Source organism: Candoia aspera, chromosome 16 (assembly GCF_035149785.1).
Source record: "Candoia aspera isolate rCanAsp1 chromosome 16, rCanAsp1.hap2, whole genome shotgun sequence".
NCBI classification, from domain to species: Eukaryota; Metazoa; Chordata; class Lepidosauria; order Squamata; family Boidae; genus Candoia; species Candoia aspera.
This window is the reverse complement of record NC_086168.1, coordinates 5,779,501-6,008,180: the sequence shown is the minus strand read 5'-3', so window position 1 is coordinate 6,008,180 and position 228,680 is coordinate 5,779,501. Positions and strand designations below refer to the sequence as shown.

Below are 228,680 nucleotides of genomic sequence, written 5' to 3'. Positions count from 1 at the left end.
GTGTGTATGCATGTGTGTGTATGTATGTGTGTATGTATGTGTGTGTGTGTGTGTGTATATATATATATATATCTCAATGTAGATATAAGGAACATGGATGTTGGAAGGGGATAATTTTCTTTAAGTGGAAAAAAAAGCATGCCTGTTTTTCACACCTACTGAATCAAACTCATGACATTCTAAACCAGAAATGCCAGTCTGGTACGAGCATACAGTAATAACGATAAGCGAGGGAAAATTTTGTGCCCAACAGTAAGTAAACAGATAAAGAGGCAGCACGAATGCGGCAACGGGAAGGTGTGTTCTCCATCCAAATTGTCTAGAAGAGTGAACTTTGTCCTAAACCATCTTGGAAGACTCTCTTCTCCACCACCTGCATTTCCTTGTGTGGGCAAAAAGATACTCAACTTCCTTGTTTACTTCATTCTGAAAGCCAAAGGAAGGAGGACTTGAATGGACTCTAAACAGAACAAAGCAAGATTATTGTCAGATCAGCTGCTCTTAGACACCAAGACCGATGGCTTTTCAAGAGCTAGTAAGAGAATGGAACAGGGGTGTCCTAGCCCTTGAGAAAGGCAACCTCGACCCTGCCTTGAACATCTTCCATGGCATTGAGAATCCTCCTTCCAAGATAGACTTCAACATTGGCTGTCTCTATCTCCAGCAAGGAGACCTGGATCAAGCTCTGGAGGTAAGAGGAACAACATTCTCTCACATTGCAGGGTCCAACCCAACATTACCCTTCAAACACTCACTGGGTTCATGCAACACACTAAGCCACGGTTTGGTTTGTTGATTTCGGCATAATTCAAATCCCGTCTTTGTACTTAGTAAACCATCACAGTCTGTGCATTGCCAAGTTGTGTGAGCCAGCCACTCATGTTTCGTCCAACAAACCATAGCTAACCTCCCATTATGCTCAAACCCACTTTGAGGGATGCAAGCAATGCAGAACACAGGTGTTTTTATGTCAGGCTTCAAGAAGTTTGCATTATGGAGAGGGCAATGCTTAGAATTCTTGCAAGGCCAACAGATCTGGAGGAAGCCAGGCTGGAAAAGTTTGCAGGGCTAAAAATTATTATTTCAGACCCCACTGAGGGATAAAGGGAAGACTGCAGAGATTGAAAAAAAAAAAGGCCATGTAGGGGGAGAAAGAACAGAGGAAGAATGTTTTCCACTTTTGCTTTTTGAAATCCAAGTTACCGTATTCTGAAGAAGAAAGAGATCTTTGAATAAAATCAAAAGCCATATGAGAAACAGTTATCGTTGTGCTTTCAATTTGGGAGCTATCCAGATCAAGAAAACATTATTTACCATCTCTCCAATGAAAGCATACTTTTAAAAGCATGGACAAAGTGCCTTTCCCTTATCACTGAGTTAATGGACTTTCCACTTAGAATGTTTTTAAAAAATGGAAAGTTTAATCCCAAATATTTACAGCATTGGCAAGTTCACTCAATCAGCTAAACCCCAAACTCTGGTTAATAAAATGCAGTGATTACTCCCAACGCAGTGAGCTACAAATTACCTAATCCTGTTTAGGCTTGGTCTGAGTGTTTCATTCCCAAAGGAACAAAAAGATAGCATTTAGAGGCCACATCAAGCCAGGATTTCTTTGGCAATGATTTCTTGTATAAAGTCCAAACAATTGAGTTCATGCATCACACAAAGCCATAATGTCATTTGCTTGGTTTTCGCTCAAGGCAATGTGTGGACCCAGCTGTTCTGGTTTGTAATCCACGGATGATGGTTTATTGTGATGGGTGACCCAGGTAATCGTGGCTTGCTCAACAATTTGGTTCTGCAAGGCTTCAGTTCCGATTTACGCTCCAAGAACACAACCTGTGTAGCCATGGCTTCAGCACCACCAGTGTATTTTCTGCTCTGCTTGTGTTCTAGGATTTTTAAACCCCCTTAACTGCTGAATTGCTGGTGAAAACAACAAATGCACCTGTAAACTTTAGCTGAGGCTAATAAGGACATTTCTTTCATATACACTTTAGGTTGCCTCTCCCCGATGGTCAACCCAGAGATTTTTTGAACTTTTTGATTCTGAGCTGCAGAGCACAGATAAATGGCTGGGTTGGAGTGACTTTAGGCCACTGATTCCTGAAGAAAAAAACCATTTCTGTTCAGTTCAATCATCAACAGGAATATAGAAAGAGAGAGCACGTGCAAAATAAACACTCTTCCACTCAGCTAGAGCCCCTTCTCCAAAATGCACTTGGCCCATGCTCAGAGGCACCCCACTGTCCAGCTGATAAAGGACACACAATGCAGCTGACCGTTTCTCCAGCCCTGTTCAAACGCCGTTGAAACGAGTCGTTGCTAAGTTCTTGTCCAGCATCCCTTTGTGTCGGTGGGCCCCCATGCAGAAAGATTTGGCACTGGGCTGTGCCCTAGTTTTGAAAGGTTATGGAGCTCTTCCCAGAAATGCAATCTAAACAACCCGCTTCAAGTTAACCCCAAGCCATTCATTTTTCTCAATTCCAGACTTTTCACAGCCACTGATGCAGCTGGATTTTCAGGGCTTACCAATGCAAAGAATGTCATGCTCACCAAGGTGGCCAACTCTTTATTGCCAGCCCTGCTTCTTGGCCAGGAAGCATCCTGAGATGCAGAAATGGAACATTTTTGCCCTTTCTCGTTCCATCCTTCTGCTGAGACGCAGGGACATTCTTCAAGGAAGTCTTCATTTCTCCAAGATGGGCCATGGTTAAAAGCAAGGCTGCACGATTAAAAAAAATTAGTTGGCCCTTGTCATGCTGACTGCCTATTCTATTTTCATCTTAGTTTGCTGGCCTATGACCAAATAAGACTTGACTTGACTTGACTTGACTTGAGACTTGACTTGACTTGAGACTTGACTTGATTTGACCTTCATCTTAGGCTTTCGATCGAACCATTTCCAAAGACAACTGCTTAGCTGTGGCCTTCTTCCAGAGAGGTTACATTAACCTGCAGCTGGGGAGGTAAGCGAGTGCCACTTCCCTTTCTGCATTCACATAACATGCTAAACCCAGGTTTATTCCATCACGGTTTATTGAATAAGCCACAGTTAGTTTCATCAACACTAAACCATGGTCTATGAACCAGAGGGGCAGGTTTCACATAACACAGTAAGGTAAAGGAGCAAACCACATGTGGGCTTATGGTCTCAATGCATCAGCTGATGGATATCACAGGACACCAACGGAATCTTGTTGAATTTCTGCCTAGGATGCAACTGAGAAGAGGGGTGGGTAGTAGTAACTGACAGATGTGAGATATGAGAATATGCATCTTCCCAGATGTTGAATGACAATTCCCTTATTCCTCACTATCAGGCACACTAGCTGCGGCTGATGGCAGCCCACATCTGGAATGATCCGTGTTTTCCGTACTGTTAATCCAGAGAAGTTTGACATTTCAATGCACTGGTTTTCCTCCAGAGATGATGATGGTGGTGGTGGTGGTGGTGGTTTCCCTCTTTTTCCTATATACTGCTTAAATGCATATGTGTGTGAGGGCAGCCTTATAAATCTGTTTAATAAATAAATAAATAAAACCCGTAGCTTCTGTTGTCTAAACTTTTGACTGTAAGCTGCGGGAAGCAGAGCACCCATCTTACATTTTATAAAGCATAATGTTCTCTGATACCCCACTCTCTATAAATAATAAAATGCAACTCAATCCCTTACCTCAATTTTTCTTTTTCTCTGTCTTTTGCTCCTCTCTTCTGACACCAGGTATGAGGAAGCCTTGAAAGATGGGAGGCTGGCTCTGCTGTATCTGCGGAATAATTCCTGCATCGATTACAAACAACTCGGTCTGGCATTTGTGCTCTGCACCTCAAAGGTGAGGGATAAGAAATAGAACTGAGTGACGATGGAGCAAAACTGGGTCTTGGTCCTTCTCAGAAGCACCAATCTGGACATGCATCCCAGCTGCCTCCAAATGAAAAATCAATGTATTTTCTCTCTTTTGTAGTGGATAAAGGAAATTCTATTCTATTCTATTCTATTCTATTCTATTCTATTCTATTCTATTCTATTCTATTCTATTCTATTCTATTCTATTCATATTATTTACCAAATCTTAGAATACCTTTCCCAACCTGGTGGCCTCTGGATAGATACCAAGGAATTATGCCCCAGACATCTTGAGATTACTAAGAGAAAGGAAGATTGGGCCAAATCAGGGCCAAAATCTGTCTCATAAAGTAAAAAGGCACTTTTTTTTACTTTCAGTCAGGAAACTGTCCCACTCTGCTACAAATGGAAATCTTTGCCATTTATTATGCATAATTTGCAACTTTTCTCCTAATTTCCCTGGACTACCCCTCCTTTTTTTTTTAAGGAAAAAAAAACTGAACAGCTTTTTCACACCTCTTGCCCATGCCTGGGAGATTAAGAACAAGCTGAGCTGATTTTCATCTTCTCCTTGCTGAAGAATTCTGTGTGAACAACCAGAGCTTGCAACTAATTGCTTGCTGTGTGGCCACAGGTTCTGTACAATATGGCAGCTACCCACTGCCGGCTTGGAAGATGGCAAGAAGCACAAGATATTCTGGAGGAAGCGGCCAGACAAATGCCCAAGGGTCAAACCGTGATTGCTTTGAAGCACGTACAGGTAATAAGCCACATTGCTTTAAGCTGGAGGCACAAATTCAGTCAGGCAAATTCCCTTTCTGTATTCAGGAAGGGTGTGGCTTGCTTTCTACAACCAGTGTGTAAATGGCAGAAGGAATAACCAAGAGGAACAGCTGCTGCCAAGACAATAGCCAGATAAAAGAAATATGAGTCCAGGGCAGAACTGTAATCCGAGGAAGCATCTCAGACAAGCCCCTCCCTAGTTCTCACCAAGATAAAGGGAGGGAGGGAGGGAGGGGGAAGCATAGACTTGCAAGATTCTGCTACTGTAATCTTATAATAAAGTAGTAGTAACATTCATAACTCTGGCTTCATAGTCTGGTCTACCTTGAAGAGCTGACTGTATCTCCATGTATCCATCTATCCATCTCTCATGGGAAGAAAGAATAACCTTGAGGAACAGGGGGAACAGCTGCTACCAAGACAATAGCCAGATAAAAGAAATCTGAGTCCAGGCCACAACTGTAATCTGAGGAAGCGTCTCAGACAAGACCCTTCCTAATTCTCATGAAGATAAAGGGAGGGGGAAAAGCCCATTCAGACTTGCAAGATTCTGTTATTATAACCTTATAATAAAAGTAGCACTAGCATTCATGACTTTGGTTTCCTAGTCTGGCCTACCTTGAAGGGCTGACACAGCTCAAGAAGAATTGTGAAAATGGGAGGTTCAGCATAGCGCCTCCATGGAGTCAACCTCTTTACGAAGCAAAACCATCGCAGCAAGCCCAAATATGTTATATTTGATTGGGCTTGACGTTATCTGGGTTAATCCAGTGAGAGCTCAATTTTGGCAGGTCCTGTAAAGCCTCCTGCTTAGATTTAGAGGGGCAGAATCCTTTGTCAGCAAAACCCAGGCATATACTTTGAGTCCCTCCAAAAAGCTGAGATTTCGTTCCATCTTACAACTTATTCTGTTTTTCTCCCCTTTTGATCTGAGACTTTACCTCTGTCTTGTTTTAGGATCATCTCCTCCTGGAACCCTTAAGTGTCCCACCGGGGACAATTTTCAGGCCTCCCATGGAAGAGTTGGAAGAGAAAGACTTCCTAGGCCAGTCCAAGGTAGTTCTGACATTCCATGATTACAAAAATTGGGTTTATTTTGGTTGTGTTAGAGGTAGTCCTTTCAAAGCACTTTCAGATGTTCTCTTTCTCTATCTCAGCATCTGATGCCAGTAACCTAATTTGAGCTCAGAAGCTAAGTACTGGCCACGATGAGACTCTATCAGGAAATCTCAGGGTAGTGGGCTAGATGGACATTGAAAACACATGTGACCTGCCAAGCTAGTTCTTTATAGCAGGGGATTTTTAAAATAAATTGTCCCACTTCCCATCCTGGGTGTCTGTAGTCGAAGCAAAGAAGAGCTACCTCAATGTGAGAATTAGAAGAGCTTTTAAGGCTTGAAAAGGACTGGAAGAGGTCTCTTTGCAATCTCCATGCTTTGGAAGTGAGCTAGAACCCAAGAAGTAGCAAGAACCTGGCTTTGGATTTCAGGAGGAGAGATCCCAAAGAAAGACCCACCATGTTTGACCCTGTATACCCTTGGTTAATCGTACTTGCCTCTGAATCTCTTCTCCCTTCCACAGGTCATTTCTTCTGCTTTCGAAGAGGACCCAGGCATGGGCACTCGCTCTCCGAAGCCTCAGGTGAGTTGGAGAACATGGGGAAGAATGCGATTGGGTGGGTCATCAGAAGCAGCACATGGCCAACTCTTCCTCTTGGCATTGCTCCTCTGCTACTCCAAGCAGCTGCCTTGAAGGCAGACAGAGAAGAGGTGAAACTTCTCACTCCCAAGAGCTTCTGCTTCAGAAAGGATTGCAATTCTTCCTGCAGATTAACATATCACTTACAAATGTTCAACTTCTTGTTGGGCTATATTTATTGATGCATTTCTTCTCTTTTGACAATGGCTGCATAACCTTAACCATAACCTGGCTACTGAATTGACCTGTTTTCTGGGTTTACACAACTGATCCTTAAATGAACCGAATGGGCTGGGTTTGCACACACCCAGCTTAAGGCGCACACACCCAGTCCAGCGAAAGTTAATTCAGCTTATTGCAAGAATATAAATATAGCTGAGAATAAGCTTGATTCCTCCCCCTGCCTTTACAGGGTTTTCATAGCTGGGATAAAGCCTGCTCTTTCAACAGTGGCAGCCCCACATTGGCTCACACTTAATCTGTGCCCTGCCATGACACCCAGATCCTGTTCACAAGTACAGCTTCCAAGCTGGTTTCCCTACCTTACATTTCTCACCGCTGAAGTGCATTTTATGAGCGAGGGCCTGACATTCAAGCCTATCAAGATACTTCTGAACCTTGAGCTTGTCTTCTCAGCTTTTAGCTTGTGTCATCTGCAAATCTGATGAGCATCTCTTCTATCTATATATCTATATACTTGGGTCTGTGGTGTAAGCCACAGAATGAAACTCTGTCCAAGCTGATGTTGCCATTCCCTATGGACAGAGGCTCATTCTGTTGCTTACATCACAGACCCAAATATATAGATATAGTATACAGATAGAAGAGGTGCTCATCAGATTTGTAGAGCCTAAAAGCTAAAAGCTGAGAAGACAAGCTCAAGGTTCAAAGTATCTTGATAGGCTTGAATGTCAGGCCCTCGCTCATAAAATGCACTTCACTGGTGAGAAATGTAAGGTAGGGAAACCAGATGCAAGATACGTACTGTAGCACCCAGCTTGGAAGCTGTACTTGTGAACAGGATCTGGGTTTCAAGGCAGAGCACAGATTAAGTGTGAGTCAATGTGGGGCTGCCACTGCTGAAAGAACAAACTCAGTTTTGGAAGGTGTTAAGATCACGAGAATTGATAGTTCTGCTCTGGGCTGCACTGGTCAGACCACATCTGGACTGCTGTGTCTAGGTCTGCTTGCTGCCGTTCAAGAAAGATGCTGAGAAACTGGGAAGAGGGCAGAGAAGGGTGATAAAGATGATGGGGAGGTTCTTGAAGGCTAAATCGGATGAAGAACAGTTAAAGGAACGGGGTATGTTTAGCTTAAGAAGAAGAGAAGCCTAAGGGGAGACACGACAGGAGACTTCCAATTCTTAGAAGGGTGCCACAGAGAAAAGGCTCAAAAATTCAGATGACCACTACAGTACTAGACCACGAGATGGGTACCTCTTTGTACCCATCTGGGAGTTATTTGGATGTTGGCAGCCCATGTTGAGAAATCTTAGGAGATTCCTCAGGGCAACAATTAGGAGTGCTAAGAAAGTCCCCAGCATTTCCTGAGCGCAGCTTCTTACCTTGGTGATACAAGCAATGTGTTTTTGTGCCCCCTAGTGGGCCTTCACAGGCTGAACAATGTCCCTGTGGTGGATTCCCCCCCCCCCATCTCCTTTTCTCAGTTGCCCTTATGTCAGCTGGCCAGGAGTCCTCTTGGGTTCCACAGAAGCTTAAAACCAGAAGGGGTCTTGCATCTTGGAGATTTGTCTGACCATTGCTGAGGGCAGGTGATAAACCACCATCCTCCAAGTCAGTCTCCTTCCTTTTGGAGAGATGTTAAGACCTGCTAAGACCTCTTCATGTCCAATTCAACTTCTGGTGGCTTCATGGGGAAACATCTACGTGGTTTTCTTGACCACACTACGGAAGTGGTTTTTTGTTCTTCGGTGATGCTTTTCCAACTTCTATCAAATTCACATCCCTGGGGGTCTCTCTCCAAGGACTAACCCTGTCTAATCCTGGTTGACTTCTCAAGGTTAGCCAATAACAGGGAGATGCTGCAGTTATTGTGGAGACCCTCTTAAGTTTGTTTATTTATCTAGTCGCTTCCGACTCTTCGTGATTTCATGGACCAGCCCACAACAGAGCTTCCTCTTGGTCGTTGCCACCCCCAGCTCCCCCAAAGTTGAGTCCGTCACCTCTAGAATGTCATCCATCCACCTTGCCCTTGGTTGGCCCCTCTTCCTTTTGCCCTCCACTCTCCCCAGCATCAGCATCTTCTCCAGGGTGTCCTGTCTTCTCATTATGTGGCCAAAGTGTTTCAGTTTTGCCTTTAATATCATTCCCTCAAGTGAGCAGCCTGGCTTTATTTCCTGGAGTATGGACTGGTTTGATCTTCTTGCAGTCCAAGGCACTCTCAGAATTTTCTTCCAGCACCACAGTTCAAAAGCCCTCTTAAAAATCCTCTTAAAACCCCCCTTAAGTATCTCCTCTCAATTTTTTCTCTCTCTGGTGCTGGCCACCAGATGCTGGTTTCTTGTATTTCATAATGCAGGCGTGGCTGGAGAGTTTACATCTCTCAGCTGCCTTATGGAATTGGCCCAGCAAAGATGAGCAACTGGGCAACAACCAAATGCTGGACTTTGCAGCGCACCAGTTTGCACCAGTCTTCTGGAAACCATCTAGTTTGGCTCTTTCACGGTGTTGCATGTTGTACAAACACAGAAATGGGTGAATTCAGCAAGCGGGTTAAATGCATGGCACAAGCAGAGCTGGTGACATCGGCTTTCCGGAAGGCACTTGGCGAATCAAAATGCATCTCTGTTCTTGCAGAAGGTCATCCAAGGAATCCCATCCCCACCGGGAATCATGCCTCCCCGTCTTCTACATGACAGCCAGAGGATTTGGAAACCAGGTCAGCCCCAAGTTGACCACCAGTGGAACCCAGCAGGAAAAGATTTGTGAATTAGATAGTTGATTGATTGGTAGAGATACACACAAATACAAACTTTGCCGGGAAATACAAGAAGCTACAATGAAACAATTGTGGGGAGAAATAAAGCCACTAGTTACAAGCAAGATCTGTATCTGTATCTAAAACTTTGCTGAGAAGTACAAGAAGCTACAATGAATCCATGGGGTGGGAGGAGTAAAACACTTAGTTACAACCACAGTGTAGATACTATTTGCATTTTGGAAAGAACAGAGGCTGTGATTTAGAGATGCGATGCTTACTTCAACCCCACAGGTGTGTTTCCTTCCTAGCCTAGGCCTTTAGGAATCATTTTCATGCAGGTTTAAATTCCAGCAAAGATGAAAGGCAGTTTTTTCCCCCTTTCTTTCTCCTGCTGATGCTCTTATTTATTTGCCAGCTTGATTGCTTTTCTTTTGAACGAAAGAAATGAAAATAGGAGTTTTCTTTGCAGGACAGAGAGGGGCAGACGGGGCAGGTGCAAAAGGCCCCAAGTCTGAATGTCTTCTAGAGGTAAGATTCGCCCCTTCTCTGCGGTTGTCTTTCCCATATGAGGGGGAAGAAAAGTTGGCAGAAACTTTTTTTTTTTTTAACCAGCGGGATTTCTCATCTCTCTGCAGGTACCTGTGGCTCCCACTACCCATAGTTTCTACTTAAAAGTTCATGGCTCTTTCTCTGTAAATCGGAAGGTGAGCAGTCCCCCATCCCTGGCTGAACTCAGCTCCATATTACAAGAAGAATATCGTCGGCAGGTTTCAACCATGCAAGTGAGGTAGGTGGGTGCCCCCCTCACTACCGTTTGCAATCGACCAGTCCATACTACAGGTAGTCCTCACTTAACGACCACAATTGGGACCAGAATTTTGGTTGCGAAGCGAAATGGTCATTAAGTGAATCCAACCCAATTTTACAATCTTTTTTGTGGTAGTCATTAAGCGAATCAACATGGGTGTTAAGCGAACCACATGGTCGTTAAGTGAATCGTGTGGTTCCCCATTGATTTTGCTTGCCAGAAGCCAGCTGGGAAGGTCAAAAACAGCAATCACATGACCACGGGATGCTGCCACAGTCATAAATGCAAACCGGTTGCTAAGAGCCCAAATAGTTATCATATGACTGCAGGGAAGTGGTGACAGTCTTAAGTGTGAGGACCGGTCATAAGTCAGTTTTTTCAGCGTCATAGGTCCGAACCATCACTAAATGAATGGTCGTTAAGCAAGGACTACCTGTAGCTGGTTTTAAGTTTGCAGTTTGCTGAAGATTGGCAGCAGGGATCTTTGGAGTATAGACTGGGTTGCCAACTTCTTTTCCAGGCAGGGTGCTTCTGCTGTTAATATCTAGGTTAGAAATTCAGCAGGTCTGGCTCAAGCCAGCATGAAAGAGCAATAACAGATGAATTCTCTTCCCCTGGGCTTTAACCTGTTGTCTTCTTGAATGCAACAAGGTGGCACAGAAGAGAATTAAATGGAGAAACCTGGAAAAAAAATGAGTGATTTATGGGTTTGATTGGAAAAGATAGAATATGGAAAGAAGGGAGAAATGAGGTAATCTTAGAGAGAGAGGATAAAAGATAAATGCATTTATAACTGCTGTGAAGAAGATTGGAAGCCATTTTTGTATCTTTTTTTTTCTTTTTTCTTTCATTTATTTTCTATGCACTTACCTCTTTATTTTTTATTCGTATTGTTAAAATTTCTTTAATAAAAATTAATTAAAAGGAGAATTAAAAGGAGAAACCCAGGGCATTGTTAGCCACCAGGCAGGAGCCCTAAAGATAGAAGTGTTTTTTCTTGAATCTCTTTCAACATTATCCATTTCTCTCCAAAGCAGCAGCAGCCCAGGCTGAACATAATGCCCAAATATATTGTCTATCTAGGGCAGCAGGAACTGCAACTATTTCTTGTATGCTTGGAAGTTATGGTTTCCTAAAGCCTAAAATGGTGTTTGCCTTTTTTGCTGCAGTGTCACATTCCTGCCTCCTTGGTGATCGTTAAAAAAAGTTTCACTTGGATTTCTACTAAGACAGTTTGCATTGGTTGTAGCTATTTTTGCAATATTTTGTTCATGAAGAATGTTGGGTGAGTCTCTCTTAAATTATACTTGGATTTTGTGTATGTCACGAACTCCACGCAGGTACAAAGCTCCAGGGAGCACTGATTTAATCACCATTAACAGTGATGAGGAACTAAGGAATTTATGGCAAGAGGTACAAGGGACCTATCTGACCCTTTGGTGCCAGGTAAAAATTATTGTTTCTTGTGCTCAGAGGGGTGGCTCAGTTTTCAGACTATCCTATATTGAATCTCCCGTGTGTTGAGAATTAAAAGAAATGTCAAGTTTAAGGACTAGACCAGGAACTAAGTTCCCCTTTAGACTAGGAACAAGTGACCACATTCGTTTCAGATACTGTACTGTATTCTAGTGATCATTTTCCCAGCCACATACATTTTTCCTTGCAATTTTGCCCAGTATGCATCGTTTTTAATATTTTTTTAAAACATCCCTATTTGGAAATTGTTTTCCAGAGAATAATGGTTTTTGAGCAGACTTTCCCTAGCACATTAAACAAAAAAAGGATCTGCATTGCAAAAGCCAGCAGAGAGCAACTTTAGTTCCACAAGTATTTTGTTCAGCGATGTGAAATTAAATCAATTTCTGTTCTAATGCAAATTCAAGAGCCATTCCCTCCCCTTGGACCCTTTCCTTCAAGCTAGAGGACAGGAGTGCATTCAGAATTTATTTACCCTGCCCCATCTTTTTCCGCCTAGAGCATTTCCCCAAGGGGGGTTGCTATTCTTAAAATCTACAAAAATGCACAACTTAGGCAATATGTATATCCATTGCACTCTTTTCCTAATACAAATGTTCCTTATTTCCAGGTTTCTAAAATAACCACAATTAGAATCCCTATTCCTTGCATGTAGAAAGGATTCACTCAAGCCCTTTCCCTATCATGCTATTTTTCTATGTGTAGGGAGCTCTTTTTTAAAAAAAAGAAAAATAGCATTCACACATTGCTTCCTTTACCATTCCATTTGCACTGTGTTTTTCCAGGGTGAAGAAGAACCTGTGGATCGACCTGTACTTTACCGCATGGTGGGAAAACACCCTTATACCTCTGAGGCACCAGAAGACTTGAACTTCAAGGATGGTGATGTCCTGGAGATTCTGTCTGAAGGTAGGATAAAGGACATCAATCCAAACAGGGTGTTTGCTGGTGGCAAGTCAAGGCATCCAGCCCTGAATAGGATTGTTTCAATATCTTGGGAATAAAGGGGCTGAATAGAGTATTTTGGCAAATCCACTGGCCCTGGCAAACTGCCTCTGCCAACTTTCTTCTCTGACCCTCTCCAGATTCATTTGGAATCTGATCCACCCTAGAAGAGATCGATCGGGGTTGGCTTTCTTTCTCAAGTGATTGCCCCATCCCCACCCCAACCCTGTTGCATTTCCACAGTGAACGGGGAATGGCTGGAAGGCCAATGCAACGGAATTACGGGCATCTTCCCAAAACGCTTTGCGGAGCTGGAATGCCCTGCATCCACCCGACTCTAGAGGAAGGGAGGAAGCCTTCTTTGCCAGGATGAAGCCTCAGTTTCCCTGCTGTTGGGACACAGCACTGGGGCATGGATGTTCTGCATCGTTGCTGCATGGATAGTGCATTTAATTATTTGCAAGCACATACTCACACCTGTTCACACACACCTCCAGTGCTCTTGAGCGTATAAAAGAAAATCGTGTTATTGTCTTTGCCCCCAGAGAAAATTGCTGTCAGTCTCCATAACATTCCAAAGAGGAATTTCTGGTCAGAATAGAAACCACCAAAGCCCATAATTCCCATGCTGTGGTTGTGCTCAATCCTAGTTTGCTTAAGTGTGACCTCAGTTCGTACAAAACATTGAGTGAGACCCACCTGAGCAAAGTCACCTCTAGGGCAGCTTATTAGCCTGTGGTGTGAATGTAACTGCTAGGTCTTTCACTGACCTGGGTCCAGAAGGTTGTGTGAACTGAGCCTCTGCATTCATGGAATTGTCTCAGAAGGCCCACTAATTCCACCACCACCCCAGATTCCTTACATAAATAAGAATACTAGCAATATCTAGAAAGCTTTGGTGTGGGATTTGAGGCATGCCAAACCCAGGATCTTTCTAACAGTCTTATCAAAATAAATAATCCCCAGTTTTGAAGGTTGGCAATGGAGGCAAAGGTAGAATTCAAACCAGAAACATCCTGGTCCATGCTGTAGGATACAGCAGAGGGACCTCACATTCCTTTCTAGATGTGTTTTCTGAAAATTAATCCTTTTCCTTTGGCACGTGGATGTTGTCATCACTACTCCGATGTTCCCTTATTACACAGTATTCTAAGAACCGTTTTCTCCTTGTTGAGCTCTGTGTGCCTTTTCCATGCAGTAGTCTGAAGATGTCACTGCAAGGCACCAGGAGTCTTGACCGTTTGGTGGCTATCAGGTTTAATAAATAAAAATAAAAATAATGAAGGACCTCTGAAGAAACCGCCAATGTCCCAAGGTTGAAGAGGGGTAGACGGGGCAGAGGCTGGGTTCGGTGTGCACCATGGGAGGACAGCGTCTCTGCCTTGTGCTGAAATGGGTAGAGGCTGATGAGGTAGGAAGTATGTGGCAAGGGGAGGTTCGTTCCTTGGCTGGACAAGACTCGGAACACCTCCCAGGCCACAGAGATGGTGTCCTCTTCGGGTCTCTCTCACAGCAGAGAATGCAAGATGAGGAGGAGGAGGCAGAGTGCCAGGGTGGCCACGATGAAGAAGATGCTTGCAGCCCAGATGCCTTCCTCGTGTCCCTTGAGCAGTTGAGGTGCTTCAGCTGGGATCATGTTGGTGAGGTTGAGCATGTAGCCCAGTGCCCAACCAATATCAGAATTGGCAGCCTGTGGAGAAAGACAAGGCTATTCAGAATGGGAAAGTTTTATTTCAGAACAGGTGCACTTGCTTATCGGAGAAACATAAATGGCTGCCCAAGTCCCACACGGAGACTCTGGCAGCTTCCAATACACCAAAATAAGCTCTCTCGGGTCAACACCACCCAAGCCTGTCTCACCTGCATCTGGAAGGCAATGTTTTGCCATGTGTCGCTTTGGAAGCCATAACCCTCCAATAAAAGGGTCAAGATATAGCTGGCACTGGCACAGTAATTCTTCAGGTGGAATGTTTTCTCGCCAGGGTAACTGGAGCTCAACTGGGAGGAACACAGATGAATACAAAGGGCATATTAATGAAAATGGCCAGCATGCCTCTTCTGTATCACCAACCTAAAAAGTCAGAATAGTCCTCCTGAGATAGATAGAAAGATAACAGGGGGATGGATGGGATAGAGAGAGAAAAATAGAGGAGGGGGATGGATGGATGGATGGATGGATGGATAGATAAGGGAGGGGGAGGGAGGGATAGATAGGATGGATGGATGGATGGATGGATGGACAGATAAGAGAGAATGATGGATGGATATAGATAGATAGGATGGATGGATGGATGGATGGATGGACAGATAAGAGAGGGTGATGGATGGATATAGATAGTCAGGATGGATGGATGGATGGATGGATGGATGGATGGACGGACAGAAGAGAGGGTGATGGATGGATATAGATAGACAGGATGGATGGATGGACAGAAGAGAGGGTGATGGATGGATATGGATAGACAAGATGGATGGATGGATGGATGGACAGATAAGAGAGGGTGATGGATGGATATAGATAGGCAGGATGAATGGACAGACAAAAGGGGGATGGATAGATATAGACAGACAGGCTGGATAGATGGATAGATAAGGGAATGGATGGATGGGACAGAGAGAAAGAGTGGAGGGGCTGAGAGAGGGATAGAGATAGATAGATACTGTAGATGATAGAAGAAGGGGATGGAAGATAGATGACAGATACTGAGATACTTACATCTTTCCACGCTCTGGCACAGAAAGTCTGAATGGTTCTCTCTACAGTGGCTAGCGGGTGAGTCTCTGTTAGGTTCAGAAAGTGGAAAGTGTAGTAATATGCAGAAAAGGCCTGGAAGATTTTTTTAAAAATACAGTCACCATATTGGAAATTTCTCACCTTATCTACAATGGGGGGGGGGAAATCTCATCTTGATTAGTTCTGCAGCAAAGGGAGCAGAGCAGGAACATAGCTAGGCAAAGAACCCCAAATCTCCTTTGCCCAATTTTTTTTTTTAGGAGAATGGTACAGTGTGGCTCAAACATGCAGTTCTCCCGTTCTTTGGCAAAACCCCAAGGTTTTGAGGCTAGCGTTGGGTCAGAGCAAAGATTTAAAGACTCCAACCTCCAGGGCCCCAATCTGAGAAACATTCCTGCATCTGCTCTTTAATTTATGGAGCAGATGCTCCAAACCACCCGTAATCTCAGAGAATGTCCGTAACCTAATCCCCCCTATCCAGGAATTCAGAATTGATTAGCAAAACCTCCTACCAAGAACTTCCCGTTGACTTTTGGCTGGTAGATCCCCTCAAAGCCACAGAATGAGGGGTCTCGGCAGCTGGAGAAATTGAAGATGTTCTTGAACACTTCCTGGCAAAGGGTGGCATTGCTTTGGCCCAGTAGAGTTACGTTCCCTGAGGGTGCCGTTGAGGAGGGAGGCTTGACACATGGATTGCCATAAATGGACTCTGTCTGCACTGTTTCTTTGTAGCCCTTTGGATAGCAGGGATGATCCACCTCAGTGCTGGTGCTTCCATTCTGAAGACAACATTCACAGAATTTGAACGGTCACTCATGCCCTGGTCATCTCCCATATAGACTACTGCAATGCACTCTACATGGGGCTCCCCTTGAAGAGTATCTGGAAGCTAGAGCTGGTACAAAATGCAGCTGTGCAGGCGATCTTAGGTGCCTCAAGATCAGCACATATTACTCCCTTGTTCCGCGAGCTGCATTGGGTGCCAGTTTGCTTCCAGGTCCAATTCAAGGTGTTGGTTATCACCTTTAAAGCCTTACATGGCACGGGTCCAGGTTACCTAAGGGACCGTCTCATCCCCGTTACATCAACCCATCCCACCCGGGCATGCAGAGAGGGCACTCTACGGACCCCGTCTGCAAGAGAATTCCATCTGGCAAGGTCCAGGAGGTGGGCCTTCCCTGCAGCAGCTCCTGCCCTTTGGAACATCCTTCCCCTGGGAGTGAGGCTTGTCCCCTCCCTCCTGGACTTCAGAAAACAATTGAAGACCTGGTTTTGTCACCGTGCCTGGGGCGGGAGGGAGAATAGTCACTCCTGGGGATGGTGAGTTCCTTAGAGTGGCCCTGTTTTACCTGCAGGTTATAGAGAGCTTTTAGCTATTGGGTTTCCACCATATTTATATTTTATTATGTATTATATTTATTCTATAGTTTCATATGGCATTTTTAACTGTGTTTTATTGTAAACCACCCAGAGTCCCTCCTCGGGGCGAGATGGGCAGTGATAAATTTGATTAATAAATAAATAAATAAATAAATAAAATTGCACCCCTGCCCCTATCATAAACCCTCCCTAGGCCCTTTGGCTGGAGATACACCAAAGGAGGACGCCGTGATCTCTTTTACTCAGTGCTTTGCCAATATTCCAAGAAACAGTGCTCAAATCCCAAATCCAGTGCACAGCCCAGAACACAGAACACTAGGCCTACCTGGTGGTGGCCAATCCTTTTGAGTTCACCACCACCTCACATAAGCTGACCCAGAAGTCTGACCCAGAAGTCCATGGAAGACTTAGCAGGTTCATTTTGACGACATAACTAAAGCCGGTTGAACTCTAATCTTGCTTGGGCTGGCTTTTCCTTGTTAAATTGGCCCATCGTGCAAAACCCAACCTATCTGCTCCACTTATGATTCAGTCCTGTGCAGGTCCAGAAAATGAGGCCCTGGCTGGGTGCACTGTGTGAGGTTTAGGGTGCAATCTTGCGCAGGTCCCTCTGAACCCAGTAGGGATTCATTCTGTACATAGGGTGGCAACATGTACTTTAGAAACCTAAGCAAAGGCAGAAGAATAAAAATCCAGGCTTCTCTTGTGAACCAGCCGTAACAATTTCTTCAATTTTTTTTCACAAGCGGAATGGTGATTTTGCTAGGCATGAAAAATCGGGATTAAACTATTGTGCCAAGATGTTGTAGCTTTGCTGCATGATCCTTGCTATACTTCTAGATGCCCTTGGAGAAACGTAAGCCAAAGGGGCTTTGGGGGAGGGGGAGGGGGTGCCTTTGAGTCAGTCTTGACTCCTGGCAACTGCCTGGACAAGTCCCCGCAGTTTTCTTGGCAAGTTTCAGAAGTGGTTTGCCATTGCTTGCTTCCTAGAGTCGAGAGAAAGGGACTGGCCCAAGGTCCCCCAGCCGGCTTCATGCCTAAGACGGGACTAGAACTCTCCTACCACACCTGATTGGCTCTTGGGCTGAGGGAGAGGGACTGGCCCAAGGTCACCCAGCCAGCTTTCACGCCTAAGGCGGGACTAGAACTCTCCTACCACACCTGATTGGCTCTTGGGCTGAGGGAGAGGGACTGGCCCAAGGTCACTCAGCCGGCTTTCGTGCCTAAGGCAGGACTAGAACTCACGGTCTCCTGGTTTCTAGCCTGGTGCCTTATCACTACACAAAACTGGCTCTCATAAGCCAGTTCAGTTCAATTTTATTACAGTCACTGACCAGCACAAGATAAAATTCTATAAAGATATACACATTAGCCTTAAAATATGAACCATCTGGTCTAAAATAATTTTAAATTTGAATTTACAAGTTCCAGTTAAATGTTAAAATATGTTTAGATCACCATGTAAATGAGCCCCTTAATCAAATTTAGAAACAATCTTATTAATTTACATTATCACAACTAATATGCTATCAAGGATAAGTATAAAAATATGATACATAAAACATTAAAAAGAGTAATAAAAAGAGTAAAGTATCATATATCATGGAGAAGATCTGAGCCAAGAAAAGCATGTGAATGAGTGCATCCAGAAAATCTTTCTCGTGCTCAGCCCCAGTCAGAGTCCTGGGCTGAAACTATCTCTGCTGTTTTTGCAAAGCTAAGCTAAAGGGTTCAACCTGGTGGGCACTTGGATGGAAGAACCAAGATGCCAAGAAAACATCCAGGTGGTCACCTGAGTCAGCCCGGACTGGAGGGAGCACTGGCCTTTACTTGTGTCCAAAAGGAGTCTAACTTTAATTTAAAAGGTTTGACTCAGGGATGCCCAGTGAAGGCCCCTTTCCCAAACAGACCCAGAAAAACAGCAAGGATGCCTCAGTACAAATGAAGTTCCTTGGTTTGGGAGGGGGAAAAAAAACAGACGGTCCTAGAGTTATTCTCTGCATGCTTTCTTGATTCTACCTATTCCCCGCAGTCAAAACAGGGAACGGTCAACCCACTGAAATTGTTCCCTTGCTTTTCTTATCCCGCGTCCTCCCCAGTGGCTTCCAAACAATCACCAGGCTAACTTACCAGAATTGCCCAGATCGCCCGCTGGAAGGCTTGGTTCTGCCCATAACATAGGTAACTGTGGCTGTAGATGGTATAGTCAAACCCATAGAGGCGGAACTGCGCGGCTTGGGCAGGATCGGCAATAGAGCCAGCAGGGATGAAGCTGATTTGGGTGGAGGCCCCCCCAAGGTCCAGAGCCCCCAGGATACGGGCTGATGGAGGCCGGATCCAATTTCGGTCCTTTGCAGAATACTGCAGAGACAAAATTAGGGCAGGGTGGGAACAAAGGCTGGGAATCAATCAGGGCAAGTTGATCTGGATGGCAATTAAATTATCTTTGGGTGGGATGCAGAAAACTTTTCTTATCTGGGCCAGGAAGGTATGGAGAGGAAATACCTAACCAATTGCTGCCCCTTTAAGATCACCAGCATCTTCTAATATTTATTGGTGAGAAGCAGCAGGTGTGCAGAGCAATTTCAAGATTTAACCTCCCCCCACCCCAGTTCTTTATGATAGGCCACCTGTCATCCCTGAGAAAGTGAAGTGCCAGCCACGCAAATGAAAAATAACCACAGGTAGCCCTCGTTTAGCGACGGACTTGTTTAGCAGCTGTTTGCAGTTACAACAGGGATGGAAAAGTAACTTTGTGACCAGTCCTCGCATTTACGGCCTTTGCAGGTCTGTAAAGCAAAGGAAAGCTGAAGTCAGATTGTAAGCGCAGTCACGGTTTAACTTAGCAACTGCTTCACTTAATGACCAAGTTGCCAGTCCCAATTGTGGTTGCTAAATGAGGACTACCTGTAACCCCTCCCCTCAAATCACCCTCCCCCAATCAAAGCAACAACAGACAAAAAGGAATCCAATTGATGGATCTAGGAGACTTTCCCAATCTTCTGCAAGCTGACATTCCCCCAGATGGATTGGACTATCATGCCCATCATCCCTGGCCAATGCCCTAAGGACTGTTGCTTGTCTTGACTACTTTACCCTTTTTCAGTTACAGCGCATGGGGTGTCTGTGTGGGGTGGGGTGGATAAATAAATTAATTATGATAACATACTGAGTTCTCCAATCTGTTTTTCTTTTTTAAATTGGGGCATGCGTCTTCTCAGTTTTTAAATCAGAGCTTTTAAGGAACTTGCCCTGAAGGAAGAGGGGTTCTTTTTGATCTGGAAGAAACCTTGGGCTTTTATAAAACAAATAAATATATTTTAAAAAACAACAACTGAAAGATGCTTCCTCAGTTTTGGAAAGGGTATATTCTTGCCTAAATCTGAATGCTGCACCCAGATCCTGCACCTAACATGTCACATAGAAATGCAAAACATGATCCAGCCCTACCTGTGTGAAAGAATTCAGGAGATAGTTTATGGTGATCCACCCAAAAGCACCTTCCTCTTTCCCACTGATAATTCGAGCACCTTGGAAACTCACGGGATATTCCTGGATAGTTTGCGAGACCGCCTTCAAAATCTGCGCGGCGGCTGACTTGTTCCGCATGCTGTAGAATCGTTCAGACAGAAAGACATGAGTTTTTGCTTCCATAAGGACTAGAAACATGCTCCTTTAAGAAATATATCCAAATAAGATGCCTGTGCTGAGATTCCTTCCTTCCTTAATCTTGGGAACTAAGAGCACCCCTTAATGAGAGTCTTTTTTAAATAATTTTTACTGAAGAAACTTTTTTACAAAGTTAAAAGCTCCAGAACAATAAAAGAGAATAGAGAAAAAAGATACAAAAAGAAAAATAGGAGAGACAGAAAAATAGAAGGTGAACTACAGTACAGACCAAGAAAGGAGAAAAAAAGAAAAAAGAAATATTTAAAGAATCGATTCTGTTCATCTTTGCAGCAGTTATAATTATAGTTAAAACTGTTTCCACCCTCCCAAGTTATATAACACAGTTCCCTTCCTCCCATAGGTACATCCCTTTTTAATCAGTAAATTCAAAGATCACCATTTTTATCCATTTTCAGCCAAAAGTCCATAAAGGGTTTCCAGTCTTTTTTAAAGGAATTATTGTCCCCCTCCTTAATCAAACAAGTCAATTTAGCCATTTTTCCTTTATTGGAGTCTTGTTTTAGTCATTGTAGGAGGAGAGCAAGCTGTGTTAGTCAACATTGGAAAAAAAAAATCTGTAGTCTGGAAACACCTTTTCTAAAACACCTTTTATTAAAAGGCAGAAGCTTTTGTGAGCTTTTAATAAAAGGTGTTAGTCAGACAAGATGCTACCAGACTCTTGACTTAATGGGAGTCGTAACTTCTTCATCAAAAGAAAAAAGCAATCACAGATTTATTCAGTTTATTATTTGGGGTTAAGCTACACTGCTCCTGACTTTTCTGCTTGAAAATGGGGAGGGAAATTGCTTAGAATAGAATAGAACAGAACAGAACAGAACAGAATAGAATTCTATTCTTCCAGTGAATACAGTCAAAGGAATCAACAAAAACAGCTTGGAGGTCACCACCTCAATCATACCTGCTGAAGCCATGAATTGTGGTTTGCAAACTGGGGTTAAGGGCTTAGCGCATTGTGCAAACCCAGCCAATTCTGTTGGTCTTAATAAACCACAATTAAACAAACCTGAGTTTAGCACCATGTCTGAACCCTTTGTACCTGAGTAGCCTCATGCCAGCTGTAGCTCCCAAATAAACTGGTGACTCTCGCTGTCTTTCAGGAGGGATGACTCCCATGGCTGAATTCAGACATTCCCGCAGAGAAGCACCAGCCTGCGGAGGATTACTGGCATAGCTTGATATTCCAGATCCTGGAATGACAAAAAACAAGATGAGGAAATTCAGTGACCAGCGTGCCAATGTTTCAGGGTCTTGAGCTGTTCTCATGCTGCTGGATTAGCTGCAGATCTGAGCAGTCTCCAAGCAAGTCCTTGGAGTCATCCAAGGGTAGGCTTTGGATATGATGGCGCCTGCTAGAATTGCTAATAAGTAGGATGGTTGCCCTGGTGCAAGGCCATCTTAGGGGTATTGTGGGAATTAAAGTGGTAGCTTCAGCCTGCTTTCTAACAGTAGCCCGAGAAGTAGTTGAGGAGAAAAAAAATTAAAAGAGGAACAGAGAAGGGATCAGTGATGGACCCCTGCTGGAATGGGAAGGTTCCAGTTTGATCTAGTGCCCTTCCTATGAAGAGGGCCATTAATCCATTCATGAAGACCTTGGATTTCGCTATCTCCATCCAAATCAGGTCCAGCCAGCCGTACTAAATTTGAGAATATTTTTGCTCACTTGCTGAGTGGAGAGGCTGGTTGATGCCCTCAAAGCAAAGCATTACCTTTATGGGATCTTTGGGAATATTTACCTTGGAAGAAGCCTGGAGAAGGACAGTAATGAAGCTGAGTGGAGAAGTGAAAATGGCATGGAAATTCTTGGCCAGTTGAGGTGTAGCAAGCAGATATGGTCAAGACTGGTCTGCTAACAATGAATTCAGTCCCAAACTTTGTAGGCCAGATTTTTCTTGGGTTCAAGGAATTTTAGGGGTCCTCTCTCTCCCCATGGTGATTGACCCCTCTGGTCCTTAGATGGAGTTTCTCAAACACTGGCAATACAGTTGGTTGGGTTTTTGATGTTCTCTGAACTTGGTGGCTTTCTTGCAGGTGTCTCATTACCAGCCAGGTAACAACATCTGGTAATGAAACATCTACAGAAAACCCACCAAGCTCAGAGAACATCAAGAACCCAACTGGGTTATGTACCGTATATTCTCTGCTACTGAATACTCTGCCTCACCTTCCACAGACACCATGATATGTTTCAGAATAATTTTTTTAAAAAGCTGACCTTTGACATTGCAGGAGAATGTTTGGCTAACCATGCCTGTGTTGTTTTCTTTCTCCATCGGCCACTGGTATACAAAGAGGGATGTGTGCGATGAACCTGCATCAAACACCAAGCCATACTGGAAAGAAGTCATTCAAAACAACATTGTCAGGTGGGAAAGAGCAACGCAGGTTCAACCAAGCTTTGTAAAACCTGGGTTGCTAGATCAGGTATTCTGCATATTTGATTGGGAATGGCCTTAAAGTCTTAGCCAATAGCAGTCTATAGCAATGTTTCTCATTCCCAGCAATTTTAAGACATGTGGACTTCTGGGAATTGAAGTCCACACGTCTTAAAGTTGCTGAGGTTGAGAAACATTGGTCTATAGAGTTAGAAAAATGTCCGTAGGTATGATGAACCTGAAGGTAATGATGGGGGCAAGACAGAAGGCTAAACCGCATCTCCATTTTTTGCAGCCCGTACTGTATTTTGCTTCCCAGGGCATAAGCAGTTTATAATTTCTGAATACAATTTATCAAAGCAATTCTAAACAATCTTTCTGAGAACTTCAGCAGCGTTTCTCACCATTAAAACTCCTTCCAGCCCCGATCCACTACTTTAACCTTTGTGCCACATGGTCTCCAAATAGCTTTGCCCACTCACCTTGTTCTCAGAAGGTTGTGTGACGTTGTGGATTCTCACCAAGCTAAGAATCAGGGCAGTGAGAGAAAAAATACCCAAAAGGATCAGAGCTCCACGGAGATACCAGCTGTTCTTGAAGCCCATTTCTAGGAAGATAAAAACACGAATGAGTTGGAGTTCCCATTTCAATCAGTCACAAAGATAAACCTAGGGAACGCACTCAAGTTCCTTCTGCTTTCTGAAATTAGATGGGTGATGGTTCAGGTTGGTGGTGGTATGGATTCTGGAGAACATCTTCCAGCTTCTCCTCAGAAAATTCTTCCCCACTCTTTCTGAGATCTTCTGCCTGGCACTTGGATGTCCTACTTGATGGGAAACACTGCTGCATTGCAAGGTTCTCCAACTTCAATCCAGGAAGGGAGAGGAAGAATCCTAAAGAAGAGGTTGCCATCTCCTCTCATTATGTATTCCTACTGAAAGGACAATCAAGTCTTCCAAAGCTGGATTGATCTCCAAAAATTGTCATGAGAAAATGTTGTGTAGTCCAAGCTGGTGATGATATTATCTACCTAGATGGTTCTAGATGGTCCTTCCAACTTTATATTTCTAGGATTCTGTGCTTTTTGACATCAGATGGAGATCTGACCCTTTACTCTTGACTTTCAGAATCTGTGTCCACAGCGGACTACGCTGTTTCTCCCAGAGAGTCTCTCAGACAGCATTCCTCATTTATTACTGTAAACTGAAAAATGGTGTTTCAGATATTGCCTCCTTCTCTTGAATCTAGTTTATTGTTTTACATGCTTTCTTGGATTGCAATTGACTAGCAGGGATCCAGTGGTGGGAACATCTGGCTAGCCTAGGCTAATCTTGGAAGCTAAACAGGGTGGGCCATGATTAGTATTGATGGGGGACCGTTGTAAGGTAGAAGGTGAAGTTAAAAAGAAAAATCTCAGACATGACCAGAAGCAGATTGTGTCCACATTATTGTCAAGAAAACTGCGTGGACATTCAGGGATTGAGCTCAGTTCAAAGGTAACTTTATTTTTACTTAGCCTTCCAAAAGATCCTCTGGGTGGAAAGCAGGCTACAAAAATATTAAATCCAATTAAACAAGCCATTTGAAGCACATGCAGACCTCCTCCTCTTTTGGAAGAGACACATCCCCCCCCCGACCCCATCCCCTCTGAGTAAAATTTCATGCTTTATTTTGGAAGAGAGAGTCCCCTTTTTGGGAGAGATGGGCGGTGACAGAAATTTGAAAAACAAACAAACAAATAAATAAAATATTGCAAGGGAATTAAGAGTTTAATAAAGAGCCATCAAGGAGGGGCTTGGAGAAGAGATTACAGGCAGTCCTGGACTTACGAACATTCATTTAGCGACCGTTCAGCATTGCAACAGCACTGAAAAAAGTGACTTCTGTTGCAGTTGTATTTTACTTTTCTTGTAGAAGTCCAGCCAAAATTGGGAGGAGGGGTATAAAGCATGGTAAGAAGAGGGACCCCCTCCCAACAATCCAATGAAATTCTTTGTGTGCCTACTTAATACTTACGCAGTGGAATAGTTGCATTTATGAACAACTGCACCACCCTGGAGAAAAGACCCATCTCTTTGATGCTGCTTTTGGGAACTGAGCAAGAGAAATCATAGAGAATGGTGGAAAACCTAATCTTCTGAACCAGGGTTATGCAGCGAAATCACCCCTTCCTTCTTCTCTTTTAAATAATTTTTTTAATTAAAGATTTTTTTCCACAAGTAAAAAAATCTAATAAAGAAAAAAGAGAGGAAAATCTAATAAAGAAAAATCTAATAAGGAAAAAAGAGAGGGAGGGAGGGAGCAAAGGAAAAAGAGAGAAACAACTGAATAAACTAAAGTAGATGACTTCCAACCTTCTTTTCAACAGATATTAACATACCCATCATCTCCCCTCCCTCTTAACTATTCCAGAGATCCCTTCAGACTCTTATTTCATCCTCATCTTTTTCAATCATCAAATCCATAAATCATCATTTCACTTTTTTCTTCTTTTAGCAAAAAGTCCATTAAAAGTTTCCAGTCTTTTACAAAGTCGCCCCCTTCTTCTTCCATTCAAGTCCTCCTTTAACAACAACTGCTGCATCCTGGTCCCTGAATTTCGATCTGGTGGGATTTGCATTCCAAATCAATTAAAGTGAGCCAGGCTTCCCTCTAGCCACGCATTTCCTTTCCACCTAGGCCTGGCAACTGGGAACGATTTTGACCACCTGCAAGGCTGCAACCCAAACATTTGCAGGCCAGGTACTTGGGGAGGCTACCTGCAGCCTTCTTCATTTCTTCCCAGCTGCTGAGAACAATGCAAGACTTTCGGAAACAGGGGATTCCTACGGAGCATAGCTCAAAGAAGGATTAACCTATTGATCTCAGCACCTGCATTAATTTGCTGGGAAAAAAGTCCGAAGCGGGCTGCAAATTGCAGCACGGTAAACACTGCACAATTGGGGAGGCTCAGCAGGGCGTAGCAATTGCTGCTTCAAGGAAATATATTTATATTTGGCTTTTGAGGCTTGGGAGCTCAGGGAATCCCCATCTGATAAGCCTGGGGATTGGAACAGTTCCAATTGAGTTGCAAACCAGTTTGCAGAAGTGCAATCTCCTCCAGAGAGAGCAGCACCCTCTCCTGCTTCTACTCAGCACCATTTGATGGTGGAAGGACGGGGTCAAAATCAAATCAATAAAATAAACAGGGACAGAAACGATCAGCTTCCCCCAGAAAGCCTGTAATGATTGCCTGAACCCAAATAAAACCAAATAAAGTTTAGGTTCTGATTTTATTTAGAATAGAGTGCAAACAGAAAAGGAAGCTGAGAATGAGAAAAGCGTGCCTAAAGTCAAACTAAATAGCCCCGCTTCAAACAGCGTCCCCCCCCCTTCATTCATAACAATCCCACATTCCCAGGTGCTCCTAACGAGCTCTGCTGATCAATGGGCAAAAAGACCTTGACATTAAAGAGATAACCCAAACACATTCCTCCATGGCACAGCCAGACACAGCTCTCCATGCAAGGTTTATCAGCAGCGCCCTCCCAGCCAGGAATGCGCGTCAACACTCTGGCATGCGAACCATTATGATGTATCAAACATTGCAATGGTGAACATGACATACCGCCCCCCTAAAGAAAAATCACACAGACGGCTTGGAAGGATAGGCAACATGAAACCCGCGAACTAGATCAGGAGCCACCACGTCGCAAGCAGCGACCCACTCAGGATGGGGAAAATGCTTCCAGCGAACTAAATATTGCAGAGTGCCTCGAAGCTTGCGAGAGTCAAGAATCTCCTTGACCTCGAAGTGTTGCTGTCCATCAATCATGACAGGTGGAGGGGGGGGAGGTCAGGGATGCCAATGAGAGGAGTCATGGGCAGGCTTAAGCAAACTGCAATGAAAAACAGGGTGCAAACGCTTCAAATTATGAGGCAAATCCAAACATACAGTGACAGGATTCACAATGTCAATAACAGTAAAGGGGCCAATGAACTTAGGAGCCAGCTTCCTGGAGGGTTGAGGAGACTTGATAAACTTGGTGGAGAGATAGACCAGATCTCCAATTTTAGACAAATGCGCTAACATATCTTTTACGAGAGGCAGCGGGTATTTGTTCGAAAGGGTGGCTGAATTCAAACCACGATAGTCTGTGCACAGTCTAAGGGTACCATCCTTCTTTTCGCGGAACAATACGGGAGCTCCAACCGGCGAGTTTGCAGGTTCAATGAAACCCCTAGCAAGGTTTCTATCAATGAACTCCCGCAATGCCCCCAGTTCCTTCTTAGTCATAGCATAGATCTTCGGCTTGGGTAAGGGAACGTCCGGAAGAAGCTCAATGGCACGGTCTGTTTTGCGATGGGGGGGCAATTGGTCTGCCTCCTCCTCCCCGAAGACGTCAGCAAAGTCCTGGTACTTGGCAGGCAGCCCTTCCATGGGTAGAGCGGGAGCTTGAGGGTCGACAATTTCAGCCCTCCCCGCCTTCACAGTGAGGGACCTCCGCACAATAGGAGCCTGGTAGAACCCGTCCTCAAACGTAATAGTACGGGACTTCCAATTGATGTATGGATTATGGTTAGTTAGCCAGGGAATCCCCAAAACGACCAGAGGGCTTCCCACTGGGGTAACAATGAATTTGATCAGTTCGGTGTGCATTCCCATCTGTAATGTAACATCCCCAGTAAACTGGGTGGCCGGTCCCCCCGCCCCCGCTGTGGAACCATCTAATTACTGAAAAATGAGTGGTTTTGGGAGGGGAAAGCAGGGCAGCTCCAACGCAGCAACTAGGTCGGGGTGGATCAAACACCTGGAACACCCCGAGTCGACCAAAGCCCAGACTTTGACGGTCTTGGAGCGGGAGCCCAACTTGATCTTTACAGCTAGGATGGGGCAGTCAGCACGCACCATGTTGGTATCATGCCCATTCTCCACCACCTGCCCAGCGGCGCTGTTTAAGGCAGGTGGAAGTCGTTTCCCACCGGCTGTTCCAGGGTGGCCAAAGCATCTCCTGTGAGGTAGACATCATCCTCCTCCTCCGCGGATGCCTTTGCCCCCACCAGCCGACGGGGAGGGTTAGGAGCCTTTTGCGGAGGTTTAGACGGGCGATCTGCAGTCTTAGTCCTGTGACATTCCGCCGCGTGGTGACCTGCCTTGCCGCACTTGATGCATTGCCCTTGGGCAAAACGGCGCTGTCTCTTGTCATCCCACCCTGTGGCAGACGGCAGTCTCGGGCCCTTGCCACAGGAAGGAGGCTTGTCCCCTTTAGTGGCTTGCATATAGGTACGCTGGGCATGTTCAGCCTTCCTGGTGAGACAGATCCAATCATGAAGTGGGTCCGGATCGTCCCTGCACAGTGCCTATCGCAATACCTCTCGATTGAGCCCGTCCTTAAATCTGTCGATCAGGGTAGCTTCAGACCACTCAGGAACTTTTCCTGCCAATACCTTGAATTCCAGGGCATAATCAGCAACCAATTTCTGCCCCTGAACAAGTTCTTTTAGAGCTTCCTTAGCCCTCTCTTTAGCAAGGGGATCTTCAAAGTACCGTCTCAAGGCGGCCCAAAAAAGGTCAAAGGCACCAAGCGCCGGGGCTTTCGCCTCAGACAACTGTACATACCAGTCAGCAGCTCTGCCCTTTCAGCTTTGTGGCAATCGCCGTGATTTTAGCCCCTTCCGAGGTAAAGCAATGTCCATATTGCTGCATATAGTTTGCAGCATTGGTAAGGAAAAATGACAAGTTTGTGGGGTCCCCATCAAACTTTACAGGAAAATCCTTAGGGGTCCCACCAACTGGCGCAGCCCCAACCGGAGGATGAGCCGGGGTCCCTCCTGACACCGGAGTGGGAGCCCGGGGACCTGGGGAAGAATTCCGTGGCCGCCCCCGCCCTCTCGGTGCTGGCGACGGAGGAGGGGGGACGGTGGGACCCCTCGCGGCACCTGGACTACCAACCACCTTCACCAGGTCTCCCACGGCAGCTGACATGGATCGTAGCATGTACTCCATAGACTTGATCTTTGCTTCGATAACCCTGATCCTGTGAGGTGTAACCAAGTCCTCCAGCCCTGGTGCCTCAGGTTGCCGCCTTGCCGACACCGCGGTGGATTCCCTCTCGGGAGTCACGGGGTAACGTAGCCTCCATGAGGTGTGAGACGTCCCCGGCCGGGGATCTCCCAAGGTATCCCACATCATCTCCGGGGGAGGGGTACCAGTTGTTACAGGCTGTTCCATCTCCCCCCTTTCCATCGGATCCCCCAACTTCGGGCTCGAGCTGGACTCTCTGGAATAGGGTGCGAAGTGGGATGGGAGGGGGCTCAGGTCCCTGCTTGGAAATGCCGACTCCAAGAACTGTCTGGTCGCATCGCCAAACCCCGTGCACTCCTTCCTCAATTCTGCCATCGCTAACTTCTTCTTTCGCAAGAAAAATTTCTTGGTAGAGACTAGCGAGGGTTTTTCGTGAAATGATTCTCAGCTTTATGTAATGATTGCCTGAACCCAAATAAAACGCTCAGACTCCAAATCAAAGTTTAGGTTCTGATTTTATTTAGAATAGAGTGCAAACAGAAAAGAAAGCTGAGAATGAGAAAAGCGTGCCTAAAGTCAAACTAAATAGCCCCGCTTCAAACAGCGTCCCCCCCCTTCATTCATAACAATCCCACATTCCCAGGTGCTCCTAACGAGCTCTGCTGATCAACGGGCAAAAAGACCTTGACATTAAAGAGATAACCCAAACACATTCCTCCACGGCACAGCCAGACACAGCTCTCCATGCAAGGTTTATCAGCAGCGCCCTCCCAGCCAGGAACACGTGTCAACACTCTGGCATGCGAACCACTACGGTGTATCAAACATTGCAATGGTGAACATGACAAAGCCCATGTTGAAAATGCCCAGTTAGTCATTTCTTTTTTCATTTCTATCATGAGTCTTTGGGCAGTATCCAGGAAAAACAGAAAGGAAGAAGGAACTAAAACATGACATGTATATCAACAAGGAACTCCTTCAATCGATCAGCGGAGTCCAAAGGAAAAGCGATTGTTTTTATTGCCTTGTAGAGAGCAAGGAGGCAGGAATAGGGCTGGATACTCTCCTGATGGGTATGTGGGAATGACCTTGGGAGACTGGGTGAAGAGATGCTGCCTAGGGAATGGTAGGATAAGAGACAGCATAGCCCGCAGCTGCATAATAGGTGGAGAAAGAGGCTCAGAAGGGACCCTCCCTAGTTTCTCAGGCTGTAAGGGAGACAGGGGGAGATTTGTGCTTTCAGACTCACGAGATTCTGTTAATGTAGCCTTACAACAAACTAGAATTAGCTCATCTGGTTGTATTTCCTGTCTGGTCTACCTGGTAAGGCTGACATCAATCTTGCAAGTCTGAAAGTACAAATCTCCCACCGTCCTCTTTACAGCCTGAGAAACTAGGGAGGGTCCCTTCTGAGCCTCTTTCTCCACCCATTATGCAGGTTTGGGCTATGCCGTCTCTTATCTGACCATTCCCCAGGCAGCATCTCTTTGCACCATTTCCCAAGGTCCTTCCCACATGCCATTACACCTGAGCCCTGCTTTGCTGCATCCTGGTCAGCTGAATAAGCCATAATTAGCCAAGTGCATTACCTGCAAAACCATCAAGAGTAGCAACCAACCACAGTAGCGGGGCTCAGACATGGTAAGCCAGGTCCCAGGAACTCCCATCATGGCTTAGTGTAATGTGTGACCCTGGAATGTTTCTGTCCTACTTCCCTGTTTGTCTCTTCCCTTGGTTTTTAAGGAGGTGGGGGGAACTGCAGAGAAATGATGCAGTTGTACAGGGCATTTTCATTTTTCCAAAGGCATCTTTAAGGAAAAAGAAAGGCCAAACGGGCAGGAAAAGATTTCTGCTGCATTTAAAAAAAAAAGTTATGGATGCTTTAGGGGTTAAGCTGACCAGCAATTAAATGTAACCTTCTAGGAAGCAATATTTAATCCATATTGCTTGCTAGAACACAAAAGGAAGTTCTGTTGGCAAAAGGAAAATAAAAGAGTCAGAAAAGGTCACCAAGGACTTTTGCTTCCTGTTTGATCTTGTTTATTGAATATTCTTGTTTAGAAAGTCTCTCTCTCTCTCTATATATATATATAGAAACACACACAATTAACATGAGTTGTTTCAGCTCAAGAACTTCAGCCAGGAAACAAATCCTATGCAAACAAAATGACTGCATTCCAAAGAACTGTAAAAAGATGGGGAGGGGATCTCCAGCCGATGACAGTCGCACCCATCCCACACTAACCGCAGTGATGATTCACGATTGTGCGCCCAGCAGACAAGGTCACTCAGGAGAACCACCTCAATTCCCAGGCTGCCCATTAACCACTCCCATCATGCGGTCAAGCAAAGTACTTCGGTACCAATCCCCAGACTTGGCCTTGTAACCATTTGTCCCTTCCCAAATCAGACTTGCGGGGAGGGGCAAGCCCTGGAAACCCACCCCCTTACAGCTACACCATTGCTGTGTGGCTAAAACGGGAGACATGCATCCAAAGCCTTGAGCTTCTAGGAGGTAAAGTTGAACTCCTGCACAGAAATGCATGGAGAATGATTAGCTCTGGTGAGCCAAGTCAATGCCCTCCCTCCCTCCATGGATGGTGTTACCATCTCCTCCAAATTGTTGAGCTCCTGTGACTGTTTTTTGGGTGGGTGGGTGCCTTTGAGTCAATGTTGACTCCAGGTGACTGTCTGGACAAGTCCCTGCAGTTTTTTTTGGCCACATTTTTGGAACCATTTCACAATTGCCTTCTTCTTCCTAGGAATGAGAGGGAGGGACCAGCCCAAGGTCGCCCAGCTGGCTTTGTGTCCAAGGCAGGACCAGAACTCACGGTTTCCCGGTTTCTAGCCTGGTGCCTTCACTGCTACCCCAAACTGGCTCTCTGTGACTGTTTTACACATGTAAAAATAGGGGTGGGGCTTTGGGGTGGCTGCCATCTCGATGTTTTTGACTCCTACCCTTCTGGAAAATCATCATCACCACCACCACCACCACCACCACCATCATCTTAAATAAATTTGCAGCGGGTAAGAATCACATCGTACCAAACCAGGAAAGACCATCCCTTTTATATATTTCCAATGCCACTTGAGGCCTGCAGCTTTTTTTCTTTTTTTAAATACATCAGGAGATGATTATCAGTGTAGCTTTCACTAGCTTAGATATACACCATTCTCTTGCCATTTCAGCTGGAACAAAGGTATTTGGAAAGAAATCCAGGAAGCAAATTGGAACTAGAAACTTGGCGGGCAGTTAAGTGCATTAAACCCAGAGCCTCAAATTACTTAATGACATCCCTGAGAGGCATATTTTGATTCTGCCCTCCTTGTTTCTAACCTGAGAAGCTAAATTGACCTTCCACCACACCACTTCTTTGAAAGCGACTTCCAAAGGCCAGAAGTATTGAGGATAGGAATAATAGTATTAAGGAACAATGCTTTTGATGTAGCAGGTTGATTTTCCAGGGCCGAAAGAACGTCCTGCGCCTTGATTTCAAAATTCCGCCAACAAGTTGGATGATTATCTATGCCAGAGAAAGGAAATACATGCCTACGGTGCATTAAGATCCTGAAATGTTGGCTTGGATAGCCATCTCTCTTGATTGTGATCAGGAAAGGTTTTGGCTTTCCTGATCACAATTTAACTTTCCACAGCAATAACATCTCACCAGAACAAATGATCCCTTATATGCCTAACTGTCATCGTCTCTGACATCGGTCATGTTGGACAAGGGTGCTGATGGGTAGAAACCAACAACATTTCAACAACTACTTGCCTCCTGGCCTGTGTTCAAGAAAGTTAATGTTTCAACCTGAATACATGTAATAAAAGTTTTATATCCTGCCCATACACGTATTTTCAGGTTTTTTTTAAATGTTTTTTTCCCCAGTTTTAGCAAGCTTCCCGCACAGGCCAGCCGCCCCAGATACATAAAATAGGCACTTAACTTTCAGGCCCTCTTATCTGCTCAGCGCTCATTATTTTTATAACTTGCTCATGTTTATTTTCTCACCGTTTAACAATTAGCCTTTGACCAAATGTCAGCCCTTTCTTGACCTGGCTTTCCTAACTGGTATGAGATACTTGAAGAATGACAGAAGATGTACTTAGCTGAGGCGTCACCAATACCCAAAGGATCTTCATCACTTTAGGACAACGAGATTAGCAGAATGGCCTGAATCTGCCAATGGATCAAGTAAATCCAGTAATATGGTTGGAATACAAAAAGCATAAGGAATTCATACCCTTTATCTGATCTACTTATGCTTTCAACTGAGGGTTGTTTGTCTGAAGAAAAAGGGAAAGGCTAAGGTAGGTAGAACTTCCTCATAATGATTAGTTAATTTTTTAATATATAACTTACGAATTCAACTCCAATGAGTTCACCAAAGGGCAATAAAAACCCCATCTCCAATTTAATCCATCATATCTCTACCAAAGCAAATACTGTGTCAGCTGACAACATCCATCATCACCATGTCGTCATCCTCACTAAAATAAATCAGGTGGCATTCTGCTTTCTGTTTCTGAACCTAGGGCAGTTTCTTGGGAAAGAGGTACTTTCGTAAAATATAAAATGCTGGAAATAGAAATAGAAATCAATCGTGTAAAATGTTATATACTAAAAGCAATTAAGAGTGCAAAATTTAAAAATAGCAGCCGGGCAACAAAATGCAATGAGGGCAACCACAACTCGATTCACAGCCACACAAGCGAATGGGTTTTGTTGTTTTCAAGAGACTTGTCGCCTTGCACAACTTCAGCAGAAAGAGACTTGCTGTTATAAACATTCCCTTGGCCAACCACTTAAAATGTCTGAATGTGCAGTGAAAGGTCATGCAGTGCTGGGTTCTCTCAACAAGTCAGTAATGTGGAGTGGAACTGAAGCTGTGAAGTGTTCTCTGACCACATCTGTAGCCCTGCAACCAGATGTTGTCCATCCTTTAAGAGTTATTTTTTTAAAATATCCATAGCTTATCAATGAACAACTTAAGGTCACAGAATGGTAGGGTTTGAAAGGACCTCAAGGGCTCTCTAGACCAGCATTCTGCTCTGTGGAACATCCTTGGAAGAGGAGGGATGGTGTAGATGAGTCCTGATCTGATGCCTATCAAATACCTTGGACCACAGTTTCATCATCTCTGGTTAGTAGGTTTGCAGAAGATTGGGACTGTAGTCCTGGAAGGAAGGAAGGAAGGAAGGAAGGAAGGAAGGAAGGAAGGAAGGAAGGAAGGAAGGAAGGAAGGAAGGAAGGAGGGAAGATCTCCAGGTTTTTCTACATGAACTGGTTTTAGAACATAAAGTTAGGCATTTGAAATAATTTAGGAGGAATGGAAGAGGCACCATTTTTTCCCCTAATTTGAGGGCAATTATATATTCCTAATTGGGAAAGGAGTACAGCAGGGCTGTATACTCTCACCCTACCTATTCAACTTGTATGCAGAACACATCATGCGACATGCTGGGCTTGAGGAGTTAAAATCACTGGAAGAAACATTAACAATCTCAGATATGCAGATGATACCACTTTGATGGTTGAAAGCGAAGAGGAACTGAGGAGCCTTATGATGAAGGTGAAAGAAGAAAGTGCAAAAGCTGGCTTGCAACTAAACCTCAAAAAAACTAAGATTATGGCAACCAGCTTGATAACTGGCAAATAGAGGGAGAAAATGTAGAAGCAGTGAAAGACTTTGTATTTCTAGGTGCGAAGATTACTGCAGATGCTGACTGCAGTCAGGAAATCAGAAGACACTTAATCCTTGGGAGAAGAGCAATGACAAATCTGAATAAAATAATCAAGAGCAGAGACATCAGACAGGCAACAAAGGTCTGCATAGTTAAAGCAATGGTGTTCCCCGTAGTAACATATGGCTGCAAGAGCTGGACCATAAGGAAGGCTGAGCGAAGGAAGATGGATGCTTTTGAACTGTGGTGTTGGAGGAAAATTCTGAGAGTGCCTTGGACTGCAAGAAGATCCAACCAGTCCATCCTCCAGGAAATAAAGCCAGACTGCTCACTTGAGGGAATGATACTAAAGGCAAAACTGAAATACTTTGGCCACATAATGAGAAGACAGGACACCCTGGAGAAGATGCTAGGGAGAGTGGAAGGCAAAAGGAAGAGGGGCCAACCAAGGGCAAGGTGGATGGATGTTATTCTAGAGGTGACGGACTCATCCCTGGGGGAGCTGGGGGTGTTGACGACTGACAGGAAGCTCTGGCGTGGGCTGGTCCATGAAGCCACGAAGAGTCGGAAGCGACTGAATGAATAAACAACAACAATATATTCCTAATATCCTTCCACCAGTTGGGGGTATTTTAGAAAGAAAGATTTTAAAACCCTGGAAAATCTGGATTTTAGCATCCTACTTGGCTACAAACAGCATTACTGATCTGTATTAGTAATTACAGACTGTAATTACAGTCTGAATCTCTGATCTGAATCCATCCGACACAGTTGTGGTGAGGGAGCAGTTTTAAAGAAGGAAAAGAGAAATCAAATATGTCTTCCAAAACTCTTCACAAAAAAAAAAAGAGGAGAGGATATCACCAGGATATCAGATATACACCTGATAACATCCAAGTTTACTTTTTGCAAAAGTAAATGATTCCAAAAACTAAAGAAAGAACACTTTCAGTGTAAGTTTAGCTAAGCAGTTGGGTGAGGGGGGGCTTAATTCTCCAATACATGTGTTTGGGATTGCAGTTTTGTGTATTTTTAAAGCTAAGGCATCATCTAATACCCAGAAAGTTCTAATTCATATAGTCACACTCACTTACCGCCCCCACCCCACACACACCTCATTTTGCTCTGAAAGGCTATTCCAAATTTCACCGCTTCAGGGAAGGGGTCTGATGGATTTACTTGATTCTATTATGAATGCAGAGAAGTTTTCTTCGGCAAATGCTTCTCCTGTAATTATCAGTCACCTAGTATTGAGAAGTTCATTTAAGAAATTCCAAAAATTTGGCACACATACTGCATGTGTTAAAAATTGATCGATTTGTTGATTTTGCTTCAGACAACCTGCCCTTGGCCTTCTAAATTTGTTCAGCTCCTCTCCGTGAGGTGCCCACAAATTGTTTTGGATTTCCAGAGTTTTTCACATCTGGATATCAACAGCTGGGGAATAACTATGTGAACCTGACGCCTGATTTGAGCTGGGAGAAGGTAATTGTCCCATTATCCCCCATTTGGCAATCAACTTAATTGGTGATCTAGTTGGATTTTGCACGGAGAATATGGGAAGTATCTTCTCTTTCCTTGGCTGTCAAAAATCTTGGGGAGACACATACTGGTCATTGACCATGATCATGACTTTCTTCTACTTCCTTTTTGAAGAAACATGTTGGTCATTCATAAATCTTTCTCAGCAGAGCAGCCTGTTTCAGCTTGACCTACCTCACCCAACTGCGCTCCCTGAAGGAAAATTAATATAAATGAGCAAGATTAAAAATTCCGGCAATTACTAGGGCCAGGCAGAAGTTCATCGACAAGTGCGCACTGTAGTTAGGAGAAGTTCGAGGCAGGAAACCTGGCTGTTTTCAGACCCTGAGAATTGCAGGACTGAGGCAAAAGCGCAACGCTGCGTATGGCTGAGAACAAAAGCCCATCCTGTTGAATCCAGCATCCTGGAGTGACCACAAGGATGCCCACAAAAAGACCACAAAGTGGTGAGCTGAAATTAGGAGGTGCTCATTTCAGTATTAGGGCTGCTAAGTTCAGACAGAACTATATAATTCTCATCTATCTCAATAAACCATGAATAAAGTCTAATACGATTAATTATAAATAATAAGAGGCGCTGTGGAACAATTGAACATTCTGCTTCCCCAGCCGACTGGGATGGGCCACAAGGAACACAACAGCTCTCTTTTCATGCTGCTCTCCAGCAACTGCTACGTCACGTTATGCTTACTCTGAACCCAGAGTTTCAACGGAGCTATTTTGCGCTAGTGATCCTAAATAAACCTCAACTTCTCTCACTCATTTTGTCAAAACCATCCAGCTGAGGGCCTCCCTACTTTGCAACAGGGAGTTCAACTATCAGTTCTATGATGGGCAAAGGAGATCTTTCTTTTAAAACAGCAAAATCCCAAAACAGGAAGGAAGGAAGGAAGGAAGGAAGGGAAGGAAGGAAGGAAGGGAGGGAGGGAGGGAAAAGGGGAAGGAGGAGAAAGCAAGAAAGCAAGAAAAGGAAGAAGGAGAAGGAAAAGGAGAAGGAGAAAAGAAAGAAAGAAAGAAAGAAAGAAAGAAAGAAAGAAAGAAAGAAAGAAAAGGAGGGGGAGGAGGAGAAGAGAAAGGAAGGAAGGAAGGAAGGAAGGAAGGAAGGAAGGAAGGGAAGGAAGGAAGGAAGGAAGGGAGGGAGGGAAAAGGGGAAGGAGGAGAAAGCAAGAAAGCAAGAAAAGGAAGAAGGAGAAGGAAAAGGAGAAGGAGAAAAGAAAGAAAGAAAGAAAGAAAGAAAGAAAGAAAGAAAGAAAGAAAGAAAGAAAGAAAGAAAGAAAGAAAAGGAGGGGGAGGAGGAGAAGAGAAAGAAGGAAGGAAGGAAGGAAGGAAGGAAGGAAGGAAGGAAGGAAGGCTCCAACTCTGCCCCCTTTCCCCACATTCATTTCCCCCCCGAAAGGAAGAGAAGGAGATTTGTTCCCACTTACCTCCAGAGGGCAGAGATGGGCAAGGTAGGTGTTTTCAGGAACAAGAACAGGAAAGCACCAGGAAGAGGCGAGCAACCCTCTGTTGTGAGGTGACGCTTTTGCCGATTCTGTGCAAAGGTTGCTTGTGGGCCGAGATTAATGTAGCTGATCAACCCCTCTTGCTTCCCCCTCCCTTCCTAGCTTCAAAGGCCCTCTTAGGCAACACCCCCCACCCCCCCGGAGCACATCCTGCCCACAAGTTTTGTTTACTGGTTGGCAAAGGGTCCGGACTTTCCTTCTGCCAGCAACACACATCAGATTGCTACAGTTTCACCACCAAAAAGAGAGACAGTGTTTGCTTTGTAGGTTCCCAAGCACAGGTGAGCATGCACCTGTCACAGCGGGGAGAGAGAGAGAGAGAGGGAAAATCCCCCAGCCACGCAGCTTTATGCACCGAAAGGCCATTGCTTTCAGGCCGAGCATAGGCTGCGCATGAAAAAAAGGTTCAAACCACCTCTGGCTTGGGCTTGGGAAAAAAGATCCTCTGCTGTACCAAGCTCTGGAGAGTTAGTTGGTTGGTAAACAATGGGACACTCTGGAGATTTACAGAAAGCCTGCATCAACTTTTTTCCACCTTTAGGAGGACAGTGGAAATATTTTTATTCGGACTTGGCGGCTGACGCCTTGAGGCGGCATTGTAAAGAGGGATGCTCTCTCTCTCTCCTGTATATAGAGATGTACATATTCAAAAACAGGGGAAAAAATCAGAAATATTTATTTATTTATTATTCAAATTTTGCCACCGCACATCTCCCCCAAAAGAGGGACTCTCTCTCTATATATACTTTTGCGGAAGGGGAACAGGGTGAAAAGGCTACGGTATGCTAAATTTCACAAGGATTGGAATGAGGATCAGTGGAAAAGGGTGTTACGGAGTGATGAATCCAAGTTTGAAATTTTGGGGTCCAATCGTCAACAATATGCGAGAAGAGCGGGAGAGGGATGGACAAATGGGTGCTTGCAGCCTTCAGTGAAACTTTAAACAAACACAGTTTTCAGAACATCTTAGCCTAAAGGGACTGAGGCTCCAATCCTATCCACACTTACTTGCCTGGGAGTAAGCCCCATTGATAGAGGTGTTTGAAAACGGTGTTATTTACCTTACTCAGAAGTAAGCCCATTGTATTCAGCAGGAAGTAGGTGTAATCCCATCCTACTCACCGGAAACAAACACCTCTACCCATTGAATATAATGGGACTTACTTCTGGGTAGACATGCGTAGGATTGGGCTCTGAGAAATAATTGTATGTGGTCATTATACCATGGCTAAAACAACAAATCTAATGGTGGCCTAAGACTTTTGCACAGAGATAGATAGATAGATAGATAGATAGATAGATAGATAGATAGATAGATAGAGATAGATGATAGATAGGTATTACTGTGCAAAAGTTACACACACACACACATATATATATATATTTTTCCCCTCTAGTTTGAGGGCCCTGCATTGGGGGTTTTCTTCCCCCACCTTTCAATTATGTGACAGATGCTTTCATTTTGTGCCCTACCTGCAGATGCTTAGCTGAACAGGTAGTACTGAAATGTTCAAAATCAACACGCAAAGGCAGTCAAGCACGCACGCACACCCACACACAAATGAACAAAGATCCAGGGGAAAAACAGTTCCTCTGTCTACCATGTTGGGCGGTTCCTGTTTCCTGAATGCAGAAAACACAGCGTTCACTAAATAGCATAACATGATATACAGCAAAGCAATTTCCTGTGCTAAGAAGCAGGGGTGTCTGCAAGATCTGTTCAAAAAAAGTCAAGATGACAGGCACAACAGTGTGACTGAGCTTCTGCCTGTTTTTTATGGGTGTTGCGTGTGCCATTTTGACTTTTTTGACCCTGCCCTGGAGACCATCCTACTAACAGAATTTGGCTCCTTGATGGGGCCAACGATAACACTGCTATTCGCCATCTTGAATTTTATGTTACATATTTTACACTTTTATATTTATATAAATATTTATATTGATACTGTATTGTTTTAATGACATTTTAGGCTTCTGTTTTTAATTGTTTGTAAACCGCCCAGAGTCATTATAATACGAGATGGGTGGTAAAGAAATATGGCAAATAAATAAATAAATTTGTGGCTCATGGACAGAGAGAACAAATTCTATGTGCAAGAAGGCCTTTGTAAGAAATGATAACGTGTTGTTTTTGCAAGGTCATGCAAGCCTGCTTTTTCAGTAAATAGTTTTGCAAAACTGAGACATGTGGGGTGTGGTAGAGTGGACCAAGATACTGTTTTATCTAAGAATGCTGTGAAAGAGATAAAAGGCTGAACCAAGGCTAAAAACCAGTTATCGCTAGTTTTGCGGTTAAGGAGGACCCTAGCAGGTTTGGTTAAAGGAAGTTAGTTGCCTTATAAGGAAATAAATAAATAAGGGACTGGAGGAGATAAAAAGTGGGGAATGGGAGATGTAAACAGGGGCAGAGCTTCACGTGGTATGTTTAGGCACTTCGGATAGGGTGTAAACTCCTAAGTACCTATCCAATGGGGAACAGGAGGAGGGCTTCTAGTGGCCGTGGTAGAAAATATGAACTGTGTGCTTTGTGTTAATGGGGTGTGCCTACTTTGCTAGGTAAAGGTAAAGGTTTCCCTTGACATTAAGTCCAGTCGTGTCCGACTCTAGGGGGCGGTGCTCATCTCCGTTTCAAAGCCGAAGAGCCGGTGTTTGTCCAAAGACACTTCCGTGGTCATGTGGCTGGCATGACTAAGCAGAACACCGTTACCTGCCCACCGAAGCGGTACCTATTAATCAACTCACATTTGCAAGTTTTCAAACTGCTAGGTTGGCAGGAGCTGGGACTAGCAACGGGAGCTCACCCCGTCACGCGGATTCGAACCGCCGACCTTCTGATTGGCAAGCCCAGCAGCTCGGCGGTTTAACCTGCAGCGCCACCGCGTCCCTTGCCTACTTTGCTAGCCAGCCATTTTTGCAAGAATGTATTAATAAACTTAGCTTTTGCTGCTTCCCAGGACTTCGTCAAATTTATTCTGTGAGCTGTGTTTCTCACCCCTTTCAAAAACTCTTTTTAAAAACTCTTCTCCTTCTCCTAAGCCTGGTTCCAGAATGTCACTGGTCTCATCCAGCTTCACCCAAGAACAAATCCATTCTTGTTCCACCTATCACATAAAATTGAAAGAGGCTGAACTTTACACCAATGGGAAAACCACCCGCGGAGAGATGTAAAGGCAGGCACACGTTTCAAAACCTCACCGTGCCTTATCTTGATTTCTTTGACCGGTGTTGGTGAAAGCAATAAAGTTAGGAACAATTGCAACCAATTGATGGAGCTTGGAAGAACTTCCTTGCTCAGAGGCTGTTTCCTGTGTTGCCCAGATGGTAAGGATAAGTCCCTGGGTCTGAAAGCATCATCTGGTTCCTGGCAAAATCCATTTGGCAGGTGATTGAGTCCAATTCTTTTAGATGCATTTTATGATCTCTTGAACCATTCCAATCTCCCATTCAGCACATTTTGCTGCTTGTAATAAAAGGTACAGGCCAAACATACTGAAAAATATCACACATAGATCTTCCCAACCTGACTTCCTCAAGGAAAGTGCTCCTCCACAATTAAATCAAAGCCTGTTAACAATCCAAAACGTCAGAAATTTTTCCCACAAGAGCTATCAGAGACAAATTTCTACTTCTGAACTTACGGCAATGTGAATTAATCCTTTAACAACAACAGTCGGGGAATTTTCAAAGGGCATTGCTTAGGACCTGTTTTACAGGACATTGTTGAATTTGGCCAAGGAAGGAGAAAAAAACAGAAAAGTTAATGATCTTTGGGTGTGATTACACAAACCCTTGGCAGATGGAGCCACGGGCCAAGCAAAGCAGTTAGCATTAAACTTGGTTGACTTTGTTTTATTTCCTAGTGAGGCAGGCTCTTTGAACCCAACCTCTTTGATCAGTTGATGCTTCAGTGCATTGGGTAGAAAATTAATTCCGTAACTGGTTGGGCCCATGGTGTCCATGAAGCCGATGCCCCAATCTCTTGGCTTTTCTGATGGCATCAGAATATGTTTCCCTATATGGAATATTTATTTTCATGCTTTTGCGGTCATCACAATCTCTTTGTGGGGATCAGTGGCAGCCAAGAGAGGACTTTAGGGCAGACACTTGGAGCCCAGCTCAAAAACTGTGGCTTCCCACATCTCAAAAGAAGACATCTCCTCTACATATGAACTTCTCCCATTCCATTACATCAGATTAAACTGAGATGAAGTTGAAGGTTCTCGGATTCAGGGTTGCACAGCACAAATGTAGTGCTGGTCTGCACCGTCAAAAAGCCGCTGCATTTCTCCCAGGCTTTGAAGCACTTTGATGGATCAAGCCAAAGATTTACGCAGCCCTGAACTACACAGGCATGATGTTTGGGGGATGCACGGACAATTCAAGAATCCACGCAACTACCTGGAAATTGCTCCCTCCTTAATCCAGAATGTATCTGGTTTCTCAGCTGGGGAATTGCCGCAAAATTCTCTGCCTTATAAAAGATTTTGGCTAAGTCTTGCCACGCCTGCTTCTTGGCCAAGTGCAAAGTTACACAGCAATGGCTCCTTTGCTTTCGAGAGATCTGAAAAGGAGATAAAACTAAGACCCACCCCCCCCGCAAAAGTAAAAAATCAAAGAGTTTAAGAGAAGAGTCGGCTCGTTGGCATCGTCCAACTGCCTTTGGTGGGCTGCCCGAGACAGCAGAGGATCAGGAGAACTGGATTCTCACTACACAGTTAGCCATGGTTTGTTTAAGCTACCATTGGCTGGGTTTGCACAGCACACTAAGCCGTAAACTAGATGTGGGCAATGTTGCGGGGAGGATATGGGGCTACAAAAAGCCTTCTGATCTTCCAAAGGGTGCAGCACAGCATCTCACATTGCAATTACTTCATTGGGAGTGGCAGAGCAAAATTATTTGGCCTGTATTTCCCGCTGGGGAGGTGAACTGCTCCCATCCTCACCTTAAACTCTGAACATTCTGAAAAATGACCCAGTTTTGCCAATGAGGGTCCATTTTTTTGTTTGGGCTTGCTGAACATTTTAATCATAAATAAATCCAATAAGCTAGGTTGAGAACATAAGTCGTGCCCTGCCAAATCAGACCTCTGGCCCATCTAGTCCAGCAGTCTCTTCTCACAATGGCCAACCAGTCACATCAGGTTCTCACCACACACTAAAACGGATCAAAGTTAGCCCTAAGCTTTAGAGATTGTGTGAATGCAATGCTACAGTTTCACTTCACCTGGTTGGATGGCCTGTGTGGGTGGAATTCCCGGCCGTGTTTTATTTCTTGACTTGATTGACATGGTCAGTGTCCACCTCATGGATTCCCAAGGACATGCTGAGGGTGTGGCACCACGGGAATGCCCGCTTGGGGAAATTTGCAGCACAGTGGACATATACAAAGACCTTTTCTGAAAGGTAAGCCTAGCGGGACACAGTGCCTATGCCACGTCATCCTGCCAATGGCATTTCTGGGATACTGTTTGAAACTTGGCACCTGAGGCTCCTGTCGCTTCACTGAATTTACATAAAGGTATTGAAAATCATCTGATAACAGGGTGGAGAAGGAAATGGCTCTTTCCTGACACTTCCTGACAGCCGGATAAGAGGGTGGAGAAGAAAACCACAGGTATCTGACTCCTCCTGATAGCTCCTGTTCACTTGGCACATTTTTCTGCTGGCTTCCTTGGCATTAATTTTGTTTCAGGAGACATGGTGATTCTCACAGGAAGTGGAATCCTGTACTGTGGGAAATGGTCCCAGGTCTTCTTCTGTCTTCCAGCACATGTCCAGCTGTGCCCATCCCCAGCAACTGTGAGCTGAGACCCCTTTCTCACATAACCCAATGGTAGGGCCGGCCACGTTCTTAAGACTCCTGCACTCACCTTACAACCTGTATCCAGGTGTCGATACCTAGAGGCAAAAAGACATAGCTCAGTTCTACCTCTTCGAGCTTGCAAGAGTCACATGTCCTCCAGAACTACTTTCAAAAAGACTTGGGTACCTTCTTCATTCTTTAATAAAATACCAACTAATGTTACAGCATGGAACTTCTTCAGACTGACTGGCTCTGGTGGATTGACATCCAAGCTTAAAATCTACCCCTGGCAGGACCCAACTGACATTTTCTTTTAGTTTCATTATTGCATAAGCATTGTATAAATGTAAAAGATCAAAAGCAGAGGAGATATAGCATAATAAAGATAGCACATTGCAAAAAGAAGTGTTCCATAGCCCTCTCTTTCCCTTCGTTTTATTTTTCCCCAACCGCTGTACTACTGAGATTTATATACTTCATTTTAAATTTTAACAGTTATGGCTTATATTTATTTGAGTCATTTTTTTCAGCTGTCTTTTAATCAATCTCTCCATTTCCTTCAAAAGCCATATTCTAAATGTCTTAGCTCGCCTGGCTGTGTAATATGTTGTAGGGAAGGAAGGCGCGCCTGCTTGAATTTAGGTAGTTGTGAATTTATACGGTCAATTTCTGCATTGCTGCCTATTCTCCAATTTTGGCCTCCCGATCTTGCAGACTTAGCTGGATTTTGAAGATATCCAAAAGCTAAACATGACCAAATAGCTTGGATGAGAAACCATTAGGAAATTCAAGAATTGTAGACTGGACTGGGAAGTTGAAAAACCACCCAGAAGGGAATGGCCAACCATTTCTATATTGTTGCAAAAATAACAATGTGGATATCTCTCTGAAGCCATGCCTTGGCTCAGTTTATTTTTAAAGCATTGAAATTGCAATATTCAGATGTTGCCTTGATGCCAAGTTCTGCAACACCTTGTGAAATATCAAGCGAGAGAGAATTAAATTTAAAGACTCTTTTTCAATCCTTTGTTCACCAAAGTAAAATACAGGTTGTCCTCACTTAATGACCACAATTGGGACTGGAATTTTGGTTGCTAAGTGAAGCAGTCATTAAGCAAATCCAACCTGGTTTTACAATCTTTTTTGCAGCAGTTGTTAAGCAAATCACAGCAGGTGTTAAGTGAACCACATGGTTGTTAAGTGAATCACATAGTTCGCCATTGATTTTGCTTGCCAGAAGCCAGCCAGGAAGGTAGAAAATGGCAATCACTTGACCACAGGAAGCTGCGACGGTCATAAATGCGAACTGGTTGCCAAGTGCCTAAATCGGGAACATGTGACTGCAGGGATGCTGCAATAGTCGTAAGTGTGAGGACCGGTGGTAAGTTGGTTTTTTCAGCACCATCTTAAGATCGAACTGCCATTAAATGAATGGTTGTTAAGTGAGGACTACCCATCAGACTGAACAACGAAAGGGGACATTATCATATAACCAGGGGAGATAAACATGTATTTACAGATGAGGGCCAAGTTAGAGGTATCATGGAAATAGAAGTTGCTATTTTATTCCAAATCCTCAAAGAAAAAGTTCTTCTGGAAAAGGGCCCATTGATGGGTGCAAAATTTGAGAACAGACAAGGCAAGACTAGGCAGATGGGGACAGAAAGGAAACAGCATTGCTGACCAAATATGAATCAGGGACCTCCTGCTAGAGAGCCAACGGTTCTGTTATCCCTCATAACTCCCGAGAAAAGCAGTTGAAAATTCAGCAGAGGTTCCTCTTGTATTTGGCGAGATGTCCTGACTGTCCCAGCTGCCCCTACGTAACATTCCACAGGAGGAGAAAAACACCACAGAGTAAAGTTTCCATTACAGTGAGGAGAAAATATGGGATAGGAGAAAGGAAGGAGTGAAAAAGAACTAGGCTATCGTCATCGTCAAGGTTTCTTTTTATTAAATCACATCTTAAAAGCTAGAAATTTCCATTTTTTGTTTTAGGAAACCGCCTTAGTAGAGAAGCAGCCTAGCTTGAACGGGCAGGCACAAAAGCATTTGCCTGGCCATGAACCAGCATAGTCACTCTTCATTAAGGACACTAAAGGAAGAAGGTTTAGCAAAATTAAAAACTATCCTGCTGGATTCTTCCAAGGCTCGACACATGGAGGGCTCCCTAACGGAGACCTATCAGAAGTCACTTAAATGCTACACACAGGTCGGAAAAAGAGCTGGTGCCCTTGGTGTTATTCAGCAAAATGTTTCTTCCGTTGACTTCCCACCATATCCAAGATCAGTGGCCACTCTTTAAAGAAGAGAAGAAAAGAAGTCACGCGTATGGCTGGGCTTGTACCGCAGAAGAGACAAGCCGCCTCTTGAGTTTTAAAGGATGGCTTGTCTCTTCAGGCACAGAAATGGCTGTTTCAAGCAGGCGGATTTTCCATAAAATGAAGAGTTGATTCCTTCACATATCTGGCACAAGATTTTCACCACAGGTATCCCTGGGAGCTGCTGAACACACCAGGTGTGGTACCCAAGGCCTCAGTCCACGTCGTTCCAAAATCTTCTCAAAACCGGCCATTTTGGATACGAGAAAGTAGTTTTCGTTTTTTCTGTACAGTTTTTATTTCCCAGATAAAATTACAGTTTAGTTATATCCTTGATCCCAAAGGCAAAGAACAGCACCCAAGGCTCTTTCCCTACTCTACACCCATTTATCCTCACAACAACCCTGTGAGGTAGGTAGGCTGAGAGAGGGTGACTGACCTAAGGTCACCCCATGATTTTCATGGCTGTGTGAGGATTCAAACCCGGGGTTCTCTGGTAAATATGCAGCACACTGTTCATTACACCACAATGCCTTTCCTCTGGATGTATCTTAGGGCATCGTTAGCCCTGTCTTGGCTATGGAAAGCTATCTTCCACACCAGTCTATTCCTTGAACCCATGTTCTTCATCATGATTCCAACCCGATCTGTGTGCCATAATCCAGCCTTTCAGTCATCCAGATACTGAGGACACCATAAAGCCATTCAGTTGACGTTGGGATTCTTGTGGGCAAAATACACTTTATATACATCAGCCTTCTCCACCTGGCACCATCCTGGTGGATTATGGCTGCAAATCCCAGTCCAAACACATCTGGGCAGACTGGGAAAACGTTATTTTATGTAAATGCCCAGGTTCACTCCATTACCTACATGGATGAAATAGTAGATGCCTAGGCCTACTCAATCATCCCCCTTTTAATTGAAAGGATAAGACAGAATGGGGCCCAGATTTAACCTTGTTTCTGCCCAAACTGCAGATTACAATGGCACTGAGTCTCTACACAGTCCATATCTCAGAAACAGTAGTCTTGCTCAGGACTGAGATTGCAAGACACTGAACCCATGTCACAAAACAAACTTGCCCATGGGGACCAAATGACTAGGGAGAAAGGGATCATTGTCCTCATAGATCCCCAATGTTTTATTGCTATAGACTAGGATTTGAAAGCTCCTGTGATACCTGCCTACAAGATCACCATACCAGCTGTCCACCATGAGAAGCTTTGGCGTAGGTCTAACATCTCAACTCTTCCAACCCTCCGTTGTTTATAATACAGTGACCCTTTGGAGAGTGTTTGAAGGCTCAACGCTCGCTAATACAGTGAGTATCTGAATGGGTGGGATTTTAGCAAGGGGCCTCTCCCTGTGTTAGAGCCCAGAAGGTCCAGATGGCATTTGTAATTCCAGATGGCTCCACAGATTCAGAGCATCAATTTCTGCCCTGACGGTACATTACAAAGTAGAGGTACTAATGCTGGGAAGAACCACAGTCCTTATGTGTCAAGGTTGCCTTTTTAATTCCCGGCCTCTCTAGTAACAGGGCCATCAACAATGACCTTGCCCAGGATTTAGAGAGCTAATGAGACACTGCACCAGAAAAGGCCAGTTGTCTAACTGAGTTGAAGGAGCTTTTTACGAGAGGACCTTTTCTCGGGAGCAGAAGTGGAGAACAATGGCTTCATTTCAGACTCAGCTGGAGGACACTGTTGCTTCTAAGGCAGCTACATAAGCTAAAAGCCAGCCTGAGAATCCAAACCATGGAAGAGGCTGGACCAAGTAGCTGAAGTTCTCCTTGGAGATCAGAAGAGGCATCTGACATTTGCTCATTGAGATGGTGAACCCCAGGAGTCAAAAGACACAGGACTCTGGTGGCTGAACCAAGTTCACAGAATGGTTTGCCAGAGCAACAGAGCAACCAAGTCTGCAGGGGATCTGGGGACACAGCCTGGTAGGAGGTGTCCTTGCTCCCTTCCCTACAACCTTGAAATGTCCTTGCTCGTCTCTCATCCAAGTAGTAACAAGAGCTGATCTTCTGAGATCAGCCAGGTTTGGATAGGTGCTACCACTTGTAAGCTGGAGTTAAGGAAGAAGAGACTCAAATACAAAAAGTGCCCTCTGGGGTCTCAGACCCTAGACAACGTGTCAGTCACACCACTGTGCCCCAGGAAGATAAAGAGCGTCCTTAAACACAAACATTCCTATCTAGAAGTAGACAGACTTAAAAACAACCCTGCCCTTTTCTGTAGCTTTCCCCAGTGGGAAATAAGAGAAAACAAGTGAAGATCTGACAGTCCATAGCGGTTTCTGAGTCACGCTTGATAGACCTTGGTTTTTCGGCCGCCCTTTCACATACTCAGGAGTGTGAGAACATTTATTCTGAAGGTATGCAGCATTTTTTCCCCCTTCACCAAGATGGAAAGCCCGTAAGCATGTTGCTTTCTATAAAAGCCCTTAGATTTCTCCATCAGGCAACACATGGATAAAAAAGATTAATGATCAGTTAAAACATACCGGGAAGGGGTTTACTAACCAGGCAGGGAGAAAGAGGCAAAGTCTTTGTTTAAAAAGAGGGGAATGGGCAGTAGCTTCAGCTGCTCCGCTGCGGCTTTTCAAGTCTTCAGCCCACAGAGCTAATGGCCTTGAGACTAAGGAAATTAAAATTCATTCTCTCCAGGGAAGAATTTACTTTCTATTTCAAGGAAAGCTGTATCCTGCAAACTAATACAAAAATCATGAACAATGATGACCTCTCTGTCAACGCATTATTTTCACATCCGTGCGGCTAGCACAAGTTGGGCAGAAGAGATCAAAGCTTTTGCCCCACCCTTTGCACAAATCACACTCATCCACACTCCCAAACTTTTTCCAGCATCACCAGAGGGAACCCCCAAAATTCTAGGCTGACCCCCCCAAGTTCTTGAAGTTCCTTCCACTTCTTTTAAGCAAAATAGACCAAACTCTGCCCTTTCAGGCATGCACTGACAATGGGGAAAAAGAAAAGAATGTGGGGGTGCACGCCAGTGTGAATTTTTTTTTTTTTTTGCAATATGGTCTCTGCCCTTAATTACTCATTCCCCCAAACCCCCAGAAACAAAGATGGCAAAGGAGAATCCAGGAGAGAATCTCTATATCTAAACATTTTTATGTTCCTGGGAGGACAGAGGAACATAAAAATAAATCTCAGCAGAGGTGTTCGCCCAAAGACAAGCATTGATGGCTTTGAATTCCAGGGTGATCATCTTGGTTTAAAACATTAAGGAAATACTTTCCAGCAGCAGTTCACAAAGGGAATAAAGGGACTGGGGAAGATCAATCAGCCTTTTCCCTCATTAGAAACATGAAGACCTTTCCAAAAACTGCTGATTTAAAGTGGAAAAAAGAGCAGCATGTTTCTTTCTTTTCTTTTTTTCTATACTAAGTTTCTAGGAGAGTCGATATGTGTAGAATTGTCAGAACAGGTTGCAATGGCCCTGTGATAACATTTTAAAATTTCAGGGGGGAGTTATTGGTAGGGTTGGTGCCTGGAACTGAGCCTCCTTGTTCAGGAGCAGTTTAGGGGAGGCACTCAAACACTGGAGGCAAATGGGAAAGAATGGCTGCATCAACAGATCTGTTGGGTGACCTTCTGTGATGATTTCTCGTATATGTAAGGATGACGCATTTGCTTATTCAGCCCTGGATATGTGGATTGGACTGCCGTCATGCATACTGGCTGTCTAATCCACTAAAAAGTGGCCTGGTATAAATGTGCACCATATTGCACATCAAAGCAGGTACGTACGTATTTCCCCCACAAAGAGAAAAACAAAAACTAAAAATAGGGTAGTGCATGGTCCTTCATGGATGAACTGCTGCAGTGGTCTTGCACCCTGGAAGAAATGTCTGATATGCACACAGCAGAGGCACGCCCAGCAGAAAACCGCCAACAGAACCCTCAAAAAAAAAAAGAAAAAAGGCCAGAAAACACATCCTTGTGCACATTTTCACTCTACTGATCTTGCAATTAGCAAAACCAGGCCAATCACAGAAGTCTGCAGCGAGGAATAATCGGTAGTCTGTCCAGTGGAAAAGTGGTGGTTCTGTTAAAAGATCATCTCATTGAATTTTCCGAGCGTTAGGTTGCACCCATTCCATATTTTGATAAATCCATCGGGAATGGGAGGTATCCTGTGTTCTCTTGATATAGGGAGGGCTAGTGCACCTCCTTCCGAATTAAAAATGGGGAAAATTCAGAATTGGAAAGTTCTGTTTGGGGGAAAAAAAGAAAAGTGGGGAGGTTGAATTTCAACCCTGTTTTCTTGCAACATCACTTGCTGTCTAACTAAGTCTCTTTGCTGTTAGAGAATGCAGTGAAGACTGGAATTTAAGTACCGCCCATCAAGGTACCCCCAAAAGAGGATAAATGGATAAAAAGAGGGTTGGAAGCTTTCTTTCATGGGTCTGTTGCCATATAACCAAAGAAATAGTTTAGAACATATTATTTCCATGTCTCTATTTCCTTCAGAACTTTAGACAAATGGAGAGAGGTCACTGTTTATTCTCCCCTGGATCCTTCAGCTTCTGGGGACCCCAAATGTAACTCTGGAAAATCACCTTATCTCCAGTGAACGCCAGATTCCTTAGCACCTCGTACCCCCCTGCTCTGCCCCATGTCACGAAGCCAAGTCAAGCCTTTTCCAACCATTTCTTTCCAAAGTGAACACGCTGAAATCTGGATTATTCAAATGTACAGTCATCCACACAGAACAAACAAAACTAGGATGAAGTCCATCAAGAAACCATTTGGTTTTCTCTGTGACCAGGCAGAAAGAGAGGGTGGGGAAAGATCCCTGGGTGTTGAAATTTGATGCTACACAAAACCAGGTTTTTTCCCCCCTCCACCCTCTGAAATCGAACTGCTACAATTAACACTCCCCAACTCAACACAACACCCCACTGCTTTAAAAAACCAGCCAATCAACCAAAAAATGAACTGCAGTGAGCTAAACTTTTAAACATGGCTATTGGTTTCTAATCTGCAAACTATTTATATCTATTTATATATCTATATATATAAATTGACTGAGGTCCACCTCAGCCTTATCAGCAGATACAGGCGGCAAAACTCTGCTTTTGCCAAACTATATTAAGGATGCTGCTCCTTAAATCCAAGAATGAGGTCTACCCTGAAGAGAACTTCTACAGTTAAAGTGTCCCTCAACAGCTTTACTGGAAACCAAGTCAAAGATTTTGCAGCTATGCAGGTCTGCAGAAAGGAAGTATGTGAACTATCATATCTATAGCTATCTATAGATACACATACAGATATATAAAGATATATTACTATGTCAAATATATTCTCAAGCAGACTCAAAAATATCTCATCTATCAGATATTGATGTGTGTGGTACGGCAACAGCTGATTAAATATCCTGTTTGTAAAAAGAAAAAAAAATTGCACTTCTGTATATGTGTATGTGCGGGGGGTGTGTGAGTTTACACGCATTATCAAAATGGATGAGATTTTTTAAGGTCTGGCTGTCTTCAAACTCATCAAAGGTTTTGATCTCTCATCTCCAAGCACACAAGACTGAACAGGGAAGGTTCTTGCCCTCCGAAAGAGAGGAACGTCTGTGCATGAAAGCGAAATAGGGATAAACAAGATGATTGGTTGAGTCTCTGTAGGAAACCTGAGCTTCAAAAGTCTTTTAAAAAGGACCTGCAATGGCATTGGGCCCTTTGAAACCTAAACCAGCTCGGTCCCTGAGGATCCGCCATCTTTCCCCAATCTGCAGTGCTCCATCCACCTTGATGAATTGTCCCTCAAGGAGTCGGCTGACCTCTTCAAACTTTGACGCCCTAACGCCTCCTTCAGCTCCTCCAGGCCACTGCCCTTGGCCTCCTTGCAGCCGTGAAAAAGACCTCCCGCTGTACGATGCTCGCCTGCTTGGGATTCCCGTGAAATTCCTCCTGGCCAGTGCCGGACAGCTCTCATAAAATGTCATCATAATCCAGCAGCTTGGAATGCTGGCGAGTCTTCCAGAGACGGTAGAGACGGAAGTCAAAATAAGTCTCAATCATTTCTTTTCCTAGAGGAAGAAGAAGGTGGGGGAAGTCAAGTCAGATGCCAGGAATCCAGGCCTAAAACCTTGTCTGAAAACCTTGGAAGAACCCACTGGGATCCTTTTCCTGGGGTGCACAACCTGAAGATCCCTGAATGCCCTTTTATGAGATTCCTGGAACCCCCTTTGAGCTTCTCATTGTTTTGCAGAGAGTAAGGAAGATGATTTTGATGGAAACATGCAAGGACAGTTACCCAGAGTAAAGGGGGATGAAACATTTCCAAGTCCTGGAAAAAAAGTTAATGTTCAAAAGTGGCTCAGACAGACACCTCCCTAATTCACAGGAGTATAAGAAGGGGGAGGAGGTCATCCAGCACGATCAGCCTTGCAAGATTCTGATATTATAGCCTATCTCAACAAAAGTAGTCTTAGCCTTCCTGTGGAGCTGATTCCATGACCTCGTCCACCTTGTGGGGCGGACAGTTTTGATAAGAGGAGAACCTTCTTTTTCACCAAAGTTACACCTTAGACCAGAGGCACCCAACTTCAGTTGGCTTGAGGGCCACAGTCCAGATGTAGATGACATTATGGCCTGTCTTGTTGGGGAGTCAGGATTGTTGGTCAGGAATATGATGGGGGAGAGGGCAAGGGGGAGTTTTTAGCAGTAAAATTGTGCCTTCAACCTCTGTTAGGCTTCACACAACCGTTTTGCCCATGAAAACCCACTCACCACCCGAAATAATGGTTCTTCTTCCTTTGGCAGTTTGGACTCATGACCAGCATGTGTTGCTGGAAGCAAGTAAAGCAGAAGATGCACACCTCCAGATATGGGATGGAGAACGCCATGGGATCCTCATGTCTCTTCTGTCTACTTGTTCTACCTGTACCCATCAACAGTGGTATATTTTCACTGGCAGAGGAAACGTGAATCAGTCATCTCCCTTACCTTGAGCAGAAAGTTCAAGTGGAGATTCGAAGGTCACTCGACAAGGGCTCATCAGATTCTTTAAGTTTTGGAATAGCTGAAAAGCAAAGAAGTCCAAGGTGATTTGGGATGCCTCCTTAGATACAGGACAAATGATCGGCTCTAGGCGTCTCATGTTCCACTCCATGTACAGGACTACTGAGCAGCTAACTGCAGCATAATTATTCGGGCAACTTAATCTGCACACCTCAGTTTAGCTTCAGAGAGTAGGTCATGCAGCACCAAAGGTTCTACTCTCCAGTGATGCTCTGTAGGAAGTGGGAGAATGCTGTCCGTTGGTATCTCTTGCCTGAGGCACGAGCTTCAGTTTGTCTCATGGTAGGGCCAGCCATAGCTGGGGCCATCAAGCACTCTAATGGAGGAAGAGTCCCTTGCTTTCATAATGGGGCAACAGCAGATTCCTATCCCAACAATGAGACATGTCTCATCAAGTGGTGGAACCCAGATATCTCATGTGAGAATAAGCCTGGATCAAGACCCATGGAGATTACCCTCTTTGTGGGTCAAGGAGGGAGCCCAAAGCTAGGGAGGGGGAATTAAGGATGCTGGTTTGGACACATGTTGCATGTAGAAGATCTCAGATTCAACTCCTACCAACTCCAGAAAGATCTGGGCAAGTCACCTGCCTGGATTTCTGGACAGCATTACCAGAAAGTGGTGCTCAAAGATAGGCAGGTGACTGTCCTCTCTCTGTTTTGGACCCAACTCCCATCAACTTCAGTCAACACATCCAGTGGCAAGAGATGATGTGAGCTAAAGTCCAAAACAATCTTGAGGGCATCAGCTTGACCTTTTCTGGCCCTGACACATAAGTGAGGTAGATGGGCCAAAGAGCCTGACTCAATATAAGCAACTTTGTGCATTCACTCTTTAAAGGATGGGGATACAGCTCAGGGGAAAAGTCCCTGTTCTGCATGACAAACACTCCAGGTTTGATCTCCAGCATCTGCAGAAGTAACATAGCAGAAGATTGGAAGATTTAGACCTGGAACCTTGGAGAAACACTACTAGACTTGGTTTAATGCTTCCTGTGGTCTCACAGCTTCTGGTGACAGCAACAGGCTATATCTAAAGTCTCTTGGGCTTAAGTGTTGAGTATGAACATAGCCATGAAGAAGGTTTTCAGAAAGAGTAATCCCAGAGGGGAGGTTCTCTTCTACCTGCTCACAAACCACCACAGGACTTACCTTCTCACCATTGTGATTCCCCAAGACATAACATCCCATGATGTGGATGACATTTGGACCTGGGTTCAGCTTGCTCATCAGATGGCCCAGCCGCTTCCAGAAACTGCAAAATGAGATGGAAGAACATCTGAGCTGTTCTTTATTTTCAAAAGATACCCAGCTGCAAAGCACACCCTGCAAATTCCTCAAGAGCTGTCCACTCACTAGATCATGTCTTCTTCCTTCTCCACTTTTGCAAAGGTAGCAACTTTATTCTTCAGGAGGTATAAATGGCCTGGGCCACCCTGCAAGAGGAAAAGAGGGAAAGTCTTCCAGAATTGGCCTGAAGAGCATCAATCTTCTTCTCAGATTACCAAAGCACAGAGAAGAGCCTCAGGGACACCTAGCGAGACATTGGTTTGGGGCAGGACAAGCCACAGAGGCAACCCTGGGCAAAGCCTAAGCGTAACAGGAAAAGTCAGCAAGTGAATGTGAGGAGCATTTGAAGAGCCAAAAGACGGTCAGCCTTAAGCGGGGAAAAAGTGTGGGCTCAGCAAAGCCCTTCTGAGCAAGTGGGGCTGAAACTTTGAGACCGTTTCTTTGCTGAGTTTAGGGGATTCTGGGGCAGAATAAGGACCTTACATGTTGCAGAGGCTTTGCACCCCTTACATCTCCCCCAAATTCTTCCATGAACCCAATATCTGCCATTGAGAGGGGGGGATTTTAAAGGGTGAAGGAAGCATCTTAAGCCATTCATGCCACCCAGCCCGTCCCCCATGCATAAAGGGGAAAAAACAGGTTTGCATTCAACAGCTCCTGCAACCTTTTTCTTCCACTTGCTCTTCTACAAAGCTGGGATCCAGGGTTGGCGGTTGCCAGGGAGATCACACACATCTGGAAGATGGTGCAATGCAATTGCTTTGGAGATAGGGAGGAGAGAAGGCACTTTTATGAGAACCATTTGTCACTGTCTACCACCACTCCCTCAGGGAAGGTGGTTTCTCCGAAGTCAGCAGCTGCCGAGCCTGAGAACATCACAGTCACCGCTTTGGAGGAGCAGGTGGCATTTAGGGCACACTCACTCACCTGGCAAAAAATCAACATTTTCCAAATCTTGCAGCCCTTCCGATAGATGTTCAATTTCTTTTCAATTTCCTCTGTAGACAAATGGGGAAGAGGAAGAGGGAATGAGTACCACATGGGGGGTTTAAACAAGAGGGAGAGAATGCACTAGGAAGGAACAGGGAGCAAATGTATGTGAGGATGGCCATTTGTCAAGGCTGGAAGATCAGGACAGAGGCTGTGAGGACAGTCTCCAATTCTGCCCAGCCCTACCATTGGGCTGGGTGAATGTGTTACAGGTAGTCCTCGACTTATGACCATTTGTTTAACGACCGTTTGAAGTTACAACGGTGCTGAAAAAAGTGACTTTCCCCTGGGAACCCCTCTGGCTGAGCTGCCAAAGTCTGAAGCAGGAAATGTACGAAAACAATGCCATTGGTCCTTAAAAGGATGTGACCCATTTTTAAAACAAGAAATCAGTTAAGTGAATCTGTCGATCACCTCCACCTATTACAGGGAAAATTGGAAAGTCCAGCTACACAATCTTACTTCGCCCACTTTATCCACTGGGCATCCCCTGGCTACTCAAAGTCTGCTCACCCTGGGGGAGACTGAAAGAAACCATTTGGGGGAGGAAAAGTGGGGGAGGGATAGAGATTCCCACAACTCGAAGGACCCAAAACGGATATGGCAGATGGCACCTCCTCCTTTTCTGATGGAGTGAGTACTGGACTTCCTACATCCCAAAGGATCTACTTGGATCTCCCTTTCCATACCTCCAGATTCCCACCCCATATCATTAACCAACAGGGCCTTAGGCTAAGCTGCCAGACACACGTGTTACACAACATCCACACAACAGCTTTGTTTGATGGATGACCCAGAGCTGACATACCCAGAATGTCGTCGAAGGTGGCATGCTCGTGATCCTGCAAACAAATGAAGAGACAAGGATAAAAGCTCCCGGCTGTGGCTGTCAAGGAGGATCAACTGAGACAAGATAATGTGATCGAGAGAAGGCTGGTGGCGTACAAGTAAAGATCTACAGTTACAGAGGAGAGATGAGATCTGAAAAGGTAGGTAGGTAGAGATGATAGAAAACGAGATAGGAGAAAAAGAGAGAGAGAGAGAGAGAGGAAGATAGATAGATGGACATATCCATGGATGGACAGGAGGTGGGAGATGGAAGGATGTGTCGATGGATGGATGGATGGATGGATGGAGAGAAACAGAAAGAAAGAGAGATGGGTGGATGAACAGGAAGTGGGAGATGGAAGGATAGGTAGGTGGATGGCTAGAGAGGGAGGGAGGGAGGGAGGGAGGGATGGAAAGGAGGTGGGAGATGGAACAATGGATGGGTGGATGGCTAGAGAGAGAGATGGATGGACGGACAGGAGGTGGGAGATAGAAGGATGTGTGGGTGGATAGAGAGAGAGAGAGATGGACAGACAGACAGACAGGAGGTGGGGGATAAATGGATGGGTGGATAGACAGGAGGAGGAGAGACTCAGATGGACAGACAGACAGGACATTCCCCCACAGCTCCAATCCACAGACTTACATAGAGAATGGGGATGATAGATGGGTCGTCACGGCGGATAATTGTTGGAACGTACTCAGCTTTGGGCACCTTTGAGGAAATGAGCTGAAACGAGAGAAAAGCGGAAAGCAAGAATTGTAACAGGCAGGAGTTTTCCTTCTAACTAGGAAAGCTGGCAAGAGCTGGGCACAGGACAAGCAAGAGGCAGACAGGACCGGTTTTGTGTGCACGTGTGAATGAGTGCACACGTCTGAGTGAAGGGCAAGTTGTGCCATTGGACAATCATGACTTGATCACCCTCCCCCCAGAGGGCCCCTGTACGGTGATCAAGAACGGTTTACCATGATTTTGGGGGGAAAGAAGTCCTCCCCACTGCAGGCAGCAGCTTCCAGCTCTTTCTCTGCCTCCCAGTTCAAGTCAACCCCTTTGTCAAGGGCGCAGAAGGAATCCTGGAATTCATGGCCTGTGGGCAAAAGAGGGTGAGAGTCTTAGTGCCCAAGTGGGCAGATGCAGAAACTCCCATAGGCCTGCGTGGACCGGGTCCTCCTTTCAGGATGCGGCCAAGATGAAACATAAATAGGTCCTGCCATCACACCTGACATTGCAAAGTCTGTCTGAATCCTTCCTGCAAGATCCCTGAGTAGCGACTGGCACAGAACAAGGGGGCGGGGGGGACCTGCAGCCCTCCAGCCATTGTTCAGCTACAACGAACCGCAGCCAGTGTGTCCTGATGCGGATGTTGGAAGGATCACAAGTGGCTACATAAAAGCTACAGGTAGTCCTTGCCTAACGACCATTCATTTAGCAACAGTTCAGACTTATGACAGCGCCAAAACCCAACTTCTGATCGGTCCTCACACTTATGACCATCGCAGTGTCCCCGCGCTCACGTGATCGCCATTTTCGACCTTCCCAGCCAGCTTCCAGCAAGCAAAATCAATAGGAAACTGCATGATTCACTTAATGACCACATGGTTCATTTAACAATCATGTGATTTGCTTACCAACCGCCACAAAAATGGTTGTAAAATTGGGTTGGATTCACTTAATGACCGCATTGCTTAGCGACTGAAATTCCAGTCCCAATTGTGGTCATTAAGCAAGGACTACCTGTACATAAAACCCCTTCCAAACACACAATTCATCTGCAAGGTCAAGGCCATCTTCATTGCTCCTGCACTCAGTTGCCCCTCACTGCTAAAGCTTGCTTAGATTGGAATTTTGCTGCCCCCTCCCTTGACGAATTTCCAATTAAATTCAGGAATATTTGGGAGCTGGTCCTGGGTTCATGGCAAACCCAGCACAGGGCTTAACTCCTTGCAACTCCCTTGAAAATCTCACCAACCTGCTCTTGGTATGAAATGTTCACACCACACTAAGCTACAATGTGGATCATTTTGGCTTGCTGCATGAGTGATGCAGGGCATGCTAGCTTGTTCAACCAAGTATGGTTGAACAATCCTGGCTTAACACAATGGGTGAATTTGACCACTGAATCATCTCACTGGTCCTGTTTGACCAAAAGTCATGGTCAGAGGTTGGTTTAAGATGAGCCTAGATTTAAGTCCTTCCTCAGCCAGGGAAACTCACTGGATGACTTCAGGCCAGCCATTGCCTCTCAGCCCAACCTACTTCATAGGGTTGTTGTTTTGGGGAGTAAAGGAAGAGAAATCACACAAAGGGCTTCAAGCAAGAGGAAACTTCTTGACCAGCAGAGGCTTCTGTCCAGTTTCCACAAGGAAACATTCAAGTCACTTATTCCAGCTCCTCCCAGTTATCCAGTCCATGGCAAACTGGCTTTCCTCCAGTTGGGATGAGGGGGCATCAAGACAAAGGAACGTACTTTCTCGGGAATCATTGAGGTTTTCAGGCTTAATGGGAGTTGGATCGCTCCAGGACCGGCTGAAACTTCTCTCATGCCGCTCAGCAAAAGCTGGAAGGAGAAGGATGAGAACAAGTGGGTGCCACAAAACTCTCCCTTTTTAAAGAAAAGTAAGGGACATTTCCAGAGCAAAGCAAGGACAAAGAGGCTATCTAGGATTCCTTTCCCCAAACAGGGCCATGCACTTCCATCCTGTCGGGCTTTAGGATGGCAAAGCTGAGACCACCAGGTGCCAGAAGGTCCAAACTCTCTCAGAGAACCCTGGTTGGGGAAGGAGACCTTAGAGGTGAGAGAACTTGGGATTGTGTAGCCCCTCCTGGTCCTGCTCAACTTGATCACTTACTTTGCGCCTTCATGCGGCGGCTCCCCACCATACGGAGGTGTTTCCGGAAATTTCTGAAAGAAGGAAAACATGGAAGGCGATCAGTCCTGAGGGCAATGAGGAAGCAAGCCATTTCTCCAGGGTGAGCTGGCAACCTCACTGAGCTGCAGATAAAAAGAGTTCAGAGAAGGCCCAGCGCAGGAATCCTTCACCTTGACTTCCAAACCCCTATCAGATACCTCCTGAACTACCACAGAAAACCAAAGCAGAAGATGTTCATGAGAACCTTCACGCTGATGAATTGGAGCCAAGACGCGTGAGACAGCTTCAATGCACCTTGAGCGCTGATCTGGAGGAAGCAGAGCCTGCTTTTGGAGTTTGAAGGCATCCATCTTGCTCTTAAAAACTTCTAACCCTCTTGCCGAAAGGCCCCCATTTTTGATTCCACCTTTCCAGCAGGACAAAACAAGCTAGTGGGTCTCAGCACTCTGGTGTTAGGACATTTCTATCATGGGCCACTAGGGGGCACCAGTTCTCCATCTCTGGTTGGAATCTTTAGTGCAGGACCGATTTCACTCTGATTAAGTTTGGCTCTAAATCTTTCATGGGGGTTTTGTACAACTTTTGAGAGGAAGGTAATTATGGATGCTTTCCACCACGGTGGGCTGGTAGATAGGTTTTTCAACTTCCCACATTACAGCTGAAAGAGAAGGACAGGCCCAAAGTCACCTAGCTGGCTTCCATGCCTAATGAAGGACTAGAACCTGGGTCTTCTAATTCAGCATCTTAACCACTATCCCATACTGTCTGTTGGGTTGAGAGGGAGGGACTAGCCCAAAGTCCCCCACGGAGCTTCTGTGGATGGACTAGAACTTCACCACTGGACCTCAGTGATGCTCCCTCTCTCTATATATTAAACTGTCTTTAGGGAAGAAGAATTAAAGATTAAACTCTGACATCTCAGAGGCCAGAATTTCTATCAGGGACACAAAATGGAGGAGAATAAATTCTCCCCAAGGCAATCTTGATGCTATCTCTCAGCACTTCACAACTGAAGGTCATTTTTCATTGGTTGAGATCAGGCATTTCCAAACTCTTCCAGAATCAGAACAGAAAGGATGAAATAAATTATTTTACCCCTATTTAAACAAGACCATTTGCTTCTGACAGCAGATTACGGGATATGCCAGAGCTGTCAAAGTATGGCTGAGTTTTTAATTTCTGTTTTTTTCACAAAGGAGCCTCTGGATTTTTCTGCCACAGGCATCACAGTCCCTCCACTCTGAATATCAGGATTGCAAGCCACAGAAACACATGTAAATGAGCATTTGTTATTAAAACAAAATACAGATAACCAAACACATACAAAGTATGCCAAAAATGGCTTAGCGTAGGGGCTCTGAAATTTTGCCATGCAATCCCCTAAATTGATAAATTAATGGGCTTAAACCCACCCACCCCTTGCACAAAACTCATTATTTCATTTGGGTTAGGACTGGATAAGAAATAAATAAACCACTTACTCAAAGATACGCCACCTTCATCCAGCTGTTTGACTTAATTTTACTAGCATTACTGATACACTGGGCATCTTCCAATTTTTCTCTTCCCACCCAACAAAACCTTTTTTGTTTTACAAATCGAAAGCAGCAAATAAAAATACTGAATTTCCCTAATATACACATTTAACAGACATTACAAAGGCTGTGAATATACTACAGGTAGTCCTCGCTTAATGACCACAATTGGGATTGGAATTTCGGCTGCTAAGCGAAGCAGTCATTAAGTGAATCTGACCTGATTTTGTGACCTTTTTTCTGGCAGTTGTTAAGCAAATCACCACAGGCGTTAAGTGAACCATGTGGTTGTTAAGAGAATCATGCAGTTCCCCATTGATTTTGCTTGCCAGAAGCCGGCCAGGAAGGTCGAAAATGGTGATCACGTGACCACATGATGCTGCAGTGGTCATAAGTGTGAGGACCGGTCATAAGTTGGTTTTTCAGCACCACCGTAAGTCCAAACCATATCACTAAATGAATGGTTGTTAAGTGAGGACTAACTGTATTGTGCACCATGCTGCAAATCACAGCCGGCTGGAAACACAGTTCAGCCCTCTCTCAAAACCCGCTCCAGTCTTTGCTGCTGGTGCTGTTTGCACAAGGCCAATCAGCTTTTTAAAGCTTGCGACCCACCAACTGAAAACTGCTAATTTCCAACCATGGAGTAAAAGTTTTTTCAGGCAAGATGCATTTTCAATTTCCTTATGGCCACTTGATACTAAAGCGCATGACAGCCTGTCAACAAGGTATTACGATTCCTTTTAGCAGCAGGGAAAGATCGAAGGGACTCAAAGAGAGAATTTCAAAAAGCGAAATGAAAGAAAAGCATTGTTTCGGCTCTCGGCTAAAACTTCACGGGAAAATTGAAGAGGGACAAATAAGAAGGGGACGACAGCGGATGTTCTAATTCGCCTTACGCTGGCTGAAAGCAAATGGTCAGACGCCACCAGCCTGTTTTTCCAGGACCTGTAATTCCATCCTCAAGGATGAGAGGACGGTGAAAAACTGTGACCATCCAAGGATAAAGAACGAACGTGGACCTCAGAAAGGACACCGGGTGGACAGACGCAAGGAAGCGGGATCCGTTCTGGCACCAAACACCCAATTAATCTGGATTAGGGCTAGCTCATTCAGTTCCCAATCTTAGATTAGGAACAACCATGAATAAACTTGTTGTAACTGAAAGAGACAGATTGCAGCAGGGGACTGTGGTGCCTCCCTGCATCCACCCGAGATCGAGGTGACACCGTCCTCCTGCCAATCTCCCCTCTGCGCCCCTTCTTTGCCTCATTTTGCAAGCACAGAGTCATTCTGAAATATCTTCCCAGAGCCTGATATCTGGGGATACTCTGCATTTTTATGGGATGATTCCGGCACTTTACACCTTGCATCCATTAGGTTATCATTTTGCCCATGAACCTTTTCACCAAACACAAAAGAGGCTTAAATGGGCGATTCCACGCACTGGAATCTGCAGGAGGAGCTTGCCCCCTCTTTTAAAACATGACTCAAAACAACAGATCCAAGACTGAAAAGAAAAACGAAATGCCGCCAGCTTTGCTTCCAATCAGATTATTGTCTTTCAGGGAGGGGTTTGGATTGCATGAGAATCCTGCCCTCTTGTGGACTAGCAGCATGAGAGGCTTTCTGAATTCCTTAAAGAAGAAAAGCAAAACCAGTCAGTGCTACGACAAGCTTCTCCATCAGCCTCAAGCAACAGCGTCTTCATCTATTGAAGCAAAAGCCCAAGGGGTTATAGCAAATAATGCCCCCCCCCATGGATTAATGTGATGCTCAGAGCTCAATGGTGCAAAGCTTCTTTACAGAACAGGAGAAGGAAGCCTGGGGTTAGTATTTTTCCCCAGCTGTTGTTCCTCTCAAACATGCAGGTTGGATTCTGAGCTGGGAGTAAGCAGAGGTGCAGGAGGCAAGATGGGGAAGCTAAGGTAGCACTGCAGTGAAAGTTCTTGCCAAGGGAGGAAGCAGAGACTGCCAAACCATCTGAGAATTAAGTCCCCTGCTCAGCCACTCCCATAATCTTTGCCCCTGCCAATCTCTGGGCAGGGATGCCAAAACTCTCCCCATTTCAGCATTCCTTTCCCCAACCCAGAAAGAGTGAGCAGGGAAAAAGGAACTGCACTGAGAGGGTTTACAGCCAAAAGTACAACCACCTCATCTGGCGCTGAGGCACACCAACCTATTCCAAGTGGGAACCAGAACTCTACATCTTTGCAGAAGTGTCAATACAATGTCTGCTGCAACAACAGCTGACAAATGTCTGTCTTGACTTTTCCAATGGTTACTCCTTTAGTAAATGAAAATCAAAATTGGCAGAGCCCAAGAAATAATTGGATTTTAGAGAGCAGGCATGTGGTAGATACTGCAAGGGGTGGGGCTGCCCCCTCACTTCAGATCTCACCTCCTCCATGACAAGTCACTCTCTCTCAGCCTCAGCCTTTTCATCTGTAAAATGGGTATAAAAACACTCATCTACTTTGCAGGATTGTGGCTGGCCCTGCTGAGATAACAGATGCATTGGGGTGGGAAACTGATGATCCTCCAGAACTTATTGGATTTAGGCTCCCCATCAGCCTGGAGAGCATAGCTGATGGTCAAGGAGGATGGGAACTGTAGTCCAACATTTGGCAGATCAACGCTTCCCCAGCCCAATTCAATTTACACAGTAAAGTTAATTACAGGTAAAACCTCAATTTAACAGACCAAAGGGAAGAAGCGTCCTGAATGGAGAACCAAAAAAAAAATAAAGTTTAACTGTAGTCTACTTCTGGGTGTATTATTATTATGGTTGGTCACACAGTCAGCCAGATGTTTGGACCAGATGTGGCATTTTTGTCCACCCATCGAGCCCTTCCCAAGGACCTGGGATAGGCAGACGTTGTTGTTTAATAATATTAAAGGTATCGTCGCAGGATGTGAGCCGTTCCCAGTGAAGCTGCCTTTTGCAACTGACTGATGGTGATTTTGTCAGTGCCGATGGTGTTCCAGGGGTGCTCCAGATGTTTTGGAATCGCACCCAAGGCGCCTATTCCTATTGGGACTATCTTTGCTTTCTTTTGCCACAGTCGTGCTACTTCTATTTGCAGGTCTTTATATTTTGTGATTTTCTCTTCTCTTCTGCAATGTCCACTATCTGACTTTTTTTGTCTTTCTTATCAACAATTGTTAAGTCTGGGCTGTTGTGTGGCAGACACTTGTCTGTCTGAATTCTATTATTATTATTATTATTATTATTATTATTATTATTATTATTATTATTATTATTATTATTATTATTATTAGTTTTGGCCTAGAGGGCTTTCTTTCTTCCATAAAGGGAGTTTTCTCCACGGCAACTCTAAATCGGATGTAAGTGAACCACCAAATGTTCTTAGTTGCCACATATGTAAGAAATGCACAGATTGTGTGATGAGATCCCACTCCACCTCTTGAACAAATATTTGGCCTCAAGCTCTTGCCAAGTTTGATCTTGAAAGCACGGGTCCCGTTAAAAATGAACAGACTGCCCAGATTTATTTTCCCCACGGCCTCTTCTCTGCAAAGGAACCCAGATTTATTTCTGTGAAATAAATCTCCAACTCAACTGCCAGCGTTTTGTCCCCCTAGGAATGTCAGCGCTCACTGCAGAGGTGCGCGCAAACCAGGCAAGATTCGAACCCGTGCAAGGAAAACCACCTCCGTACCTCTGGATCAGAGCTGCAGAATCATTCTCCCTCTTTCGACGCTTCCTCTCGGCGTAGCCCCTGAATGCCCTGGGAAACCAGGTTTAAGGCATTAAAACCAAGCGACAGCAGCTTCAAAACCGAGCGATGACATGGGAAGAACGGTGGAGGGCGGATGACGACACAGGACACCGGCTCCTGATCCCAGAACCGGGGACGAGAGGGAGGAGACGCAAGGGACGAAAATGGGCCACATCACAAGATGGCAAGGAGACCGGGCAAACGGGCAAGGCGGGCACCGTGCACCAATTTGTGCGGGGGAGGGAGAACCTGGGAGAGGATGCAGCTTGTGGGCGAAAGGAAAACCCCTACCTCTATGGCAAATTATGCACATTTCGAGCCAACCCCTGAAGTTTTCTTGGCAAAGTTTTTCGGAAGTGGTTTGCCAATGCCTCCTTCCCAGGGCTAAGAGAAAGCGATGGGCCCAAAGTCATCCAGTTGGCTTTGTGCCTAAGGCAGGACTAGAACTCACAACCTCTCAAGGTTCTAACCTGGTCCCTTTAACCACTACACCAAACTGGCCTTCCAGTGGCCTGCCAGTTCCTCCTTCCTAGGGCTGAGAGAGAGAAAGATGGACTGGGGCCAAGGTCCGCCAGCTGGCTTCATGCCTAAGGCAGGACTCAAACTCACGGCCTCCTGATTTCTAACCCAGCACCTTCAGCACTAGACCAGACTGACAGAATTTATAGCATCAAAAAAGTGAGAGGAGGCTTCTCAACATTCATAAGAAGGAAGATGCAGAGGAAGCCCAATGAGGCCAACACCGGTTCGATCTGGATGTTCGGAGGACCTTCTAACAGAAAAAGCTTTTCAGCAAAGGGGCACGCCAAACCAGCAAGGAAGGAAGGGAGACATACTGGGACCCTGCGTTTCAGAGCAGACCGAAGGAGATATGCCCCATGCCGCAGACTTAAAACCATGCCACCAGATTGAGCAGCAGCCAGCCACTTGAACGGCTTTCCAAAGAAACTGATGGAGGATCCAACTTCCAGGGGCTTCTGATCATCACAGCAAGAGATTATCTGCAGGATCAGAAGATCCCTAAAGCTTCCCAGGATCAGATCCTGAGGAATAATAGAAGAAGAGAGGTCAAGTTTCCAACAGGAACAGAACCCTGGACTGATATCCAGAGGGATCCTTTTCTTATTGAGACGATGAAGAGAGATTTGCTGTCACTCGCAGGGTTTAAGTGGAAAACGACAGCCGTCGGTCAGGAACGCTGCAAGATCCCGAGCTATGGATAAAGGGGGCTCCATTTTCTAAGATCTCTATGGCAGATGCCAAATTCTGATTTATTTTTTTTGCTTTAAAACCAGGATGGCGGCTACTCCCGCAATTGTTCTAAAACCACCAACGTTCAGAGGAATCTTGCCCCGTGAGCGCCAGAATCCAAACTTTTTCAGCATTTCCAGAAAGATGACCTATTTCTCCTATGTTTCGCTATTCCTTCCAGCCACCCTGTTGTTTACGTCTGCATCTTATGCCACCCAGGCATCCCCTTGCTCAAAAAACGGATCACGGACGGAAAAAAGGACCACATGAGGCTCTGGGGAAGGATTTCACACAATGAGAAAAGCGAGGTGTTTGTGGAGGTTTCGAATTCCAGTCGCCAAACTTGGCCAGCAAACAAGGATGGAATTTGCAAAGCAGCAGAAGGGGAAACGAAGGTGTGGGCCACAGCATCTTCACCTCTCCACACAAGAATGGGTGCAGGAGAAAGGATGGCTCAACTCTAGGTCTTCTTTATGGGTATCCACATGGGCACAACATACCAGAAGAAATGTAGGGGGTTGACCAAAGATGCCCACAATCAAGCAGTATAGAGTACACAACATTTACAGAGGTATGACAGCAGTTATACTTACGAAATGCTGGTGGTCCCAGGAAAAACACAGAAGCAGCCAGAGAGAAAAACAGCAAGGACAGATGTTAGTGCAACCCCCCCCTTTTCAAAATAATCCTTTTTACAGCAGTGGTTCACCAATATATCGCACCCACCCACGCAAATAGCCCAGCTCTGAACACTCTGAAGTTTGCAAATAAGACATTACAGCCATCGCTGGATCCAAACTTTTAGTCCTTCGCCTACTCCCTGAAGGATTGAAGAAAGGAATTAGCAGAAAACTTCTGGATGGAGCCAACCAACCTTGGATTCCACCCCATAGAAAAGCTCGAGAGGGCAAATTCTGAGACTGGGACAGGAATTGAAGCGCAAAAGAAACGTCACCATGCTGAGCTGGGGAACAAATACAGCTTGGTTCATGGGGAAACTTCAGCATTCAGTAAAAGTGTTTGTGTGTGTGTGTGCGTGTGTAAGAATAAAGACCTGGCCTTGGGAATGGGGAGCTTTTAAGGGGGTGGGGGCGAACTTTCATAAAAGATTACTCAGTCCTAAGAAGACTGATTTCTTTTGGTATAAGATGGGGTGGAGAAAAATTCCAAGAGGCTCTTAGGATTCTGTTATTGGGCCCTTCAGTACGAAAAAGCGTTTCTGGAATTCCTACCTTGCCTGTTTCTTGACCTGGCCTACCTTGGAGGGCTGACCACAGAACACTTCCCCTTCCTCCCTACCTCCCCTCTGTGAAATTTAGGCTGCCAACTCTCTCGACTAAGGCCAACTGTCTAGGATCAGTGGCAAATCCAAATTGGTCCGGATTAACCTCTTGACTGCTGTGCTACTGGTGGGCAGCTATCAAAACATCGCTTTTGCTCAATGTATCCATCCCCGAGAAGCGAAAAAGACGGGAAGAGAGGGGGGCATCTTTTTTCCACCTCTATTCTGCATGTTTTAATAGCCATACCAGGCAGCAGGATGGCTGAATGGAATGCATTTTGCCCTTTGGCAGATTAACATCCAGATTTTCTTAGTAGCCTGGGCAAATGTAGGGCAACTGAAAGACAGTCGATGATTAAAATTGACTTGCTTTACTAGCTACTGTGATGAAGTCCATTGCTGTTGTCCAGATGTTGGTTGCTCCAACATCACTTTGCCAAGATTATTGGTTCAAAACAGTTTCTCTGGGTTCTTGTCAGCTCATGTTGATAGTGAAGACATCTAGTCATCTCCTTCTTGGCTGTCCTCTTTTCAAACAGCCCTTCCATTTTTCCAAGCATCAGTGACTTCTCCAGCAAGCCTTGCCTTGGTACTACAGATCCAAAATATATAAGCTTCAGCTTCATTTCTAGTCCTTCCAGGGAACCACCTGGTTGTCCTCACTCTAGTGTTGAATGGTGGTCCTTCTTACCATCCAAGGCGTGCTCCACAACCTTCTCGAGCACCACAATGATTCTTTGTTCAACCTTTCTAACAATCCAGCTTTCACAGCCACCTGTCACAACTGGCTAACCAGGGTCTTCTTTTATATTGTATTGACCAAATACCATCCAGTCCTGGGATTTCATGACAGTTGAAGGAACCAGCTACAAAACAGCATGAATCTCACCTTTTGGGAGCAACAGCAGGTGGCTAGTTGTTCACCCCTAGCTGAGCATAGGAACTTATACCCAAACACAACAATGTGAAAGAACACCATGGATATACTCCACAAAGAACATGTCTACAAGGCATGTGCTTCCTGAAGAATTCCAATGGAATGGGTTAACCTAAATATGACAGCCATAAACAAAACACGCACAGACACATATGGAATACGACAAAGGCCAATGCGGGAATATTTACCAGGCCTCTGATGGATAGTACTATCAAATGAAGCTGCATTAAAGAAAGAAAATGGCAGAGGAGTGGCTGGTCATGGGGGTGGAAAGAACATGCACATTTTCCGCTGCTCCAACGATGGGGTGGAATCCCGATTCACATGGGCTTCCATCAATACTCACAGTCCCGTTTTTCACCCCATCTTTCTTTGGCTCAACTTACGCTTGCATAGTGGTTGTAGCTGTTTGGAAAGTGAAAAGGTTCTCTTTGGGGAACCAGGTCCTGATGGGAACCTCATCTGGAATAATAATAATAATAATAATAATAATAATAATAATAATAATAATATGCCGATACAGTACGACATCTGAGGTTCTTGGGAAGAACTCGATGCAAATGAAGGCCAACACCAGCTAAAGAACTGGCAGCTGCAATTTCACATTGTTGTGTGTGTGTTAATTTATTTATTTATATTTCAAATTTCGCCCCTGCCCATCTCGCACGAAGCGACTCTGGGCAGTTTACAATAAAACTAAAAATCAATACAAATTAAAATACACTAAAAATCCATATTTCTTAAATACAAATATAGATATAAGTATAAAATATAGTATATGGTAATAATAATAGCAGCAGCAACAACCTAGTGCTGAGCATCCAGGGGAGACGAAGGACCCATAATGAAAGTAAACCGCAGTGTAACTTATGATCTGGAATAAAAAAGAAACTTTGACCACTAGTCAAGCTCAGCTGTTGCTCATTACATGGGCAAAGTCTGCTATAACAGCCATAAAGCTGAGAGTTTTGTTTTGGAGCAATTTAATTGGTTTCAGAGTCACTGAAGATTTTTTTCTGTATGTTATTTGCCTGTTCGTTTTTAATCTTGCATTTCATATTGCAAAGGGCTTAGATGTCCTCACTTGCCAATTATGCAAAATCTATTTCCTTCACTGACCAAGCTAAAACCACATTAGCATGATGTACAACCTTTCCAGTAGAAACCATCTAGCCCAGGGTTTCTCAAACTTGGCAACTTTAAGGCATGTGGACTTCAATTCCCAGAGTTCCCCAGCCATGTGTCTTAAAGTTGCCAAGTTTGAGAAACCCTGGGCTAGCCTACAAGCTATGGAAAAATAACTACAAATCAGAACAATTAACAGAAAGCAATAAAATCACCGTATCACTAAAAATGTTAAGAGTGTGGAAACTACAGTACGATCTAGGCAATATTTAAATACAATCAAAAGCCAGAATTACCAACATTTAGCTGTAAGATCACTAGCATCTAAAATCACAATTTGCATTTGACTGCAATTAGACACATGGGGAGATTGTGGATAGAAAATATCTCTTTCATCCCTACATCCCAACATTTAGTGTAAAAGAGACAACAAATCTTGGATAAACAGAGCAACGACTCTAAAAGGATTTGCTTCCAAATGAGAGAAACTAATTTACGGAACTCACTCCCACATGATGCAGCAAGAGACACCGACCTTCATAACTGGGTAGGACCCCAAGGCCACTGAGGAAGCAAAAATAGCTTTATGGCACCTACCGGAAACACGGTCAATGCTATACATTCGTTCCAGCTTCTTCCGGCGCCAGCCGGTCTCGCCAGCTTGGTTCTGGTGGTGGTGGTGGTGGTGCTGGTGATGATGATGGTGATGGTGATGTTCTAGATCAAAAGGGTGCTGAGATGACATGGCCAACTGAGCACAACTGGGGTACTCTTTTGAGTCCTGCTGGTGACTTGGCCAACCGCCCTTGCATTGTCGGCTGATGTTGTGAGAACTACCAGCGTTGTGGAGAGGCTGGCCTAGGGAGTGGTCCCCATCTGCCTCATCTTCCTCTTCTGTCCCTTTGATGACCACCAGCTCCATGCTCTCACTCTGGTGCTGCGAGAGCATAGGCCTCTCGCTGGAAATGGTATAGACTCGGGGTTTGGGGCCCTCGCCCGCCAGCTTCTCGCCAGCTTCCTCCGGAAAGCTGGGCTGAAACTTCCCGTCAGAAATGAGCGAGAGGCGTCGCTTGTTTTGAACTCCCACATGAATCTCTGGAGAATCTTCCTGTCCGACATACGACTCTGCCAAGAGGTGATCTGAAAGCAGGATGAGAAACGCTGGGTTTGGTGGTCTTTCTCCAGATCTTGGCGATGATGGCCCCCCATTGCCCCAACCCGGCCTGGTGGCCCAGCCAGTGGTGAGGGACGTTGGCGGTTGTGGTCAATCGCGTTTGGATGACCACAAGTCCCCCATCATCTCTAAGGGAAGCAGGTCTGAGTGAATCTGTGAACACGAGTCATTTTCTGCCCTGCAGAAACATGAATTCTGCCATTTGGTTGCCACCCTTTGTGTCGGAACAAACCCAAATCAAAATTCCAGGTCAAGAGCATTCAAAATTGATCAAATGGTACAATTCTAGGTAAGAAAAAGAACCAACCTTCATACTTATGTACTGACCCAAAAGGAAGATGACCTTGAATTTAAACTGATCCCCCTCCCTGCCCCAAATCAAATTATACAGCTCACTTGGTCACTTGGAAAGTATAGAGCCAACCTTTCTTTCTAACTGCCATTGCCTACTCACTTCCAAGCACTCAAAATATTTATTATTATTACTTATAGAGAATTTTCTTTCCGTTACAGAAGGAGCTTACCAATACGTCAATTAAAAAAAATACATTCATGAGAACTAGAAACTTTAAAGTCAGGAACAAGGGCAAAATTAACTGAATATGGAGCTGTATACTTTAAACATCCATGACTAACTGTTATCCAAAACTGGCCCTGTATGAAGCCTCTGAATATTTTGCTTCGTTCTTGCTTCTATTAGCCAATGAAACTACAACTGAGAAATCCCACGTGCATCAGTATTAATTTAAATCATTAAGTTAGATTTTCAGAACTGTTCTAATGTTCTTTCAATGCTTTAATGTGCTTTTCCTAATATTGCCTTAGAGAGAGATTTGGGGGAGGGAAGCAGTTTAAAATTACAGTTAATTAAGATTAATCTCCGCATGCAACAGAGAAGCATATAAAATGCAGCATGGAACTTTGGGAGTTTGTAGTACCTGAACCATTTTTGCCTTCTGGATGGTTTTGGGAAAGATAATCTCCAAAGGCCCTTGCCGCTCTTCACGTAAGCCGGTGTGGGAAAATGCAAACAGCAAATACACAGGAGGAAAGAGGAGAAAAACAATTAGTTATCACAGCAGCAAAATTCAGCACGCTGCTACCTGCCAATTCCATTACCTTCCACTCCAAAATGGAAATTTTAAAAAGAGACATTGTGAAGAGATGCAAACAATTTGCAAAGTTGCCAAAAATTTGCCTGCATTTTTCATTTTTTATACATTCTCCCTCCCTCCCTCTCTCCAGCATGCATATTCATCTAGATCAATGTTGCTAATGCTGCCGTTGGCCTTACACCAGCAGAAAATTGACAAGTGATGTATTCTGCTGGGGAACGAAAGAGATTTGCTGGGGGGGGGGGCGCAGAGAGAGAAATTATTCAAATTGGGAAAACCGGGAAGAACCACAGATGCATTCAGAGCCATCTCTTCCCCCAGTCAGGCATATCTTTTGATTATGTGCCATCAAATCAGAGTTAATTCTTAGTGACCATGTAGACAGACCTTTTCCATGATGAATGCATAGCTTTTGATCCTCAACATATTAGGGAAGGGAAGAGGAGAAAGGAAGAGGGAAGGGGAGAAAGGAAGGGAAGGGAAGGGAAGGGAAGGGAAGGGGAGAAAGGAAGAGGGAAGGGAAGGGAAGGGAAGGGAAGGGGAGAAAGGAAGAGGGAAGGGGAGAAAGGAAGAGGGAAGGGGAGAAAGGAAGAGGGAAGGGAAGGGAAGGGAAGGGAAGGGAAGGGAAGGGAAGGGAAGGGAAGGGAAGGGGAGAAAGGAAGAGGGAAGGGGAGAAAGAAAGAGGGAAGGGAAGGGAAGGGGAGAAAGGAAGAGGGAAGGGAAGGGAAGGGGAGAAAGAAAGAGGGAAGGGAAGGGGAGTACTTGGATCGATTAACTTCATCTTACAGCTTTCTTTACCATCACCACATCCAAGGCACAATATTTCCCTTTCTCTTTCTTTCTTTTTCCATTTATAAACCAGATTGACAACGGTATTTCACACAGTGCCGGCACACAGACTCACATCTACACTAACATTTTGAGCTGGGGTGGAATCATCTTGAGGCTCAGCCCTTAACACAGTGGTTGTCATCTGCTTGTCATCTCTAGGGCTGTCTCTAAGTGGGGTGGGAAGGGACAGGGAAAATGAAGTACCAGGAGAGTGACAAATACAGCAAATCAGTGAAAGCAAACTCAGCGCTGACGAGTTTTAGACATCTCAGCCACCTTGTTTTATCACCAGCAGATCTAAGAAAAGTGACAAAATGGCAAGCCGAGAAAAAGCACACCAAAAGTGAGCAAAGCCAACCTTCCCAATGTTTGAAGCCTGCAGTTGCAGAACTGTATCCCACCCCCCAAAAGCACCAGATTTCCAAACCTGTACAAATGATAAAGCTTGGACTGACAACTTCAAGCTTGGTTTATATTTTGTTCTACCTTGGTGAAGAATCACAGCCTCCTGAAACATCCTCCTCCTAGCACTGAAGTTGAAGAATGGATTTCCATGGTCTTCCAGGAAAACCTTAGCAGACTTCCATGGCCATGGTCTTCCAGGAAAACCTAGCAGACTTCCATGGCCATGGTCTTCCAGGAAAACCTTAGCAGACTTCCATGGCCATGGTCTTCCAGGAAAACCTAGCAGACTTCCATGGCCATGGTCTTCCAGGAAAACCTAGCAGACTTCCAGGGCCATGGGCTTCCAAGGAAACCTTTCACAGTCATAAAGGCAGGAGTGTGTAGTTCTGCCAAATCTTGGACACCGCACCTTCAAAAGTTATTGCCAAGCTTACGTTTTTAATATAAGAGGTTGGTGAAATTCTTCTTTTAGGCAGACAGTCTTCTTTACTACCCTTGATCTAAAAGACGTATCCCTTTTTTTTTTTTTAATGACTGTGCAGTTCCCTTCAGCCTCCAAAGCAGGCCCTTTTCCTCACTCGCAAAACCAAAAAGGCCACTTCAGTCCAGGGTTTTTCCACTTCAAAATGTGTCTTGTGCAGAACAGGAAACGGAGATCCAGTGAGGGAAAGTCTCCAAAGAAAACCAACCCATTGTTCAAGAGGGCATAGGAAGTAAGACATGGGAGAGCAACTTCAGGCCTCCTGCCGGGCACTTGTCTTGGCTGACTTCCCCAAATCAGTTAGCCCAGACCTTTGCTGATTTCCTGAAACAAAATGGATGTTTGGCGCCTGGACATTCAAATTTACAAGCCTCGGGTCAGCCGGTTGTGACTGCCACATGTAAAGATGGTTCTATGAGCTGCCACACTCTGGCAGATGCCCTGATCAACGCTTGAGAAGCCTTCTGATTTGGGGCTTTGAGGTACTGAAGTACAGGAAGATCCCTTAGGCAAAATCAAGCTGGTGGAGCATAGCCCCCTGGGAGTAAACAGAGGGAGGACTGTACCAGTAGATTCCTGCACTGAATAGAGGTTTGGACTAGATGATCTCAGAGGCCCATTCCAACCCTTACCTTCTCTGACATGGCAATGGTGGGCAAGACAGAAAGACACGGATGTGGCCAGAATGAAAAGCAATTCTGTTCTCTTTATTGAAGCATTCCCTTAAAAATTCTCTCTCTTTCTTCATCCCTTTCCAGAAAGCTCTCAGATGAGAAGCAGAGGGCTTACATGGTGGACCTGAAATGATCCCTCGCGTGGGGCTTTTGAAAAGAAGCCAAGTTGGTTTTCCATTCTGCCCAGTTGGATTCTGATTCAATCCAACGACCAAGAACACTGAGAGCTTTAGGCAAGACTAGGAAGTCCAAAAGCATTGATAAGAAGAAGGTGTGGGCAAACCAACAAAACAGCATGGACATTCCATGAAGTCACCAGAAGTTCTCAACTGGAAGCAAACCACCTTTCCTACCATTAAGCTGTGCTCCCATCTCTACAAGCCAACTCCCTAGGTGTTTCCCCTCACTGTCCTATCCCAATTCTAAGCTTTCACTCAACTTGCCCATTGATCACTGCTACCCAAGAGGCCATACAGCGTCCTCTACAATCTGGCTCCTTTTTTTCTGAGGGTGGTAGGAGGACCTGCCCATCCCAACAAAAGGTTCCTGCTCCCTTTTAACACACAACGGAACAAAACCCCAACAGGGAGAAGCAGATGAAGCAAAGGACATTTCAAGGTGGGCTGCCTTGATCTCCTAGAGGAATCCTGAGATAATAACAACAACGGCGGTGTTAAAAATCTATTTTCGTCAATGAATCTTTACATGTAGAAGTCAGGGAAATCTCTCCAAAAGAAAAGGCTCAATACCATTTATTCTAAACACTCCCAATGTTGGTAAGTTGTTACTTTAACTGGTTTCCAGCTGTTTGCACCAGGAACTACACTTCTATTTGTCTATACACTAGCACTACTGTTTTAAAAGAGCCAGTTTGGTCTAGTGGTTCAGGCACCAGGCTAGAAACTGGGAGACTGGGAGTTCTAGTCCCACCTTAGGCATGAAAGCTGGCTGGGGGACCTTGGGCCAGTCCCTCTCTCTCAGCCCAAGAGCCAATCAGGCGTGGTAGGAGAGTTCTAGTCCCGCCTTGGGCACAAAGCCAGCTGGGTGACCCTGGGCCAGTCCCTCTCTCTCAGCCCTGGGAAGGAGGCAATGGCAAACCATTGATGATGGAGAAGAGGTCTTTGCCTCCTCTACCTGGGGGGCTGTCAGATATTTGAAGCATGCTCGCCCTTCTTTTCTCAGACCTGAGCTCACTCAATATACTTAATCTCTCCTCATGAGAATTTCCAGTCCCCTGATTATCTTTGCTGCTCCCTTCTGCACCTGTACCAGTTGGTGTGAATCCCACCTCAGATATGATGCTGAAAATTGGACTTGAGGTGGAATCTGTCTAATGCAGCACAGAACAGGACTGACGCTGCCTACAATTTGGAAATACAGGGTGAACTTGCATCTGCTCTTCTCAGAAGCTCGTAGTCAGTTTACGGTCAACTACAATAATATAACGGAGCCAGTTTGGTGGTGTGGTTGAAGGCACCAGGCTAGAAACTGGGAGACCGTGAGTTCTAGTCCCACCTTAGGCACAAAGCCAGCTGGGTGACTTTGGGCCAGTCGCTCACTCCCAGCCCTGGGAAGGAGGCAATGGCAAACCACTTCCGAAAAACCTTGCCAAGAAACCTGCAGGGACTTGTCCAGGTAGCCTCTGAGAATCAGACACAATTGAACAGATTAAAAAAAACTATTTTAAAAGAAAAAAATGTTTTATTTTCACATTGAAAACTGGAAGCCAAAGAATTTAGAACAGGATGCCTGCATGGGAATAACGGCAGAATCTCCCCAGTCATCCCCAAACTGAACTGGATTAAGTGGAAAGTATGACCACTTCTGGTCTGATTGGGTGATGTAAATGATGACCTTGATTCCTAGGGCACTTTTCAGCACCATGTGCATGATAAAAAGACATCTTAAGATTCTTCCTCCTCTTGATGCCTTCCAGCAGGGTTAAAGCACAACTGCCATCATCCACAGCCACAACAATGCCATGGGAGCGGGAACTGTTGAGGTGACCTGCCCAAGTCCTTTGGTGTTCACCAGATCAAGGAACGCTGATCTAGATTCTTTGGGAATTACTGGCCAGGAAGACTTCTAGATGATTCATGGGCTGTTTGGAGCCATCACAATACTGTAAATTATTTTAATGGGCTTAAGTGCATCGTGCTAAACCAGGTGAGCTGTTATTCTTTTCCACACCACCACTCCACACTTGATGTCCAGCCCCATGCAACTTGGCAGGCTCAAAGCTGCAAGATCTACACAGGTTTCAGTAGGGTATTTTTAATACTTGGGGAGCGGGGTAAGTACAGAACCTTGGAAACTGGATGAGGAATTTCCCACCATCATTTATAGTGAGTTCATTAAGTGGGGGGGGGGGTCTCCTTGAAGGATCTCCAATGTTTCTTCTCAGCTTTTTCACCACCTGGGCTGAGATGCTATTTAGGAGCTAACTTACCACCTGACCACTCTTGACCATTTAAGTCTATTCTCCCTTCCATTCTTTTCCCAGCCCGCCCCACAATCTCTCCCAGATCCATCCAGATGGCTCCCTTTTTATTTTCTATCCTTGTCCCATAAGCTGCTGCAGATTGCAGCCTGCTAAATTCTAATCTGGTTGCTTTCAGGAAGCCAAAAGCTATCTAAGATCACATCTGGAAAGTTTGTTCCACCATCAAACAGTGAACTCAGCAACAAGAAAGGAACCAGCTTTCGTCCCTTTTCCCAGCTAAAATGAAAGTTTCTATTGTCAACATGCCAGCAATATCTCAGGCACAGCATTTGCCCCTTAAAAATGGGACAAAGGGTTAGAAATGGGAAACGGTGTTTTCTTTGCCTTCTCTTTTAACAATGTTTACCTCCATGTGGTGAAGATTTATCTTCTTCAAGAAGCCTTTCATGCTCTGCAAACAGGGGGGAAAAAACTACTACTGTTTATATGCAACTAAACAAATCCAGAACAAAGCGAGAGAGGGAGAAAATGTCAAAATCTAAATTCTGGGTCATAGCTCTATCTGGACCAACCAACATAGCATGGTGACATATGCCATCTTTTGCCTTCATCGGGCAGAATGGTCCAAAAAGCAGGAGATCTGGGTTGTGGGAAAGAGCTAAAAAGTTCAGAAGCAGTTCTGGAGAACCTACAGACAGGCTTCTCTGTCCTTTTGGTTTGTCCTAACTGAGGTGCCCAACTGCAGATCTGAAATGTATTCTTCTCATTCATGGACCGACATGGTGGTCTACCTTTGCCCGTTTTTCAACATGCCAACAGCTGCAACCAGGGGCAACTGTGAGAAGAGAGAAAATTTTTGGAGAAGGGTTTGTATATGACATCCTTTCCAATCATTGTCTTACTAAGAACTGAAAACTAGAAACCTGTAAATTTCTAAGCAGAGTTTAAGTTCTAGTCCTGATTGCCTTTTTTAGATGCCGATCCTTGAGCTGTGTGATATAACACAACAGGAACAGTCCAAGCCACTTTTTCTCCTACAAGGAAAGTGACAAAATTGGAGACACACATACGCACCTCATTCGGATGCACAATCCCTGACTCTGCGAGATTCTCCACATTTTTAGATCACAGGTCAGGCATTTCAAAAATCCACCCAGCCAGCATCCCTTTCGGCATAGCTCTTGTGTTCCTTCGGGAGAAACATCCTCCTGTCTCCGAACTAGTGTTGCAGTTTGGTTGTTTACAAGGATCCAAAGCAAGAAAAAAACCCTCACAGAATGTAATTAGACATCGAGGGAAGCAATTGTTCAAGTGCACTGGGAGTCAAATTCAGAAACCCCATGAGATGGCAAATTGACTTTCTGAGAATCTTCTACTCTAGGCGCCTACATAAAGATGGTTGGATCTCCAGTTTTGTAACCATCTCGGCATCCTAATCCTAAAGAAAGAGAAGCTACTCCAAATTTCCTCATTGGATCCTACCTTAACCCCAGTTCCCTTGGAGTTACTAGTGTTAGCATCACATTTCAATTTTAAGTTCCTCTTCCTGATCCCTTTCCCTTGCATGTCAGGTCTTCTAGAATGCCCTGGCCAAGGCCATTCTCAGTCCTCATCAATGTAAGCCACTTGAGAAGTCTTCGGGACTGAAGAGCAGAGTAAGGTTGCCCTTGACATTAAGTCCAGTCGTGTCCAACTCTAGGGGGTGGTGCTCATCTCTGTTTCAAAGCCAAAGAGCCGGCATTTGTCTGTAGACACTTCCTCCGTGGTCACGTGGCCGGCATGACTAAACAGAATGCTGTCACCTGCCCGCCGAAGCGGTGCCTATTAATCAACTCACATTGGCATGTTTTCGAACTGCTAGGTTGGCAGGAGCTGGGACTAGCAGTGGGAGCTCACCCCGTCAGGCGGATTTGAACCACTGACCTTCCGATCGGTAAGCTCAGCAGCTCAGCGGTTTAACCCGCAGCGCCACCACGGAAGAGCAGAGTACCATTGCTAAAAGTCTGCTTTGTTAAAACTAAGGTCCATTTTCTACATCACACAATCCCTCCTGGAAAGATCCAGATTCACTTTACGTTGCAGGGATCTTGACGCAAGTCGGACTCTCTCAGCTTCCGTTCCCATAATTGACATTCCTTCTACTACGATGGGAAAGGTATCATCTGGAAAGCGTCCTCCATGGTCAAGACCCCTCATATAGAATTGTCACTGAGCAGATAGCATCCCATTGGGATAAAAATATTTTTTCTTTTGCAAAGCTGGAAGCCTGGCCTGCAAATGTTGTGAACCCACATACATGCACAAGCTGCCACCTGATGTCACAGCCACTAATGATCTGGAGTGAACTAGGCCTATTGCCGGTAGGGAGAATGTCAGGACACAAATGTTTGGGGAACTGGAACGCATTGGCTAAGTTTGTACATCCAAATGATGAATCGCAGGCTAAAATTTCTCCATGCCTTCAAATTATATTAATGATGTGAGCATCTCATGCTTCTGGAAAGAAACTTTAAGTGTCCCTTCTCAACAGCTACTGGATCAGAGAATGGGCTAACCAAAATTGGAATAGATAAATGATGGGAAATTAAGGTTACAAATTAGAACCCAGGAAGGGGAGGCATCATTATTCGACAGAGGACAGAATCGTATTATTTGGAACTAAACCTATGAAGCAAATTAAAGTACATTATCTTTTTCCCCCCCTGCAAAATGAAGCAGAATAAAAAGGGGGTTGGGTACAAGTCCGATCTTTGGAGTTCTAATTACATTGCAGCCGCCTTTTCAATTTCGTCTTTTCGCTGTTGGCCGCTCAGCACGTTAAAAGACGAAAGGCAGGGGAGAGATACAAGCAGAAAAAATACGGGGGAAATTCTGATTCTCTGAATTCACTTCCAGAGCAGCTGTTTTCATGTTTGCAGCAGAACCCTCAAAGAATATTTTGGCCCCTAGAAGACTTCCCTTTGGCATGCAAAAGAGTGAGTCCTATTACATCTGCCATGATAAATGCATTCATCTTGAAGAAGTTAATCCATTGCATGAAAATAAATGCTGGTTTGCAAGGCCCCCAATGTTTGCCATTCCCATATTCCCAGTTTAATGGTGGTGGTGCCAGGAAATCCTAAAAACCAGCTATGAAAGAAGGAAGAGGTCTATCTTGCTTCCCCTGGAGAATTTGCCATTGGATGTGCAGTGGAGAACTGGGAAATGAATATGCAGATCCCAGAAATGGGATGGCAAGGATCTGATTAGACTTACAGAAAACAGCCAGCATGGATGCTTTTCTGGATCCGTATGTTTTGCAGCTAGGGAGCAAATCACAGGAGACGGTGTTTCCCAGCAAGCTCCATTGTTAGTGGCTGGACTGGATGCTGTTTTGAGCTGATCAGGCTTTTGAATTTCCTTCTACAGGCTTTCACAATCCTAGCACAGCCCCAGAGTGGCCCCAGATTTATCAGCTCCAGGACTGTGGCCCGTGGCCCAAGTTTTTGACATCTGTCAGCGCTTGAACAGTGAGAGAAGGGCAATCTGTCTGCAGAAGTCTCTGCAGAGATGAAACAGATCAAGGTCTGTCTGAAAACCCACTCTGGTGGAGTGGTGAAGGTGCCAGATAGAAATCAGGAGAGCTTAGGCACAGAAGCCAGCTGGGTGCCCTTGGGCCAGTCGCTCCTGCTCAGCCCAACTAAAAGGGTCCTTGTTGTGGAGAAAAGAGGAGGCCACCTGGAGTTGTACAAAATAAAGGTGGGATATAAGTCTAATAAAATAAATAACTTCTCTTTGATGGGGAGTGGGGAAGCTTAACAGAGGACAAGGAGGAAGCAGCAAAGCATTTTTCCAAAGCCGTGTTCTGCAGTTAGAAACCACCCCCGACACCCTTTGCAGGAAAACCATTGGCTATAACCCCGGTCAGATGAAATGAACTAGCCATCAACACTTCAACAAGGCCAGCTGACATCCAAAGGGAAATGCCATTACTAGAAAAAGAGAGCTGATCCCCAGACTCGAGGAAATTGACAGTGACTTTCATCTCACTCTGTCTCCTTCCTATCCTGGAGAATTGCAGGACGCAGAGCTAAGTTAAGAGTTCTGGATTTTACCTAATTTTGATTTTCTCCTTTGTCCAATCTCTTCTGAAATTTGAGAAGAGAATCTCAGGGAGATGAAGGATGTGAGAGCATTGATGGTAGAAGAGATGGCCCATAGTAGTTTTTTTTAATATTACTGCTCATTTATTAGGAGGGCAGCAAAAGAATGAAGGTCATCATCCTTATCAAAGTTCTGATGTTCAGTTTCTTCCCTTCTCTGATTAAATCTTCTTCCCTGGCTGAAGGAAAGATCTAATAATTGATTGATATTGCACAGTTTCACTGAATGCAGTAAGGCCTTAATTGGGAAGGTGGCTGTGCTAATTTCTACCAAACTGAAGGTAATCCATACCATAATAGTGCCATTCAAGACAATGATGATGTTAAGAATTTCAGAAGTTGGGGCATGGAAGGGAGGCCACAAAAAGGGTTCAGTGAGAAAAGGAGGCATTTAAAGATGCATCTTGCACAATTTCAATAGATCGCTATCCCCTCTGCTAATTTAGAAGCATTCTTTAGGTTGTTACTGAGAAAAGCAAAGAGCTCCAACACACACACACACAACCTCTCACATCCACTTCTGAGAATCTAATAAGCAATGCCCACCTTTTTTGCAAATGTACCTCCTGAACAGTGAGGACTAGACACTTGGTTCCGAAAGCCTGTTTCTTAGCATAAGATATCAAATTCAGTGCTTGAGAAACTGAAGCTCTTAGCACCTGGCACTGTGGTGGTGATAGTTATAGGGACCCTACTTTGGGGTTGGGAGGCAGGAATTGGGCTCCAATCACAGCTGAATACAGGAAGGCTGTCCTTAAATCATGAAGATGGACAAGAATTCAAAGTTCTCTTATTTAATCCCCTTGATTTCTGCAGGAATTCAAGTCGGCCTCCAGAACAAGAAAATATCCACTCTGGGAATTAGTTACCTGAGTATAGTTAGAAAAAGAAATCCAAGGCAAATTGCACACTCCCTGCTTGTGTAAATTGCAGGAAAGCAAACCCATATGAACAACTTCCAATTTCCCTGTTCAGGTGCTTCATTCACTCACTCCTAAACATTCCCACCGAGGCTCACCAATCTGCCCAGTTTGTCACCAATCTGCCCAGTTTGGTGTCAGCCATAACCAGGCTCACCCATTTCTCACTGGAAAAATGATATATTCCCAGGTGAGGTAAGAGGACTTTGGGTACATGTACCACGCAGCAAGAAACGGATTGGAGGTGAAGTCTCACCCCTTAACCCAGGAGCCCTTGCTGGAATCAAGAGGGTGCTATGACTTTGGAGAAAGACCAAACAGCACAATGCAAACAGAGGCGGGTTCCATATCAAGAGCAGAGCAAAGGCAGACCCCAGGCTTCCTTCGAGATGTCGGGACTGCGCAGACAGTGCCGCCGCAGCTCCATGCTGCATTCACCAAGTTGGAAGTTTACTGGAGTAACCAGGGGCTCCCTGGAGCGTTGCCACAAATGTTCCACTGGGCCGGGCGGCGTGCCAAGTGCTTCACACCTCACGTCAGCTGCTATTTCAACCCAATGGAAGCGACAGCCGGACTGAAAATATAGACCAACGCTTCTGGCTCGCTGGTATGGAAAAGTTCTTTTTTTTTAAAAGTGTGTGTGTATGCGTGCGTGTGTGTAGAGGGGGGAGCCAACCGCGGATGAATCCCGAATCCAAGTCTTTGGATTCAACAGCACGGAGTTTAAGCAGCCTGGGAAGATGCAACAGCAGGGGGTGGATGGATTCTGCACTGCTGAAAGAGATCCCCGCAAAGCTAGGAAGAAACTTGCAAAGCCTTTGGCTTCATCCTTCACAAACGAGCCCGTCTGTCGCCGGTTAAAAGGAGCAGCTGGCACCCCCCTCTTAGGGGTCTGGGATGCTAGAACGCCCCGGCCGGCCAGGTGCGGCGTGTGTGAGCCCTACAACGAGCCGGTGCCCCCGGCGCTAGCATGCAACATGCCCAACTTAAGCAGATGCTGGTTTGGCAAGAACGCCGGCTAGGTATCCTTCCCGCAAGCCCGCAACCGCGAACCGCCTCCTCCGTGCACCCCCAGCTGCGGCTTACGAGCGCGACCCGAGAGAAAGCACAGGCACATCACGTCGCTCCTTCACACGCCGCCCTCCCTCCTACTCTCCCACCAACCTGCGAGCACCTTGCAGCGTTCCGTTGCTGCCCCAAGACCCGAGTTCGAGCTTGTCCTCCACGCCGCCTTCCTCCTCCTGTGTAAACGCTCACCCCCTTCCACGTTTGCACCCCCATCGCGGCTTCTCCTTTGCAGGCTCACCCCTCCAACCGCCCCCCCTCCCCGCTCCAGCTTTCGCGTGTGCGGCTCCCTCGCCCTTCCCCGCCGCTGCGCCCCCGCTCCCTTTTACGCGCGGCCTTTTACGCGCGGCTTTCTGCGCCCCCCGCGGCCCCCTTCCCCTCTTCTCCCTCGTTCCTTGGGGGGCACACACCTCCCACGCTTCCCGCGCCCCGATTTCGCCCCTCTTCCCCCTTCCCTGCCCGGGAAGAGGGTGCCGTTCACCTGACTTTGGCCGCCACCGATGCCACGGCCTCGTTGCGGAGCGAGCGGCGCTTGGAGACGGCCGTGCCCATGATCCTCCTGGCTCATCGCCGCCACGCCGCGCGGCCGCCACCGCCCATGCTGCCCCCCGCCGGGGCCAGGCTGCAGTCGCCGCTCCTGCCTCCGCCGGCCGAGCCCGATCCCCGCCTCCAATCCTCCCCCTGCCAGGCGGATCTGCCAAGTAGCGCGGGAGGAGGAGCCGCCTCGACCGGCCGCCCCTCGGCGCGGACGGCGGCTGCTCACTGACTGCGGCTCCCCCGCCGCCGGCGAGAACCAGCGGGGCGGAGCGCAGGAAGGGCGGGAGGCGGCATGCCTATATTTGGGGACGCCGGGACCCGCGCCCCCTCCCCTCCCGGCCGGAGGACAGGAGCGCAGGGCATAGCTGGGGGATCCTGTCCGCCCTTCTCCGGGCGCGCCCAAGCTTGGATGAAGCGGCCTGCGGAGCGAGCGATCCGCTGCTTGCACCTGCAAGTTCCCTGCAATCCGGGGCGCCGCTCCGGATGGGCGAGGCGGCCCCCAAACTCCAGAAAGAGCCGGTCGCCAGCCCTAAGTGCGGCTGAGAATCGGACAGAGCCGGGGCACGGTGAAAGGACGGAGCCCCCAAATGCTCAACTCGGCGCCGGGGGCATGGAGAGGTGGGGGGGGGGGAGAAAAGGACCGCGCCGTGGCCTCTGAATCAGAGAAAGTGGGCATGTTCCACCCGCCCCCGCCCCACAGACGTGGGTCTCTCTCTGGCCCGTTCCGTCCTTGGACGGCTGTTAATAGAATCGGAGCGACCTGTTTCAGAGTCGGGACATCTGACCTCGCGAAATCTTTGGCGCCCCTCGAACAGGGAACCTGGGGGACGGAACGTCAACTCTCTGGACCAGGGTTTCTCAGCCTTGGCGACTTTAGGAGAAGCCCTCCTCTGGACGCTTTGTCCTTCGGTGGCTCCACGCCACTTCAGCCCAGTAACTGCAACTGTCCTGAACGAGCCAACCTGGAATTCATTCCTACTGTAGTTTTAATACCACCACAAGGTTGCTATGTATCACTTAGATTTTTTTCCACAAACCAATCAATCATTGACCGCTTCCCACAGAATTGCATTTCAGAGCCACTTACGGTAAAATTAAATTGCAATCATTCCCCCCCCATTAAAGCAATATAAAATTCAGCAATTAACAGGGCTGGGCGGGGGGTTGAAAATAAGAACAGAACAGAAACGCCAAATCAAAGAGACATCCAGGGAAAGGCAGGATTCAACAGCTGCCTCCTTGCTGTCCTTTAAAGCAGCCTGCAGCATTTTCACAAACATTATATAAATATGGCAAACAAATAAACAAATAAATAGCTTCTCCCCTCTCCTCCCCCTGGAAAAAAACTCAGCCTTGATTATGATGAATACTTCGCAAAGCAGTGTCGCTGGGGCAGTTCTGGTTGTAAAAGAGAAAACACTTAAGTTTAAAAGTGAGGAAATGCTCTACCTGGAGCTACCCGGTTTCAGGACTCAGAGAGTTCAGTTCTCCAGCTTTTCCTGCAGAGGAAGAAATAAAAAATGGGTTTTATGCTGTGCTTAGATAGAAGCACTTACTGAATTAAAAAGACAGCCAGTTTGGTGTAATGGTAAAGCACTGGGCTAGAAACTGGGAGACTTCGAGTTCTAGTCCTGCCTTAGGCACAAAACCAGCTGGGTGGCCTTGGGCCAGTCCCTCTCTCTCGGCCCTGGGAAGGAGGCAATGGCAGAACGCTTCCGAAAAACCTAGCCAAGAAAACTGCAGGGACTTCTCCAGGCAGTCACCAGGATTCAACACTGATTCAAAGACAAAGACACACACACACACACACACCAAATTAAAATATTTATTTTATTTATTTATTTTATAAATTTATTCACCGCCCATCTCTCCCCTACGGGGGGACTTGTAAAGTCCCCCCATAGGGGAGAGTGGTAAAATATATACCACTCAGTGCTGAAAATGCTCCCAAACACCTGACTCACTCCTTCCCAGCTCTCCTTTTTGACCTATGTTGTATGGTGATGGTATAAAGTTCAGAGGGAGAATCACAGAGAAGCAGAAAAATTTGCGATGGACAGCCTATGGTGCTTATCAGTAAGTAGGCTTAGTTACAGAGTGGCCCTCCTGTTTCCTGCTTCAAGCTGGCTGTATCCCCTTAGGCTGTGCTATATGCGAAAACATGAAGAATTTCCCTGGGACAAAATTCAGGCTTGGACAGTGATCTGAGCAGAAAGAAAATCTTCTGGTGTATAAATTCATTCTCTCCTTGGCTGCCTGTTCAAGCATCACTAATAACCTCTCATACCATCCCTTTGTTACCAGAGGCAGCATGCTCGATCAATTGATCAGGAACCCGGATATACTGCCCTCTAAAAGCATTAACTTATTTTACTTATACCTTGCCTTTCCTTCAGGAGCAAAAGGCAGCAAACTTTGCATTCCCTCCTTAGAGTTTTCCCAGGAGCATGCATCCGACAAGCGTAATTGGGAAAAATTATGTTGATCGGAGGGGAAAAAAGGGGCTTATTGGAACAATGATGGGTAAGGATCTTGCTGGATCATAAAGGTCTTGCCAAGAGAGATGGAAGCAGGGCAGGTTCCAGGTTCTAAAACAGGATCCTGTCTTTGGTGGGTGGACCCAGCCCCAAGGCAGGTGGGAAAGGACAGATGAAATATATTGGCTCATGGGAAGCAAAACAAGGATAAATCAAGGCACTGTTTTGCTCCTGGGTGTGAAATGGGAGCTGCAATTTTCTCCAGCACAATTCCTCTCTTTTCAATTGGCCAAGGAGCCTTTTAACAAGGGAGGAAGGCAACTATCTTTTTTTTTTAACCTAGATACACCCTTTTTAAGAAGTGGGCATTTGGGAAACTTCACAGCTTTCATCCCTCAGCTAAGCAAGGCCCTGCTGCATCCATTTTACAGAACTGGAAACTGAGGCTGAAAGACTGGCATGGGTCCAAGGCAGAAGAGGGCCTCAATCCAGATAGAAAGATACACACTGCCTAGTTTGCATTCCAAATGTCACTTCTTCTGTAGCCGTCTTTGAAAGTCCTCTGATGCATCACCTACTTCCTATCAGACAGTTTCACATTATACTTTATACCCGTTGAGCTATTGCTGAAGGCAAAAATATTATCAGCCTGATGGTTTCCGGTTCAGGTGGTAACCCTGCTACTTTTTTTTCTGGAGAAGAATCCTGCGATCCAGCTTTTTATAATCAGCAGGAAGGGATCAGAAGAACACAGCCAGCCTCCATTTCCAGTACTTCATTTCATTTCATTTCCAATATTTTGTCCTTGGTTACTTTTTTTGCTTCCATGGGTTCTGCTGTCTAAGGGAGATGGCCAAAAGAACCATTATATATTGTGCCTTCAAGTCAGTGTTGACTCCTGGCAACTCCCTGGACTAGTCTCCACAGTTTTCTTGGCAAGGTTTTTTGGAAGTTGTTTGCCATTGCCTCCTTCCCAGGGCTGAGAGAGAGGGACTGGCCCAAGGTCACCCAACTGGTTTTGTGCCTAAGGTGGGACTAGAACTCTCAGTCTCCCAGTTTCTAGCCTGGTGCCTGAACCACTGCACCGAACTGGTGGTGGTGAAGGCACCATTAACCATTAAGAGAACCATTAACAAAGTTTATTGCAGCAATCCAGGAACTGAAAGGGGGTGTGGGGGGGAACCAACATACAAGCTAGGAACAGCCAGTTGCTGTAGAAATTGATGCAGCTGGTTGAAGCAAATTTTATACCCCACTTTAAGGCCTTAAAGGAGAAACTGTGCTGCTGGGATGTTGTGCCTCTTTGGCTAAATGAAGATTCGTTTATTTATTCAATTTATATAGCCACCCAGAGTCACTGGCTTGAGATGGGTGGCTATATAAATTGAATAAATTGAATAAATAAATAAATGAGGCCTCCAGGTTCAGAAGCAGCCTACCTCTGCCCTCCATCAACTGACCCTGGAAAAAAGTGGCCAGCAGGAGGTCTCTTTGGAAGCATTGGGTTGACCTCCATGGCACAGAGGATGCTGGCTTAAAACAATTCCCCGTGGTTTGATTAGCGCACTTATTTTTAGCAGCCATCGCTTGCATTATTTCCAAACTTCGGAGGTGAGTTGAGTCAGTTGGGTAGCCAAAATAGCACGAAATGCACACAGGAGAGAGGTGAAGGCTGACCTGGCAATGTTTATAAAAACCTATATCCTAAGAGGCAGCTAAAAATAGGCCAGCAAAGAGGGAACATTTTAATGGGCTCGAAATGTTGACTATTAATGGCAAAAAGCAATTGAGCAGGAAAGGGAACAGCATCCTGAAAAAAGGCTTCACTAATGAGAGATTTTGCAAACAGCTTGGTTTGGTTCAGTTCCTCCCTGGATTTTCATTATTGGTAGCTTGATTTAAGAGCCCAAACTAAATTTGCATCTTTTTTACCTGGGATCTGATCATTGTCTCCTGTTCTTAATCATGCTCCTTGGCTGTTTCCTCCCTAGCTGGCCCAGGAGCGCACTAACCCTCTCGTGCTGTTCCTGAAAAACTACAAAAGGCAGGAACAGAGGCTGATCCAGTACAGCGGTCCGTTCAAAGGCTGTGAAAAACTAAGAGTGCATGGTTAAAAAGCCAGCCAGGTTCTTTGATATTTGCAAACAGATTCATCTTCTTGCCACTTCACACAAAGGTTGTGGAGAAGAAACAGGACAAGGTCTCCACCCAGTGATATTTCAGGGGTTGTATCAGTTCTATGCAAAAAATAAACGAGCTGTTGCAGTTCCTGTAACTCTATGGCCCCCTACATCTTATTAACGAGGACTGCAATGTCCTTCCTTGGAAAAGTTACTCTGGTCTGAGGCAATTGCCCAAAGCTCAGGGTCAGCAAAGTGCATCAAAGCAAAGTCAAAGGAGTGGGACAGCTCTTGCACACCAAGGTGATAACTGCAGGAATGGAAACGTTTCTGCCAATAAATTCCCTTTCAGCTGAAAGAACATGGCGGGCACCACAAAGGTAGAGATTAGGGAACCGGATAGGTGGGACCAGGTCCAAACCAGAACAGAACTGGATGGAGGAACTCAATGGATGGAGTTGGCAACTAAATCAAGGTCCAAAGTTCCTCACTCTTTCCAGAAATGCTCATCTTCTCAGGTTTAGTAAATCCTCTACTTAGCTTGACCGAGATGGGAGGACATCCAACTTTAGTGTTGCGTGTTGAGTGTTCTTCACTAATCTGGAATTCTCCAGCGTCCCCTAATTCCCCTTCTGAGAAGGTTGTTCAGGCTGGGATTTATTGGCCTGGAACCAAATTGAGGAGGGGAGGGTGCTGCTTTGCCCTGGCAAAATTTATTTTAATTGCCAGCCTCATATTAAAACAAAAACAAAAATCCATCACCACCTCCCCACTGAAAATAGAAAAAGGTAATGGACAGTACACACCGGCCATTATTTTGATGGATCTCTTCCCGGACAGATAAAGACAAAAAGGTGGAAGAAATAATGTGGTTGGTTAATGACTGCAGCAAAGTTTCAGTCGCATTATAGTGGAGGCGAGAAATGATGTGAATACTCAGTGTGGGTAAAGGAAGGGAAGCAATTTACTTCCTGTGCAAATTGATTTTTACGGTGATAGCAGCAGACCCTTGGATGCGGTCAAGGCTTTAGTGAAAAACTTAAAAATCCCACAGCATGGTAAATCCTGGCTTACTGAAGCAACCCAAGTTAGCGAAGTTTACACCACACAATGGGTTTGCCCATGACGTGTGAATCAATCACGATGTACCAAGTAGCCAACTAGGTCTTAGCTTAGTGGGTTGGGCCAAACCAAGCCACTATAAACTGATTTTTAAAAATGTTAAACAAGATGGGAATCTAATGGTTTTTATCGTTTCAGAGCTGGGGGACATGGATGGAAGTAACCATTTCCTTCGTCCCTGAATGAAGCATTTTCCTTTGCCCTGGAAGCAGCAAAAGCCACCTTTAATTTATTTAATCCAATCTCCACGTGAAGCGTAGACTTCGGCCATTTAATCATTCCTTACCTCTTCCACATTTTCTTCCTTTTGTAACTGTTCTCTGGGTGGCTTCATGGACACATCCGTGAGGTTTCCTTCACAACAGCATGGAAGGGATAAGCCATCCCCTTCTTCATCTTTTTAAAATTATGACTTTCCCTTCAAGGATGAGCCACGGACTGCCACATGCTGGCTTGGTTTTATAATTTTCAGGAAACAACTGGTTGCCCTTCGGGGGTGGGAAGGAGGTGTCTCGACATACAGCCGAGTTCCTTTGCAAGCAGCAAAACTGAATAAATGCAATTAATTCCTAGACCACGGTCTGGCTTCCCCAATTGTACCAGACCAGCCTGTAAAGTTCTCTGATCATCCGAAAACGGGAATGGAAATTCCAGCCTGTGCTGGACCCAGAATGTTGTTTCTCTGCTCTTTTGTTAAAAGGGGAAGCTTACAACATTTCTGGGAAACTCAAATTTTCTCTATTTCTTTCAAGCACAGCCAGCTCTGAAAGCTGTAGCTGGGTGCTCACTTCTCTCTAAGGCAATGTTGCTCAACCTTAGCAACTTTAAGCTGTGTGGACTTCGACTCCCAGAGTTCCCCAGCCAGCGAAACATTGCTCTAAGGGGGAAAAAATCCTAAGCAGAGCTCTGAAATTGATAATGTGTATGGTACCTGGGCTTTCCTTAAGGTGGCATTGGTGACATAATTCTGAAATTCCAAGCATTGGTGGCTGGGACTGGTAAGGGTTGTAACTGAACATACACAGAAGACAGAAAATTGCAGAAGCCTGTTTCTGCCATAGCTTATACAGAGTCCATCTTATAAAAGCATCTAATTTACTGCGGTCCATGTTGACTAGAAAGACTTCCCAAGATTTTAGGCTGGATTCCCAGCCGAACTGAGAACCCTTTCCACTAAAACAGGTGCTCCCCCGGTGAACAATTACTTCTGCAGAACAACCCACTAGCCCTCATCATCTCGAAGAACTAATCTGGATGACTTGCATGGTTATTAGAAAAATCTTTCTCCTGTTCTTCAAGAAATGCAACTGAAGATGTGAGCACATTTATTTATAATCTGAGCCTTTGTGTAAGAGGCTATTCCCAAGTTTCAAATTATCCATCTGTTTCTCGGGGGAAAAAAAATGTCACATTTGAATTCCATCTCTAGGAACTGGTTGCCCACACAGTGCTAATCTTTTCAGCACGATCCTCTCTGCAAACATCCACCACATGGCGTTTCCTGCCTGCTGACAGAATAATTTCAGACGGAGAAGTCCAGTTTTGGCAAGCTGCGCCAGAGAACTTCTCAATCCTCGTCTGAGGCAGAAAATCGAGAGAACGCATCCGTGACCATCAACCGGCAGTCAGCAGACAAGATGAAAGCTCCTTAATTTCACAACGCGTTGACAATTTCCACCACAATTTCAGCCAAGAAGCTGGAGACCTCTCTGACCAAACCAGATTAAAAAATGCAAGAGCGTTCCTAGAGGTGCCCTGGCCCATCAGCCATTAACAGATACACCGAGATAAACTCCATCCACAAATCATTCAAGAAAGGAAGCAACGGAAGGTCAAGGAAAGAGGAGGCCACCTATTAATAACACCCAGGGAAGCAGGAAGCAGGACCAGATAAACAAGAAGAATCAAAGAAGAAAACAATACTCCACCCAAAACTCAATCAAGAAAGAAACAGGACCTCAGTCAAGGCTGGTGGGACAAGCTACAACATATAAGCAGCCTGCAAACCCCACTCTACCTCACACTGATGATGTTACCTAGCTTGGTAATAAAACATCTGCAGAACAACAAGCAAGAACATCACGAACCAACTACTCCTGAAGTGGTTCACAAATCAGCTGATAATCCAGAACAGTCCTTGTTCAAATCTTGCCTCCTTCACTCTAAGGCAGCCTTTCTCAATCTTTTTGACCCTGGAGGAACCCTTGAAATATTTTGCACGCCTTGGGAATCCCTGCACATTCAGGCTCAAATATTTATTTTATTTTATCCCATTGTATCCAATTTGTCCCGGCCCGTCTCCTCCCATCGGGGGACTCTGGGTGAAATATAGGCCAGAAGTTACAAAATTATTATTCGTTTCATGGGTAGGCCTGTAGATATGCATTAACGGTGTTCTTAAACTAAAGAATGAAACTTACCTCTTGAATGTGAAGCTGCCTGAATTTGAAGTAATTTTTTAAATAAATCGGGATCTCCCAGGGAATCCCTAGTGACCTCTCGCAGAACCCTAGGGCACCACGGAACCCAGGTTGAGGAACCCTGCTCCAAGACATTGTGCTAGACCACCACGAGGTTCACGCATCATGCAAGAAACCACACCACGGCTTAAAGTGATGTGGGTTCCACCCCTTAAAGATCCCAGAGAAGGCTGTGGAGGGATCTTCCCATGATATGACCATTATGTTCAGATCCTCTTCTGAAGCTACCACCCTTAGCGCTCCCCCACGTACTTCCCTTCATCTTGATTCGTTTACAAAATCAGAATGCCACACTAATATATTTGACCAAGGCTGAACACATGGATATTGTTTCCAGGTTTTTATTATTCTTTTTCAAGAACCCCTGAGGACGAGAAAGAGATTGGTAGCATAACACAGGAACAGCGGGTGGGTACCGGGCACAGGTGCCCATTCAAGCCCTAGCTGGAAGGGAGGCCGTTGTAAATGCTGAGGATTTTTGCCCCAAGTTTTCAGGAAGGCTTCAGCGGCCTCCTGCAGGTGCTCGGAAGCTTGTTCTGCAGAGGCCCTGGAACGGATGTTCCTGCAGAAGTCACTGTTCCTGGCAGATGGCTTCCTTCTCAGAAGTTGGGATGTGAGTAAAGCCCGTCCCCGCTTGCTTACACGTTAGCTGTAAATTCCCAACAGAACCTTTTGTTCCTGTTGGAGATGCCAGCACCAAAGCCAAATAAGGTGGGATTCGGTGGGGTGAAGAACGCCAGAAGACCAGCCCGCCACTTCCCTCCTCATTCTCTCAACACAGACATGAATGCACATTCATGCAAAGGGTTCCTTTCCTTCTTCCCTTCCCTCTCGTTCACAGAATAAGCAGGAAGCTCCAGTTCTTTGCAGCTGAAGCTGCCATGAAAGGTTTCTGCAGGCTTGAGTCCATGAGAGCAATGGCAGAGGGCCCGTGGACCCATCAGTAGCACCCTTTGACCTCTTGGGAACTTGGTTTTAGACTGAGAAATGGGGGGAAAGTGCCCACTGCTTCTCTCCTAAGGACGCTGGTGATGGAGGGAGGAAGTGGGCCAAAGTGGGTTTCAGACTCTGTCTTGTTATGCTGCTAGTTGGCTGTCTTCAGAGTCCGCACGGGTGGGCTTCCTGAGCCGGACTTCTGGATCCTGCTGGAGGCAAGAGGAAAACAAGACTTTTCATTTGGCCTGGAGAGCCTTGCTCTGTCCCCTCCTTGTAGGGACACACTTAGATGCAACTGTCTGATTTCTCTGCCCCTGGCAAATCTAGCAATCGCCCAGGGCCACATTCAGCTTCTTAAGAGGGTAAGATCCATAAGTGTTGAGCTCAAAGATCGAAACCATTTTCATACTCTAAAATAATTCAATGCGTTTTGCAGTTCTTTATCAAAGTCCCACTTAGCTTTGATTCCAAGACTTAAGCTAACCTGTTCATTAACATCTTAGGAATTATAGGTAACACCGATACAAGCTTTTTCCCTCATATTTCAAGGTTAAATGAAACCTTATCATTTCTAAGTTGTTAATGAACATCAGGCTTGTTTAAGTCGTCGAATCAAAGCTAAGTAGGACATGGATAAAGAATTGCAAAATGCATTGAATTATTTCTGTGTTGACAGTTTCCAGTTTCTATTTTGTAGACACCACTGTACTCGGTTTTTATCTGTATCCTATAACGTATTAATTTGTATTTTATAATGCAATAAAACAATTAACTTGGGGGGGGGGGGAGAAGTATAAGGTCCCACAAATCAGCTAAAGGCTGTGCAACATTATTTCCTTTACTGTTCCTGAATCCACTGTCTGTCAGTTCTCACCCAACACATATACTACACTTCCAGTGGTGGCATTTTTTTTCCTCCAGATGTAGTTCCCAGGCCTGGGTTCACAGCTCTGAGGGTCAAAAAGCAGCTGAATCAGAGCAAAAAGAAACTTACTCCTACATGTAGGCTGCATGGGTCAAGAGTAAATTATTTTTATCAACTGAAGTGTGTCTATTACTTCAGTCATCTTCAGAGTTTGTGTAACTGATTAGGGGCAGGAGAAGAGAGGGTAAAATTGGCTGGTTGAATTTGAGCAGAACCCATCAGCGGGGGGCTCTGCTCTTGGAAGACACCCGGTGCTGTGTCTTTGAGCATGTCCAGAGTACTTTCTTCACCAAATGACCTCTGTTGTTAGCAACAAACAAAAGGGGGAGGAAAAAGGAAGAGAAATAACAGAAGAAGAAAGCACAGTAGTTTGGCACGCTAGATTTGCCACCAAGCCCTTCTTAAATCAAATCCAATGATGCCCATGGCCTCAGGGGCAGACACTGGCACCCCAAAAGGCCCGGGGTTATTCTTACGGAATCGGAGTTTTCTTCAGTCTGGCCGCTCAGGAAATTGACATAATCGTCGTTCGGGTTATCAAGAATCTCCTCCTCGTATTCTGTCTGATAGTCGGATTCATCTGAAGAGGAGAGAAGTCGGGACAGCCAGTTTCAAGCCAGGGTCGGGAAGGAGAAGGCTAAGCTGAGCCCCCCAAGCCGGCTCACGTGTAGCCACTCAGCTGGCCACCAGCTTCTTCTGGCAAAGAGTAGGAGAAACTATCCCAAAGTATGGAAGGAAAGGATACTGCTCTGATCGAGCACATCCCAATGGGAGATGCCACGCTCAACTCGTGGCTCCTCTGGGGACTTCATCAAGATCCTCACCCCAAATGGCTAGCCATGGTTGCAATATGGGCTGGCTAGATGATCAAGGGATCACCTCAACGAGGGGCAGTTCCCGCCATAAGGAGCGTGGTTTTTATTTTTAAGTTGGAACTGGGAGCTCTGGCCCAGCTGTAACGGCCTGTCTCCCTCCCTCCGCTTTCTCACCATCCACTATGACGGCCTTCACCGGCTCAATTCGAGAGACAATTTCCGCCAAATCCGTGAAGGAGGTTGTGGGGCATGTCACGTACTGGAAGGGGAGGAAAAGATGAGTGAGCACGGCTGGGTGTCTTGGTCATCCAGACACTCCCTTGTGCCGATGAGGTTCCCTAGTTGGGTCACGCAACGTCTGCAAGCCAACAGCCCAGCTCAGAGAGCGCCCAGGACTCCACAGTTCAACCCGGAGCTACAGAGAGGTCTCTTCTGTTGGTCTTTGTCATTATCCTTCATCCAAGGCCAGAAGGATGCTTAGCTCTAGGAGAGGAAAAAGGTACGGAAGGCAGAACGGCCCCATTGCTAGTTTTGAGTGGCAAAGATGGGGGGTGACAAAAATTTGAAATATATATATATAAATAAAGGATATTAATGGCCACCACCTTGCTCAGCCAACAAGGGTAGAGCCCTCCCTGCCCTCCCCCCACACAGAGTCTCAAAAGGAGACCAAACAGACAATTACACCCAATGGGTGGGAAGAGGTCCTGAAGACAGGCTGTGTGCCAGCCTATCTTCTCCTGGTAGAGGGGATACAATTCCTGCAGCCCAGACAGCCTGGGGGTAGGAGAGAAAAAATTCCCAGCGGAGGGGCCGCTAAATCTTTAAAGAGAGGCAGAGTACAATTCGGCTAGGCCACCGAGCGCTATTGACCCGAGCTGCGAGGGGCTCGGATCGATGTGCCGCACAACAGCCAGCCTGTTTCTTACTTTAATTAGATGCGTTTTCTCAATATTACAGCCACCGTCCAAAATGCGATGACTCAGGTTTCTAATTCCAAAGATGCTCAGGGAGGGCTGCGTAGGACCAAACGAACAGGGGAGGAAGAGGGGCGATTCTCTTGCCCGGGTTCAAAGAGGACCAGAATTTGTTGGGGTTGGGGCTGCGACTCCCCACTCAAAGCATTTTGCATCTGTTTGTTTGCTCTGTGTTCAAAGTACTGGGTAGCTGATTCTCCCTTGCTCTTGCATGGATCAGCCTGTTTTTTTTTTTAAATATTGGGGGGTGGGGGGGAAAGCACACTCCTCCCGGCAGAAAAATGCATGCCATTCCTTTTCCCGGGCTTCAGACTGCGTTTCGGTGCCTTGCTCAGCAAAACGGTCTTAATGTCTGAAGCGTTCAGCAGAAAATTGCACAAAGGGGGGAAGATTCATGCCCAGCCAAGGCTAAGCTTATCGCTACTCAAAAAAAAAAAGAGAGAGAGAGATTTGCAAAGGGAAAATGTAGGGGCGGACATACCCCCCCTTTGTCTAGATTTCCTTGGCAGCTGGGTGTTGCCCCACATTTTGTTTTGGGGAGCCCTGATTTGACAGCCACCTTGTCCAAAACTTAGCAGCTTGATTTTTCTCCAGGCTGAGAACGGAAGCGACAAACTGCAGCATCGGCTTTACGGAGGCTTTGCGGAGTTAAAAAAAAACGTGCCCTTCCTCCCTCTGGCTCCCAAACCGGAAAATTCAAATTCGGAAACAGGTTCGTTCGCATCTGCAGCATTTGCCTGCTGAGGGGCCTCAGAAGGTGACGTGACCTTGCTGTAGCTTGCTTCCCAGCCCCCCCATCGCCCCCCAGGGGAAACTCACGGATGACGGTTTGGACTGACAACGCTCCTGCCTGTCCTTGAGCATTTTATCGAGGACTCCGCTCCTGCACCAAACACTAAAAACCGTCCTCCCGTGCTGATAGCCGACTTCCTGGAAAGAGGAGGAGGAAAATGCCAGGGGGAGGGAAACGGGGACCTGATCCGCTCCCGGTGCTTTGAAATGAGTTGCTGACCCACAGAAAGGGCGAGAGTGGGTGAGCTGGGCTTACTAGCTGAGATTTGTGCCAGGGCCACGGTTCTGTTAGCCCCGCAAGGCAGTCCAGACAAGGAGGACCACCAGGAGTACTCGCTCTCTGTTTACTGTAAGGCTACATTAACAGAAGCCTTTCTCCCCTCCTTTCCTTTTACTCTCCGGAAAACTAGGGAGGGTCCCTTCTGAGATGCTTCCCACACCCCTTTTCCTTCTGTGGGCTCAGCTGCCTCTTATCTGGCCATTGCCTAGGCTGCGTCTCTTCCTCCTGTCTCCTAAGGTCATTCCCACGTACCGTTACAGGTTCTCAAACTGTTTGACACAAAGGCCCCTTCTCCCGGTCCCAAATAAGGTCATTCCCCACAGAAAAAAACCCAGACTCTGTTGTTTTACCCAAGCATCTCAGCAGCAGCAGTCCCAGACTGGATCCTTGACTCACAAACAAGCAATTACAAATCAGCCCCAGGATATGCCCAAATTACCCCCTTTAGGGTAATTCTCCACAATTTAAGAACCACTGAGCTAAGGGGGAAGTTTAAGAAGCCTTTTCTGCTTTGATTTCCTCGGCTGGGAAGCCCCTAGCAGGAATCAGCACTTCTGATGCTCGGCTTGAGTCAAAACCCAGCAGTTTTGAACTCGGGACTAGCCCATCGCAGTCATTCCTTTGGCCAAAGAAGAACTGCCTCCCTTCCCACCAAATGTCTTCTCTTTGCAACTTCATTCATTCCGCTTCCCCTCCCCTCCCCTCCCCTGCCCTCCCCGCAACGCACACAGATTTCATCGAACTTCCCGAAGTCCAGCGTGCCATAGCGATCAATGGGTGGCCGGATATATTCGCAATAGTCACTGTTCTTGACCATCTCCAACTGCCGGACGCAACAGACGTAGGCCAGCCGAGTTTGGATTTCGGCCATGTTCAGCACCTGCCAAACAGAGCAAGGCACCGTTAGTGCCAGACGGGGGAAGTCAGCACGCGTTTGCGTGGCCTCCCTTCAAAAGCCACTGTTTAATGAGTAGGCCAAGAAATATTCGCTGGAGAGCTTTGATCGCTCCAAGGAGAGAGATTCCCCACCGTGGCACCTCTGAAGCGGGAGCCGTGTTACAGTGAAACAATGGCCAGAGTGTTGAATGTAATGGAAACATGACCGAATTTGTCATTTTACAACAGCCAATTCAAACTTGGCTATTGTAAAACATCGAAACAGAACACAACAATCCACCTGGTCTCCCTGGGAATAACAATCCACCTGGGTATGAAGTGACTTGGAAGGAAGGGGTGCCACCCTACCTTCACTTTCTCTACTAATGGATTCCACCGTTTCCACAGCAGCCACCAGCCGGAAAGCGCGTCTCCGTAATTGGTGAGGTCCGTCTCGTCCCTGCTGCCCACGTCAATGGCAATGACTATCTTGGCTCCCATTGATCTTGCAACGTCCGCTGTCAGGAGAGTGCAGCAAAGTCATTCTCCCCCCCAAAACCTTTCGGCTTGCTTTTACCACGGGCCCCCCCAAGGTAGCCCAGGTCAAGAAAAAGTCACCACCAGCATTTCTTGGGTCTATTGTGTGATGGGAAGGACCCTGGGAGACTAGCAAAGAGATGCTGCCAAGGGAACGGTCAGACAAAGGAGGGCACGGCCCACAGCTGCATAATGGGTGGAGAAAGAGGCTCAGGAGGGACCCTCCCTAGTTTCTCAGGCTGCAAAGGAGACAGGGGGGGATGAATCTGAAGGGGAGGGTGAGATAATGGTATGTGGGAAAGACCTTGGGAGACTGGGGCAAAGAGATGCTGCCAAAAGAAGGGTCAGATAAGGGAGGACAGAGCCCGCAGTTGCATAATGGGTGGAGAAAGAGGCTCAGGAGGGACCCTCCCTAAGTTCTCCGGCTGCAAAGATGATGGAGGAGATTTGTACTTTCAGACTTGCAAGATCCTGTTAAGGTAGCCTTACAATAAAGCAGAATTAGCTCATCTGGTCGTGTTTCCTGTCTGGTCCACCTGGGAAGGCTGGCAAGTGACAGCATCTTCAAAGCTGGTCCCAAACCGTCACTGTCTCTTTTTAAGGGCAGCAAGGTCAAGGTGGGCTGTTCTGTATCTCTTTCCTGCACTTTCTACTTCCTGCACTTTCTACTTTGCCAGGGCTGAGCAACCCAACCCCTTCTCAGGGCCAGAGTGAAATTCCTCTACACCCACCTCAAATGAAATGTTTCAAACAAGGCTCTGGGCCAGACATCTTGCTCCAAAGAGAGCTCTTTCCCAAAGCTCTCTCAACTTCCAGCCCTTTGAGCACAATTCAGGTAATTTACGAGGCCTCCGTGTTCCAGCAGTTCCCTTTGAAACCCAACCATGAAAAGGATTTCTCTGGAGAAAAAAGGCTCTTTGTAGGGAAGAAGTGACTCAGTGTCTTTCGGCGAGGCGAGGGTGAGAAGACAAAAAAAAAAAATCTGAAAGAGGCCCTGCGAACACAGCCACGACAAAGTGCCATTTCAGCTCCCAGCTGGGGGACGGAAGAAGAGATTTTGCAGCCCCGTTTTAAAACCAGCTCTCAATATAATGCAACTCGGTCTCAAAGCAACACAATTGCGCTCGGCTGGCACCAACCGAGAGTTCTGGTTTGTTCCTCTTTCATCAGAGGATGATGGAGCACTGTGGGCATCAAGAACTCCCAGGAGACCCAAATGAGAAAGCTGAATTCAAATCTGCTTCCAGCCGTGTGAAGGACTGGATGCCCTTGGACGAAGGACACCTTTTTGGCCTCGACTACTTCACAGGGGGAGGGGGAGAATAAAATGGAGAAGAGGACCATCATGCACCCACCGGAAAGGTGGGACACGAAGGCCACCAACACCGCAGAAATTCATCGCCGGGCCAAAAATCCCACTGCAAAGGAGCTCCAGGAATTCGCGAGTACCTGGGAGGTTATTGATGTAACCGCCGTCCATTAGGAGATGACCATCCTTGGGATCGCAGAGAGGGGGCAAATAACCGGACAGAGACATGCTGGCCCTGATGTAACGCCACAGACAGCCTTTGCGGGGACAGGAAAAGATCTGGATAAACAAAGCAATTGTAACTTCCCAGTTCCCCCATCCCCAACATGGAGAAGGCATGGGAAGATAGACCTTAGCTGGTTCAGCATCTCCACCCATCATAATTCTCATGGGTTGGACCTGGCATTTCACTGTAACGTCTCCCAGCAGGTTGGACAATGACCTCTGCCATCTTTTTGTGAGGATTCAGGGGAGGGTAGAACAAATAAATGCATTTGTTCGATTTCTCACCCACACAGTGGGGGAGCGGACCAGGGGTCTGAGAAGGCCCTCAGAAAGCCGGTTCTGGCCCCTGATTCTGCAGAACCTGAGCTGGCACTCCTGCCAAGCGACGTGGAATGGAGAGCCTTCTGCTTGCTTTTAAATTGGTTCGATTCATTCTCTTCTGCACCGGGATGAGGAGATTTCTAACCATTAAAAGCAGGGTGGTTTTAATCAGCAGAAAAGGGTTGGATTTGCTCCCTACGGAACGTGGCAAAGTCCGAGCCTCCTAAGTCGTGGCTCTGATGAGCCGTCTTCCGGCAAGGAGAAGTTCACGCGTCTCCGTGCTTTTTAGCCCAGAGGAAGGAAGAAAACAGACCCTCCGTGCAGAGATGTAAAGAAGCTACAAGGGGCTTCGGGAAATGGGGACACTCAATATGATTTCTGGGTAACCATTGTGCAGTTGGGGAGGATTCAAAAATATGCTGCAAAGCCAATGGGAATAAAGCAGCTGTTGGGAATAAAGCAGCTGAAAAGCCCTTTAATTAGTTAATTACAAGTCCAGGCCGTTTAGCATTTTGTGGGCAGCTTCAGGCCTGGGGAGCTTTGAGACGTTCCTTCCCTTGGCTTTAGCTTGGTCACTCCCACCCCTAAGTGGTTAAGAGTCAATTAGAGAAATAAGAAAGAGATATCGCACACTTCTAATTCTAATTCCTAATTCTAAACTTTGTCCCTTCTGTCTGTAATCTTGAGGAACAGGAGGAAGAGCAAGGCAACAATCAGATAAAAGAAATCTGAGTCCGGGCCAGAACTGTAACCTGAGAAAGCGTCTCAGACAAGACCTTCCCCAGTTCTCACGAAGATAAAGGGAGGGAGGGGGGAAGCACATTCAGACTTGCAAGATTTTGCTACTGTAACCTTATAATAGCATTCATGACTTTGGTTTCCTAGTCTGGCCTACCTTGGAGGGCTGGCATCTTCCCTAAATACAAGTTGCCAAGGGAAGAAAGGTCCTTGCAAGCTAGGGACCCTCCCTCTTACAGAAGCCACACCTGTGAAGGAGGAAGACTGAATTCCCAACACAAAGTGCTAACGAAGCATAGGGGGCTTTTATGCCAGAAAAATCAGCTTCATCAACACCATACTTTATCTGGGAATTGTGGGAGACATGGTCCCTACATTCCGAAAGATTCCATTTTGGAAGAATCGGAAAAGGGCTGGATTATAGGCAGTTTGAAAATGGAAAGAAAGATTCAGCAATGTTTGCCAATATATATATTTTTTTAGGTCAAACCTCCCAGCACAGAAGCAGTCAATCTTAAAATCTTAGTTTTTATGCTCTGCTTGGGAGCTTCCTAGAGATATCTATCTGGCCATGGAGAACAGTAAGAAATTGAGTTTTGATTGGCTTTCTCCAACCAGATGCTCATGGGAATCATGGATTCATGAGTCTGCATGGCCAGTGGGCCCACAGGCTAAGGATAATGGTAGTTGAAGTCCAACTCATTTGTAGAGCACAAAGACAGGGAAGATTAACTCTGATGGGCGACTCCAGAACCCCCTTCTAAAAATGCTTCGGAGTGCTTTTCAAGCAGAAAAGTAGGCCAAAAGTATTTTAAACCAATCGATTGAGGCGTTTTTTTCCCCCTGTCTGCTTTATGATCTGAAAGCTGCCAAGAGCCTGGCCGTAGGGTGGCGTCTGCGTTTTTGTCATGAAAAACAAATTCACATTGAAAGAAAAGAAGAGGTTGCAGCCAGCGGGCGTAGAGTCGACTGGCTGAAATGAAAAACTGAAAAGTTATGCTTGGGATCATGTGGGGGGTGGGTGGGCGGGGGCTGGCCATACCCTGGGGGAATCAGGGTGTGATGGTATGTGGGAATGACCTTGGGAGACTAGGCCAAGATACTGCCTAGGGAACCATCAGATAAGAGACAGCATAGCCTGCAGCTGGATAAAAACCACCTAGCGGGGTCTCGGAAGCGTGCCTTCTCCGCTGTAGCTCCCGCCCTTTGAAACATCCTTCCCCCAGAGGTGAGACAGGCCACCTCACTCCTGGACGTCCGAAAAAGATGAAAGACCTGGTTTTGCCAGCTGGCTTGGAATGGAAGGGGGAACAGTCGTACTTGGGGATGGCTAGCGCCCTAGAGTGACTTCAGACAGACCTGCTACACTCATGGGCTGATAAAGAACTCTCTCCCGTCTTGATTCCATCACCTTCTTACTCTTACTGTATTTATTGTATTTATAACTGTTTGGGCTTTTTAATTCTATTTTATTGTAAACCGCCCAGAGTCCCTCCTTGGGAGGGAGATGGGCGGTGATAAAATTTCATAAATAAATAAATAAATAATGGGTGGGGAAAGAGGCTCAGAAGGGACCCTTCCTAGTTTCTCAGGCTGTAAAGGAGATGGGGGGGGGGAAGGATTGTACTTTCAGACTTGCAAGATTCTGTTAAGGTAGCTTTGCAATAAAGTAGAATGAACTCATCTGGTCGTGTTTCCTGTCTGGTCTACCTGGGAAGGCTGACACACTCTTTCTAAGAATCAGTATTAAAAGGGAACGGTCAGATAAGGGAGGGCCGAGCCCACAGCTGCATAATGGAGGGAGAAAGAGGCTCTGAAGGGACCCTTCCTAGTTTCTTGGGCTGTAAAGGAGATGGGGGGGGGAGGATTGTACTTTCAGACTTGCAAGATTCTGTTAAGGTAGCTTTACAATAAACATCTGGTCATGTTTCCTGCCTGGTCCATTTAGTAAGGCTGACACAGGGTTTCAACGACTTCCAGGGTTGAGGGCTGGAGGGAAGGGGCTCCCACCGTCCTGTCCAAGCTTGTGAGCTTCCCATATGCATTCATTTGGCTGCTGGGGAACAGAGAAGGCTGGACTCCCCAGCTGGGCGGGTCTGATCTAGCCTGTCGTATTTTCTGCACATGCCTATAGAAAGTCTTCCAGCCTCCCTTGCCCAAGTCATTCCCAACTCTGACAGGCCTACCATCAGTGTGGACCCTCATAGCCGAGGCGGTGATGTCCGTTGTGATGATGAAGAAAGGAATCCAGAGATCCTGCCGCACAGAGAGGGCTCATTAGAGGGGCTGCTGTGAAAAAGATGCTTCAAAAGCGGGTCTGAACACCCCAAGTGGCACGGGGCTGCCCGACTGCCTGTCGCACCCCTGCGTGAGTCACAGAAAGTCGGAAAGGGGTGCGGCAGGCAGGGGTGGGCAACTGTTGAGCCTTTCAGTCTCAGCCATGGCTGGTGCAGAGAGGCAGCGTTAAGAATTACTGCCTGTCTTCCTCGTTTCTTTTTTAATTTAATTTTTGCGGAAGGAATTTTTAACAAGGTAAAAAAAAAACCAATACTGATATTAGAAAAGAAACCAAGGAAATAAGGAAGAAGAGTGAATAGGTAAGAAAGAAAATAGAAGAAGAAATTAAAAAAAAAAAAAGGAAAAGGAAAAGTTAACCGTGCTGATAAGAGAAAATAACGTGTCTGGATTTGTCTCTACTTGGCAGCCACTTTTAGACCATTTGCCTGTGTCTGAAAAAAACAAGGTTTTGATTTTGGGTTTTGATGATTAAATGGTTTGACTTTATAGAAATAATGTTACTAAGGTTTAATTAATGGTAAGAGATAATATCTGTATAATATGCATTCATCTCTGTATCGGAGAAGGTTGGAAGTCACTTTCTTTTTCTGCTTTCTATCTAACTGTGCACTTTTATAGTTTTTCTTTTTTCTTTAGTTCTGTATTCCATCTTATCTATACTCTATATTTTGTATTTTAACTATACTTCGAAAATTAATAAAGTTCTTTAAAAAAAAAAAGAGGAAAAGAAAAAGAAAAAGATTATAAAGAAGTGTCTTCCGATCTTTTTGACAGCAGTTGTAAATCCATTTATATTTTACCCTCTCTAAGTTACATCATAATTTCCTTCCTTCTACAAGCTACCTTTTCTAATCATCAAACCCATAAATCACAACTTGGTTTTTCCCGTTTTTTGGGCAAAAAGTCCATCAGGGTTCCCAGTCACGGATAAAACTACTGTCTGTCTTCAAAGCAGATTGCTTGTTGCATCTACATACAGTGCCCTGTCTCAGGCCTTCTGGTTTTAGAGAGATGTCTAGAACAGGAAGGCATGAAATATGCCCTCACCCATCGCTAAAAGACATCCTTGACGGGTTAATCAAGCCGCCTAGTCTGTTTTCTTCCCCTCAACTTCTCCTTTCGGCTGAGAACAGCTACGTGGGAGATCGAAACTCAGCATCAGGGCATCATTCCCGGGGTATGAAAAGCCGGCTTCAAATCAGCTGGGTCTACCAGCATTGACTTGTTAGCATGGATAAGCCCCAATCCAGAGTTTCGCCATGCAAGGACGCTCACCCTTCCTGGCTTGCTTCCTGCTTACGTAAAACATTCCTGTTTGCTAAGCCACGATTCAAGCTCTGCAAGGTGGTGAGTGATGGGGCTTCCCTTCTTTCCAAGCCAAGCTAGATGCCCACAAGGGCATCCCTTTTATGTATGAAAACATTCCCCAGTCTTAACTCAGGAGGTTAAGAAGACTGGCCTCCTGAATGCTAGCAAAACATGAAAAGCATCCGCTTGCACGCTGGTGTTTTTCTCTCACCTGGCGTGAACTGGAATCCCTGAGAAAGCATTTTCGTGGTAGGAGTGGGAGGCAAAACACAATCCCCCCCCAAAGCTTGCATTTGGGGAGACGCACCCGAATCCCTTTCGCCAAGCACGGGTTTAAGGGGGGGAAGGGAGGGAGCGTCGCATCAGACCCACAGACGTGCCCACGAAAGAGCGGAGTCTAAAATTTGCCAGCTTTCAACGTCATCCCCCAAAGTTGCTACAGGACTGCTTCTTATAAAGAGGGAACAGATTGTGACATTCACAACTGGACGGATAAGCAGCTGCACAGAAGACAGAGTAGGCAGGAGGGGGAACGAAAGGGAAGCTGGCTAGGAAAGGCAGCCAGGTGTAAGGAGACTAAACAAGCACGCAGTTAAAAACGCCTTCGAACCCCCCTTTTTTTGTGTGGTTTGTTACACTGATGGTAAGAGGAGAATCGCACTCACTGGTGGGAGGATTTGAGCTAGCCACTGACGGTCTACGTCAAGAATTTAATACATCGGCTATCCACTTGCTGTGCAGATGCAGGCACCGGATTAACGCTGCCATTTAGCAAGGAGACAATTGACCCCTCTAATTTCACTATGTTGGAGGGTGGGAAATGAAGAGGAAGGAATCCAGACACTCACAGTGTTTCTGTGCCACTAAAGAGATTTGTGGGGGGGGGGGGAAGGGGGTGTCTCATCTCTTCTACATGCCCTGCTTGGCTTAATTACAAGCCTAACTTGCAATCTTATTTAACAGAATTCCCTTAACTTTTTAAATCCCTCCCTTATCCCCACAGTTGCTAAATGTAATCACTGGGATTTTTCTGTTAACTCCGACGGGGCTGTTTTCAAGGATAATGGAGGATCAAATTCCATTTATGTCACACAGGATTCTTGGCCCTACCAAGTGGGAGGCAAAAGGCATTATATGCATCAGGGCTGAAATTGTTCCATGCTGTTGACCCTGGAGATAGCAGACAACATTGAGGATGCCCGTATTTAAAATCAGCTTCCCCAAATTGGTAATGGCCAGATGTTGCCCACTGCATCTGGAAGGTGGCAGAAAACTGGCTTAAATTAATTATACACTCAACCCATCTAAAGACCCTCCCCTTGCCCACTACATGGTTGCCAACCTCTCTGGTCCTCCAGCTGCTGCTCAGCCCCACTCTCTTCCCATGTTGTGATGCACTCGATCACACACATACCTCAATCTGCTTGTCTTTGAAGATGTCGCTGACACCGTTATTGAAGGAGGCTCCGGAGAACATGGAGGTGATGGGGTAGGTCAAATCTAGAACTGTTTTGAACACCGAGTTCATATTCTGGAAAGAAAGCAAAGCTGATGATCTATGAGCATGGGGGGACAAGATGCTAAACACCCAATTAAAACTAGACTAATTTAATGTGGACAGCGGAGGTGAAGGGAGAGGCACATTTTCCAGTTTAAGGGCATCTCTGGGGCATTGATTCATCTGCTGAAGATTCTGGGTTATATTTCAGGGCATCTGAACAAATGGCTCGGGGCAAGCCTGTTGGGTCTCACTTGGATTTGGCCCAATCCAGGAGGCCCTCAATAATCCTATATGGTTGGCTGGCAGGAAAGAGACCCCAACGTCCCAGTGTGGCTGGTTGCCAGTTGGCCACAAGATTCGGTTCAGCTTCCCAAACCAGCCAGCCTTTTCTGGATGCCCCTTTCCAAAAAGATCTTGGTTCCTACTGCACATGGTGTTGAAGGCAACAATACACAAACTCAGCTTTTTGCATTAACAAGGAGAGAAAGATGCAAAAGAGCAGGACACAAAGATGTGGAAGTGTCCATTGCAGACTTGTTGGCCCAAAGCAGAGGTGGACATATCCTTTTGGTCTGGACATGCTGGGGGGGGGGGGTGAAAGAGGGTTGAAATGATGTGATAACAACACAAGGGATAGCTAACCCTGTTCAGAGATTTAAGGAGAGGATTTCCTTCAAATAGATGAGTTAAGAGTTCCAGACCTTTGACCATTTTATTTTATTTATCCACAATGCTTAAAATCTACCCCAGTCCCAGAAGACCTAGGCAAGATACAATATGCAAAATAAAAATGATTATGGGCCATCGAGTTGATGTCAACTCTTCTTGACAAGCTTGATGGACCTTCTCCAAGACAATCAGTCCAAAATAAAAATACCTAGTCATAAAACCCATCTATTAAATACAGAGGATGAAAGTCCCCACTCAGGACAATGGCAGAATGTGAACAATGAAGGAGTGACACCAACCTTGAGGGAGGAAGAGTTTCATAAAGCGGATGCTGCCCCAGAGAAGGACCATCATCCACCTCTTAGCCCACCAGCCTCATAAAGAGATTTCATTCATTGATTGGGGGACTTAACTCATCCGAGGAGCAATGTTGTTTAATTCATTCAGGCTGGGGGGGTCCAGGGGACAGCATTCAGGTCACAGTTATCCATTTCTTTCCCTGTTTTTTTTTGGGGGGGGGGACATACTTTGGGCACTTAGTCTAGTATTCAGAGACACAGCAGCATCTCAAGAAAGCTGGAGAAGCTGGCCCATCCCTGGGGATGACCTTAGTCACGCTAAATAAAATGGCTTTTTCCCCCTGGCCCTAAGGAGCTGAGGTCCAGGTCTGCTAACTGGAGGCAAGGTCCTGGTTCTCACAACGCAACAAGCATTTTACCCCAGCCAAAGTGTTTACCTCTCGGGTTTCCAGCTCATGGGTTGGATGGGGGCTGAGAAAGGATTCCAAAAAGGCCTTCCACGTGCTTTTCATAACCCCGCAACCTGGTTGCTGTTAACTAATGCCCACCTCCCAGCCAAAGGAAGAAGGGGGCGTGTGCGCCTTCTAAAAATACTGAAAATCTCCCCCTCCCCCGAGTCACTGCCGGCATTGTTTTAGCAAGAGGACGACAGGTGGAAACTAGAGAGCATAGCATAGCAAGCAGAGACAAGGAAGAGGTGACGCAAGGACCAGGCTGGCCGGGCTGACGGGAAGAGCACCCCCCACCCCCATTTTGCACAGCCAAGCCCTCGAGGGCAATCTGAGGTCTGCGATGTGGCAGGAACAATTCCCAACTCCTGCTCCTGAAATAAAGTTGGGGACCGGCTGTCTTTGCAGCCAGGCATCTGTCACGTGCTTTGTGGTCGGCGCTCGGGTGGACCCAGAAACCTTTTTACGATGCCAGGGGAGCCTGGCACCTCGTAGTAGGCTCAGTTCTGCTTTCGCTGGCCACCTCCTGAGCTAAAATACTGCCAGTCAGGAGATGGGAGAAGAGACAGCTAGGCTCTTTCATGAGCCGGCTGCAACCTTACAAAGGGCTTGCATTAGAGGCCTTGGGCTACTCCCCGCCAATAAAAATTAAAAAAAATAATAATACAGGATATATGAACCCAAAAATGTCATTTGGCCCAAGAATTGGAAAAAGCAGGTAGGCGTGTTTTGTAAAAATGTGTGGCATTTGGGGGAAAGAAAGGAACATCCACAAGGGTCCATTCAAAGGAAAGGCAGGAAGTACAACCCTCCCTCGGAACTGGCTTTAGGAGGTTGAGTTGAGAAGTCCAAATGCACTGGCTTTGTAGGGGTGGGATATCGTCATTCTGTGATACCCATTGGTTCCAACAGAAGAGAACATCTGTAGCTCAGGGCTGTGAAGTCCTTGGTGCTTGAGCTTGGCTGTTGGCTTGCAGACGTTTCATTACCCAACTAGGGAACATTGTCAGTGCGAGGGAGGGTGGGGTGTGCTCCCTGTTTATAACAGTTGTTTTCTGCTTGTTTGTCTGGTGCATGTCATCCAGGCACAGCTGCTATGATGATACGTCAGATTATGATTGGAAAACCGTAGTAATGTACCCCTTGTAATAACTTTAAGTGGTCTACATATCCTATTTTATATATGATATTTTACTCTTTTCATTACTCCTTTTAATATTTTACACACCCTAGTTTTACAGATACTTATATTCCATAGAATATGAGTTGTGATAATGTAAATTAATAAGATGGTTTTTAAATTTGATTAAGGGGCTCATTTACATGGTGATCTCAATGTATTTTAACATTTAATTGGGACTTGTAAATCCAAGTTTAAAATTATTTCAAATCAGATGGTCCACATTTTAAGGCTAATGTGTATATCTTTATAGAATCGTAACTTGTACTGGTCAGTGACCCTAATAAAATTGGAACTGAACTGTCTGGTGTTAATCCCTGCTTATCTAAACCATGTTTACACACCATTCAAACGAGACAAGAAAAAAGCTAAGAAGGAAACAAAAAGAACAGAACACCCCCCCTCCAGCAGCCTGAACCCAGATAAGCAGGGATTAACACCAGACAAATAGACAAGCAGAAAGCAATACCCCCATGAAGGAACTACCAAGATTTACCCCCATGGAGCTAATATGGGAACGCTGGGAGAGGACAAAGTTTTGCCAGGATAAGCCCTCTCCTGCAAGACAAAATTAGACCAGGGGCAGTCAGAGGGAAGCGAGGATGAGAATTTCCAGGACATGCAGCATTCCGCCACTGTGCTAGAGAGATGCTCCTGCCTGATCAATCGAAATCCAGAGCTGAGGACACAGGCAGAAACGAGAGAGCGTGAAGGAAACTAGGGAAACTGCTGCCGTTTCTCTTTCCCGATCCTTTTTCTCAATTAAGCGAGGCTTGACAAGTTCCTTGCGCAGAAATGTCCACAAAGCCCATGCTTCCTCACTTATAAATCAAAGGGAAAACGTTTCTAAGTGACAGGAAGACAGATGGTGGGGGACGTTCGCAGTGACTGCAGGCAGGATGCGAACAACTCGCCGTGTTGCGCAGGAAGTTACTCCCTCACTCCCTCCAAAATCAACTTTCCGGGCAGCGGGGTTGGTGGGACCAGGGAGGGCCCCTTAAAAAAACGGCACATTGCCCCTGCAGGGTCTTAGCCCATCTACTGCTTCCTTCACAAAAGAACGTCTGCTTAACAAGCACCACCACAACAAAGTTACTAAATGCAAACCATTACCTCGATTGCTTCTACGCAAGGGAGCATGTGGAAGGAGAGAAAGAGAAAAGAAAATGGAGAGGAAGAGAAAGTTGGGAGAGAGATGTATTAAAAGCAGAGCAAAGCAGTTAGTTCAACCCATGGTTTTAATTAACCATTAGTGAGTTAATGGTTTCCATGTTCCGTAAAGGAAGCATCTCATTCTTTGTGGGCATAATATTACCTGCATCTACCCTAGGGGAGCAAGCCGTTTCCCTTAGCTAAACTTTGGACAACACCCCGCATCTCCCCTTCTGGCTCAGCCAAACCAGGGGAAAGATGAGAAGATTTTCTGGGGGGCCAAGTTAACATTCCAGGCACAAGCCCAGAGGTCAGATGGCCAGAAAGGATCCACTGACCTAGCAGGATGGGACTGGCAGGACATGGATGCGTCCTCCAGGCTCAAAACAGATCTTGGTCTGAAGGCTCTGGTTGTAAGGCTCCAACAAAGGTCCTCCTAACCTTAGCATTGCCAGGTTAGCCACAGTTTGTCGGATGAGTCCAGTGGATTCCTTGCTATTTTTCCCCTCTGGACCCAGAGTGTTAAAGTCCCTTGCATTCTTCACAGCTTTGGGTTCAGGAGATGGTCCCAACAGGGGTTCTTACCATGGCCCACTGGCGGGCTTTGATCCTCATCTGGGTGTAGCTGCGCTCCTCTGCGTACAGGGCACCCATGAAGGACCCAATGGATGTTCCACCAATCATGTCCACAGGGATTCCAGCCTCGTTCAACGCCCTGATGACCCCCACTTGGGAGCATCCCCTGGAGGGTTACGCAAGGTGGGAGGAGCGGGGTTGGGGAGGAGAAAGATTTTTTTTTAAAAAAAACAGTGTACATTTTAAGAAAGAAGCCCAGTTGCTAGCAGAGGAAGGATACAGAGGCCAAAAGAACCTGGAAGAGATTCTAGAATTTGGCTTGCACACCATGGAAAAGGAAGGAAGGAAGGAAGGAAGGAAGGAAGGAAGGAAGGAAGGAAGGAAGGAAGGAAGGAAGGAAGGAAGGAAGGAAGGAAGGAAGGAAGGAAATACAGGAGACTGAAAGAGAAAGATTATTGAAGTGAATGAGAGAAAGAATGATGAAGGAAGGAAGTACAGGAGACTGAAAGAGAAAGATTATGAAAGTGAAGGAAGGAAGGAAGGAAGGAAGGGAGGGAGGGAGGGAGGGAGGGAGGGAGATAAACTATGGAAAATATCCTGAGAGTGAATTAGAGAAGGAAGGGAGGGAGGGAGGGAGGTTTTGCTGTTCTCCAGTCTGTCATGACATATTGCAAAAAGCAAAAGAAGAAAAAAGATAGTGTACCATGAAGTGTGTGTCTGGGGGAATGGAAGGAGAAAGAAACTTAACTGTAACCTGAGTTACCTAGTAGAGTCTCCTGTTTGCAAAGCACAGTGCAGGGCTCCCCTCCCACCCGGCACCTCCGATGAATTCTCTTGGCTTGCCCACACGCCCCTGGCCGCCCTGATCTGCAAGCAGGGGAGAGGCTGCGCAGAAGGAGCCCTGACACTTGGCTACTAAATGTTGGGCAGCTGTCAAAAGCAGAGGCAATCTTCCTTTTGCAGGGGGATTAAGGCATCAGCCTCCTTTGCCCCTTGCAGGTGCCCGCAGGGAGGCCTTTGTTCTCATTGTGATGGCGCGTCCAACAACTACCTGTGGAACCGCAGCCCGATGTCCACGCAAATCACTCCTGCTAAGAGGTTGATCGCAAAGACATCTGCCTGACTGCAGCTGGGCGGGAGCACTTAAGGTCCACAGTTGGATTTGGCCCACAGGTGTCATTCTATCCCCTTTCTTGTTCGCACTGTCAGATCATGGTGAGCACAGTTATTAAATGCTTTGTGCGCTGCATGCTCCCCGTTTTTCTGGTTAAAATTAAGCCAGAACTCCAAAATTCGGTACAAGTATTCTTCTGCTTTGTAGCAATGAACAAAGCTGCTCCTTGCAAGGCAGAGCAGCTAAACCAGACTTAGGTGCATTAGAACTTCCAAACAACAAGAATTGGAAGGCAGCCTTGCTAAAAGGCTGGCAGTGAGTTTGGATCGATCCTTCCTTCCTCCCTCCCTCCCTTCCTTGAAAGCCTTCCTTCCTTCCTTCCTTCCTTCCCTTTCAGTCTTCCTTATTTTCCCTTCCTTCCTTCCTTCCTTCCTTCCTTCCCTTTCAGTCTTCCTTATTTTCCCTTCCTTTCTTCCTTCCTTCCTTCCTTCCCTTTCAGTCTTCCTTATTTTCCCTTCCCTCCCTCCCTCCCTCCCTCCTTAATCTTTCAGTCTTCCATATTTTTCCTTCCTTCCTTCCTTCCTTCCTTCCTTCCCTTTCAGTCTTCCTTATTTTCCCTTCCCTCCCTCCCTCATCTTTCAGTCTTCCTTCCTTCCTTCCTTCCTTCCTTCCTTCCTTCCCTTTCAGTCTTCCTTATTTTCCCTTCCCTCCCTCCCTCCCTCCTTAATCTTTCAGTCTTCCATATTTTTCCTTCCTTCCTTCCTTCCTTCCTTCCTTCCTTCCCTTTCAGTCTTCCTTATTTTCCCTTCCTTTCTTCCTTCCTTCCTTCCTTCCTTCCTTCCCTTTCAGTCTTCCTTATTTTCCCTTCCCTCCCTCCCTCCCTCCCTCCCTCCCTCCCTCCTTAATCTTTCAGTCTTCCATATTTTTCCTTCCTTTCTTCCTTCCTTCCTTCCTTCCCTTTCAGTCTTCCTTATTTTCCCTTCCCTCCCTCCCTCCCTCCCTCCTTAATCTTTCAGTCTTCCATATTTTTCCTTCCTTCCTTCCTTCCTTCCTTCCCTTTCAGTCTTCCTTATTTTCCCTTCCCTCCCTCCCTCCCTCATCTTTCAGTCTTCCTTCCTTCCTTCCTTCCTTCCTTCCTTCCTTCCTTCCCTTTCAGTCTTCCTTATTTTCCCTTCCCTCCCTCCCTCCCTCCTTAATCTTTCAGTCTTCCATATTTTTCCTTCCTTTCTTCCTTCCTTCCTTCCTTCCTTCCTTCCTTCCTTCCTTCCCTTTCAGTCTTCCTTATTTTCCCTTCCCTCCCTCCCTCCCTCCCTCCTTAATCTTTCAGTCTTCCATATTTTTCCTTCCTTCCTTCCTTCCTTCCTTCCTTCCTTCCTTCCTTCCTTCCTTCCTTCCCTCCTTCCTTCCTTCCTTCCCAGGTGTTCAGCAGGGAATACAGCAATGCTTAACCAGGCAGAAGAGTAGATTGTCATTTCTGCCAAATCAGAGAAAAATGCTCTTTCTATTCTGGACCTGAAATGTGGGAAGACAGATGGGAGGTGAGATGCAGATGTAACACAAGATGTTTGAAGTTGACATCTGTGGCATGCAGAGTTGTCCACGGAGGCGAGCCGGCGAATGGTGAAAATGAGCGAGAAGCAGACAGAACATGAGTTGATGACCAACGGGCATGGACGGCTGTGGCTTTCTGTATGGCACCTCCAAAAGTCTAGCTGGATGCAGTCAAAGAGGCTGAGTGTGAAAACGTCCAAGGCAAGGGAAGCCAAAATGCAAATTCCCCTTCTTTACAACCTGCACTAATGTTTTATTACTGAGCTGCAAGTTCCTAGTCCTGTTGACTCCTCTTTTGAAAAATGGGCTCGGGGGAAGCCTAAAATTGTCATTGGAGAAAGTGCTGCCAGACTCCTCCTGACTTGGGGCTTCCACCCCAGGGGAACTGATGGACTTAAGTTTTAGGAAGGCAGGTTTCAGCTAGATATTAGGAATAACTTTCTAGCAGTAAGATAGTTTGACGGTGGAAGCCAAGATCCGGGGAGGTGATGGGGTTGTCTTCTAGCAGATGCTCAATGCATTCGCTTGGATTCCTGCACCGGGCAGGGTGTTTGACTCCATGGCTCCTCCGAGTCTAGAACTGAAAGGGGGAGGCCAGGGACACTGGGGTTAACCGGAGTGCCTAGAACACCCGGATCCTGTGCTTTAATCAGAGATGAAGCAGTAAGCGATTAGCAAAGGGAGCAACAGGGCTGCATAGGATGCCTTAGGCGCAGCTGAAGATCAGAAGCAGTGTTCTTTTGCAGAGGGTGCTACAAAGGGTTAGCAAGATTTGAACACCAACCCAAATGGTCCTTGGGGGGGAGAAAAGTCATGGTTAACAAGCGACAGACGGAATGCTTTCCAGAACAAAAGGCAATCTTGATCTCTGATGGGTTTGCGTTTCTGAAGACCTCCGGGTTGGTTTCAGGGCCAGCCCCCTCGCCACCCAGTGCCAGGAGCTGCTTCTCCATTGAAGTCAAGCAAAGGAATGGTGGTGGGGGGAAGTGAGACATCTAGAATGCTAACAAAAGGAAGAGAGGCAGAAACAGCTCTGGGCTGGAACAACGTGTGGGCGATCTTACTTATGGCATTTCTCCCAAAACACTAGAACAATCAACGAGGGGATGGCAGCCAGGAACTAATTATCCATGTGAAAATACAGAAGACAAGAAAATTCCAAGGTTCATTTCGCAGAACGCAGCATGCACCAGCTCAACCCAACCCACCCCGCCACCAGAGCAGCGAACTCCGACAGACAAAAGGAGGGCGACATTTTCAGGAGCTCGTTCCAAAGCCCAAACGCTTAAATTATCCCAAACCTGAACAGTTTCACCAAGGATGGGAAAGGGAGGGACGAGAAATCACTTTCGGGACTGCATAGTTACTGATCGGGGAAAACAGAGGGAGGGAGGAAACGGGGGAAAAGGAAACTAGGGGGGTCCTGAAATCACCCTTGATGGGAGTTTGGCCCAAGAGAAAGCTATTCTGAAATAGTCTGTATTATGATGCCAGAGTTCTGGTGCAAATCTCCGGTGAGGTTTCAGAATTGTCAGCTCAGTTCACGCGACAGACCGAATTCTAACTCCAGGGAGAAAATGCAAGGGCGTTGTAACAGGTTCAGGGAGCGTGTTATGCCAACTGCTTTTAAGTGTGTTGTACAAGCAAGCTGAAAGGCCATCTAAGCCAACCCCCAGCTTGGTGCAGGAATCCAATTAAAGCATCTCCGAGATACGGCTGTCCACCAAGGATGGGATGACCATCAGCGCAGATCCTTAGTTCCACTGTCAAACTGCTTGTGCCTTTCAGGAAGATTCTCCTAACCACCAGCCTGCTTTCCAAATCCTTATTTGGAGTTGGCGAGGGCTCAGATTAAAAGTGGGAATACTGCTGTTTGGGACAGGGAAGGAGAAGGAGGAGGAGGAGGAAAGATATAGGGAAGGGGAAGGAGGATAAGGGATGATGATGATGGAGGAGGAGGAGGAGGAGGAGGGATGATGATGATGATGATGATGGAGGAGGAGGAGGAGGAGGAGAAGGGAGATGGGGAAGGGGAAGGGGAAGGAGGAGAAGGGATGATGGTGATGATGATGATGGAGGAGGAGGAGGAGGGATGATGATGATGATGATGGAGGAGGAGGAGAAGGGAGATGGGGAAGGGGAAGGGGAAGGAGGAGAAGGGATGATGATGATGGAGGAGGAGGAGGAGGGATGATGATGATGATGATGATGATGGAGGAGGAGGAGGAGAAGGGAGATGGGGAAGGGGAAGGGGAAGGGGAAGGAGGAGAAGGGATGATGGTGATGATGAAGGAGGAAGAGGAGGAGGAGGGGAGAAGGAGGAGGAGGAGGAGAGATATAGGGAAGAGGAAGGAGAAGGAATGATGATGATGATGATGATGGAGGGGAGGAGAAGGGGAAGGAGGGGAAGGATCATCATCCATCCACCTGCTGCTGTCACAGTGCAATAAAGAAGCCGGAAGGCCTGTGCATTCCCAGGAAGCCTCAGATGCGCAATATCCCACGCCAAGGGGTCTCTCGAAGCACCGGGCCAGCCTTACCGTGCTCCACCTCCTCCAAGAACCAAGGCGACCGCGTTCCCCGTCAAGACGCGGGCTAGCCGAGAGAAGTCGGAGTGTCGGTCGGCAGGCTTCTGGAAGACGCGTTCATACAGTTCTTTCTGCAGGTGGGAGACCAGAGACCCAGCATCAGGCATAGCCCCGAACTGCTTTCATTCCTCTGGACAGCTTCCAGATATTCGGACCCACCTGCAGAATTCTCAGGAACAGCCGTGCTGGCTGGGGAATTCAGAGATTTGAAATCTACAAATCTAGTTGCATACCACTAAAGGATGCTTAGAAAAAGAAGGAAGGGTTGCATCAGAAGCAAATCCTGTGCTTACAAGTCTATCTAGTAGGCAGAGTTTATTCCAAAACACACATACCGAAGGGCCCTGATTTAGGTATCAATTTACAGGAGTCCTCGCTTAACGACCATAATTGGGACCAGAATTTCAATTGCTAAGCGGTCATTAAGCGAATCTGACCCAATTTTACGACCTTTTATGGTGGTTGTTAAGCGAGTCACCAGTCATTAAGCGAATCGTTAATATGGTCGTTAAGCAAATCTCGTGGACTTTCTATGGCAGCTTTCCTCCAAATATTTCAGATCTGCAGATTTCAATTCCCCAGAAAGCAAGTCCTTACATTTGGGGGGGATGCCATTATTGGTTGGTCTCACCCATCACACGAAGCCATGTGGTTTCTTTGATTCAGTAAATGAGAAAGGGTTGGGTTTACAGGTGACGCCAAGCCACCAACCACGCTTCAGAAAGGACAATGGGCTCGATGCTCACATCCCAGCCAGCAAAGTCAACCGGAGCACAGGAAGACATAGAGCAGCGTAGAAAAGCAGCCAACATCTGGATCGTGGACTCTGACAGAGCCGGGTGACATCACAGCGGGGGCTGCCCCTACCTACAGCTCAGGCATGGGCCGGGGACCCGTGATGGAGCCTCTTACCAGTTTGGGCAGGCTCCGCCGGGAGAAGACTCGACGGGGGCAGCGGAGGTGGAGGTGGGCAGAGCACCAGCTGCGCATGTTGAGCCACTCCACAGTCCGGGAAGGGAGGGGGCCATCCTCTCGGTGCAGCAAGATCAGCTGCTTCTGAGCTCGGACAGCTGTGTTCTCCAGCATCCGTTCCAACTGGTGCAAAAAAGAAGGTTCAAGAGACCGCTGGGCTCAACGACCCTTCCTGGCATCTCCAGGCAAGGCCCCTTTCCGAGTCTTGGAGAGCTGTTCCTAACGAACATTGGTTTGTTTTCCTTCCTGCCCCCTTTCCTGTCCACAAATGGCAGCCCTCTGGCTGGGGAATTCTGGGAGCCGAAGTCCACACATCTTAACGTTGCTAAGGTTGAGAAACCCTGACCTAGAAAATCACCCTGATCTCCCCATTATCCTAGAATATATAGGCCCTAAGTCAACTTCCCCACATGGGGCCAGAGGTGCCCACTTTATCCCGAGTTTGGAAACTGGATCCGGTGGTCTAGCAAAGCCGGAATCCAACAGCTCCTTTTACATTCGTTCTGGTGCGACTCACCTCTCCGACGGTGGGCTCCTGCTCCCCCAGGCCCACGATCAAGATGCAGTCAGCCTGCCGGATGCAGCGCTGGGTCCAGGGGGTGAGGGTGCTGTCGGACTGGTACAGCACAATGTGGTGCATGTCTTCCTGCTGACCCAGCCAACTGGACAACCGATACTCATGGATGCTAAGGGAAAGAGGGGCAGAAGTGCTGGTCATGCAGCATCAGCCTCAACCTGCTGTACAGGTCAACAGGTGGGAAGCCTAGAACAATCCTCCTAGAATCCTGGGCTTCTGCAATTTAAGTGACTTGCAAGGGACTAAAGATCAAGCATGCCCACTCACCTCTCCCTTGGTGTCTGCAAAGCTCCCACTCAGTGCTGGATTTAGACTGGTGAGGCCCTATGCTACATAAAGTCTGGAGACCCTGTCAACCTTACCAGGTAGACCAGACAGGAAACACGACCAGATCAGCTAATTCTACTTTATTGTAAGGCTACCTTAACAGAATCTTGCAAATCTGAAAGTCCAATTCTCCCCATCTCCTTTGCAGCCCAAAAAACTAGGGAGGGTCCCTTCTTGCCTCACCCACTATCCAGCTGTGGGCTATGCCCTCTCTTATCTGACCATTCCCTAGGTGGCATATCTTCCCTCTGCCTCCCAAGGTCATTCTCACATACCATTACAGCAAGTCACTGCTTGCAGCGTCCAGGGAACAATGCAGGGTCCTTACCTGTCAAGAGCTGCGGAGCCAAGCTGCTGCTTGATGTTGTCGCTGGTGAGCAGCAGGGTTGGACCTGGGGTGGGGACAGACAACAAGCCACTTACCAAGCAGGTCCACTGATTTCCCCTAAAGATTTTAAATCCAGTGTTTGTTATTCCTCGTGTTTCTGACTTTCCTGTTGCCAACTCAACATCCCTCAGGGGTGCAGCTGAGCCAGATCAAAAGCTCGGGACTGAATGCACAGGCCAAGCACTTTCAATCAAAGTATCTTAAGCAGCAGGACCAGGGGAAAAATTCCCATGATATCCTGGATGTTAAATAGGATTAATGTGATTGAAAGATCAGAACAGTACAGGCCCTGGGGCACTCTATGGAAACAAGAGTTGGACTTTGAAGAAGCAGGACAGGAAGAGTATTGATGCTTTTTAAACTTTGGGGTCGGAGAAGACTCCTGAGAATACCGTGGACAGCCAAGAAAACAAACAAATGGATCATTGAACACATCAATGCAGAGTTTCCACTTGAGGCACAAATGAGCAGGCTCAAATTATCCTACTCTGGACATATTAGGTGAAGACCCAGCTCTCTGGAGAAGGCTCTGATGCTGGGAAAGGTGGAAGGAAAGAGAAGAGGATGGCCAGCTGCAGGGTGGATGAACTCAATTTCAGCAATGATAGGAAGACCTGAAGGACCAGGTTGGGGACAGACCTTCCTGGAGAAGGTCTAGCTATGTGGCTGCTAAGAGCTAACTCTGACTTGATGGCACCTAATCAATCAATCAATCAATCAATCAATCAATCAATCAATCAATCTTCTACCCAGGCAACCTCTACAATTCCCAGAGAAGTTCATAATCCTAGGAAAGGTGGAAGGAAAGAGAAGAGGAGGATGACCAGTAGCAAGATGGAGGGACTCAGCTACAGTGGTGATGGGTGGACCACTGGAAGAGCTGAAGGACCAGGCTGAGGACAGATCCTCCTGGAGAAGGTCTAGCTATGTGGTCGCTAAGAGGTGACACCGACTTGATGGCACATAATCAATCAATCAATCAATCGATGTATATCCCATTTTTCTAGCCAGAGAGCACTCAGGACAGCTGGATTGTTGCAGCTACTTCCTAGAGATGGGCCAACTTCAAACTTCATCTATTCCAAAGAGCCCAATTAGTAGCCCTCTAGAAAGAGAACCTCCAAAAAGTCAAGGTGCCAGCAAAGGACTAAACAGGACCCACACTGATCAGAGACGGAGACATCTCACTTTTCTTCCTAAACAAAATTCGCAAATGCTATAATTAGCCTTCAAGTGGTTGGTAGTCTGTGTTTACCACTTGTGGCCCACGGATGCCCTGAAACAGAAGGACAGGTACGAAAGAACCAGCAGCTCTTTTAATTTACCCACACATCTCTGCTGGGTTGCTTGGTGACAGCGCTCGCTTGCCCCAGCTTGCAAGCCAAGTTCCACAATCGCCCTCGTAGCTAACAAACCTTTAGTTTGCATTTTTTTCTTTTTTTGTAGCTGTTGTTCGGCTCACAGCTTCTTTGCACGTTTCTTTCCCACTTTAACATCGCCGGGATCCGTTTAAGTTAGGATGCAAGTCGCAGCTCTCGCTCTGGCAAAAACCACTCCCTGGCTGCGCGCACAATTTTGATTTCTAGATCTAAGGGACAGCAAAGCGCCCAAGTTCTCCCTGCTGAATTAACCGCAGCTCTGCAGCATGTTAAAGAGGGAAGGGGGAAGGAAGAGAGGACGGGAATAAAGCAAGACATCAATGTCAGGCTGGAGAGAAAGGTCACGGGCGATATTGACAGAAGCACTTGCAAAACATGGAATAGAAACCCTGCCAAAATCCTAACACGCTGCATAAATAACTCATTTTCCTATTAGCCAAATGGAACGCCACTAAATTAAAGGAACAAGTCGCTCGGCATTCAAATACAAACCAGCTCGGCTGGGGAAGCAATGGGGAAATGGAGTCTATATCAGACCACTGGAAAGGGTGGCCTGGATCAAAGGGGAAAGGTTGGAAAGACACACACACACACACACACACACAGAGGCCCAATTGTGGTTTATGCCCAGTGGGCTTCTTCAAAGAAGGACCAGCTCCAGGGGGGGCAGAACAAAGAGGAATGCAAAACTATTGTTCAAAGAAGCAAAAAATTCCTTGGGATTTCTCAGCAGGAGTTTTGCTTCGCTCCTCTCACTCCAGCATGATCTGCATTCTGCCATCATTCTGTTTACACTAGATGCTTTCTCTCCGTAACATCTGGTTCTTCCAAAGGGTAGTTCCTGTGCAGGTTGTGCCCTCCTGGCTAGACCGAAGCGTGGCAGTCCAAAGGATTTCAAGACTGCTCGCAAGAGCCAGGTAGATCGAGTTGGGTCCGTTTAAAAATGCGAGCAGATATTTAACCAGGGAGCATGCTGTGTTTTTGGATGGCTAGGTCTTTCTATCTGCATGTACACTTTCACATGCTCATGTGCTTCCACAATCTGGAACGGCACATTTTGAAAAGAAAATACCCTACCCTATTTGGACTTATTGCTCAGTTCATTAATTCTGTATAAATTAACCAGTTGTGGCTCGGCCCTGTGAGAACAGGCAGAGTCCCCAGTTTGCCTGTTCTCACGACATCCATCCATCTCCTCTATAAACTCTTCATGCAGAAATCAGGAAACTTTAGGTCTGGATTAGTGGCAAGCCACGGTTTGCTGGCAAACTAGTGGATGGAACCTAGTTTGAGTTATACCTTATCTTTCTGTCCTGGTGAATAGTCGAAGAATCACTGCTGTAGGCTGCAATACTAAGGGATGAGCAAGGACCCTATTTTTAGCTTAAGGGTGTCTGGCCACCTAAACTAGGCTCAAATTTTTCTAGTTGCTGGATTTGGATAAATGCAAAGTCAAGCTGGCGCTTTCCTCTAACTGCCAAAGCATAATAATTCTGGGCTACACCTGAACAGCTTCATGGTATATTCAACCATAGTGGAACCTGTTCAATAGGTTGATAATTTAAAGGTGTAAACCAGACATATTTGAACTCCGGGCAGAAAAGCCCAGAACATCTGGCTGAAGAGCTACTGAACTCTCAAAAATTCACACAGCTTGGAGCAGCTTGTTCTGAGAGTGGATGTATCCCCAAAAGATGAGATGGGGGGCATTAATATGGTTGCCTTCACTTGATGCTTGACACGGACAGCATCTGCTCATTTGTGCTTCTGGAAACCCACGTCTGCTGAGGAGGAGGACTTTAAGAACACATCAAGGGACGAGCTGGAACAGGCGAGCAGAACGCCGTGCTAATCCAACCTTCTGTCGTCCAACGGTGGCCAGCCAGATGCTCCCGGAGAATTCACAAAGCAGTATTTGCAAGGGAGCGGGGGAGCATTATTTGCCTCCCAACACACAAGGTCCACAGTCCAAGTGAGCATGACACCACCCATAAAATGTCACTGAGAAGATGTTGGAGGCCTGATGGGGACTAAATTGTGAGGACTTGGAGCTGGATCTAGAACGAGAGCCGGGAGCTGCAGTGGAGCACAATAATCAGTATCAGAGTGAAGCATGGAGCGATTTGGGGGCGGTGGGTGGGGGTTAATCTAAGAGATCATCTCCTGCAGGCTGTAAGAAATCTGATCCTTATTTCCTGCAATTGGCAGCTTTGAGGAATGGCTTGCTGGGCGACAAGATTTATGACATCCAACTGCGTTAGAAAGTTTTATGGCGTCCAGCTCTTAATTTCATTACCAATTGTTTAAATGCATTTGCCGCAGAACGCCTGTTTTGTCATAAACTCTGCATGTTATGCTGGATTTATAGAGACAAGTTATTTAGAGTGTTAGATGGCCTTCTTGGCCACCAGCCGCCCCACATTTTCCCCGCGCTGCTGCTTAGCGGCTGTTCCAGCCCCTGAACTCTGGGCAGAAAATAGCCACGGGCACACTTCTGGGCACCATCAGCCCCGACCAGCTTCTGCAACACACAGATGCTGCTGTCCGACAGCATTTGGAGGACAGAAAAAGCATCCACACAGCAAGCCATCTTTCTGCTGCCTCTCCCCGCCCCACAACGTTTCTGGGTGAGTCATCACTCCCGTGCATAAAGGAAAGCTGTGTGTGCCGCTCACACACCGCACTGGCACTTTGCTGGAGCACGGCACATCATTCTTGGATGGGGGGGGGGGAGAAAGCCCTTAGTTGTAACTTACCTTGGAAGGTGACCCACACTTCAAGAAAGTGAAGTGTTTCTGAGAAGAGGCAGACCAAGCCATGGATTGATTTTCCAGGCTTTCAACAGACCCTTCTTTAAAAAGTGGTAGCATTTGAAACAGGTTTTCTGCCTAACAGCAGTGGTTCAGACGCTTTCCCACTCAGTCAAACCAACTCGCCTTAGATGCTCTGCAGCCGGCATTTTCTGGTTTGAGAGAAGGCGGAGCCTCTCCCAGCCCCTTCAGGAAGGCTGAGGGGCAATGCTTGCAAGGAAAAAGGGGGAAATCACATCCTTGCGCACCACGTAATCACATCTGGAAGGTGCAGCAACAAGATGCAAGCCCATGATTGCCAACTGAGATCAGTCAGCTAACCAACTTCCCGAGAGCGGCTAATCTGCACATGGAGCTGGTGGGAGAGGTCAAGAAAAAGGGCGAAGGGAGAGGTAGAAAAGAAGGCGTCTTTATCTGCCTCCCCTTCCCAGCCTCCAAAAGCTACTTGGATTCAGAGGCTGAGAAACCAGAGGAACCCACTAGGATATGAGCGAGCAAGTGATTCATTGGAGTTATCCTTCCTGCCGCAGCCACTGGCCCACCCTGCCATCTCTCTGGCTTTTCAAACTCCAGGCCAGATCCCAGGGCTGCTCAAATAAAATCAATGCACTGCAGCCAGGGCTGTTCCATCCCATGCCAAATCTAACTGAGGCTCTACACCGCAAGATCGGGCACCGACTGCGTTCTTGACAAGGACCTCATCTCCCAAGGGGGCCCTATGATGGGAGAACCGAAGCCAGCAGTTGGACTTGCTAGCCATTCTCTTTCCAAGAACCCCTTCTTCCCATGGGCTCCCTTCTCACTCGCTCTCCTAAACAGCAGGCTATATGGAAGGGGCTTGCGATGGTATGTGGGAAAGGCCTTGGGAGACTGGGCCCGGAGATGCTGCCAAGGGAACAGTCAGATAAGAGACGGCATAGCCTGCAGCTGGATAGCAGGCAGGGCAAGAGGCTCAGAAGGGACCCCCCCTAGTTTCTCGGGCTGTAAAGGAGAGAGAAGCAGATTTGTACTTTCAGACTTGCAAGATTGATGTCAGCCTTGCCAGGTTGACCAGACAGAAAATACAACCTGATAAACTAATTCTACTTTATTGTAAAGCTACATTGACAGAATCTTGCAAGTCTGAAAATACAATTCTCGCCTGCATCCATCTCTTTTACTGCCCAAGAAACTAGGGAGGGCCCCTTCTGAGCCTCTTGCCTGGCCCACTCTCCAGCTGCGGGCTATGCCATCTCTTATCTGACCATTCTCTTGGCAGGATCTCTTTGCCCAGTCTCCCAAGGTCTTTCCCACATACCATGACAACTGTTACTTCAACCTTGGTACAAGGATCATAAGCAGAGGCCAACCCATGCGCTTCTTGAGTGGATTGGACAGAGTTAGAGCTTTATAAACCATTGTTCATTAGAAGGGCCAAATGTGTATGAATCAACTGAACCAAGAGCTGGGGAACCTCCATCAAGACCCATCAGAGGAAATGCTAATATGGAGTCATAACGTGAGTGGGCCACACTGAAAAGTGGAGAAGACCCTGCCCCAAATATCTAAAACACAAATATCTAAAATGCACCCCTCCCCCTTCTTTTTCAATGATGCTTAATGCATTTCAAGCTTGAATAACTTTCATGATCTCTCTTCATGGCCTGAAAGACATAAGATGCCCCAAACTGGCCCTCTCTGTATCGGGCACTCAAAAGACATTGAAAGTGCCACTTCCACCCTCCCTACATTTTGTGTAATGGTTGATTTCCTCACCAATAAAGATCCAGAAGACTAATGTAAACAGCCAGTGGCCTCTGCTGCACTGTGTGAGAAGGCTGAACGAAGCAGAAGAGATGAAGCAGATGGGGGCACTGACTGAGCATGGTTTGAACATGGCTAAACTGGAGCAATAAGGGGGCCCTAATTAATACCTTTTCAGCACGCATGAAACACACACAAACACACACACACCAGTGAAGAAGACACACTGATGGAGCCTGCCCATGTATGACTAAGGCTGTACCACGTATAACCAACCAACCAGTGCTTGCTGGTTCACACAGCTGCTTATTCCTCCTTGAGCTGATCTGGTTTTCTCAGCCCACGAGGGATTGTTTAGTATGTTTTAATTATTTATGTCCAAAGTCTCAAACCCAGCCCCAGCCCAACATTACCCTTAGCCAAAGATGATACATGCAGAGCATGCATTAAAAATAGACACCTGTCATTAAAATGAACAGAATCATGACACTATTAAGTGTCAAACGGCAATGGCAATTGAACGGAGCTTGGCAGCTCTTCTGGAGATCTCAGATGACCTGTCAGCTGAGGGAAGGAGAATGATCTCCCCTGAGCTATTATGAGTCAGTAAAGACACGATTAAAAAAAAGCTCTCCACCCTGTATAAAAAGGGCAATGCAAAACACACGGGAGGCTGATTCCCACTTGAACACCACACCATACAGGCTGTTCCAGCTTTGTTCAGCTGGTCACCAAATTCTGGGATGGACCTCCTGACCGTCCCCATCATTTCATGGATAGGCTGAATCCAAAGGAGCCAACCTGCTCCTTGGTTCTTACCAATGGCACAGAGGGCGTGCTTGAGCTCCAGGGTGAAGGTGGACAGTGGAACATCTTCTGAGACGGGCATGATGGCGACTGTGGCGAGGTTACTAGCTGGATTGCTGGCGTCCCATTTGCTGCTGGTGGTGTGCAGGCCAAGCTGGTGCCCTGCAGGGAAGAAAGCCCGTTCCGAGAAGACTGTATGCTGCTTCCCCACAATCGCAACCTGAGGGTGAGGAGGAAGCATCCAGAATCCCATCATAAAAACTAGCATTGACATGAAACTTGGGAAGGTGGGCCCACACCTCAGAGGTGTGATGGAAGAGGGTTAACCCCAGAACTCCTGATGCAGGACAATGGGATTCCTTTCAAGGTTCCCTGAGAGTTACTGCTTCCTATTTCATCAGACTTTCATGAAAAGATACTCTGGATGTCTTATTGTAAAGGGAACAGCTTTGAGGGGCAAAGGGAAACATGCATGCAACCAGCCTCCCACCATCTACGTTGCACCTAAACTGTCCAACATCCCTCCCTCCGTGGTGACGGCATTTAGCAGCCAAAGAAGACAAGGACCTTCTTCTTCTTTCGGCTTTTTGAGTGGGATTAATAATCATGGGGATTTTAACTATCCTATCTTTTACTTTGACTGGCAGACACCTCAAGCACCCTAAGAACAGAAATGCGGGGTATAAACCGAATATGGAAGGAAGGAAGGAAGGAAGGAAGGAAGGAAGGAAGGAAGGAAGGCAGGCAGGCAGGCAGGCAGGCAGGCAGGCAGGCAGGCAGGCAGGCAGGCAGGCAGGCAGGCACAGCTGGGGTGGAGAGATGATATTTGGATTGGTGAGAAAGGAAAGGGGGAAGGTGGTTTCCCTTGAAAGCTTTTCAGGTTGAAAATGTCCCTGAATTTGCAACTGGAAACAGCAGTTTAGAAAGAGTGATTTCAAAGGGTTATCCAGTTGAGCAGCTGGACGTAAGCCGGCACCTGAATGTTTACCGTCAAGTCTAATTTATGCCTGAGCAGATGGCGGATGTGATTCAAAGTTTGTTCCAGACTAAGGTCTGTGTATTAATTAAGTGACCTGGAGTCATGGATGGGTCAAGCCCACCACATAAGAAACCAGAGTTTCCTACGCAAGCCATACCAGCCAGGTTCACACATAATACTAAGATCCAAAGCATAGGTTCAAGCATCAGAATTTTTGGATATGGGAACCAGATTGCCCTCTCCCTTGTTTGCTTCAATCACGGTTTCGTGTTAGTAAGGCTAAACCAGGGTCACATGCCAATTTCAGATCCTGTTCTCTGACATTCTGTTCCCTGGCTCTTAGGGGGCGGACTGAAGTCCAAGGGAGAATTCTTCTTCTCTTGCCAGCCCTATCTCGGGAACTCTGGGTATGCACCCGAGTGGGAATATTCTTGGCCAAATCTCTGTTGGAAGAGTGTGGAAGGTTTCTTTAGCCAAGGGTTCCAGAGAATATCAACAAAAAGCATCCAAATAATGAATAAAAGGGTGGATGTGAGTAGACAGATCAGGGCAAGACTTAAGCACAGTAAGCAGAAGGTTGAGCAAGAAATCCAACAGGTCTTACTCCTTCTAACCACGGAGTCCTTGGGACTTTCTGAGCTGGGTTGCTGGCTTGCAGATGTTTCATTGCCTGACTAGGTAACATCACCAGAGCGAGTGGATCCTAGCACTGATGATGTTACCCAGTTGGGTCATGAATAGGCTGACCATATTTCCTTGAGACAAAAACGGGACATTGGGATGGCAAAACGGGGCAGGGCTGGGTGACGGGCTGGATCGGCAGGCAGGAACTTCTCCGGTTTTCTCGGGCTGGGAATTGTCGGATTCCTTCGTTTGCAAGAGGCAAGGCTGGGTTGGAGCGTCTAGTGAACACTTGTCCCCAACAAGCCGTTCCTCCTCTGGCCGTGCTTTTACGTTCTTTCCTTCCTGCCGTTTCAAGGCAGGAGCTGATGGGCGCGCCCTTTGATCACCGCCTATCAGCTGATCCCGTTTTTTCCTTTTTAGGTTTTCCGCCGGGTTGAGCTCTGCGGCTTTTTTCCCGCCGTTTCTGCTGAGCTCCCCCTCCTTCCACCCAAAGTCAGACCGCATCCTAACAGGTTCGCGGGAACTTTCAAATTTGTAAGTAAGGTTTTTAAGGAAATGGGACAAAACGGACATTTATATTAAAATGACGGGACGGTCTGGAAATGTTAAAAAAACGGGACTGTCCCGTTCAGAATGGGATGCATGGTCAGCCTAGTCACGAAACGTCTGCAAGCCAACGACCCAGCTCAGAGAGCACCAAGGACTCCACAGTTCAACCCTGAGCTGCAGATACCCTCTTCTACTGGAACCTTTCCAACCAATCATGGCATTCCACTGGACCCCTTTCAGCCTACTGCAGAGCCCTCTGCAGTTTGGGAGCACTGACCAAGCAGGCCGTTGGGTTGTAGCATTGTTACTCCAGCAATTCCACACACAAGCCCTCCCCCATCCCCAAGGAGCAGGGGAAGGGGCCAAGCACAGAGTGTCCTACCCCCTTGCTGGAGGTTGCCAAGGATCTTCTCGCCCAGCAGATGGATAAGCCGTGTCACAACCTGGGGAACAGAAAAAGGATGGGGGAAAGACGTGACATCATCACAACCAGGGGACTAAAAGAGCATAATAACCTTAAGAGCTAGTGAGAAGGGTAAGAAGAAACTTAAGAGTGGAGGGTTGCCAAAATGCAGGAGGATTTTTATGACAAAACATCACTTCAGAGGAGACTCTTATTTCTCTGCTAAAGGGAAGGATTAACCTTAATCTTTTCAATTCTGTTCAAAGGGTAGCTCAGCAACTTTTTTCAAGCGATCTTCCTACAAATCCATGCCAGGACTCCGTTAAAGGTCAGCATCCGTCCTACTTGGGCTTACTCAGCTTGTTCAGGAGAACAAGCGGGGGAAATCGGTAGAATATATTTTGTCACAAGCCCATTTGGGAAACAGCAAAGGAGATGGTGGACAAGCAGACAGAAGGGAGGGCGAGGGTGCCTTGCAGTGTTTGCTCAGCCGAGGAATGAGCAAAACCATTTCTGGTTTAAAGACCAAAAGACCCTTAAGCTTAAAGCTTAAAGACCCTTTTACGTAAAACCATTCCTGTCGTGTTCCCACCTCTACCACCTGGCTTTCTTCATTTCAGCTGCTGAAACTCAGATATTAAAATAGCCAAACAGTGAGCAGTGTAGGGCTGGCAAAGGACAGGCATCACAGTTCCCAAGTTCACTGGCTATCCCTTGCTGACAGAGAGGATTTGGTCACTGAAGAGAGCCAGCAATAGTCAGAAGAAACCTTGGGTCAACTGTCCAACTAAGTAGAACGCCCATCTGTTTATTCGTATCCTCTGCCTTTGGGAGTAACAGGCCCAAGGCAACTTAGGGCTAAGGCCAGACAATTATTTCACCCCCATATCAACGCTTTCTGGGAACAGCCAACAGTTGTCCCCATTCCGATTAAACCTTGGTTGCTCGCTTTCAGATCAAAGCAAAGCACAGCGTTCTTCACAGACCCTCCCTCTAATGCCAAGAACAAAACCGACAAGGCCAAGACAAATGGGTTCCCCTGTACGGATTTGACGCAGGGAGAATGGCAGAGGGTTTCTTGAGGTCAGATATTTCGATGGGGAAGAGGCAGGCCAGTTGCGTGAGCGACGTTCAGGACCATGGCCGTGAACTTCTGAAGCCCCCAAGGTCACGGGGGAGAGAGAGTAGGGGCTCCGCAGCCTGCCTTCACATGACCACTGACTTGAAAACAAGTGTGGAGCCACAGCACGGCAAGCTTCCTTCTGCCACTGGGTGAGTCACTCTGTGGCTGCCATGGCAACGTAGAAGGAACATCAATTTTGGATTGGAACAAGGCGCGCGGCACGCAATCCCCTTGGAGTCTTAAAGCTTCTCTGCTTGGAAAAAGGAGGCATGCTGTCCTCCTTGCCCCTCTTCTGTGTAAAGAGAGAAAACCTCCATTTTTAAGGTTTCAGTAAACATGTCTTTCAAAAAGAAAAAAGAAAAAGCCTCGGCGCTGCACAGACAGCCAAGAGTTTTCTCCAGCTCTTTTGCTATTCCTCAGATGGGGAAATCTTTACAGCCAGCTGGGAAAGTCAACAGTCTTCACAACTTGTTGCATCCGGAGCATTTCGCCACAGGTCTTGTCCTCCTCTGGGCAATCCATGCAGAGGATAATGCACATTGTAGTCTAACAGGCTGCGGGGAGTCAGTTATGGCCTTTCCATGTAGCAACCCTGCATGAAATCTGCTCACACTGTGTATTGGAGAACATCAACCAAGAGATTTGCAGGATGGGTCCCTGAGCCAAGGACAGGACCCTCTGAATCTTATAAGCAGAGTGGAAAAGCAATGACGGGCTTGCTCTGGTGTTTGCCCCACTGCCAATACTCACCACCTGACTGTTACTGCATCTGGAGGTTCCAACTCACTATCACGATTATGGCTGGTTAACACCATCTCTCCTGGTCAACCAACCTGCCAAAGGTCCAGACTAATCATTTGTGGACAGCTTGTGAAATAAAGCCAAAGGTTTTCACTATCCGAAAACCTGAAGTTACTGTAAAAAATGAAGTGGATGGGTCTCCTTCCTCCTGATGCTGCTCAGAATACACCAGACACCCTCAATGCAGCCCTGGGAGACACCCACCTTCTGATCATCTTCGCTTTCCTGTCGACATCGAAGTGCAGCTTTTAAGCGCTGCCGATTAAACTAGGGCAGGGAAAGTAAGTCAAAAGTAGCTCCGTGGCCCGATTCCCATACCAAGACTACAACAACCGACTTGCTAGGAATAATAGACAGATGGAGCTGTCTTCTAAAAATAGAGTAGCAAAGAAGCTTTTCAAACACACACACACACACAAAGTTGTGAGTTAATTGTCAGAGTGACACCCCAGCAGTCACAGTGGAGGGGAAAAAAATGGTTGAGTGGGCAAGACCCATATTTAGGCAACTCACAAGATACCCTGGATTTTGCTCTCTTCTTGTCTTTCTTAGCCAAGGAGTAGGGGGAGAAGGCGTGTAGCACGTCATGGGGAAAGTTTTCTGAATGAGGGGGTTGACAACAGCGGCTTCTTAAAGCCTACAGAAATATAATTACTCATTGCAAAACCATTGTGTTGTGTGTACATGTGGTTTTTTTTTTTTAAATCAAGTTTAGGCATCTAAGAGCAGACAGCCTTCCAGATGTTTGCTGCCGTTGCTGACTAGGTGAAAAAACCATGGCAGCTGGGAGTCTTAACCCTGCTTAGTTTTTCTCAAGGTCAACTAAGGTTGGGCAGATGCTGTCAGCCCCACTAGGTAGTCCAGACCAGGAAATCAACTCCACAGGAAGACTAAAACTACTTTTATTGAAATCGGCTATAATAATGGCATCTTGCAAATCTGATTGCGCTGGACCTCCTCCTCCTCCTCATACCCCAGTGAATCAGGGCGACATCTGCCTGAGCCGTGGTGTAGATCATGGCTTTGCAAACTGTGTTCTCCGGAACACTATGGTTCCATGAGAACTTGATGGGGTTCCGGGAACCACCAAGGACCGAAAGGTTCATTCAAATGAAGCCGATTTCCTGTCACTAGAGCTTTGCCTCTTGATCGGGACTTCTATTTTTTTTTTTTTTTTTAACCAACAGGTTCTGCAGCCTGAAAAAGTTTGAAATCCCCTGATGCAGATGATAACGCAGAGAGGGCTCCCTAGCAGCTCCAAAACTGGATTTGTGGAGCTATTCCCGGGACACGCCACCGGAGAACCTCAAAGCACAGAGGTTAAACCCGTAGAAGACCTTAAATATTGTAAGCTCCCTAACTACTATGGACTTGTTATTTGGTGTTTTGCAAAAAAAGAAAGGTTAGTCTTAGAATCACTCTCTAGAGGGATGGCTCCCCAGATGAGTTCAGGTGACCGGGAGATCACACTTCCTACCTGTGGGAACTTGCGTTTGATGGATATCAGGGCTCCCTCCGGAAGCTTGGCCAGCTCAGAATCCCGAACCGCGTGGACTGTCGTCGCTCTGGGCTGGTGAGTTAGTGCTTCAACCTGACAGGAGGAGAGGAAATGGTTATTAAAATTGCCTCAGAAACGATTTACGCATTGCCGAGCAGGCTCTGGCCATTGTTCTTGTGCTGCCAAACGCAAATATGTAAAGTTTCTACTGGGCCTGGACGTTCTGCTTCTTCTCCGCTCCTGCCTTTTCACAAGACCAGGAAGTCTAATTAAAACGTCCTGCATCCTTAAAGAACAGCTGAGAACCTGTAGAACTGTACGGCCTCCCATTCCTTTAAAGCAGCCCTATGTGGGCACTCTCCAGAGCTGATGTAATGGTGTGTGGGAAAGACCCTGGGAGACAGGGCAAAGAGATGTTGCCTAGGGAATGGTCAGATAAGAGGGAGCATAGCCCACAGCTGCACAGTGGGCGAGGCAAGAGGCTCAGGAGGGACCCTCCCTAAGTTATAGGGCTGTAAAGGTGACTGGAAAGCCAGTTTGGTCTAGTGGTTAAGGCGCTGGGCTAGAAACCAGGAACCTGTGAGTTCTAGTCCCGCCTTAGGCATGAAAGCCAGCTGGGTGACCTTGGGCCAGTTGCTCTCTCTCAGCCCAACCCACCTCACAGGGTGGTTGCTGTGGGGAAAATTGGAGGAGGAAGGAGTATTAAGTATGTTCGCTGCCTTGAGTTATTTATAAAAATAATAAAGGAGGGAAAATAAATAAAATAAAATAATACTTTCAGGCTTGCAAGATTCTGTTAATGTAGCTTTGCAATAAAGTAGAATTAGCAGATCTGGTTGTGTTTCCTGTCTGGTATACCTGGTAAGGCTGACAGAAATCTTGCAAGTCTGAAAATACAATCCTCTCCCCTGCCCCCCGGTCACCTTTACAGCCTGAGAAACTAGGGAGGGTCCCTTCTGAGCTTCTTTCTCCCCCCATTATCCAGCTGTGGGCTCAGCTGTCTCTTATCTGACCGTTCCCTAGGCAGCATCTCTTCACCCCGTCTCCCAAGGTCTTTCCCACATACCATTACAGCAATAGACTTCAGCTCCCAGAATTCCCCAACCACTGCTGAGAATTCTGGGAGCTGGAAGGCCACCTATCTGAAGAGCCCCCAGCCGGCAGAAGTCTGCTTTAGCCTGTGGTGTTTGACTGTTGCTCGCAAATGCAGAACAGCACCAGAGCACGTGGTGAGCGGTGAGACACCATCTTCTGCCCAGCGGGTGGTGCTGACATTTCCCGCTTTGAACTCAACCTGGTTTCCTAGTGCTTTGCTCCACAATAAACACCAGCTGAGCAGCTCAGCGGAGAAAGGGAGACGCAAGTCAGCCAACGCTTAGCAACAAATGCATTTCAGTAAGAGAGTAGATGTCATTTGCCATTCTGACCTGCTGGAAGTGCCCAGGATGGGAGAATGGAACGCCTCGCTCAGAAAACCAAGGTTCTGCTAACGGACCGAGATCTTTTTCCCTCTGTCCCCACCATCCCAAGGGAGAAACATTGCCCTCTCTGAAGACCATGCACGATCAGCACGTGATGCTGACTCTTGCCTTCTCAAACTGCTCTGCCCCAACTGAACTGCAAAAGGAGGAACTCACTTTCAGTCCCTGTGGGGACATCTGGGAGGGAGAAAGCAGGTTTTCAAAGAGAGGCAAGGTACCAGTAAGCATCAATGGATGGGATAAAGCACAAGGGAGTGGTACCTTCACACTCTGCTTTGGGGGGTTCCTAGGTGAGGGGTGAGCAGTCAAGCCTATGGAATTGCTGACAGCTTTGAACCCAACCTGTGGTCCCCAATTCCAAGGCTGAAAATCAGGGTTTGAGATGGGAAACACATCGAAACTGTAACATCACTGTCACGCATGTATACTAAACCTCAAAAAAAACAAAACATCTATTTATATGGTCCCATCGCCTTTATTTCTTTGATCTGCCCACTTGAACTCTGATTCTTCCAGAGGTTGACCACATCTGTCCTTGAGTGAGCTGGCTGGCTGCTCACTCCAACATTTTAAAGAAAAATGTATGCAAATTTATGTCCTCTCAATAGCTACTTATCCTGACGGCTGGCAGAAATTTCTACAGAAGTTTAAGAAGTAACAGGCTGTTACTTTTACACCTGGCTAAGAGAATTCTTTTAAAAGAAGTTGGGCTGGCCACCACTCCAAGAAAGATGCTGGAGCAGATGAAGCTTTGGGATGACCCAACAGGATTGCCTGCTGAACTTTTGCTACATCCAACACGTTCTGCAACGGAGAGCTGAACAAAACTTCGTTCCGAGATCACAGACGTTTCTTTGAGGACATGTTATTTTTAACAAGTGACAGGAAGGAGAACGGCATCGGTTCTTAACTGATTGCCTTTTACATTGAGCAGAGCCACGCTGAGCACCACAGTTGTAACCCAAGGGGTGTCTTTATCAAAGGTCTCAAATTATAGGGTCTTGCAACCGGTGGAAATGGGGCGGATGCATGCTTAAGGAAGGGACTGGAGAGGGAGAAGAAGAAGGAAGAACAGCCAACAGGAACACAACACTACAGATTCTGCAAGGACAGAGTGTCTCTTTGGGCCACCCTTTCCTGCCAAGGATGTCAGCCCTACTGAGGGAAAGCCAACATTTGTGCTGCAACCGTTGAGTCCGCCAAGACACTTCACGTTGAGCAAGGAACCAGAGCACTCTCTCTTTGTGAGTAGGCAAGACGAGTCTGTACACCATGCCAGAACGAGGAGAAGTCCAAGTCCTGCATTGAAACGTGTCTCCAAAAGAGCTCATCTCCTCTGGGACATTGCAAGCGGGAGGGACAACCTCAACAGGCAGGTTGAGAGGGTGAACTTTCCTATGTGACAAAAGGGCTGGATTTGTCCTCTTCTGTCCTTCGATTCTTCTTGGGTTCACAAGAGCAGGCCTGCCAGATGAGTCCACCTGAGGGCTTCCCATATTTTGAGGAGGCCCACCAACAAGGAATGAAGGTAACAGCCCTTCATGGTGGTTCTCCAGTCCAGAAAAACGTCCTCCACAGGACTCTGCCTTTAAGTAGGAATGTTCCTCTTGGCCAGTACTTCAGATCTTGGGAGATAAACTTCCTTTCCCTTCTTTGATCATAGACACATCCCCCCACTAACAGTGGTAATCTTCCTTTTTATTACTTTGTTCATATTGGCACACACATCCAAGCACAAAATAGCACGGCTCAACCATCTATCAAAGGCAGACAGACTCCATTTCTGAAGAGCAGCTTTGAGACAACAGCCTCTCTATCTTGGCAATGCAACCTGATGCTTCCTGAATAGATTAGCATTACCTCCTTATGATCACGGTCAATGTTCTACAGTCTTAATGTATCTAGGAAGCATCCAAACGGGGAAGGGAGCTGGAAATCCTGCCAAGACAGCCTAACAAGGTCGCTGTAATCTTTTTATATGCAAATTGAAGAAAAAGGAAAAGGAAACAAGACAGAAGGAAAATCCTCAAAGACTTACAACACTGGCAGAAAATCAGAACTAGTCTTATAAAGGCAGTGTTAAATTATTAACCTTTGCTTAATCACAGGAAAACATGGGGCATTCCACAGATGAAAACAAGGACTCTAATCAGGATGCTGGATGCTTGTTCAAACAAGGAAAGTTTTTCAAACCATGGCACAACTGATTCTCCCAACGGCCTTGCCTGGCAGGTTTGGCAGATAAGGTAACATTTTCTGCCCCCCCCCCCCCGATCATCTTCCCCATCAAAGTTTCATGGGACCATAAAACGGCAGAGAGGAGAAGAATCCCATGTAGTTCAACCCTTTGCAATGGGCAGAAAAATCATTTGAGCTATCCATGAGAGGTGGCTGTCCAGCGTCTTCTGAAAAGCCTCCAGAGACAGAAAATTCCCAACTTCTATAGGCAGATAGATCTTACAAAAATCAAGAAGACTTTCCTTATATTTATAAGAAGATTCCCCCCCTTCCCCGCAAACATTCAAAATTCAAAATTCCCCGGAAATCTAAGCTTTATGTGTCTGCCCCAAGACCCAGTCAACCCCAAAGAAATGATCTGGCTTGTTTGGTGCTACATGCTAAGCCATAATATGTTGGCTTAGCATGTGTAGGACCCCAGCTGTTGTAGTAGGCAAACCACAGCTTATGGTGTTAAGCCTAGGAGTCAGCTATTTGTGGCTGCCCAGCTGTTCCTTAACTTCTGCAGCTGTAGGAAGCATGAATGCTGTTGGGGACGTCGTACAGCAACACAGGGGGTGTCCTGTGTTGCCCAGCCTGGTTGAGTGAATCCAACCAACCAGGGCTTATTTCATAAACCATGGTTAAAGGAGCCATGGCTTGACATGATGCAGAAACTCCTTCACTACATCTCCAAAGGCCTGTCTTTTGAAAGCTGGGAAGTAGCCACAGCTATTATATTTAAGGAACAGTTAGGGTTCTAGAGCCTGGCTACTTCAGCAGAAAAATACCAGAAAAGAGCCAAACAGAACAGAACGAGGAATGTTCCCAGAAGATTGATTGCATCAAGCTAATCTCCTTTAACGGTAAGATAATTGGCTGTTTGAGGAACTGATCCTCTTTGGATTTCAACTGAGTGCTTAATCAAGCATTGCATGGAAAATTGCTGCTTGAATCCCAGACAAAGTGGGGATTAATCATGTCATTAATTTCTCTGGGTCAAGATAAGAATCCTTGCGATTCTCTAGAGTGCACACTTAAACCATTTACACGTGTGTGTGTATGTGTGTGTTGGTGCTTTGAATGAGCCGGGAAATTAGTCAACCGAAGGGTAAGTTGATTAACCAGCGGGAGGACATATTAATTTGCAAAGGCCAATGTTATAGATGCTCTTTTGGTTACCGTTCAAGCCAAATGAAAAGAAAATCCCTCTATGCTGAGAAGAAGCTGGCACCCATTCGACATCGCTTTCTCCAAAGTGCCTCCAGTGTGGCAGGCCAGTTATGCGCATCGATTACCATCAACCTTTAAAAGCCTTTAGAACAGTTAAGGCCCTATATTAAAGCTCCGCGTTTTAATAATAATTTTAAAAAACCCTCTCCAAATCTTCAGTGTGGACTCTTGGTTAGCTAAGAGAGGTTTAGAGACTTTACTTAAAGTCAGCACCAGTTGCTTAAGCTTAACCTAGGCTTTTTAGTTGCTGTTATTTGAAATCCAGGGTTGTAACAACAACAGCAAAGAATCATCGTTGAGCCCAATTTTACTCGCTAAATCTGCTTCACGGTATCGGCTCATCAGTCCTTTTAGAAACTGTAATTCTGCCTTTCTGTTGTAGTATGCGGCCGGAAAGACAATTTAAAAATCAAACTACATCTGGCTACAGATTTAAAACCGTTGAAATGGGTCACACTGGTAAAATGACTGGAGCCCCATACAGGTCATCCTCGCTTAACGGCCACCATTGGGACCAGAATTTTGGTTGTTAAGTGGTCATTAAGCGAATCTGACCCAATTGTACCACCTTTTTTGCAGTGGTCATTAAGTGAATCACTGCAGGCATTAAGCAAACCATGCGGTTGTTAAGTGAACCACACAGTTCCCCATTGATTTTGCTTGCCAGAAGCTGGCCAGGAAGGTTGAAACTGGTGATCACATGACCACGGGGACACCACGACAGTCATAAGTGTGAGGATCAGTCATGTCAGTTTTTTCAGCACCATCATAAGTCCAAACCATCACTAAATGAATGGTTGTTAAGTGAGCACTACCTGTAATGGCCAGCTGAAATCTTGTCACTGGACCCTATCAAAATTGGATTTGTGGCAGTCTCTCAAAGGCAAATGGTGAACGATGGGCTCCTGGTAGCTATCTGGATGGCCTGCAGGAAATTGATAAATGATTCTGCTCCAAATTGCTTAAGGAGAGCAAAATCAGCCAGAAGGCCACAGTCATGTGCTTTGAAACAGGGGCTTCTGCGTTCCCCGCTGATAAATCCAAATTTCAGCGCTGCCTTGATTCGCTCTATATTAAAATTCTAATTTAACAAAAATGCCTACCACAGCAGTCGTCCTGTTATCCTGTCTCGCGTGCTTTGCATTCTCTCTCCTCCCTGTTCCCTGCCCACCAGATAAGCATTTTCTAGATTGCTTTTTACAGGTACTTGGTGATGTTCTGCTAGCAAACATCAGATGTTCCCATTATTTTTCCCCTTCTGCTGGAATCCAGCAGAATAATAATAATAATAATAATAATAATAATAATAATAATAATAATAATAATGGTACTCTACAATCAGATTCACAGACAAAGACCTAGATTCCAGTCCTCACCAAGGACCTAAGAATTATTAAGGTGGCATCCGAGGATTCAGGCAGTTCTAAGCAGGGTATTTTTTGATTAAAATAAGGGTGTTCAGGTCTGATAAATTCAACATTTCCAAATATCGAGGGAGTCCTTTAGGTATTGCTCCAAGTTCCAGTCACAACTGGTAACACAGAAGATTTATTTTCCCATAAGTGTTCAACTTCGATCTGCAAGTCATTCCGGTATTTTGCAATTTTTCTGGGATGGCTTTTCCTCAATTCTCACATCACCCAGTATAGCAACACCAGTGAGCTGGACTTTCTTCTTTTCAACGACTGTTCTGTCAGGCATGTTATGCACAAGGCGCCTGTCTGTTTGGATTTTAAAGTCCCATAAGATCTTAACTCGCACATTTTCCAAAAATGAGCGGAGGAGGAGGATGGGAATGGTGATTTGCAAGCACTAGTTTGCAGTTGGCTTAATATGGCGAGCCCTGGACTTTTATTTTTTTAAAAGAAAGATGGATGATGTGCAGGAGGGAAGCCAATGGCTCTGAGAAACACAAGGCCCTTTAAGATGCCAGCCAAATGAAATCAAGTTGCTTGCTCCACCTAATATTTATGAGTTGAATTAAGTAGAAAGTTTAGAACAGGCTATAATACCCCACTTTCCTGGAGCGTATAATGGAATTTGCTGCCTCACCAGCTGGCTTACAGCAGCACTTGCTAATTTAATTTCAGATTTGCTGTGATATATCACCAGCGCCTGGGCGGCCTGCTCCTAAGGAAGTAGTTTTGTTTTGCTGCAGAGTTTACTTAAAGAGAAGTCGCCCATTGCCAATGACACACACACTGTACTTGGGAATCGTATTTCACGGACACGTATTCCCATCAAGATTCTGCGGCAGCCGATTAAAACTGTTTAAATTCCCATTGAAACGTTGGGTACTTCTGCCATCAATAGAGAGGGGGGGAAACGGGTGGGGAGATTGGACCTCTTATTTAGATATGCACCCAGCACTGTAACTCTCTAGTTGAAAGAGAGAGAGAGAATAAATATAGAAGATTATTCTGAAGACATTTTTTTAGGATAGAAAAGCTCTGCTTTTTTAAAAAAAAAATCTGTGACTGCTCCAAGGAATAAATGAGGCGACAGCACCTGGTCATCCTCGGATGATCTTGAGGAACTAAACAGGATTGGACACAGCTCATACTCGGATGAAGAAACTACCAGGAAATTTCAGGATTATGGGAATGAAGACATCTTTGAAGCAAGTCATGGCTAGAGACTTCTAGGCTATTGTTAAGAAAAGGATATGGAACGGTCTGTGTTGATACCAGGAGTCTCCCTCAACTCGAGTCTTTATCAGACTGTGTTAACACGCTGCACTAAGTGATTGTGAGATTTGATTGTGGCTGTGTTGTGTGATCACAACTCCTGTGGTACCTTGAGCAAACTGTGGCTTGAGTGCAATGGGACATAAACCAGGGTCATGTCCTAAAGGAGCTTTGCTGGATCTGCTAAGAACTGGGAGCTTCACGCAGAACTGACCTACATCAATTTCTTACTCTCCGCCAGTAGACCAAGACACCAGTACGTATTATTTCTCCGCGTCAGGACAGATTTTTGTGAACCTGCTAAAGTTTGCAAGGTACCTGAGACTGGTGGCAACAAGAAATGGGTTAACACTCCAAGAATATTATGCTCAGATGGTGTCTCAGCTTTGGCAGTGCTTTGCCAGCTTTTGTTTACATGCTTGCAAGCTTATCTTCAGAAACTGACTGTTTATTTGATTTAGATCCTGCCTTTTCTTTAGGAGCTCAAAACCGCAGACATGTCCCCCCCCCCCCGTCCATACTTCCCACAACAACCCTGTGAGGTTGGCTGAGCTGAGAGAGATGGCAAGAACGATGTTGCCTGCCCCATAGTCACCATGACAAGAATCGGCATCTCCCTGCTCTTAATACTACCCCTTCATCACTCAGCCGCAGCAGCTCTGTTTTCCTTTTTAAATAATCTCAAAAGGGACCGTTCTTGGGAAGCTGAACATTGCCACTGAATCCGTTCACGGAAGTCAGACTTCTAGTGCTGTTAAAATGGAGAGAGAGTCAGTCCAAACCACCTCTGTTCCTCCATTGTCAACTTTTCTGGTCATCCTTTTGTCAGCTACCAGGAGTTTAAGGGATCCTGTCTTTGGGAACAGTGGCCTGGTGGACTTGTGAGATGCGTGCGCTGAAACAGCAACGCCGGCATCCATGGCAAGGGACCTCTATTTCCAAGCAGCCTGCCGATGGAGAGATGGGGCTCAGCTGATTTCTGCTGTATCACAGCGCCACCACTGCAGATGGCAAAAGGCAGCACTGCAGCTGCAGAAGCAATGATGAGCAGCAGTCTCAAGAGACATAAAGGGAATATCAGTTCCATCTAGACCTAGAGACCCAACCAAATGATTCTCCAGGATCCAGCTCCTTGACCTAAATTGTTCCTTATGCAGATACGGGCTGAGCTGTCACAAGCCAGATTTACCTCCTTTGACATCTTGGATAACAGGGTTGCCCCAACCGTGCCTGGCCCATGGCAACTTCAACATGGGTTCACGACTGTCATGGGAAATCTACTAAACCCAAGGCAAGCATGCCAGCCAGCCAGCCCCACCCTGCTTCTTACCACACCAATCAGGTCGCCGCGGCCATATTCGCCTGTCAGGTGCTTCTTGCCATCGTCCATCGTGATGACCGAGCGGAGCCGTCCGTTCAGGACAATGTAGGTGCAGTCCGAGTGATCCTCCTGCCTAGGAAGAAGAATGGGGTTAGAAGAGACAAGGATGCCTCTGGTTGTGGGAAAGACTGCAGGCCTGGCCTTGGGAACGTGGAAGGAATGATTGAACCACGAAGAGAGGAGTTTCAGAAGAGGTTACTCAGTCCTGGGAAAGAGGGAAGTGTGAAAAAGCGTGAAAAAGAAACCCTCTCGATTTTGCTTGGTATAAGATGGAGTAGAGAGGAATTCTGGCAGGCTTTGAAGATTCTGTTATTATACCCAGGAACAGTGTTTCTCCACCTCAGCAGCTTTGTGTGTGCACTTCGACTCCCAGAATGCTTCAGCCAGCATGCTGGCTGGGGAATCCTGGGAATTGAAGTCCACACACCTTAAAGCTGCTGAGGTGGAGAAACACTGCCCTACAATGATAAAGTAGCATTCCTGGAATCCTCTCAGAGCCTGCTTTTTGGCCTTGATTACCTCAAAGGGCTGTCAGTTTGCTGCAGACCTTGATGATAGAACTCCACTGTAATTTTCCTTCGGGGCCGGTTTTTGGAGAACAGTCTGGAGCTCCAAAACCCAGACTAGATTGGGCCAAACAGGTCACCTTCTGCTCATCTCCAAGTGCTGTACCCCTTGGGATTGGAGAAGACAGGGAATAGAAAGAACACCTCTTTCCTTCTTCCATCCTGGGGACAATTCAAGAGCTCCGCCTGGCCCTACCTGTAAACGGCGCGTCCTGCCTCCACCTCCATCCAATCCAGAGCGAAGTCAATTTGCCGCACAAAGGATGACATGCGCTTCACCACCATGTGAGCCACACCCAGGACAACTGTGGGCTGCTCCCGCATGATCCTGGAAGGAAAGGGACAGATATGAGGAAGAGCATTGAAGCCAAGAGGGTCCGGTACCACTAACTCACCATTTACAACAGGGGGCTAAATCAAAACTGGCCTACTCCAAAGCACTTTTGCACTGAGCTATTAAGCATATGGCTCCCCCCAAGGCCCCCACAATACCCTAACCTCCCAGAAAACGATAACAGCGCAAGAGCCAAGCTTAGATACACCCCTTTCAAAAAGGTCTGAACTTAACTTTCCCCCACTTGTAATACAGAGGTAGTTGATGCAATCAGCTAAACCTGGGACATGAGAAGTACTTAAAAAAAAAAAAAAAGAATATGCAAAATGGGAAGCAGCCAGAACATGCTTTAAGCTTCAAACACTTGATAGAGTTTGTTTCATTTTCATTTTATTTATATTTCAAATTTCTATCACCACCCATCTCTCCCAAAAAGGGAACTCTGGGCGGTTTTACACTTTAAGTGCGCCTTATTTGTTGAAGAGCCAGCTTCAATCACGTCATACACATTTTATTGTTTAAAATGTTTAAAAAACTAGGCCAAGAAAAACAAATACATCAACAGGAAAGGAAGCACAACTGCAGGATTTTAATAATTCTAAGCAAAACCATTTTCTTAGAGCTGCTGAAATCGACAGCTTTCATGCAGGGCTGAACTAGACTGGATTCTCTGTGTTACTGAATACCTGCTATGAATTAATGGAATTCCAGATTGCATCCCACACCTCCGTTATGAGGGAAGGGTTGTGATGGGGTGGGAAGTGTAAAGAAACCCACAATCCACAACATCTCCACAACCTGCATCATCACAAGCATCTTGCACCTTCTCAAAGGCCACACATCTGCATCGTTGAGCAACTGCATATATGAATGGCCTGCATCACCATGATCTTTTATCTATGATTTCTACGGCTGATTTGCCTTCTGGTGTAGGAATTGTTTGACAGAGTTCCAACCATGGCCAAATCCACTCCCGTTCCAGGTTCCATGGAATGGCTTTAAAAGTCCCCAAACTTGGAAGCCAAGCACATCTGGCCAATAGTGGAAAATATACATAGCTTGGGGTTGAATTGTTGTGTTCTTGGCATTCTCTGGGCTTGGCTCTCTTCCTGAAGGAAGGTCAGGAACGTCCGCCGGAAAAGAGAACACCAAGAACCCAACATCTGGCCAAAACCTGGACTAGGGTCCCATCTTAGGACCCCCGCCCCCCGGACACCAAGCTGCACACAAAAGTTTGCTTTACCGTTGGATGCTGGAAACAGAAGCTTCAGCCTTGTAGGATCAAGAGAAGTTCAAGATAACCAAAGAGGGGTTGGTAGACAGGATTGGGCAGGCTAAAGAACAGTTGGGTTGGAAGCAAAGGCAAGACAGGGCAAAGAAAAGGAAGAATGAAAAGAACAAAGCCAGCACAGGAACAGGGATGGTGAGGAGGCACGGCCCTTGAGTGCCAAACAGAAGCCATAGATCATCTCCCTGCTGGCTGGTCCCAGAAAAAACCAGAGCTAGTGAGACCACCTCAAGCAAGGGCCACCAGGAATAGCTTCTCTTAAGCAGCGACCTACCAAAGGCCTGATCTGAACCTCTCATCTTCTTTATCCTGCCTTCCCTTCTTCTCCACATGTCCCAGTGATAGCTTAATTAAAGCTGGATCCACAAGCCCTCCTACCCTGCCCTTAGCTAGAAGGCAGGTACCCTGCATTTAGCACATCACAGCTGTGAGCCGAGTCTGACTGTGTAATTAGCTGGCATCTGCGCCATACTTAAATCCTGCAGCAGAGGCATGCCAGTAGCAAAGTGCCTGTCAAGGGTGGAGAATGCTGTGGCACCCCTGCTCAGCTGTTTCTGTTGGCACTACCCTGGGCAGGGGACAATTATTGGCCTTGCTCAACTGCCTTCTTCCCCTCCACCCCACCTTTTATCTTCCCCTGCGAACCTTTGTGGTATGAGCCCAGGGAAGAAAAAGCAAAGCCTTTCTAGAAAGGGCAGGGGCGTCATTCAAGAACTGGAGGTAAGTAGGAAGGTGTAAATGCTTTAAGCTAGACAACAAGGAATCTTAGTATCAGTTCAGCCTTCTAGACGTCAAGGAAGCCTAGCATAATCCTGAGTGAAACGTGGTGCAATCATTCTACCTGTATAAAGAAACTCACTTATACTGTATAAAACTCAGTATTCTGAGCTTTTTTGATTTTCTGGGAGGGTTTAACAAAGGGGGGACCCTGGACCGCCCACCCTGGACCACTAAAAGGAGGGGCTTTGTCAACATTATTCTACTAGAGCAGGAGGCCCTGTCTCAAAAATGGAGGGATTAAGGGCTTATATTAAAGCCTCTTCCATCTTCCTAAACTGGATTCATTTGTATAATCACGTCTGGGATTCTCCAGTGCCTCCTGCTGGACGCCTTTTGTGAGGAAGAAGGAAGGGACTCACTCATAAAAGTGGGACTTGGAGATAGCCAGGAAGGTGCAGTCGCGATTGGCCTTAATGGTGAAAATCAGGGGCTCCCCCGTGAGGACAGCTAGCTGCCCCACCAGCTCTCCAGGGTGGGTGATGAACAAGCAGGTCTCTTCCTCCGAGTCGATCTTCCGCTGATAGACGTGCAGCACCCCCGAGATCACAAACCGGATGCTGACATCCTACAAGAATGCAAGTCAAATGTACAAGTCAAGAGCACAAGTCAAGTGCATCAGGGCGAAATCTTTCTGCTGGTGTAATGGCATGTGGGAAAGACCTTGGGAGACGGGGCCAAGACACACTGCCAAGGGAACGGTCAGATAAGAGGCAGCTGAGCCTGCAACTGCATGATGGGGGGAGAAAGAGGCTCAGAAGGGACCCTCCCTAGTTTCTTGGGCTATAAAGGGGATGGAGGGAGGATTGTACTTTCAGACTTGCAAGATTCTGTCAGTGTAGCTTTGCAATAAAGTAGAATTAGTTCATCTGGTTGTGACTGCTATCTGGTTTACCCCACGGGCAGCTTGCCAGGTTAAGCCAGATTTTAAGACTCATTTATGGAAGAGTCAACAACCACAAATGGCTCAGAGCAAACAAAATATTAAAATCCTAACAGAACATGCCGGCTGGCAAATTTCTGTTTTCCTGCCTATCTCAAATTCTAAACACAGACTGAAGCCTTTGGAAACTCATTAACCATTTGCCCCAAATTGCTCTGGCTTCAGTAAACAGGATGAGACCTTTCTAGCTGACAAGCATGACAGAAGACTTTTAGCTTTTGCCAATCAACTCTGGATGCCTGCAAGTCAGCAGCATACAAAAAACCCTTGGACAGATGAGCTGCAGAGTATTGGTGGGAAGAATTTTAAAAAGAAGCCAATAAGGGTAGGATGATTGATCGGCCAGGAGATGCTTGTGAGAACCAAAGCAGCTGGAACATCCAGATGCACAGAACCCCCAAATTAAATATTAATATTACAGAAACCCTAAGTTCACAAGCTTGCAGCCTTGTTTTAAAACGAACAAAAAAAAGAAGGGTATTTTTGATACCTTCACATGAGGGCAACATACAGGTAGTCCTTGCTTAATGACCATTTGTTTAGCGACAGTTCAGACTTATGACAGCGCTATAACCTGACTTGCAACTGGTCCTCACACTTACGACCATCGCAGCATCCCCGTGGTCACATGATCACAATTTGGGCACTTGACAACCGTTTCACATTTGCGACCGTTGCAGCATCCCACGGTCACATGAACACCATTTTCAACCTCCCAGCCGGCTTCTGGCAAGCAAAATCAATGGGGAGCCACGTGATTCGCTTAACGACCATGTGATTCGCTTAACGACCACCACAAAACAGTCGCAAAGTCAGGTCAGATTTGCCTAATGGCTGCATCGCTTAGCAACCAAAATTCCGGTCCCAATTGTGGTTGTTAAGCGAGGACTACCTTTATGCCTGAAAAGGCTGATGACCTTTGCACTATTAAAATATTAAAGGAAGAAGTGTATGAGAGCAATACACACATAGCATAAAAATACCACGCAGGGTCAGTCTTTGCTCTAAACAAACCAATGCTTGATTCTTCTCTGCTGTCCTGATCTGGAGCATAACTGCTTTAATGAGACGTATTCCGAAGGGCCCCGCTGCATTTGGAGCAGATGAGTTGGGAAGAGAGGTCTGATAGACAGCTGTCTTCCCACCACCCGAATCCCCATCGAGGGCTGGGTGACAGCCTTGTTCGGCGCAAGGGTTTCGAGCTCAGCTTGAGGATCCCAAAACATCCAGATGGAGAGACAGAGCTGCTATTTTAAATGTCCTTGCAATTTTTGCCCAAACTCACTCTCACGGGCACCCACATGTAACGGTGCGTACGACACTCACCTGGTCGCCTTGCCGTGACACCACGGTCCCCGCAGTGACCTGATGTAGCATCACTTTCCCGTTCAAGAGAGAGAGATCCTAAACAAGTATAAAAAGAACACCCATCTCTCCAATGAAGCACTGCAAATTAAAGCAGGTTTCATTATTCAGCGCAGACACCCCTAAATCCTATCTAACTGGGTAGTGGGTGGATCTGGAGTAAAATAACTGCATAGAGGTGGCCAAACCTCGTTCCAGGAAAAATCCAAGGAGCTGAGTTTTGGAGGTCGAGCCACTGCTGATTTGCTACTCAGAAACTAGGGGAAGCTGAACGAGCCATGTTTTTTTCGTTCTACAGCCAAGGGAGCTACTCATCAACCAGACCTGCCCCACAAGTCCTTCTCAGTAGCCCTGAAGGATTAATAAGACACATGCGTCCTCAGAGATTCTGCTAAACATTGCCCATCCTTCAGGTGTTATGCCTACAAACAGGCCATTGGCCAATTTGAATTGACTGGGCCTGTTCCAACCTGACAGGCTTCGCAGACTTCATCAAGTTATGGTTGGCTCCATCATGGCCTATGGAATCAACCCCAAGAGTTGCATTCACACTACAAAAATAGCAAACTACACTCAAATTTGGCCGGTAGGAGGGTTTTTACCACCATCCCTAGACACTCTTACTTTTTACGTAAAAGTTCCCAAAACAAGATGGAATGGTGAAGCACAGCAATTTTTCTATTTCTGGACACTTGAAATCACCTCATCTCCCTTCTACTTCAGAGTTGAAGTGATGAGGGGATTTGTAGCCTAGCAGAGGGAAGATTGCTTTAATTTTTTTCCTGTAAAAAATGAACTTTAAAGCCTGCAAGTCTCCTGGGCTAGAAAGTTGGCCATGTGAACTTCCAACAGTGCTCCAAACTGCAGATCCAACCCAGTTTCCCCTCTCCTAAGATAACTCACATCCAGCTTCATCAAGGTTAGAAGATCTTTCTTGGCTGCCTCTAAGATGGTGTTGACCTGCTTGGTGGCGCTGGATTCCTGGGCAGGAATGTTGTTCTGTGTGTAATGGAAGACGGCTGAGGGCATTTCAGTCACTGTCACGGTTTTCTTCAAAATGGGCTGGGGGAGATGGAAAGACCAGGGGTCACTTTTCACATTGCAGATTAACAAGGCACTAGGACAGTGTTCCTCAACCTTGGCAACTTCCAGATGTGTGGACTTCAACTCCCAGAATTCCCCAGCCAGCCATGCTGGCTGGGGAATTCTGGGAGTTGAAGTCCACACATCTGGAAGTTGCCAAGGTTGAGGAACACTGCACTAGGATCACCTTCCTGTGAAATGATGTGTGCAAAGCCAGCTATCCCATTTCTAAGCATCCAACCACCACTAGATCTCTCATTTTTACCCTGAGTACAGCAAGCAACTAGAGCTGGCATCAAGAAACTGCTAAAACTCTTCTTGTCTTCAACCTCAACCACCACTGACAAAGAGGTGAACGGCAGCATGCAATATCCCCAAGGTGCTTATTATGGGCTACTGGGGTTCAAGCCTTCAGCAAACCCACACTGGACTCTGGGTGCACCATGATTTCATCAGCCACACTCCTTCTGAATAGTCCAGGGTTTGCCAGCCAAGAGGCAATTGGTGAGTGGACAGATCAGGCACCAGGGGCTGCCAGATGCCAACACCTGCTTTGGCAGTTAGCAAGCCCCAGGGAGAAGTTTGGGTTGGAGGGGGGATGTCAACGCAGAAAAAGCTGTTCCAAGAGAGAGGGAAATGAAAACTTGCTCTGGGCCCCAATAAATCAGGACTTGAGGCAACTGAATTAAGTATTTCAGAGTCAAGGTCCCCAAGGGCCTGCAGGGAGACAGATATTCTTTTTTTTAAGGCCAAGCATCACCAAGGTCACAAGGTCTGCTTTTCACAGCTGGCGTCAGCACACAGCATAGCAAAACAGGTTTTTAAAAAGAGGCTGTCGGGGGGTTTAATATGGCTACCCAACCTGAATTCTCCAAAGGGGGTAAATTAGAAATGCCTATAAATGGAAGGCAGAAAACCAGCTCAGCGCAGAGCGAGCAGTTGCAGCCGAAAAATGGCAGGAAAGCAATAGGATGCTGGAAAGAGAACCTTCTAGGTAGCACTGTTTTGACTATACAGCATTTACAGAAAAAGTCAGCAATGTGGTATTTGCAGGGGTCAAACTGTAGGTCTTCCTCCCAAAGGCACGCATGGCCCACCGAGTCTGGCATAAACATACCTTAAAAAAAAACAAACTAAAGTGTCAAAATGGCCGAAAACGCTCTTGATTTCCACTGACTCCTAGCAGCCACGCAGCTTTCAAAAGCTCTTGAGATGTCATAGCCTTGTGGGATTTTAGGGGCCAAGGGGTAGGTTCTAGTTTTATGGGTAGGGACATCTAGAAAAGGGATCCAGGCTCTGAGCTAAGGCTTGTTCAGGCCAAGGGCCAAACCGCAGACTGCTGCTCCTCACCTACCCACTCCTTCCCATTTCCCCAGGGACCAGTTTGCTAAAGTGCCAGAGTGCTGCAGACCATGCCACTTCGATCCCCTCAAAACTGGAAACTCAAGTCATGGCTACAGCTGAACGTCCTGGCAAGCTTTTTTTTGCCATGGACCAGGAAGGGAAAAAGAGATGCCCAAGTCCAGGGGCTAAACCAAGGTCTGATCAAGAGTTTAAAGTCAACCTCCATGAGCAGGGAAACCTCCAATTCCAACCTCAACCAGGTTCACTGGTGGTTCCGTCTTGTTCTTTTAGCCCCAACCATGCCTCGGTTCCATAGCAGGGAAATTTATTTATTTATTTATTTATTTTAATTTTAATTATTTTAATTTTAATTATTTTAATTGTAAATTTATTTATTTATTTATTTATTTTATTTAATTTATTAATCAGATTGATCACCGCCCATCTCCCGGAGAAGGGACTCTGGAAATAATAAGGAAGATCGACTTCAAAAGGTTGTTGCCCCAAATGAATGGGATGACAGCTATGCAACTTTTTGCTCAAAAAATCTCTAGCATTTAAGGTCAAACTCTGACCCTGAGAGATGGTGGACTCCCTTTTATGGGATGAGTTCCAGCAGAAGCCAGAAAGCCATTAAGACATCATATGAGAATGCTTGCTTGCTTGCTTGCTTTGATTTCTATAACCGCCCATCTCAGCAAGTGACTCTGGGCGGCTTACAACAATAAAACTATAAAACAGTTAAAACAATTACAACAGTTAAAATATAAAATAAATACGAAATAAATATACATGGCTGCCAAGCAAGCAATGTGTGGATGTTATTTATTTATTTAATATGGATTTTGGCAAGAAACAGAGCTAGAGTCAATGGCCTCAAGGGAGTTTTATTTATTTATATTTCGAATTTCGCCACCGCCCATCTCACCCAAAGAGCGACTTCCACTTTCAGGATTCTAGCCATCCCATCAATAGCATGTTCTTCAAGGGCCTACAGCCTACAGGCCAAAATGAGTTTCTGGCTCAGATCAGAGGCCAGCGCAAATTTTCTGGCCAAAGTTATCCATGTCCCTACTGCTTACCTGCAGAGCTGCTGACCTGTCTGTGTGCTCCTAGGCAGAGGACTCCTTGCCTCAAAATGCCTTATGCCTTTTCCTGTTCAAATGATGCTCTCCCCACAGGGGAAAAATGCATCTTCCTTCTATAACTTGGGAGGCATGTGATGAAGATGCTGAAATTGAGTCTTCACCTTTGAAAACTGAGGAGAGCCTTGCTTTTTCTAAGTACTATTACAGCACTTGAAAAGAACAGTGAGAACTTCACCCAGCTACTTACGTACTTGAGTTGCATTAAAAAAGCTGATCCTTGCAAACAGCGATACAAGGAAATTTTAAAGATTAATACTCAGTGGAAACCAGAGTTGTTTTGGTTGGGATTTATGGATAGTCAACTAGAAGAGACTCATGGAAGACTGTTTTATACATGGTAACTGCAGCAAGACTGCTATGGGCACAAAGATGGAAAGATTTGAAAATCCCCACAATGGAGGAACAGCTGGTGAAGATGACAGAATGTGCAGGAATGGCAAAATTAACTTGCTTGATCAGGGAGAAGACAACAAGTGCTTTTATTAGTGACTGGAAACCTTTATGGACTTTTTGCTGAACATTTAAAAAAAAAAGAACTGGTGACTGATGGGTTTGATGATTAGAAAGGATAAAATAATGGAAGAAGGGAATTATGATGTAAACTTAAAGAGGGAGGAATGATACATTTATCTGTAACTGCTGTAAAGAAGATCGGAAGCCAATTCTTTTCCTTTCTCTTTTCTCTTTTCTTTTTCTATTTATTCACTTGTTCTGTATTTTTCTTTATTCTTTTTCTTTTCTTTCAATCTGTATGTTCGTTTTTATTACTGCGTAAAACCCTTCAATAAAAATTATATTTAAAATGCTGATCCTGAGAGATCTAAATAGGGAAAGCAAATATTGGAATATTATAAACAAAGAATGCCCTGCACATCTACACATGTAGCAGAGCCATTGTGCAATATAAAGACCACTTCTGGAGGCCCACCTGGTTTCTAAAACAAATGCTATCCAGGTTAAATATGCCAACTTAGATATGTGGCTGCATGCAGTAACTTAACAATCAACAAAGAGGACCACACTTCACTTCCTGGGCAGAGATCCAACACAACCACAATTTCATTTCACTTCCCTTCCACCTACAGATGTTTCCCCTGTTCAAAAGCCGATTTGGTCACCCACCAGACTAGGACCGATTTCCAATCCATTTTCTGTGCTTCTGTCTCAGCCTAGGGCACCTTTATAGACACTCCCTCTCTTTTTAAAGCTTCAAGCTTTTTTATTTTTCTTAGCATGCAGCCTCAATGTCCCTCCCATTTCCTTGTTAGTCTGATTTGATTTCAAGCTGTTCTTACTTTTGCTGCACGGAGCCAGTTTTAGAAAGCCTGGACTTGTTGCTGTTTTCTTTTTTCAATACCCTATTTTTATGCCTTTGGTTTCCATTTCGGCGAGCTGATTTGAGCTCCTTTGAGGAGGAGGAAGGGGGCTGTGGACTTTTTAAAGTCAAACAGAAGAAAATGCAGCAGAGCAGCAGGCAGTATATAAATGGATCAAGAGGGCCAGAGATATGCAAGTTGCCTGAGTTTGGGGAGGTGGTGCAGGTCCAGCCACTTGGTTTAACTAGGAAGGAACTGAGGAGGCTTAGAAGAGGTACCTTGTATGCAGTTGTACCAGAAAACATTTCAGAGGAAGATGAATCAAAGTCAATCCGGGCTCTGTCACAGGCCATGTCCAAGTCTGGTTTAGCCCCAGCTGAGTTACCTACAGATAAAGGGCAGAGGAGGATGTATTTTAGACACCATCCTGCTGGCCATCTTCAGCATTTCCATCTGCCCCCCCCCCTTTTTTTAAAGTACATAGGAAGTGACCTTGAAGAGCATTTTCAGCCCAGGAATTTCCCAGACCTCTCTCGCTCACCAGTAGCATCAGTATATCCAGAGGGGGAGGTCAAAGATAAGCTTCTTCGGAGCGGATGCTCTGACCCGGGAGGTTTTCCTGGATCTACAGTTGAGAACATCTCGGTTTAGTTCCTGAGCAAAGGAAATTTGCTGGCAAATGTAATAATCCACCTTGAAAGAAAAAGCTGGGAGGGCCAAGCCATGGACAGGCAGTGTCAGATTTCCTGTGTTCACATCCCACCATTCTTCTACCAAACTCAAGCTTACGGGTGTAGAGTTGCCTCCACCCATTGTCATCTCAAGGTAGAACATGCCCAGATCTACTCGGCTTCAACAGGACTGCTTGGACTCACGGATCGCCAACCCGTGAGGTGGCTTTTGACCTGGGAGATGCAGGTTCAAGTCCCTGCAAGGACACACTGAGTCACCATGGGCCAATCAAATTGCCTGGCTTCACAGTCTTCCCTCAGTCATATTGTAGTTGGCTTGGCTGGAGCTGAGGGTGTTGGAGGAACCCAACTCTTGTGCTTTGTAAACCAAAGTTAGGGCTCACTAACTGGGGTGAACTCTGTTGTTCTCTCTCATGCTAACCCAATGCACAAGAGCATGGTTAAAATAAATGGGAGCAAAGTGGAAGGAAGAAAGGAAGGAAGGAAGGAAGGAAGGAAGGAAGGAAGGAAGGAAGGAAGGAAGGAAGGAAGGAAGGAAGGAAGGAAGAAACAGCCCTCATGGCAAGTAGCCACAGATCAATTTATTCCAAAGTTCTCTCTGGCCCAGCTGTTAACTTCACCCATTGCAAAGAATCTTCTGTATTGCATTGGCACCCCCAATGTCAAACAGAAGCCTGATCAATGGGGTGCCTGTCTGAAATATATGGATTTTTTGCAGACGTGACCACTCAAGATTGCCCTGTGCAAAGGGAAAGGGTCACCTGTCTCCAAGGACGCGTGTCTCTCCAGCTTCTCGGCCCGTTCTTCCTCGGACAGGTTGGACAGCTGCCTTTTGACCACACGGCTGGTGTTTCCCCCAGAGGTGACGCTTGCGACCGAGACCAGAGGAATGGCCTGGCTCTCCTGGGAGGAGTAGGAGGCACAATGAAAATTGGGCCAGGAAGCATCATGGCCTGATGGGTAGCCACAGAGACCCCAAAGCTGCGCCCCAGCACTCCACGCTCCCCACAGCTAACAAAGGTTCTAATATAACCATCCCCTGGCTTTGGCTGTGCATTCGTAAGAGCAGACATGTCCAAAAGCCCACTAGGCCAGGAGCAGGCGAATTGTTCCAGTCTGCAGGACAGACCGGGATGCAACAGGACTGTGGCTACTTTTTCCCTTGCGATGGCTTCATCTATATTTTGCATCTTTAGGGCTGGGGGATAAAAGAAGCAAGAGGATTTTGGCAGCACTATCTGGAAGGGCCGTGAAACTGGGGCTCCCCCAGTCTGCAGCCGTTGGGCCAATCTCAGTCCATGAGAAGTTCCCCAAACTCCATGGGTATCCACCACCAGGTTTCACTTACAGAACTGAAGAGTTCAGTGGTCAGTCCCAGGTAGTTGTGTAAAGCTAGGAAGGTCACCCTCTGCAGCCTCACCATGATGATCTATGGAGAGAAAAGAGAAGGGATGGTTTCTACACTTTATCGTCACTTTCACCGTGCCCCTCCTTGGGAGAGGTGCTGTGTGAATTCTTCCATTAAAAAGAAAATCAGGCTGGAATCAAACAGAAGCCCCCTTTAACAGGGTTTGTTTTAGGAAGAAAAAAGCAGGTCAAGAACCACTAATGATTTGCATCTCTCTGCAGGGGAAAAGGGCAGCCGAGGAGCCAGGCATGCCTGCTAGATCTTGCGAGGACGGGGCTGGTCGGGATACAATAACGGAAGCTTTTTTGCAACAGGGGAACTCCCAAGATCCTACAAGATGGACCATGGTGGGAAAAACTTCCAAGAAGTGCAGTGTGCCCACAACTAAATAAAAGCTGCTGTTCATTTTGGCATCGCTTCAAGCCGTTAAGCTGCCCTAGGTAGACCAGACCAGGAAATCAACTCCATAGGAAGGCTAAAACTATATTGAGATTGGCTATCATAACAGCATCTTGCAAGTCTGATTGCGCTGGACCTCCCCCCCTTCTTATACTCATGTGAATTAAGGAGGTGTCTGTCTGGGCTGCTTCCAAATGTTATCTTGTTCTGGACCTAAAAAATGCTTCATCCCCTTTTGCCCAGGCAACGGATCCTGCACCTCTCCATCAAGGTCACCTTCCTTTCTCTCTACAAGCCCCACTGAACCGGAGGTACGCACAAGTCATGGAAGAACCTGGGCATGAAAGCTCCCACAAGAGAGGTAACAAAGGGTTTATCTAGGACATGCTGTCCTATTCCACTACTCACTGGTCTGGTCTACCTCGGTGGCCCCACGGCGTTTCTACAAACCCTTCCGTCACCATTAAAGGTAGGAAGGCCCTTGTGCAAAACTTCCTCCGGAGGGGAATCAGCGCAGCCTCACCTGCACAACTCTCACAAGCGTCTCGGGATATTTCTGGAAGACGTCCTGGAACGCATTGGCTGGGAGACGCAGAATGGTCGACTGTGTCGCTGCTCGAGCCGAAACGGTTTTGTAGGGGGCAGGATGGCCCTATGGGGGGGGGGAAGAGACCCAAGACATTTTCATTTTTCCCCATGATAACTGCTGCTCAAATTCCAGCCACTGTCTGAACCCAACCCTTCCAAAGCATGAATCTAGAGCTATCCTAGTACTCAAGGAAAAGAAAAGGGAAGATTATGTTTGCAGATTGCTCCCTGGATTGAAACATTTAAGCCCCACCATGCCAAGTGTTACCCAGTTTGCTTTTGCGCTCATTCCCTGTTCCCACCATATAATTGCTGAAAGGGCACACGCCTCCCACCCAAAACCCACCCTGACTCCAAACACCTGAACCAAAAAAAGTTGCTCCCACCACTCATTTGTTTCCTCCCCCCCACCACCACCTGGGAAAAGTAAAAAAAATCACCCACCAGTTTCTGGACGGCCTAATTGCTATATTCTCGACTGGGTGATCAATTCTTAATTACAGGAGATAAAAAATAATTGACTAAATAGAGCCAGCCCAGGCATGAGCTGGCAAGGCTTAAATGCGAGCCCTGGCAGGGAAAGAGAAAGAAAGCCACGGGATTTCTGTAGATTGTGGAAGGCTTTGAACTCAGACCCACCAGGCAGGCACTTTGGCTGTGTAACCGAGCCTTAGGAGTACTCGCCTATGGTGAGCTAAAAATGACTCTAGGTGAACAGCTAAGGGAAATGAAAAATGAAAAATAAAGCAAGTATTTCTTTCCCCTTTTCAGGCTGCCATTTTAGAGCAGGGTTCTTGGCTAAAAATTCAAACATGGTAGACAGCATCCTTGTAAGAGCTGAGACTCCATGCTTACAGGCAATATACCTCTGAATGTTAACTGCTGCTGGTGGGGTGGGAGGGGAAGGGAGGCGACCCTATGAGATCTGCATGAATCCATGCTGGTCACATGGAAAGTGAGCTGGGGCGTCCTTGGTGCTCTCCTGGCCGGGTTGTTGGCTTGCAGACATTTCATTGCCTGACTAGACAACACCTTCAGTGCTGAAGATGTCACCTAGTCGGGCAATGAAATGTCTGCAAGAAATCAACAAGGCTCAGAGAGCACCCAGGACTCCACAGTTCAGCCCTGAGCTACAGATACCCTCTTCTATCGCAAGCTGAAATGCTGGAGAAAATAGGCTGACTGCCTGATGCAGTCAAAGTCAGTCCTCGGTTTTAGAGCGCAGAAGCACCTTAAAGATCAGACTGTAATCTTCACTGAGTTTGTGGGTGTTTCCAAATGTGATTATCGTCAGCCACCTAGAGTGGCTGGCACGGAAATAGGCATGATACTCAAATAAATCTCGCTGGCTTTCTCCTCCAGAAACCAGAACAAGTCCTGATCTTAGGACCTGCCCAGCACCTGAAGGGACGTCTGAGGCTGTTGAGGTTAGATGCCAAGGCAAAAAGCAGGCATCCAGTTTGCGGCATCCCTACCAGGTCAAGCCAGCTCTCTGCTCAGACACCTCCATATTACTGCCCCTGCTTCCTTCAGTGAAGCCCTGCCCAGTTATCCAGACCAAATCATAGGGGCAGAGCGCCATCTGGAAAGCCGAGAGGGAGCCCAACGGGCCGTGGGCCTCACCGTGATGACGTCCAGAATGCTGAGAAGGCTGTGCACGCTGTCTCCGGCCAAGACTTCCTTTACCACCATCTCTGTGCCATCCTGGGGGAAAGTGAGCAAAGGAAGACACTCCGGTTGCATGGTTAAAGTCGTGGCAACGATATGGGCAAACCAGGGTTGGTTGAACAGCCAGAACGGCCCGGGCTGTCCCACAAACCTGGTTTATAAAGGAGAACGGCTGGGTTCACGCAGCACGCCAAGCCAAACCCAAACCGTGTTATGGCTTGAGGTAGAGCGTGAACTTACATTTCTTCTCCTTCTGATTGGAACGGCAGGGGTGGGGAGAGAATGGGGAGAGCCCCTGTGAAGAGGCTGATGGTCGGCTCTTTGTGACTGTCAGACAAATATTCTACTTCAAATGTTTTCTTTCCTGGGAGCCTGAAGAAGTGGCCCCAGGTTGACCTTCCTTGACCTGTGCCCCCTTCTGAGGCCTGCGGGGGCAAAGGCCTGTCCTTCCTATGCCCACACAGAATGATCCTCACGCTTTCTTGAATGCAGACTTCCAATTTCCCGTCCTGCACGACGTAGATGCTGTTGTCCAGCTGTCCCGGCCGGAAGATATATTCCCCTTCGTGCAGCTGCACGAAGACCATGTGCTTGCACAGCTCCAGGAAGAGGGGCTTCTCAAAGTGACCCAGGACCCTGGGGGAACAGGGGAGGGGGGAAGAGTTTGTAAAACGGGCAGACAGAGAGCCGAACGGAGGAACGAAAGAGGCTGAACCAGGGCTTTGCCTCCGTGTGAGCCAAGCCAACGGGTCAACCTGGAGGGTCCATCTGTGTGCCTGAGAAATGTCCCCTGACAGGGTGACCAGGAGCAAGTGAGATTAGGAATCCTGATGTCAGCCTTCCCAGGTGGACCAGACAGGAAACACGACCAGGCGGGCCAATTCTACTTCATTGTAAGGCTACGTTAACAGAACCTTGCAAGTCTGAAAATGTGTATTTCCTGCTGTCTCCTTTACAGCCCAGGAAACTAGGGAGGGTCCCTTCTGAGCCTCTTTCTCCACCCATTAAGCAGCTCTGGGCTATGCCCTCTCTTATCTGACCATTCCCTTGGCAGTGTCTCTTCGCCCTGCCTCCCAGGTCATTCCCACATACCATTACAAAGCTCTTCTCACCTCCTCTCCTTTTACTCTCTGGAAAACCAGGGAGGGTCCCTTCTGAGCCTCTTTCTCCACCCATTATGCAGTTGTGGGCTCTGCCGCCTCTTATCCTAGGCATCTCTTCACCCCGTTCCTCAAGGCCTTTCTCACACACCATTGCATTATTTTGCCCTCTCCCTTCACAGCAACGTCGTAATTTCCGTCTCTCCGTAGCCTACCCTTTCTAATCTTCAAACCCATAAATCCCAAGTTCGTTTTTCTCCTTTTTCCAGCGAAAAGCCAATCAGGGGTTTCCAGTCCCTGACCCTACCTGACGTTCTTGAGCATGTAAAGGACTTCCGAAGGCAGGTGGGAGCTCTTGACATCAAACTCCGTTAAATCGGGCTCCAGCAGAGAGGGGGGCGGGTCCTTTGGCTGCAAGGTGGGGGATTCCTTCTTGAAGCGCAGGATCCTGCAAGGAAGGCCAAAGAACCGGTGTGCTCCCTCATAGGCTCTGTGAAGGATCCAGCATCCTCTGTCCTCAGCTACTCCACCTTGCCCTTCAGCATCCCAGCTTGGTTTCAAATCTCGCTGAAGCGCAGTCCCCCATGGCCCACTGGCCTGGGTCACGCCTGCTCTAGGCCTGATCTGTCCTGCCTCTTCGCTGCTTCTGAGGTAGTAATTTGGGGCACTCATTGTCACCCTCAGAACTGAATGAAGCTGCTAGTCATGAAATCTTGAGGAAGGGACCACCCAACACTCAGAAGCTGCGTACAGAGGATCCAGCAGAGAAGGAACCTTCAACCTCAAGAGCTACGTTACAAAGATGGAAGCAGGCCGGTGTGTCCCAAACAAAGTACAGGTAGTCCTCGCTTAACGACCACAATTCAGACCGGCATTTTGGTTGCTAAGCGAAAGTCGTCAAGCAAATCCGACCCTATTTTACGACCTTTTTTGTTGCGGCCGTTTTAAGTGAATCACGGCTGGTGTTAAGCGAACCAAGTGGTCGTTAAGCGAATCATGCGGTTCCCGGTTGATTTTCTTGCCAGAAACCAGCTGGGAAGGTCGAAAATGGTGATCATGTGACCGTGGGATGCTGAGACAGTCCTAAATGCGAACCGTTTGCCATGCGCCCAAATCATGATCAGATGACTGCGGGGACACTGCAATGGTTGTAAGTGTGAGGACTGGTCATAAGTCAGTTTTTTCAGCGCCGTTGTAAGTCTGAACTGTCACTAAAGGAACAGTTGTTAAGCAAGGACTGCCTGTACACCATACCAGAAAGGTCACCAAGAGAGCCAGAATCTTCCTTTCACCCCTCCCTTATACAGGGTTCTCCTCAGAGCCATATGTAGAGATAATCTGGGGCGGGGGGGTGAAGGCAGGGGCTTACTTAGCAATTTGCAGCGGGAAAGGTTTCTGATACCCATTGATTGAATTACAGCACACTTTATTACCTCCTAAGGATAATCTCTCAGGTCAATTGCTTATCCTGTAGGCTTAACACTCCTCTCCAGGGAACTATTAAGTTGTCTATAGCCAGGATTTTGTGCCAGCCAAATAACTCTCATCTATGAGTCCCCTGTGAGTGTCATCACATGACACGCTAATCATGGTTAACTTCACCGCGGGTTAGTCTATTCAGCTAATTTTCTGGGCTTGTACGACGTTCTGAGCCACTGCAGGGTTCGCACAACTGGGGCTTATTTGTGGTTCAGGGTGCTGTGTGAAGACAGCCTCTTCCTGACCTGGCTTTCTGCAGTTTACAGAGGAAGTTATATGCGGTGAGCTGCATGCCAGCAATTGCCCTGCGCCCCTCACCTCTTTGCCAGGGACAGAACTTTGGCCCTTTTCCGCATCCGCTGCCGGGGCACCGTGTTGCCGACCAGAGTGTTTGGCAGGGTCGTCACCTGGAAGGAAGAGTTCTCAGCACTGATCTTGAAGAAGAGCATTCAGGAGAAATGCACAAAGCCCTAGATTTGCCTGAGTGAAAACCACGCAACCCAATTCAATTAACGCACTGGCAAAGACGCCACACAACTGTAGGGAACAAAACGTACATAAAAGCTGAAATTTCAAAGACCGGTTGTTATGAGAAGTGTGGTCATCATTTGCAAACGTCATGCTGAACTTTAAAATTCATCTGCACCGTGAAAAGGCCACTGATCTACAATAAAACCATTTTCTTTTCTTTCTCATTTACCTGCAGGCTCTTGTACCCATTTCCCAAACATACACTCTATTTTAATGGGGGAAGAAAAACACAAGAGAAAGGGGAAGCAAATGGAGGAGGGAAAATAATTGATGGAAGGAGGGACTACCGCATTGGTCAATGAACTAAGGATAAAGATACACTACGCTATTCAATAAATGGATTGTACAGCATAATATTATCCTTAGTCCATTAAGTTTGGTCTAGTGGTGAAGGCACCAGGCTAGAAAGCAGGAGACTGAGAGTTCTAGTCCCGCCTTAGGCATGCAAGTCGGCTGGGGGACCTTGGGCCAGTCCCTCCCTCTCAGCCCAAGAGCCAATCAGGCGTGGTAGGAGAGTTCTAGTCCCGCCTTAGGCATGCAAGTCGGCTGGGGGACCTTGGGCCAGTCCCTCCCTCTCAGCCCAAGAGCCAATCAGGCGTGGTAGGAGAGTTCTAGTCCCGCCTTAGGCATGCAAGCCGGCTGGGTGACCTTGGGCCAGTCCCTCCCTCTCAGCCCAAGAGCCAATCAGGCGTGGTAGGAGAGTTCTAGTCCCGCCTTAGGCACGAAAGCCGGCTGGGTGCCCTTGGGCCAGTCCCCCTCACTCTCAGCCCAACCCACCTCACAGGGTTGTGGTTGTGGGGAAAATAGGAGGAGGAAGGAGTATTAGGGATGTTCCCCGCCTTGAGTTATTTACAAAAATAATAAAGGCGGGATAAAAAAAAAATCTAAAAGAACCCACCAATTTGGTAGCCCTCCTCCCAACTTCATGCTTACTCAAGTGTTCCCTCTGGGATACATCAGATCAAGGCCTCGGTGGATCAGCACATTCCTATCCATCATTCAACACCTGGAGCACATCCGGCATTGGAGAACAATTCTTTAAGTTCTCTGTATGAACTTTAATAGATGACATTTCCCTGGCAGGTTCAACCCCATGAGTTGTAAAACCAACACAGACACTTCAACAGCCAAGAGATCCTTGCCTGGAGTCAGAACAACCTCCTCCATACTGAAGTCACTGAAGCATAGTATGGAGACCCAGAGTAGATGTCCAGGGTAGAACTCCTAACCCATTTCCCAGCTTTGCTCATTTTTTAATTCTCCCCACAAGGGAAGAACCAGCGAAACACCACCAGAAGCACCTCAGAAGTTGGCAGGCAAGCACCCAAGCTTCACAACAGGGAGACTTAGGAGCTTCTAAGTCTCCATTCCTTTGCTACTCTTCCTTTCATCAGACCAGAGGCCGGGGAACTTAAAGGAAATCTCAGGAATGTATACAGGGATTCCACCTTTCCCAAGGATCTGTGGACACGTATCAGCAAATAATGTTGTCGGTTACTTTCCAACTCCTGTCCCCTCGTGGCTGTAGATCTAGAGTTAACTTTGATGCTTTCCCCAGGGCAGCTGAGGCCCTGAACAGGCGGAAACCCAGTTGTCTTTTCCCATTTGGAGGACCTTCAGAAAAACACCTGATAGGGCCATCCGCTGTTTGCAAAGCTATTAATAGCAGCGGGCAGCGAGCAAAGGCCAATTAGTCATACAGAGGACGCCTACGCCCAAATCGTCCCACATTTTACCCCCAGGGTAAACTAAGTCCAGAAGCAAAGTTAAACTTCAACCAAGGGAGAATTTGGACCAAGGCCATCATTTGTTGAACAAGCCACGATGGCCTTATATGCCCAACACAGACCACCTCTGGGAGTTCACAAACGGCAGGGCTCATCTCAGCAACAACGAAGCCCAGGACAGTTCAGAGCAGTATTTCTCAAGCTCAGTGACTTTAAGACGTGTGGACTTCAACCCCCAGAATTCCCCAGCCAGTCCGCCTAAGCTCACGGCTGACCTCCGCTCGGCCCCGGGGAGCCTCACCTTCCGCATGATCTTGCGCCCATAGAACATCACTTTGTCTCTCTTGCGAAATCTGTACTGGGGCATTTGTGCCTGAGATTGCTCTGAAAGACAAAAGAGAACTCATCACCTTGGCCCCCATCTTCCCAAAGCCCACGAATAGTCCGTTTTTAAGTAGTACGAACAATGCGGACAGAGCAACGGTAGGCCGAAGTATTCTGCCTAGACTTCTCATTTTGGTCAGATGGCTGCAGACCCGTTTACGATAAGCGCCAGGACAACCCCCAGGATGTGACGGTAGAGAGGCTGGCTCAGGGCCAAAACCCTTCACGGGGGTCTCCTTGCTATAAGCACTGCCCCGTTGCTTCTCCTTCACTAGGGCCTCCCATCCACAAAGGTGACAAGGAGTGAAGTAGCAGCAGAGAAAGCTACTCTGTCCCTTCGCTCTGGCCACGGCTCACGAGCAGTGGATGCACCCAGCAGAATCCCTGTTGAGAGGCGGGCCTTGTATAAGCAGCCTTGTGTAAGCATGCCCTACAAGGCCCAGCCCTGATGGGGCTCCTATTGCAGGCTCCTACTTTAGACCACATTAACCTCAAGGATCCTGACCACATTTCCAGAGCTGCTTCTGAGCGCCTTGAAGGGATCAGGCTGACAAAACCAGGGACTTCTTAGCAACTCTGCAAACTCCTTTCCAAGACGTTCGCTCCACTCCTCTTCCAAAGATGCGACCAGAGTAAGCGCATTTTGGAGACCTCTCCCATCATAAGGACCCTAAACTGCAGCCCGGGCCAAGAAACCGCGCCTGTTCCCTGCGAGCCGCAGAGTATTCGCCATGCAAAATCAATCGCTAGATTTCACTGCAAGCCAGTCAACGGTAAAAAGACTTCGGAAACCCCGGCTTCTGTAAAGGTGTGCGACAGTTTGGACTAACCTCTTGGCGTTTAATACTGCTTCTTTCCACGTGCCATTTTAGTTTTCTACCCGCTCTAAAAACCCCAAGGCAGTGCAGGCAAAAGAGCAGGCTAGATAACGCCGCAAAAGGAAAAGGATTAGCTTCAGGTTTGTTAAAGCTTTGTTATGGCCTTCCTAAAAGGGGATGCTAGGAAGGCAAGGCTATTTCCCGCAGGCTGAGAAACCTGGCTCAACCGACTCTCAGAGCTCGAGCCCTTCCACCGCCGAGCCATGCTAGAAAGACCTCCGTTCAACGATGTTACACAGACCCAGGGAGGCGTTCACGCCAAGCGATCGAACTTACTCGACTGCTTCACCTTCTTGTAAACAAAATACACAATGATTCCAATCAGCGATAGGGCTACAGCTGCACCAATGGCTATCCCAGTTAACTGTGGGCAGAAGCGAGACAAAAAAGGCATCATTAAGCAAACCTAAATATGCCCCAAGCATTATTCCTGTATTATGTACTGGGAATATAGTACGTGAGACAGCTAGTCCTCGACTTACGACCATTCATTTACGACCGTTCAAAGTTATGATGGTGCTGAAAAAAGTGACTCGCAACCAGTCCTCGCACTTACGACCATCACAGCATCCCTGCAGTCACGTGACCAAAATTCAGGTGCTTGGCAACTGGCTTGCACTTATGAAGGTTGCAGCGTTCCAGGGTCACGTGATCGCTATTTACGACCTTCCCAGCCGGCTTCCAACAAGCAGTCAATGTGGGAAGCCGGATTCGCTTAACAACCATGGCAAAAAGGTCATAAAATAGTGTGTGACTCACTTAATGACCGCCTTGCTTAGCAATGGAAGTTAGTCCCAATTGTGGTCATAAGTTGAGGATTACCTGTATAGGAATAATAAATACAGATGGCCCAGTCCTTGCCAATGGCTTGTCTGAACCAATATTTGAGCTTCCATCAGTAGCCTCTACTCTGACAGAGAAAGAGGGACAGCATCAGGATCTTTTGCACCTGCATTCACCCACTTGCATCTGCTTCCATTCAGTCTCTTTTCAAGTTTGTCTTTTCTCTTTATGGCTATTTCAGAAATGGCAACCTGGGGTATTGATAAAATCCCTTCCCAATCACTGTTTCAGGTGGCATATCTCAAGATGATCTGCATGTTTTAGCCAGGTATAAGGTCTAAGCATTGACATTTCCTGCTTTGTTCATTTCTCTTTTGTTAGATTTGTTTCCCCCCACTCCCCTCCTTATCTTATCCAGGGATCAGCTTTATCTGCACTGTTCCCTGTTTGTAGCTGACCATTCAGAAGTGTAGCTTCAGGGTTTATTTTAAAATAGAAAGGCACAAATTGCCTTGTTGCATTCATTGCGGGCAACTGTGCTGTGGCTATTCAGTTAGTTTAATAAGCTCCTAACCTGGAACGGAAGGACCACCAAGAACCATCCTTCAATGCTACAAATCTGAGCCAGGGGAAACCAAGCATCTTTACCTCTTCCAATCAGCAAACATTTCTTACGAATTCATCATCACCTCAGTTCCCAACTTAGAGCAAGGGATTCTCTTTCTTCTTATGCTAAGTTTTGGAAGCCCCCACTATTCTCTTTACAGAAAGTAGCGAAGTCTTGGTGACTCCCAATTTTGGTTGGCTACCAAGGCTAACCAGAATGTCCAGATTCCTGTGCCAAATTAATAAACTGCAATTCTCAGTTGCAGACTCAGAATGACTAATCAAAGAAAACCAACACCACCATCACTTTAAAAACACTTATTATAGCCATAATCCTTATTTTGGTTAGAAAGGGAGGAAACTAGGACAGCGAATTGGCAAGCAGCTTCCTTCTTTGCAGAGGTATCTAAATTAGAGCACTTAGTCTCAAATATTACCATAGTCGTCTGAATCCTGTCTTCTACAAATTGGAGGACTCGTGTTCTTAAGTCGGAACTTGTTAAGAGGCTGACCTAAAGGATGAAAACACCAAAGGCATAATATGTATTGAAGGGAACCAACATTTTCTCCCCAGAGACTTAGACAAGACTTTGTACCTTTTTAAACTGACTTAAACTCTGGAGTGGAAGCAGATGAAAGATTCTCCTAAAGAGAATCACCTAGGACCATCTTCCCAGCAAATGATTTTAATATCAGGTTCAAACCCTCTGCTGATGGTTTCTTCATCGCATTAAAATGTTGTAAGAAAAACAGAAATCTTCTTCCCAAAATGCTGCAGCACCTCTCTCACTCTGAAGAATTTGGACAGTTTGAAATAAATTGTACCTGTGTTATGACTGATCTATGCCAAGATTGCCTTACGCAGAAGTGGGAGAGAATTCATTCTTCAAACGGACAGCTTGGCATTCTGAAAAAATCTTGCTCCTTCCCTTGAAAGACTCAAAAAACTATTTTAGACCCACCCAAGGGTTTGGTAGTAATTAGCAATGCAAATACACACCCTTAACTTTCAAGGGCGGTGTGGTATTAAGAGCTGACTAACAACTAATGCCATCTAATGGTAGATAACAAGGGAACAGTTAATGTTCTGCCTTTAAGGCCCAAGTGGTTGAATAGCAGAATCGGCCAAGCATCTTATCATTATTTCTGTTTACAAATCAATATACACCACTACAGGAACACTATTAGCTCCAGAGAGAAACTCAGAAAACAGACATTCACATTTAGGTTTGCTAACTTGTATGTTTATTGTCAGTTCCCAAGTATGATTCATTTTAAACTGTCACCATTCCATTGTTGACAAAGGGCTTTACAAAACTCAAAAAGGGCCCTGCCCAGAGAGGGCTTCCATTGCAACCAAAGAACAGAAGGAAGATAACAGGAGGAGAAAAACAAAACAAAACAAAACCAGGCTACATAGAACCAGGGTGAAACAGGAGAGGGGGTTAGATACGCAATAATAGCAGTTAAAACCTATTTAGGCTTCATTGTTGAGCAGTACAGAAATTAGCAAACAGCGCCAGAGAATTCACAGCAAAAGTGTGTTTTGAATAAAGCAAACAAGTTACTCTGGAGGTTTATCCCAGGGATAAAGAACAGCAAGGAAGAAAAGGCAGAGTATCAATCAAAGAATATTGTAACAAAGATGTTTTTTTCCCCCCTGTATACATGTTAGCATTTTGGCAATCAAGCAAGAAGGACTAGACACAATGTTTCTGTTTAAAGTACTGTAACATATTTACTCCATCTGGAAACAAAGACATAAGGGCTGCCTAGAAAGAAAACATTTGCGGGGTTATCTCCAAATGGTGCTTGGGGGATGATAGTCCAGTGGAAGCAACAAGGGTAATTCTGTTACAAATAATGATGGAGGAATGTCTTCGTCAAGGAGAAAACTGGGGGGGGGGGGGGAAAGGAGATGGAAGAGATACGGGTCGTCTTTATTTTCCTTTTGCAATGCTCACCACGCAGCTCAAATCACTGCAAAGCAGTTGGCCTATGAGGGGGCAGTGCAGAAATAAACCACAGCACACACTTCCTGGGGATGGGGCAAGCGTCCGCCGAAGTTTCTACATGGCAAAGGTTTGCGGAAAGAATTAGAAAACAGACTCTGCTCTGCCAGCCACAGGCATCTTCCATACGGCTCCTAGACTCCATTATCCCCCTTTGCTTAGGCAAACCAGAGCAACCATCCTACTCAACATACATGCTTCTGCGGGGAAATTGAAGAGCGTTATGTAGCCGAGCTTAAAATTCTTGGCAAACCTGGAAAAGGATGTGGACTGAAATATAAACAAATACACACAAATAAAGGTCTGTAGGAATGCATCCAATACTGCATAGAAAACCAGAGAAAAGAGAAATAGAAAGAATTAAAGTGAGCAGGGCAAGTAAGTTTAGGCCTGGGTAACCTTTCATACGAAAACTATATTTGCTTAACATGTATCAGTGAATCACAGTTGACTTTTAGTGCAGTTTTCTCTCCTTGCACTATACATTCAAGCATAAATTTAATGTCCTGGACTGAGTCTGCAGAATGTAAGAGGCTAAAGTATGTCTGGCAAGTCTGCAAGAGAGAAAGATATGAACCCTGGATATCTTGGTCGGGATTTTTAAATTGCTGTTTTAACCTTCACACCACCCAGAGTCACTGCTAGAGAGGGGCAGCCAAAGAAACCACTTCCACACATTGATTATGTCAATTTCAGTTTCAGCAAGAGGTTTTCGACTCCTAGCGACCACAAAGATTTTCTCCGGGACAAATGAACGCAATCATATCCCTTCAACCAATAAATGCAATCAAATCACTCCAATAAATGCATGCAATCGTTAATAATATATAGCTTTGCAGGGCAATGGGCGTGTTTTTTTCCTTCCCATTTTATTTACGGTCCCAGACCCACAGAACGCAACTTCAAAACTTAAAAAGAGCGAGCCGCTCCTAAAAGTCCAATACAAATGTTAAAATACAGAGGAATTAAAAAAAAACCCACCCCAAATCTGAAATAATTCATAACCAGGAGAAAAAGAGAATGGGAATGTGCGAATGGGGACCCTGGCATTAAACCGTGTTTGCTTGAACCGGGATTGATCGGCTCAGCCACAACTGCCCCCTTGCCCACCACGCCCGGCATGGCCAACGAGGGACCTGCCAGACTGAAAAGGACTAGAAGCCACTCGTCCACCCCAACCCGGGGCTGGGAATCCTGGGAGTCGTAGTCCCAGCCCTTTGGGAGCGCTCCCCCCACCCCTGGCTGGACCAAGCCTTCTGGCTGGGAGGAATCCGCTCCATTCAACCCTAGGACCCCGGCGGGGGATTCTGGGAGTTGTAGTCCCGGCGTCTCGGCTGCCCTAGCGGCCCGGGGGAGCCCGGCGCGGGAGAGGCGACCTACCTGGCGGGCGGAGGACGAGCCGTTCCCGTCCTCCATGGCGGGGAAGGAAGGAGGCGGCGGCGGCGGCGCTGCTAACGGCTGCCCCGCGGAGGGCGCCGCCACAGGTCAGAGGTCATCCTTCGGGCCGGGAGGGCGGGCTCCTCCTCTATGTCACTTCCGCCCGTCGGGGCTGCCCTGGGGCGCCGTCTTCCGCCAGGTGGGGCCGCCGCGCCCATCCTCCCGGGCCAGGATGGGAGTGGTAGTCCAAGCCTGGAGGGCGACGGGTGGGGCAGGCAGGAGCAGCTCCTAAATAGGCAACGCTCTAATTAATCATAATAATAGGGGACTAGGAATCATACTCTTAATGAGACTGATGGGGCAGGCAGACCAGGCACTTGGTTTCCTCGACCTCCAGGCGGGGGGGGGGCAATTCCCAGAATTCCCAGAATTCCCCAGCCCGCCTAGTCATTCCTGGGACCATCTGGAAATTGCCCGAGCTGGTCGACCTCGCCGGGTTGTTGTGCTGCTCCTCCCAACGTGGAGCATTCTAAGTGCGCCGAGGACTCCCATAATCCACACCCAGCAGTGGGCTGGTCGCTGCAGTCCTGCAGTCCCATTATAGGGGCACCGCATGGGGGTGGGCTAGCGCTCCAGAGGACCAAGTGGCCACCCTTCTCCGCGGCAGCTGCCCCGTTCTTCACTTTTTGCTAGCTCTACGGTCACGGCTTCTCGAAGCCGAGCGGGGGAAACCCAACGGAAAGCCCGCAACCAATCAGGACGCAGAGGGTTCCGCCGCCCTGGCCAATCATCGACCCAGTCATAGCCCCGCCTCTTAGAACCGATTGGTCCGAGATCTGTCCTATCAAAGCAGGGGTGGAGTATGGGAGCCGCTGATTGGCGGCACGCCGCAGAGGCCCAATCACAGCCGGCGGTGTTGAGGGGCGGCGCTGGGGCGGCCGAGGCGGCCGAGCTTCGCCATGGGGCTCCTGGGCGAGGTGACGCGAGGCCTGGTCCGCGGCGCCGACCGCATGGCGGCCTGGACGAGCAAGCGGGGCCCGAGGACCTTCTTCAAGAGCCGCGGCTGCAAGGTCTTCGGCCACATCACCGCCAGCCGCAAGTTCCGCCTGGTGCGCGACCAGGTGCCGGTGCTGGTGGTGCCGGACCTGACCGGGTTCAAGCTGAAGCCCTACGTCTCCTACCGGGCGCCCGCGGGCAGCGAGCCGGCCCTCAGCGCCCGCGCCCTCTTCCAGCAGACCGCCGCGCCGCTGATCGAGAAGGACGTCAAGGACCGCACCTTCGACCCGGCCGCCCTGGAGAAATACGGCTTCGAGCCCAGCCAGGAGCACAAGCTGTTCCAGCTCTTCCCCAAGAACTTCGTGCGCTAGCAGGCGGCGGGAGGAAGGAAGGAAAAGAGGAGAAACAGCCCGCCCGCACCAGTGGGGACAAATCGCCCGCCAGGATTGCGGGTTTATTGAAGGCTTTCGAACTCAGGATCTCAATGAGGAGGGGGAAAAGACCCTCTCTCTCCAAAGAAGACTCTTCCAATTGATCATTTTGGGGGTTTGGGGAGAATAAAGAGGTTGCAGATATTACACCTCCCTGTCTGGGGAGCATTGATGTTTTGGCTTTGAAACTGGGCTTTCTGCCCCCCAATATCTTCAAAATATGCATTTCTCTCTGGAGTTGTTGGTGGCATCTGTTCAAAGAAAAATGCCTGGGAAGGGACCTCGCAGGGGTGGGAAAATGTGGGTTCCTAAAAAGGATGGGTTGTGTGTGGTGCAGTTTTAAGGGGCGTGGGCACTGAAACTTAGTTGAGGGGGCTCCTGTTTTCTCTCGGTATTTGTGCCATTCTTACATCTCCAGGAACAACAAAATGATCCTTGTGATGAAAAGCAAAAAAAAGGAACAGGCATATGGTTGTTAAGAGCTCTCATATTTGGGGGGAAAGAACTGCCATTCTTAAACTTGGCTTTGTCTGTTCTTAGACATGCTTTCTTCTAATGATTCGATTGTTTAAAACTATCAAACCCTTACACAGATATGCTTTAGAAGTTGCAATTCTAGAAATTCTTACTGGAAACTATTATGACCATCTGAGGCCAGTTTTACAATAGTTAGTCTACCCTTAAGATATTATTCATTGTGGACTGTATGCTATATTTTTGTTCTTTGACCAGAATATATCCTGCCCTCAAAACATTTAAGCTTGGCTTGATGTAAGTGGATATATTCTTTGTTACCTACAAAGAGACACCCTCCTCCTCTAATTCGACAAATTAGATTGGCCCATCCCAAAGTAGTTTGTGAGGCAAGCATGTATGACCTTCAACACTTGTAACTCTGATATTCCACCAAAATTGGTTAAATAAAAAGGACCATGGATCTTATAAGACAAGCTACATTTTATTGTAAAAAGATCGAAAATATATTTTAGTCAAAAGATCTTCTTTACAGTGCCAATGAGCATGTTTGTATGAAAATGCCATAATTTGTGATACCTTAAATTATAAAGCAAAAAAGAACCAAGTCAGCAACGTAGCTCTGAAATGCCTGTGGAGCATTCAAAACTCAGCTACTGGAGGTCCCCAGCAGTAACATAAAACGTAACATAGGAGACAGAAGGCATTGTGAAAGTCATCGTTTCAGCATCTGTTTCTCCCCCTGCTGATAGAAAGAAAAAAGGCAAGGTGCACTGCGGCCTCCATCCACACCGACTGTGGGTTTAGGCCAGAGAGGAACTCTGGCTGACCTCCCACTTCCAAACATGCAGAACATTATCATAAAAAGAGCATGTTGCTAGGAGGCTGGTCTCCCTTTGGGCTTTGGCTGACTGAACATCATCATTTGCTTTGGTATCTGCAGCTTTTCCATCAGCAGGAGGCCCCTGCAGGTCCAAGGTACCTTCTGAAGCTTGGGATGGCGATGCAGGGGTTGGATCCTCCTCTTCCAGCAGCACGTCGAAGGTGGCCGTGGGGGATTCATAAATGATCTTGAGGTTCTGCACTTTCAGATCCTCCCTCCTGGCTCTTTGATCCATCTGAATTACCGGCATAGCCGTAGGCATCTCCAAAGGGTTGCTCGGGAGAAGCCTGGACCAATCAGCGCCATAAGCCAAGGAATTGTGCAAGGAGTAAGAGGAAAGAATGGTGCATTTCTCTTCGTTCTCTGCTAAGATGGAAAAAAAAAAACGGTTGTTACACCTGGAAATACTGGTATTCCTTAGTGGAATAATGGGGGTGGGGGGAGAGAAATGCTTAACCATTTCTTCCCCGGAGTTGGAGATGTGAGAGCTAAACCATCACGGCCTATAAGCCGTGTCTTAGGGATGAGCGTGGGGTGAGCCAAGCCCATTGTGATTTACCAAACAACGGTTAAGCTAACAACGATTGAGAATGCTGTGGAAACCCAGCCATTGTCTTACTCATGTGCTCCCAACTCCCAGAATTCTTAGCCAGAGTCCTGCTGGCTGGGGAAATCGACCAGTTAAAACCCACCTATTTGGAAATTAGTGACAGCTCCAATAAGCCGAGCTGTGGGTCGCTTCCCAACGCCAAAACACTCACCTAAACTGCTCTGGCAATTGAGGATTACGAAGCCACTGTGCATGCAGGCAGCTAGCAGTAAGTACTCCTGGGATGGATGCCATTTCAACCGCCAGACCCCACCTTGCACGTGGGTGTCAGCCAAGGGCTGCTGCATCCTCCTGGTGTCCCACAGAAGCACGTGTTCATCGTAGCTGCAGAAACACACTTAGAAGTCTTCCTCCTCCCTCCCCAAAGGCACAGAGCTTTCACATGTTCATAGCTGATTTTTTTCCTCCTCTACAAGGCTCCTCACTATATCACAGTCAGGCAGAGGGGGCATGCTGTGGACCCCGTCCGCAAGAGAATTCTATCTGGCGGGGTCCAGGAGGCGGGCCTTCTCTGCAGCAGCTCCCGCCCTCTGGAACTTCCTTCCCCCGGAAGTGAGGTTAGGCCCCTCCCTCCTGGACTTCAGGAAATGGCTGAAGACCTGGTTTTGCCACCAGGCTTGGAGTGGGGAGAGGAAGAGCCATTCTTGGGGCTGGTTGGTTCCCTAGTCCTGCCGGAACCGGTCCTGTCCCCTTCGGGTGGAATTAGATCGGCTATCACTTGGATTTTATTACATTTTATACTTTATTGATATTGTTCTGATTTTATTGAATTGTAAGCTGTTTTACTGTGGACTGCCCAGGCGGTAGTACAAATATGATAAATCAATAAATCAATCTCCAGTGAGCAGGTAACTCCTGGAAGCAATCCCATCTGCTTCGGAGACTCACCTTCCGGTAGCCAGCAGATTTTCCCGCAGCGGGTGGCTTTGAATGCTGCAGACTCCCATGGAGTGCCTGGAATGGAACCCACATCAAAAGAAGGCTGCTCAGGCCACCCCTTTACGGGCACAAGAGAGGAGCGGCAGGCTCTTTTCAGGGATTCTGTTACTTACCGCTCGCTCGTGAAGAGAGGAAGTCTTGAGCTGCTCCGGGTATCCCAGCCCTGTAGTTTGCAATCATCTCCACCTGGGATCAGGGCAGAGAAGACCAGGGAAGTTGGTTGCTGACATGATTCAGTTGTCTTTAGGAAGGCAAAAGTGGGAGATTTTTTTTTCTGAACGGCAGGACGTGATTAGCAGCTGCAGGCTTCGCTGCTAGCCCACGGGAAGGTTTTCACACGTGTAACATTACGGTCCGGAGAGTGGGGGAAGCAATCCATCCTCTGTCTTCCCTACCATAATGGGAAGAAGGAATGGCCTGGAGGGACAGGAGGAAGAGCGGCTGCCTAAACTTGGGTCAGATAAAAGAGAACTGAGTCCAGGGCAGAGCTGCAATCCGAGAAAGCGTCTCAGACAAAACCCTCCCTAGTTCTCATGAAGATGGAGGGAGGGAAGAGGGGAAGCGCATTCAGACTTGCAAAATATTGTAACTTTATAATAAAAGTAGCATTCGCATTCATAACTCTGGCATCCTAGTTTGGTCTACCTTGAAGGTCTGACTCATCTATCTATCTATCTATCTATCTATCTATCTATCTATCTATCATCTATCTATCTATCTATCTATCTATCTATCTATCTATCATCTATCTATCTATCATCTATCTATCTATCATCTATCTATCTATCTATCTATCTATCTATCTATCTATCTATCTAATCTATCTATCGAGTCAGACCTTCAAGGTAGACCAGACTAGGATGCTAGAGTTATGAATGCTAATGCTACTTTCATTATAAAGTTACAGTAACAGAATCTATCTATCTGTCATGAGCAAAATGAATAACCTTGAGGAACAGGAGGAATATCTGCAACCAAGACAAGAGTCAGATAAGAGAAATCTGAGTCCAGGGCAGAGCTGCAATCCGAGAAAGCGTCTCAGACAAAACCCTCCCTAGTTCTCACGAAGATGGAGGGAGGGAAGAGGGGAAGCACATTCAGACTTGCAAAATATTGTAACTTTGTAAGAGTAGTACTAGTGTTCATTAATTTGCTTTCCTTGAAGGGCTGGCATCTATTAACAGACTTGCAGAGGTATTAATTGGCCACCAATGGTAGACTTTCCCATCACAGACTGTAAGCAGTATGAGAAATACACAAAGACAGAACACAGCCAGGTCTCCAAAGCCAGTCCTGACCCTGGTGTCATGAGTAAGGATGGCGAGCAGGGGGCTCCCATCCAGGCTGTCAAGCGCATGCGTAGCACTGAGGAATTGGGCAGCCATTCAAAGAGACACAGATCGGGACTGCCTTAACCTTTGGGGTTTATATGGCTGGGTTTTTCCCACGCTTCTTCAGTTTGTTAGGATTACTGTTATGTATGAGCAATAAAACATTAGAGAACAGTTCCCTGTCTCAGAGTGTTTCCTGGGAGTCAGGACAGTTGGGTTCACACATCGCTCTGAACCTAGTCACTCTGGTTAGTAAACAGTGGTTCCCGTTCAACCTATCCATGGCCCGTTCCGTTTGTGCCAGCCTACCAGAGACTCTTGCAGTTGCTCGAAGGGCAGAAGCACACCTGAGTACACAATGTGTGTATTCCAGTAGTTGAACGCAGCAACCCAGGCTTCAAAGTCATGTCCCTTCCACTGTTCCAAGATGTGCACTGAAGAACCAGATTCATCCACAGACAGCAAAGTCACTCTCCCTTTGGAATCGCTGCTGACCAGTCGCAGGGGGTGGCCGCTGCAGAAGTGGTGTAAAATAGTTGTTATTTTTTTTTTAAAAGACAACTTGTTTACTAGAGAAGCAGGAATCAACACAATCAGTCTTGGTTTAGCGACCACAATTGGGACCAGCAACTCGGTCATTAAGCAAAGCAGTCGCTAAGTGAAGCCACAACTGTGCTTACGATCTTACTCCAGCTTTCCTTTGCAAAGGTCATAATGCGAGGATTGGTCAGACAGTTACTTTTTCATCACCGTCATAACTGCAAATGGCCGCTGTATGAGGCAGTCACTAAACAAAGACGACCTGTGTCAGACAACCTGCCAAGTCTACAACTATTCAGCGTCTGTCAGAAGCAAGAACGCAAAGTTTAAAGCTCAGAGCGGGTTGGGCTGTGATGCTTCTAGGAAAGGAGAGCTTCAAGAGGTCCATGTTGGACAGGAATCAGTGCAAGCAAGCCATCTTCTCAGAAACTCAAGAGGGTTGGCAGGGGCCATTTGCAACACCCTGCCCAGTGCAGGAATCCGAATTCAATGTCCAACCTCTGCTTGAAGGTATCTCATGAAGGAGAGCCCAGGTGACAGTGAGATTTGGGAAGAACCGTGCATTTCATCTCCCTTCCCTCAAGAGACCCCTGTAGGCTTCTCAACAATGTCAGGAAATAGCAAGAAGACCCATTTGAGAAAGCTCCTAATTCATAAATACAGTTGTTCCCGGAAAGTTTGCTGCAATGCCTTGCACTCTTCATTCTGTCAGGGGCCAGACCAAATGCAAAACCAATGTTCACATCAATCGGATGGATGGCCATTGCACAGATCATGGTGCACAAAACCGTGAAGAAGAGAAGCCCATGCCACCAACACTTAGGGTGCTGTTTTCTACAGTTCTCCATTGGACTGGGGTGCCAAGCAAAATGGCACAGCTGGAAATTCAGTTCAGTGGAGAACCCAGGTATTAATTGATCTCTCGAAGTAGACTTGGCCACCACTGCCATACCCCGGCCTTCACCAGCCTGATGCTCTGCAGATGAGCTGGAGTGACAACGCTCCAAATTCTCCGCATGTTGCTGGGAAGAGCAACGGCCAATTTGGCTGGATTAGGTTGGCTTATCTCCACCTGCTGGACCATCAAGTGCTTACTGCTGCTCTCGTCCCGTGGACCAGTCCAACGACAAAGCAAGGCACTCATCTCCTAGGTCAACACTGCACAGCGGCTGAAGTCTGCAGCTCTTCTACTGAAGAAAAAAGGGGGCTGATCAGATAGCTCAAAGCAGACCTTTCTCCAATACCAGTTATGAAGCCCGCCCAGATCACTGTGTAGATGCGATTTCTTTGGTCAAGAAAGCATGGACGCCCAATTTCAGTGACCACAGCCAAAAGGGGAATATTTTCTTAGACAGCAAGTCTTAGACAAACTTCCTAGAAAATAAGCTCCACTGAACAAGTGTTGTTTGTGAGAAGACCCGCACAATTGTCCATCCCATCACCCTTGATACCTGTTTGAATTTTTGAAGTACAAAGGCGGTCCAAATCTCTACTAGTCTTTTTTATGAACTCTTCTTAGGCACCCATCTCTTCCTTGCCTCTCTCACCCAATTCCCTTCTCTTTGACTATTTTGCATTTAAACAGTGTTTCATTGGCTCCACATTGGAAGAATCCCAACTGATCTTTCACCTTCCAGAGTGCAAAGACCACACTGATAAAGCCAGCCCAAGCATCTACAAAATGGGCTTAAGTGGTCTATGGATCTCCCCACAAAACACCTACCTCACTTCCCATCAAGCGGGCAAGCTTCACCACTCCCTTGGCATTTGCAATGCCTAAAACAGGATGTCCTGCAATGGGAATGTGGCACCTTGAAGAGGAAGAGATGGGAAACACATCAGCAGGGCCCCGAGGGAAAAATTAATGTCTCTCCCTCAGCCTTTTTGAAAGGAAGAACATCTTGTTTCCAGCTTGACCCATCCCAGGCCCTGAGTACAGTAACTATGACCCTGACTGAAAAGATTGAAAAAGCATGCTACCCATTTTACAGAGGGAAGAGCAAGTCAAAATCCCAGCTGGCCTTTCACCTTTTGGGGTACAAAGACCACACCGAGGTAGGCCTTCAGATCTGACACCTCATCCATCTGAAAGCCCCAACTTACTGTACTATGGGTAGATGTTTCCCGCAGAGAAAATAACCCTTCCCTAGCTTATCTAATTTCTCAATGAAGCAAAAACTTGCAAATGCAACGGAGAAGCATCCATCCAACCATTTAATGTCCAATATAGCCACCATTTCCAGCCTCTGGATCTCTGTCAGTGGGGTGAAAATTTGATCTTCAAAGGAGTAGACGTAGAGACGTCCGAGACGGACGTGAGGTTCGCTGTCCTCACCACAGCTCTGGCCAGGCTGCACAGGAAGCAGAAGGAAAAGCCGTTAGCCAACTTCAGCCACCCACTTGAAGGGTCTGTCTGCCAAACTAGTCTACACCTTGCCCTTTTTCTGGAAGATGGAAACAGCAAAGGAAGAGCAAGATGGTGGTTTCTTCAACACGCTTCCAACAGGCAGGACACACTTGCCTGCTGGAACACACTTCTCACCGAGAGGAAGATCCCTGGTCATCTCTGCCTCAAACAATACCGTAAGTGCAAAACAGCTCCATATGTTTCCTCCAGCTCCAGGGAAAGGCTGTAGCTCACCTTGCAGTCCAGTTTCTTCAACTGGTAGGTGCCACATGCCAGGATGTTGTGCCAACCTTCCACAGGGCACCATTCCACCGTGTCCGCGCTATATTCAGTATCAACCACCTGCAAAGTTTGTATCTTGCACCTGAAAGCCATATCAGTGCGCGTTCATCCTGGGCTGGGGAGAGAAGGAGAAGGAACGAGAAAAAAGTGTTTATGGTTGATTCTGATTCCTATTATTATATGGAATCTCTTCAATAATCAGACCTCTCTGGGCAGATCACAACATTATCTAAAAAATCCTAAAGGCATGGGAAATAAAAATATAATAATAATAATAATAATAATAATAACAACAATAATAATAATAATAGCCTTCATCCAATGGGAGCAACCTCCCACACAGTTCCTGCACTCCATTTTTTTAGGAAGCAAATAATAACTAATAGTAATAGTAGTAATATCCTTGATCCAATAATAACAACCTCACACTGAGCTCCTGCACTCCATTTTTAGGGAGGAAATAATAATAGTAATAATTATAATAATAGCAAAAATAATATCCTTGAGCCAGTGAGAGTAACCTCTCATGCAGCTCCTGCACTCCCTTTCTTTTTCAGAAGGGAAATAATAGCAATAATAATAATACTATCCTTGGCCTGATAACAGCAACCTCCCGCTGACCACCTAAATAGTAATAATCATAATTAATATCCTTGATCCGATAAAAGCAACCTCCCATTGACTTCACACACTCAATAATAATAATAATGACATAAACCGGCCGTGGGGGTCCCAGCGATTAGCGGCCCACGGGGTGCCATACCAAAAAGCCTTGGACGGCCCTTAGAAAATCTGCGCACTGCCAAAACTTCCATCCGTCCATTCCAAAAGGCCACACTGCTTGGATCTGCACGTACTCTATGCCCAGACATTACACATTACGACATCCGAGGTTCCTGGGCAGAACTCAACGCGAACGAAGGCCAACGCCAGCTGAAGAACTGGCAGCTGCGATTTCACGCTGTGCATACCGCAATAATCGTAATTAATATCCTTGACCTGATAATAGCAACGTCCCACTGACCTCATGCGCTGCATAGTCGTGATAATGACAATAATCATACTGTAATAGCCGCGATCCAGCGAGGGCAGCCCCGCGCACGCTCCGTCTCGGTCCGGAGAGGCAAACCTGCTCACGTCCACCCTGCTGATCCAGCGCCAGCAGCCTCCCGCCCTCCTGCTCCGGGAAGGCCACCCAAACGGCGCCCCTGATCCCGCCGGGGACCCGCCGAGCACGGGGGCGCCAAAGGCGAGCCCCCCACTCCCTAAAGCGCCGCCGCCCCGGCAGCCCAGCCCCGCGCGGGAAGCCCCTGCGCCCCTCGCCGAGCGCGGCGACGGGCAGGCGAGGCCGGCCGCGCAGCACCTACCGGGCCGGGCCGGGCTTCCTCTCCTCGGTGCGGGCTGGGGAAGGGGGCGAGGCGAGGCGGGAGGCGGCGCGAGCGGGCGCGGCTCTTCCTCTCTCCGCCTTTCTCGCCCGGCAGCCCCGCTGCGCGGCGCTCCCTGGCCGCAGCAGGTGCCCCGGCAGGTGTGCGGCGGCCACGGCCCCGCCAGGTTTGGGGGGCGGGGGCACCGCCCCTTGGAGACCCCCCCCGGGGCAGCCGAGCCGCCCTGCGCCCTCCCGCCGCGCGCCGCCGAGGCAGGGGCAGCGCGCCCACCAGCGGTGCTTGGAGGACTACGGGTCCCAGCGGCTCCCGCCTGTTGGGCAAGCTGGCGGAGGCTGCCGGGAGTTGTAGTCCGCCAACCTTTGTCCGGCCGCCCCTTCCTCGCCCTTACGCTACGGTGCGTCCTTTTAGAGAAATGCAAAATCAATACCGGGGGCCGCGTAGCCCTGGGACAGGCACCCTCCAGCCGTTTCATGCTGCAACCCACACGACTTGGGGTCCCCACAGGCTGGGGGTGGAAGATATGGGACGCCCAACATCTGGAGGATGCTGCGCTGCCTTATAGGGCAGGAGAGGGTCAGTTTGAAGGAGGGAGGCTTTTTTTCCTGCACAGAAAAATGCCAGAAGGCTTTAAAGGCCGAAGTTCTGAAACGAGGGGCTCAGAACAAGAGTTTGGACTGCTGGTGGGTTCACCTGTTACTTGAACACACCTGAAGAAATGGTGGCTTTGATGTCCTCAAAGCAGATGTGCAAAACGCTACCTTGAGATATGCTGCACATCCCAGGGCAGTTGAATAATTTTTTTAAAAAAAAAACTAGATTTAGGGATAATTGAATAATTGCTTCTACCAGCAAATGGGTGGCATAGAAATGGTGGAATCTTATTTTTTCCAAGGATTCCTGGCATGGCCACTATCCAAGTCAGCCTTCTTCTGAGTGGAAATAGAAGGCTGTCTTCACACAGTAAGTGATCGTCTTTTAAGATGTTACAATTCACACAATATATTAAGCCATAATATAGTTGGTGACCCACGCCAGCTGGTTCACATGAAGCCAAGCCACAAAAAGGTAAGCTACGTTTTCACGTTGTGTGCCACATAAATTGGCCATCAGAGGGAGACCAGCAGGAATCCAGGAAGGAGATTTTTCTGCCCCCCCTTATGAATGCTGCATCAGTGAAGGAAAAAAAATAGCAAAAATGCATATATATATTTTTTAAAAAATTAGGATTTGGCAGCCAATAAAGGGGGCTTTTTAAAAAAAACACATTTGTTTATAATAAGGCTCAAGCTTTGGTGGCTACAGGGACATCTGCCAGGAAAGGTTTCAATTGCCAAGACTCGATTTGGCACAGAGATGGTGTGTCCAGGGAAATGTTGTCTGTCTGTCTTATGGCAGAGGAGGTGGTCATGCTATTGAGAACAGGCATGTAATAACTGGAGGTGCCAGAACCAATGGATCCTGTGGCCACCACAACCAATGAAGGAGCAGGAAGGTCACCCACCATTTGCCTCATCTTTTGGATTAAGGGAACTTTCTACCTTTCTCCTCCTTACGATGCTGCACAAGTATCACCAGATGGATCATGCTCCTCCCTCTGCTGGACTTAACTGTAGCGTACATTAATTATCCTACTTTCCTGGGTTTGTGTGACACACAAAATCCCAGACTCACCACACAAGCCAAGTTTCCACACCACTACAAACGACTGGCTGGTTTGGGGTTCAGCATGGGACACCAACAGAGCTGCAGGGACAACGGTTTGAGAAGGGGGTCCTCCCTGGCCCCTTCCTGTAGTCTATGCTGCTTAAATGTCTTGGCAACATTATCCATTTCCAGGAGCATCATTGCTCATTGGTTAGAAAACAAAGCACAAAGCGCAAAACAAGTGGGGGAAACCCCCGGTAAGGATTACACACTGATTCTGACCCTCCCCAAGGGCCCCAAACTGTGAGAATTCGGAAGCTGCTTCGGCTCAGGAATTGTCCCCGTGCGCCCTGCAGCCCGAGAAGAAATGTAAGCGGAAGTTGGCAAGCCCCGAATCAGCTCAATCCCATACGGGGGCGGGGGGTAAACAAGATGCAAAAAAGGTTAGCCGGAAGGAGCAGGCCAGATGAGCAGAAAGTGGGTCCACCAGCCTCCAACGGTTTAAAAATAAAAAAAAGTGCCAGCGATCCATTCCAATCCTTTACTCGAAAACACAACTTCCATGCAGAGTTGTTCAGATTAATTGCTGATGTCTGCGCTAGGTCCCCTGGCCTCCTTCCAAGCACAGGGGGAGGGAAAAAAGCTTTCGCTACAGGACAGTTATTTCAACCCACAATGTGTTCTCACCCGAACATTACAGTAAATGAGTCCTATATAAGAGAACTGCTAAACCGCTCCCCCGCAAAAAAAAACAAAACAAAAAACAAAACCCCCCAAAACAAAACCCCAAAACGAAACGAGAAACCTGTACACAACTTTACAAACATATTAACATATAAATAACAAGAAGCTTCCAGCCAGGACAGCTTCCCCAGTAGTCTTTTTTTCTTTTTTGCTTGAGACTAACACTAGGAGGGAAAGGCCAGTTCCCTCTCCTCAAGCGTCACAGGGGGTGGTAAGTCATCTTTCTGTCTCGGTCTTTTTTTCTCTCCTCGTTGTCAGTGCCTCTGGCTTCAAGTGAGCAGTCTGTGCAAAGCAGGAGCCCCCCCCCCGCCCTCCGGGGGAAGGGGCCCGGCAGCTAAGGCTTTGGCCGGCCGGTCATCGCTCTGGTCCCAGTTCTTGTTGGACGACTCGCTTCTTCTCTCGACAGTGTTTCTTGTGAGCTGGCCAATCTTTCTGCTGGCACTGCGAACCGCAGTACCGCGCAACCTGGCATCGGCCACAGATGTTAAATTCGCGTAACTGGAGGGAGGAGCACGGGACAAAAATCAGTCACCCTTCCCGGCACCCCAGAGCAGTCTTTCTCAACTGCGGCAACAGGGTGTGGACTTCAACTCCCAGAATTCCCCAGCCAGCCTTGTTGGCTGGGAAATTCTGTGTGGATCCTAGAGCAGTGTTTCTCAACCTGGGCGACTTCGAGATGTGTGAACTTCAACTCCCAGAACTCTGGGAGGCTGGCTGGGGAATTCTGGGAGTTGAAGTCCACACATCTTGAAGTCGCCCAGGTTGAGAAACGCTGCCCTAGAGAGACCCATCCCCAAGGTCCACCTTGGTTTCCATCAAGCAATGCCAGCAATGTATCCTGCAACTCCCACACACAGTTTGCTTACAAGACACAACAAAGCCCACCTCATTCCTGACCAACTGCATGCTTATTATTATTATTATTATTATTATTCCTTTATAAAGCTTCTTCGTATAATTCTGGAATATTCAGAGTAAACCCACTGAATCAAAGAAAGTTTCTCCAGGCATCCGGACCGGGGATGGTAGGCAGGCTCTGCTGCCAATGTGATTTTACAACTGAGGTGTATTATGATTTACCATGGGCATCATGGGCTAGTATTTATAACTGCTGGGTTTGTAATCTTTGTAGACCGCCCATTGTTGTGAAATGGGGGGGGGGAGGTGTATACATTGTTCAAATAAATACATTATTTGGAGTCAGCCTTGTCGGATCCATTGTTAATTTCCTTCCCTGTAATTGTGGCTTTAGGAGGAGAGCAAAGTCTTGGTATGATTTGTCCTAAGGTAGAGAATGCATGAGCCATTGATATTCCTTTTCTGGCCCTCAGAGCCAAAGAGGTCGGGCCCTTTTTGGCTTCAGAGGCACTCTGAGGGGCAAAGGAGGCGACTGAGGCCTAGCAGATGATTAAGGCTCTGGTTCAGTCCCTTGAACCCCCTCGTGGAGTTCAGCTCCTGCCTTGCCACACAACACCCGACGTGGTCCTTGAAGCAATGGAGATGGTGCAAGGCTGACACAGCTCTCAAGAGCCGGTCCAGCTGTTGAATACTGAACTGGGATTTTGCACCTGCAAAGCAGATGCTCTAGCATTAATTTTTCCAATATCCGCAAGCTCATTAGCATCTTTCCTTCTGCAAGAACACCCAGAATTATCCTCAGAATCAAGTATGCAGACTGTGCTTCTTGGCAGAAGCACCCTTCCTGAGGATTTCTACGTCTCCTCCTCCTCCATGTAGTTTTTTTCAACAGGGTTTAAACCAACGCCTGACGTTCCACCCACACCAAGGAAAACAGCAGCTCCGGGAAATGAACTTAGGACCACTGACAACCAACATTTTAGTTCCTTCTTTTGGTCAGGCTGCAGAATCACCTGAACAAAACTCTCACGCACAGTCGGCTGTATTTCATGAACCAGGGAGGTGGGGGAAGAAAAGTGTCTGAAATTTGATGGCCACGTCATTTTAAAAAAATAAGCCTCATACAAGCACTGAAGAGGCTGAAGCTGCTGCTGGCTTCTGGCTTCGCACGTACCTGTTTCTCAATCATCGTGCAGGGGGGGTAGTGACACTCGTAGTATGTGCAGGAACTCTCCTCTTCTTCTACCACATCTCCGTTAGCGTTATAGTAGCGTGTTACATTCAGCACAGGGAACTGCTCCTCGATGGGATCCGTGGGAAGTTGCTGTATCGCCAACCAGTATAAGCTTTGTTCCCTTCGACAAGAACAACAACAGTTAGGAATTTCTTCCACAAGAACTGAGATAAAATTTGTCCTTTCGCACCGCCCAGAAGTGCTAAGGATTTAGGCCCTTTGCGTGGGTCACAGGGAAAAACCAACTCTTCTGAGGGACTCATTTAACAACCCTTTATTTCACCACCCCAACTGGAATTCCCCTGCAGAAGGAAGGCAGTGAGATGGAAGCATTACAAAAAAAAAAACCCCAGGAATTAGTTCCCACATATTTGCTGTGGCTCTTGCTGTAACAGGGTTGAAATTTCTGGTCTTGATATCTATATTAGCCTTGCAGACTTTTTCCCATTCACTGTATAATATCTAAGGAACCAGGAAAATTTGCTGCTCTATTTTCTGCAAAAAAGCAGTGGGCTCCACAGGCTTTCTGATTAACGTCTTTGTAATTATTGCTTTGTCTCTAAATAAGGAGCAAAATATTTTGATTCCTTTTCTTCAACAACCTTGGGAGGAACCATCAACAGAGGAAGACCAACTAGCTGTGGGGCATGCATGAGAAAGAAACTCAAGACTGCCCTGCCTTGATTCTGTTTGGTATAAGAGAAGGAAAAGACACCCTATGGCTGGCTTTCAAGCTTCTGTTATTATCCCCTTCAACAATAAAGTAGCATTCCTGGAATCCTCACAGCGTCTACTTCCTCGTTGCATTTGTTTCACTGCACATTAAAAAGACAACCATTTACTGTAGCTACGGACCCAGCAAGGAATTCTCTTCCCATTGACGACTGAGGGGAAGAACCTATTCTCAGGACAGGTTTCCTGTTTCCCAGATACAAGTAACTTAAAGCAGCAAAGAGGTAAGGAAAGCAGTAAATCCTGGGGCTCTTGAACTCTGGATTCTGCATGCTGCTCCTCTCTCTGCATCTCTTTATGGAGAATTTACCTTTGCTTGCTAGAGATTTCTTCAGCTTTGGGTCTCCAGCCCCACGGCACCAATCGCAGGTTGTCCAGGCGGTTGTCGACCGTCACTGCATTCAAATGCACCACCTGGAACCCTGGGGCAATACCTCCCCGGTGTCTCTCCCTGCAAGAAGTAACACAGAGCCTACAGTTTGAGGCAGATTGGGTGATGATGCTCCCCAACTGGGTTTGGGAGACCCTTGCAAATCCAGGCTGCTGTGAAAAGACCCAGGGACTTGCAGTCTAAAGGCAGCTGCCAAGGCTTCTAAGTGGGACAGGCTTTTTGGAGCAGAGCGGACTAGCTTTGCAAGACCTTCCTAAGTCCCTGGTTCTGAGTTCATAAAGCCCGGCTTCAGACCTAAGCACCATATGAAACAGTTACTGACTGGCACCTTCTAATGTTTTTAGCAGGCCCCAGGGCTGCAGTGGGCAGGGCTGTGGAGATGCAAACCAGTTAGAACCATATTCCGTTAATGAACACAGCAGAGATTCCGTTTTTTCTGTTTGTTTTGAGGAGACCGAGTTTCTTTTTTAAAGTGTTTTGAGCCAATTTCAGGCCTACTATTACCATGCTTCTCCACCTGAAAGTGCCAGGAAGCCACAGCAAGAATTCTCCGCATTTAGCAGCAAAAAGGGCTTCAGGGAGAGATGGGTGGCAGTTTGCCTTTCCTAGCTGACCACCCAACCCTCTTAATATCAGGATCTGTCTTTCTCCAAGGAGACCCCATACTCCTCGAAGGACAAGTGAAGATTAAGGAAGATGCATTTTCCCCTGAGGAAACCCTCCACAAAGCAGCATACTTTGGATAAATAGAATATTTTTGGTTACCCCCAAAGCTCTAATTCATTCTCCCAATTTTTAATTACTTTTATGCAATATATATGCATGTATGTGTGTCATTTTATGGTGTAATTATAGTCTCCCTTATACATGATTTTGACAAGGCAGTTTACAAGTAAATTTATCACCACCTTGTCCAAAATTTCTTACCCGTTCGAAAGTTCAAAAAGGTAACAGCGGCACAGAGCAAGAAGAGAAGAAAACTAGATTCATTTTTGACTACTTCTTTTTTAGCATAACAGAAGAAAACAGCTTTGGATATGAAAGCTGTTGGTTCCTGCAGCTTCTGAACATATAACCCACACAAATCTCATTAAGCAGAAAAGTAGGAAGGAACATTTCACACAGATTGTTTCCTTCTCTTAACTTGGAAGAGAAGCCCAGTTCTAAAGACACCTGACACAAACTTTTCTTTGGAAACCTGTAGCTGTGTTTCTGTCGCACAACAACACCTACCACAGTAATTCATGCAACAGACGTCCAAATCCCCTCCCTCGATTCTTGTCAAATGCAAAAGCAAAAATTCTAGCACCATTTCCATCAGCATCAACTTCCATTCGAGCCTGGATAGAAAAGGAAAGCAATTCAGTTTATGTATTTCAAACGCTTGAATGCCCATCAACTTTTTTTTAGATTTTTTTTATCCCGCCTTTATTATTTTTATAAATAACTCAAGGTGAGGAACATACTTAATATTCCTTCCTCCTCCTATTTTCCCCACAACAACAACCCTGTGAGGTGAGTTGGGCTGAGAGCGCGCGACTGGCCTGAGGTCACCCAGCTGGCTTTCATGCCAAAGGCGGGACTAGAACTCTCATACCATGCCTGATTGGCTCTTGGGCTGAGAGAGAGCGACTGGCCCACGGTCGCCCAGCCTGCTTTCATGCCTCAGGCAGAACTAGAACTCACAGACTCCTGGTTTCTAGTTTGGTGGCTTAACCACTAGACCAAACTGGTTCTTCACTAACTTTCCAAGACCACTAACAATACTAACACAGTAAAATCTAATATAAAGTCAATTAATACAATTAATTTTTAATTAAAAATAACAGCAGTGGAAGCCTTCAAAAAAGAGAGAACAAGTATAGAGACCAGTGTTGATTATTCATCTAAAGTACAATGATGTGGCAACTCAAGGCCACATCATCGTACAATTAACATTTTTTTGGCGGAGCTTTAAAAACACAGGTGGGCACAGAAACCCCCCAGGAGTTCCCATTCCACCTTTAAACCACTAAACATAAACAATGGTCTGAAGACAAAAGCTTGAAATATTGGAACCGAAATCTCAAGGACTTCAGAAAAGAAGCACTGGGGAGGGGGGCAAACAGCCTATTCCCAATTCAGAATGACTAAGAGGAGACTGGAGAATTAAAGTGGGAGACAAAGACCTGAATCCTTACCTCAAAGGAATAGCTCTCCACAAGTGGAATGTCTTGCTCATCTATCAGTGTGTATTTTGTCTGCAATTAAAAAGATAATTCAAAATGAAACATTCTGTAAGAAGCCGCCGCCATAATTTACCAGGGCCTTTTGCATTTAATGACAGCAACACACTAAACAATTCGAGGGAACACTCTCTGTGGCAACAGGCCACTCCACCCAGACAAAAGAAAGCAGAAGACTTTTAAAATATTTCAGTGGGCAATCACCAGAAATGTGCTTCAAAGAAGGACCATTTTGGGGAGTCTCCACCCAATCCTATCATCTCAAAAGCTTTGCTAGATGAACCAAGAACTATTTCTACCAGCACCATTTCCAGCCATATATTCAAAACACAGGGTATGGAGGCATCTCCCCGCTCTTGTCTTCCTAAAGCAGGGAAGAAAGTGCAGGGAATAAAGGCTATCAAATGTTTTCTTTCTTTTTCAGTCAAGGAGCAGCAGCAGCAGCAGCTACATGCTTTGGAAAAAAAGCATCTTCCAAGACTGTTCTTCTGGGAGATAGATTACCCACACAGCTTTTGGGCTATATGGGAAATATATTAGTTAACCCCTCCCTCCCCAATTTCAGCTCTTCCCTGGGCTTAACACAAAGTGCAACATCAAATACACTGGAACACACTTTTGCAGGCCATCCTGGCTACCCCAGATTAATCCCTGCATGGGCTACCAACAATTAATAAAGACAACACAGAACTTAATTTTCTCCCAAGCAAACACAAAAAGCTACCTTAGACTATGTGCCCATCCACTTCAGCACCATGTGTCTTAAGGAAGCTCTTCTCCAAGGTCCCCAGTTGGGGATTCCCATCACTGAGCACCCAACAACCCGGGGACCCCAAAAGGGCAGATAACGCCACCCCCAGCATAAAAAGCTCTACCCTCCAAATGCTAACACCACAACTGAACCCCAGACTCCCCCATGACTTGTTACCCAAGCCTTCCAAAGAAACCTGCCCAGGCGCAGGACACCCTCTCCGTATCCTGGACTCCAGTTCCCATCCTCCCAGGCTGCTGGGGAGTGATGGGAGTTGGAGTCCCGCCCACTCCAAGGCTCTGGGCGTCTGCCTCTTGGAAGAGCCCCCTCCCCTCCCACAGGGGGCGGGTGGGAAACAGGAATCGCACCCCCCCCCGGCCTGAAGAGAGAAGGGGGCGCGGAACCCACACGCGGGCGGTGACGTCACAGAGGGGCCCGGTGTGACGTCAAGCCCGCGTCACGCGAGCGGAAAGGGGGCTAGGCGGCCCACCGGAGAAGCGGCTGAGGGCGGCCGCCGGACCCTCAGGCCCTCGGCCGGCCTCGCCCGCGCCCTGCCCTGCGCGCCGGAGGGGAAGGGGAGGGGCGGCCCGCACCTTGCCCGCCACCCGGCCGAGCCTCACGATGCCCAGCTTGAAGTCGGTCATGGCCCCGGCCTGGGCGGAGAGAGGAGGAAGGGAAGAGGGGAGAAGAGAGAGGAGAGGAGGAGGAGGAGGAGGGGAGGCCGCGCTGGACGGAGACGCCGCCGATGCCACGCGCCGCCGCCGCCGCCGCCGCCGCCGCGCGCACACCCGGAGCGAGAGCGAGAGAGGGAGGAGGAGGGGCGGGCGGGGGGCGGGGCCGCACGCACTGCCGCGCCGCCGGCCCCCTCGGGCGGCCGCCGCCCAATCAGCGCGCGAGCCGCGCTCTCGCGTCATCGCCTCCGCGCCCCCGGAGGGGAGGGGCCCGCCCGGCCTCGCGCGCGACGGCGCGACGGCCGCCACGTGACCGAGCCGCCGGCGGCCGCGTCTGATGACCTCAAAGCCCCAGGCCCCACCTCCCGCCCCACCCGGGCGGCCTCTCCTCCTCCTTCGCCCGGTCAGACTTCCCGCGGCGGCCGGGCCGACGCATGCGCGCGGCGCTCTCCCCGCCTTTTAAAGGAGACGTCCTCTCTTTGGGGCGCGTGGTTTTCCCGGAGCGCTGTGTTGATGTCACTCATTATTAACTAGATATGCACGTGTGCGTGTGAGTAAGCAGGCACAGGTATGTGCATGCATACACATATACCCATCATTAAGAGGTGTCTATTAAATGTCTATTATATATGCTCTATGTAATGTGTGTGTGTGTATATATATATAAAAATGTGTACACACACACACACACACACAAATGTATAAACCACATCATGAATTTACTTGTGGGCATAGGTATAAAAGTATTTCAAAATGGGCAAGTTTGATGGTTTCTTTAAATACTGGAAATATTTTAAAAGTTTTAACTATTAAACACCTATGTCATAAACACATCACCATGTTCTGGGGGAGTTGAAAGATGGTTCATGCATCATATTGATCTTTGATTGACTTTGATTTTCCTGGAAATCAATTGGACAAAGCCACAGTTGGCTTGGTTTGTTCAAGATGCTAAGCCATAAACCATGGCTTGCCGGATCCACAAAAACCAACCGATCTGAGTTTAGCCTGCTGTGCCTTCCAGGGTTTAATAGAGAGACTGTATACACCATGACCTGTATACAATTTTATTGTAAACTGCCCAGAGTCCCTCTTTTGGGGGAGATGGGCGGTAGCAAAATTTGAAAAAAAGAAAGAAAAAGAAAGAAAGAAAGAAAGAAAGAAAGGGTGAGTCATGGTAGCTTCCCAAACTATGGCTAAGCAAACCAAGGCTTAGTGTCCTACATGAACCAGCCTGGTCTTGGGCATCTGTGAAAGAGCCACATTGCCCCGGCCAACTGACAGCTGACCAATGGCCGCTCTCTAGCCAAACGGAACCTCAGACATGAGAATCCACTGATGTCACATATCTGCCATTCCAGGTGACCGAGGATGGTGCACTCCACATCCCTGAGCCTTAGAAATGGACTTCCAGAAAAAACAAATCAAGTTTATGGCCCAGAAATACCTGGACTGCAGCCAGAAATTGAAATCTCAATCATCATCCCTTCATAAAAGGCAGGTACAGTCCTCATGGTTATGAAAACACAGCTGGTGAGAGACATTCTGCCCACCTGAGACCAAGTGGGAAGACCTGAATATCTACTTCTTCCCTGGCTATTAAAATAGTCTAGCAAAGTAAGGGCGAGAGAAATCTTTCTGGTCAGTGCCCACATCTGTAAGTACATAATCTCTGGTTTGTGTCTTAAGCCAACTCTGGTCCACAATGGCTGGGTTTGCCAACATGCAAATTAACCAACCAACATTCTATAGTTTAGCATATGTCAAGAGCCAGGTCTATACAGTATATATTCACCTGGTATTGGGATTTTGAGCTGGAGTTAGGATTTTTGTTGGTGTGCTACCTGCTCAACCACAACAGGCTCCTTGCTGATGTTTGCCAGGGTGGTCTTGAAACTGATGTTTGGAATTAAAATGGTTTTTAATCTTACAGGAGTTCAGCACCCATCTCTATTATTTTGCCTAGCACGGGTTCAAATTTCTCAGCCGACGTGCTCAGAACTGAGGAGCCTGCTCAAGGCAGAAGGCCCTTAAAGTCAATTTCTTGAGAGGGTGGTGGATCATCATCCCTAGAAGAATACTCATCAGTTGTAGACTTGCTGTACAATTTTCAAGAGGAAGATCTAAACTGATAGTCTGGGTCAGTTTCAGTTTAGATCCTGGCCAGTTTTCCAGGCACAACCACTTGATCTGTAGGGAAGGGGTAGTCACTCTTGACAAGTCCCTGCAGTTTTCTCGGCAAGAATTCCAGAAGTGGTTTGCCCTTGCCTCCTTTTTCCTGGGAATGAGAGGGTCATGTTCATCGTTTCAATGTTCTGTATACATCGTAACGTTTCGCATGTCACTTCTCTAACCCGTGTTTGCGGGTTGGAAATTTCCAGCCGTGCCAGGCTGTAATCTTCTTACTGCAACTGTGGAATGTATGTTTGGGTTACTGACTCTGTTCAAGGTTACTTTCTCAGGCCGATGTGGGTGACGGTTGCTAACACCTGGGAGGGGGTGGTTGCTAGGAGGGAGGAGGGGCAGGGTTGGTTTTGAAGCGAGGGTTTTTAGTTTGTATTTGGCGCGCTTTTGCTCATTCGCAGCTTTCTTCGTATTTGCATACTATCCTTTCAATAAATCAGTTTTATTCACTAAACTCTGGCGAGACTGACTTCGTTGGGATAAGGCAATCATTACATAAAGCTGAGCATCATCAAAGAAATCTACCCCGCTAGCCCCTAGCCAGGTTACCTGTGACGGGGAGCGCTAGCGATGTCTCTACTACGAGAAGCCGAGTGGATTGAAGAGGAACCGGACACCACGGCGGTGCGGGTGGCCCGGAGTGCCCGCGTGGAGAGGGCAGCCTGCCGAGAACAGCTGGGGCTACAGCCTGGCGAGCAGTTGGTAACGTCGGAAACGACGGGCACATCAGGGGCCGAATATAGAACGGGGGACAAGAACGAGGACTCCGCTGTAGGGGACGCCGAAGAGGTCCAGAAACCAGGACCTCCGTTGTCACCTACAGTGGTAGTGGTAACCGGTGCGGCCGAAGAATCGGTCACCCCCGCGCGAATGAAGGCTCTGGAGGAGAAGTTGGAGTCTTTGACGGTGATGCTAAGGGAAAACCGTGGGAAGTCGGGGTCGGCTGAGGGAAGACGAAAGGGCGCTAGGAATCAGAGCGCTAACCCGGAGTCACCACCCCCATCTCCGCGGAGGTCGGACTCGGTTCCGACAGTCAGCGACAGGGAGGAGGACCCTAGACGTGACTGGAAAAGCCGAACGGCTGGAGGCGGCGAGACCGCCCCCCCTTTCCTGTGAAGTTTGACGGCGATCCTACGAAGCTGTCTTTCTTCATTACCAATGCTAATAGCTACATGGAGGACTGGGAGCAGAGCTTCCACTCCGAGAGGGGGAAAATCAGTGCCATTGCAAATAGGCTGAAGGGGAGGGCGGCGGATTGGTACGTCCAGCTGTGTCAAGCAGAGGCCCCAGAGCTAGAGGACTTTGAGGAGTTCCTGTGGGCGCTAAAACAACACTTTGAGGACCCTCTGGCACAAGAAAGGGCGAAACGGGCTCTGAAGAATCTGGCCCAAGGGTCGCTTTCAGTGGCAGACTACGCGTTAGAATTCAAAGCACTGGCCGGAAAAGTTGAGGATTGGTCCCAGTCCACCCTAGTAGAGCTGTTTAAAGATGGACTGGAAACTGAGGTCCTTTGGTGGGCTCTGGGGCGTGATGACCCAAAGACTTTGTATGGGTGGATTCAACTAGCGGGCAGCGCTGAAAACGCCCTGGAAACCTTCGCACATCGTAAGGCGGTGAAGCAAGGCAAAACCAGCAAAAGCGCCCGCACTCCGATCTCTTCAGGACGACCCAGCCAACGTGCGTGGGAAGAGGAGAGGGAGCGTCGCTTTGCAAAGGGGCAATGTCTGCGCTGCGGGAAGGAAGGGCACCGGGCGGCGGCGTGCCCAAAAAGACGAGCCGAGGATCGCCCAGCTAAACCGGCTGGGAAACCGCCATCCCTACCGAGGAAGATGAAAGCCGCCCTGGCCGAGGCGGAACCTGAGGGCATCCCTTTCTTTGGAGAAGAGAGGGAACAGGAGACCGATGAGCCAGAACTGCCTCAGCCAGCATTCCCCCCGGCTTCACCTGCTGATTGGGCTGCACGCCTGGCAGCTGCCTGGCCAACAATACAACAGGCGCTTGCTGATGCCCAAGCCACTTATAAACGACATGCAGATTCCAAAGGAAGTTGGCATCTAAGTTTATTGGTCCTTTTCCTATTGTGGCTCAAATTAACCCCGTTACTTTTAAATTGGATTTGCCGGCAAATCTTAAACGCTTACATCCTGTCTTTCATTGCAGCCTCCTTAAGCCTTTCCACGAATCAGCCCGCTGGCATCCACAGCCTCCGCCCCCTGCACCTATCATGATTGATGGTCAACAACACTTTGAAATCTGAGAAATTCTGGACTCCCGACGATGTCGTTCTGTCCTACAATACCTGGTTCGCTGGAAGCATTTTCCCCATCCTGAGTGGGTTGCTGCCCACGATGTTCACTCCCCTATCCTGGTTACCCATTTTCATACCGCCTATCCTGATAAGCCTGCGCCTTAGTTTTCCATTTTTTTCGGGGGGGCAATATGTCACGTTCATCGTTTCAATGTTCTGTATACATCGTCGTAACGTTTCGCATGTCACTTCTCTAACCCGTGTTTGCGGGTTGGAAATTTCCAGCCGTGCCAGGCTGTAATCTTTTTACTGCAACTGTGGAATGTATGTTTGGGTTAGTGACTCTGTTCAAGGTTACTTTCTCAGGCCGATGTGGGTAGCGGTTGCTAACACCTGGGAGGGGGTGGTTGCTAGGAGGGAGGAAGGGCGGGGCTGGTTTTGAAGCGAGGGTTTTTAGTTTGTATTTGGCGCGCTTTTGCTCATTCTCAGCTTTCTTCGTATTTGCATACTATCCTTTCAATAAATCAGTTTTATTCACTAAACTCTGGTGAGACTGACTTCGTTGGGATAAGGCAATCATTACAGAGAGAGAGAGAGAGAGAGGCTTTGTGCCTAAGTAGTAAGATAAAGTAAATTAGTACAGTATTTTAGTGATACTGTTATATATAAATGCAGCACAAGACAGCTTGTTTGTTTTTTATTTAATGAAATAAAGCAAAAGAACGCTAAGGGAGAACCTCACTACAGTCGTTTTCCTTCTGAGTATTTTGTTAATAGACAAGTGAACTGCCTTTTGTAGACGCATCCTTGGCATTTGCTAAACATTTCAGATGCGCCCAGCAGAGCCAAGCAGTTGCTCATTCTTGCTTTGGGGTACGGCCTCCCCCAGGGCCAGGGGCCAACATACAGCTCTTGTGGGTGATGTTTTGACTTTTCATACCACTGATCCTCCTTTGTATCTCAACGTTCTTTGGTTTAAGAGGGATATGAAACTGGCTGGACCTGATTAGCCAATTGCAGATGGTTGCATGGGGTGAATTGTTGTGTTTGTTTGCAGGGGTCACCAAGGCAGAGAAACGGGCACATCCTCCACATTCCCGGACATTTATGGAGGAAGGAAAAGCAGTAAGTGGAGGCCTCCAGGACAGTGCTCCAAGTTCCTTTTTATATTCCTCGTGGTCTCTAAGGTGGCTTAGTGGAAAAGCCAATTATGCATGACTCCAATGCAGCATATGTGGTAGGACATTGGTGTGATGGTTTCAAAAGCATAGCAGTAACCGTGGGGCATACAGATAGTCTTCACTTAATTACCATTCGATTAGTGACAGTTCAGACTTATGACAGTGCTGAAAAAACTGACTTACAACTGGTGCTCACACTTAACAACCATTGCAGCGTCCCCACAGTCACATGATCACGATTTGGGTGCTTGGCAACCGGTTCACATTTATGACCATTGCAGCATCCTGTGGTCCTCCGGTAGGAGGGAATGGGCGGTGACAAATTTGATAAATAAATAAGTAAATTGCCATTTTCAACCTTCCCGGCCAGCTTCTGGCAAGCAAAATCAATGGGGAACTGTATGATTTGCTTAACAGCCAGGAGGTTTGCTTAATGACCACCGTGATTTGCTTAATGACCACTGCAAAAGAGGTCATAAAATTGGTAAGATTCGCTTAATAACCACTTTGCTTAGCAACCAAAATTCCAGTCTCGATTGTGGTCGTTAAGCAAGGACGACCTGTACTGAAGCTGTTTTCAAACTCAAAATGATTTAAATAGGACTGCAGACAAGCACCAGAGTGAGAGATTTGTCATGTATTGCTAGTGTTCAGTGCCATCCTATGGCAGCCCAGATTAATACACCTACTTTAAGCCACTGTTTAAAACCAAAGAACGTCTGAGATTCTTAAAGCTGCCTCAAGGGTGGGGGAACACACCCCGATTGGCCCTTGCGTCTTCTTGGATGCAAGGCTGGGTTGGAATAAACCACACGTTAAGCCAGTAACTGTAGCGGATAGATCTCGGGCCAGATTCACACACACACACACAGTCCAGTTCAAGCAGCTAGATGACAGCTGAGTGAAATACATCAACCCCACTAGTGTTTTCTCTCCCCGTGGTCTTGTGAAGCAGAAGATTGGCTGAGAGAGCATGAGCAGGCTGCAGCTGGCTGGAAAGCCGGCTTGCAAGTCACCTAGCCCCGTTCTCCCACTTGTTCCGCTAAACATGTGGTTGTTGAAAACCACCCATCACTTCAGTTAACTCAGGCCCCTTCTAGCCCTGTTTGTTCGTTTGTTTAGGATGCCAACCGTCCCAAGGTCGGATGAACTTAATATTGGATGTGGACAGTCCTGGTCCAGCAGCTTACTCGCCTGTCAGAACAACCTACAGGGAAACCATTGCTCCATCCTACACTTTTGGGTGCAAGACACCCCCTCGAGGTACCAGGGAAGGGATGCGGGGATCGTGAGCTAGCAAGCTAATCTGGAGTCATTCATAAGAGATACATCGGTAGGTAAAGAACCACCTGCCTTAAGATGAAGGCGAGGAAGCGGTTCCAGACTTACGACCGTGCTGGAAAAACCGAATTACAACTGGTGCTCACACCTATGACCGTCGCAGCATCCCTGCAGTCACGTGATCACGATTTGGGTGCTTGGCAACCCGTTCACGCTAATAACCATCGCAGCGTCCTGTGGTCACATGATCAGCATTTTTTATCTTCCCAGCTGGCTTCTGGCAAGCAAAATCAAGGGGGAACTACGTGATTAGCTTAACCATGCTGATTTACTTAATGCTGCAAAATAAAAGGTGGTAAAATCGGGTCGGATTTGCTTAATGACTGCTTCACTTAGCAACCAAAATTCCGGTCCCAGTTGTGGTTGTTAAGCAAGAACTACCTGTGAAATGGCGCACACGGTCCACCTCTCACACTGAGCCATGTTTTACTGAATAGTGGATAGTTTTGCACCTGTTGAGCCAACCCCAAGCCCTATCATGGCTTAGTGCAATGTGTGAAGCTGTCACGCAGTAGCCAGGTGAGCTGGTTGGGTGAGTTGTTTCCAGGGGAGATCCCTAAGATCCTTCAAAACAGAATGGGCATTTTTGTTTCGGTCATCTTGCTCTACAAATGTGATGGAATGAAGTGCCAAAATGGCGGAATGGGTTGTGCACTATTTCAGGGGGAAACGGGGGGCAGGGAGAAATGGCCTCCAATGTTAAAAAAAAAAAATTTTTTTTTAAAATCCCCACCCGTAGAACACTTTTGAGCAGCAGAGAAGAGACCTGGGCTAGAATCTTTGCTGAAAATTGGCAAATGTCTACTTGCAGGGAGCTTCCAATGTAAACGGAGCATGCAAACAGCTGGCCAAAATGGCGGGGTCTCTTCTTGTCATGTCACCTCCGATCTCTTACCTGTCCAAGGTGTCACCCGAGCATCAGATGGAACGATGAGCGTCAGGAGAGGTTACGAGATTTATATGTGCTCTTCTCCCCTTGAACCCCTCCGCTGCAGCGTGACTGTCTATTTTTATTAGAAGGCGGAGGGCGACGTGCCTGGCAGAAACCTTGGTTCCAGAGCAAGAACCCCTTCTCAAGGAAAGTGGACTTCAGCACCGAAACCAACGTACGTGTCACTTACAGGGAGAGCACGGCCACACTGAGGCCCCTTCAGATGAGGCATCTGGGGTCCACCACCGGTGGAGATCAATAAACCCAGTGTGGTGGATCTGCTTTAGTTCACCTCTCCGCCTTTTCTTTTCCAGTGGCCTTCTCCTTCGCAGTATAGCCCACCCTTAGGATCTAGACCTGCCAACCGGCTGAATACCCCGAACTTTACCTTCAGCCAGAAGGGCGAGTTCTCTTTTGTCAACAAAGGTGAGGTGATCCCAAGAAACGTTCTCCGGGGACAGGAAGGGATTCTCGGTCTGAGCAAGCCACCAGGGGAGCCCAGCAGGTTGAGGAACGAGATTTGGTAGATAGGATCTGGGACAAGCAAGTCAACAGCACTTTGGCTGACCTTTGAGCTGGTTTCGTACTTGGATGGGAGATGGTCAGGGAACCCCAAGGCTTTAGGACACCCCAAGAGAAGGCAACGGTAAACCTTTCCTGTATGTACTCAGCTTGTGGGCAATTTTCCTTTCCCTTGGATAGGATGGCTTTTCAGCATCAACATTCCCAAGGAAGTTCTCTTTCTGCCTGGGCCTAAAGCACATCATCCCCTAACGAGGGAAATGATAGGGAACCCAGTGAGCAGAAGCTGCTCATCCTCCTCCGTGTTCCTGCTTGCTTAACCAGAGAAAGCAGGTGACCAACAGCGACAATGAAATTGCAGTTGGGGAAAGAGCAGGATGGTCATTCTGGACGCTGGCCAATAAGCAATGACACCAACAGGGTGGCCCCGCTGTTCTGTCCCAGGTCCTTTGTTGGTGCACAAGTGCACTGTTACTGTACCCTCCAAGGAGTTGTGTATTCCTCAAGCATATTGATTCTAAGAGCTCAACTCTACATCTCCAGCAGCAGGGAGTGGGTGATGGTGCTTGTACTCAAAAACGTTGTTTTGCGTAACCTGAGCTTCAAAAAGAGGATTACCTCTCTGAATTCCACCCCCCCCCATGCCCAATAAGGTCACCACTGCTTTCTGTTGCAGATTCCATAAACGACCCAGGACCCAATCAGTATAACATTGAACGCGCCTATACGTTTGTGCTACACCGGTCGCCAGCCATCATCATCAACCCTGTCCCGCTCATGCTATACAGATGGATTGGAAAAGGTGAGGAAGAATCAGCATCCATTCCTTCAGACCGCATGGATAAAGTGTCCTTCTTTTGAAGGCCACATCCTCCCAAGGGGAACCCTGTAAGGGCAGTCCTTACTTAACTGTTTTTTAGTGATGGTTCAGACTTACGACAGTGCTGGAAAAACCGACTTGCGACTGGTCCTTACACTTACAACCATCGCAGCATGTGTCGTCCTCCCCCCCCCCCCCAGCGGTCGCATGATCGCAATATGAGTACTTGGCCACTGGTTCACATTTATGACCTTCGCAGCATCCTGTGGTCATGTGATCATTTTTGACTTTCCCAGCCGGCTTCTGGCAAGCAAAATCAATGGGGAACTGTGTGATTCGCTTAAGAACCACGTGGTTTGCTTAATGACTGCAGTGATTTGCTTAACAGCTGTCACAAAAAAAGTGGTAAAATCAGGTCAGATTCCCTTAACGGCCGCTTTGCTTAGCAACCAGAAAGTTGGTCCCAATTGTGGCCGTTAAGTGAGGACTACCTCTGTGGCAGATTGGGCTGAAGCAAGCTATAAATGGACTAGGATCCCCACAGCTTCACAGGCCTTGGTCCCTTCCAACATGGGGCATTCCCCCAGCTTCCGAGCAAAATCCAGATGTGCAAGGGAGACATAATATGAACTCCTGTCACAATCTCCCTTCTTTACAGAGGGCACTCCAGGTCCTGGGACTTACAACGTGGAGAAAGGGTACAACGCTCGTCTGCCCAGCTGCCCGAGCTTCTACATCCAAGGCGTGAGACGGCCCAAGCAGCATGAAACGGGCCCGTTTACAACGCTGTGAAGCTACAGACACAACAAAACCAGGTTGGGATTCTTCCCATTCCATTTCTGCTCAGTGTAACCTCCTGGGTCACTTGCCATTAATACAAGCTTGAGAAAAAGTAAAAGAGCCCCACCTGCATCTATAAGCTTTCTGAGCATCAGGGTGACTTCTGTTAGTAAGGAAGAAGAAAAATAAAGAATATCCACCAATGGAAGCTCTGGAGAAAACCAAGAGTCAACTGGAAATGTTGCTTGTTTGTGGAATAGAAGGCAGCGGGCACTTTTAAAGAAGCACAGAGCCTTTGCAGACTTTACACCTACCAAGAGACCGAATTCTGGTGACTTTCAGAAAGTCTGCTCTGTATCTCATTTCTTGACCCCCCCCCCTTAAAAAAAAAAAAAAAAAAAAAATTCCAGGGGGGAAGCAAAGCCCTTTCACGTTTGTACCTAAGCATTTTAACTAAATCAGATTTGTACAATGTGGGAGGCGCTGCAGCTGAATGAGGAAACAGGAGCACAGCTCTTTCCCCGTCTGGTTATGCAATGAAAAAACCCTTTGGCTGTGACTCAGCCAAAGACAGACTTTGATAGAGAGTTAAAAATTAATCCCTACTGCTTAACAGTAGGGCTAGAAATATATGTATATATATATAAATATATATATTTTGATAGATGAGCAAGTGGCATAGATGAACCCAATTCTGTAGGGCTGGGGGGGTTGTTCATTTTATTTACAGTCTGCAGTTTCTGCATTTTAATCTTAGGAGAGGACTGGTTGTTTTGAAAAAAAGAACACAACTGGAGTTTTAATGCATGATATAGTTATAGTTTGGAGGCTGACAGCCACAATTGACCACAAGCTGCCCACCCTGCTCTAAAAAAAGGAAGCCTTCTATGTTCATAATTGCAAAATTACCCATAAGGCAAATCTGATGTAATCTGTTCAAGTTTAAAAATACAGCGGAGATAGAATTTGAGTTAACCTGGTGCAATTTTTTTTATTTTTGAAATGCATACACAACCCTTTCAACACGCCAAAGGGACTGTGATGGAATCAGGCCCTAAGAGTCAAAACCGGAGAGGGGGTGAGGAAAATCTGCCTGAGGAAGGACTCCATCCTTTATGGCATCAGCCAAACAAACTACATTTATCGTACAAGAACAGGAAAATAGTTGCATCCAGTCCATTTAGGTGGTGGCCTTAGCTCTGTCGGAGAAGGAAAAAAAAATAAAAGGCACATTCAGTTTGTTACTCCTTGATTGCCTCTCCCCCCCCCCCCACCCTAACCTTGACAGCTGAAGGCACTGTATAGAGAAATCTCCTCTGCTTCTTAGCCCAAAAACCCTGTGAGGTGGGCTAGGGAAAGAATCACCCGGTGAGCTCTATTGGCAAGTGTAGGGTTGCAGCTTAGATTAGCTGACAATCTTTGGTCTATTGTAGGGAGGGCTAATACTCACCGCCGGGCATTCAATCGCACCGCTATTGATGTCATCGATGATGTCATGCGGGTGTCTTCCGTCAACGCTGCAGCCAACAGACTGAGCAGTTCCCAGGATTTCCTTAATAGTCCCTGCAGAAGGGCAAGGAACATCCGATGTCTGCCTGCTGTGCCTGTCACAGCGTGCAAACTTACTTCCCTAACTCAAAATGGAGAAAAGCCCAAAGCCACTGTGTCTCCTACTCCACGGTAAAGCCCCCTTCCCCGGTCAGGATGTGAATCTCAGCCTCTTAGCCCACCTGTTTCCTCACACTCAAGGTTCCCTCCTTTCATCCAACTAACTTGGGGAGGTTGATCAGACTGTGCTTGGAAATCAACTGCTCCTCCTTTGGGGGAGGGCTGCATCTGTTCCAGCTGTCCCAACAACAAGGTGACTTTCAACAGAAGGAGCCAAGTTCAGAGGAAAGAGCAAGCCAGTTTCATCATGTATGAAATTGCAGTTGGAAAGTCTACTCAGGGTTACTTTTATGGAACTGTAGTAAGGTGTCATACGCAGAGATCTCTGTTCACCCGCCTCGCCCCCTTTTGATCTACAAACGCCGTCCTTTCAACACGGAGAAATTCATTTTAGGATTGTGGATTCTTCAAGGTAAGCTAAGAAGGCTGACTCCTGACCCAGCTCGGATTCTGGGGGATCTGCCATGTGTCAAGAAGACAGAGAGACTAAGTCACACAATTGTCTTAACTCTGAGGAAGGCCACTGCCTGGGTTTGGAGAGGGGCAAAGATTGAAGATGGTGTTGCCAGGCAGAAATGGTCAACGTTAAATGAATCCATGCACGAAAAACCCTTAATGTATACTCCTGATCATTGTCAGGCTGTGCTCTGAGCTGAGAACCAGACCCTTCATCTTCATTCCAAGTGGTGCCCCCATATTACCGGAGAGTTCCCGGGCCAAGGACCGATGTCTCATCTGCCGGGCGATGTTGATAATCTCATCGAAGCTAACGCTGCCACTGTGTTTAACTGGAAGAGGAAACAGGAGCCTGGTTGGTTTTTTGCAAGGAGAGCCATCCAAAGTTTTCAGAAACTTTGCCCTTGACATTTCTACGTCTGTTCCCAGTCTTCGGCACAGAGTTACCCACAGAGAGAATAGCTCTGTTTCCTTGAAAGGGGGTTCCTCTCAGCTCACCACTGGAATGTACAAGCCACAGCTGAAAACAGGCAAGCACAGTGGCGGGTGGCTGGTTTTGATCCACACCCCAACAACCTGGCAAACATTTATGGGGGGGCCCTCCAACCCCACTTAAGAGGCCTCTAAGTATTACTGGAGTTGACAACTATGAAAACTGTTTTAAAAATAGGCTTGCCAAACTAGCTTCCATCACAACATCCTAGACATATTTTGCTGACTTCATCCAATCTTTATAAATCAACACTCGTCTTTCCCATATCCTGCTTTTCATCACTGCTCAGTTGCAGAGACTCAAGACTCTCCTACATATTTCTAGTATCAGAATATCAAGATTCATTGACCGATTGATTCAAACAACAGGTATTAGAAAGGGATTTAAAACACAACCAAATGAAACCAAATCTATTCCTTTCCAATGCATTGTGGAAGATTCCTTCAATATTTAATGCTTGGCTTACTTCTCTGAACTAAAGAGTGAGATGGAACATTGCACATCTTCTCAAGAAGAGCCGGCTGTGAGGACAGTCCCTTGCAAGCTGGCGCATTATCGGCTACTGTCCTCCTTGCTTGGAGAAGGGAGCTCCAGCAAGCCAACTCCAAGCAGATGGAGCTACAGGTGTGCAGTCGCCACAGGTTGACACTTACTGTTCTTCTGCTTCTTGCGATCACGAGGAGGCTCCTTCAGAGCTTTGATAATCAAAGCAGAGGCTGATGGTACAACCTCAATCTACAGGGTAGAAACACCAAATGGTGAGATAGGAAGGAGAAGATCAGCCACTGACTATAGAAAGCCTCTTCAAATCAAGAGATATTCCCACCACCCAGAAACACAGATAGAAGAGAGACAATATTAGAGGCTATAAATTATTTTAAAAGAAACTGCAACCTAAGGCTTGACAGATCACAACAGAAGGGCACAAACACTTTTAAGTTTCTTATTTCTGCTCCAAACTATCCAGTCCAGCTCATTATGCTGCCTGAGCTCGCAAACCACACTTTGACTTAGCCTTCATGCCTCCCACCGAACTCCAACGCAATCTGATTTTGGCTTAGAAGGCTGTATGAACTGAAGCCAGTGTTACTTATTCCACAAACTATATTTAAACAAAACACACACAAGGCCCGTTTTACAAAGCTCTGTGCGCCCAGCCCGGACACTTGTGAGATAACTGACATCTTGTGAACATTTCAGGCAAGATGACAGGCCTGTTGCACAATGTTGCTGTAAGATTAAGGGTGAAAAGCATAACTAAATCTGACAGATCCACAATGCAAGGCAAGAAGCTGGTTAGCATTCCTAAGCTGCAAAATGCAGCCGACTCTTACATCCTACTACTAATCATTACACTTTATTAATCCATCAGGCCCAGGATTCCCAAAGGCCTTTTTTTCAAGGTTCAGGCTTAGGGACCCCCACGCAGTAAACTGAGAGGCACTCATTTTATCGACCTCGGAAGGATGAAGGGCTGAGTCAACCCTGCCAGGATTACGGCTCCCGGTGGCAACCTGGACAGTCTTCTGAGACTCGGCGCCTTGACCGGGGAGCCATCCCTTCTGGCGTTGTCTGTACCTGTGCTTGCCTGTTCTGGATAGTCAGCTTCACGGTGATCCTTAGCCCCTTCCAGTCACCAGTGGCCTTGGCAATGTCATCTCCCACCTTCTTTGGAGACTGAAAGGAGAAGCAGAGTTTTTATTACATTAGCTGATGCCAAAGTTTTGTTTCAGTATTGGCCAGAGATTTAAAACTCTGGCTCTGAAATAGGACGTACGTTTAATCAAACTGATTAATCAAATTAATCAAATTTACTCCTTACAAGTCACGCAGTGCCAATTATTAATCCAGATGAAGCCAATTCACCACAATTCTGGGTGTGGTTCTAATGCTAGCTCAAGAAGATGAATGAAGGGAGGGAATTGTGTATGAAATTGAGAATCTAGAGGTTACAAGTTGCTTATAAAAGCTTCTAGCCCACAACAGGGTTTTGTTAAATGCACACATCCTAGGTGAGCTGGGTTAATCAAGGTGGATCACATGTTGGAAAAGACTGCTTGGTTGGTTGCCTGAAGCAGCTTTCTTACCAACTCAGGCGTAATTTACGAGCCTTCCAGCTTATAAAACTACAAAGTCTTCCAACTGGAGCCAAAAAAAAGCCCACTTTAGAGAATCTGCTTGGCAAGGAAGAGATTCTCTAAGTAATCAGATTAAATCCCCCGCTCTAATTCAGGAAACACAAAAGACATACATACCAAACCCAAAGGACCAATTTTGGGAGCCAGAGCAGATGTTGCTCCAACTTCCCCGCCAGTGCATCTCAGGAACACTGCCAGAAAAGAAAAATTAACATAATCAGGACTGATGACAACTAATGTAATGAAGCAAAAACACTCTTGAGATGCCTAGCAAGTGCATGGTGATACCCATGCAGCTTTCTTGGTAAGAACACAGAAGCATCTTCCCAGTCAGCTTGTGGACATCCTTACGGTCTTCCATCCAAGGGTTCGCGAGGTCCGGCCTTGCTAAGTTTCTGAGCTCAGAGAGACAGAAATGGCCACCACCTCTGATTAATCTTTTTTTTTTTTTTTAAATCCATTCAACCGTGTCCGGTCCTCGGAGACTGCCTGGACAAGTCCCTGCAGTTTTCTTGGCACAGTTTTCTGAAGTGGCTTGCCCTTGCCTCCTTCCTAGGGCTGAGGGAGAGGGACCGGCCCAAGGTCACCCAGCTGGCTTTGTGCCTCAGGCGGGACTAGAACTCATCTTAACCCAGTTTCTAACCCAGTGCCCCGACCTCTGCACCAAACTGGCTCTCCCTGACTAATAATCACCACCAACGTCCAGCCAGCTGGACGAAGGACGAAGAAACCTTGCGCCACAGAGAAACCAGCCCAACTGGGCACCAGCCCAACACAGCAGCCAGCCCTCCACCCAAACTTTTACTGATTATAAAGCACCTCGCTCTAAAGCAGCTTATTCCCAGCACATTGGGGCCTTCCTCACAGCACAACTTTAAAGGCGCTAAGCAGCTATTCAGCTCATTTTGACCAAAAGCAGCTTTCTGTGCTTGGAAAGGATGGAATAAAAAACGCCAGTTCACTAAGGCAGCATTCTCATATTAGCAAAAGGGGAGGAGGAATAGGCAGACAAAGAGACGGGCAACTTTTTTGGACAATGCTCCAACGGACTCCATGGCTGCGTGGCAGAGCACAGTTGCAGCAGGGTTGTGTTAAATTCACACGGACTAAGCGAGAGGCGTCAATCCACGCCATCTCAGCAACCTGCAGGGCCACGTTTGGCAGCTGCCTTCACACGGGACCAGCTTGGTTCGTTGTTCTGCAATTTGGTGGGTAACATAATCGCAGCTGAGCGCAAACCGAGAAAATGGGCTAGTTCAATAAAATGGCTGAATGTGTGGCAGGACTAACCATCTGATTGATTGGGGGATTAACTAAGCGAGGAATATTGGGTTGAAACAGGAATTACCCAGAGTCGAAGTCCTCAATCAAGGAAAGTAACAGACGCGGAAGACGGACACGCAACGAAGCGTTCACACGTGCTGGCCCTGCGGGAATGTCTACCGGGAAGAACAACTCAGCCGGATCAGCCCTAAATGCCGCCTAACATCAGAACAGCCAGGCTCCATACTCACCGACTTTGATTTCGTTGGGATCGAACTTGGGCGGCATGGTGGGGAGAGCAGCGCCGGGTCAGATGGCGGCGGATCCACGAACGACGAAAGCAACCCAACAACGAAGGCAGAAAGGCCTCTCCGCCGCGTTCCCGCAGGATATAGCGTCCAAGATCTCGCGAGACCTGGCGAACTGCCGTCTCGACAGCTGCGGGCGCGAGGCTTCCTCTCGCTCTCGCGAGAGCCCCGCCCCACTAAGGGCACCGCTGCCGGCTGAAGAAGCGAAAGCCTTCGGGGCGCCATTTCCCTTGCGGGCACGGGAAGGCGTTGGGCCGGAGGCGGTAAGCTGGGGGCGACGCCGCGGCTTCCCGCTTTGTGGGAGCGGGGACAGCCCGCACGGAGGGAGCGGGGGAAAGAAAGGCGAAGGGCCCTGACGCGAGCCGTTTTGTGTGACGGAGGAGCGGAGCCAGTAAGTACGGGCCGCGAGAAGGAACATTGGCGAGGTGGGCGGGGCTTGGCTTGGCTCGGTTCCCCTCAAGGCCTGGGCGTGGTTCCACGGGAGGGGGCGTGGCCGCTCCTCAGCTGTGCCCCCTCCTCCCCGTTTCTGGGCGTGGCTGAAGCGGCTGGTCTTGCATTTCCTGCATTTTTATATTTAGCCCCTTGGAGTTGATTTCTCCCTCTTCCCCATGAGCAGCGCCGTTGCTTTTGCTTCTGACACTCCCCTGAGCACCCTTTTCTGCCCCGACCCGGGCCCTCTCGCCAGCCTCCTTCCGCTGGTATGACAGGCAGAAATCCAGCTGCACCTGTTGAGTGTCTGCCTCGATCCCTGCTCTCAGAGTGACTTTTGCAACGCATTTCCCTGGAAATACATTCAGCTGGATGCCATGGGGCTTCCTGGCAGGTAAGGAGGGGGGGGAGGAGGCTGCAATTTAATTTTGGGGTAGAAAATTTGGGTTCCTTGCAAGAAAAGCCGCCTAAATTCACATACAAGTGAGATGGGGGGGCTCTAGGAATCGAATAAAATAAATAAATAGGGGAGCCTTTAGTAATGCCTGGTGTGGGGGGAGGACAGCTGTGTTAGTCTGTGTTAGCAAAAATCAGGGGGAGTCTTGTATCTCCTTTCCCAACTAATAATAATAATTTGTTAAATTTATATGTCACCCAACTCCCAACCACTCTGGGTAGTAATAAAACAAATTTTATTAAAGGCAGAAGCTTTTTTATGAATGTCTTTAATCGCCAAGGTCCAATCAATGTCATTGTTGCAACTGATTTTATTGTTTTTGGATCTCCCTTAAAGCCGCAGTTATAGTTACTATAGCATACCTTGTATTTCCAGCTGAGTTAAGTCTTTGCTCCTCTTTTAAGTATAAATATAAATGTGGGTCAGGAAGGAAGTGTTATTCAAATTGTACTGGAATGGCTGCTGAGAGTTTAGGAATCTAATTAATGGAAGTGCTGAAAGGGGTATTTCTCACAGAGATGGGGGTGAGAGAATGCCACGATGAGCTTTGATTTGGGGAAAACTTCTGAGCTATTAAAATATTTCTTTTTAAGTTGCCACAACCCTGTGCTTTTACTGTCTGTATCTGAAAGGAAGATAGCTTTATTTCCCCCCAAATAACTTCCCTTGAAAATTGTGAAGAATTTCAGATTCACCGAGAACCCCTTTATGGAAGCAGCTTGATTTTTTTTTTCTATGCGCTCTTTGAGGAGAGAAAATCATCTGAATGCCAAATGGAATTATCTTCCATCTGGATAAATGCAGTACTTGGGAAGTCTTGCCTTTTAATTTTGTTATTTTTTAACAATCCACCAATGCAGACATGAAAACTACACCATTAACAATTAATACATTAAAGTAATTGGGGGTTTCAAATAGTGGCTGTTAATCTTTTTGAAAGCTTTAGCTTTTTATTACAAGCATACACATACCGTATTTTCCCCATCTCTTTCCTCCCCTTTTTTCCAGAAATGCATTTCTATATAAAAATGATGATGCAAAGACAGATATGACTATGTGCATATATTCTTAGTGGGAAGCTGTCATGGCTTTTAGATTATTCTCCATCCCATCTTAAAATGAAAACCCACAGCTGAAATGTGTGTTCAAGGGGAAAGGTTTCTGGCTGTTTTTCTCCATCTGGGGAGGTATTTTTCAATGTGGGGGAGCCAGGGAGTTCCCCCCCAAATACACCCCCAGAGGGTGAGCAAGAGATAGGCTAGGATCTATCATAAATTTGGACTTCATCCATTTTATATCACTGCATAGATGATTGGGACAAAAATCTAACGATGCTCAGAGTGAAGCTGGTTCACAAAGAGTTATGGATGGTCTAACAGATGGTTTCTGCCTAAAGGCAGCTTTTACAGTAGCCATTCCATTAAAACTGCGCCTGTTGGTCTTCTGTCTGTCAGACTGCTGTTCAAGATGCATAGCAGGGAGCCCGGTGTGTTCATTTTTAGCATAGTAGGGGCATGCAGGAAAACAATCTTACTTAAACCTGTTGGTGAACCAGGTCATGGTGACTCGTTGCAAAAAAATGATTGATTGATTATGTGCTATCAAGCCAGTGTTGTCTCTTAGTGATCTCATAAATAGATTTTTTTTCCATGACGAACTGTCCCTAATTGATCTTTAGGGGTTGATAACTAAGCAGTGAGGCCATGTAAGAGTTTTTCTGGATTGTGCTTCACCTCCCATATTGCTTTGTTGATAAACAATGGCTGTCTCTAAATGTTGGCTTATGTGCTTTTAATGGTATGGAGGTCTGGTAGAGGAAGAAGGACTGCATTTGGCTTAAGGAGGATAATTTAATGAGAGAATGCATACTTGGCATTCTGAAGAGGACACCCCTATTTAAATTATAAATCTTTATTTCTGTTCAGGATCAACCAGTCTTCACCCCCGATTACCTTCCAGAGGTTTTGTCCTATACCTCACCTTCCCTGATTGTTGATCTGATGGGGATTTGTGTCCACCAGCTACTGGTTTAAGTTTTAAGATTTTAAGATTTAAGCTGGTTAAGGACAGCTAATGTTAATGATAGGGCTGTCAAGCTGATGTTGTTCCTTTCACAGGGTGGGGTAGCCAACTGGGCAGAACCTGCTGGGCAGGCCGAGCTTCTGATGGATTTGGCTGGAATGTAACCCCGATCTTCCTGCTGCTCAGGTTCCGATCGCCATCCTGTCACACTGGCCTTTTCTGCTGACTTGGGATAAATGGAAACAGGAAGCAAGATGTTCCCATTCTTTAGGAAAAGGAAGGCTAGCAGCGAGGCCCGTAAACGTCTGGAATACCAAATGTGTCTGGTGAGCGTCAGGGAGACAAGCAGGTCCTGACTATCTGACCCCACCTCTCCTATCAGGAACCTGCTTGGGTCATAAGATCTGCAGGAGAGGCCCTTTAGAAGAAGCTTCTCAGACCTTGCTAGAAGAGGTCTTCTCTGGCCCCTCTCCCAGGAGGTGGGATACAGCCCTTGGGAACCACAGTGGGCCACTGCTCTCTAAGTTGGAAAATTTCCCCAACCTAGTGTTTGCAGGATGTCTTTGTCTTCCATCATTCCAAGCCTTTGGCCATGTAGAAGTTGATAGACCACCGCTTAAAAGACACCAAGGTGGAAAATGATCTGCTAAAGGAAACTAGACAGGAGTCACCACATTGCTCAATTCCACCTCCCTTCAAGCCAGCTTTTACTCTGGTTGGCGGGAGAAGCTGAGCTAAAAACTGATTTGGGAGACCAAAATGATCTCCCTGATTTGACAGCTGTAGCTCATCTGTCCATCTTCCAACAGGCGAAGGAAGCTGGAGCAGATGATATCCTTGACATCTCCAAGTGTGAACTTTCTGAGGTATGTTCTCTCAGTTCTGGTTCCCGGTGGGTGAGTTGTGAATCATAGGATTGAAGATTTGCAGTCAGACTTTGGAGCTATTAATGGTGGTCTTCCTTTCTCCAGATATATCCACCATCAGTTGTCTGAACTGGCCCAGAACATTTATTTGAGCGTTTCCTAGTTGTTCAGATTGCTTTTACCTCACCAGAAGTTGGCTTTTTCTTTTCCTTTGTAGCTTCCCTATGGAGCCTTTGCAACCTGCAAAGTGTTGCAGAAGAAGGTAAGAAACAAGTGGGATGAAACTTTAGCACTAGATCCAAGAAGCAGTGCCTGTCTACGCATCTGATAAGCCATTCTGAATGTCAGGAAAGCTGATGGTTTCTGTTCCAGAGAAGACAGCCCGGTTTTGGATATCAGGAGGAATTTCACTAACTACTCCTAGATGGGGGCAATAAAAAGTTCCCTTCAGGACCAGAAACGCATTCCTCAAACTCTCAAAATTGTGAGAAATTTGTTCAATATTTTGCCCACTCCTCCTGTCCCTTGCATTTAGATTCAGACCTCTCTTCCTTGATCCGATTCACTCCGTATCTCAAATGCTTCTTTTATTTGGACTTTCAGAGAACCCAGTTTAATTTCTCTCTCATTTTCATGTCAGCAAATAGTGCAGAACACAATTTAACTCAGCAAATTTCTGTTGGAAACAGCTTAAACCTAAATAATGTTTCACGGGCAAAAACTATTTCTTAATTGGTGTGTGGAGGGCAGTGGGAATGGCCTCGAAGGACAGGAGGAAGAGCCACTAAGAAGCTAACAGTCAGATATGAGGGTCTTGAGCCCAGCCCAATAAAGTAACTGGAGAAAACATCTCAGACGAGCCCTTCCCTAGTTCACAAAAAGATAAACCTAAATGGGGAAGCATGTTTAGGCTTGCAAGATTCTATCGTTGTTACAATAAAAGTAGCCCTGACTTACATGGCATTGGTTTCTAGCTCTGGTCTACCTTGTAGGGCTGACAATCTGTGTGTGCACATGCCTTTGAGCCAGTCTTGACTCTTGTTAAGCCGTATTCCATGGTTTATGGAATACGGATTGGGTTCACTCACTATGTAAATCTGTAAAACATGGTTTACAGGTCACAGCGGGGTTCAATCCAAACTTAAGCCCAAACTTACATTATGGCTTAACCCAGTGGGTGGACCAGATCATAGCGGGGCACCTCTGACCCACAATGCCATTGTCCTGTTGTAATACCTTCTCTGATGTTTCTCTTTCAGGTGCTGATTGCTCACACAAACTTTTTGACTTCTCTCATCCCCAAATCCTGCAGTCTCTCTAATCTTGTAACAGTAAAGGTGATTCCCAGTTCTTTTCCCTAATTGCTCTGGAGGCCTGTAGGTCCAGAATCAAAAGAAAAAGCAATGAAACTCAGTTTAGATCAGCCTTGGATTGTCCAGCTATGACAGGCTGCAACTGTTGAGAATTTCCAACCCATCAATCTAACTTTTCCCCTTTAAAATGCCCAGCTTAAGTGAATCTACGTCTCTCTTCTTCTGTCGCTGCAAAGCACACATGGCTTTCCTGGTGGTGTGTGGTCAGAGCCTTATCATGGTTCAATGACAGGTTTTTCAGGGTTGATTTAAAAAAATCAAGGGATGGTGCAGTGCCCCAAGATGGGTTCATGGCACGGAGACCAACCCATTTGATGAGTTTATGGCTCTGTATATTGTACAGCCCCAGAAAGGGGTTGATTCAATAGGCAGGTTACCTGCAGTGAGGAAGCCAACATCATTAAGCAGTTGCGTGCAGTATGTGTGCGTACTTTTAAAATGGCAGAAATCTCACAAGGTTGTTTTTGGTTATCTCGCCCTAACATCTTGCAAAGATCTGGCTGATGTTTACTGGAAGCAGTCAGAGATGTTATGAGCTTTTAGATGAAATGGCCTCAGTCTCTCTGATTATTTTATTAGATTGATTTATATCCCATCCCCTCCCAAGATTCCCTGTAGTTGACAAATGTAAAATACAGTAAAATCCCACAAAGCAACGGAATTGGTAGTCAAGTTGGTAAGAATAATGATGAAGTTCAACGGAAAGTAAAGCATCTATGCTTTCTGGCCAGTGCAGTGAGATAAATTGGTAAGAACCAGTTTGGTCTAGTGGTTAAAGTGCTGGGCTAGAAACCGGGAGGCTGTGAGTTCCAATCCCCCCTTAGGCATGAAAGCTGGCTGGGTGACCTTGGGCCAGTCCCCCTCTCAGCCCAACTCACCTTACAGGGTGGTTGTGGGGAAAACAGGAAGAGGAAGAAGTATTGGGTATGTTCGCCACCTTGAGTTATTTATAAAAATAATAAAAGCAGGACAGTAAATAAAATAAAATAAATAAAATCCCCACCAAAAATGGCAGCTCTGTGTCCCCGCTAATGTTCAAAAACTGGCTCGAAGATTATTTTAACCAATTTTCAGGAGGCAGTCTGGAGCTGCTGTCTGTAAGTGGGGTGGGCTTCTTCCATTCCTGGTCCCTGGACTACAGTCACAACACACTTGGTTGCTCACCATGGAGGCCAGGCAGAAGATAGCTGGAGATGAACCACCTTTCGAGAACCATCTATCACCTATCCCTGCAGTTGAGGGTCAACAGGGAATGGACTGTCATGGATTTCTCTATTCTTCCCTTCCAGGTTTTAGACCTGCATGACAACCAGCTGACCTCTCTCCCTGCTGATATTGGGCAGTTGATTTCTCTTCAGGTAAAGAGCTGCTGGATCCTCAGGAACGGGTTCAGAAATATTTATTCTTGGCAGTCATGCTTCAAGACCAACATGGTCCTTCCTGTCCCTTTCAGGATGGTTTCACATGTAACACAAAGTCGTTGACTTGGGTTTACAGAACCCTAGTGGTTGACTTGGCACATCACGCTAAGCTGTGATGTGGTTTGTCTGGCTCTGATTTATTTTTTTATGATATTTTCATTAAACGTTTTTGAGAAAGGAAGGAAAAAGAAAAGAAAAGATTGAAGTGTCGCCTCCCAAAAAAGAAATCACAAAGTGAATTAAAAGAGAATTTACAAGGATCATAGAATTAAATAGGACTAAATTTGTTAATTAAGAATGTTCAATATTTCATTAATTTCACATAAGCGAATATCTAATATTTTAAAAATGGTATTATTAAAATGCAGGTAATACATAAATAGCACAGTGTAAATCATACAGTAAGATTAAGAATTGCAGTAATTTCTCTCTGAACAGCAGAAGATTTATCTTTATTTTAAAAACCACTGAAAGGTAGAATATTACGGCTATGCTCAGCAAGCCCAAATTTTGGGTGTGGAACAAGCCTGTATGCAGAATTATAGTCCAAAAATGGTTTCCAAGCTGAATTGCATTCTGTGTCAGATTTACTTTGGAAATAGAAAGTTATTTTGGACATCAAGGCACACCCCCAAAACTTAATCAGCTATTCTTCTGCAGAAGGAGTTCCCCATTTTTCTGGCTCTGGTTTACCACATTGTGCAAGCCCAGCCATATAAACCACAGTTAGTGGCTTGGTCCATGTGTAAACCCTGCTCTAAAGTAATTGGGAGGGGGGTGGAATCTGGTTATTTACAGAGGTTTCAGATACCATTTTTTGCCTCTTAAAATCTCCCAGAAGTCAGGGGGGGAACACCCTAATTTTTAACAGCTATTTTAAGAGATGCAAGGTTTAATATGTGCATTTTGTTCCTTAAAGTTGTCTCTGTTCTTTGTAGGTTTTGAATGTAGAAAAGAATGTTTTGAAAGCTCTTCCAGATTCATTAGGTGATCTCGCTCAGCTTCAGACGCTGAATTTGAAAGGTACGGTGAAATGGTGTCTGTGCGTATCTGGAAAAGCAGATGGTTCTGATTTTTGGCCTGTGCCTTTGCCCGTGGTTTGAGGGGGAAAAAGGTGCAGGAAGCAAGCGATGGATTAAATTAAAAGCACTTTGCTCATAGTGTTTTGATTTTCAAGTTTGAAATTTTAGAAGAGGATATGGCAATCCTAAGTTTCACAGCAAAGGGATGTAATCGGTGGGCTTAGCTATAAACATCAACCATAATTTAGCATTGCAAGGATAAACTTGGCTTTGGAGTTTGCGTGAGTTTTCAAAATTGACTTCTCTTTGTGGCTTGAAATCAGACAAACCACAGTTAATTTGCTGCGGTGCAGCTGATAAAAAAATTGACAGTTTCAAAGCCATGCACTTTGTGGTTGGTTTCCATTAGCCATAATGAAGTTCAAATTGCACATTAGGGATCAACCAAGGCGAAGTGCAGTTAATCTAAAACAAAAGATTGAAGGAAATGCTAAAGGCCTCCAGAGGGCAGCTCAGTGTAACCAAACCGCTGAGGGCATGAACATCCAAAGCATTAACAGCCCTGCCAATTATGAGAAAATAAAATCAAAATATGCAGAGGCAATTCCATTCTTAGAGCCATTGAATGTGTACAAAATCGTAAGTGTGTGAGATGCAGGAACTCTTTATCTCAGGCGAGTGGAAAAGAAGAAAAATATTCCAGGTCTTGAAACGTGGTCAAGTGACATTATTAGATGGACAAAGAGCCTTGAATCTTGGAAAGGGAGCATCAGGTTGCAACACAAACTGTCCCAACACTTACTAAGAAGAAGCAAACAAAAGTTTCTATACTGTCCAGTTTCAGAACTAGAAATCTCCCCCACCCCACCAAGAGCCTGAATATTTTTTTATGACATACCAAGAACAAATCTTAAAAAAAATCAAGCCAAAATTAGAAATTCTCATTTCTCAGTAGCAAATTGAGATTTTTCTATTGCAGATGCTTGGTGTTCAATGATGCTCACTGCTGTGGTGCCAGTTGAGCAAGTTCCTGGTGAATTAAGCCCCAGGGCATTTGTTCTTAAGATGATGTGTTTAACTTCGTGCATGTCCAACCATCCTGGTTAAACAAAGGCTTGTGGTTATGGCAGAGACAGGCAAATGGCGTCCTTGCAGTGGCTGGGGCCTCTCTAGCCAGGATTCCTCAGATTGGTGGCACAGTTTCTCATTGTTTGGGGCGGGAAAGACATGGAAAACACTGTAAAAATAGGGTTAACATGGCTGAAAGCCCATGTTACTTTCCCAACTGCCTCCAATACGAAATCAAACAGCCTCACCCCTTTTGTGTCACCACCTTCCCCCAGGATGTCTGGGCTCCCCTGGCTGTGAAGCACAAAGCCCAGCTAAACAAATTCCCCATCGCTGGCTTAACAGGTGTTACACACCTGGAGATGGTGTTATTGTACCAAGTTTGAGCTTAATGCTGCAGCTGAGCCCTGCCGTTAATACCCAAGCAATGAAGACTCATGGAAGAGAGAAACAGAACCACCCCCTTATCCTTCAAGGCATATTGATGGATATGAGAGATAGATAGACAGACAGACAGACAGACAAGATATGAGCTGGTGATTATGGGGTGATGGAGAACCCACAACCTCAATCGATACTGTCCCTGTTTTATTCTCTCCTTTCAATGCTGCTCATCTGGTTCCACCTGCTGTTCTTTCAAGGTGCCATTGAGGACTTGCACCCCAGGACCCTATGAAGGATTTTACCCCCTGCTTTCTCTTTTTCCCTGCAGGAAATGCACTCAAGAAATTGCCCTCCTCCTTGGAGGGCCTGCGGAGTTTGCGAACGTTGGACATAAGTGAAAATTTGGTGCAGGAGTTGCCGCAGGCGCTGGCTCACATCCGGACCCTGGAGGTAGCGTGATAAATAAGGCATTTGGCTTTCAATCAGGGTATCGCTTAGGCTGCGTTTAGGTGCTGGTCTTCTGCTGGGGCAACGCTTTGCTTTTAGGAAGAAGCTAAGATACGTCTGGGTGCCTCTGTGTGGGCAGGACTGCACATCACGCAATCTGTAACATGGTTTGTTAATTTTTGGCTTGCTGTGTTGCCCCAACCAACTGGGGCAATCAAGCATGATTTATTCTTCATCCTTTATTGTAACCATTGCGCAAAGTTTCATTTATCTATTAGATTTTTATCCTGCTTTTTTAAAATATTTGGTCAACTCAAGGTGGTGGACATACCTAATGCTCCTTCCTCCTCCTATTTTCCCCACAACAACAACCCTGTGATGTGGGTCGGGCTGAGAGAAAGTGACTGGCCCCAAGTCACCCAGCTGGCTTTCATGCCTAAGGGAGGCCTAGAATATATATAATGTTTTTACTGTGCTGATTTTTTTTCCCTTCCTTTTCTTCCCCCTCTCTTTTGGTATTCTTTTTTTGTCTCTTCTGTGTTATGAAATTAAAAAGCCTCATCCTAAAAAAAAACACCTTGGTAAATCCTTAGGCAACCCCCTTTACTTTGAAAACGTGGTTTGGTGATTCACAGATCCTGACTTGTTTCAACCATGTTTTTGTCTGCTTGGCTTATTCCCAGCTTGTTTTTGTACTCTTCCCCAAATCTGGCAACTGGCCACAGAAAAGGTGGGAGAATAAAGCAGGAATTGGTTAAGTAATCTAGGATTGCTTTGTTTCCCTGCCAGACTGAGTTGCATCAGCAAGATTCAATCATGGCTTAGTGTTGGGTAAAGGCAGCTCGAGTATGTGTCTTTCTGTCTTGCAGACTCTGTCCCTGGATGCTTCAGCCATGGTTTACCCGCCAAATGAGATCTGCAGCACTGGCACAGAAGCCATCCAGAGGTTTCTCTGTGAAAGTGAGCAAGGGGAAAATCTCAGGCCATGCAGGGTGCTGGGTTATGCTTTAGGCCCACCGAGTCCAGTCTCATGGTCGGTAGGGGCCCACGAGACGATGCATTTGGAGAATCCATAAGGCCCATTCCCCGTGGCTCCCTAAGAACCAGCATTGTAGGCTAAGTAGCAAACAGTTACGAATAGCAGCTGCCGCCCTGGTCTTCCATGAGCCTCTCCACTTCTCTTTCATTTGCAAAAATGCCTGGAACAAACGCCCAGTTGTGCTGATCGCTGGGCGATGAGCTGTTGCCTTCTGTCGGTTGCAGTTCTCGCTCCTGATTTTTTTTTTTTTAATCGTTTGGCATAGCAGTTGGGTGTTCGTGCTGCTTTTTCTTGCTGGAAAATCCTTGTGAGGTCCAGCAGCCAGAGGTGTAGACTATTTAACCGTGACAAGTCACGTTGCCCAGGTGCACCACGAGGAGGCTAGCCTGCATTGCACTGAGCTGGGCTGAGAGGGAGGGACTGGCCCACGGTCACCCAGCCGGCTTTCATGCCTAAGGCGGGACTAGAACTCTCCTACTACGCCTGATTGGCTCTTGGGCTGAGGGAGAGTGACTGGCTCAAGGTCACCCAGCCAGCTTTCACGCCCAAGGCAGGACTAGAACTCTCAGACTCCTGGTTTCTAGCCCAGCACCTTCACCACTAGACCGAACTGGCTCACCTCGCTCCTCATAATGAGAACTCAGCAGCATCTTAGATCTGCTCGGTGTCATTATAACACCTGGTCCACACACATCACACAGACCCAGGTGACGTGGGATTCTGTGCTGTGCTGGTTTCCTTCCAGAAGTGGGAATCGAATACAACCCTCCCTCCCAGTATTTACTCCCTGTGTTGGAAAGCGACGGAGGAGAGATACCGGCGGACAGGGTCTGGAGGCCGGCCGGCAAATACATGGAAGATGAGGCCGAGTGGCAGGTGAGTTCTAACTTCTCCCAAGTACGTGGGGACCTCTTTTTAGGAGCCTTTTTGAAACTCACAGCAGCCAGTTTTGTGGGCAGGCCTACCTGTCATGTTTATACAGAACTTCCACTTTCAGGGGAAGTCTACCCCTGAAAATCAGCTGCTAGACAGAGCCACAAAGGGAAGCAACCGTTTCCTCTGAACTCTGTTCCCAGAGGAACAGTGGGGGGAAATGATAAAGGAATTATTACTACTACTACTACTACTATTATTATTATTATTATGGTTGGTCTCACGGTCAGCCAGATGTTTAGACGAGTTGGTGTTTTTGTCCACCTATCGAGTCCTTCCCAAGGACCTGGGGTAGGCAGATGTTGTTGTCAGTATCATTATTTATTAAGCTTGTAAGCTGCCCGACTGCCAATGACTCTGGGTAGCTCACAGCAATCCAAGGAATTACAATAGAAGATAAGCAATGCAAGCGTGACAGACCAGATGAAATGAAACGGTGGGTCTCTCCCCCCCCCCCCGCTAAAGGCCTGGGTGAACAGCCAAGTCTCCATGGCTCTTCTAAAGAACAGCGATCACATCATGTTTGTGTTCATGTCCCTGGCTAAAACCTGTCTTGGCTACTTCTCCTTTTACTTCCTTTGCAGAGCAAATTTCTAGACTATGAGAAGCGAAAGGTAAGGATCCCTATTACATCACGCCTTTTGATCATTGTGGGATTTGCCAGCCTGTTGCATTAATCTGCAGGTGGGTGAGGGTATAGGAATAAGCAGCAGCAACAGTAGAAAATGGGCCTGGGTTTGGCTCCCTGACCTAAAACAGCAGCGCGCTCTGCTTTTTTTTCTTGTTACGTGTTTAACCTTCCTTTCTTCGGCCAGAAAGTGGCGTAACTAGGGAGTGAGAGACAAGGTTCTCCTTATCCAAAGATTTGGACTGACTGACACCCTTCTGCCTGCAGTGAGGTTTTGAGTGTGCAAGACCTCTTCCGTGCCAAAAAGCAACAGCTCGCCACCTTTAGAACACTAAAGATCCATCCATCCATCATCTACCTATCTACCTGTACCTACCTACCTCTATCAATCAACCATCCATTCTATCTATCTTCTACCTAATACCCATATCTTCCTACGTACCTCTATCAATCATCCATTCTATCTATAATCTATCATCTGTTGATCTATCATCTATTTCTTACCTATCTATATCTATCATTGATCTATCGTCTGTCGTCTCTCGAAAGGCTAGTTTCCTTTGTGCAGGGCTCCCTTCTTATTTTGCTTAGAATCGCTTTCTGGCTTGCAAGGCCCCAGGTCAAGGTATGAGCACAGACTGTAGGCTCCTCCAACTGTGGTTTGAAAGAGCAAGGCCCCGTGCTGAACAGAGCAAGGCCAAGGGTGCTTGTTGACAGACTGCTCTGCTGGCCTGGCAGGAGCAGAAGATGCAAGAGAAGCTGGAATTTGAGCGTTGGCTGGACCTGGAGCAGAGAGAGCAAGTCCACCTGATGCATCAGAGTCATGTCCAGAAAGGGGAATTTCTGCAAAGCATGAAAGAGGTAAGGCACCTGGATTTCCAATTTCCCCCCACCCCCCCAGCTGCCTTCACACCCCATGCTTCACCAGATCCATGGAAGTCTAGCCGTTGAGTTCAGAAGACATCCTAGGCTTGATTGCGAGGAAGTGGAGAAGAAGTGGGAGGAATTCTAGACAGATGCACAGATGAGAGAAGAATTACCAGTTTATCTCCTAAAAGGCAGTTCAGTCCCGCTTGCAGAAAAAGCCTGGATGAAGGGATTCCGAATGTTCAAAGACTCTGTGCCTTAATGAACTCACTCATAAATTAGGGTTAGAAATTTGTGGCTTCCAAGACTCTGAACCTCTTTGTGTTAAACCTCCTGATGTGTGATTCTTGCCTTCTTGGTTGTGTCTGACATTTAGAGGTTTTGACACTGATTGGGGTGAATCCTGCTTGGTTCTTTTCTTTGCACGTGGCTTAAGCGTTGGGCATCACAGAGTTGTGTGCAGATGCATCAAAGGGGTTAATTCAGTGACAGGTTCAGAGTGTTGCCTGAATGCAGCCCATGTCGGTTTAAGATGGGGTCGGGGACCCATAAGGCAGTGTTTCTCAACCTTGGCAACTTTAAGCTGTGTGGACTTCAGCTCCAGAATTCCCCAGCCAGCACATGCACACAGGGATCATTTTCATGGGAAAACCTGCATTTTCCAGAACAAGAAGTTCAAGATGCCCTCCACCTCTACAACTCTCTGATCCCGTTTCTTACCTTTCTAAAATCTGCTGCTTCATTCAGCTGCCTAAGATGGCGCTGGCCCACATTTCAGGTTACCTCTCGTGTGCCTTTTTTTCAAGCTGGGCAAATTTGCCCTTCCCCAGTTGATTGCCTAGTTTAGGAGGAAGGCGGCTGTCCCACCCTGTTTCCCTCTGATCTCAGGAGCAGATGAAACTGGAGGAGGGCCTGACTCGCCATCAGCAACGCCTGGGGGAAGAACGCCTGAAGCTGCTGGAGCAGCTGAAGCAGATGGAGCAGGGGGTGGGCAGCAGGATCCAGAAGCTGCTGGAAGATAATCAAAGGTAAGAGGCCCAGGGAGCAGAACAGGGCCAGTTTTGCCCTGTCTGGGAATCAGCTGGCATGTGAAAATGTAAAACCAACTCAAGGCCCTGGCTGCTGCTGCAGCAGCAGATGGGAGGCGGGTACATCCAAGGTCCAGACCTACCTCACGAAAGGTGGGAGATGCTCCCAGTGGAGCCAATCAGCATAAGGGCTGGATGGGGCATCAGACCACCTCTGGTTTGGATCGTTCCTCCCACAGTGACCCTTGTAGCTGACCCTGCTTCTCTCCCTGCAGAATTGGCCCACGCCCATCATTTTTAAAAGCAAGCAGTAGCTATCACAAACGGTTAAAGCTGGAGAGAGGTTCACTAGTTCTTTTCTGCAGAAATTGTGCAGATGTGTTGGCAGGGTCGGGAAGAGGAGAACAGGGTTTTGCATGGGAGGAAAGAAGCTTTCAAGGGTTTGGTGCGGCAGCGCCAGAAAGTTTCCTGCATTTGATTGTATATTTTTGTTTGTTTGCTGGCTTTATTTATTTTTTTTCTAGGCAGAAACAGAACTCCGAGATCTTGAAATCCCTAGAGAACGACCGGTGAGCTTCTTGCTTTTCTTGGTTCGTGGGAGGTGAGGGCCGAAGGCTTTTTGGGGCGCAACCGCACAGCTAAAATATCCAGATCCATTTGGCGACGTATTTTGTTGTCCTTGAAGGCCCAGCGCCAAAGACCTGCTTCTGTAGGTGGGCTAAGGCCCATCTCTGCTGAAGGGTAACAGCGCCGTGTTGTTCTGAAACCTTCTGGAGCACCAAGCCATGAAGGACCCACTCAGACACTCACAGGGGCTGTGGAAAATGAGCATCAGAGCACCCTCTAAAGCCAGAAACCAGAAACCCTGGTTCACAAACCACAATAGCTGGTTCCAAATGAAGCAAGGTGTGGTGGATGAAAAGTGACCCAGGATCCCTGAACCCAGCCTTCAAGCTAGGAACCAAGACAATTGTTTCCTGTCCAGGCAGAACTCCCACAACTGAACAGGAGACCCCAGGCCCTTTTGGTGGGCAATGCTTTTCTCAGGAGCCACCCAATGTCAGCACCTGATCATTCGAGCATTCACACAATCACAGTCAGGAGGCTGGGATTCCTTTAACTGTTTTAATGAAGTGTAATGAACGGTACAGAAGGCAAGCTGCGAATAAAGATTTCCCGCTCAAATCTAACTTAAAACTACATTCCCTTAGCTAGTCCCCTTTCCCATGAAACCATGTCACCCCCCCTCCCATCCAGATGGTATTCCTGGCATATCTCAACCCCACGTCCTTGATGTTCTCCATAGCCATAATAAACCACTTCACATTCCACACCCCCTCCCATCTGGCAATATGGGAGAAGGAAACGATGGGAGATGCTCCGATAAGGGTTTCTGTGAAACCTTTGATCGGGGGGATCTGACACCCAAAAATGTTGTGGAAAAAGTCCCCCAAAGCTTTTCATTGGGTGGGGAGACCCCAAAATCATCCGGAGAGGGAGGAATCTGACCTTAGGCTGGGAACTGTAGCCCAGCTGAACCTCCCAGCATGGTGAGTAGGAAAGATGGGGGGAGATTCAGCTCCTGAGGAAAACTGAGGCAAAAAGGTGGGCAGCTGACACTCTCCCGTTGCTCCTAGGATCCGGATGGAGCAGTTGATGGCCATCACTCAGGAAGAGACGGAGCAGCTGCGCCGGAGGGAAGTGGCTGGTCAGTGTGGTGGTTGGTGGGGGTCTGATGCTGGGTGGGCTGCCATCCCATCTCCAGCTTGGCCTGTCATCCTCTTGGAGGGTTGAGGAACTCAGCCCATGCCAGGGAACCCAAGCTGGAGGTGTGCACTCTGCTTTTATTTTATTTATTTTTCATTTATTCACTTGGTATAGCCTCTGTGCGGCTTGCCACAATTTAAAACAAGAAAAACAATAAAAAATGTAGAGAGAAACAACCATACTCAAACCACTGTTAATAACTCTTGCGTTTTTATGGTATTGGATGTTTTGATACCTTGTGTTTAACTCGTAATCGCTATCAGCGGGTAAGTATAATCAATACGTCCGATTCAGTATGATCATTGAAGAGGCTCACCACTCCCATTAGAGACCCCACATCTTCAGGGTCTTTCTAAAGGCCAGAAGGGTTGGGGCCAATCTATGTTTTGGGGGGGCTGATGTTCCAAAGGGCGGGCACCACGGCAGAAAAGTCTCTCTTCAAATGACATTCTTTAGCAGACAGGGCCCTTAACATATGTCTCCTGCTGGATCTGATGGGATGGGTAGATTTATAGCCAATGCTGCCTGCCTTTCATTTTCAAGCAGTCTTTCCCAGTCCCAAATTCCTGGAATGTCTAGTCGGCTCAGTCAACAGCCAAAAAAGTTGCAGCCCATCAGATCCACCTTTCCTAAGTAGCCCTTTTTCTGTTGTTATTGCTGTCATTGCTATGGCGTTATCATCACCATAATTTTGATGCTGTTTTTCTGTTACAATAATTTATTCTTTTGCTGCTGCCACACCTGTCGTCATCGTTGTGGGTATAATAACCGGTCTGTTAACCTTTGTGCGTTGTGTTTTTCCTTCCACCCTGGCAACAAAGACCCTTCTCCTAGCTCTAAGTGACAAACCTCACCTTCCCTCTTCACCCCATCCCAAGGTGCTTGTGGACGGAGAAGCATTGCAATGGGATTAGGGCTGATCTGAAAGCCTCTTGGGTAGCTCCCTGATCGTTTTTTCCTGGAAACTTTGCCATCGTTCTAACATGGGCTAGGGCACGGTGTGTTTTAACAGGTGTGTGAAAATGCTGGCCATAGAGCCAAAAAAGTTGTTGACTCTGCTTGCTCCCTGGTTTCCCTCTCCCAGCGGCCATGAAACAGATGTTGTCTGAGACCTACAAGAACAAGCTTCTTCAGGGAGCCTATGAGTCACGCCGGCAGGACCTCGTCAACCAGACTTGCTCCAGGTACTAAAAAAGCATGGACTTTGTGTATATGTCTGCCAAGTAAAGGGGTGTGGGGGGAACAATTGCAGGCATCCATTTCCTTTTATCTTCACAACAGCACAGGAAGTTAGGCTAGGCAGAGGAAGAACGATTGGTCCGACCTTGCTTAGCATCAGGGCTGAGCGGCAATTTGAACCCGATTCCTTCTAATTTCACTCTGCTAGCCTCCCCTGTTAAGTCCAACCTTGGCCGGTTCTCCAGAACTTTGTGGGACCTGCTGGGTGAATGGGTTGGGAGCTTCCAGAGAAAGAAATGAGAGTTGAGTCCCTTCATGGAGGCCTGCTGCCACATGTGGTCCAGCTGGTGAAGCATCTCAGCAGTGCGACTCCTGCTCCTTGTGGGAGAACCCAACTTTATCAGGTTCATATGCCAGGCCAGCCACAGGAAGAGAGCATTGCCTACCTGGCCCATGAGTCCACTTGGCATCTTCCTCTGACCCACTCAGCCCTCTCTGAATTCTGAAGCCGAGTTAAACAAATAGTTAAAACAACTTTGGTAGTGTTGGCGTATGTTAATCCATAAATCCAGGATGATAGACCACACTAGCTGGGCTCCCCTAAGACCTGAGGCTCAAAGCAAGATGATCACACAACATCTTAGTGCAGTGGACATCCGAAATCCCCAGATAGGTGTCCTGTGACATCTCATGGTCAGTGCATTTCTCACTTGAGAGCCGGCTGGAGTCATCCAAGAACGCTTCTCTTGCAGCCTCGCCAAGATGGATGAGAAGTTCCAGCAGATCCTGGCTTGGCAGCAGCTGGATCAGAACAAAGCCATCAGCCAGATCCTGCAGGAGGTATTATTGCCTACAGGCAGCGTGGGGTAGTGATGGCAGGTTATCCACTCACGGGAAAGAGCAGATCCTTGGCCAGGAGAATGAACAAATATTGGAGGCCACCTTGTTGAGTGACCAAATGCTGACTTCTCTAGATCTGGTTCATCTACCTAAGAGAATGGCAAACCAACGCCCTTGGGATGCATTGGACTACAATCCCTATCAGCACGGCCAATGGTCAGAGATGATAGGGACTGTAGTCAAAGGCTGGAAAGCTAGTAGACTCCCGTAGTGGACTACAATGCCCATCACGGGCACACTGTCAGTTGCTCTTCAGACCTGAGACATTCCCAGCCCTGCCTAGAAGCTTCCTTCACAAATAAAGTGACCTTAATTGGAATTTATCTGAACTGCAGCTCGATTCAAGCTACACACTAAGAGCCCGAACTAAGCAAATTGGGTTTGGGGTTGTGCCGTCATGTAAACACAGCTTTGAATCTAGCCTCAGCCATAGAGACACCCCATAAGATTCTGGTAGATCCACTTAAAAACTGGTTCAGAAATGTCTTTGCAAATGCTTACAAGGCAAAGGCTGAAGATGATGCTTCTTCCCTTGATGTTTGTCTCCAAAAAGACTTGAAAACAATTTCTTTCTGGCCAAAGAGGGCAAAATATCACTTTTTGCCTCCCACCTGGTTTGGCCTTTCCTGGAAACTCGATCCTGGACCTTGGTCTCATCCCACAAAGCAATTGTTCTGCTCTTGTGGTTTAACAACCACAACCAGCCCAGGCTCCTGGAGGGTGTTGTTAACAGCCTTCCTGGATGATTGGGTGGACTTAACACTCTTGCCTTCTGCTTTTTTTTTAGCTCAGTCCTTTAGGGGTGTGGCGTGTAACCTGAATACTTCTGTACAATTAATGGATTTTCCAGGAAGGGGTTATACTATCCAATTCAACAAAAAGTTCACAAGCAGACTCCAGGAATCTTTAGACTAGCTAAATCAGAGTTCTGATCTGTATCTCGATCTGCATTGTTGATGAGGACCATCCTTTGCTTAAAGCAGTGTGTGCATCTTGCAGGTGTGCAGAATAGAGGTCCCAGATTCAGTCAGTCACACCTTTCAGTAAAAAGGGTGTCAGGCAACAGAGATGTGAAAGCTCCTTCTTTGTCTGTGAAATCTGGAGAGTTGCATCCACCTTGTAAACACAACAGTGGATTAAACAGACCATGGGCAGAACTGACACAAGTAGGGAGGAAGGACCTGTTGCTTAGTGGGTAGATCTTCCTTGCCCGCAGAAGGTTCCATCCCTGGAATGTTTTATTGAAAGAATATTTTTGCTTTCATGGGTGGGAAAGACTATTAGGAGTGAGAGAAGGGAGCCTGTTAGGAGGGAGGGCAGTAAAGCTGAGGTGGATAGACCGATGGTCTCAGGTAGTTTAAGGCAGCTTCAGATGTTCACAAGGACTTGATCCCCATCTTTTAGAGTGAGATGCAGAAGGCAGCCTTTGAAGCCCTTCAGGTGAAGCGAGACCTCATGCACTGCCAGATCAGAAACCAGGTGAGTGGAAAACTAAGACTTGGGGGATTGGGGGGGGGCGGGGCAGCATAGCTCATCCCTTCCTGACCAACCAGACTTCCTTCTCAAATCTGGCCTGGGAACCAATCACTGTGAGAAGAGGAGAACTTTGTTTCTGTGACGTGTCACATCTTTCTGTTCAGCTGGACCACCGTTTAGTATGCCTCCCCTCTGGAAGGCTTTGCTGCATTTCCACCCTTCAACGGTCCATAAAAACATCAGCTCCATGACTCTGGTTTCATTTGTCTGTCATCGTTGTTTTGTTTCTGTTGCTTGTCCAAGACCATTCTGACCAACACCGATGCACACCGCTTATGAATGCAGAAGCACTGCCGCAGGGAACGGTCACCAGAGACCTCAGAGGGTAGAGTTTGCAAGTTCTCCAACCCTGTCCCCTGACTCCACCTCTTATCCTTGTCTAGTGGGTTATCCAGGACTTTGGTTTTCTGACAGGTGGTGGTCAAGGGCATTCATGGATTCTCCTGTACTCTGGTGGCTTAGCTGTGCTTACAGGCTCTGGGTCATACAAAACCCTATCCCGAATCTTCCAAAAATGCTAGGGAAGCTCAGAGCTTACACCTTTTAACTTCACGTCTTTCAAAAGCAGGCTGGATGTCCAGGGCTTGTAGCTTTCATTTGCTGGCTCAAAAGCATTCCAGGTGCTTGAGACTGGCACATAGCCCTTTGTTGGCTATCCTCACTTCTAGGGTGATATACACAGAGGGCATCCTTTTTCTGCCATTATATTCTGCGTAGGGCAAGAGAGCAACGTAAGTCAGGTTTCTCCTTGTCCCTGGTCTGAATGGTAGGCACTTTATGAAGAGGGATTCCCTATTCCCAAGACAAGGTTTCCCACTGAGTATCATCTAAGTCTCCAACTACATTTCCAAGGAGACGGTGCAACCCATGATATTTACCCTTGCCTTCTTGTATATCCAGCCCCTGATCAAATTGCTGTCTCTGCTTACTACATGGAAAACAACTAGGAACTAGTCCCATAATTAGATCCTTTCCCTAAAAAGGCATTTATTCTAGGTATTACTGATAGTCCTCTACTTACGAACAGGTTACATTCCAAGAGGCTGTTCGTAAGTCCACTTTGTTCATAGCTCCAACTAAGTATAAAAAACAATATGCAATGGTGCTGCCAAGCATATGTATATGGCACGCCGTAAACTAACCTTTCCCGCCTTCCTGGACCTTCTAGGTTGGAGCTGTGGACGGGTTTGTATCAGCAACAGTTCATAACTCGAAAGTTCATAAGTAGAGGACTGCCTGTACTCAGCTATGTGTATAGGTCACCTTTGCCCCAGCTGGGATGCTGAGATACTGTTAGGTTGCAGGCCTCTGCTTACTCAATCTGATTTGAGATGACAGAGGTTGCATTCATGAGGCTGGAAACAGTCAGCCTAGGTGGTTGCAGGGTAGGTGCCTTCCCCGTCCAGCCCAGAGGCTGCTGTGAAGAACTCTGAGCAGTTACCCAAGTCTGTTTGGCTGAACGGGAGCTCTGCAGGAGGCAGAGAAGCCCCCCAGCACTTTGATCAGGGCTGAGCTGTAGCCTCCAAAAAGGCCAATGCGATTAGAAAAACCACAACCACCCCCTTCCCTTGTTTCGTCTTCTCCCTAGATTAAGTTAATAGAGAGAGAGTTACTGCAGCTCACCCAGCTGGAGTTAAAGAGGCAGCAGCTGGACACAGAGGCTCTGCAGGTATGTCGCCCCCCCACTTTCAGACCCCCCCCTTCCTGCTTGCCTCCTTCCTCTCCTCCTGTCTGACCTCTGGTTTAGCAACTTGGAGAAGGCTCGGTGTGGGGAGTCTCCCAGTTCTTTTAGCCCCCGTCCCCTTTCGCTCGATTGCCTCCTGCAAACGCTGCCGCAACTCTGAGATCTGGGGATCGGGTCAGGGTAGAGGTTTTGGAGGAGTGGGGGGAAGGCCCTGAAGGGAGCCCTCCCCTGTTGGAAATCACAATAGGGATTGTACACTGGCGGGCGGCAGGAATGGGGTGGAAGGGAATAGAAGCTTGCTGACCATTTCATATATTTTGCCCCTTTGATTTCTTCCTGGCTGGTTTTGCTTCGATGTGCTTAATCCGCTCCCCGCTCGACGAAATTACCACCATTCCAACAGACACATTCCATCCCTCCAGCTGCATGAATTCTGCACAGGAGGCAGAGCCGAGGCTGCATGTCTTTTGGAAAATAACTTTTTTTTTTAGGAGAAGGACCTATTCTTAGAGAGATAGAATGCGTGCAGGTGAAATTCTCAAGTCTCTGGATCCAGTAAAGAGGGAGGGAAGCGGGGTTGGGGTGGGGGCGATGCCACCTCGACCGAGCCAACAAAATCAGTGCAGTCAAGATTTAGGCAAATTTTATTTTGTTTCTAGATGCTGCTGGTTGGAATTTTGACACCTAGAATACATGCAGCCTTGGGCAAAACTCATTCATATCCATATCAGGCAGTTTAGGGTTCTCTCAATGTCTTGGGCGTAGAGTTTGTCCTAGATAGGAGTTGCTGCCTGTTCTCAAAATCAGAACTTTAAAAAAAAATACAATTGAGACTTTAGTGGTGGTGCTTACAGAACCCACCCTACCACTTACCTGAGCCAAATTTGTGGATTGAGGGTTGGTATTTTCAGTGCTTTTTTACTGGAACTTGGGGAATAAAATCCTCCAGAGTCTGATTTTCTTAATTTATGAAACAGCATTGTGATGTATTGGGTATCTGAACAGGAAAGAGGCTGACACTCCAGCTGCAAATCCACTTAAAACTTAGGTTTCCCCAACGTTTTTTGAAGTGCTGAAGCATTTGCTTCTGGCCAAAGTTGGTTTGAGGATGGGAGGCCCTTTCTATCATCAAAACTACCCTGGTTCCAGGTGCTTGGGGGCTTCAAGGCTTGAGACTGATGGGAGGATGAGTCCCACCAACATAATCTGCCCCCCCCCCGTTCCACAATGATGGGTTTCATTTTAGGTGTCTATGGGTTAATTATGGGGGGAAATGCAGGGGCAGATTTCGATTTAAATTGGAATTTAAGCAGAGTAGAATCTGTATCTTGAGACAATCGACAGCAGAGAATTCCACTCCTCTCTCGGGGCCAGGAAGCGTTTGGAGTCTTGCTGAATTTTAACTTCAGGTGGAAAGTGTGGGGTCTTTTCGGGAGTGGGGGGGTGGGGAGAAAGGAGAGGGTCAGGCCTCTTAATATAGCCAGTGTGAGTCTGTGCCTGCGAGGGAAGGGAATCCCTGCACGCGAGACCCTTCCAAAGCACATCCACCCACCCCACAATGCTGTGTTTCAGGAGGCAATTGTGGAGCAACGGCAAACTTTGGGCTACCTGCTGCAGCAGTTGCTGAAGGAGAAAAAACAGAGAGAAGAGGAGCTGCAAGCCATCTTGGTAAAGGGTCCGGGTGGGGGGCAGCTTGCCTGCGGGGCCGAGGGCTGCCTTAGCAGAACCTCAATCACCTTGGGGTGGTCCCATTGGTTACAGCTGAGAGCAGCGGCTCTGGGGATTTCTGGCAGAGAGGGGTCTTCCCTCCTGCTTCCTACTAGTCCAAAAGCAGCTCCCCCCCCCCATTTGGTGGCCCTGTTTAAAAAAAGAATGGGAAGGAGGCCCTCCATAGACTTTCTTTGAAGTCGAGAAGCATCCCTAAATGACATTGTCTTCTCCTCATGGGAGGGCTCACATTCTTGGGCTGAAGATAGTGGAAAAAAACAAGATAGGTCTTTTCAGTGTTACTGACCAGACCTAGCCTCATTTTCCTGCAGGCAAGGGGGCTGGAGGAGAAGATCTATAGCTCATGGGGGGGCTTCGTCTCAGGTTCGACACCAGGTGGCTGCAGAACTTCAGCTGCTCAGGGTCAGCTGGGCTAGGTTAGATGAAGCAAAGATTGGCCTTTGTTCAGGGCGTTTTCGACCCCCTGGGATAGCTGAGAGCAGCTTTCCCCATTTCCACATCTGCCTGACTCTCACCCAGTGACGCTGGGCAGGTTGCTAAGGATCCAGGGTTGCTTCTGGAGCCGACGAGCAGCTCTTGATGTTCTTTCTGTCTCACCCCCTTTTTCAGAGAGAGCTGGAGGCCAAGAGTGAGACTAAGCAGGAAAACTATTGGCTGATACAGTACCAACGGCTGCTAGATCAGAAGCCTCTCTCTCTCCGGTTGCAGGTGACTGGCCAACAGAAATTTTTTTCTGGTTCATCCATCATGACGTTCTTGTACCATCTCCTGGGTGTTCTGGTCGCTGCTGTGCTTTGTAGATTTCTTCAGCCTTGATTCCCCCCAGTGAAGCAGGCCAGCGGCTTGTCTCCTTCCTTCTCTTTTTGTATTGCAGGAAGGAGGTCTGGAGAGGCAGCTAGTAAAGCTGTTGACGGACCTCTCGGCTGAGCAGTACGTTCCAATCTTCGCCCATCATCGGATATCACTTGAAATGCTCAGCAACATGGTCCCCGGTGACTTAGCCAAGGTCAGAAACAAGGAATGGGCTATTTTAATGCTCCAAATTGCCTCCTTCCTCATGACCTTATTACTTGAAAGGTGGGGTAATTGTTCCAGCCACTCTTTCTGTTTTGCAGATAGGAATCACGGAATCCGGCTTGCAGCGTGCCATCATCCAGAAAGCCTGGGAGATTCAAGCTGTTGCAGAAACAATACCAGGTTACGTCCTTCTGATGTCACTTCTGCCCCCAGCTGGAGGCCCCAGGTTTTGGGAAGTCTTAATATGCCAGGGGTTGCCTTTCCACCCTCCACAATATGCTGTTCTTCACTTGAACACGAGGAGACTCCAGTTTTCTTGTTTGAACGAAGGGCTGAACTCAATTGGGAAGGTGGCAAGCCATCTCAGGGTAGTCTGCACTGAGTGGCAGGGAGAACTCAGTTAGGACATGGAGACTACCAAGCAATTTTAGGATTGTAGCCTAGATGGAGGATTAAAAACAAGCCCAGAAAGCTATCAAGGAACTTCTTAAGATGTCAAGAAAATGATACGGTGTTCATTGAGGGCACCAAGATTTGAGCTCAAGAAGAGAGTCAACTTTGCTTGGAATGTGCAAGCAATAAGTAGGCAAGACTGCTGCAGCCTTGAGGATCTTCTCTAGCTTCCCCCAACCCCATTTCCCTCCTTACTCTCTGCCTTCCTCCCAACTGGTTGCAGAACTCTTGAAATCAGCAGAAGTGGGACCTTCTGCTCCCGAGTCCAGGGATGAGTCCATCAGCCCCGAAGGCCCATCAGCTCCACCACCGGAAGAGCAGCACTGCGAGTGTGTAGTCTGCATGGAGCTAGAGGTAGGCCAGCTGGGCTTCCTTGGGGCGGGAGTGATGTACAACCGTGGCCATCCTTGTTTCTAACCCACCTGAACCCTCCTTGTTGTATCCCCGCAACCGCCTTAAGGGACAGGGTGGGTTGAAAGAGAGCACCAGCCCCCATATGCTCCCTGAATATCCCTAGAAGATGATCAGCTTAAAGCTTGCTCTCCCTGTCCAATAGCTTAAACACTGACCCACCTTGATCTCTGGGTGTGTCTGACCAAGGAATTCGAAGGGGTGGTGGGACACCACCTTTCTAGAACACAGGACCATGCAAAGTCCTGCTATCTCTGGAGTTCACAAGGTAGACTTTGGTTTCCTTGACCATGTTTTAATAAGCAGGCACCTCTTGTGCTCACTGGAAACCAAGCACTGCCTTTGATCTTGTCCCACTGTGGTTGGTTCAACACCAAGTGCCAGCTGAGGTTCACCGCCCAGCACCAAAACCCTTTCAAGATAGTTTCCCTAAAAACGAACGCTGGTTTGTCGCTGCCCCTTCTGCAGGCACGAAACCCACCGGTCCCTTTCAAGAGGGGAAGGTGTAGGGCCTGACCCCGGCTTCTGCTTCTCCCCAGGCGCAAGTGGTGTTCCTGAACTGCGGCCACGTCTGCTGTTGCCAGAGCTGCTCCGAGGCCCTGCACACCTGCCCGCTGTGCCGCAGAGAGATCGTGCAACGGATCCGGCTCTTCCACAGCGGCTAGCCTCCTTGAGGGTGGAAGGGGGCGGGTTTTTCCCCTAGGGAAACCTGGAATTTCAGCCCTCATCGTGTTGCTCTTTGTACACCTGTTTTTTTGTCATGGCCGTGCGCTCGGAAAGCATGTCTGTGGTTCCTGTACTCATCGCCAGTGATCAGCTACAGCCAGTGTGCACGCCAGACAATGGGCAGGAAGCGAGCCTGCACCACTCCTTTGCGCCAGTTGCAAATTTGAGAGTTTCCTTTTGCTTGCTGTTGTCTGCCATGTAGGAAAAGTGTTATTGGTTCAAAATGTCCAGGCAATCTGGAAGCAATTGCGCTGGGGGGGGGTGGGACCTGGAAGGAATTTAGTGCAGGGATGGTGGGGCAATCCTCCCAACAACTCTCAGTGGGGCAAAAAACGTCAGAGAACAAAAGCTGCCTTTGAACAGGGAATCTCAGCCTGGGCCACCATCTGCCCACTAGTCCTCTTTGAGTTTATTGGAATCTCCCTCCTGTCCTCTGATCTTCCTTTTCACATTGGGGAACTGAAAGGAAGAGCTATTAAATTTGGGGAGGGGGAGAAAATAGCTCTTCTCTCTTCCCAGAGCGGAGAAGTCTCACTGGCCAAAGATGGCGACCTGGCATGACCCCTCCCTGCAGCAAAAAATTGAACCCAGGGCATGAAAGTCGGGTGGGGAATTGGGGAACGGCGCCTGGCTGGGTGAAGGCTGTTCTGCTTGGCAGCATGTAGTTAATAGCTTGGTTAATTAGTCAGCAAGCAGACTTGGACTGACTGGGCAAGCCCTTCTGCAGAGAGGGGCAGGGGGCAGGAGCACCAGCAAGGTCAGGATCCTGCAAGGACTGGAAGCTTCACTCTCTACCTGCCACCTCCTGAAAATCTGCACTTTTCCGTGGACTGAGCCACTTCCCTTTGTTCTGGGACGCAGGGAAGCTCGGAAGAGCAGGGATTAGCCTTTGGGGTAGGGGAAAGGTTCTCTGCCCTCTCCATCTCTCAGGGGCTGCACCAGACAGGAGAGTCTAGACGTGGCCTTCCTGGCTGGGTGCGCTTTTGAATCTTTAGCCTTGAGGAGGATGGTGGTGGTGGTGTCCCCCTCCTCCCAGCTGGAAGGTGTCCTGGAGAGAAAAAAATTGTAGAGGCTGCCGGGTGAGAGGCTGAGTCAAGCCCCCTGGAGGGGGCTGAGCGACCTCCATCTCCCTTCCTTAGCACAGGCTACTGCATCAGTCTTCCAAGGGACAAGGTGGCAGAATTGCAGATGTGCCTCTGAGTCATGAGTGTTGAAGTACATGGATTCTGTCTTCACGAGGGAGGGGGGCATAGCTGCCCTCTCAGACCCGCCCTTCAAGTAAAGATCTATGTTCTGATGTGTTCTTTGCTGCAATCCTGATGTGCTCTAAGGGTCTGACCATCCTCTGCTCTTTTGCCCATATCCCCCGCGGAGAGCCTCTGGCCCTTGCTGTGCCAGGCAGAAGGCGGGAATTCCGGGGGAGGCAGCTCTGGAATGCCTGGGGTTCTGCGTAAAGCTGGGAACAAGAACAGTAACTTCAGCACCCGATGCACAGCCAGAACTCTTTCGGATGATCCCCCAGCAGTGCCCGGTGTCCTCCCTGCATGTTTGTGTCGTCCCTACGTTGGTCTGTTTGAAATGTAATGTTTCCTGTGTATGCAGCAGAGAAATAAAACAAGTTCAGAGCTTCGATTTGCGATGTCCCTTCGCTATACCAAAGATGGTCACATCCCAAACCCCGTTACTTCACAGTGAACAGAGCAGGACTCCAAAAAATTCTACCCCCATCCTTGGAAATCAGCAGAACAGAGTTAAGTGCATCTCCTCCAGGGCAGGTGAAAGTGTCTTTTGAGGACACAGAAGAAATAAAAAAAGCTTTGGACTTTATAAAATTGCCCCCTCCTGCAAACCTGGCCATGTTTGGAGCAGAGCACTCCATTGGAAGATCTGCCCCACACAGTTGACTTCCAGTCAGCTGGAAAGGGACACCTGGCTGAACTCAAATAAGATTGGAGAATTTACAGCCCGACGCATACTCCCACTGGCCTGACCAATGATGTGGGTTGGAAATTCCCGGAAGGTGACAGGTTGCTCACTCTGTGTTAAAAAAACACCCCATGAGTTGGCAGCATCTAAACCACAAAAGGGCCACGTAGGGCAAAATGGGTCCTGTGTTGACCTGCAAGCAAGCTTATACCCTTAATAGGAAGGAGAGAACATGAATGGGACAGGCAGAACGGCAGAAATATGAGCCCCTGGCTTATGTTTTCCCAAATGACCTCTCTACAGCTTATGAGATGCAGGAGACCAGGCTCCAGAGGAGATGCCTTCAGTCAAGGGAGTTGGCGCAGATACTTTCAAGGATCTGCAAAAACAAGACGGGAATGTAAAGTTCATAGAATGAGCTAATAATGAGGACGCTCCCTTGTGACAAGCGTGTTTGTGTCCTTAAATCACTTGCAATCCTGGAAATTTGGAGTGGACGTAATTTCCAGGATAGCCTGCCTTCTTTGGAGGCTATCTTCAGCCTCAGCTGCAGCCCCTGCCAGCGAATTCCCGCAGGAGCAAAACAAACAGCCTCAAGTTAACAAGTCACTGATTAAGGATTAAAGTTCAGAGCAGGGGAGGGTGTGAAGAGAGACCTGACTTTTATTTGCTAGTCAGTGGTCCTCATCCCCTCCGTTGATGGGAAATCTCAACCCACTTTCAGCTGGTTGCCCAGAACATCTACAGTGTCCTGGCACCTTGGACCTGGGAGTGCTCAAGGGTGCTTCCAAGAGTGTCTTATAGTGAAGTCTCTCTCTCCAAGCACAAAAGACCTCACTATTGGAGGGTTTTGAGCCCAGCTGCCACCTACGCTGAAGAAGCCGAATAGCCACAATGAGCTACAGAGGTGACCAGTGAGGACCTTCAGAAAGGAACTGTCTGTGTTGGGGGCTCCAGAAGAAACCCAGGCTTCCTAGAGATTGACCTCAAGCCCTGCAGAAGAAATGGCCCTCCTGCCCTCCACAGATAGTTGTGGAAAGGAATGTGGCATCTGCTATGAATCCTACCAAGAGGTTTCCACCAGGCGGGTGCCCAAGCTTCTCTGGTGTTGCCACACTGTCTGCCTCGCCTGTCTCAGGAAACTGGTTTGCCAGAGCAGAGTGGTCTCCTTCGTGGTATGCCCTTTCTGCCGGATGGTGACCGTTGTACCCCAAGAAGGGCTACAGGCCTTGAGGGACGATGAAGCCCTCCTGCAAGAGATAGGACCACCAGGAGCAGAGGAGCCCAAGACCATTTCTGAAGATGGTTTGGAAGAAGACAAAGATGCCCCAAGGGTTTCCAACTGCTCCCTTGGTCTCCAGTCTCTGGAGTACACCTACAGGCCGGCCTTGCCCATCTTCACCATCAGCAGCATCGTTCCAGCGTTTTCAACAGGGTTCCATGCAGGAATGTGGAGTGGGTTCCATCTGCAGGAGATACAGAATACCGTACTGGTAGAGATGCCCCCGAGGGTGTCCTCAGCCCCTGCATCTGTGGAGAACCTGCGCATTTGCTTTGCGGTGACCCTGATCCTTCTGGTCATCTCCATCTTCTTTACGCTGGTCTTTTTCTGAGTAGGGAACGCTAGGCGCATCCTCCCCGTTAGTCTGATCTCAACCAGAAGGCAAGGACGTGGTTCTATGGGCAGGATGTAGCAGCTGCAGCAAACACACGACCGATGGCTTGCTCCTAGATTATTTTCCCCTCCTGCTTGACCCTTTAGAATAAGACTTCAGGGCTACCCGATCCAGCGGTGATGAGGTCACCCCTGCCGACCCATTGCTCTCTTCCTGGCCACTGTTGTGACTTTGCGCAGCTTTCTTCCTGGCAGGCAGAAGCGA

At 46.9% G+C, this 228,680-nt stretch overlaps 11 protein-coding genes and 1 non-coding gene across 24 annotated transcripts; 5 read left to right on the top strand and 7 right to left on the bottom strand.

The window, feature by feature from the left end:
• The first annotated feature begins 363 nt into the window (after positions 1–363).
• On the top strand, positions 364–9,280 carry LOC134506303 (NADPH oxidase activator 1-like). The gene is made up of 7 exons (XM_063316454.1): positions 364–691; positions 2,890–2,972; positions 3,729–3,837; positions 4,486–4,611; positions 5,592–5,690; positions 6,216–6,275; positions 9,149–9,280. The coding sequence occupies exons 1-7, from the start codon at positions 518–520 to the stop codon at positions 9,278–9,280; spliced, it is 783 nt and encodes a 260-aa protein (XP_063172524.1). The 5' UTR covers positions 364–517.
• A 458-nt stretch (positions 9,281–9,738) lies between these two features.
• On the top strand, positions 9,739–13,693 carry LOC134506033 (NADPH oxidase activator 1-like). 3 transcript variants are annotated; one of them, XR_010068768.1, is made up of 5 exons: positions 9,739–9,800; positions 9,908–10,059; positions 11,421–11,526; positions 12,342–12,465; positions 12,745–13,693. XR_010068768.1 is itself a non-coding variant. In XM_063316012.1 (4 exons), the coding sequence occupies exons 1-4, from the start codon at positions 10,049–10,051 to the stop codon at positions 12,840–12,842; spliced, it is 339 nt and encodes a 112-aa protein (XP_063172082.1). In that variant the 5' UTR covers positions 9,884–10,048; the 3' UTR covers positions 12,843–13,693. The 3 variants fall into 3 exon arrangements, 2 of the variants coding, with proteins under 2 accessions (XP_063172082.1, XP_063172081.1); XM_063316012.1 differs by lacking the exon at positions 9,739–9,800 and having other exon boundaries at positions 9,884–10,059; XM_063316011.1 differs by lacking the exons at positions 9,739–9,800; positions 9,908–10,059 and having other exon boundaries at positions 11,310–11,526.
• Positions 13,694–13,741: 48 nt separating this feature from the next.
• On the bottom strand, positions 13,742–37,486 carry ENTPD8 (ectonucleoside triphosphate diphosphohydrolase 8). The gene is made up of 10 exons (XM_063316009.1): positions 37,334–37,486; positions 23,160–23,284; positions 22,518–22,635; positions 21,342–21,492; positions 20,066–20,225; positions 18,746–18,976; positions 15,748–16,014; positions 15,218–15,328; positions 14,362–14,499; positions 13,742–14,191 (listed from the first exon to the last, which is right to left on the bottom strand). The coding sequence occupies exons 2-10, from the start codon at positions 23,280–23,282 to the stop codon at positions 14,009–14,011; spliced, it is 1,482 nt and encodes a 493-aa protein (XP_063172079.1). The 5' UTR covers positions 23,283–23,284; positions 37,334–37,486; the 3' UTR covers positions 13,742–14,008.
• Positions 37,487–50,838: 13,352 nt separating this feature from the next.
• Positions 50,839–82,361, bottom strand: NSMF (NMDA receptor synaptonuclear signaling and neuronal migration factor). The gene is made up of 16 exons (XM_063316332.1): positions 82,183–82,361; positions 70,564–70,625; positions 69,049–69,591; positions 67,713–67,788; positions 65,701–65,706; positions 63,797–63,865; positions 58,558–58,610; positions 58,176–58,265; positions 56,674–56,795; positions 56,354–56,437; positions 55,688–55,721; positions 54,817–54,887; positions 53,956–54,035; positions 53,752–53,854; positions 52,526–52,601; positions 50,839–51,606 (listed from the first exon to the last, which is right to left on the bottom strand). Exons 1-16 carry the CDS (start codon positions 82,251–82,253, stop codon positions 51,509–51,511), a joined length of 1,638 nt encoding a protein of 545 aa, XP_063172402.1. The 5' UTR covers positions 82,254–82,361; the 3' UTR covers positions 50,839–51,508.
• Positions 82,362–90,762: 8,401 nt separating this feature from the next.
• On the bottom strand, positions 90,763–163,754 carry PNPLA7 (patatin like phospholipase domain containing 7). Of its 2 annotated transcripts, none has more exons than XM_063316329.1 (35): positions 163,632–163,754; positions 160,677–160,751; positions 159,127–159,214; positions 157,890–157,972; positions 155,649–155,737; positions 154,159–154,299; positions 153,228–153,387; positions 152,707–152,787; positions 151,019–151,147; positions 150,037–150,117; positions 149,450–149,591; positions 148,538–148,621; positions 148,275–148,381; positions 144,009–144,167; positions 143,067–143,144; positions 141,160–141,365; positions 138,595–138,726; positions 137,782–137,905; positions 128,813–128,926; positions 125,391–125,451; positions 122,869–123,018; positions 116,058–116,121; positions 115,343–115,511; positions 114,766–114,948; positions 113,806–113,924; positions 108,610–108,766; positions 104,189–104,305; positions 101,355–101,424; positions 98,025–98,141; positions 96,408–96,556; positions 95,890–96,042; positions 94,910–95,020; positions 93,288–93,372; positions 92,775–92,878; positions 90,763–91,582 (listed from the first exon to the last, which is right to left on the bottom strand). In XM_063316329.1, the coding sequence occupies exons 1-35, from the start codon at positions 163,665–163,667 to the stop codon at positions 91,514–91,516; spliced, it is 3,987 nt and encodes a 1,328-aa protein (XP_063172399.1). In that variant the 5' UTR covers positions 163,668–163,754; the 3' UTR covers positions 90,763–91,513. The 2 variants fall into 2 exon arrangements, with proteins under 2 accessions (XP_063172399.1, XP_063172400.1); XM_063316330.1 differs by having other exon boundaries at positions 90,763–91,579.
• A 797-nt stretch (positions 163,755–164,551) lies between these two features.
• On the top strand, positions 164,552–165,204 carry MRPL41 (mitochondrial ribosomal protein L41). The gene has a single exon (XM_063316008.1). It carries the CDS (start codon positions 164,588–164,590, stop codon positions 164,993–164,995), a length of 408 nt encoding a protein of 135 aa, XP_063172078.1. The 5' UTR covers positions 164,552–164,587; the 3' UTR covers positions 164,996–165,204.
• A 788-nt stretch (positions 165,205–165,992) lies between these two features.
• Positions 165,993–173,975, bottom strand: DPH7 (diphthamide biosynthesis 7). 2 transcript variants are annotated; one of them, XM_063316006.1, is made up of 10 exons: positions 173,889–173,975; positions 172,474–172,631; positions 172,044–172,183; positions 171,556–171,643; positions 170,928–171,019; positions 169,640–169,806; positions 168,075–168,147; positions 167,911–167,976; positions 167,174–167,346; positions 165,993–166,778 (listed from the first exon to the last, which is right to left on the bottom strand). In XM_063316006.1, exons 2-10 carry the CDS (start codon positions 172,612–172,614, stop codon positions 166,333–166,335), a joined length of 1,386 nt encoding a protein of 461 aa, XP_063172076.1. In that variant the 5' UTR covers positions 172,615–172,631; positions 173,889–173,975; the 3' UTR covers positions 165,993–166,332. The 2 variants fall into 2 exon arrangements, with proteins under 2 accessions (XP_063172076.1, XP_063172077.1); XM_063316007.1 differs by having other exon boundaries at positions 165,993–166,775.
• A 2,102-nt stretch (positions 173,976–176,077) lies between these two features.
• ZMYND19 (zinc finger MYND-type containing 19) lies at positions 176,078–183,287 on the bottom strand. The gene is made up of 6 exons (XM_063316177.1): positions 183,079–183,287; positions 181,690–181,749; positions 180,743–180,849; positions 179,429–179,569; positions 178,327–178,507; positions 176,078–176,792 (listed from the first exon to the last, which is right to left on the bottom strand). The coding sequence occupies exons 1-6, from the start codon at positions 183,127–183,129 to the stop codon at positions 176,649–176,651; spliced, it is 684 nt and encodes a 227-aa protein (XP_063172247.1). The 5' UTR covers positions 183,130–183,287; the 3' UTR covers positions 176,078–176,648.
• Positions 183,288–184,523: 1,236 nt separating this feature from the next.
• On the top strand, positions 184,524–193,191 carry STPG3 (sperm-tail PG-rich repeat containing 3). The gene is made up of 7 exons (XM_063316419.1): positions 184,524–184,671; positions 188,646–188,713; positions 189,892–190,032; positions 191,128–191,216; positions 191,356–191,467; positions 192,240–192,365; positions 193,042–193,191. The coding sequence occupies exons 1-7, from the start codon at positions 184,559–184,561 to the stop codon at positions 193,173–193,175; spliced, it is 783 nt and encodes a 260-aa protein (XP_063172489.1). The 5' UTR covers positions 184,524–184,558; the 3' UTR covers positions 193,176–193,191.
• A 939-nt stretch (positions 193,192–194,130) lies between these two features.
• RPL12 (ribosomal protein L12) lies at positions 194,131–199,540 on the bottom strand. The gene is made up of 7 exons (XM_063316152.1): positions 199,433–199,540; positions 198,036–198,109; positions 197,359–197,457; positions 196,434–196,515; positions 195,533–195,619; positions 194,614–194,726; positions 194,131–194,362 (listed from the first exon to the last, which is right to left on the bottom strand). The coding sequence occupies exons 1-7, from the start codon at positions 199,467–199,469 to the stop codon at positions 194,357–194,359; spliced, it is 498 nt and encodes a 165-aa protein (XP_063172222.1). The 5' UTR covers positions 199,470–199,540; the 3' UTR covers positions 194,131–194,356.
• Positions 195,705–195,834, bottom strand: LOC134506377 (small nucleolar RNA SNORA65). Its single transcript, XR_010068798.1, has one exon. It is a non-coding gene; the product is annotated as a small nucleolar RNA SNORA65 (small nucleolar RNA).
• A 122-nt stretch (positions 199,541–199,662) lies between the features above and the next one.
• Positions 199,663–226,504, top strand: LRSAM1 (leucine rich repeat and sterile alpha motif containing 1). 9 transcript variants are annotated; one of them, XM_063316348.1, is made up of 26 exons: positions 199,669–199,752; positions 200,106–200,312; positions 202,584–202,723; positions 203,207–203,263; positions 203,481–203,525; positions 204,523–204,600; positions 205,926–205,994; positions 206,996–207,080; positions 208,860–208,981; positions 209,848–209,938; positions 210,763–210,893; positions 211,535–211,564; positions 212,296–212,439; positions 213,334–213,473; positions 213,998–214,042; positions 215,111–215,181; positions 216,325–216,424; positions 217,172–217,259; positions 218,724–218,798; positions 220,444–220,524; positions 222,112–222,207; positions 222,877–222,975; positions 223,142–223,273; positions 223,383–223,464; positions 223,961–224,091; positions 224,688–226,504. In XM_063316348.1, the coding sequence occupies exons 3-26, from the start codon at positions 202,634–202,636 to the stop codon at positions 224,811–224,813; spliced, it is 2,208 nt and encodes a 735-aa protein (XP_063172418.1). In that variant the 5' UTR covers positions 199,669–199,752; positions 200,106–200,312; positions 202,584–202,633; the 3' UTR covers positions 224,814–226,504. The 9 variants fall into 9 exon arrangements, with proteins under 9 accessions (XP_063172420.1, XP_063172418.1, XP_063172415.1 ...); XM_063316345.1 differs by having other exon boundaries at positions 200,068–200,312; XM_063316344.1 differs by having other exon boundaries at positions 199,743–199,880; positions 200,068–200,312.
• The last annotated feature ends 2,176 nt before the right edge of the window (positions 226,505–228,680 follow it).

Excerpts from the sequence above, each read along its gene's own strand:
- LOC134506303 (XM_063316454.1), top strand. The coding sequence starts at position 518 with ATGGCTTTTCAAGAGCTAGTAAGAGAATGGAACAGGGGTGTCCTAGCC. Across the intron at positions 692-2,889 it reads ACCTGGATCAAGCTCTGGAG|GCTTTCGATCGAACCATTTC; the intron begins GTAAGAGGAACA and ends CCTTCATCTTAG. Across the intron at positions 3,838-4,485 it reads TTGTGCTCTGCACCTCAAAG|GTTCTGTACAATATGGCAGC; the intron begins GTGAGGGATAAG and ends GTGTGGCCACAG.
- NSMF (XM_063316332.1), bottom strand. The coding sequence starts at position 82,253 with ATGGGCACGGCCGTCTCCAAGCGCCGCTCGCTCCGCAACGAGGCCGTG. Across the intron at positions 69,592-70,563 it reads AGAAGGCAAAAATGGTTCAG|ATCACCTCTTGGCAGAGTCG; the intron begins GTACTACAAACT and ends TCCTGCTTTCAG. Across the intron at positions 58,266-58,557 it reads CCGCCGCATGAAGGCGCAAA|CTTTTGCTGAGCGGCATGAG; the intron begins GTAAGTGATCAA and ends TTCTCCTTCCAG.
- LRSAM1 (XM_063316350.1), top strand. The coding sequence starts at position 202,634 with ATGGAAACAGGAAGCAAGATGTTCCCATTCTTTAGGAAAAGGAAGGCT. Across the intron at positions 204,601-205,925 it reads CTAATCTTGTAACAGTAAAG|GTTTTAGACCTGCATGACAA; the intron begins GTGATTCCCAGT and ends CTTCCCTTCCAG. Across the intron at positions 208,982-209,847 it reads CTCACATCCGGACCCTGGAG|ACTCTGTCCCTGGATGCTTC; the intron begins GTAGCGTGATAA and ends TCTGTCTTGCAG.
- MRPL41 (XM_063316008.1), top strand. The coding sequence starts at position 164,588 with ATGGGGCTCCTGGGCGAGGTGACGCGAGGCCTGGTCCGCGGCGCCGAC.
- RPL12 (XM_063316152.1), bottom strand. The coding sequence starts at position 199,469 with ATGCCGCCCAAGTTCGATCCCAACGAAATCAAAGTCG. Across the intron at positions 198,110-199,432 it reads TCCCAACGAAATCAAAGTCG|TGTTCCTGAGATGCACTGGC; the intron begins GTGAGTATGGAG and ends CTTTTCTGGCAG. Across the intron at positions 197,458-198,035 it reads AAATTGGTCCTTTGGGTTTG|TCTCCAAAGAAGGTGGGAGA; the intron begins GTATGTATGTCT and ends TTCTCCTTTCAG.
- PNPLA7 (XM_063316329.1), bottom strand. The coding sequence starts at position 163,667 with ATGGAGGACGGGAACGGCTCGTCCTCCGCCCGCCAG. Across the intron at positions 160,752-163,631 it reads GCTCGTCCTCCGCCCGCCAG|GTCAGCCTCTTAACAAGTTC; the intron begins GTAGGTCGCCTC and ends TTCATCCTTTAG. Across the intron at positions 159,215-160,676 it reads ACAGGATTCAGACGACTATG|TTAACTGGGATAGCCATTGG; the intron begins GTAATATTTGAG and ends TTCTGCCCACAG.
- DPH7 (XM_063316006.1), bottom strand. The coding sequence starts at position 172,614 with ATGGCTTTCAGGTGCAAGATACAAACTTTGCAGGTGGTTGATACTGAA. Across the intron at positions 168,148-169,639 it reads TACACACATTGTGTACTCAG|GTGGAGATGATTGCAAACTA; the intron begins GTGTGCTTCTGC and ends CCCTGATCCCAG. Across the intron at positions 167,977-168,074 it reads CCTCTCTTCACGAGCGAGCG|GCACTCCATGGGAGTCTGCA; the intron begins GTAAGTAACAGA and ends GTTCCATTCCAG.
- LOC134506033 (XM_063316011.1), top strand. The coding sequence starts at position 11,359 with ATGTTGGGTGAGTCTCTCTTAAATTATACTTGGATTTTGTGTATGTCA. Across the intron at positions 11,527-12,341 it reads ATCTGACCCTTTGGTGCCAG|GGTGAAGAAGAACCTGTGGA; the intron begins GTAAAAATTATT and ends GTGTTTTTCCAG. Across the intron at positions 12,466-12,744 it reads CCTGGAGATTCTGTCTGAAG|TGAACGGGGAATGGCTGGAA; the intron begins GTAGGATAAAGG and ends GCATTTCCACAG.
- ZMYND19 (XM_063316177.1), bottom strand. The coding sequence starts at position 183,129 with ATGACCGACTTCAAGCTGGGCATCGTGAGGCTCGGCCGGGTGGCGGGC. Across the intron at positions 180,850-181,689 it reads TGGAGAGCTATTCCTTTGAG|GCTCGAATGGAAGTTGATGC; the intron begins GTAAGGATTCAG and ends TTTTCTATCCAG. Across the intron at positions 178,508-179,428 it reads GAAATCTCTAGCAAGCAAAG|GGAACAAAGCTTATACTGGT; the intron begins GTAAATTCTCCA and ends TTCTTGTCGAAG.
- ENTPD8 (XM_063316009.1), bottom strand. The coding sequence starts at position 23,282 with ATGGGCTTCAAGAACAGCTGGTATCTCCGTGGAGCTCTGATCCTTTTG. Across the intron at positions 22,636-23,159 it reads CACAACCTTCTGAGAACAAG|TATGGCTTGGTGTTTGATGC; the intron begins GTGAGTGGGCAA and ends ACTTCTTTCCAG. Across the intron at positions 20,226-21,341 it reads GCTGGCATGAGGCTACTCAG|CATGCGGAACAAGTCAGCCG; the intron begins GTACAAAGGGTT and ends ACGATTCTACAG.
- STPG3 (XM_063316419.1), top strand. The coding sequence starts at position 184,559 with ATGGACTTCCAGAAAAAACAAATCAAGTTTATGGCCCAGAAATACCTG. Across the intron at positions 191,217-191,355 it reads ACTTCAGCACCGAAACCAAC|TGGCCTTCTCCTTCGCAGTA; the intron begins GTACGTGTCACT and ends TTTCTTTTCCAG. Across the intron at positions 192,366-193,041 it reads ATACAGATGGATTGGAAAAG|AGGGCACTCCAGGTCCTGGG; the intron begins GTGAGGAAGAAT and ends CCTTCTTTACAG.